The sequence below is a fragment of the Mobula hypostoma genome, chromosome 27 (genome assembly GCF_963921235.1).
Source record: "Mobula hypostoma chromosome 27, sMobHyp1.1, whole genome shotgun sequence".
In the NCBI taxonomy this organism is placed as follows: Eukaryota; Metazoa; Chordata; class Chondrichthyes; order Myliobatiformes; family Myliobatidae; genus Mobula; species Mobula hypostoma.
Window position 1 is genome coordinate 3282536 of NC_086123.1, and position 251046 is coordinate 3533581.

The 251046-nt window shown below is 40.6% G+C and overlaps 1 protein-coding gene across 7 annotated transcripts; it reads left to right on the forward strand.

The window, feature by feature from the left end:
• The first annotated feature begins 12516 nt into the window (after positions 1-12516).
• On the forward strand, positions 12517-240607 carry cita (citron rho-interacting serine/threonine kinase a). 7 transcript variants are annotated; one of them, XM_063034065.1, is made up of 50 exons: positions 12517-12667; positions 32206-32315; positions 39142-39292; positions 40730-40905; positions 51624-51725; positions 58848-58990; positions 64014-64107; positions 74087-74290; positions 78794-78947; positions 88490-88673; positions 111292-111397; positions 117762-117905; positions 128496-128615; positions 139646-139816; positions 141111-141164; positions 143336-143389; positions 146930-147070; positions 149886-150011; positions 151564-151659; positions 152040-152156; positions 152664-152773; positions 158896-159070; positions 159947-160144; positions 161399-161452; positions 163400-163597; positions 164259-164452; positions 166925-167060; positions 177727-177831; positions 178482-178622; positions 183079-183186; positions 184826-184988; positions 192706-192870; positions 193088-193225; positions 193966-194146; positions 199065-199156; positions 200613-200714; positions 204003-204172; positions 204354-204395; positions 206126-206206; positions 213888-214023; positions 214262-214401; positions 221229-221321; positions 221551-221659; positions 222404-222532; positions 223078-223158; positions 225135-225213; positions 227480-227656; positions 235605-235652; positions 239414-239702; positions 239822-240607. In XM_063034065.1, the coding sequence occupies exons 2-50, from the start codon at positions 32220-32222 to the stop codon at positions 239843-239845; spliced, it is 6291 nt and encodes a 2096-aa protein (XP_062890135.1). In that variant the 5' UTR covers positions 12517-12667; positions 32206-32219; the 3' UTR covers positions 239846-240607. The 7 variants fall into 7 exon arrangements, with proteins under 7 accessions (XP_062890135.1, XP_062890136.1, XP_062890137.1 ...); XM_063034066.1 differs by lacking the exon at positions 235605-235652 and having other exon boundaries at positions 161399-161464; positions 239411-239702; XM_063034067.1 differs by lacking the exon at positions 235605-235652 and having other exon boundaries at positions 161399-161464.
• The last annotated feature ends 10439 nt before the right edge of the window (positions 240608-251046 follow it).

The following is a 251046-nucleotide window of genomic DNA, read 5'->3' on the forward strand; positions in this document are numbered from 1 at the left end:
GCTCATTGGTACAAAGCCAATGTCCCCATCCCTAGCAGACAGACAGGCGAGGAGACTGGGAGAGGTAAATAGAAGAGAACCGGATACCGAGGAAGAGATAGAGAAATAAGTAGAGCATCTGAAAGTATGTAGAAGGAATACTCGGGCTGACAAATGGATGGTATGGCATAGGGAGAAACTTTGAAATTAATGTAAAAAGTCACGCAAGACCAACTAGAGTTTGAGCTAAATACAGAAAATTCGCAAATAGAGCGATAAAAATGAAAGGGGAAACAGGAATGATTTTACTAAATGGAGGTTAGAATTTAAAGGAAGAAATTGGGTGCGCCAATGAGATAAAGGGAGACAAATATAGATGAAGTGACAGCGAATGACACACATAAGGATAGAATATAGATACATTCGGTATGGAATGGAGTGGGAAGCCATCCAGGGATGGAAATTAGAGAAATACTTACACGGAAGAGATAAAGAAAGGCAAGATGTAAAAATATGTAAAGACAAAAAATTAAATCAAATAAAGAAATAAGAACTGTATTGAATGTACACAGTGGGAGAAAGCACAACGTGAGATATAAACAGAAACAATAAAAAAACTCCAGAAGTAATGAGAGTAACCTGCACAGAGAAAGTGAAAGAAGTACATGGAGCAGAGAATGTGAGATGAATAAAAGGTGAAATATTGATACAAAAGAAGGAGAATAATACATTCGTGAAAAGGGAGATAGATTCAGGGAGTGAATGATAAAACATACACAGAAATAGCAAGAAATATTTATAAAGAAAAAAAGACAATGCTGTAATCATTCTGAATGATATAACATCTGAGAATGTAATAAAGAGTGGCGAGAAGTAGAACCAGCCATCATAAAGAAGTATAAAGGGAAAGAGAATAGTAACAGTTTACTGTCAGGTAAATCTAAACTTTTACATGAGATGCATATCTTTAATATGCCTTTCAGATGATCCAAAGTGACAAATTTAAAACTTAATAACACCCATATGTTTGACATCCAAGGTATTACCTCTGAACTGTAATTGTTTTTGTAATATTGAAAACACAATAGCCAGTTTCAAGGTGTCAAAAACTAATAATGACCATATGGTTTGTTCTACTTATCATGAAAAGGGGATAATTATCACTTAGGCTATTGAAAACTGGACTGCTGTTTAGTGTATCATGGGATGTATAAAAGTGTCAAAGTAATAAAATATTCCCACATAATTATCAAACAAAATTACTCAGTGACTAAAAGAGATGTGAGGTGATCAACTGCCTATTTCAAAGAGGCTTTAAGGAGTGTCTTAATAGAGAAAAGAGAGATAGAAAGGTTGTTGAAATTCCATATCAAAGCAAACTGATGTTAATTTTGTGGATCATGAAACCGAAACTGAAAGAGTGCAAAGATTTCAAAAAGCTGCAGAATCTTTTAAATGGAGATGTTAACGGATTGTGGAGTCAGCAGCATTATGAATGAAACTGTTTCAGCTACGGTACAAGCAGAAAAGTTTTGAATGAGCTCAGATGTATGGCGAATGAAAAATGAAAGGCTAATATGATAATGTTAGAATAATGACACAGACAATGGGTTTCAGTGAGAGCAGGCTAAGATGGGGATGCAACTGGATGATGCCAAACTGGTGGAAATAGGCAGTCTTGACAACAGGATTTGAATGGGCTCAGGAGCTCAAATCCTGGTTAAATGTGATGCCAAGTTTGTTAGCACTTTGGCTCACCCTCAGTCACAGGGCAAGTAATGGAGTCAGTGTCTGAGGAAAAGGATTTGTGACGGATACCATGGCTCAGTTTTCCCAATATTTAAATCAAGGAAATTCTTGCTAATCAGATAATTACTGAACAAGCAACAATCCAAGTCTCTGCAAGAATTTAAAATCCGACATAAGTCTGGGCAAAGCTCAAATCTCTCCGTATATTATATGTAACACATGCAAAATGCTGGAGGAACTCAGCGGGCCAGGCAGCGTCTATGGAAAAAAGTACAGTCAACATTTCAGGCCAAGACCCTTTGGCAGGATTGGAGAAAAAAGGATGAGGAGTAGATTTAAAAGGTGACGGGGTGGGGGAGGGGAGAGAAACACAAGGTGTTAGGTGAAACCAAGAGGGGGAGGGATGAAGTAAAGAGCAGGGAATTTGATAGGTGAAAGAGGTGGAGAAGGGGGAATCTAATAGGAGAGGACAGAAGGCCATGGAAGAAAGAAGAGCGGGGAATAGCACCAGAAGGAGGCCATGGGAAGGCAAGGAGATAAGGTGAGAGAGGGAAAAGAGGATGGGGAATGGTGAAGAAGAAGGGGGACACTACAGTAAGTTCAAGAATTCAATGTTCTACAGCCAAATATTATATGATTTGGGAGACTTGTTTAAGAGTGGCAGAATACAAGATAATAATGAAGCATCATTATTTTTATGCAACACTAACACTGATTGTGTTTGTTTTGTCTCATTTAGGCAAAGTTCACATTTTTATAGATCATTGGCAGACTAAAACAGATTTTTTTTCTTTTAGTGAATTCTCATTAAGTAGAACGCACTGCTTACAAAGTTAGAAAAAAGAAATTCATAATAACTTTCAAAACAGAATTAGATAAATATTTGCAAGGGAAATATTTACAAGGATACAGAGGAAAAGGACATTAATCGGATGCTTTTTCAGAGGTAGAATGTGCCTAATGGATAGAATAGCTGCATCTTGTTTTGTAACATTTCTAATTTTAAATATGCTTTTTTCTCTCATTTCACCAAGATTTGTTAAGAAATTTTGTATTTTTGATTGTCCAGGTTCGTCTGTCTTTAAAAATACATTTCCCTCTAATTAAAGGGAAATTGAAGTTAAAGATGTCAATTTTATATCTTAACTTTGGAACACCTAATCATATATGTCCCACTTCTGGAATCACAAGCAGCCAAATCATTTGAATCATTTCTGCTTTAATATTCCTAAATAGCACTGATAGTGGTTGAGGGAGCCAAGTTTGCACTCTTGGCAATAGTACCATAAAATTTGATTTGATTGGTACCAAACTTAGATTTGGACAGGAGCCCATTGCTGGACGTACTCATAGTTGGAACCCGTGAATGCTAACTCATTTGTTTTACTTCTGTTTTTGCGCTACTATTTTAAATTTAACAACTTAATATACGTATATTTACTTACTGCAATTCATTTATTTATTTTTTCTATATTTATTATTGTACTGCTACTGCTAAGTTAACAAATTTCACGACATATGCCAGTGATAATGAAACTGGTTCTGATTCCGAGTGCAAATTTCATCGAAACATAGACAAAACCTACAGCACAATACAGGCCCTTCATCCCACAATGCTGTGCCGAACATGTACCTAGAAATTACCTAGGATTGCCCTCTATTTTCCTAAGTTTCAGCAATATTTGGCTGATCAGGTGCTTTGGAGATTCCAATTCGTTGAGATAATTTATTTTAATAAAATATTGTATTTGAAAAGAATTGACAATGGAATCAATAATCCTTTCAGATATACTGTATAATCCTGCACATTTAAATCACAGAAATGGCTATAGCATGAGAGGTGGCCATTCAGCCTGTTGAATTTTTACATCTCTCTAAGAGCAATTCAGCTAGTCCCCTCCCTTGCCCTCTCCCACATTCCTTTCAGATACTTGCCTAGATCACTCCTGAATGCAGCAATTGAATCTGACTTCACCACTTCCCCCTGTGGTACATTCCAGACACTAACCACTCACTGTGTAACACATTTTCCCTCGTTTCACGTTTGGTTCTTTCATTCTACTTTTTCTAATTCTTGACCCCTCCATCATGAGAGCAAATTATGTCTATCTACTTGGTCTGTACTACTCAGGTTACTAAATACCTCTATCAGATCTCCTCACAGTTATCTCTGTTTCAAGAACAACCCCAGCTTCTCTAGTCTGTCCACATATCAATGTACCTTGTTCCTAAAACCATTTTAGTAAATTCCTTTTGCATCCTGAAAGTATGTTGAATCCTGTCAGTCATTCCTTAGGTCTGCCATCCAGAATGTAACAGTATACTATTTGTGGCCAAACAAGTGTCTTATAAAGATTCATTATGATTTCCTTGATCTTAGCTTCTATTTAGAAAGCCAAGATTCAGCATGCTTTTTCAATTACTCTTTCAATCTGTCCTGCCATTTTCAATGAACTATATTCTTGTATCCCTTTTAGAATTATGTAATACATATTTCCTCTCATTATTCTTACAATCAACCTGTAAAAATTAACACTACTTAATGTTAACTTTTATCTGTATATTCCAACAGCTAGTCCATATTTCCTTGAGGTCTATCGCTATCATCCTCACAATTCATAAGGCCTCCAGGTTTTGTGTCTTTTGCAAAATGGAAACTGCCATGTTCACCCAAAACTAAATCATTAACATAGATGAATAAAAACAGCAGTCCTATCACTAATTCTTCTTCCGAGACAATCTTGGCAGGAACAAAGATGACTTGCCCTTAATTCAGTTCTCTGGGTTCTCTGGTTAATGGTAAGCCCAATGTGTGGCCACAGAATCTGCCACAGCGGGGAAAGGAGATACTTGATGGATTCAGGTTGCTAGGTAATTAGGGATCCTTCAGCTGTTTAAGCTGGGTTCTTGTCTGCTCCCAATGTTCTTGGTATCCATCCAAATGCTCCTTCTACCCATCCAGTGGTCACAGGTTTGCAATTCCCAGTGGTCTGTGGTAATGTTGCACTTCTTAAAGAAAACTTTGAAAACATCCTGGAATTGAATCTCTTGCTATGACAAAGCACAGAATAAAGCCCTATTTTTTGGAGTGTGGTCTGGGGCATAAAACTGACATAGTCTGCTTAATTTGAGTGTTATTAGGGCCTCATTGCTAGGGAATAGTCATAGTCATACTTTATTGTTCCTGGGGGAAATTGGTTTTCATTACAGTTGCACCATAAATAATTAAATAGTAATGAAACCATAAATAATTAAATAGTAATATGTAAATTATGCCAGGACCAGCCTATTGGCTCAGGGTGTCTGACCCTCCAAGGGAGGAGTTGTAAAGTTTGATGGCCACAGGCAGGAATGACTTCCTATGATGCTCTGTGTTGCATCTCGGTGGAATGAGTCTCTGGCTGAATGTACTCCTGTGCCCAACCAGTACATTATGTAGTGGATGGGAGACATTGTCCAAGATGGCATGCAACTTGGACAGCATCCTCTTTTCAGACACCACTGTCAGAGAGTCCAGTTCCATCCCCACAACATCACTGGCCTTACGAATGAGTTTGTTGATTCTGTTGGTGTCTGCTACCCTCAGCCTGTTGCCCCAGCACACAACAGCAAACATGATAGCACTGGCCACCACAGACTCGTAGAACATCCTCAGCATCGTCCGGCAGATGTTAAAGGACCTCAGTCTCCTCAGGAAATAGAGTCAGCTCTGCCCCTTCTTGTAGACAGCCTCAGTGTTCTTTGACCAGTCCAGTTTATTGTCAATTCATATCCCCAGGTATTTGTAATCCTCCACCATGTCCACACTGACCCCCTGGATGGAAACAGGGGTCACCGGTTTGTTGTATGTTGACATTAGTTTTGTTTCTCCTGCCTGTGAATTTCGGTTGGGCAGTATTTTTCAAAGGATCTGTGGTGCTTATCCCAATCTCAGAAGAGCATAGGAGGCAAGAATCAGGAATCAAAAGGTTGAGTATAGTGCAACTAATGTTCTGAGTTGTGTATATTTCAGTGCAAGAAGTATTGTAGGAAAGGCAGGTGAGCCCAGGGCATGAATCAACACATGGAATTAGGATATTGTAGCCATTAGTGAGACTTGGTTGCAGAAGGGGCAGGAATGGCAGCTCAATATTTTGGGTTCTGTTGCTTAAGATGCGATAGAGTGGGAGGGATTAAAGGGGGAGGAGTGACATTACAAGTCAGGGAAAATGTCACAGCAGTGCTCAGTCAGGACAGACTGGGGAACTTGTCTTGTGAGGCTTTATGGTTGAAACTGAGGAATAAGAAAGGTATGACCACATTAAAGGGGCTATATTATAGAGTTTATAATATAGACCACCAAACAGTCCACGGGATTTAGAGGAACAAATTTGTAGAGGATCGCAGACTGTTGCAGGTAACATAAGATTGTGATAGTAGATGATTTTAACTGTTCACGTATTGACTGGGACTCCCATATTGTAAAAGGACTAGATATGATAAAGTCTGCTTAATTGGTATATAGAAGTCCTAACGAGACTGTGCTATACTTGATCGCCTATTAGGGAATGAGACCGGGTAGGTGACAGAAGTTTGAGTAGGGGAACACTCTGCATTTAGTGATCATAATGCCATTAGTTTCAAGTTAATAATGGAAAAAGACAAGTCTGGTCCTCGGGATGAGATTCTAAATTGTAGAAAGGCCAATTTTGATGGCATTAGAAAGAAGCCGGCAAATGTGGATTGGGGCGGGCTGTTTTCTGGTAAAGATGTGCTTGGGAAGTGAAATTTTTGGAGTACAAAACTTGTATGTGTCTGTCAGAATAGAAAGCAAAGATAACAGGTTTAAGGAACCTTGGTTTCTGAGAGATATTGAGACCTTGGTTAAGGAAAAAGAGGTGCTGCATAGCAGGTACAGGCAGGTAGGAACAAATGAGGTATGAGGAGAATAAGAAGTGCAAGAAACCATTTAAGAAAGAAATTAGGAAGGCTAAAAGAAGGCATGCAATTGCCCTAGCAGACAAGGTGAAGGAGAATCCTAAAGGCTTCTGCAGATTGTTAAGAGCAAAAAGGTTGCAAGGGATGAAATTGGTCCTCTGGAAAATCAGAATGCTAATCTATGCGTAGAGCCAGAAGAGTTGGGGGAGATCTCAAATGGATTTTTTGCATCTGTATTTACTCAGAAGATGGACGCAGAGTCGATAGGGGTGAGGCGGAGGAGCAGAGCAGTCATGAACTCTATACAGAATACAGAGGAGGAGTTTGCTGCTCTGTGGCAAATTAGGGTGAACAAATCCCCAGGGCCTGACAAGGTGTTCCCTTGGACCCCGTGGGAGGTAAGTGCAGAAATTGCAGGAGCCCAAGCAGAGATTTTTAAATCATCCTTAGCGACAGGGGAGGTACCAGAGGATTGGAGGACAGCTAATGTTGTTCTGCTGTTTAAAAATAAACCAGTAAATTAAAGGTTGGTGAGCCTGACATCAGTAGCGAGAAGGTTATTGGAAGGTATTCTAAGGGACCGGATATATGAGTATTTGGATAGACATGGACTGATTAGGGATAGTCAGCATGGCTTTGTGCGTGGGGTAGGTTGTATCAAACCAATCTTATAGAGTTTTTTGACAAAGTTATCAAGAAAGTTGATGAAGGCAAGGCATGGACTTCAGCAAGGCATTTGATGAGGTCCTGATGGGAGATTAGTCAAGAAGGTTCAGTTGCTTGGCATGAGGTAGTAAATTGGATTAGACATAGTCTTTGCGGGAGAAGCCAGTGAGTGATAGAAAACGGTTGCCTCTCTGACTGGAGGTCTCTGACTAGTGGAGAGCCACAGTCAGTTGTTGTTTATTATCTATATCAATGATCTGGATGATAATGTGGTTAACTGGATCAGCAAATTTGCAGATGACATCATGTTAGGGGGTGTAGTGAACAGTGGGGAAGACTATGAAAGCTTGCAGTGGGATCTGGACCAGCTGGAAAAACGGGCTGAAAATGGCAGATGGAATTTAATGCAGACAAGTGTGAGGTGTTGCACTTTGGGAGGACCAACCAGGTTAAGTCTTATCCAGTGGGTGCCAAGGCACTGAGGAGTGTGGTAGAACAAGGGGATCTGGGAATACAGGTCCTAATTCATTGAAAGTGGCTTCACAGGCAGATAGGGTCGTAAAGAAAGCTTTTTGCGCATTGCCCTTCGTTGTTCAAAGTATTGAGTACAGGAGTTGGGATGTTATGTTGAAGTTGTATGAGATGGTGAGACCTAATTTGGAGTATTGTGTGCAGTTTTGGTCACCCACTTACAGGAAAGATGTGAATAAGATTGAAAGTGTACAGAGAAATTTATAAGGATATTGTTAGACTGTTGGACCTGAGTTATAATGAAAGATTGAATAGGTTAGAACTTTATTCCCTAGAGTGTAGAAGATTGAAGGCAGATTTGATAGAGATATACAAAATTAATAGGAGTATAGATAGGGTAAATGCAAGCAGGCTTTTTCCACTGAGGTTGGGTGAGACTACAACCAGAGGTCATGGGTTAAGGGTGAAAGGTGGAATGTTTAAGGGGAACATGAGGGGAAATTTCTTCATGCAGAGGGTAGTAAGAGTGTGGAACAAGCTGCCACTGAAGGCGGTGGATGTGATTTTGATTTCAACATTTAAGAGAAGTTTGAATAGGTGCTGTACGTGGATGGGAGGTGGACTGGAGAGCGATAGTCCAGGTGCAGCCGATGGGACTGGGTAGTTTAAATAGTTCAGCATGGACGAAATAGGCAGAAGGGCCTGTTTCTGTGCTGTAGTTTTCTATGACTCTAAGAATCATTGCTGTCTAGTAGAAATAAGCTTTTTGTAAGGTTTGAGGTCTTGAACTTACCATACTTATTTCTTCAGACGGCCAGTGGATATGCTAACCCACTGAAAGCAATGCGCATTTCACTGATAGCTGCTATCAATGTGGTGGCTCCTGACATAAGAGATAAAATCAGGATGAGGCTAGTCACCCCCTGAGTTTATTCTGCCACTCAGTTAGATCGTAGCTGATTCAATCTCAGCCTCACTACTACTCTCCTGGTGTCTCCCAATAACCCTTGATTCTCCTGTGGTCTTTGCATTGAACATATTCGAAGATTCTACTTCTCAAGCTTTCTAAGTTAGAGAATTTGAAAGATTAGTAAGCCTCTGAGTGAAGAAATCACTGCCTGAAAAATGAGACCCGTTATCCTGAAACAATGCTCCCTGGTTTCATAACACCCCCATTAGGCGAACATCTTCCCAAAATCCACCTTGTCAATTCTTTCCCAGTACTTTGTAATATTACAAAAAGATTATGTCGTACTTAGCTTCAGAATTAAGGTAATTAACCTTCTCTACAATGTATCCAATGCAACAACATCCTCCCTTAAATATGGAGGCTACACACGGAAAGAAGTCTGTGTTTTCTATGGTCATGTCATCAGGGATCGTGCAGAAGGAAAGGCTGGCAGTGGACCTTTGTTTTGTGCATGCTGAGTATAAGGCCAACCATCTAAAATGATCTGGTATGCAAGTGGATGAAAACCTGGTGTTGTCTCTCAACAACTAAATTTATTTCAGTAACAATTATTTAATTCTCCTTTACACTTGTGCACTGCAGAATAACAATAAACAATCAAATGCTGAATTATTGCAGCTTGATTGATTAGATTGGAGTGATGTGGGTTAATAGTTGTGAGATAGCTCTACTTCAGCAAGAAATGTGTCAGATGTGAGTTGCTGCAATATGGCAAGATTGAAAATATCAGGAGATGAGGAGTAAACACTCAGATTTAATGTGCTATGGATTTGTTGGTTAGGATCACAGTTTGCATGCCATCATGTGACAACCATAAGATGAATTTCTTCGAGAAGGCAAATTTCATAACGATGCTCCGCAGCACCTCCCAACTGGTAGAGTCAAAGGCATTATAGTAAGATGGAAAAAGGCCAATTTTAGTGGTAGATACTGCTCCTTACAATTATCTTACAGTTGTCACATAGTGAAGACGAAGTATACTGTGTCGCTGGACGGATGGAATCCATATTGTTATTTGGAGATCAACTCTATCATTATGAGTAGGCAGTTGAGGAGGACTCTGGCAATATCATAAAAACATTAAGGAAGCAGCAGTCTTAGCACTGAATCCTGTGCAGCTGCACTTTCCACCGGTCAACTAACAGTCTTTCATCCCTAATCTATTTCCTGTTACTTTGCCAATTTTCTATATATTTGTCTTTATGTACTTCAATCTTGATGACAACTATTAAGTTGCACTTAATCAAATGCCTCTTGGAAATCCATGTACAAAATAGAAACTGTATATTCCTCATCACCCCTCCCCAATACTTGTTCAAGAATTCTAATTAGTTAGATACAATTTACCTTTAATTGTTCATGTGACTGTTAATTCTATCCCTGATTATTGTTTCCAGAACTTTCTTCATCTCCCCTTCATAACATATTATAAAAATTTAAAAAGTGGAAAAATTAGATTTGGATCATATGTGTTGGATCACATTTCATCACTTAAATCGTGTTTTATTCTGTCACATTCTATCCCTCTCCTATTCAGTGTCCAGGGTTTCAACAGTCTTTAGATTTTATTGGAAAGGAAGAATAATGTCTCAATGTCAAAATAAAGTTCCATTTCTGCACATTGTGACGTTACTTACTGAAAGTGAGTGATGCTTGGAGAACTTTCTTCATGGGGTGAAAGTTTGAAACTCCAACTGGGAGACCTACCCAGTCTTGGACTCATGATAATGATGCCATATTTCTGTTTCCTCCCCTTTTCTGAGGGAACCTCTATTGCCGTGGAGGCCCGTAATTGTAAACTGAAACTGGTCCTGACAGTCTCATTTTCACCATGATGTCCAGTCCTGTCCCTATGCACTTATATCCCCTATCAAGAAGGCATTAAATCTCTCCACCACTTTGAACTAAAGAGCTGACCCTCTAACAGCACCCTCCTCTGTCTGACAGAACTGGTCCTCACCCTCAGTAATTTCTCCTTTGTGTCCTCCCACTTTCTCAAACTCAAGGGGAAGCCATAGACACTCACGCAGTCCCAGCTATGCCTGCCTTTTCATTGACTTCATGGAACAGTCCATACTCCAAGCATTCCCTGGTAATGCTCTCCAACTCTGTGCTACTTTGAAGACTACATTGGTGCTGCTTCATGTACCTATGCTGAGCTTGTTAAATTCACTTGTTCCATTTCTGATGCCTCTCTTCCCTTTCTCGATCTCCCTGTTTCAATTTCTGGAGCCAAACTTACTACCGATATCTTTTCTGAACCTACCAATTCCCAAGGCTATCTTGACTATACCTCTTTCCACCCTGTCTCCACTTCCCTTCCCTTTTCTCCACCACATCAGCTCCCAGGATGAGGCTTTCCTTTCCAAGACCTCAGTGATGTCTTCCTACTTCAAAGAATAGGGTTTCCCTTCTTCTACCATTGATGTTGCTCTTACCAACATCTCCTCCGTTTCCCAGACATCCATGCTCACCACATCTTCCTGCCACCTTAACAGGGATAGAGTCCCCTTTGTCCTCACCTACCTCTCCACAAGCCTCCACATCCAGCACTTCATTCTCCGCAACATCTGCCATCTTCAACAGGATCCTACCACCAAACACATCATTACGCGCCCCCCACACTCTGCTTTCCACAGGGATAGCTCTCTCTGTGATGCCCCTGTTCATTCATCCTTCCCTTTCCACTAAACTCCGTCTTACTTATCACTTGCAGGTGACAGAAATGCTCCACCTGCCCATTTCCCTTACCTCCATTCAGGGCCCAAACAGTCCTTCCAGGTGAGGCAACACTTCACCTATGAATCAGTCAGGTCCTGATGTGGCCTCCTCTACGTTGGTGAGCGCAACGTAAGTCTGTGGATTGCTTTATTGAGCACCTCTACTTCGTACATAAAAAGAGGAATTTCCTGGCGGCTAGCCATTTTAATTCCTGTCCCATTCCCGTTCCACATCTTGGCCCTTGGCTTCCTCTTCCACTACAATGAGCCACTCTCAGGGTGGAGGAGACACACCTTATATTCTGTCTAGTTAGCATGCAACCTGATGGCATGAACATCGTTTTCTCCTTCCGATATTTGTTTCCCTTCCCCTTCCCTTTCTATTCCTCACTCTGACACCTTACCTCTTCTCCCACCTAGCATCATCTCCCCCTGGTACACCTTATCCTTCCCTTTCTGCCATGGTCCACTCTCCTCTCCTATCTGATTCCTTCCTCTCCAGCCCAATGCCCTTTCCACCTATCACCTCCCAGCTTCTTACTTCATCCCTCCTCTCCTATCCACCTGCCCTCCAGCTTGTTCTCCTTCCCTCCCCTCACCTCACCTCACACCTTCCAGCCTGTTCCCCTTCCCCTTCCCTCACCTCACCTCACCTCACACCTTGTTCTCCCTCCCCTCCCCTTATTCGATCATCTACCCCCTGCTTTTCCAGTCCTGATGAAGGGTCTCGGCCCGAAACGCCATTTCCATGGATGCTGCCTGACCTGCTGAGTTCCTCCAGCGTGTTGCGTGTGTTGTCCCAGATTTCCAGCTCCCGCAGAACCTCCGGTGTTTGTTTCTCCTCCGCCGCCCTTTCCGAGCGCGTCACCGTCACCATGGAGACCAGACTCGCCTACCGACGCAGGCGCTTGCGAGCCTTCCGATTCAGCCAATCAGCAGAGGATCCGGCCGTCCCACCAATCCGCCGGCCGGACGCAGGGAGGCCGCCGGCGCCGCTGCCCAATGGGAGGCGCGCTACCATCTTTTTGAGCGAAATTTGAAGGGCAGGCAAGCGGTGAAGAAGACGTTAGCAGCGGGCGGGAAGGGGGATCGGGGCGGCGAGGAAACGGAGCGCGGCCGCGGGCTGAGCTGTCGGATGGTGGGGTTGCCAGTCGTGATTACCGAGAGCCGGGGAGAGTGGCCCGAGGGTCATCAGGTAAGAAGGTGCGGTGGGAGGAATGCTGCCTGTGCAGGGTGCGGGGTGCAGTCCGTCACCCGAGGCAGGAACAATGTCCCCGCCATGCAGCCCTTCTTACTGAGCCTGACAGTGGGAGTTGGAACAGTTACCTCCTCATTCGGATGTTATCTGTTCTGTTCAGCAAGACGCTGGTGCCTTAAAGCGACAGCATCTCACGAATGGGACATTATGAAAGTTAAGGCAGGAGGAAGCTCGAAGTTCAGTTGATAGATAACGTCGTTCTTGATGAATGATGCTATTGGGAAATGTAGCGAAAGGCGCGGAGGATAATAACAGACTTCAGAAGGACGTTGTTAATATTATTAAATATGGAAAATGGATTTTAATGTCGGGGAGTGAGCTGTTATAGGAAAGATGACAGGTAGCACAATTTAAGGTAGCGTAGAAAAAGGGTCTGAAAGATGGAATTGCACAAATGTTTAAAGGTTGAGAGGGGTATTTTAAGTAGGATGCGTGGATTTATAAAGGCACTTAGGATAAGGTCATATATTGGATTAGATACTGGCTTTGCGGGAGAAGCCAGAGAGTGGTAGTAGCTGGTTGCCTCTTTGATTGGAGGTCTGTGACTAGCGGTGTGCCTTGGAGATCAGTGATTGCTGTTCGTCATCTATATCAATGATCTGGATGATAATGTAGTAAATTGGATTGACATAATTGTGAGTGACACCAAGATTGGGGGTGTAGTGGACAGCAAGGAAGGCGATCAAAGACTGCAGCCGGATCTAAACTAATTGGCAGAATGGTTGAAATGTCAGATAGAACTTAATGCAGAGGCATGTGAGCTGTTGCTCTGGGAGGACAAGCCAGGGAGTAGTTGCATGGTTAGTGGAAGGGCATTGCAGAATCTGGTAGAACAGATTAATCTGGGAATGCAGATCATGATTCCTTGAAAAGTGGTGTCAGAGGTAGATAGGGTCGTAAAGAGAACTTTCCCCAAAGTGTACAGGAGTTGGGATGCTATGTTGAAGTTGTGTAAGATGTTGATGAGGCCTAATTTGGAATATTCTGTGCAGTTCTGGCCACCTACCTACAGGAAAGATTGAAAGAGTACAGAAAACGTGTACAAAGATGTTGCCAGGATCTTGAGGACCTGAGTTGTAGGGACCAGTTAAATATGAGTGTAGGAGAGCGAGTTTTGATAGAGTTATACAAAATTATGAGGGAATAGATGGTGTAAACACAAGTGGGCTTTTCCAACTAAAGTTGGGTGCGACTAGATCTAGAGATCATGGGTTAAGAAGAGTGAATGGTGAAAAGTTTAAGGAAATATGAGGGCAGACTTCTTCATTCAGAGGGTGGTGAGAATGCCAGCAGAAGAGGGGGATGCAGGTTTTCTTTAAACATTTAAGAGAAATTTGGATAGGTACTGTACATGGATGGACAGGGTATAGAGGGCTTGGTCTGAGTGGAGGTCAAGGGACTAGGCAGAATAATAGTTTGGCATAGACTAGATGGGCCAAAGGGCCTGTTTCTGCTCTATGACTCTAATAGATCATAGGGCTGGATTTTAGTTTTCATGTCTGTAACCTGGAGATGCCTGTTGCCTGTTGCCATGCAGGGGCATTTTTAATCCAGCCACTGCATTGTTACATTACTTCTGGGCTTCTGAATCATTTGTTATGAATGCACACGATGATGCCTCATTAAAGATGTGCCTTAGGTATGCAACTTGAAGCAGTCGCAGTTGCCATGGAGAGACTAAATATTGGTACAAATGAATTGAGACTATCTAAGGCTGTTTCAATGACGCCTCTGAGGATGTGATAGTTGTATAACAATGGTCTGCAAGAAGTTACTTTCCTTTTTGTGAGGGGGGAAGGATTCCATTAATGCAGGTGTGGCTGGGCACTATCAAGGAGGTCATTTGCAGGACTCACTTATGGATTCAATATCAAAAGTAGTTTTAGTAATCTAATAAAGATTGGCGCCACCAGCATCCACGTATCATTTCAACATCATGTATTCTGTTTGAACCAACTAACCCTGCAAGTACAACCGTTTGGTCTCAGTCCAGCACTCCTTGTACCTCCATGCCTGTCACGAGACTGGTGTAGTGAATTGCAAGCTGCATGACCAGGAGCAGATGCTGAAAAGAGCAGCACTGGAATTTCCATAATTGATGTCCTAGAGCACTCCAAACTCTTCAATTGGATGTAGATGGTGAGGGGATGTTAGAGGAGGAACATAAGAGGTGGAGGAGTAGGCCAGTAGATCCTTGGAGCCTGTTACTACATTCATTAAGACCATGTTTAATCCAATGTTCAACACTACTTCCAGGTGAGGTGACACTTCACCTGTGAGTCGGCTGGGGTGATATACTGCGTCCGGTGCTCCCGATGTGGCCTTCTATATATTGGCGAGACCCGACACAGACTGGGAGATCGTTTTGCTGAACACCTACGCTCTGTCCGCCAGAGAAAGCAGGATCTCCCAGTGGCCACACATTTTAATTCCACATCCCATTCCCATTCTGATATGTCTATCTACGGCCTCCTCTACTGTAAAGATGAAGCCACACTCAGGTTGGAGGAACAACACCTTATATTCTGTCTGGGTAGCCTCCAACCTGGTGGCATGAACATTGACTTCTCTAACTTCCGCTAATGCCCCACCTCCCCCCGTACCCCGTCCATTATTTATTTATATACACACATTCTTTCTCTCTCCTTTTTCTCCCTCTGTCCCTCTGACTATACCCCTTGCCCATCCTCTGGGTTTTTTTCCCCCCCTCCTCCCTTTCCTTCTCCCTGGGCCTCCTGTCCCATGATCCTCTCATATCCCTTTTGCCAATCACCTGTCCAGCTCATGGCTCCATCCCTCCCCTCCTGTCTTCTCCTATCATTTTGGATCTCCCCCTCCCCCTCCAACTTTCAAATCTCTTACTAGCTCTTCCTTCAGTTAGTCCTGACGAAGGGTCTCGGGCCTAAATGTCGACTGTACCTCTTCCTAGAGATACTGCCTGACCTGCTGCATTCACCAGTAACTTTGATGTGTGTTGCTCAACACTACTTTCCTGCTTTATTTTTATACCCCTTGAACCCTCTATCTTGAGTACATACAATGACTCTACTTTCACCATTGTCTGGGGTAGGAAATTCTAATGATCTGCAACTTCTGAAAGGAAAAACTCCTTCTCATATCTGTTTGAAATAAGTGATCGCTTATTCTCAAATTAAGTCCTCTTTGATCTAGGGGAAACATCGTCCCAACATCTATCCTCCTCAAAATCTTTTGTTTCAATAATGAAACCCCTAATATTTCTATACTTCATTGAATCTGCAAATCCAGTATCCTATTGTTGCAAAATCCTGATGCTTTAACATCTGGAACATTTGTTAGTCTGGGCTGCGAGCATGTGTAGTTGGAATACAGATCTGGATTGTTGGTCACGTGTATGCCTAAAACTGGGTTCTGGTGCTTATATGTTTTGGCTTGTTTTAACAAACTTGAACTTATAAATTGAAATTCACTTGGTTCTGCTTTCAAAGCTTGTGTTGTACTCAAGATTTAAGTTGAAAAGCAGGATCTTCAGGGTTATATTTTAGGATTACTCCCTGACCTATGTGCTAGTCAGGCTAGACACAAGTTGAATGCTTGGCTAAATAACTCATGTAGGAGTGAGGGCTTCAGTTAATTAGGTCATTGGGGTCTGTCCAGGGCAGGTGGGATCTGTAGAAGAAAGGTAGGTTGCATATATACTAGAAGGGCACCTTTGTCCTTGCAGGGAAGATTGCTAGTGCAACATAAGAGGATTTAAGTGACTGTAGTGGTGAAGTTGGAACTGGAGCAGTAGGTATGCAGGTGGCATAGATTAAGTCTAAAAGCAAAAGCAGCCATGAGTATAATCATGAAGGTGGCAGGAATATGGTCTAAGGTGTATTTTAATGCAAGGAATATACTGGGTGAAGAAGATGAGCTAAAAGCCTGGATTTCAATATTGTAGCCATTATAGAAAGATGGTTAAGAAGAAGGCAGGTGTTCTGTAGATGGATGTAAAAGAGGTTGGGGAGTTAGATTTACTGATGAAGGAGAATATTCGTGCTACATCAACAGAGGACATCGTGAGGGGCTCATCCAGTAAGGCCACGTGAAAGAATTCTGGAATGAGAAAGATGCGTTCACTATGATGGACTTGTACTGTTGGCTTCCCAATAGCCAGTGAGAGCTAGGGAAACCCCTTAACAAGTGGTAAAAGTGCAAAAACAACAGGTATCATAGTCAGTGAGTTTAATGTCTTCAATATTGACTGAGACTCTCTAAGTGTCAGGGTCTTGAATCAGTCAGAATTTGTTAGGTGCATTCAGGAGGGTTTTTGAAACAATTTGTAGATAGTTCAGCTAGGGATTGGGCTGTACATGGCTTTGTATTGGGAATTAACCTGACCAAGTTTTAATGCTGAGCATTTGGAAAATGACCATAATTCCATAAATTTTAAAATAGTTACGGATAAGGAAAATCTGGTCTTTGAGAGAGTGCTAAAATGAAGAAAGGCAAATTAAAACAGTGTTAGACAGGAACGGAAGAAGGCAGATAGGGATGGCTGTTTTAGGGGTGAATCCACATCTGACATGTTGGACTCTTAAAGGCTGGTTGATTAGAGTTCAGGAGCTGCATGTTTCTGTGAGGGTGAAAGATGATGTTGATTTTGTTCAGGAACCTTGGATGACAAGGAATATTGTAAATTTAGTCAAAAAGCAAAAGGAAGCATATGTAAAAGGTGGGTTTTCCCTGTGGCCTCATCACAAACAAGAGAAAATCTGCAGATGCAACACACACAAAATGCTGGAGGAGCTCAGAAAGGCAGGCAGTATCTATGGAGAAGAGTACAGTCGATATTTCAGGCTAAGACCTTCAGCAGGTCTGGAGAATAAAGGATGAGGAGTCAGAGTTAGAAGATGGGGGGAGGGGAGGAAGAAACACAAGATGATAGGTGAAACGGTGGGGGGGAAGGTGAAGTAAAGAGCTGGGATGTTGACTGGTGAAAGAGATACAGACTGGAAAAGGGGATATCGGATAGGAGAGGACAGAAGACCATGGCAGAAAGAAAGAGGGAGGAGCACCAGAGGGTGGTGATGGGCGGACAAGAAGATAAGGTGAGAGAGGGAAATGGGATGGGGAATAGAGAAGGGGGGGTGGCATTACTGGAAGTTCGAGAAATTGATGTTCATGCCGCCAGGTTGGAGGCTATCCAGACGGAATATAAATTGTTGCTCCTCCAACCTGAGTGTGGCCTTATCACAACAATAGAGGGGGACATAGATGGACATATGGGAAGTGGAATTAAAATGTGTGGTCACTGGAAGATCCTGTTTTTTCTGGCAGACAGTGCTCCCAATCTACGTCGGGCCTCACCGATGTACAGGAGTCCACACTGGGAGCACCGGATATAGTAAATGACTCCAACAGACTCACAGGTGAAGTGTCGGCGCCTCACCTGGAAGGACTGTTTGTGGCCCTGAATGGTACTGAGGAAGGAGGAGTAGAACTTGTTCCACTTGCAAGGATAAATGCCAGGAAGGAGATCAGTGGGGAGGGATGAATAGGCGAGGGAGTCACGTAGGGAGCGATCCCTGTGGAAAGCAGAAAGTGGGGGGGAGGGAAATGTGTGCTTGGTGGTGGGATCCCATTGGAGATGGGAGAATTCCCAGTGGCCATCCATTTTAATTCTACTTTCCATTCTCATTCTGATATGTCAGTCTATGGTTTCCTCTACTACCATGATGAAGCCACAATCAGTTTGGAAGAACAACACCTCATTCTGTCTAGGTAACCTCCAACCTGATGGCATGAACATTGATTTTAGCAACTTCAGTAATTTCACCCTGCACCCCGACTTTTTCCTTTCCCCATCCTGGCTCCCGTCTTAACCCTTCTCTTTTCCTCACCTGCCCATCATCTTCCTCTATTGCCCCTCCTCCTTCCCTTTCTCTCATGGTTCACTCTCTTCTTATCAGATTCATTCTTCAGGCTTTTATCTCTTCCACCTTTCACCTCCCACTTTTCACTTCATACCCTCCCCCCCCACCCCACCTTCCCATCTGGTTTCACCTATCACTTGCCAGTTTTTAACTCATTCCTCTCTTCTCACCTGCTTATTCTGGCTTCTTCCCCTTGCTTTCCAGTCCTGATGATGGGTTTGAATGCCATACTTCCTACAAAGCTAAATCTTGTGACATAGGGGAAAACAGAGATTCACTTCCATATTAGCTCAATGCCTTTCAATGCTCACTTGGACCACCAGAACAGGGAGGACCCATTGCTCACCCCCATGTCTCCCGATGATCTTTTGGTCTAAAGATGACATGCAGGCTGTCTTCAAGGGAGTGAATCCAAAGAAAGCACCTGGTCCAGACAGAGTACCTGGCCAGGTACTGAAGACCTGTGCTGACCAACTGCCTGGTGTATTCACAGATATCTTCAACCTCTCACTATGGTAGTATGTGGTACCCATTTGTTTCAAGCAGACTTCAATCATACCAGTGTCTAAGAAGAGTATGGTAACCTGTCTAAATGACTATTACCCAGTAGCACTTACATCACAGTGATGAAGTGTTTTGAGAGGCCAGTGTTAAAGCCTATCAGCTCCTGTCTGAATGGCAACTTAGATCTGCTCCAATTCGCCTACCGAATCAACAGGTCTACAACAGATGCTATCTCATTGGCTCTTCACAAAACCCTGGAACATCTGGATAGCAAAAGTGCATACATCAGGATGCTTCTTATCAATTACAGCTTGGCATTTAACATCATCATCCCCTCAAAACTAATCAGTAAACTCCAAGACCTGAGCCTTGATACCCCTTTGTGCAATTGGATCCTGGATTTCCTCACTTGTAGACCCCAGTCAGTTCGGATTGGCAAAAACATCTCCTCTGCAATCTCCATCAGCACAGGAGCACCACAGGGATGTGTGCTAAGCCCCCTGCTCTACTCACTTTACATTTATGACTGTGTGGCTAAGTACAGCTTCAACACCTTATACAAGTTTGCTGATGGCACCACTGTGTGGGCTGTATCAAAGGGGGTTACGAAGCAGCATACAGGAGGGAGATTGAAAACTTGGCTGAGTGGTTTAATAACAACTTCTCACTCAATGTCAGTAAGAGACCAAGGAACTGAGGGAACCAAAGATCCATGAGCCAGTAATCATCTGAGGACCAGAGGTGGAGAGGGTCAGTAACTTTAAATTCCAGGGTATCACTATCTCAGAGGACCTGTCCTGGATCCATCATATAAATGTAATTGCGAAGAAAGCAAGACAGCGCCTCTACTTCCTCAGGAGTCTGCAGAGGTTTGGCATGTCATTGAAAACCTTTGCAAGCATCTATAGATCTGTGGTTGAAAGTCTAAGTGTGCTGACTGGCTGCATTACAGCCTGGTATGGAAACATCAATGCCTTTGAGCAGAAAACCCTACCAAAGGTAGTGGATTCGACCCAGTACATCATTGGTAAAACCCCTCCCAACCATTGAGCACTTCTACATGAAACATCGCTGTAGAAAAGCAGCATCCATTATCAAAGATCCTCACCAACCAGGCCATGCTGACGTTTGCTGATGACACAACAATTGTAGGCCGTATCTTGGGTAATGATGAGTTTGAGTACAGAGAGGAAATTAGGAACCTGGTGGCATGGTGCGAAGACAATAACCTATCCCTCAGCGTCAGCAAGATGAAGGAATTGGTTGTTGACTTTAGAAGGAGTAGCGGACCGCAAGACCCAATTTACATTGATGCTGCACAAGTGGAACAGGTCAAAAGCTTTAAGTTCCTCGGGGTCAATATCACAAATGACCTGACATGGTCCAACCAAGCAGAGTCCACTGCCAAGAAGGCCCATCAGTGCCTTTACTTCCTGAGAAAACTAAAGAAATTTGGCTTGTCCCCTAAAAACCTCACTAATTTTTATAGATGCACCGTATAAAGCATTCTTCCAGGGTGCACACAACCTGGTATGGAAGTTGTCCTGTCCAAGACAGGAAGAAGCTGCAGAAGATTGTGAACACGGCGCAGCACATCACACAAACCAATCTTCCGTCCTTGGACTCATTCTACACCGCACGCTGTCGGAGCAGTGCTGCCAGGATAATCAAGGACATGACCCACCCAGCCAACAGACTTTTCGTCCCTCTTCCCTACGGGAGAAGGCTCAGGAGCTTGAAGACTCGTATGGCCAGATTTGGGAACAGCTTCTTTCCAACTGTGATAAGACTGCTGAATGGATCCTGACCCGGATCTGGGCCGTACCTTCCAAATATCCGGACCTGCATCTCGGTTTTTTTTTGCACTACCTTACTTTCCATTTTTCTATTTTCTATTTGTGATTGATAATTTAAATTTTTAATATTTACTGTCGATTTGTAATCCAGGGAGCGGGAAGCGCAGAATCAAATATCGCTATGATGATTGTACGTTCTAGTATCAATTGTTTGGTGACAATAAGTATAAAGTATGTTCTTTTCTTGCTGCTGCCATCAGGTAGAAGGTACAGGTGCCTCAGGACTCACACCTCCAGGTTAAAGGACAGTTACTGCCCCTCAGCTATCTGTCTCTTGAACAAAAGGGGATAGCTACACTCATTTAAAGATTCTGTTGTATTGTTATTTCATGCTCATTATTTATTTATATCTGCAATTACACAGTTTGTTTACAGTTATAGTTCTATAGGTTTGCTAAATATGCCCACAGAAAAAGAATCTCAGAGTTGTATGAAGTGACATGTATGTACTCTGGTAATAAATTTTACTTTGAAGGAGCTTGGTCTGACGCATTAAATGATTATTCCTTACAACAGATGCTGCCTGATCTAATGAGTTTTTCCAGCATTTTTGTGCATGTTGTTCAGGTTTCCAGAATCCCATGTGTATATGTAAAGTTCAGAAAGACAAAATCAGACAAGCCCCTTGAGGAATATAAAGGAAGCAGTAGGAAGGGTGAAAGAGGCCAGGAAATGTCCTTAGCATTTGTTTTCATTATTGAGAAGTATATAAATGATGCTGAGATTAAGGAAGGGTATGTTGAAATTCCAAGGCATCTGGATAGTAAGAATGAGGAGAACATGTTGGGTAGTTGAAATGCATTAAGATAGATAAGTCCCCAGAGCTTAAGGTGGCTGGATACTGAGGGAAGCAAGGGAAAAGACTGGGGGCACTGATCAAAATTTCTGATCTTTTTTAGCCACCAGTGGGGTCCCAAGAACTGGAGAATAGCTAATGTTGTTTCTTTGTTTAAGAAGAGCAATAGGGACAACTGGGAAATTATAACCTGGTAAGCCATTTGTCATCAGCAGGGAAATTATTGGAAAATATTCCTGGGACAGGACATACTTGTATTTGGAAAAGCGTGGATTTATCAGGCATAGTCAACATAGTTTTGTGCAGGGGAGATTCTGTCTTGTTAAAGTGACTGGGCTTTTGATGAGGTGATGAAGGTGATTAGGCTTTGTAGAAGCGACAACAGAGGTTCACCAGGATTTTGCCTGGAGTGGAGAGTATTAACAATATACAGAGATTGAACAAACTTGAATTGTCTTATCTGGAGTGCTGGAGGACGAGGGGTGACCTGACAGAAGTATATAAAACTATGAGGAGTATAGTAATGGTTGATAGTCTTTTTCCCAGGGTGGAAATTGAAATCTGGTGAGAAGGGAAAGATTTGTGGGGCAGGTTTTTTTTACACAGAGAATGGTAGGTGTCTGGAAAACACAGCCTGTGCTGGTGATAAAAGCAGGTAGAACAGCAACGTTAAAGAGGCATTTAAAGAGTCACATGAAAAAGCAGGGAATAGAGGGATACAGATAGGTGGGATTCTTTAGATTGGCATCACGGTCAGCGTGGACATGGTGAAAGCAGGCTTCTCCTGTGTTATACAATTATATGTTCACATAGGCTTAGTGTCCCATTCACTTTAATTTCACCAGTTCACCAAGAAAACAATTTTGTAATATGATTTTTGATAAAAGTGAAATGTGTTTTGGGATATTAATGACAAAATCTGCTAGTCTGTCTACACCTGAGTCTGGAGGGTGTTGGATTATTGGGGTTTGATTACATTGTCACACCTTGCTTAGCCTTTCTTCATGTGTCAATCCCAGGAAACAAGCCAGGGAACCTTTCCTACACTGCCTCCAATGCAAGCAGATAGATCCATTCTTAAAGAGAAAAAAATTGGAGAGCAAAATTGTATGCAGTTCTTCAAGTGTGGACTGACCAGTATCCTGTAAAGTTTTATCTAAATTTGATCTCCTTTTATACTTGGCTTCCTTGAAAATAAATACCAAGATTCCATTTAATCATTAAGCACCTTTTTTGCACTAGGACCCTGGATCCTTTGTATTTCAACATTTTGGAAAGTAACTTCTTGTGGGCCTTTTTAATCTGGGTGTCAGATTTTTGTGGGCATCATTATGATAGTACTGGATTGTCTTCTTTGCACTGGTACTCTGTTTCTCCATAACATTTTGGGAAAACATCAAAAAACAATACTTTTAATATATTTGCATAGAATGTTAAACACGAGATTCTGCAGATGCTGGAAATCTTGAGCACCAGACACAAAATTCTAGAGGAATTGAAATCAGGAGGGAAGTAAATAGTCAATGTTTCCTCTGAAATCTCTCATTGGGACTAGAAGCCAGAATAAGGTGGAGGAGTGGGAGAGGCATGAGTATAAGCTGGTAGGTGAGGGGGAAGGTGTGTGGGTGGGGAGGGAGGATCAAGTAAGAGGCTGGGAAGGGATAGGTAGAAGATGTAATGGGCTGAAAAAGAAGGAATCTAATAGGAGAGGATTGTGGATAATGGAAGAGGGGCACCAGAGGACGGTGATGGGCAGGTGAAGAGAAGAGAGGGGAACCAGAATGGGTTGAAGCATGGAATTGTCGGTGAGCATAGACTGCCAGAGACAAAATAATCACAGCGGTTTGCCCTAGACTCTTGTGCGTGCTTGCATAAAGATCTTTTTAATGGCTGCAAATTGATGAAGCAGAAGTCTGTACGGTTAACGAATACTTGTGATGGTCTGGAGTGCTTAACTGTATTTATGCCTGAGTGATGCCGGATAGCTATAAACCCAAGATCGTATTTTTGAATTTATTGGAACCTGACTATGAGTTGTGAACTTTATTGCCACTGTTAAAACATAGTTACTGGTGTACTTACTAATGGTTCTAGTTCCAGCAAGTTGCGAAAGTGCCATCATCTGTGCCTTCTCAAAACTTGTGTTTTTACAGGTTCAGTAAGCTTATGCTCTGCCTCTACACATTGTGTAGGCTTTTATAAATAGCTACTGTTGAGGATCTTTTCTGTTTTGGCGTGGAAGTTGAATAAGATATAGCCTGTGGTAGTTTTTTTTTTGCCTTGTACTCCTGGTACTGATGGGCAGCTTATTTTCTAAACTAATATATCTGCATATCAAAGCACTGACCAAGCAAACAGTTCTACCTCGAACCACAAGTGGTCAAAAAGATGTTAAAAGATGTGGTTTTGCAGCTAACTTACTCTTCCCTACTGAATATTCCCCTCCTCAATTGCCATCGTGTTGTACCTTTGATCTCAAGCAATGAGGAAACCAGTGAATCCATTGTTGAACTTGAAAAGCCACGTTAATATAATGTTAATTGCCTTACCAAGTAGGTATACAGTGCATAGCCTAAAGCGAGGCCATTAAATTTAGAAGTTAAGTTGGAGGCAACTTTCTGATGCATTATCAAGCAAGGAAGTTTTGTAAAATCTTTACAAGTTCCATGTTATACTTGATCTAGGGTATTTTGACCAGATGTGGATAAGCGGATTTGGTTTGTCACCGCCTAAGACAGGGTATAGATGTCATCAGGGAAGTGTACAGAACTTACTTGGAATTTATAAAGTTATCTAGATTTAATGGAGATATTCAAAATCATGAAGATTAAATAAGAAGCTTTTCTATGGTCCATGATCAATTAGTTCTGATTTAAGGTTTGATTTATGGAAAAGCTGGACAGCACTCCATGTGAAGATGGTGGAAGCAGGTATAATACTAGACTTCCTCAGGAAGTTGAAAGAAATTGCAGATCAATTGGGAAAGAATAGGCAATGGGATCACCTAGGGAGCCTTTCAAAGGACAGGCAAAAGTGTGATAGACTGAGTGGCTTCCTTCTGTGCTTTCTTCATAGATTTATAAATCTATTAGGAAGTGTTTTCATTAACAAAGATGTGTATCATGCTGTAGTAAGAATTCCCTGAATTTTTTTTTTGCATATCCTCTTGCATCCTGACTTCCTCTTCTGATTTTTACATTACCTCATTCTCTGAGCACATTTGCCCTCTCTGTGCGGACTGGAGTAACATCATAAGCAAACGAATACCAACATGCTTTCCCAGGCCACCGTCCTCAGCAGTGATGACTCAATTACCTCCGGTGAGGCCACATCACTTTCAGTCTGAACACCAGACTCCCTATTCTGAATTGTCTTACAGGAGGAGATTGCCAAATGGACAGGGGAAATGATTCAAGGATGCTGTCTAAGCCTCTGGAAGAGGTATAAAATCCTAATTAATTCCTGTGATTCCCTGGCCTGTGACTATTGAAAACTGAGGAGCAATTAGATGTGCACGAAGAACCTGAAGTCCGGGAGCATATAAGTCTAGCAAAATTATTGGAGGGATAAGCCAGCTCCGAAATTACCTGTGTACTGGGCATGCAAAGTATCACCTACTTATTTATAGCTGTGTCTGCAGATTCCACCATTGGCCCATCAGTCACCTCAGAACTAAAGAAAAAACATTACTGGAAGTATATCATCCTCACTCCTGAAGGACTATCTCAGGAGAAATGAAGAATGAGGATTAGTGCTTTTAATGATGTTTTGTTCTACACAATAACAGCAATCCAGTGGCTATGTTCAAATAATAAATTGAGTAGACATAACTAAGTTATGAAATACTGGCTAGTACTAAAATGGGATCTCAAAAGCTGTTGATTATTGTAAAAAATTAACGGGTTTGAGAATTGGCGTACTACCCCCTGGTGTTAGCTTTGGTTCATTGATATCAGTCTCGCATCTGAGTTACAAAGTGAGTTTGATGTTCCATGTTGGAAGCTTGAGTAAATAGTCCAGGCTGACGCTTCATTGCACTACTGAGAAATGACATCATTTCCAAAAATACTATATTTCGAATACAATTAATCTGTCAGTCTTCTCTGTGGGCATAAAATATTCCAGGGTTTTTTTTGATATTGTGGAAGGAACTTTTAAAACTCACCTGGTCTGTTTTTTCAAGATGATTAAGAGGGATCTTTCCATTGTTACTCACAGCTCAGAGGATGTATATTGGAGAATGAATTAAATTAGATTGTTGAAATAAAATAATAGAAGTTTTGAAAATGCACAGCAGATCAGACAGCACCTGTGAAAAGAGAAGAGAAGGTAACAGACCTGATTGTGCCTGTGGTCCCTGGTATAGAATATAAACAATACTAGATGTAATTTGGCTGATCTGACTTCCCAATCTGCCTGTGGACTTAATCCTGTTTCAAAGATTCATTTAGCATTGTATTAGGCCCTTTGGCCCAACTATTCCACACTGACCACAGCATCCTCCTAGATAGTCCCAGTTGCCTGTATTCAGCCTATTACCCCCCATCATGTACTTATCCAAATACCTCTTAAATATTAAGGTAAAATAATTTGCACACATTGAGTAGTAAACTTTTTTACTACTGTTTATACTTATTTCTGATCATCTGTACTTTCAGAGATGTTGCTGCAAAAGGTAAGTGTGAGCACAAGCATTCTACACGAAGCAGAACAAGCATAGTCTAGGTGCAGTGTGTGACAATCTTGTGTCAGAACTTCGAACAGTGAGAGATCGAGTGTAGTGGTTAGCGTAATTCTGTTACAGCGCCAGTGACCCGGGTTCCATTCTTGCTGCCGTCTGCAAGGAGTTTGTACGTTCTTCCCATGACTGTGTGGGCTTCCTCCTGGAGCTCAGGTTTCCTCCCACAGTCCAAAGACGTGTGGGTTAGTAGGTTAATTTGTTAAATTGGTTAAAGACCATTGGTTAAATGGGTGCAATTTGGCAATGCAGGTTGCTATTACTGTGCTATATCTCCAACTAACGAACATTTTAAGATGACGAAAGACGAAGAGAATGGAAGGTCGGTGATAGAATGGAAGACAGTTGAAATTAAATTGCAAGAGTTGATGGCGAAATGTGAAAGAAGATCATAATTGGGAAGATTAACTATGATTACCAGAGGAATTTTAAACAATCATTTTGGAGTTATACCTCCAAATTGTATAAAGAGCTCAAAATAGCTGACACAGATTTAAGGTCACTGTCAACTGAACATTTGAGGGTCACTTTTGGGGTTCAGTTAGAGGTGTTATGTGGAGCTGTTGACCTATCAGTGTTTGGTCTCTGAGTAGAAGGGACCAAATTTTGAGCAGTGATTGCAGCATACTAGAATGAAGCAATTAAAAATGAATCATTGAATCATATGGAAAAAGTGTGTGCATCCCTGGACAGTGGGAATGAAAGTGATAAAACTATAGCGGTTGCATAGTCTGTATAGTCTGAAGAAAATGCTGTGGGATGGGAAATGGGCGCTGATGGAGATTGTAGAATGATTCAGGATGCTTGGAGAGGATATTCCCTATTGAATGCTGAAAGACAAGCCGAGGGAAAGATGTGTCTGTCAGATCAGGTTGGAGATAAGCGAGGTTTCACAGAATCATTTGTTAAATGTGAATGCTGATGAGGACAAGGACAATCCCAGTTTAACTGTAAGAGTGCAGTGGAATGAGAGCATAATTGCAGGACATGGAAGATTCACTGTGAGGGCCATGTGATCAATGGTGGAAGGCAATTCGTGTTTGAAGAGCAAGGAAATCCACTACATGCCGCCACATAGAAGGTGACATTGTCAGAACAGATGTGAAGGAAAAAAAATTGGAGAATGGAATGATGTTCTTGTAATATGGAAGTTGGGAGGAAGAGCAGAGGAAATAACTGAAAATCAGTGCAATTATAGTGGATACTGGTCAATAGTTTATTCTCCAATGTCGAGAGAGCAAAGTTGAGGAAAGGAATAGTTGGATATGGAAAATGAAAGTGAAAGCAGTGAAATTTTGTGGGAAATGTGCCAAAAATTTTCTAGCAGGATGAAAGCATAAAGCAGAATTGGTGTAACAGTAATGTGCAAGGAAAAACAGGTGAGGGAGGGGAATAGAGCAGGCCTGAAATAGAGAATGCTTCACACATCCCACAGATAGATGTGTGTAGCTGAGACTCATTCTAGTTCCCATAGCAACACCTTCCAGCTGGAAAAAGTAAATGTAGCTTACAGACTCTGGTTCAATGTGAGAACAAGTGAAATCAGGTGACCATAGTGGAGGAGAATGCGTTCAAGGAAGAAGCGAAGGGCGAGTCTTTGTGAGGAATAGAAGTGTAGTGGGATTGGATGGCCGTAGAAAAATGGGATGACTAGAACTAGGGAAAAAAAAGTGGCAGGCATTTGAAGTGTTGCCTTGTTACATAAAATATAAGCTACATGTGATTGAGGAGGCTAGGAAATGAGATCATTACCTGGAAAAGCAATGACCTGATGTTTCAGATGAGAATTATGGTCCAGAAGGGAGGTTTGAGGAGCCATTTAGAGCTGGCATTCAGCCTTTGCAAATTTGTGGTTGATTTACCAAACAACAACATGGGTTGGTGTTCTTGGGCCATTATTTTTCAGTCACTGGTCTTATTTTGCCCAGTCATCTTTTCCTTACAAGTTCATAGCTGTTGACGACAAGTGGCCTACTTCTACCTTGTCCCTATCACTTTAGCCTTTACTTGACCCAAAGTAATTACTTTTCCCCATCTTTTATTATTTCTTGGTCAGTCCCTTACTATCTATATGTCTGATAATTTTGATGCCTTTCCTCACTATCCTAGCCTTAACATTGGATGAATTGGTCTATACTTCTATTCACCTAAACAGGATGGTTTAAGAACCCTTCGCTTGCTCCATATATAGAAGCCCAATTTGTCACCCTCCAGCATCACATTTGCTGAACTTGACTCCATTCACTTCCTCCACTTAGAGATATTCTTTTGGGAAATCTAATGGTTGAAGTTATGCCTGGGTTATTGCATTAAACATTCTCTAATTTATTCCTCTCTGTAAATTGTTTATATTCCTGTAACTTTCTGCTCTCAATATTTAGATCATTGCTGCACCCTCCTTCACTTTGTCTATCCCTTGTTACCGTTACTCCTCCATCCTTAACTTCTCTGTTTCCATTTGGCGGGTTAGCCTAGTAATCAGTAGCTACTGTGACTACTCTTCTCCACCCAGCTTCCTGTAAGAAGTCCATTCCATTCTTCCAATCTCAATTGCTTTCAATCTATTTAAACTACTTTCTAGAAAACTACTTGCATACAATTATGGTGTCCTCAAACATGAATATTTGTTTGCATGCATTTCTGCCTTCATTATCTTGTCTGCACTCCAAGGGCTGGGATAGAATTTTGTCATCTTAAGGTTTATTTTACAAGCCTTTACTTTTGAGATTTTCCTCAGTAATTTATGGCATCACCAACATGATTCAATTACCAGATGTAGCTGCTGTTCCCTTTCAGAATTCCAAATGGACCATTTCCTTTAGGATGCAATGCTTCACTCTCCCATCTCCACTACTGTCAATTACAGTTTCTGTTCAATCACAAGGGATACAAAACTTGTTCTTTTACCTCATTCCTTCTTATTGTCCATGGCTTCCGTCACTTATTCTACTTGAAGCAACCATCTGTTTATATTTCTTTTAGTTTAGTATACTTTATTCACTGGCCATAATGTGTTCTCTTATACATTGAGAAGACCAGATGCAGACTGGGTGACCAATTTGCAGAATATTTATGTTCAATCTGCAAGTGTGACTCTGAACTTCTAACAAACCTTATTCAAGTTATTGGTCTTATTTTTGCTTTGATGTCTCTTTCCTAGACTTCTTATATTGTTCTATAGAGCTTTCAAGTAAATTTGATGAGCAGCATTCATCTTCTGCCTTGCATTAATGTCTTCTGCACTTCGAATTAAGTTCAATAGTTTAATAACTCCCCATTCTTGTAATCTCTACATCTATTTTCAAAGCTTGTATGAGCCTGTCAAAATAAAAGGCAAAGATAACATGTTTAAGAACCTTGGTTTTCAAGAGATATTGGGGCCCTGGTTAAGGGGAAAAAAAGGAGTAGACAGGTATAGGCAGGTGGGAACAAATGAGGTACTTCTGGAGTATAAGAAATGCAAGAGAACATTTAAGAAAGAAATCAGGAGGGCTAAAAGACAGACTGAGGTGGCCCTAGCACACGAGCCGTAGCGGTTCTACAGATATGTGAAGAGCTAAAGGATTGCAAGGGGCAAAACTGGTGCCCTGGCAGATCAGAATGGCAATCTATGCGTGGAGCAAAACCAGTTGGGGGAGACATAAATGGATTTTTTACATCTGCATTTACTTTGGAGATGGACACAGAGTCTATAGAAGTGAGGCAACAGCAGTGAGGCCATGGAACCCATAAAGATTAGAGGAGGAAGTGTTTGCTGTCTTGAGGCAAATTAGGGTGGATAATTCCCAGGGCCTGACGAGGTGCTCCCTCACCTTGAGGCAAGTGTAGAAATTGCAGGGGCCCTAGCAGGGATATCTGAATGATCCTTAGCAACAGGTGAGGTTTTGGAGGATAGCTAATGTTCCACTGTTTAAGAAAGGCTCTAAAAATAAACCAGGAAATTATAGTCAGGTGACCTGACATCAGTAGTGGGGGCGATGTTATTGGATGATATTCTAGGAGACCAGATATATGAGTATTTGGATAGACATTGACTAATTAGGGATGGTCAGCATAGCTTTGTGTCTGGGGTAGGTCGTGTCAAACCAACCTTACAGAGTTTCTTGAGGAAGTTATCAAGAAAGTTGATGAAGGCAAGATAGTGATGTCTACATGGACTTCAGCAAGGCATTTAACAACATCCTGCATGGGATATTGGTCAAAAAGTTTCATTTGCTTGACGTTCAAGAAGAGGAAGTAAATTGACATTGGCTTTGTGGGAGAAGCCAAAGAGTGGCAGTAAATGGTTGCCTCTCTGACTGGAAGCCTGTTAACTGGTAGAGTGCCACAAGAATCAGTATTGTGTCTGCTGGTGTTTGTCACCTATCAATGATCTGGATGATAATGTGGTTAACTGGATCATCAAATTTGTGGATGCCACCAAGATTGGGGTGTAGTGGACAGCGAGGAAGACCATCAGATCTTGCAGCAGCATCTGGTCCAGCTGGAAAAATAAGCTGAAAAATGGCAGATGGAATTTAATGCAGACAAGCACTTTGGTAGGACCAACCAGGGTAGGTCTTACAGAATGAGTGATAGGGCACTGAAGAGTGCTGTAGAACAAAGGAATCTGGGAATACAGGTCCATAATTCATTGAAAGTGGTGTCACAGGTTGATGGGGTTATAAAGAAAGCTTTTGGCACATTGGCCTTGATAGATCAATGTATTGAGTACAAGAGATGTGTTGTTATGTTGAAGTTGTACAAGATGTTGGTAAGGCCTAATTTGCCCTTTTTGAGGGTTTGATTACCTTCCTGCTGGAAAGATGTAAATAAATTTGAAAGAGTACAGAGGAAATTTACAAGGATGTTGCTGGAATTAGAGGACCTGAGTTATAAGGAAAAATTGGATAGTTTAGAACTTTATTCCTTGGAACGTAGAGGATTGAGGGGAGATTTGATAGAGGTATACAATATTATGAGGGGTATAGATAGGGTAAATGCAAGCAGATTTTTTTCACTGAGGTTGGGTGGGACTACAACTAGAGGTTTAAGGGTGAAAGTTGAAAAGTTTAAGGGAACATGAGGGAAAACTTTCTCTCAAGGTCATGAGAGCATGGAACAAGCTGCTAGCACAAGTGGTGCATGCAAGCTAGATTTCAACGGTTTAAGAGAAATTTAGATAGGTACATGGATGGAAGGGGTATGTAGTTCAATGGCACAAGGCAGGTGAAATGGTTCGGCATGGACTGGAGGGCCTGTTTTTGTGCTGTACTTTTCTATGATTCCATTGACTGCAGTGATTCAGTAAGCTGAGTGATAGCTGCCCTCTCAAGGACAATTGGAAATGGATGTGATGTGCTAACCCTGCCAATAATGTTCCTATTCTATGGTAAGGAGTAATAAGACTGGTTAACATTGGGAAAAGGTGAGTTTTTTTTTAATGTTATGACAAAGGATGAAAGTGCAATATTTATTCTCTGCCAAGATGTTAATAAAATCTTTTGACAGTCATTTGTGGAGCAGTATGGTTTTATTTTTTACTCGATGTTTAACACACAGCACAATGGACTCCAAAATGCTTGATTTTAAGTTTACAGAGAAATGGAACATTCCTCGTGGTAATAGCAGACAGACATAAAAAAGATCAGAAGGAAAATCAATTACATTCACTGTTAAAAATAATCTTTTAACTTTTTCTTTAGATAAACCTAGAGCAATGTTGAAGTTTAAATATGGTGGCCGTGGTCTTATGGACAATGGGGCTGGTGAGCCAATTACCAATCGTTGTTCCAGACTGAACCTGTTTTTCCAGGTTAGTGAGTTTGTGGTTTAACACTTGAAAGTTGGAGCTACCAAATGACTTAAATATACTGGAATCAGATATGAGAAAAAGGTAAGTGAATGTGAAAGTATCAGCACTTGTGGAAAATGAAGATGACACTACAAATATTCAGCTTGTTGGAGCTTCCTTGGGCATGAGTGTATTGAATTTTATTTGTGCCTCAGTAGTTGTGCATTAGACTAGTAATCCAGGGGACTGGATTTTAATTATAATCCTAGCTCTGAAATTTAAATTCAGTTAATAATAGTAATGAAAAAAACTAGTGGTTAGTAGTGATGACTACAAAGATATTGGATTATTGTAAAAATGCAACTGGTGCACTAATCACAAACAAGAGAAAAACTGCAGATGCTAGACATCTGAGCAACACACACGAAATGCTGGAGGAACTCAGCAGGCCAGGCAGCATCTATGGAAAAGAGTACAATCGACATTTCGTGCTGAGACCCTTCAGCAGGACGAGAGAAAAAATCGATGAGGTGTAGAGTTAAAAGGTGGGGGCAGGGGAAGAAGAAACACAAGGTGTTAGGTGAAACCACAAAGGGGAGAGATGAAGTAAGGAGCTGGGAAGTTGATTAGTGAAACAGATACAGGGCAGGAGAAGGGGGAATCAAATAGGAGAGGACAGAGCACGATGGAAGAAAGAAAAGGGGGGAGGTGATGGGCAGGCAAGGAGATAAGCCGAGAGAGGGAAAAGGGGATTGGAAATGGTGAAGGGGGGTGGTGAGGGGCAATACTGGAAGTCTGAGAAATCGATGTTCATGCCATCAGGTTGGAGGCTACCCAAACTGAATACAAAGAGTTTTTCCTCTGACCTAAGTGTGGCCTCATTGCAACAGTGGAGAAGGCCATATACTTCAGGGCAGAAAGTCGAATATTCTTATCTAATCTGGCCTATGCGTGATTTCCAATGTGGTTGACTGTCTGAATTCCTTTGAAATGGGCAAGCAAGGAAAAGGAAATTGGTGATTGGCAATAAATGTTGTCCAGATTCCCTAAAGGAATGCCTGAGTTGTGGGCACCCATACAAAAGAACCATAGAACCTTAGAAACTACAGCACAGAAACAGGCCCTTTGGCCCTTCTTGGCTGTGCCGAACCATTTTCTGCCTAGTCCCACTGACCTGCACACGGACCATATCCCTCCATACACCTCCCATCCGTGTATCTGTCCAATTTATTCTTAAATGTTAAAAAAGAACCCGCATTTACCACCTCGTCTGGCAGCTCATTCCATACTCCCACCACTCTCTGTGTGAAGAAGCCCCCTCTAATGTTCACTTTAAACTTTTCCCCCCTCACCCTTAACCCATGTCCTCTGGTTTTTTCTCCCCTTGCCTCAGTGGAAAAAGCCTGTTTGCATTCACTCTATCTATACCCATCATAATTTTATATACCTCTATCAAATCTCCCCTCATTCTTCTACGCTCCAGGGAATAAAGTCCTAACCTATTCAACCTTTCTCTGTAACTGAGTTTCTCAAGTCCCGGCAACATCCTTGTAAACCTTCTCTGCACTCTTTCAACCTTATTTATATCCTTCCTGTAATTTGGTGACCAAAACTGAACACAATACTCCAGATTCGGCCTCATCAATGCCTTATACAACCTCATCATAACATTCCAGCTCTTATACTCAATACTTGGATTAATAAAGGCCAATGTACCAAAAGCTCTCTTTACGACCCTATCTACCTATGACGACACTTTTAGGGAATTTTGTATCTGTATTCCCAGATCCCTCTGTTCCACTGCACTCCTCAGTGCCTTACCATTAACCCTGTATGTTCTACGTTGGTTTGTCCTTCCAACATGCAATACCTCACACTTGTCAGTATTAAACTCCATCTGCCATTTTTCAGCCCATTTTTCCAGCTCACTCTGAGTCACTCTGCAGGCTCTGAAAACCTTCCTCACTGTCTACTACACCTCCAATCTTTGTATCATCAGCAAACTTGCTGATCCAATTCCACATTATCATCCAGATCATTGATATAGATGACAAATAACAATGGACCCAGCACTGATCCCTGTGGCACACCACTAGTCACAGGCCTCCACTCAGAGAAGCAATTCTCTACCACCACTCTCTGGCTTCTTCCATCGAGCCAATGTCTAATCCAATTTACCACCTCTCCATGTATACCTAGCGACTGAATTTTCCTAACTAACCTCCCATGCGGGACCTTGTCAAAGGCCTTACTGAAGTCCATGTAGACAATATCCACTGCCTTCCCTTCATCCACTTTCCTGGTAACCTCCTCGAAAAACTCCAACAGATTGGTCAAACATGACCTACCACGCACAAAGCCATGTTGACTCTCCCTAATAAGCCCCTGTCTATCCAAATGCTTGTAGATTCTGTCTCTTAGTACTCCCTCCAATAACTTACCTACTACTGACGTTAAACTCACCGGCCTATAATTTCCCGGATTACTTTTCGATCTTTTTTTAAACAACGGAACAACATGAGCCACTCTCCAATCCTCCGGCACTTCACCCGTAGACAGCGACATTTTAAATATTTCTGCCAGGGCCCCCGCAATTTCAACACTAGTCTCCTTCAAGGTCCGAGGGAACACTCTGTCAGGTCCCGGGGATTTATCCACTTTAATTTTCCTCAAGACAGCAAGCACCTCCTCCTTTTCAATCTACAGTTTCCATGTTCTCACTACTTGATTCCCTCAATTCCATAGATTTCATGCCAGCTTCCTTAGTAAATACAGACGCAAAAAACCCATTTAAGATCTCCCCCATTTCCTTTGGTTCCGCACAAAGCCGACCACTCTGATCTTCAAGAGGACCAATTTTATCCCTTATAATCCTTTTGCTCTTAATATACTTGTAAAAGCTCTTTGGATTATCCTTCACTTTGACTGCCAAGGCAACCTCATGTCTTCTTTTAGCCCTCCTGATTTCTTTCTTAAGTATTTTCTTGCACTTCTTATACTCCTCAAGCACCTACTTTACCCCCTGTTTCCTATACATTTCATACAACTCCCTCTTCTTCTTTATCAGAGTTGCAATATCCCTTGAGAACCAAGGTTCCTTATTCCTATTCAATTTGCCTTTAATCCTGACAGGAACATACAAACTCTGCACTCTCAAAATTTCCCCTTTGGAGGCTTCCCACCTACCAATCACATCTTTGCCAGAGAACAACCTGTCCCAATCCACACTTTTTAGATCCTTTCTCATTTCTTCAAATTTGTCCTTCTTCCAGTTCAGAACCTCAACCCTAGGACCAGATCTATACTTGTCCATGATCAAATTGAAACTAATGGTGTTATGATCATTGGAACAAAGTGCTCCCCTACACATACTTCTGTCACTTGCCCTCATTCGTTTCCTAACAGGAGATCCAATATTGCATCCCCTCTAGTTGGTCCCTCTATATATTGATTTAGAAAACTTTCCTGAACACATTTTACAAACTCTAAACCATCTAGACCCCTAACAGTATGGGAGTCCCAATCAATGTATGGAAAATTAAAATCCCCTACCACCACAACTTTATGTTTCCTGCAATTGCCTGCTATCTCTCTGCAGATTTGCTCTTCCAAGTCAAAAGAATGAGCTCCCATGAATTCTGAAGTCCAATGTATATACTTCTAATCATTCCTATCAATAAAAAAAACAGATTCCCCCTCACTCTCTACTTTTGCTAATTGTTCTTTTATTTTATATAAGTCTTGTGTTTTTGATGCCATTCACTGCAATACTTTGGAGGTATAATTAGTATATTGAATAATTTTTGTGTAATTCCAGACTTGCAGATAAAATGGGCTTCTGGCCATATGGGACTTGTTTATTATGTGGGGATGGCCTGTAGTTCTGAAGAGAGCTACTGACTGACAGCAGTTTGTGGGTCAGTTCGTTCCTGACTGCCCGGCCTGTATATTTGAAGCTCAGAAGTCTGTATTGAGCAGGAAATCAGCTGCACTGGCATTAATGTTTTACAGTGCCAGTACATCTAACCTTCTGCTCCACAGCCCTACTTAGCACTGAGTCTGGGGCGGGGGGGGCTTGGATAGATGTTCTTCAGTGACAGACATGATGAAGTTTGCTTCCTGACTCCTCAGCTTTTGGCACATGCACCTTGAGTGGAAAGATTATTAAGTATTTTCTTTAAAATATCTTAAGCTGCAACGTTTAAATATTTTCTAGTACTTAAAGTTTTTATGTAATATTTTTGTTTTTATTATTAAAATCAATTTGGATTGATTTTATGTCTGATCGTCATTGATACTTAAAAACTTATTCAAAGCTTTTGATGTAAGTGAGCTATGAATGGTAGTATGAAAGCAGGGCCTTAGGATCTGCCACCTGAGGCCTAGTCACTGCTTACAGACTGTTTTACCTTGGGAGGCAGTTGAGCTAATTAGGCCTGGAAGACAATCAGAGCCATCATGTCACAAAAGTACATGAAGCTGTAGTTAAAGCAGCCAGGATTAGGCATGATCTTCCCCATTGTATTATCATGTTTTTTGTACATCATGAGATGCATAACCATTTAATTATATAAGGTACTTCTGTGACTATATACAAGCTGATGTTAAATAATTTCTTTCTACTTTGGTCTTTGGAGGTGCTATCCTGTCCCAACTTCATCCCTGTCTTTCTCAGAATTCCATGTTTGAATTTTCACAATTGGTTTCTTTACCTGCTGCAGTACTGAACTGACCTTCAATCAAAGTCACAAATGACATCTTGTATGTTTGTGATTATGGCAATCTATAAATCCTGGTCCTTTTTGCCCTGTCTGAAGCTTTTGCCACTAACTAAGTCATATTTCCTCAAACACTTCTGAGTTATCCAGAAAGACATGACTTTATTCAACAGTTTCATTCCTGATTCTTTGTTATCAAGAAGTTGCTTGCAATGGCTTTATCTTTTGTTCCTTCATAATTACTTCAAGAACCCAAAAGGGTCCAGCCTTACCCCTTCCAGTTATTCATTATTTGCAGTATTCCATTTACCTCACCACTATGACTCTTGACCCTTTTCCCAATTTTTTGTTTGTTGGACCATGAGCTGATGTGCAGCACTGTTTGAACAGAAATTTTCTCCGTTAAGGTAATGAAAAGGTAAAAACCATTGTCTTCAGAGTTCACTAAAAACTCTTGCTACAGGTCCATCCATCTCCCTCACAATTGTCTAAGTTTGAATTAGACTGTTGCAACTTTGGGCACCACGGTAGTGCAGCAGTTAGTGTGACACTATTACAGCTTGGACCGTTCCAGAGTTCGGAGTTCAAATCCAGCACCGTCTGTAAGGAGTTTGTACGTTCTCCCCGTGAACCGCATGTAGATCGTCTTGTGATTACGCTTGTGTTAAATAGGTGGGTTGCTAGCTGTGTGGTTTGTTGGGCCAGCAGGGTCTGTTCTGTGCTGTATCTCGAAATAAAATGAAAATAACTACATATTTGACCCGAGAACGAGGTTCCAACTGTGCATCTGCATTATCTCCTCTTAAAATGTCATCTATCTCCACCCCACCTCAGCTCATCTGCTACTGAAAGCTGTATCCAGTCACAAGTTATCACCTGGTTTTCGATCACTTGGTTGCTCTTATCTTTCTTGTGTTCTCATTATACTCAATCTCATTGAAAACTTTGCAGACCACTGCAAAAATTTTATGGTTGAAATTACCCACGACTTGCATTGACTCCAAGTCTAACAGCACCAGAAAATTTAAAAACTGTTTTTTTTTTGTTATTTCCCTCCAGAGCCTGCCTCTTCCCACCTCTTTTGTTTCATCTTCCAGTTCTACAATCTTCCAGTATCTACGTGCTACTTCTATAACGACCTACCTCTTTTTTATTAAGTACTCTCTACTGTTGGCCAAGCTTTTATCTACGCAAGGCCCAAGCTTTGGAGTTCCCTCCTTCATTTTGTTTAAATTTCTATTCCTTGCTCATGTCTTATGACACTCCATATCTAATTTGTGACTTGGTTTGGATAAATATATTCAGGCCTGGTGTAGATTTATGAACAGCAAGAGATTCAAGGGATTTAAGTGAAATTGAAGACAAAGAACAGACCAGTATAGACTTATTGAATGGCAGAGCAAGCTTGAATAGCTAAGTAGTCTGTACTTCTTACTTTAATGTGTTTTACAAAGTTATGAATGATAGTGTTCGTCCATCATCAATGTCGATGAGGACCTCGACACCATAATGATGGTGTCGAGACTAGCGTGTGATTTGGATTTAAGTGAGGGAGAGTTGCGCAGCGTCAGCCTCACTCTCTCTTCCCAATTCCCATATGGATCCAGTGGCAAGACAAGAATCGAGACGGCTGGAGATGGGACTAGGTGCAGTGGATGACCAGGACATCTTCTGTGTCTTGTCCTGCTCTACACGTTCCACGACGCTTGCAGAGACCACCTTCTTGACCGTTGGACCTTCCATTGGTCTCGTTCGCTCAGTCTGCCGGAGTCTGTCTTCACATGCTGGGATAGACAACTCCCTATCTCACCGAGGGTTTGAGATCCGCCGGCTACCCTCACCTGGTTTAGCCAGCTTGTCAAAGCCGTTGCCCGGGGTGTGGCCGCTGTCACATGCAAACAGCTACGGGGAGCCACAGGTGAGAGCTGAGTACCAGGTGGGGACCAAAGGTGGACTAACCACCTTGAAAAGGACGCAACATGTTCCCCCACCAGAGGTGCTACCCCTTCCTGACACCCCATACACCCCATATATGAATGATAGATTATATTTCTATTTCATTTTTATGACTTTATTAAAGTAGAGATTATGTGCACATTTCCCTGATGATAATGGTACTTCATTTACAGGGCAAGACTCCTTGTCTGGGTCGGATACAACAACAGTCTTCCTGCTTATTGACCAGAGAAGGACTTATTGATGCAATCCTTGCCCTCTTTAAAGAATGTAATAGTCCTGACCTGATGAAAATAAAGCACGTGGCCAATTTTGTAAAAAAGTGTGAGTACTGTACCATAAGCTTGCTGCTGGTTTGATAAATTTTTCATTTCCTTTTTCCACAATCACTTTTTTTTAATACGTTTGTATATGGATGTTAACCTATTTCCTAATTTTAGTTGGTTGAGTACTATAGGTGGTAGCAGGGTTACAATGATATTTAATCTAGGGAAAATTAAGTATTGAAATTTTGAAATAAATGTGGAAATGCCTTATAATTAGTTATGTTACAAAGCGAGAGATCCCATTCCTAAACAGTCTGCTGCTATCCTGGTAAGGTATTTTCATGCATTGGGTTCATGTTGATCAGAAATAGTAATTCAATAACCTGTAGGAATTTGTTATGCGATATAGTGTTCTGCATGTTAAGTTGTTTATCATTTGTGGTTAGGCTGTTTATACCCTCTTCTGAAAAGATGATTGGAAAGTTCAATTGAAGCTGCCAGTTATTGTGAAATTTAGATTATATTTTTCTTAACTGAAGGTAATGAAATAGCCACAAAATTATAATCAAGATCCTCTATCATCCAACGTCTACACTTCAGTTTCTGAAACTCTATCTTTGTCTGACTATTATCTGTGGTGTTTAAAATTATACAGAGGACCATGTATACCACAGGCCATATATATCCATTCGGTATACTACATAGGAGGCAAGGTTTTCATTAACCTAGTCTTTTAGATGAAAAAAACAATTTCTCTACTGGATTTGCTAGTGATTCTTTTATGTTATAACATCTGCTTTTGGGTATGCCTCAAGAGATTTACCCCATGTCCCTCCTCAATGTGACCTTCTCTTTATATTGAAGGCCTGTGTCAGGTTACCTCTCAGTCTACCTTTACAGGCGAAAAGAGCACTGATCTCTGCTTCCCCTGATAATTAAATCTGTCAGTCTTGGTTTTCTGTTCCTATTTCTAATGAATAATGTGTTTGTTGGAATAAGATGTGATGATCAGAAATATATTAAATTAGTACAAATTAATAAAAGCAATTTAAAATATTTAAAGGTTACTTATGTAGGTCAGAGCTGGGCAAAAAAGCTGTGAATAATCTGATAATATGAAGGCAAAAAAACAGGACATAACCCAACCAATGAGAGATCAAATAGAATGTGCTGGAAACTAAGTGAGTGGGTGTTCTCTCTCTCACTCATCCACACAGGCAAGTAATCCAACAGCAACAGACTGTCTATGTGCTCGAGGGAGAGAAAGGGAGATCTTCCTCTTTCATACCCTGCTGTTCTTGAGGGGAACAATTCTAACCAGTACTTTCCCAGGACCCTGCTTGCCTCACATGGAGTGCTCCAATTCAGAAAATTATGCAGACAGTATAATACCGACAGATTTTATGATGTTGAGCCCAGGTAACCTTTAGCATACCTATGTTGTTAAACTGAATATTTTGTTTCAGTAGATTCAAACTGTCTTTTCTGTCTGTAGACAAAGATGCTCTGAATGAGATTCGAGAGTTACAACCCTGTGCTGGTGATTTTGAGGTGAAAAGCGTGATTGGTCGTGGTGTTTTTGCGGAAGTGCAGGTCGTCCGTGAGAAAGCCACCAACGATGTTTATGCAATGAAAGTCATGAATAAGCAGGCGCTGATTGAAGAGGATAATGTAAGATGACACTATTATTAATTTGGATTTAATCTGAGATTCATTATGTCTACAGAGCTGTCACTGCAGGTTCCATGGGATGAATAGGCTGATATTTTTACATTTGTGGCTCTTTGAATTATCAGAAACATAATTCCATTTATCTTTAAAAATGTAAATTTTTAATAGTTTCAAGTTATTACAAGCTTTAGTTTAAAAATTGGCTACATATCCATGGATGAGAGTTTTGGTGATCAATCTATTGCTGCCATTGCATAATACATTTAGAGTTGGGATTATGTCGTGGATGAATTTATTTGTTGGGAAATTGAATGTTTTTCAACTAAGATGCTCAGTGTTGGAGGCCTCTTAAATCAGATTCTTGAGGTGGTATAGCACTGGTTGAGTGTGTTGGGTCCTCTGGTGCCACAGTGATGTGCTGATGGTAGTTGGATAGAGATTTCTTCAAAACGAGCCTGATTGAAGTCCCTGGCAAGTATCTGAAAGCTTTCAGGATAGGCCGTTTCTTGTTTGTTAATCATGGCACTTAATACATTGTCCACTAGCTTGACATCCGCTTTTGGTGGTATGTAAACTGTAGTCAGAATCATGGTGGAGAACTCTCTCGGTAAGTAGAATGGTGGATTGGATGTCTCAGGTTAGGACAACAAGAGTGCGACAAAACTGCTACACTCAAGCACTGCGATGAGTTTATCATCAAACAGAAGTTACCGGTCCATCTGATGATTGGGAACTCCTCAGGCTGGAATGTAGGTGGTGAGCAGACTAGTGTCCCCTTCCAATCATCTTTGGCCAGCTCCTCTTGCACGCCTCGGAAATTCCCTTTACTCCACTGTAATACCAATACATCCGACTTTAGCTTCTCCCGCTCTAACTACAGGGTGAATTCTAGCATATTATAGTCAAGTTTTCCCAAGGGTTCCTTTACCTCAAGTTCCTTAATGTGGGAATTCTGGGAGACTTAGAGCCTCCCAGATGACCACTTCTGCACCAGGTGCACTGAGCTGCAGCTCTTCAGAGAACATGTTAAGGAACTGGAGCTGTAGCTCGATAACCTTTGGCTCATACAGGAGACTGAAGAAATGATAGAAAGGAGCTACAGGGAGGTAGTCACCCCTAGGTTGCAGGAAGCAGGTAATGGGATGACTGTCGGGATAAGGAAGGGAAATGGGCTGCTAGTACAGAGTACCTCTGTGGCCATTCCACTCAATAATAAAAACACTGTTTTGGATACTGTTGAAGGGGACAGTCTACCAGGGGAAGCTGTAATGACTGGATCTCTGGCACAGAGTCTGGCTCGGAAGAGAAGAGAGGTGAAGAGGTCTGCAGTAGTGATAGGAGATTCCATAGTTAGAGGAACAGAAACGAGTTGTAATAGAGATACACAGATTGTATGTTGCCTCCCAGGTGCATGGTTAAAATATCTCAGATCGGGTCTGTAGCATTCTAAAGGGAGAGGGTAAGAGCCAGAAATCTTGGTACATCTTGGCACCAATGACATGGGTACGAAAGGCGAGGAATCCTGAAAAGAGATTTCAGGGAGTTGGGTAGAAAGCTGAAAAGCAGGACTGCCAGGGTAGTTATCTCTGGATTGCTGCCTGTGCCATCTGCGAATGAGGGTTAGAATAGGAGTATTTGGCAGATAAATGTGTGGCTGAGGAGCTGGTGCAAGGGGCAGGGATTCAGATTTCTGGATCTCTTCTGGGGAAGATACAAGCTGTCTGGGTGGGTTTAAGCTAATTTGGCAGGAGGATGGGAACTGGAGTGATAAGGCTGAGGATGGGGCAGTTAGTTTACAAACAGGAATTGTGTAGTGAGACTGCTAGCAATGAGAGGCTGATGAGGCAAAATTACAGTCAATGGGATGAGTTGCTCTGTAAAGAGGGACAAAATCGAAGAGGGTGGTAACTACTGGACTGAATGTGTTATATCTGAATGCATGCAGTTATGGAATAAGGTAGATGTAGTATAGTTAGAGATTGGCAGGTATGATGTTGTGGGCACCACTGAGTCATGGCTGAAAGAAGATTATAGCTGGGAGCTTAACATCCAAAGGTGCACATTGTACTGAAAGGACAGGCAAGTAAGCAGAGGGGGAAGAGTGGCTCTGTTGGTTAAAAAATTAAGTAAAATCCTTCGAAGGAGGTGACATAGGATCAGAAGGTGTAGAATCCTTGTGGGTAGAGCTAAGAAACTGCAAGGATAAAAAGACCCGGATGGGTCTTTATACAGACCTTGCAACAGCAGCAAATACATGTGCTACAAGTTAAGTTACAACAGGAGATAGAAAAGGTAAATCAAAAGAACAATCTTTAGATAGCTATGCAGTTAGATTGGGAAAATTAGGTTGCTCTTGGGAAGCTTTTAAAAACCAACAGAAGGCAACAAAATCATAAAGAGTGGAATATCAAGGTAAGCTAGACAATACTGTAATATTAAGAGGATACCCAAAGTTTCTTCAAATATATTAAGAGTAAAAGAAACGTGAGAGTTGATGTTGGACCGCATGCTTTTCTTGGATAAAGAGCTCAAAACTGTTCACAATTCTCAGAATACACAGTGTGGACTGACCAATGCTTTTTTCAAGCCTCAGCATTACCCCCTGCAAGTTACTCTTTATGGAATACTGCATAAATATATCCCACCACCTAGGTCATGCTCTCTTGTCACCACTGCCATCAGGAAGAAGGTATTGGAGCCTCAGGACTCATACTCGTGGTCATGGCTATCCCTCGAGGTCAAGGATGATGGTTTTCATGCTGAAGAAGTGGCCCACAGAGTGAAGACTTCTGTGGTGTATTTGTTTAACGTGTACTTGATGTTGCACTCCAAGAAGCACACGATACTTCACAAATCAACCAACTGATTCCAATGGCATGGAAACCACGATGATTGGAGCTGATGGATTTGTCACAGCCTTCATCGGCCTTCACAGCCATTGAGCTCGAAGTAACTTCGCCCACTTGTTCCACCGTTGAGGACTTGGTTGGATTGCTCTTTGTCAGGGACCTCACCCTCGACCTTACCGCCATGAGTGACCCTACCAGGAGCATAGCTCCAGACGACATTGCTCTCGGGATCACAGGACCACACAAGCCTCTCCACCACGACAAGGTGACAATCCACGGAGAAGCATGGACTCACTCTCAGGTTCTGGAACAGTTATTGTCCCTCAACCATCAGGTTCTTCAGCCAGTGGGGATAACTTCATTTGACTTTACTGTACTTGATCCATCACTGTATTGTTTCCACAAACATGGACTCATTTTCAAGGACTCTTCATCCCATGTTCTCAATATTTATTTATTTATTTTTTCTCTTTTCTATTTACACAGTTTGTTCTACTTTGCCCATTATTTTTTTTTTTCGCCTTGTTGGGAGCAGTCTTTCGCTGATTCTATTATGGTTCTTGGATTTACTGAGAACACCCATAAGAAAATGAATTTCACAGTTGTCAATGGTGATGTATGAGTACTTTGATAATAAATTTACTTTGAAGTTTGAATGAGGACTCTCAAGTCCCTTTGACTCTGATTTCTGAATTTTCTCCTCATTTACAAAGTATTCTATACCTTTATCCTTCTTCCAAAGTGCATGACCATACACTTTGTCACAAAGCCATCAATTCCATTATCCAAATCATTGGCCTATAATGCGAAAAGAAGTGGTCTCTACTCTGACCCCTGGGAAACACCACTTGTCACTGGCAGCCAACCAGAAAAGGCCCTCTTTATCCCGTCTCTTTGCCTCCTGCCAGTCAGCCAATCCATAGTATCTTTCGTAATACCATTGACTCTAATCTTGTTTAGCAGCCTAATGTGCGGCACGTTGTCAAACACCTTCTGTAAAGAACATCTCTCTATCCCATCTGTCATTTCCTCAAAGAATTCCAACAGACTTGCAGGCAAGATTTCCCTTTAAGGATGCCATGCTGACTTTGGCCTATTTTTATCATGTGCTGCGAAGTACCCCAAAACCTCATCCTTAATAATGAACTCCAACATCTTCCCAAATACTGAAGTCAGGTTAACTGGCCTATAGTTTCCTTTCTTTGCCTCCCTCCCTTAAAAAGTGGAGTGGCATTTGCATCTTCTAGTACTCCAGAACCATTCCAGAATCTAGTGATTCTTGAAAGATTACTGCTAATGCCACCACAATGTCTTTAGCTATCTCTTTTTACCCTTGGATTTTCTTAACTCGTCTCTTTCTAAAGATTTGATTTCATGATTCAGGAGGATCCCATCCTGTCGGAAAAGCTCACTACTTCGTGTCCTATAAATTCAAACTCACTTCACACACACCAATCTTTAAGCCATGCATTTAGTTCGGATCTTATTAACCCTGTGGTAATTTGCACATAGCTCAGGTAACAATGCAGTGATTATTACTTTCTTGGTTCTGTGTTTTGATTTTGTCCCTAGCTGCTCAAATTCCTTCAGCAGGGCCTGTTTCATTGTCCTTCCTATGTCATTGGTACCCACATGGACCACAACAACTGGATGTTCCCTTCCATGCCAATTTCCTCTGCACGCACCAGGGCAGATAACACAGCCTTCGGAACTTTCAATCCATGCAACAGAATTTTGTCTATCTCACTGGCTATACTATCACCAATTACAAAAACATTTCTCTTCTCTTTGCCCTGCCCCCACCCCCCTTGAATGTCTTCCTGAACTACTGCACTACGGTTTGGTTGCTCATCCTTCCTACAACTCCCAATCTCATCCTCGCAGGATGCAACAATCTCAGAGCTGTTGAGCAAGCTCAATGGCTGAACGTTCTCTACATTTCCTCTTCCTGTCTCACTCACATCCTGTCCCTGACCACAAACTGAATTTGAAATAGTTAATCTAATGAGTGTGACGGTTTTCTGAAACAGTGTCCAGGTGACTTGCCCCCCTCCCTGCTGCATTGCAGTGTTTGAAGCTCAGAATGCACATCATCAACCTTGAGCTTGAGTTCCTCGAACATCGAATACTTGCTGTAGATGTGGTCAATGGGGTTCGACAGCTTCCTTATCATGTAGCTGCAACACATCACCTGATCTGGCATCCCTACTATATTAATTAGTTGTAATTTGGTTTATTTTTAGTTAATACTTTTTTTTTCAATGAGTTACCTGTTCTTACCTGCTACTTACCTGTGCCATGGTCCACTCACAGAATGCTGTCCAAAATAGCATCCAGGACCTTGGTGTCCATTTCTTGTCACTGAAGCCTCACGCCAAAGCCTCAGTTTCCCACTCTAACCCAGTCCATTGCAACAATGGCTGCTCTGCTTAAACCTAATTTCTTTTTATTATCCCAAGTGAAACTCACACAATGAGACTTGCTCTTTTCAAAGGTTCCTGCTCTCTCACAGATCTCGCTCTTGCTACTCCAAGATGATTTTATTGGCCATATTCTGCATGTACGTAGAGCTGGATAGGGTTACCTGACAATATATAGTGGGGACCAGTATGTCTAGTTAAAGGTAAACAATGGTGTAAGTTATGAATAGATATGAGGAAAAGGGTGTTTTGGCAGCTGCAATCTCCTTGAATGCTGGATCAAGCTTAAGGGGTTATATAAACTCTCCATATTCCTGTGTTGGTGATGGTAACTTCTGGTAAAAGCATCTGTTGAATCTTCAGAAAAATGTTATCTATATTGGTTAAGCATAATTAATTAAGAATCTTTTTCTAAATGTAAATTGGATCTAAAAAACTTGACAGGACATCAGACTCATCATATGTGTGAGGACTGTCATCAGTGTTACAGTCTATTCAAAATGGTTCTTCCTAATTAGTATTGATGTCTTTTAGTCCAATTTGTAAATTAAGTCTCTGAGGCTGGCATCTGGGCATCCTTCAAGAGGATAAATTCACAAAAGGCATATGATCCAGTCTGTGTACCTGGCCGAGTACTAAAAGCCATGCAGACTAACTGATTGGAAATATATATGGACTTATTCAACCTTGCTTCCATGGTCTGAGGTTCTCACCTGCTTCAAAAAGGCATCTATTGTACCAGTGCCCAAGAAGAGTATGGTGATCTGTCTCGATGACTGCTGTCCCGTGTCACTTGCATCAAAGATAATGAAGTACTTTACAGAAGTTGGTTATGGCATGGATCAATTTCTTCCTCGGAGATGCTCCTTTTAGCCTACTACAATAGCAGGTCAACACCTGGTGCAATTTCTCTGGCTCTTCACTCTGCTCTCAATCATCTGGACAACAGGAGTTTGTAGGTCAGGCTGCTGTTCATTGATTACAGCTCATTATTCAATACAATTATCCCATCCAATCTCATTATCAGCTTCAAGACCTCGGCCACTGTATTTTCCTCTGGAACCGGGTACTCAACTTCTCATCCACAGACCTCAGTCAAGTGAGGATTGGTAACAAGTCTTCATTGCTGACCATCAACACAGGTGTATCTAAACTCTGCGTGCTTATTACCACACTCCTTCACCGGCCCCCCTCGCCCCCGCTCTGTTCTCTGTACATATAGGACTTCACGGCTAAGCATAGCTCCAGTGTCATCTTTAAATTTGTCGACGACACTATTGTTGGATGAATCACAGGTAGCGATGAGTCAGTTTACTGGAGTGAAATAGGTCATCTGTGAAGTGTTACTTTTTAAAAACCTACCTCTCGCAGCAAAACTGTAGAGCTGATTATTGTTTTCAGGAAGGGAAAGTGGGGCGAACATGTGCCAGCGTACATTGGGGAATCGGCACTGGATGAAAGCAGCAGTATAATTCCTGGGTGCTAATTGGGAGCAGATTGGGAGGCAGATTTTGGAAAGGTGCAAAAATAACAGGGTTGTTATCATGGGTGACTTTAACTTCTCTAATATTGATTGGCACCTGATTAGTTCCAAGGGTTTAGATGGGGCAGAATTTGTTAAGCGTGTCCAGGATGGATTCCTGTCACAGTATGTTGACAGGCCGACCAGGGGGAATGCCATACTAGATCTAGTATTAGGTAATGAACCGGGCCAGGTCACAGATCTCTCAGTGGGTGAGCAATTGGGGGACAGTGACCACCGCTCCCTGGCCTTTAGCATTATCATGGAAAAGGATAGAATCAGAGAGGACAGGAAAATTTTTAATTGGGGAAGGGCAAAGTATGAGGCTGTAAGGCCAGAACTTGTGGGTGTGAATTGGGATGACGATTTTGCAGGGAAATGTACTATGGACATGTGGTTGATATTTAGTGATCTCTTGCAGGATATTAGGGATAAATTTGTCCTGGTGAAGAAGATAAAGAATGGTAGGGTGAAGGAACCATGGGTGACATGTGAGGTGGAAAATCTAGTCAGGTGGAAGAAGGCAGCATATATGAGGTTTAGGAAGCAAGGATCAGATGGGTCTATTGAGGAATATAGGGTAGCAAGAAGGGAGCTTAAGAAGGGGCTGAGAAGAGCAAGAAGGGGGTGTGAGAAGGCCTTGGCGAGTAGGGTAAAGAAAAACCCCAACGCATTCTTCAGTTATGTGAAGAACAAAAGCATGACAGGAGTGAAGATAGGACCAATTAGAGATAAAGGTGGGAAGATGTTCCTGGAGGCTGTGGAAGTGAGCGAGGTCCCCAATGAATACTTCTCTTCGGTATTCACCAATGAGAGGGAACTTGATGACGATGAGGACGATATGAGTGAGGTTGATGTTCTGGAGTATGTTGATATTAAGGGAGAGGAGGTGTTGGAGTTGTTAAAATACATTAGGACGGATAAGTCCCCGGGGCCTGACGGAATATTCCCCAGGCTGTTCCACGAGGCGAGGGAAGAGATTGCCGAGCTTCTGGCTAGGATCTTTATGTCCTCGTTGTCCACGGGAATGGTACCAGAGGACTGGAAGGAGGTGAATGTTGTCCCCTTGTTCAAAAAAGGTAATAGGGATAGTCCGGGTAATTATAGACCAGTGAGCCTTACGTCTGTGGTGGGAAAGCTGTTGGAAAAGATTCTTGGAGATAGGATCTATAGGCATTTAGAGAATCATGGTCTGATCAGGGACAGTCAGCATGGCTTTGCGAAGGGCAGATCGTGTCTAACAAGCCTGATAGAGTTCTTTGAGGAGGTGACCAGGCATATAGATGAGGGTAGTGCAGTGGATGTGATCTACATGGTAAGGCATTTGACAAGGTTCCACACGGTAGGCTTCTTCAGAAAGTCAGAAGGCATGGGATTCAGGGAAGTTTGGCCAGGTGGATTCAGAATTGGCTTGCCTGCAGAAGGCAGAGGGTCGTGGTGGAGGGAGTACATTCAGATTGGAGGGTTGTGACTAGTGATGTCCCATAAGGATCTGTTCTGGGACCCCTACTTTTTGTGATTTATATTAACGACCTGGATGTGGGGGAAGAAGGGTGGGTTGGCAAGTTCGCAGACGATACAAAGGTTGGTGGTGTTGTAGATAGTGTAGAGGATTGTCGAAGATTGCAGAGAGACATTGATAGGATGCAGAAGTGGGCTGAGAAGTGGCAGATGGAGTTCAACCCAGAGAAGTGCGTGGTGGTACACTTTGGAAGGACAAACTCCAAGGCAGAGTACAAAGTAAATGGCAGGATACTTGGTAGTGTGGAGGAGTAGAGGGATCTGGGAATGCATGTCCACAGATCCCTGAAAGTTGCCTCACAGGTGGATAGGGTAGTTAAGAAAGCTTATGGGGTGTTAGCTTTCGTAAGTCGAGGAATAGAGTTTAAGAGTTGCGAGGTAACAATGCAGCTCTATAAAACTCTGGTTAGGCCACACTTGGAGTACTGTGTCCATTTCTGGTCGCCTCACTATAGGAAGGATGTGGAAGCATTGGAAAGGGTACAGAGGAGATTTACCAGGATGCTGCCTGGTTTAGAGAGTATGGATTATGATCAGAGATTAAGGGAGCTAGGGCTTTACCCTTTGGAGAGAAGGAGGATGAGAGGAGACATGATAAAGGTGTACAAGATATTAAGAGGAATAGTTAGAGTGGATAGCCAGCGCCTCTTCCCCAGGGCACCACTGCTCAATACAAGAGGATATGGCTTTAAGGTAAGGGGTGGGAAGTTCAAGGGGGATTTTAGAGGAAGGCTTTTTACTCTGATAGTGGTTGGTCCGTGGAATGCACTGCCTGAGTCAGTGGTGGAGGCAGATACACTAGTGAAGTTTAAGAGACTACTAGATGGGTATATGGAGGAACTTAAGGTGGGGGGTTATATAGGAGGCAGGGTTTGAGGGTCGGCACAACATTGTGGGCCGAAGGGCCTGTACTGTGCTGCACTATTCTATGTTCTTATGTTCTAACATATCCGATAACCTGTGCTGGGTCCAGCACTTAGATGCAATGATAAGAAAAGTGCACCAGCATCTTTGCTTGGAAGGTTAAGGAGGTTCAACTCATCATTGAACATTCTAACAAACTTCTACAGGTGTACTGTTGTAGGTATCCTGATTGGTTGCATCGAGGTCTGGTCTCGCATTTTGAATGTGCAGGACCGTAAGAAGCTGCTGAATAGTGGATTCTGCCCATATATGTATCACAGACGTACCTATAGGAGGTACAGCCTCAAGAAGATGCTATCTATCATCAGTGATCCTCACCATCCCAGCCATGCCAACTTTTCACAGCTACCAATGGCAGGAGGTACAGAAGTATGAAGTTTCACATCACCAGGTTCAAAGCAGATGCTCCCTTTCCACTGTTCGATTCTTGAATCAACCGGCACAACCCTAATCACTACAGTTTAACAACACGATGGACACTTTGACCATTGTGCACTGAATTGGACTTCCTGTTTTAATTGTGATTCTTGCAAAACAAACAAAAAAAATTGTGTTTAATTAATTTTTTTCTTGCAAATGCTGCTTGTATGTGATGTTGCTGCAAGTAAGTTTTTCATTGCACCTGTGTATACCGTACCTGTAATTATGAATATGAAAATAAACTCGACTTTGATACTTTGGTATTTATTCTCGCAAATATAGTACAGAAAAAAATGTCTTCTCTTCTCCTCTGCAACATGCAAAGTAAATAATGCCAGCTTTTTGGGTAGAATTATGGGATGACATCTACGGTGGTAGCATCATTGACAATCACTTGGTTGTTCATTGGCCAAGCAGAGTGGATATTCTTGTCAAGGTTTCACAGGACCTTTAGCATCCACTTATGTTAGTGTGAGAGAAGTATTTTTCAGTGATATCTCACTTTCAAAATTATCAATGTTTGGACGGTCAGTCCAGTTCTTTGTTAGGATCAGTTTTAAAAGAAAGTTCTTTCTTGGTATTGTTACAGTAAACTCTGGTTGTTGTGGGAAGAAGGAATTGTAGGTGGGAAATACAACCAATAAGAACCTAGCCATGAGCAGTACATAACAACCCACTGCTGTCATTAAATTGATAATTTGGTCAGTCAGGGAATTAGCTATCACATTGTTCTTACTTCTCTGTGGTTAGAACATTAGATTCTGAGATTTTTATTGCCTCCAAGAGGTTTGTTGGTTGCTTTAAAGAGAAAACCATGGAAAGGGGATACATTAAAGATTAAACAAAGGTTTTTTTGAAATTAAAGAAAATAAATTATTCACAATGTACAAGTTACTTAGTGGAATAAACAATCAGCATGTGAAGTGCTGATTGATTTATTATGTTTGAATTTAACAAATATCAGTACATTGTGATACACTGTTAAAGTTTACAGCTTTACATGTCTTCATTACCATTTTAAGCTTCACCCACTTTGGATATTTTTGTTTTTTTGCTGCTTAGGTCGTATTTTTTGAGGAGGAGTGTAGTATCCTATCACGCAACACCAGCCCCTGGTTGCCTTCCTTACAGTATGTATTTCAGGATAAGACGTATATTTATCTGGTGAGTAAACAGAGCAGAGTAGAGCAAAACAGTAACTGGGGATCGGTTTAAATGTCCTACTCTAGTTTCGTTTAGTTTGTCATTAAACACAAAGTTGTCTTTTTCTTTCCTGAACTCAGTTCTCATTTTGTCCTGCCTAATGGGGATAAAGACAATTTTAATGCCCCATACAAGGTTATCTTACTGCAGGCAAGGAATCAAATTTTTGATATTCCCACATATGCCTTAATTTGTCACTTGTCGGATGAACACAAGATGGAGCCAATTTCAGTTAGCACATGGAATCTCCAAAATCTGTTGCCTTTCTCCCAGAAAACAATGATTCCTCTTTTGCCCATTCCCAAAAAACACATTGCACTGAACATTTGAAATATTGCAAACGTCTCAGAAATCCTGATAAGATTTTCTTCTTCACAACATACACAAAATGCTGGAGGAACTCAGCAGAAAGAGCACAGTCAATGTTTCGGGCCAAAACCCTTCGTCAGGACTGGAGGGAAAAGACGAGGAGTAGAGTTAAAAGGTGGGGGCAAGGGAGGAAAAAAACACAAGGTGAAACTGGGAGGGGGAGTGGTGAAGTAAAGAGCTGGGAAATTGATTGGTGAAAGAGATACAGGGCTAGAGAAGGGGGTAATCTAATAGGGGAGGACAGAAGGCCATGGAAGAAAGAAAAAGGTGGGGAGGAGCACCAGAGGGAGGCCATGGACAGGCAAGGAGATAAGGTGAGAAGGGGGAAAGGAAGATGGGGAATGGTGAAGGGGGGGCATTACTGGAAGTTTGAGAAATCGATGTTCATGCCTTCAGGTTGGAGGCTCTCCAGACAGGATATGAAGTGTTCTTCCTTCAACCTGAGTGTGGCCTCATCGCGACAGTAGAGGAGGCCATGGACAGACATATTGTAATGGGAATGGGAAGAGGAATTAAAATGGGTGGCCACAGGGAGATCCCACTTTTTCTGGCTGACGGAGAGTAGGTGCTCAACAAAGCAGTCTCCCAATTTGCATCGGGTCTTGCCAATTTATGGATTGGGAGACCGTTTCATCAAGTACCTTCTCTCCGTTGGCCAGAAATCTTCCCTGGTATTACATTCACAAAATTACTTTATATTTGTCAAACACTATGTTTCCTTCATGAAATGGCGTTAACAACTTGCGTCAGGATAAATGATTTAAAGTTACCTATTTTTTTCCTACCGCCTTTCTTTAATTGCGGCATTACATTTGATTGCTAATGATCTACCAGGACTATTTCAGAATTTAGAGAAAATTGGAAGATCAACATTCATGCATCTTATACCCACCTTGTTCAGAATCCTAGGTGTTAGGTTATGAAGTGCAAGATATTTGTTAAGGTCACCGTAATTTATTCTGTATTTTTTAAAAATGCTAATTGTCACCTTGCTGTCATCTTTTGCGAGTGTAGCTTCCTTTTTGTACCATGGGGTGTCACTGTGATCTTTGAATTGATGTATATTATTTTTATACAGCATTGCTTAAATTGTTTTGGGGTGTTGATGTGAGAAAGAAGAGACTTTCAGTAAAGCTTTACTTGATAACTTCAAAATTAAGACAAGTTGGTCAGGTTAAACAATGCATATAGACTTTACTTGGCTTTGACTTGATTGGCACTCTGTGACATGCTTACTGTTCAGAAAATGATGCTGTGGTTCCTTAGCGACAGGAGAGGTACCAGAGGGTTGAAGAATAGTCACTGTTGTTCTGCTGTTTTTTTTAAATAAAGGCTCTAAACATAAACCAGGAAATTATAGGCTGATGAGTCTATCATCAGTTGTGGGATAAGGTAGTAAATTGGATTAGACATTGGCTTTTTGGGAGAAGCCAGAGAGAGAGGTAATACAGGGTTGCCTCTCTCTGTCTAGAGGCCTGTGACCAATAGTGTGCCACAGGGATTGGTGCTGGGTCCTTTGTTTGTCATCTATATCAATGATATAGATGATAATGTGGTTAATTGGATAAGCAAATTTGCAGATGACACCAAGATTGTGGGTGTAGCGGACAGTGAGGAGGGCTATTGTGGCTTGCAGAGAGATTTGTATCTGCTGAAAAAATGGTCTGAAAAATGGTAGATGGAATTTAATGCAGACAAATTCGAGGTTTTTGCACTTTGGTAGGACCAACCATGGTAGGTCTTACGCAGTGAACAGTAGGGCACTGATTGTGGTAGAGCAAAGGGGTCTGGAAATGCAGATACGTAATTCTTTGATGGCATCACAGGTAGATGGGGTCGTAAAGAAAGCATTTGGCACATTGGCCTTCATAAATCAACGTACTGAGTACAGAAGATGGGATGATATAAGAGGTTACTGAAGCCAATTTGGAGTATTGTGTGCAATTTTAGTCACCTACTGTACCTACAGGAAAGATGTAAACAAGGTTGAAAGAATACAGAGAAAATTTATAAGGATATTGCTGGGTCTGGAGGACCTGAGTTATGAGGAAAGAGTGAACAGGTTAGGACTGTATTCTTTAGAACGTAGAAGACTGAGAGGAGATTGGATAGAGGTGTACAAAATTATGAGGGGTATAGATAGAATAAATGCAAGCATGCTTTTTTTTCCCACTGAAGTTGGGTGTGACTACAACTAGAGGTCATGGCTTAAGGGAGAAAGGTGAGAAGTTTAAGAGGAACAGAGGGGGAAACAACTTCACTCAGGGGGTCGAGAGAGTGTGGAATGAGCTGTCAGCATAAGTGGTCTATGCAAGCTAAATTTCAATGTTTAAGAGAAGTTTGGATACGTACGTGGATAGTAGGGATAAGGAGGGTTATGGTCCCGGTGCAGGTCGATGGGAGTAGGGAATTTAAATGGTTTCAGCGTGGGCCAAAAGGCCTGTTTCTGTACTGTACTTCTCTATGACTATGGTGCAAATTCTTGACCCCGTGGGGAAATCTACCTTAATGAAAGTAATCAATATTTCACTACTTTGCATTTCTTTCTTTTCCCATTAACAGAATGCCAAAGGAAAAGAAAATAGAATCAGAATCAGGTTTATTAACACTAACATATGTCGTGAAATTTCTTGTTTTGTGGCAGTACAGTACATAAAATACGATAAAGTACAATTAGAAATAAAAATAATTAAATGAAATAAGTAGTGCAAAAAGCAAGCAAAATGATGAGGTAGTGTTCTTGGTCAGTCCATTGGCTGCTCAGAAATCTGATGGTGGAAGGGAAGAAGCTGTTTTAAAAAAGATGAGTATGCGTCTTCAGGCACCTGTACCACCTCGCTGATGATAGTATTAAGAAGAGAGCAGTCCTGTGTGATGGGAGTCCTTGATGACAGAAGCTGCCTTTTTGAGGCATCACCTTTTGAAAGTGTCCTCTATGCTAACAAACCTGGTGCCTATGATGGAGCAGGCTGAGTTTGCAACTCCCTGCAGACGGCGATTCAACCTGCAGAATGCTCTCCATCTGTAGAAATCTGTCACTCTTTGGTGACCTACCAAATGTCGTCAAACTTCTAAAAAATTAGGACATTAACAATCTTGTCATGTGAGGCCCCTTGGGTAAGAGTGACCATAATATGGTGGAATTCTTCATTAAGATGGAGAGTGACATAGTTAATTCAGAAACAAAGGTTCTGAACTTAAAGAAGGGTAACTTTGAAGATATGAGACGTGAATTAGCTAAGATAGACTGGCAAATGATACTTAAAGGGCTGACGGTGGATATGCAATGGCAAGCATTTAAAGATCGCATGGATGAACTACAACAATTGTTCATCCCAGTTTGGCAAAAGAATAAACCAGAGAAGGTAGTGCACCCATGGCTGACAAGGGAAATTAGGGATACTATCAATTCCAAAGAAGAAACATACAAATTAGCCAGAGAAAGTGGCTCACCTGAGGACTGGGAGAAATTCAGAGTCCAGCAGAAGAGGACAAAGGGCTTATTTAGGAAAGGGAAAAAAAGATTATGAGAGAAAGCTGGCAGGGAACATAAAAACTGACTGTAAAAGCTTTTATAGATATGTGAAAAGAAGAAGATTGGTTAAGACAAATGTAGGTCCCTTACAGTCAGAAACAGGTGAATTGATCATGGGGAACAAGGACATGGCAGACCAACTGAATAACTACTTTGGTTCTGTCTTCACTAAGGAGGACATAAATAATCTTCCGGAAATCGTAGGGGACCGAGGGTCTATTGAGATGGAGGAACTGAGGGAAATACATGTTAGTAGGGAAGTGGTGTTAGGAAAATTGAAGGGATTAAAGGTAGATAAATCCCCAGGGCCAGATGGTCTGCATCCCAGTGTGCTTAAGGAAGTGGTCCAAGAAATAATGGATGCATTAGTGATAATTTTTCAAAACTCTTTAGATTCTGGATTAGTTCCTGAGGATTGGAGGGTGGCTAATGTAACCCCACTTTTTGAAAAAGGAGGGAGAGAGAAACCGGGGAATTATAGACCAGTAAGCCTGACATCGGTGGTGGGGAAAATGCTAGAGTCAATTATCAAAGATGTGATAACAGCACATTTGGAAAGCAGTGAAATCATCGGACAAAGTCAGCATGGATTTGTGAAAGGAAAATCATGTCTGATGAATCTCATAGAATTTTTTGAGGATGTAACTAGCAGAGTGGCTAGGGGTGAACTAGTGGATGTGGTATATTTGGATTTTCAAAAGGCTTTTGACAAGGTCCCACACAGGAGATTAGTGTGCAAACTTAAAGTATGCGATATTGGGGGTATGGTATTGATGTGGATAGAGAATTGGTTGGCTGACAGGAAGCAAAGAGTGGGAATAAACGGGACCTTTTCAGAATGGCAGGCGGTGACTAGTGGGGTACCGCAAGGCTCAGTGCTGGGATCCCAGTTGTTTACAATATATATAAATGTCTTAGATGAGGGAATTAAATGCAGCATCTCCAAGTTTGCCGATGACCCAAAGTTGGGCAGCAGTGTTAGCTGTGAGGAGGATGCTCAGAGGATGCAGGGTGACTTGGATAGATTAGGTGAGTGGGCAAATTCATGGCAGATGCAATTTAATGTGGATAAAAGTGAGGAGATCCACTTTGGTGGCAAGAACGGGAGAACAGATTATTATCTGAATGGTGGCCGATTAGGAAAAGGGGAGGTGAAACGAGACCTGGGTGTCATTGTACACCAGTCATTGAAAGTGGGCATGCAGGTACAGCAGGCGGTGAAAAGGGTGAATGGTATGCTGGCATTCATAGCAAGAGGATTCGGGTACAGGAGCAGGGAGGTACTACTGTACAGTTGTACAAGGCCTTGGTGAGACCACACCTGGAGTATTGTGTGTAGTTTTGGTCCCCTAATCTGAGGAAAGACATTCTTGCCATAGAGGGAGTACAAAGAAGGTTCACCAGATTGATTCCTGGGATGGCAGAACTTTCATTTGATGAAAGACTGGATCGACTAGGCTTATACTCTCTGGAATTTAGAAGGTTGAGGGGGGATCTTATTGAAACGTATAAAATTCTAAAGGGATTTGGACAGGCTAGATGCAGGAAGATTGTTCCCGATGTTGGGGAAGTCCAGAACGAGGGGTCACAGTTTAAGGATAAAGGGGAAGCCTTTTAGGACCAAGATGAGGAAAAACTTCTTCACACAGAGAGTGGTGAATCTGTGGAATTCTCTGCCGCAGGAAACAGTTGAGGCCAGTTCATTGGCTATACTTAAGAGGGAGTTAGATATGGCCCTTGTGGCTAAAGGGATCAGTGGGTATGGAGAGAAGGCAGGTACAGGGTTCTGAGTTGGATGATCAGCCATGATCATACTGAATGGCGGTGCAGGCTCGAAGGGCCGAATGGCGGTGCAGGCTCGAAGGGCCGAATGGCCTTCTCCTGCACCTATTTTCTATGTTTCTATGAAGTTTAGCTGCTGGTGAGCCTTCTTCATAATTTCATGAATATGTTGGGCCCAGGATAGATCTTTAGAGATGTTGACACTTAGGAATTTGAAACCTCTCTCCCTTCCCACTGCTGACCTCTTTAATGAGGACTGATGTGTGTTCCCCTGATAACCCCTTCCAGATGTCCACAATCAATTCCTTGGTTTTACTGACGTTGAGTGCCAGGTTGTTGTTGCAATACCACTCAACCAGCCGATCTATATCACATCTGTATGGTTTCTCATCACCATCTGAGATTCTGCCAACAGCAGTTGTGTCATCGGCAAATTTATAGATGGTGTTTGAGCTGTGCCTAGCCACACGGTCATCGATGTATAGAGGGTAGTGCCGTGGGCTAAGTACGCATCCCTGAGGTGCTGGTGTTGATTGTCAGTGAGGAGGAGATGTTATTTCCGATCCGCACTGACTGTGGTTTCCTGATGAGGAAGTCAAAGATACAGTTGCAGAAGGATGTACCAAGGAAGTTTGGTATTGAAGGTGCTGAATGCTGAGTTGTAATGAATAAACATCAGCCGGACATTGTCAAAGTGACCCAATGCAGAGTGGAAAGCTAGTGAAAATGTCTTGTGATTCCATTCCCATCCTCCCCTACACTCACCTTTTTATTCTGGCATCTTCCCCCTTCCTTTTCAGTCTTGGCCCAGAATGTCGACTGTTTATTCATTTCCATAGATGCTGCTTGACCTGCTGAGTGTGTATGTGTTGCCATGGTATTTTATGCACCTTTTGGAGAAGCTGCATCGGGGATGGCAGCATGGTCGCATTGTGCTTGTCGAGGCCTCCCTTTGGCCCTATTCTGGTGGTTCTATGCTTAAAGTGTCCCTGTACAATTAAGACTTTGTTACCATGGTGATGGAATTAGGAATGGGACAACCATCTCCAATTACCAGATTACACACTGGGACCTTCTGGTATCTTATCTCTTCCTCTGTCGAATAGACCAGGTCTGTCTGACTTGGTGGAGCAGAAATATACTTATTATACATGATGCTTTATAATATGTTATGCAAGTTAACCCTTCAGGCTCTGTCCCCGTGTCTGACATCTTCAGAACAAAGCCACAAAGTTGCATTCCGTGCTCTCTAACAATTGCCTCTGGATGGGTATGCAACATTAAGTTATTCTAGGAGATGGAGGTGTATAGCGTGACTCCTAAAGCAACATGCTTACAGAACTGAATTATGATTAGAACTGTGGAATATTTATTAATATGGATTTTGTTTCATCTAGGTAATGGAATACCAGCCAGGGGGCGATCTGCTGACACTCCTTAATCGTTATGATGATCAGTTTGATGAGAGTATGGCTCAGTTTTACCTGGCTGAGTTAGTTCTGGCCATTCATAGTGTTCATCAGATGGGTTACGTTCACAGGTGAGCAACTTTATGAGATCTGGAATTTGGGCGATTAGGAATGTTAAGATAAATAGAGGGTACAGATACAGAAATGAATGCAATCATTCAATCTCCATTCATTGTGTGTGCCTTGTCTTTATAAGGTGTCAGCTACCACCTTATCCAGGCTACAGTTGGAATCATAAAGAATTCTTAAATGGTGAAAAAGCAATATTGCACAATTGGATATAGATTGATGTACTGCTTTCTGTATTCCATTGTGTAACAGTAGGCTATATTTCTGGGTTTTCCTGTATCATTTTCATTCTTAGAATTTGAGGCATTCTCTGTCTCAGGCTGCTCTCAAAGGTGAATACTGACTGTATGTTGCTGAGTTTGTACTTGTTGCACTCCTAGGTACAGTAGATAACATAGCATGACAAAAATAACAGCGAGGGAACCTTTTCATTTGAATACTTTAGCATCTTGTCCACATCAACTTAGGATCATATTTTGCTCCTTTCTTTTAAAGTGAGGGATAAATTAAACTTAATTGCTATAACATACACTCAGTGACCACTTGATTAGGTACAGGAGTGTACCTAATAAAGTAGACACTGGAGTGGAACACAGAGTGGTCTTCTGTTGTAGCCCATCCACTTTTAGCGTCAATGTGTTGTGTGTTCAGAGATGCTCCTCTGTACACCACTGTTGTAACACGTGGTTACTTGAGTTATTGTCTCATTCCTGTCAGCTTGAACCATCTGGCCATTGTCTGACCTCTCCCATTAACAAGGCAATTTCGCCTGAGGAACTGTCACCCACTGGCTGCTTTTATGTTTATCACACCATTCTCTATAAACCCTAGAGACTAGTGCATGAAAAGTCCAGGACATCAGCAGGTCCTGAGATACTCAAACCACCCCATCAGGCACCAACAATCATTCCATGGTCACAGTCACTTGGATTATATCTATTCCCTATTCTGATGTTTGCTCTGAACAACTGAACCTCTTGACCATGTCTGCACGCTTTTATGCATTAGATATTTGCATTAACGAGGCAGTGTACCTAATAAAGTGGCCACAGGTGTAGAACAGTACAACACAGTACGGGCCCTTTGGTCCATAAGGTGCCAAACTATAAAAACCTACTGCAACATTAAACTAGACTGTCCATAGCCCTCCTGTTTTCTTACATCCATATGCGACATACACTCAGTGAAGTTTTTAAAATTCCTTGTGGTTATTCTGTGGCAATAAGTTGGTGTGTGAATAGACCATGTAACATGCAATATATTATTTGAGCAGTTCAATGTATTCTTATAATTCTCTTTAAGGTGTTAAGGTCTAATGTTTGAGCTGGCCAGGCTTGAATAACCTGGTGGCTGACTCTTTTTCCTATTTTTGTGTTTTTTCCCCAAGATATGTTAAAAGATAATTGTGCTTGGGTAGATTTTGGTGTTAATTTGGGCACTGAAAAGAACCATCGTATTTTCTTTCCTTAAAATTGCTAAAACAAAAGTTTGAGACACTTAAAGTATGAGGAAATTGTCTCAAATGATAGCTAAAAACAATATTCCCCATTCTTTGCCCAGGGCTGGTAGTTTCTCATTTACACATCATTGCCTCAAAATTGGACCATTTGTGTTTCTGGTTGAAGTCCTAGCCAACAGATAAATGGACTGGGCTCTTCATGTTTTGTTTCCTCATTATCTTTCCTGTGTTTCAATGTTATCTAGCTCTTTTAAAGTATATAACAACAGAAGTCAAATGAAAGATCAATACTTGAGGTCTTTATAAATGTCAAGGAGTACATCATGCTGAAAATAGAGAAGTATGATGTAGTCTCTCTCCCAGAATGTTGACTTTTATTTGTAAAGCAAAAGCATCCCATGTAGTTTTTAAATGGGGCAGTGAGGTGAAGTGGGATGGGGCAAGGCTTCTATGGAAATAGAAACAGACGATGTTTATAAGTTAAAGAGACTTCATTGATACCGGGAGAATTAGAAAATAGATCAAGCTGCAGAGTGGGTGAGCAATAGATAAGAAGCAGCCAGGGTTGCCCAGGTGATGCAGCTATTTGCAGAATTATCTAGTTAACAGATTGATTTAGGATGTGTTTTCCATGCTTTATTTAGTTAGCCCTACATATCTTTTGTTGCCCTTGCACCACTTTCTGTGATATTCTCATGACTCAGCTTCAATCCTTTCTACTCCAATTTGCCCTATTCCCCATAGTTGTCTTCTCTTGAGAAAGCTATTATTCTTGAATACTTGCCTAACTGTAACCTTGCAATGTGGTTTGCATTCCTTGGTGCTTTTACTAGGATAACTGGTACAAACTGCTTTAATGTTTTGAGGGGCAATTTCTCAAATGCATTCACTGTTCATAACAATGGTGCCTTATTGAATATTCAGGACGATTTCCCAGCAATGAGTGCATTAATGAAATCAGCACTAAAAGGGGTCATGATAGCACTTTATACTAATCCATTATTGATGACATGGTTGCCCCTAAAACCTGGTGCAAAGCCTGTTCTTCCCACTGCTGTAGCAGAAATATTGGGAACCTGTTTGAGAGCTTTCCTGCTGGCGCTTCTGCAACAATGAATAATCATATAGCTGCGCAGCTTCTTGTGGATTGGGCCACTGATTCAATGTGCAATGGCTGCCTTTAGAGAATGGAATTGGATGGACAGCGGACAGCAGTGTACTGGATGACCATCAAGATGCAGGGCTTAGGCCTGCAATATGGACAGCATGTTGAATATGGGCTGTTACTAGCGAATGGCAACATCAGAGAAGTGAGCCTGCTGGATCCATATGTTTTGGTTTCTAACCTCATCTTGGCTGTGATGGAAATCGGGGATCTCTTCCCAGCAAGGTTGCACAGCTCTCTGTAGGCTGGAGATTTTTCCATTTGTTGGGTTTGTACCACAAGTCTTTGAGCTGGGAAGAGTTGTAGAATCAAACAAAATTATGGCAACACATCAGTTTCCATTATGAATGTGGGTGGCTTATCAATACATGGAGGAAGTGCTGTCGGTTCACATTAGTGTCTCTTGCTCCACATGCTCACCACCTCTGAGTCTGTACTACTCGTTCCAGCCGATCCAACTTAGCCCTCAAGCAGCCACTGCACATTGCCTTAGTAGCTCACTGTATATAGGCCATGCAGTGATTTGAGATGATCAATTCATTGCTATGCACAGTAGCTCACAGTCCAGGTTGATTCCATTTTTTAAATGGGATATGTCCCTGTGAGACTTTGGACTCCTAAGTTCAAGGGCATTGTGGCAAATTGGTTCCCTGTTGGGTCCTGTCAAATGAGGTAACAGTATGTTTCCAAAGGTACTTGCATTTCTTTTCCCAATATGTATCAGTCTATCTTTTCTGTAGCATTACGCCTATAGAACTATCATCCCCAGCCCCTATCTTTTCTGTAGCATTACATCTATAGAGCTATCATCCCCAGCCCCTATCTTTTCTGTAGCATTACACCTATAGAACTATCATCCCCAGCCCCTATCTTTTCTGTAGCATTACATCTATAGAGCTATCATCCCCAGCCCCTATCTTTTCTGTAGCATTACATCTACAGAGCTATCATCCCCAGCCCCTATCTTTTCTGTAGCATTACATCTATAGAGCTATCATCCCCAGCCCCTATCTTTTCTGTAGCATTACATCTATAGAGCTATCATCCCCAGCCCCTATCTTTTCTGTAGCATTACATCTATAGAGCTATCATCCCCAGCCCCTATCTTTTCTGTAGCATTACATCTATAGAACTATCATCCCCAGCCCCTATCTTTTCTGTAGCATTACATCTATAGAGCTATCATCCCCAGCCCCTATCTTTTCTGTAGCATTACATCTATAGAGCTATCATCCCCAGCCCCTATCTTTTCTGTAGCATTACATCTATAGAGCTATCATCCCCAGCCCCTATCTTTTCTGTAGCATTACATCTATAGAGCTATCATCCCCAGCCCCTATCTTTTCTGTAGCATTACATCTATAGAGCTATCATCCCCAGCCCCTATCTTTTCTGTAGCATTACATCTATAGAGCTATCATCCCCAGCCCCTATCTTTTCTGTAGCATTACATCTATAGAGCTATCATCCCCAGCCCTATCTTTTCTGTAGCATTACATCTATAGAGCTATCATCCCCAGCCCCTATCTTTTCTGTAGCATTACATCTATAGAGCTATCATCCCCAGCCCCTATCTTTTCTGTAGCATTACATCTATAGAGCTATCATCCCCAGCCCCTATCTTTTCTGATACCACTCCATTTCACCCCCACTGCTCTCTGTCTCACAGATACTAGTGAGATCTTATTCCTACTGCTACCAGACAACAAACTTTAATCATTCATCACTCCCCAGGCCCTTCCATCTCTCAGCTGCCTCCATGGTACATTTATGAAAATCTGTTTCAACATGCATGAATGTTCTGTTTTCTTAATCAGCCAGAGGTTAAGATTAATTCTGGTTAATGTAGAATTCAGTTCTCTCACAGGATTGTGTTCAGTTGAGTTTAATTGGATACCATAGGAGGTCAGATAATAGAAGAATAGCAGAATTGTGTCCAAAGACAAAGTCAACTGAAGTTTCAAATAGTGGATGTCTTTTTATGTCCCTTTTTATAAGACCACTTGGCATTTCCACACTTCAAAATAATCATAGATTAGTTTTGTGCTACGTTTCATTTCACTGTCTGTTGAGTAAGCTTGTTTGTTTAAGTATAATTACCATTATTAAATATTTGAGCCTTGTGCTATAGAAGGACAATGCCGCTAAAGTTGGGACATTACTGCCTGTTAATCTGTTATATGCTTGCTCCTGTTTCTGTCTCTTGTTTTCATATGTTTATGTGCTCAAGTGTTGTAACGTGACTTGAATCTACAACATGCTGACTCAGATGAGAATATAATCAATAACTTATAATGACACTTTTATTAATTGCCCATTAATAATAGTAATCTTTAAATTGCACCATGGTGTACTAGTACTGTCATTTGATAGAGTGATTTATTTGCTTCTGTCTTGTCAGAGATATCAAGCCAGAGAATATTCTTATTGACCGAACAGGACACATCAAATTGGCCGATTTTGGATCAGCAGCCAAACTGACAGCAAACAAAACGGTATGACAAAGAGCCCAGAATGCTAAAGATAGCCTGCATGTTGATAATGAAGTACACCAGGGTGATAGCCTGTATATCCAAGTACAGCATGAGGATTTGTGCATTTTTATGCTTTTATGGAATCTTGTAAGAGATAGATGGGGATTAGTTTGAACTGAACACCTTTTTTAACCTAAAGATCAACTCTCCAGTAAAATTAAAGACTGCTTCCATTTAGCAATTATTACCAATACTGGAAATACTCAGCAAGTCAATCAGAATTTGTGAGAGAAACAGAGTTAATGGTTTGGGCTGCTGGGCTTTCATCAGAATGAAAACATTTTAAAATTACCCCTGTTTTCAAGTTGCAGAAAATTGGAGGGGGGGGGGACACAAAACATAGTAAAGATTGGAAAGACTGAATGTGGAGATGAGAGACTGAATCACTCAAAACTGGTGATGCCGACTGAGTGAGGGTGAAGGTAATTCAAGCTATCTATCTGGAGGAGAAACCTGAGATCAGAGGAAACTTAACCTGGGTGATGGGGAAATTTGAATAGATTAGGACTTTATTCCGTGGAGTGTGGGAGATTGGGGGGAGATTTGACAGAGATATATGAAATTATGAGGGGTATAGATAGGGTAAAAAAAAAAAGCTGGCATTTTCTACTGGGGTTGGTTGAGACTAGAATTAAAGGTGACGGGTTAAGGCTGAAAGGTGAAATATTTATGAGGAACATGAGGGAGAGCTCCTTCACTCAGAGTGTTTAGTTAGTGTGGAACAAGATGCCATTGGAAGTTGTTGATACGGATGCAATTTCAACATTTTAGAGAAGTTTGGATAGGTACGTGATTAGGAGGGGTACGGAGGGCTATGGTGCAGGTGCAGGATGATGGGACAAACCAGATATGCCGAAGGACCTTTTTCTGTGCTGTTGTGGTCTGTGACGTGAAAAAAACAATGAAAGAATTGAATTGAATTGACTTTATTACTTACATTCTTCATATGCATGAGGAGTAAAAATCTTTGTTACGTCTCCATCTAAATGTGCAATTTATAGTAAATTATAATAAATAGTGTGTACAATAGGATAGTCAATATAACATAGAAATACAATTGTATCAGCATGAATTAATCAGTCTGATGGCCTGGTGGAAGAAGCTGTCCCGGAGCCTGTTGCTCCTGGCTTTTATGGCTGTGGTACTGTTTCCTGGATGGTAGCAACTGGAACAGTTTGTTGTTGGGGTGACTCAGGTCTCCAGTGATCCTTCAGGCCGTTTTTACACACCTGTCTTTGTAAATGTCCTGAATAGTGGGAAGTTCACATCTACAGATGCGCTGGGCTGTCCGCACCACTCTCTGCAGGGTCCTGCGATTGAGGGAAGTACAGTCGCATACCAGGCAGTGATACAGCCAGTCAGGATGCTCTCAGCTGTGCCCCTGTGGAAAGATCTTAGGATTTGGGGACCCTATACCAAACTTCCTCAACCGATTGAAGTGAAAGAGGCGCTGTGCCTTTTTCACCACACAGCTGGTGTGTACAGAACACATGAGGTCCTCGGTGATGTTTATGCCGAGGAACTTGAAGCTGTTTACCCTCTCAACCCCAGATCCATTGATGTCAATAGGGGTTAGCCCATCTCCATTCCTCCTGTAATCCACAACCAGCTCCTTTGTTTTTGCGACATTGAGGAAGAGGTTGTTTTCTTGACACTACTGTGTCAGGGTGATGACTTCTTTTCTGTAGGCTGCCTCATTATTATTTGAAATTAGGCCAATCAGTGTAGTGTCGTCAGCAAATTTAATTAGCAGATTGGAGCTGTGGGTGGTGACACAGTCATGAGAATGCAGACAGTAAAGGAGGGGGCTTAGTACACAGCCCTGAGGGGCACCTGTGCTGAGGGTCAGAGGGGCAGAAGTGAGGGTGTGCGACAAAAATCAGCAATTGCAGAGAATCCAGAAAATACCTAACAACTTAAGCAGCAAGAAGCTCAAAAGTTAATGTTATGGTTTGATGATCTTTCATCAGAACGAACTCATTCTGACATAAACAGAATGGCTGATAATCTGAAAATTTTAAATTCAGTGTCAAAATGGAACAGTTACAACTTGCCTAATTGAAAATGAGACACCATTCCTCAAGCTTACACTTGATTTTGTTCTAACAATGAAGACAATGGAAGAAGTGTCAGAGTGGGAAGAAGAATTAAAGTAATAGGTAACTAACGTATTAAAGTAAAATATTGGTAAAAGGTAACTTGGGTTTATCTTTGCAATCTGCTACTGGTTTTTCAGTTGGGTTGAGTTTCTCCATTGTAGAGGAGACTACACTGTGAGTATTGAAAGCAGTACAAACACATTTTCCCTCCCCTTTTAGCATTCCAATGGGACCATTTGCATCATGCTTGTCTTATTTACTCATCCATTTCACCACATCCTCTCCACTGTTCCAGGAAAACACAGGAGCTGCTATGTCTGCCCTTTAATCTCTTCTGTGCCCATCACAACACCTCTTCCAGCTGAAACAGTGATTTCCATCTACTTTTTCCTATTTAATGTACTGCTTCTTATAAATAATTTCTCCCATCTCTATATGGCATTCAGTTTTGCACTTCAGCACTTGTAAAAATATCGTGTTGTTCATAAGGAGTAAAACTGTTCTCACCATATAAATGGAATAATAATATTTTTCTCAAAGAAGAAAGTGGACCTTTAGGAGATTCTGCGATTTCTGTAATGATTTTTTCTCAGTTTATGGCAATACATCAGATTGCTTCTTTGAATATGAAACTTGATTAAGCCTTAATAGCTTTTTTTAAAATCTAGAACCAGCTGCAGTATCCAATGTTGCTTGGGTTATTATGCCTGCTATCATGACCTTTGCATTTATTTCCATACAGCCAGGTTTTATAACACTTCTTATAAATGACATTAAATCTAACTTGTGTACATAACTTTCCATTAATTATATCTGAGGATTAAAATTACGTAACTTATTTTAAACACACATGGAAAATAAAACTGCATTTAATATAGCTCTATCTATTCAAATATACCTATTCAAATTTACTTCTGCATTGAAGTGCTTCAGCATTCTTCCCCTCTCCTGAGCAACCAACATATAGCTGACCATTCCAAAAGTATTGAGTTTCAACTCTTAATGATTGTCCTTGTCAACCTTGTCAATGCTCACAGCAAAGCTAAATTGAAGTAATTTCAGTTGAAAAGATTGAACAATTGGGATAATTGGTATAATGATAAAAGACATTTTCCCCACTACCAGTGATTACTGGAGCTTTAGTTACATGTGGCAGTAATTTTTTAGCTGATTAATCTTGTGCAGTGGCATAGGATTGGTGGATCTGATTTCCTGAGTAGCACGATTAGAGTTCCTTCTTTTAGTTCAGGATTTTGCATGTCAGATGGTGACAGAGTTTAAAAATTAAACAGAAAAATGTACAGCCTCATCAATGTCTGTCACACTACCAATAGATTTATATTGTATAGGTTGTCCAGGAAGCTTAGAAAGAAGGTCTTTATTCATGGCCTATGCTGCATCATGTTTTTGGTGCTAAAATTGCTTTTTCATGAAAACTATTGGTAACTCGAACAGCATTGAGTTACATTTGGGAAAATGAAGTGATGTAACAATCTCCCCAAGTTTTCCATCACATAAATTTTTAGATTTGAAGAACCAGCATACTGACTCACTGAAAACCCCAAGATTCTTGGCAGTGATATAGTAACTATAAAGACAAAAGTGATTTTTTGTTTTTGTTTTCACCCCTACTTTATGAGAAAAGGCAGCCACAAATGTCACTTTATGAATATTGATTTTGTTTACTGTTGGAATATACCAGCGATTCATTAAGTTATATAGCATGGCCCTCTGGCTCAACTCACCCATGCTGACCAAGATGCCTATCTAACTGAATCTGACTTGTTTGCATTTGGTCCATGTTCCTCTTAACTTTTCCCCTCCATGCACATATCCAAATGCCTTTTTATATATGTCATAGTTGTACTTGCATCTACCCCCATGTTCTGGCTGCTTGTTCCATACATCCTCTTTCAGTCTTTCCATTACTATACAAATTGGTTTCTTGAAGCACAGACCTGCTAGATTTGATAACAGTGGGATCAGATTCTAAAGTAAATTGCACTCAGTGGCCAAACTTTATCAAGAACAGGAGTGGACCCCTGTGTGGTCTTCAAGGTTTGATGTATTGCACATTAAGAAATGCTCCTCTGCATACCACTGTTGTACAGTATGGTTATTTGAGTTACTCGCACCTTCCTTTCAGGTAGAACTAGTCTGGCCATTCTCCTCTGACTGCTCTCATTACCAAGGCATGTAGAAGCAGCTCGATCAAAAAAAAAAATGCCACTGCTGGAAACCACTTTTCATCACTTCTCAGCTCAGCTTTAGCTTCACTTTTCACCGTAGCCACAGTAGTGGCAAAGCTGCATCTTTTAGCTTTAGAACAAATTTGTGACTTGGTTTTGTTCACACCTTTGCTTACTGTCAGTGATGTAGCATCTTGTTAATTCCCAAACACTGAGTGTAGCAATCTTTTCTTGCATTTCAATAAAATCAACAATGTCAGTGAAAGTAATCTTATGGTTGTGCTTTTTTCTGCAGTTCACACTTCTCCATTTATCCCTAAGTATATAGGACAATTTATTTACTATAATTGTTATATTAGCAGGTATACCTTGCTCATGCATGTACTGCACTTCTCCCATGGCATTGCAACAACCTCTAAGAAAAAGACAGTAGTCTTCAAGAGCTTTCATGTCTTCTGATTTGAGATACAGTATGGCCAAGAAGCCTTTTCCATTCAGCCCACAGCAATTTTCTGTTTGTCACCAAAATGTTCTATAGTAAAGCTTTGGCCTTAGATAACCTTGCTCCATGCTGGCTCACTAGCAACTTTTGAGTAGCACCCTAGGTAACCTCCAGTGAGCTATTTGAGAAAATAGAGATAGTTGCCATAATCATCAGTCTTGCTTTTGATGCTATTCTTGAAAGACCTCACGTGAGTGATACTGTAATGAATCGCCATTGAAGATTTGGATCTCTCTTTTATGCAGAAATGGAATGTATTGTTGCACCAATAAGCTTGTTACTTCCTTTCATGCCCTTGTGGGCTCCAGCACACTACTTAGATTTCTATCATCTGAAACACGAGTGTCACCGTACTGTCCTCAGAAGCACCTTGTGCTATTGGGTATAGCATTGGTTTAGAGTGCCTCATTGGTGCAGGCTGAGAGTGAACACCCTGAACTACCCCTTGGGGTCCAAACCCTTAGCTTAGACATTTGAGGAACAAATATATCCACATTGACAGAGTATGTTGTATTTTCTGTTCCTTGTCAGCATAGTAATTCACACCATAGAACTGTCCTGTTGGAGCACGTTTAGCACCCACATAACTTGATGCCTTCAGCGCTTTCACTTTGACCATCTTGGTTACAATTTCTTCTTGAAAATTAAACTGTTCCATCTTTCTTTATAGGTGCTCCTGGCTTCTCTGAAGGTATTCTGCCTGTTTTTCCAATGAATGTTCCCTTAATATTTGTTGCCTTGCACATAACTCAGCTAAAGCAGCCTCCGTTCTACTGCATGCCGAAGTATCAGATGCATGGGACACTCTGCTAGCAATAGAACCTGCTGCACACACATTAGACAAATTGTCTTCAGGGTGTGTGTCATCCTGAAAATCATCAGCTTTTATATATAGTCAGAGCATGCCCTGTAGCTTGATAAATATTTTTTCTTTTAGTTCTGACTTCAAGGTCTCTGCTTCCAGCTTCATTCGTGGTGTTTTCCAAGTGCACGAACCAGACAAAACAACGGCATTCAATATTTCGCACTTCAACAGAACGTAGCGCTGAACTCTTAGGCAACCACCACACTACTGAGCTTACTGTCTGCAATGACCATTCAAAACTGTGTTCCAATCCCAGACACACAGTATGAATCAACTAAAGGTCGTTACTTGCCACAAGCTACTCCTGGCTGTGGTGCTTCTAATTTCGCAGACACCTCCCAATGTCAATGTTTGTTCAGTATAACTGCTGAATTCTTTTGTTGACAGAATGTAGTGGCAACTCGAATAATTTGAGTTTGATGTATTGTACGTTCAGAAATGCTCTTCTGCACGCCACTGTTGTAGAGCATGGTTATTTGAGTTATTGGTCCCTTCTTGTCAGGTAGAACCAGTCTGGCCATTCTCCTCTGATCTCTCACTTAACAAGTTATGTAGTGGCATCTCGAATAAAGAATGCTGCTGCTGGCAACCACATGGGTAGTTAGCTTGTATAACGTGCCCTCCAATCAACCCAATAGTAATGTTTCAAAAAGTTAAAGAAATGTATTCAATTCTATACTAGCAACTAACAAAACATACAATCTCGTAGCGATGAAATTAAGCGAAGTTAATTCAAATCAAATTCAAGTTTAATTATTATTCAGCCATATGTGAATACAGCCAAATGAAATGGCATTCCTCTGGGGTCAAGTTGCAAAACATACACAGCACAAGGCACAGGCACATTCAAGATGGTGAGCACACATATAGTTATGCAAAAAAAAATGCATACTATGTAATTAAATGGTCCACAAAAGATATGGCACCCAGAATCAAACTACCCAGAACAAAACATGAATATGTAACTTATTCCCTTCATTTTTACCACACCCTCACCCACGTGACTAGTTACCCTAATAAACACACAATACAGAATACAATGCCGATAGAACACAGATGCCTGGCTCCTACAAGGTGTTTTCACCCACAAAGCTGCTACTCACTGGATGTTTTTTTTGCTTTTTTGCACCATCCTCTAAACTCTGGAGACGTGTGTGTTGAAACGTGGATGAAATCACTGGAGAGACAGAGTCACTGGTAGATACAAAGCAGCTTCCTTATTCGACACAACAAAGTACAGCAGGCATCATACGGATGGAGACGCTTTCGGTAGAAAGGTCTGCTAGCCCAATGTGGGCTCGATATTTATATGCTAAACACAAAGGCAATCACTACTTAAAAAGTTACAAACAATGCTTCCTTTTGGAGCTACCTACAAAACATCACACCTTCGGACTTCATCCTTTCCTTCCGACGCCAACATGTCTGGGTTGGTATCCACAGCCTTTAGGAATGCAAGTTAAATCCACAATACATTTATTGGCATTTTACGTGCTAGCATAGAAGACAATTAATATTTATAAAATATAGATAATACTGTCTTCGAAACTACAGTATCTGGTCAAACTACAGCGCCAGAAGCATCTGGTATTCACACCTTTTTCGGAAGCGCATTGGTGTGGACTCAGTCCACAGTACTTTGTCAAATAGAAGTCTGGTGGCCAAAGTCATTTAAGTGTAAATGAATCATTTGCCCAAAAAAACTCACTCTAACAGTGTGCATAAGAGATCTCTAGTCAGCAGTTTCTGACCTACTCAAATCACTCTGTCTAGCACAAAAATTATTCCATAGTCAAAGTCACTTAGATCACATTTATTCCCCATTCTGAACAATGGTGGAACTTCTTGACCTCGTCTGCATGGCATCATGCATTGATTTGCTGCCCCATGATTGGCTGATTAGTTATATAATGAGCAGGTGTATCTAATCAGATAGCCACTGAGTATACAGTATCTTCAACCATGGAAAGACAGAGGTCCTAAATCTAGGGCCCTCTTTGGATTTTGAGGACCATAGAGGGTAAAAAAATGAAAGACAATCAGGTTTGTGAAAGGAATTGTGGCCTCAGTACCATAGGGTATATTCGGACAGTGGTAAAATTATAATAAAGAAAATCAGTAAGATAAACAAACTGCATCAAAAAAAATTATCAAATAACATCAGTGAAAACCTGAAGAACCGGTGGGTAGTGAAGTGTAAGGTCTATGAGAAATCAAAAGGTTAACCAGTGTGTGAAGGTGGAGGATAACTTCTAAATTAATGCCAGACATCTGTGTTCATAAGAAGGGGGAATGATGCAAACATTGAGGCGAAGGAGGAAGACATTGAATTGTTAATGTGTTTATGAGTAAAGTGAAAGAATATTACTGCACTTCACATATGCCATGCATGGATGAAATAGATCCTGGACAGTTAAAATAAACAAGGGAGAGAATAGGAAATACCTTCCACTATTTTTCTGATCCTTTCTGGCTAATCTCGTCATAGAGTCACATAGCACAGAAACAGGCCCCCAACTCACCACCCCAACTGTCAAGTACCCTGACTGTACTAATCCCGTTTTACTAGCACTAGGTCTTTAACCATCTACTCGTGGTGATTCAACTGCTCATCCAGATATCACTTAAATGTCTGAATAGATCCTAGCACCAGCCACCCAGGCAGTACATTACAGATTCCAACCACCCTCAGAAAAGGTTCTTTATCAGATCCTCTCTAAGCTTCCTTACTCTCACCAAAAATCTGTCTTTTAGTTTTAGGCTCCTCAGTTATGGGGTATTTGAGGATTAAAATGTTAATACCATTGCACCACTGTTTGAGGAAGAAAATGATAGAAAGAGTAATTACATGCAACTGATGCTAACACTGGTGGTAGCAAAATTATTGGAAGAAACTGAAGAGCAAGAAGAAATCATTTAGAAAGGCACAGGTTGATAAATGCCAACTAGCATTTATTAAGAATGTGTTGTGTCCAACTTGCTGGACTAGATTTGCTGTGAATACAGTGTAGAGTGTAGTTCAGATAACAAAATAATGCCAAGGCATAGTGTAAATATGATAGGAAGCTAAGAAATGTAAGTGAACAGAAAACCTTAGAATTAATGCCTTTTGGATCACCTTATTTTTGTCCTGAAGATGGCATGTGGGAACTATTTAAAATATCAGTTAGGGCCAGATAAAGCATTGTATTTCAATAGGTGTGCAGGAAATGGGTGAAAACATTAGGAGAGGGTTCAGGGGAATTTACAAAGATATTGCCAGGGTTACAGAAGTTTTGTTATGAGGCAGGGTTGGCTACTCTGTTGTTTCTTTTTGTGCAGTGAAGGCGATGCACGGATTTAATAGTGTGTACTAAATTATAAGTAGCCTAGATAGGTAGGAGAAGAGTATGAATATCAAGCATCAGATGGGATTGTTAGAGCGTTGTGAGTTGATGGTTTGGGAATGGAAGTGGAGTGGGAGCCCAAATGATGATTGGGCCTGAAATTAAAAATGAACTTCTGGCACTACTAAGATACAGGCTGAGGGATAGGAGCTCAGATTAGTCTCAATTGCTGTTTTTTTGGCCAGCATTGAGATGTCCTGAAATAAATTCACTTGATTCAATGAAATCTCTTGATAACATTAACCTCCAAATTGCTTCAGCATTACTGACTTCAGATCAGCCTATTTTGATGGTTTTTATGTTGTAGCTGTTGACAAATGGTACTAAAATGTCTTCAAGTACAGTGTCTTTAGTCACATTTGAAAGAATCCCTGTTTCATCTAGTTTTCTTTCAGATTAACTCAAAATCTTGGATCAAAATGCTGTTTTTTTAAAATTACTGTATGATGAGCAATTTACTGTGTAAATTTTAATCTTTTGGAGTTAGAGATGTGTTAATAAACTGTCACTGGGGAAGATGTAAGAATGGTGGATTGATAGTAACTCTTGAGGTATAGTTTTAAGTATTCAAAATAAATTGCATTTATTATCCAAGTTATGTTTGTCATCTATTACTGTGTATAAAAACCATTACTGACGCTTGACTGCAATTCCAAATTTTTTAATTAGAGTACTTTCAATGTTGTTGTTTTTTAAAGACAGATACTATTCTGGTGTCACCCAGCAAACTTATTGTGTAATGTAAACATGATCTCTTTATTTCATTACCCAGTGTTAATTAACTATCTGCAGTATTAAACCAACCACCACTTAATAGTTTTTACAATAATGAAGAGTAAAAAGAATATGCCTACCTAATTATTTGAATCCATGTATATTTTCCTTTGTATCTCTAATAGGTGAGCTCAAAGTTGCCATTTGGCACACCAGATTTCATGGCTCCCGAAGTATTAACTGTGATGAATGGAGATGGATGTTCTTCATATGGTGTAGAATGTGACTGGTGGTCATTGGGAGTGATTGCTTATGAAATGATTTATGGGAGATCGCCATTTGTTGAGGGAACATCAGTCAAAACTATCAGCAACATCAAAAATTTCCAGGTTTGTGCTGTCTTTCAGTATCTTATGTGTTTATTGTTTGCTTCATTTTTTATTAAAACATACTGGTTTAAAAGCTTTATATTTAGATGGATTGCACTGTATTTGTGCTTTAAAAAGTGTCTTTCTGTTGGTCCTAATGACACAATGAGTTGAATTCTGTGTACTTCGCCAACCAGTGAATTCCTGCCCTTTTCCTTAAATATGTGAGAGTTGTCAAATAAAGGCTCGTTGGTTCATCATGAGCAAAATGTTTCCATCAGCTGTAACTTGGATGTTGGATCAAAATATTTCCAGTTATAATGTCATTCTGGCTATCTTCTCTACACTTCTTCCCCCAGGCAGTTAATCTGATCAACTATTCTAATTAGCCCCCCTCCAACCCCTCTATCGCCTCAGCCACTGCACTGCAACCACTTAAAATCACTTTTTATAATGCTGTTTACACTGTAAATATGTGATTGTGTTAATGCACATTTTATTCGCTATCCGTATCTCTAAGTTTATTTACATATAATTATTTATACTTGTTGAATGTTGTTCCTTTTTTGTTACCTGTTGTACCAACACACCACAGCAAATTCCCAATGCATGCTAATGTATATGATAAATAAAGTTAATCCTTGTCCTTTGACCAGAGGTTCTCCCCTGTGTTTGCATTTTGCACTTAAACTTTTTTTCCATTGAATGTACACACAAATAATTTATAGCAACCAACCTGCATGTTTTTGGGATGTAGGAGGAAACAGAGCTTCTGGGGAAAACACTTGTGGTCGTATGGAAAATGTGCAAACTACACAGACAGTGCCCTTGGTCAAGATTGAAACTGTGTTGCTGTGATGCACCAGCTTGCTGCATAACAGTTAGGCATGGTTGGACAATGAGATGAATAATAAAACAAGACATTTTAAAGAGAAAGTATAGTAATTTTAAATGTGAATCAGATGCCAGTAGGATGAAATTGCTGCTCCAGATGAACTGCATCCATGCATTTTAAAAGTATCTGGGAAAAGGTAGATGTGGTATTAATATAGAAATTTAATAATTTATTAGCACAAGCTGTAGTGTTAATGGATATTAGATAACTATGACAATAACTATATTGAAGGAAAGGGTAGAATTCTTGTAGACAATTCAGCTTAATATTGGTGGGGGGGGAATGGAATCTTTTCCAATAAATTCTGTAACGTTGAAGAACATTTAGAAATGTTAAGTTGAATAATGAATAGTCAGTCTGGATTTCAAAAGGAAAAATCTTGTTTGATTAACTTTTTGAATTTCTTCAGGAGATAACCAAGTAGATAATATAGTTGATATGATTTACTTATATTTTCAAATCCTTTGATAAAGTACCCATGACTGACTAACGAATAATATTGGAGATTGCAGGATTAGGGAACAAATAGCAGATTACTGTATATTGGTAGCAGCTTTCAAGATAGAAAGCAAACAGTGGATGGCTATTTGTTGTGGAAGATGGTGGACAGTGGAGTTCCACAAGTTTATTTGTTAGGACTATTGCTGTTCACAATTAATGTCAATGATTTACATCCGAGGAATCACATTTCCCTGCAGAAATAAATGGTTTATTTGTGCAAGGAGAAAATTGAGCAGTACAGTGAACACTTGGTTCTCAGTCCTAGAGAACTGGGTTCAGTACAGATCTTGAGCGCTGTCTGTGGAGTTAGCGCATGCTGCCTGTGAACATGTCGGCTTCCCCAGGATGTTCCAATTTCCACCCATATGCCAAAGACATTTTGGTTGATAGATTAAATAGCTACTGTTAATGATCTGTATTGTAGGTGGGCGGCAGGAGGATGAGTATAAATGGTCAGCGTGGGTCAGAGCTGTTTTTTGTGCTATGCATCTCTACTATGAAAAGCAGAGAATTTGTATCAGACCTCTTCCGAACCTTAGATCACAGTTGGTGAACTACATATAATCTTGATTGCTAGATTATAGGAAAGGAAATGAGGAACTGGAGAGGGTAGACATGAACAGGACAGGTATCTATTCTCTTGAAAAAAGAAGGCTGAATGAATTGGGATTCCTTATTTTAGAATCCAACAGAGGATCACTACAAAAAATATAGAGAATACTTGATTATGAGCATAAACTTACAACTAAGATAAAAGTAAATAGTAAGATTTTCTGCAGATATATAAGAAATAAAAGAGTAGTTAAAGTAAAATTTGATTCCTTAGAGGATGAGTATGAAGAATTGATAATGGACAGAGAAAAATGACAGAGATACTATATGATTACTTTGGATTTGTTTTCATGATAGAAGACACTAAAAATACCCCATTAGTAGTAGATAATCACGAGGCAATAGAGAGGGATGAAATGAATGCTTAATAGACTGCCTCCTGGGGTCTTAAAGGAAATGGCTTCAGGAAATGTGGATGCATTGGTTGTAATATTTCAAGATTCCTTGGATTCTGGTGCATCCCAGAGGAATAGAAAACTACATCTGTAACATCTGTATTCAAGAAAGGAGAGAAATAGAAAGCAGGAAATTATAGGCCAGATAACCTTCCATTTGTCATTGGGAAATGCTTGAATCCTTTATTAAGTAGGTAATACCAGGTCAGTTAGAAAATCATAAGACAATCATGCAGAATCAATGGATGAGGGTGCCAGATTTCCTGATGATACAAAGACAGGTGAGCTTATAAATTCTGAGGACACTAAGCATGTAGTTGGAAGATGGGATATAATGTGGGAGAATATAAGATTATTCACCATGAAGGAAAAATGAAAAAACAAATTATTATTCAAATAGTATGAAGGGATCTGCGGACCTGGACATGCAACATAATCTCTTGGCATATGGGGAAAACTAAAGGAATGTTGGAATTTATTGCAAGGGTTTAATGCAGCTTTACAGGTAACTGGTGAGGCAGCACCTTGAATATTGTTGAGGGCTTTGACCTCTGTTTAAGGAAGGGCCTGCTTGTATTACAGGCAATACAGAGAAAATTCAAGAGTCAAGAGGTTGATTCCTTGGGTGAGGGAGATGATATATGAAGAAAGGTTGATAAGGTTGGGACTCAAGTCATTGGGATATAGAGAAATGAGAGAGGATTTTATTGAAATAATAGAATTCTACCTTCTGCAGATTTTTGATTTGAGGGGCTGAGAGTCCATTTATCCTAATAGGGATAACTAAGGAGCATAGTCTCAGAATTTGGGAGGGTCTCCTGTTTAAGAGGAATTTCTCTTTGGATCTTTGGAATTTCCTATCCAAGAAAGCTATGGAGGCAAAGTCATTAAAATATTCAAAATGAAAATTGGCAGGCATTGGAAATAGAAAGGAGAGAGCAAGAAATTAGTGGTGGAGGCCCAGGTTAGATCAGGTATGATATTATTGAGCAGTAAATAAGATCAAGACACCAGTTGGCTTGCCCTTCTGTTAAGTGGGTGATCTAAAAGTCTTTAAAATTATGAATAATTTTGTTAATGAATGCAGAGAAATTACTTCCACTCACAGGAAGAGGTCATCAATGTGAGATATTCACTGAAAAATCCAATATGTTCCATACAGGAGACTTTTAACTAACCTCTGGGTTTAAAAAAAATGGAACGTAAAAGATTAAACTGGAAGGGTTATAAGCACCAGTCACTCGCATTGTGTTCTTCAGGGTGGATTGCTCTGTAACATGAAGATGGAAAAATAGTTCTTCGAATTTACATTTATGTTTAGAAATCCAAAGCAAATGAAGCCGTGCCATTCTTTAAATGAGACATTTGATTGACTGGTTTACGTGGTACACCCACCATTCCCTGGAGGAAAATGAGAAGAACAGATGAAGATAAAAGAAACAGAAGCAAGAGTAGACCATTTGGCCCACACTGCATGCTCCTTCATTCAATAAAATCACGGCTATCTCAGAGATGAGCTTTATTTGTGACATGTACATCGAAACATAGAGTGAAATGTGTTGTTTTGTGTCAACGAACAACACACTCCAAAGATTGTGCTGGGGTCAGCCCCGCAAGTGTCACTATGCTTCTGGCAATAACATAGCATGCCCACAACTTACTGACCCTAACCTGTATGTTTTTGTAATGTGGGAGGAAACCCACATAGTCATGGGGAGAACGTACAAACTGTTTACAGACAGTGGTGGTCGCTGGGACTGTAAAGCGATGTGCAAACTGCTATGTTACCATGCCACCCCCAACTTTGACTTCAGCTCTAACCTCATACCTCCTGATAAAAGGGATATTTACATATCAAATATCCACAAAATAAAATTGAATATTCATGGGCATTGTTCTTGACCTGCCTTGAGTAAACTTGGTGATGGATGGGACATTTAAAGTTGTGAAAGTGTTACCATAAATAACCTGACTAGAGATATTACAGTAGATCTGTGACCTCTTTCTCCTGATCAATATGATTTAAAGAGGAGCTTATTATGCATGTTTCCTGGCTAGTAATCTCCCTTAGTCAAGTGATAGAGTTTTTAATGATATGTTCATGATGTTCTCTTATCATAGAGATCTCTGAAATTTCCAGACGAGCGTAAAACAAGTAAGGAGTTTCTAGATTTGGTGCAAAGTCTGCTGTGTAAAGCTAAGGAGCGTTTGAATTATGAAGGACTCATCTGCCACTCATTTTTTACAAACATCAACTGGAACAATATCAGGCACAGTAAGTTATCTTTATTGAATTGTATAATTATCCTGACTTTATTTGATACAGTTCTGTATATTGACTAAATTCCCTCTCACTGTGCAGTGTGCATATGCAAAGATATAATAAAAACTGGACGATCTACATAATGGTTTGATGATGTGTTGGCCAAAGAACAACAGTAAAGGGCAATGGTACAGGACAGAGCAACAGAGTGGCACAATGGCACGGTGGTTAGTGCAATACTTTACAGTGCTAGCTGTGAACTTGGGGGTGCAACTCCTGCCACAGTCTGTGAGGAGTTTATACATCCCCCACATAACCGCACGGGTTTCCTTCGGGTGCCCTGATTTCCTCCCAGAATCCAAAAACCTATGGTTAGGAATAGTGAATTGTGGGTTGTGGGCATGCTATGTTGGTGCTGGAAGCAAAACAAAACTTACGGGCTGCCCAGCACAATCGTCATTGATTTGATTTGATACAAAATGATGCATTTCTCTGTACGTTTCAATGTTTTAATGGATATGTGCGAACAGACCACAAGAGTTAAGGATTGCGAGCAATACCTCTGCCATGATTATTCCCCACTTTGGTACTCCACATGGCTGCATTATGTTGCTCACTAACAATCACATGGCTGGGTTCTGCTCCATCTACAAGTTTGCCAGTCAGATTTATTATCACTGATGTGACATGAAATTTGTTGTTTTGGGGCAGTAGTACAGTTCAAAGACAAAAATCTATCAATTACAAATAAAAGGAAGAAACTGAATATTGAGATATTATTCATGGATTGTTCAGAAATTTGATGGTGGAGGTTAAGATGCCATTTCTGAATTGTTGAGTTTGGGTCTTCAGGTTCCTGTACCTCTTGATGGTAGGAGCAAGATAAGAGCATATTCTGGATGATGACAGTCCTGAATGATGGATGCTGCTGTCTTGAGACACTGCCTCTTGAAGATATCTTCTGGTGGGAGGGTTGTACCCATGATGGAACTGGCTGAGTCTATAACCCTCTGCAGTCTCTCGTAATCCCGTGCATTGAGTCTCCATGCCAGGCTGTGATGCAATCAGACAGAATGCTCTCCACTGTACATTTGTAGAAATTTGTAAGAGCTTTTGGTAACGTAGCAAATCTCCTCAAAGCAGTAGAGCTGCTGCCATGGTTTCTTTGTGATTGCATTGACGTGTTGGACCCAGGATAGATCCTCTGATATATTAAAGCTGTTTGCCGTACCCACCATTGACCCCTTAATGACAACAGGTGTGTGTTTTTCCAACTTCTCCTACCTGTAATCCACAATCAGTTAACACACACAACATGCTGGTGGAACGCAGCAGGCCAGGCAGTATCCATAGGAAGAAGCACAGTCGACGTTTCAGGCCGAGACCCTTCATCAGGACTAGTCCTGACTTGTCACTGTTGTCACTGGCAATTTTATAGATGATGTTTAAGTTGTGCACCACTATGCTGGGCCAAATCTAAAATGGTGATGCTTTGGAATATAGGAAGGAGTTGGAGAGCCTAGTGGTAGGTGTCATGACTACAATCTTTACCTCAATGTCAGCAAAGCAAAAGGTCTGGTCATTGACTTCAGGAAGAGGGGTGATGCATACACCCCTGTTTATAGCAATGGTGCTGAAGTTGAGAGGGTTGAGAGCTTCCGTTTTCCAGGAGGGTACATCACCAACAGCCTGTCCTGGTCCAATCACATAGATATCACAGCCAAGAAAACTCACCAGTGCCTCTACTTCCTAAAGAAATCTTGTATGTTGTCTTTGACTCTCACCACTTTATAATCGATGCTCCATAGAAAGCATTCTATCGGGATGCATCGTGGTTTGGTATGGCAACTGCTCTACTTGAGAGCGCAAGAAACCGGAGGGAGTTGTGGTACAGCTCAGCTCATCATGGAAACTAGCCTTCCTTAATGGAATCTGCCTATGCTCCTCGGTAGAGCAGCCAGCATAGTCAGACCTCACCCACCCTGGACGTTCCCTCTTATCCCCCCTCCCATAGGGCAGGAGATACAAAAACCTGAAAGCACGTACCACCCAGCTGAAGGACTGCTTCTGTCATGCTGTTATAAGACTATAGAATGGTTCCGTAGAACAATAAAATGGATTCTACCTCATTATGTCCTTGCACCTTTTTGTCTACTTGCACTGCCTTTTCTTGTACTGTCTTAATGCACTGTTGTAATAAAATTATCTGTATGCATGCAAAACAAAATACAAGCAGTACCTTGGTACAGGTGAAGACAATAATAAACCAATTTTCCCTTCTGGGCCTTATACAGCAGTAGTAATATACACTACTACAATCTGTAACCTCATGGCTTAGCATACTGCTCACTTTGCCTTTGCTATGAGGGTAGGGAATTTACCCTCATCCAGTGAATAGTACTGAAGGGCTTGCCAGGTGCAATATCAAGTGCACCTAAAAATGATGAGGTGGCAGCCTGGTAAATACAGAACTACCTTAAGCATAGACCATTACAGCACAGTACAGGCCCTTCAGCCCACAATGTTGTGCTGACCTTTTAACCTACTCTAAGATCAATCTAACCCTTTCCTCCCACACAGCCCTCCATTTTTTAGAATTTATCCATATGCCTATTTAAGAGTTTCTTAAATGCCCCTAATGTATCTGCTGTTACCACCACCCTTGGCAGGGCATTCCAAGCACTCACCACTCTGTGTAAAGAACTTGCCCCTGTCATCCCTCCTATGCTTTCCACCTTGAAGCAAATCAGAATCAATTTTCAAAACACAGAACGAAGCAAACTCCCAATTGACAGATCAGATCAAATCTCTTGTCCTACTACTCTAGTCACAGACAGTTACAGACAATTAAATAGCTAACGTGAGGAGGATCTTCCAAAAGCATCCAAATTCTCAACTATGGTGAGGCCCAGCATGAGTGCTAAAGAAAACATTGTAGCGTTTACTGTCATATGCAGCCAGAGCTACTGAATAGATGATCCCTCTCGTCTTCCTCCTGACTATTCCACTATCACAGAAGCCAGTCTCCACTCAATTCAATTAATTTCATATAATAACAAGAAACAGCTGTGAGTACTGGATATAGCAAGAGCTCCAGGACCTGACACCATCTAAGCTGTAGGTCTAAAGACATTGCTTCAGCTGCTGCTCATGCCAGTCTGTTAGTGTATAGTTACTATTCTGACATTGCCCAGGTATGATCCTTTCATAAAAGTAATCTAGCTAATTATTACGCATTAAGTTTACTCTCAACAAAGTGAAGAAAACTAACATTGACATGCCATCAAACAGAGCTTACTCACCGCTTAGCTTTCATTAGACTATTTGTGTCCTGGAGGTGAGTTGAGACAGCAGCCTTTGACATTTGACCATGTGTGCTATCAAGGAGTCTTAATAAAACTGAAATCAATGGGTATCAAAGGGAAAACATTTCAATTATATCTTGCACGAAAAAAGCTGATGTTGTTATCATCCCAGCCTCCAGACACCTCAGCCCTAAGATATTATTGCGTTCTAAGCACAGCTGCCTTCAGGTGCTTCATCGAAGACTTTTTCCCATTGTAAGCCTATAAATGTAATGTGCATTGATTGTGTAATGTTCAGTTCTGTTTGCAACTCCTCAGCAAATAAAGCAGCCTATATGCCTGATGCTGATACAACAAGAGCAAGGTGACATTTTGACACTGGCTGATAAGATGTACGTTTTAAAAACACCGGGCAATAACTATTGTTACCAAAATGGAATCCAGCCACCTATTGAAATTCTGTGTCAAATCCCCCACATGATATTAGACTATAGGATAGGAGCAGAATTAGGCCATTCAGCCCATTGAGTCTGCTCTGCCAACAATCATGGCTAATTTATTATCCTTCTCAACCCCATTCTCCTGTAACCTTTGATGCCCTTACGAATCAGGAACCTATCAACCTCTACTTTAAATAAACCCAATGACTTGGTCTCCACCACCGTTTGTGACAATGAATTCCACAGATTAACTACCATTTCATTAAAGAAATTCCTTGTCATCTGTGTTCTAGAATTCTGGTGATTATTATTGACTAGTACTGACCTGATGGGTTGAATGGCTTGTTTCTGTGTTGTATCTTTCACTATTGTTGCAGGTAAAGTATCTTGGGAAGGTACAGGTGTTATCTAGTAAACTACAGTTTAACTGATACAAAAACAGTTTAGAATGTGGCAGCTTTTCAAGTCTTCCAGGATCTAGTTCAGAATCAGTTTAAAAATCTATGTGGAAACAGCACTGAAGGATGCTTTGGTGTAAGCGAAAATGCTCTTTCGGGTTTTGTTTGGTAATGTTGCAGAAATGTTACACATCATTAGATATCATTCTTTTGTAATGCTCTTAAAATATGGAGTGCCAAGGGAAAAATGTAGATTAGACTCCACTTTTTAGTTGTATTCCAGTATTTCTCTCTTCCCCCGTGTATTAGTTATGAGTATCAATCCTTAGGCCTAGTTTACCTCGGGTATAACATGACATTATTTTGACTGAAAAGCTTCTCCAGATTGAAATAGATTGCATAATTTATAGTGCTCAATAGCTCACTGCTCCATGAATCTATTGATTATGTTGATCTTTTCCTTTTGTTTCTATATTCACTTTCACAATGACAATCAAAGAAACAGTGTCATAGGCCTACTCAAAAAAACTGTTTATAATTTTTTTTACAGCTCTGTCCTAACAATTTATTTTTTTTGACTGTCAATCTGCTCTGGCTATTAAAATATGTATATCGTGCACAGATCTCTACCCAATCATATGTGTTTGTGGGTGCTTAATAGAATTCATTGGTCAGTGACTGGGCAACTCAGGATTCGGTAAGTGGTGCTGGTTGTTGGAAGGAAAACCCAGGTTAATAAAAACACGGATGGCAATGAACACCTTTGAATGTACAGGTATTATTATTATCATTATTATTATTATTTGATAATAAATTAGTAAAAATAGGAAGTCAATGTAATTATGTAATGTTTATATTACTAAGCGGAAGTACTTGATTTTGCCAAGCACTGATAGTCAAAAAAAATCCCAGAAATTAAAAATAACAACTGAAAAACTCAAGCCTTAACAGCCTTGAATTAAATGGCCAGTTTAAAACACAGCATAAGACTAATCTTGGTGCTTGTGTGTAAATATCAATAATGTGCAGGATTTTTTGGGCATTTGGTGAGAGCTCTGCTTGCACATCACTACAGTCACCTATTCTATTGACTTGTAACTAGGACTTTATAATGAGCCATACATAGATGATTATGTAATGAAGAAAAAAACGACAGTGCACAGTGGAACCAGTGAGGTTTTCCCTTTAAAAACAGGTAATGTACTGTTGCTCCAGTAATCTAATATTCTTTACATAATACTGCATTACTCAAATAGGAAAATTTGTGCTGATGTATTAACCTGCTATGGACTTTGATGAGAAAAGAATACTCATCACTTTATTTAGATTTATTCAGTAACTGGATTGTGGATGTGAGTTATTTCTTTTCCATCGTGGCTTGATTTGTATCTGATGTTGATCTTGTTTATGACAGATGCTATGGTATTACAGGTATGTGAACATGATTTGGCATATTTCATGAATCCACTTATGTACTATATCATGCAGCATTAATGTTAGAATGAAATAGGATGCCATGGAAACGGGATTGCCAGTGTAAGCAGTGTTACAGTACATGAACAGTGTGTAGGTGTTCCATCCCTCTGAAGGATGGGCTCACATTGATCTACAGCATAATTACAGTCTCCATGCTGCATGCTAACCCTTTCTATGCTGTCGGTGAACTGAGCTCTAGCTAATAATTTATTTTGTTGCCTAATGTGTTTTCTTTCTTTGCTGCTTAATATTTTAGAATAAGTTGAATTTCTACAAATCAAATATTTTTGTCATAATGCTTTAATACCTATTCCACTTTGTAAATACTAAGTGAACAGTCATCCACTTGTGATCTATTTGCTTCCCCGCCCACCCCACTCCCTTCATTCTGTCCAAAACTAGTGATTTGCATCTTGTGTTGTTTTACAGCCCTCTGTTACCTAGAAGATCACTTTCACCCAAATCTTGGCAGAAAACATTAGAAAGCTATTTAACTAATTTGTGGTTTCTGAAAAAGTGCCTGGCAATGTTCTTTGACTTTACCACATTCATCAGCAGGTGGTTATCAAGGAAAGGACTCCAGTTGATTGCTATTCCTTCCTTCCAGAGTAATAGCCCTGAGATCAATTTTCATGGCCCTTTGGTTGTAATTTTGTCTACAATAACAAGGAGTGAAAGATGCTACAGTGGGGAGTGTACCAAGGTTTACCAGGATGATCCCTGGGATGGCAGGTTTGTCACGTAAGAAAAGATTATGCAGAAAAGGTTTATACATTATTGAGTTTAGATAAACGAGAGATGACCTCATTGACAACAGGAATTCTGCAGATGCTGGAAATTCAAGCAACACACATCAAAGTTGCTGGTGAACGCAGCAGGCCAGGCGGCATCTCTAGGAAGAGGTACAGTCGACGTTTCAGGCCGAGACCCTTCGTCAGGTCTAACTGAAGGAAGAATTAGTAAGAGATTACTAACTCTTCCTTCAGTTAGTCCTGACGAAGGGTCTTGGCCTGAAACGTCGACTGTACCTCTTCCTAGAGATGCTGCCTGGCCTGCTGCGATGACCTCATTGAAATTTGCAATGTTTTTAAGTGCTTGTCAAGTAGATGCAAGGTAGATGTTTCCTCTGCCTAGTCTTATATAGAACTAGGAGTTGTGTTCCTGAAAGAAGGGTTAGCCATTAAGGATAGAGCAAAGAAGTTTCTCTATCCTTATAAGAAGGTGCGAATCATTGGAATTTTGCGGCCAAGAAGGTTGTGAGATTCAGTTGCTGAAAGTACCTAAGGCAGAGATAGGTAATTTTTTGGACCACTTAAGGAATATTGGATGAGTGCGGGAAAGTGGTTTGAGGGAAAAAAGGTCAATCATGATCTTATTGAAAGATGGAGCAAATGCTAAAGGTTGAAATGCCTCTGGTGTTTCTTAATGTTCTTTCTTTTCTGACTGTTTCAGCATTGTGCCTTGTGTATTTTCCTTTAATGTATTTTGAAAATCCTTTACAGTCATGGTGCAATTCGTAACTTCTATATTGAAACAATTTGAATGTTTAATAATGAACACACAAATGTGGAAATAGATCCAAAATAACATATGAAATTAAATGTTTAGATGCTGTACTTTGAAACATACAGTTGCTGTTATTTTAAATCCTTAAGGGATTATTTTTTTGGGAATGAGTGAGTTTGTGAAGCCAAATCGTGTTTTACTGGTAGGAGTATAGGCAATGCCAGTGGTTCTCAAACTTAATCGGCTGAAATGTCTGCAAGAAGGCTGCAACTTCTCCAAATAAGCATGGTGAGCTGTACTTGTATACCATCTGGTGGTTAGTTACTGTGCAGCGTTTACGGAAACCTCTCTCCCAGTAGGGAAATGATTTATGCTGCAGGAACCAAAAAGGCAGGAAAAATAGATAATGAAGGAGAATAAACTGAAATTGCAACCACAGTAACAGTTGGCAGTAAGTTTGTTGCAGTTTACTGTTGATACAGTTGCAAGCCCCAATAAAATAAACTCAGAATGCAGAAAAAGAATGGAGTTGAAAACAAAGTCACAATTAAGGAGGAGGAACATTTTGTTTTGAGATGTACTTATCTACTTGTAGTAATCTTTTCTGAGACATAAATTGTTGTTCAGTGGCCTTTGATCATTCTGCTATTTGACTTTTTTGGAACCAGACATTAGAACAGAGAAACAGAATTTGCTGGGAATCTTGAGAAATACACACAAAATGCTGACGGAACTCAGCAAGTCAGACCTCAGCATGCTAGTAAAGGAGGTCATGGAATAACATGTTGGAATGGGAATAGGTTGGAGGCGCACCTTTGCTTTGTCCGCCAAAAAAAGGCTGGATTTCCCTGTTATCATCCATTTCAATCTGACTTTCCATTCCCACTCCAACATGTCAGTCCATGGCTTTCTCTACAGCCACACTCTGGTTGGAGGAGCAACACCTCATTTTCCACCTGATAGCATGAACCTTGAGTTCTCTAACTTCTGGTATTTTCTTCTCCCTCCCCCTTATTTTTCCATTTCCCATTCTGGTTCCCCTCTCACTCCTTTCCTTTTCTTCTGCTCTCCTTGCCTGCTCATCACCTACCTCTTGTGCCCTCCTCCTTTGCTTTAGCCCAGGGTCTGCTATCCTTTCCTATCAGATTCCATCTTCTCAGCATTTTACCTCTTTCTCATCTCATAGTTTCCCAGATCACCACCTCTCCCCCACCCACTCACCTTAGAGCCTTTCAATATTCCAGTAATTTCTAAACTTCATTAAACTTTTAATCTTGATCTGTAAACTGCCTAAAGTCTAAAACATGCCATAGTTCTGGCAATGTTAAGAGACTATGCAGGTTGTTCTTGAATGACTAGTATCTCTCCATAGATCACAAAGCTGCTTAGTTAGTCTAAAACTTGACCAGCCCATTCTCTTGTCATGAGTCTTCCTACTCTGCCAAATGGTGCAGTCCAAGCAAAATAAGGTTCATATCACATTATAGAGTGGTTCCATTCGATAATGTCCCTGAATTCTGTAGTAGTCATTGATTCTTTTGTCTACAACAAAGCAGATTACCTTCGTATGTACTGAAAGGTTCCCATCAACTATTCATCAGTAGTGAGGTCGGAAGATATTAGCAATGTAACCCTGTGTGGAAGCTTTGTTACAAATCTATTCAGCTCAGAACCGCTATGGTTAAACCTGCAGTCTTTCAGAAGTAGATTGGCACAGTATGCTGCATTGCTGACTGAATCTAGCTATTGGCACATTCCATTTTGGAAAGATTGTATGTGTGGTGCAGGAAGAAAGTTTCTGAAGGCGCTCATCTGTTTCCATCAATTAGTTTTGCAGCGGTAGTAAATTAATCACTGTCAGGGAGGAGTCTTGATTCTGAAGAACGAAGATCATTAGAATATATTGATATTTGTAGTGTTTCAGGATGCTATGTAAGTAAGAAACCAGTGTCATCATTGCTGGTTAGGAAGAATAATAAATCCATAGTGTGACTATTTTGGCTTTTAGTATAACACAAAATACTATATAAGTGGAGCAATCAACTTCTGTATAGCCAGGAGTCATTTGATATAGAATAAGGAATGAAATGCTTTTTAAAAACATGGCAATGGGTAGAGCCGGGACTACCTTGTATGATTTTCCTGTTGTATATGTATCTTCATACAGATGCAGTAAAAAATATGTTGCAATGGAGCTATGGAGCAATTATAGAACTGTATTAGAGATCAGCCTTTATGGCTGTCAGGTTATCTGTGAGTAAGATCCACTTTTACCTCAAACTGATGTAATGAGCTGTGACAGCCTATTGAACAGACTGCTCCAGTAGTGACTCACTTCCCATTTTTATTGAAGATTACATTCCGACTGTTACCTCTTTAGTCTCCCCATTATTCCTGAATTCCAACAAATCTTGTTTTTTACCTCGCAGTTCCACCCCCTTTTGTACCCACCCTGGAAACTGATGATGATGTGTCCAATTTCGATGAGCCAGAGAAAATATCGCACCCGATGATCAAGGCAGAGCAGCTGAACAAATTGGGTTTTACAGGAGAGGACTTGCCTTTCGTAGGATTGTCCTTTACCAAGACACTGGCTGCACTCTCTCGCTCAGAGTAAGTGTAATTACTCAGTTAACTCTTTCACTGTCAGTGTAAGCGTAACAGGAGAGTAGCAGTGTGTTTCAATTTTCAGAGAAGTCTGACAATTCTGTTTTGAAATTTCCGTGGAATGTAAAGCTGTACATTGATGTTTTAATACTGAGTAATTTATAAATATTCCTTTGCAAATGATCATTAAACTTACAAAATATTCCAGCGTAGGTTAACTTGTAGAGAATTATTGCTTTTATAATATTTATCGTCTAATTATAGATAAAATTGATCAGGATCACTACTGTTAGCATTTGAATACTGTGATGGTGCAACCTATTCCTTGTTTTCTTTCTGTGAGCCCTGTTGTTTGGCTCCCTGTTGATTGTTCTCATTTTTAGATAAATAGCTTTACTACTAAATATGCACCTTTTACTTTAGATTATTGTGCCCTTGAGTATTATTTACCTACAGACTTTAAAATCTTAGAAAAGGTATTTTCCTTTTATTAATAAATTGTACTGAGCCAGACTAGAACAGAGATGGACTGTATCTGGATTCTGCACAAGTAACAACCTACAACTTAAGCTGGCAAGTCCATTTCTAAGAATATCAACCTATTCTTGATAATTGTGATGATATGTTGATGTTCCTCTCAGAACCTTAGTTGATGGCAAAATTATACATAGCAATTTATTTTGTTGATGCATTTGATCATAATCATAATAATGGATGTATATAAAAGCTTCTGTGCTGTAATAGTTTCATACAGCTAATAGTTGAATTTATTGTGGGGAAAATTATAATCTAAGAATGTAATTTATTTTAGCTCATTTCTTCTGCACGAGAAGTCATCTCATTTGTAAAAACAAGTGATCTGTATTTTTTGTAGTACCTTATCAAATCTTGGATGTCTCAAAGTATTTTAAAAAGTTATACTTTTTTACTTTGCATCAATTATTATGTAAGAAACAATAGGAATGATTTTGCAAGCAGCAAAATCCCACAACCGGCAAAGTCAAAGTTGACGTTATTGTTAAATGTTAAATAATTGAAGTTATTGTTAGTGTTAAATATATGTTAAATGGGTACAAAGAAATATTTATTGTTAAATGTTAAATAATTGAAGTTATTGTTATTGTTAAATATATGTTAAATGGGTGCAAAGAAATATTTACTGCATCAGCATCACAGGCATATAGCATCATATAATCAGAATTCACAGGAAAAAGGAAACATAATTTATGCATGATTTTTACAAGAAAGGTCACAATTTGGACAAAAGAAAAGCAATGTCCATTTTAATGGAAAGTTGTCATGATGTTGCTAAGGTTGTAGTAATTACGGTTTCACCAGCTGGTTTCAGAACTGAATGGTTGAAAGGAAGCATTGAGGCACATGGTTTTATTTTTATTTTTTATTATGTGGACTGAGAAAGAATATTGTTAAGGGTAGCAGGAAAACTGTTATTGCCTTTTGAAATACTCTCCACGGTGTTTGATCTTCTTTTGAATAAATGGAACAGATGTATGTAGTTTTGGTTTAATATGGAACTGAATTTTGGGAAATTTGCAATAACAACAAAGTATTGCAAATACAGTACAGTATTCAGCAAGGTTGAGAAGAATCTACGGAGGCAAAGAGGCAGGTTTTAAGGTATTTCATTAGAACTGGAAAATGTTACATGTAATCATGTTTTTTAAGGGGGAAGCAAAGGGTGATGAAATAATAAAGTTTTAGCTTGTTAAGCAGGGGTGAGTAAATAAATAAAGGATGACTGTACAAGAAAAGAAGGAGACAAGTCAAGAAATCTGGAAAGTGGAGGTTTCCTTATCTCTCCATTTTATTCACTCAATGAAGTATTGGCGGGTAGCTGGTTATTTAAAATGACAAACAAAGATACTTATAAAATAGCTTACATTTATGAAGCAGTACCTCTAATGTGTGTTAGTTACCACACAAGGAACAGTTCCTTCCCAAAGGCAGAGGGTGTGTTTAGAATGAATTAAACATTGTTACAATATATACATAGAACAGTTGATCATATGGCATAATTTTTAGAGTTTTATCAACCCAAAGTTAAACATATCATATATGTTACTGTCCAATGAGGAGAGATTTGGTGTGATTGCACAGTGCTCTGAGGGGATTGGAAGAATGAAGCATGATCTGGAATGATGAGATTTTATTGCCCATTGCTAATTGTCCTTGAAATGGTGGTGGTGTTGTTCTGCTATGAACCATTGTGGTCCTTTTGGGGAAGGAATGTCCACAGTGTAGTTGGGTAGGGTGCTTCAGAATTTGTACCAGTAATGCAGAAACACCAAATTATTTCCAAATCAGGAAGGTGCATCTCTTGAGAATTTTGCTGTTGTTTGTGGCTGCTCTATTGTCTTTCAGGGTAGTGGAGGTGCTATTTGAATTATAGAGTCATACAGCATTAAAAACAGTCCTTTTGATCCAACTTGTTCATGCTGACCAAGCTGGTCCCATTTGCATATGCTTGACTCAGATACCTCTATATCTTCGCTATCCATATACCTGTCCGAGTGTCTTTTAAATGCCATGATTGTACCCACCTCTACCACTGCCTCTGGCAGCATCTGGCATTTATGCACAACGTGTATAATGTGTGAAGGAAAAAGTTGCCCCTCATGTCAGTTTTACGTCTTTCCTCTTGGAAACAGAAGAGAGGAAATTGTGTGGACTAGGTTAAGCTGGGACGCTGTGCGTTAAACAAAACATTGAAAATGATAGGGAAACACCAGACAGGATTGTGTGAGGAATGTCAGGAAGAGGAGTCAGTAGAACATGTAGTTCTGAGTTGCAGGAAGTATGGGATACAGAGAGAGATGATGATAAATAAATTAAGGGAGTTGGGGATGCAGGAATTCACATTAAAAGGGTTGCTGGGCATGGGTGAGAGAGCACAAGTCCGGGTATTTTTAGCGTTTTTAAGGGGTACAGGGGTTTTTTATAGAATATGACGAATAAACAGGAATAGGTTACTAGGATGGTCAAAGATGGGAGGGTGAAGTGTAGGTTTGTACATATGTGTGTGTGTGTGATTGGGTGAAGGGATTTAGAATGTATGTCTAGTGCACGTTCTGGAGCAGAGGGTGGCGGTAATGCACCATTAAGCTGGATGCCAACCGCCGTAAAACAAGATACAGACAGACAGACGTCTTTCCTCCCACACTTTTAACTTGAGCACTTTAGTTTTGGACTTTCCTAAACTGGGGGAAATGACTGTGGCCATTTACCTCATCTATGCCCTCATGATTTATAAACCTTATAAGGTCACCCTTCAACCTCCTAAGCTCCAGAGGGAAAAAGTCTTACTTATTCAGCCTCTCCAAATAACTCAAACCTTCCAGTTCCAGCAACATCCTTGTTAATGGTTTTAGTATCTTTTCTATTTTATTGACATCCTTCCGATAGCAGGGCAGCCGGAACTATACATAGTACTTCAAATGTGGCCTTACCATTGTTTTGTGCAGTTGTAACATGACATCACAACTCTGGTACTCAATATCCTGACCAATGAAATCAAGTGTGCAAAACATGTTCTTTGTCACTATTACTGAAATTGTAATTGGAATGATCTTGGCAATTAATTGCAGTGCATTTTGTAGATTTGCTACAAGTTGCAGCCAGAATGCACTGACTGCTTTGTCCAGGATGGTACTGGACTTTTAGTATATTTAGAGCTACACTCATCTATACAAGTAGAAACTGTTCCATTTGTCTCATTGATTAATACCATCATTGTAATAATTTTATTTGTATAGCTGGTCTATTTGGGTTTCTGATAAATGATGATATTTAATGATAATTATGCTGTTAGTGATGGTAGACTCATTTCAAGATACACTCAGGTAATTCAAACCTTGTCTGGGTCTTGCTGCACACATCTTGGCTGCAACTTTACTGAGAACAAATAATTGGATATAAAGTGGATTTTGGTTAAATCAGTTAATTGGTGCAGCTGTTTATTTGGGCCAACTCCAACAAAAACTAATCACAAAAATAGCCAGGATTTCCTTCATTTATTTGGGACACTATGCTGCTTAATTGGGACAGGAGACTGGTGGAAACAGTTTCTAACTAATGTCAGTTGTGTGCACCTGTGTGACCGTTAGACCACGACACAGTGCTTAGAGCGGACAGTTTTTAAATAGTGTCAGTTGTGTGTGTTTGTGTTCAAAAAGCAGTGATTTTAGTCTCTGATAGTTGATGAGGAATAAGCAGTAAGACAATTCAGAACCGTTTTGCTCACTGTGGTTTCAAGTATTCAAGCTTGTAAATGCCAGAAATGGCTGGGAATGAAAATGAAATGATTTCACTCCTTCAACAAGTTAGAAACTATGAATAATTTGAAAATATCAACAATAGTCTTGAATATTACAGTGAAAATGAAGAATTGGAGGATGCAGTTGTTGAAAGGATTGTATGAAGGCAGTTCATTATCTACACTAGTTGTCTGCGCAGATTTTGTTCATTTACAGTCTATCAAAAGAACATGGCAGTGAACACTGGATTAATTCCTCTGTCGATAACTAACTATTAGGAACTAATACACAGTTTTATAGTACAGTGGTAGTATTTATAGTGTTCTCATTTATTCTGTTTTCATTTAAATACATAATTTGTTACTCGGTTAAAAATAGTTGGTCTTTTTAAGTATTTCCATGAAACTTTGGCTAATTGGGACAATATTGTCAGAAGAAGAGATAATCCTTCTGAGGAGGATTAGATGAAATAATTTTCACATGTCCCACAGAAGAACTGGGATCATTAGGACACATAACCATTTCAATTGTGATACTTGTAGTCAGGACAGCAGATCACAGGCCAAGTCATTGATTGTTAAAACAAGCAAAATGGCAGAGTCTGATGGTGCTTGGAGCTAGTTGGGCTTTTAACAATGAACATAGAACACTAGAGCACAATACAGGCCCTTTGGCCCAAAATGTTGTGCTGACCTGTATAACCCTATGACAAAATCAATTTAACCTTCACTTCACATAGCCTATAACTGTCCATTTTTCTTGCATTCATGTGCCTATTTAAGAGTCTCTTAAATGTCCCCATTGTATCAACTTCAGCAACTACAATGGCCAGTGCTTTCGAGGCACCCACCACTCTCTGTGTGGAAAAACAACCTACCTCTGACATCTCCCCTAAAATATCTTCCACTCACCTTAAATGGATGGCCTCTGGTGCTGGCTATTGCTGCCCTAGGGAGAAAGCTGCTGGCTGTCCTCTCTGTCTATTCATTTCATCATTTTAAACATCTCTATTGCCACTCATCCTCCACCACTCCAAAGAGGAAAAGCCCCAGCTTGCTCAACCATTTTTCATAAGACATGTTCTCTAATCCAGGCATCATGGCAGAGCTGCTCTGCACTCCCTCTAAGGCTTCCACATCCTTCCTAGACCAGAACTGAGCATAATACTTCAAGTGTGGTCCAACCAGAGCTTTTTAGAGCTGCAACATTGCCTTATGGCTCTTGAATTCAATCCTCCAACTAATGAAGGCCAACATACCATAAACCACCTTAACAGTCCTATCAACTTGCACGGCAACTTTGTAGAATCTATGGATTTGGAGCCCAAGATCTCTCAGTTCCTTCACATGTTCCCTTCTAGCTCTCCTATGTCCCTTCTTGAGCTCTTTCCTGGTTACCTTATAACTCTCCAGAGTCCTGTATGATTTTTGCTTCCTTCTTTAAGTATGATTCCTTCTTCCCCTTCACTACATGTTCCACCTCTCTTCTCAACCACGATTCCTTCATCCTACTATCTTTTCCATGTCTCTGTAGGACAAACTCATCCAGAACCCATGCAAGTACTCTCTGCGAAACCTCCACACTTCTGTTGTGCGTTTCCATGAAGATATCAATTCACAGTGTACACTTCCAAGTTTCTGCCTAATATCATCATAATTACCCCCCCACCCCCAAATTTATTACTTACCCATTTTGTCTGCTCCTGTCCTTGTCCATGGCTCTGCTAAAGGTCAGGGAGTTGTGGTCTTGAAATGCTTGCCCACTGAGAGATTATAAACCTGATAGGTTCATTGCTTAATACTAGATTCAGTATGTCCTCTCTAGTTGGCTTATCCGAATACTGTGATGTGAGCCTTTCCTGGACACACTTAACAAATTCTGTCCCATCTAAACTTTGGTTTTTTTGTATATTTTTGTGTGTAACTTTTCATTAATTCTAATGTATTTATTTGTTCTTCTGTGAATCTCTACAGAAAATGAATCTCATGGTAGTATATGGTGACGTGCATGTACTTTGATAGTAAATTTCCCTTAAACTTTAAAAGTTTGCACTGAGTATGTGCCAAACAATATTAGGGAAATTGAAGTTACTTTGGTGTCAACCCTGTTATTATTGTACCTTTCCAAAATCTGCCTACTGATCTGCTTCTCGGTGCTCCTGTTGCTCTTGGGGGACATATAGAATATTCCCAGTAGAATGATTCTACTCTTCCTGTCTCTGACTTCCACCCAAACTAACTTAGTAGGTGATCCCTCCATGTCATCTTCCTTTCTGCAGCTGTGATACTATCCTTGATTAATTTAATAAAACAATGTTCCCACCCCACACCACTCCTTTTTATCTATCCCTTTTGAAACCTCTAAACCCCAGAACATCAAGCAGCCAATCCTGTGCTTGCTACAGCCATTTCTCTGGAATTGCCACATCTGAATTCCGTGTACTAACCTATGCTCTAAGTTCACCACCCTTGTTTTTAATACCTCTCTCATTAAAGTAAACAGTAAACCGACAGTGTTTCTACCCAATCAGCTGCCTATCCTTCCTCAGTCTTTCTACACGTTGCATTTAGCTTTACACTACCTGCGCCATCTTCTGAACTATCAGTTTGGTTCCCATCCCCTGCCAACCTACTTTAAACTCTCCCCCTACAGCTCTAGCAAACTTGCCCTTAGGGGCATATGTTTGTGGAAATGGTGAAGAGGTGACAAAGTGTCCTGTTGGGGTTGAATTTCACAGAGTAAGTGTAAAGGTGTGAAATGGGATGGAAGCGGAAAACAGCAAAAAAAAATGTGAGACCATCACAAGGGTTGCAAATACAGTTTGGAATGCTGTGGCAAGGAGTTGTGGGGTTGGGGAAGTAAGTTGGAGCTGAGATAAGAGGAAAGTAAGTTCTCTGCAGAGAGATACCTGGCTGAAGTTGTTGGTCTGCTTACACAGTGCTGTTCGTGAATTTTGGTAGAGCGAGGTGGGGCCAATTGGGTTTGAGGGCATGGGAAGGATGAACTGCTAAAGGGAAGACAATGACTTGAGATTCACTATTGTCTTTCTGGTCCAGAGGACGTAGGAGAATGTGTTAGAGAATTAGTATTAAGGGTCTGCAAGGTAAAGGTAGTTTCATTAATTACGAGAATTACACTAGAAAAATACAGATGCTGGAAATGTGAAATAAAACTATATAAATGCTCAGCATGTTTGTGGACAAAGAAACAGTAAATATTTCAGGTCAATAACCCCTCGTTAGAAGGAAGAATATTGAATCTGAAATATCAACTCCGATTCTCCCTCCATGGATGATGACTAACAAATAGTATACTTCCCAGTCTCATTGTGGATATTTGGGATATAAGCAAGTTAATCATGACTGCAAAGCGTTTTGCATGTACAGTATGTCCCTTTGTAATGATCTCAATCACCATTAAGATTAGACTTTATACAATTTAGAAGGCTACTCAACATATTTTAAAAATAACTAACAAGAGATTTTGGAAGAATTATGCCCAGTTTTGAGAAGAATCATACAGAAATCTTTGAGTTATGTCCTTTATAATTTCACCACCTAAAGTAGGGGAAAGTTTTGAGGTCCATTGTTTCCATAAGAACTGGATAAAATTAGCAGGGTTAAAAATGTATTCCTACATTATCTTTAATATAGGGCAGTACAGGGGAGTTAGATGAAATTTTGGGGGTGAAAAGTTTGCTTGAAAATGCAACTCCACTTCCAAGAGTGCATAAAATGAGTGGGGCATTGCAGCATGATTGGCAGCACTGGCAGAGTTCAAAACTCAAGCACTGCAAAAGCTGAGTGGATCCAGGGTGAACTGCAAGTTGGGATTCAGAATTGGCCTTCTCATAGAAGACAGAGAGTATGAGTGGAAGGTTGTTATCCTGGCTGAAGGTCCATGATTAGTGGTGTTCTCCAATGATCAGTCCTGGGACTTTTGTTTGTTGCATATGTTAATGATCTGGATGAAAATGTAGATAAGTGGATTAACAAGTTTGCATATGACTGATTGGTCCTGTTGCGAATGTTGTAATCAAAGAATACTGTGGAATACAGATCAGTTATAGATGTAGGCAGGCAGAGAACGGACAGATGGAATTCAGTCTGGGCAAGTATGACATGTTGCACTCTGGGAGACCAACTTAAAGGAGAAAGTATGCAGTTAATGATAGTCCCTATATTCGAATTTGGTAGTAAAGAATGTGTATGTCATGTTTGCCTTTGTTGGTAGGGGTATTGAATATAAGAATAAGCAATCATGCTGCAGCTTTATAAAACTAGGGAGACTGCACTGGCAATCATCTCTGGTTGTCTATTATAGGAAGGATATAGAGACTGCAGTGGATGCAGAAGCGGTTTACCAGCACACTACGTTGATTAAAGAGTATGAGCTATAAGGAAAGGTTAGACTCACTTATGTTATTCTCCCTAGAGATCCAGAGCCTGAGGGAACTTGTGATAGAAGTTTTTAAAATTATGGAAGGTGCAGATAGGGTAGACAGTCAGAATCTTTTCCAAAGAGCAAAGATGTTGAACGCCAGAGAAGATACTTCTAAGATTAGAGGAGAAAGTTTAAATGTGACTTGAAGGGCATATTTCTTACACTGAGTGATAGATGTCTGGAATAAGTTAATGGGGGAGGTAGTGAAAGCTGGCAGTTTGGTGGAGTTTGAGTGGATTATAGATAGGCACACGACAATGAAGAGGATGGAAGGATATTGATGATACACAGTAAGAAGGCATATAGTGTAAATTGGCATTAACATCAACCCAACATAGTGGGCTGAACTGCTCTACTGTTCTGTGTTCATGAAGTAAAGGCGTCACGGTACTTGTCAGCAAGTTCAGTGGCAATGTCAGGGAACTGAATACTATAAATTCAGAGGGAGATACATTAGGGTGAGTGATGAGAAAAGAATTTGAGAAAATCCAGAGGGAATAATAATTAACAGATCAAGCTCCAAGTATTCTCATGTGGAAGTTGAACCTACAGCTGTCTAACTCTGAGGTCAGAGTCCTACCAATTAAGATGATAGGATGTGGTGTATGAGCATGACAAAGTAATGTAATATAGATACAGAACTCCAACTGTTGCATAAAATACAGAGGTTGAGCTTGTCTCAAAATATGTTAAAGTGCAAGCATTTTTGAAGGAGTTTTTTTTAGTTGAATGTAGTGTAGTATTGCTTGTAGTTGAACTCAGTAACTTCAGTGTTCTGGAGAAAACGTGACAGACCCTGATAAATGTTTTGCTATTAAATGACAATGAGCAATGTAACCTAAGAACTTTCATTAGGAACCTGATATGTACTGTATATGCAGAATTAGGAAATGTACATGAGTGAAATAGCTTGGAAGGTTTTGTTTCATGACTGAGAATGTGAAGGTTTATTGTTTTGGAAGGAGAAGGCTGGATTAAAGAGTGTGCAGAGGTCTCAAAGGTTGGTGGTGTTGTGGATAGTGTACAAGGTTGTCATAGATTGCAATGGGACATCAATGGGATTGCTGAGCTGGGCTGAGAAGTGGCAATGGAGTTCAGTCTGGAGAAGTGTGAAGTGATGCGCTTTGGAAAGTCAAACTTGACGACACAGAGCAAGGTTAATAGCTGGATCCTTAGTAGTGAGGAGGAACAGCTGAGTATTGGCGTCCATATCTATAGACCCCTCAAAGTTCGAGAGCCACGAAGTAATGTTACAGCTCTATCAAGGGTTAGACCATACTTGGAAAATTGTGTTCAGTTCTGGTCACCTCATATGAAGGATGTGGAGGCTTTGGAGAGGTTGAAAAGGGGGTTTGCCATGATGCTGCCTCAATTAGAGGGTACGTCTTAAGAGGAAAGGTTGTGTGAGCCAGGGCTTTTCCTTTTGGAGCGAAGAAGAATGAGAGGTGACTTGATAGAGGTGTAGAAGATAATAAGAGGTGTAGAAAGAGTGGACAGCCAACCTTTTTCTCCCAGGGTAGAATTAGCAGGAGAACATAGTTTTCTAGTGATTGGAAGAAAGTACGGAAAAGAGGTCAGAGGTAGGATTTTTTACACAGAGAGTTGTAAGTGCATTGAACCCACTGGCAGGGGTGGTGGTAGAGGCAGATGCATTAGGGAGATTTAGGAGACTCTTAAATAGGCATCTGGATAAAAGGAACGTGGAGGGGTATATGAGAGGGAAGTGCCAGATTGATCTTGGAGTAGGTTAAAAATCAGTACAACATCGTGGGTCAAAGAGCCTGTACAGTGCTGTACTGTTCAACGTTCTCATATAAAAAGGTTCTCAATTTATATATCTGGCATGAAAAGAAAGGATAGAAAACAGAATAGAAATAAGTGGATCTTTGACAGATTGGCATACTGCTACTAGTAGGATACCACAGTGATTATTAGTAGACTCTCAGCTATTTACAGTGTGGCCAAATGACAGATGTAACATATGTTTGTTCAGTGATCTTTGATGAAGATTTAAAGAGTCTGCAAAAAATAGAAAGTTTGTGAATAGCAATGAAGGTAGTAGATGGAATAGGATCACGATTCCCACCAGGCTACTTGTCTACCAGATCATCAATTAAAATATTCACTGTACTTGATCTAAACTAGTCTGTTCTCTCTTTGGTGCCTCAGCATACTGATCAAAGCAACCGTCTCTTACAAGTGCTCTGAGTGCCTTCTCCACATAATAACTGATAACTTAGTTTGCCCAGTCTGTGTGTAAATTGAAATTCCCCATTACTATTGTATTATGTGAAGGGTATGCATTTCTAATTTTCTGATTTGTACCATTATCTACCTTACTATTACTGTTTGGGTTCCTGTGTGCAACTCACATTAATGTTATTGCTATTACTTAAATGGTTATTATTTCTTGATTACCTGAGCTAAAATTCTTGCTGTCTGCTGCACTTCTTTAATATCAATGCTACACTTCTTCAGTTTTCTTTTTGCTTGTAATTGTTAGGGATCTTAGAATACTGAATTCCTGTCCTGGCTACTTTGCACCCACATCTCTGTAATGGCTAATATTATAGCCATTTTTTTCTATTTGTGTTATTAAATTATCTACCTTGTTACATATATTATGCATTGAGATAAAGAATTCATTTTTGTATTTCTATCATTATTCCCTGCTATAACTTTAATCAGAGGTATATTTTTGTTTGTATGCACAGCCCCTCAACTGGATCTGATTATCATTACCGATTTTACCAAAATGTATGCACACATTCACACATGCACGCTAGTTTAAACCCTTCAATTTATCTGAATCCTTCAGGCATTCGTAATAGGTTAGGCAAGCTAATAGGTTTGAGGCATGGTACCAGGGGTTAATTTCATGTTTATTGTCATTCAACCATGTACATGTATACTGCCAAAAGGAGCAACCTTCCTCCAGACCAATGTGCACAACACTCACACAACACACAAAGTAATATTACACAAATAAATCAACAAGTGATAAAGATATACATATTCCAGAAGATTTTCTGGAAGAGGGCAATGGTGGAGTTGCTATTGTGATTGAAAGCCTGTAGCTAGCAGTGTACTACAAGGATTGGTGCTGCAATGTCGTAGTTATGAGCAGCAAATGTACAGATGGTGCAGCAACTGGACGGAGTGTGGATAGTGAAATGACATGGAGAATAGGATGGACATTTTTACTGAGGGTCATGAATATTTTGAGTTCTCTATTCCCAAGGTCTTTAGATGCCCATTTGTTGAATATGTACAGTAATGGATTCAGTGATTTTTGGCACAGAGAAAACTGAAGAATGTGGGAATATGCTGGGAAAATTAGCCAGATGGGAGGTAGCAGCAAAGTAATAATCATTTTGAATGGAAGAACAAGTTCAGGCCTATTTCATTTTTACTCTGGTATTATTTTTAAATCTGAATAAGGAAAATGATCTGAAGTGGTTTAATGTTACATAAATATATCTATAAATTTCACTTTTTTTCCAAAAAATGGACAGGTACCCGCTTTAAAAGAGTAGTTGTTCTCACGGTATTGAGTTTCATTTAAATTGTAATCTTTATAACTTAATGCAGTTATTTATATTTGTGACTGCAGTATATTGGGACATATGTTGAAGTGTTTGTGGTGGGTGAGAATGTTATTGAATTTTACTTTTGGTTCTCACAATTTGCAGGCAGTCATTGTTTTTACTCAAGTTTTCAGTTCCTTTGAAGTTCTGCGTTTTTGTGATCCTGGAAATATGCAGCATAGAAAGAGTCCATCATTCTGAGTTGACCAAGCAAAGCTCTCCATTTCTTGGTCCACACCTACAAGCTTAGTCGAGTATTTATTTCAATGTGATAAGCATCCTGCCTCTACCATTCTTGCAGGTAGTAAGTTCTAAACACCCTTTACCTTTTCATAGAAATATAATTTTCTCATCACCCTTCTGATGCCTTATTACAATAAGCCTTTGCCCACAACTATTAATCTCTTGGTTTAAAGTAATTAGTTGTTCTTATTTATTTCTTTTAGTCTTCTCATTACACACCTCACTTAAACTATCCTTCAACCACCTTTTTCTTAAAGAATTCAATTCTAGTTCAACCAATTTCCCATCATAACTAAAAATCTCCAGTCAGGGTAATGACTTGTTTGTTATCACATCTGTTCTAAAAGAGATGACTTGAACTGTATGTCGCACTCTAGTTGGGCATTCCAAGCTTCGGGGAGTAACTGTTTGCCTTCTGAACCTCCTCACAGAGATTAATTGGCATACGATCCAATGTCTCTCTTCCCCTCCATTTCTTAGTGTACTATTTGTTCTGTATTCTCATACCAATTTTGTCTTCCTCAAGTGCATCACCTATATTTCTCTGGACCTAATTTCTCCTTTCACTTTATTGTCTGTATTTTTGTCACTCAGCAAAATGCTTACTGATAGAGCTGCTCTACGACAGATGCCATAGCATCTGTTGTGTACTTCACCCTGACACACCTAGAAACCAAGGACAAGGGTCAGAATGCTGCTTCTGGATTTCAGTTCTGCATTCAACGCTATTGTCCCAGAGACACTGGTGAACAAATTCCCGCTCCTTGCTCTAAAAACATCACTCTGCAATTGCATTATGGACTTCCCACACAACCACTGCTCGCTCCTTATCATTTTCAACATGGGTGCCCCCCCCCCAAGTCTGTGTGCTGAGCCCATTGCTATACACTCTCCTCACTCGACTACATGGCCAAACACCCAAGCAATCACATTCTCAAGTTAGCCGAGGACATGACAGTGGTGGGGCTCATCATCAACAACAGGGAGGTGGTGGAAGAACTTGAGGCCTGGTGCCAGGAAAATAACTTCTCCCTCAGTGTCAGCAAGGCAAAGGCGAGGGTTATCAATTTCAGAAAAACTCTCAACACTGACATCCCGCTTTACATTGGTGGCACAGCAGTGGTAAGTGTGAGTAGTTTTAAATCCCTGGGAGTACACTTCTCACACAACCTCTCACGGTCCCTGAACACATTCTACATGATTAGCAAAGCCTACCAATACCTCTACTTTATGAGGAGCTGAAGAGAGCTGGACTATGCATGACCATACTCACAACATTCTACAAGTGTAAAGAATAGAGAACGTCCTAACAAGCTGCATCTTTGCATGGGACAGAAACTGCACTGTGGTGGACAGAAAGGCTCTAAAACAGGCAGTTAAAACTGCCCAATGCACCATCGGCACCCACCTACCCGCCACCAAGGACATGTATTCAGAAGGGTGCCGGAAAAGTGCCAGTAACGTCATGAAGAATCCCACCCACTGCTCACGGACTGCTTGTCCCACTCCAATTAGGGAAGAGGCTACGCAGCATCCACACCAAGACCATCAGACCTGAGCAGTAAAGCTGATCAACACCCCTACCCACTAACTTCCCCTCCACACCCCCAACTGCCACTACTTTATTATTTTCTGTTCATCACCTTATGTACAAACACTGCTGTGCCTAGCATCAGTTTATGGACATCAATCTATGTATATAAGCTATCTCGTGTGTTTATATTTATTGTGTTCTTTATCTTTTGTATTTTTTGTGCTGCATTGGAGCTGGGGTAACAATGATTTCATTTTCTTTTACACTTGTGTACTGGAAATGAGATTAATCAATCTATTGCTACAGACCTGTTAAGGTCCAAATCTTCTTTCCCCATTGTCAGCTATACAGTCAATTTTGTACTGTTTGTTTAGTGGAACCTAAATAAACGTTCATAGCAAAGTTGTTTTTTTCATTAATCCTTTTGCAGACAAATCAGGAAAATAATTTGTGCTATAAAAATTTAATTCTGTAAAGCTCTGTATTTTTATATTCCCTTTGTCATATTACACACTCCAGAACGAAAGGAGTCATTAGATAACTATCTTGCTCATCCAACCTGAGTTGTTCTTGTGGTCACGCAGCAGTCACCCACGATGCACGCATCATGTACAGGCTACTTTTAGCACATTGATGCACACACTTGGATCTTACTGCTAGAACGATTGATGCCATTTGGGTGAGTTGTTTCACAATACATGACATGATTATATATTTTACTGTTGTCAGGCTGTTTGCATCTGTAGAGTTTCAGTCTGTAGATGAGGGGCTGCATGCTCCTTTCAGGCTGTACTGAATACACGATCCCCCATCAAGAAGGCCTCAAAGCTCTCATTTCCTTGACAAAGGAACCAACTAATTCCCCCTTCCACCTCCACCTTCCTCCATCTATCTGAACTGGTCCTCACCCTGAACAATTTTTCCTTTAACTCCTCCTACTTTCTTCAAACTCCAGGGGTAACCATGGGCACTTGTATGGGCTGTAGCTATGACTGCCTCTTTGCTGGCTATGTAGAACAGTCCATGTTTGAAGCCCTCCCTGGTGATGCTCCTCAACTCTTCCTCCACTACACTGACGACTGCATCGAAGCTGGTTCGTGCACCCATACTGTTCTTGTTAATTTTATCAACTATGCCTCTAACTTCCACCCTGCTCTTAAATTCACTAGGTCCATCTCTGCCATCTCCCTTCTCATTCTTAATTTCTGTCTATCTCTGGAGAGAAACTGTCAAATGATATCTTTTTTTAAACCTACTGATTCCCACGGTTATCGCGACTATATGTCTTCCCACTCTATATCCTGTAAAAATTATATTCCTTTTTCTCAGTTTATTTGCCTCTGCCACATCTGTTCCCAGGATCAGAGATGAGCTCCTTCTTTAAAGTATGAGGTTAGCCTCCCTCCACTATTGATGCTTCCTTCACCTGGATCTCCTCCATTTCCTGAACATCTGCGTTCACCCCATCTTCCTGCCACCTTAACAGTGATAGAGTTTTTATTGTCCTTACCTACCACCCCATCAGCCTCCGTATCCAACATATCATACTCTGCAACTTCCAGCATCTCCAAAGGGATCCCACCACTAAACATATCTTCATCCCCCATCCCATTTCTGAGGGATCACTCCCTCTGCAATTCCTTTGTCAATTTGTCCCTCCGCATTAATCTCCTTCCTGGCATTTATCCTTGCAAGTGGCCTAAGTCCTACACCGGCCTATACACCTCCTCCCTCAGTTCCATTCAGAGCCCAGGCTGTCCTTCCAGTTGAGGCAATGCTTCACCTGTGAGTCTGCTGGGCTTGTCTATTGTATCCGGTGCTCCCGGTGTGGCATTCTCTTCATTGCTGAGACCCGTCATATGTATATAAAGGGTAAGTATATAACCTTGAGTAAAAGAGAGTCGCGGGTAGATATAGGACCAATACAAAACGATGCTGGAGATATTGTAATGAGAAATGCAGAGATGGCAGAGGAACTGAATGCATATTTTGCATCGGTCTTCACAGTGGAAGACATCTGCAGTGTACCAGACATTCAAGAGTGTCAGGGAAGTGAAGTTTATGCAGTGAAAATTATGACTGAGAAGGTGCTCAGGAAACTTAATGGTCTGAGGGTGGATAAACCTGGACCTGATGGAATGCACCCTCGGGTTCTGAAGGAAGTAGCTGGAGAGATTGCGGAGGCATTAACAATGATCTTTCAAGAATCGATAGGTTCTGGCATTGTACCGGATGACTGGAAAATTGCAAATGTTACTCCACTATTTAAGAAGGGTGGGAGGCAGCAGAAAAGGAACTATAGACCTATTAGCCTGACATCAGTGGTTGGGAAGTTGTTGGAATCGATTGTTAGGGATGAGATTACGGAGTACCAGAAGGCACATGACAAGATTGGCCAAAGCCAGCATGGTTTCCTGAAAGGAAAATCCTGCCTGACAAACCTACTGCAATTCTTTGAGGAAATTACAAGCAGGGTAGACTAAGGAGATGCAGTAGACGAGGTGTACTTGGATTTTCGGAAGGCCTTTGACAAGGTGCCACACATGAGGCTGCTAAGCAAGATCAAAGCCCATGGAATTACAGGGAAATTACTAGCATGGGTCGGCGGAAAACAGACAGTGGGAATAAAGGAATCTCATTCTGGCTGGCTGCTGGTTACCAGTGGAATTCCACAGGGGCTGGTGTTGGGATCGCTGCTTTTTACGATTCATGTCAATGATTTGGACTATGGGATTAACGGATTTGTGGCTAAATTTGCCGGTGATATAAAGATAGGTGGATGAGCAGGTAGTGTTGAGGAAACAGAAAACCTGCAGAGATTTAGATAGTTCAGGGGAATGCACAAAGAAGAGGCAAATGAAATACGATGTTGGAAGGTGTATGGTTATGCACTTTGGTGGAAGAAATAAATGGGCAGACTATTATTTAGGTGGGGAGAGAATTCAAAATGCAGAGATGCAAGGGGATTTGGGAGTCCTTGTACATGATACCCTAAAGGTTAACCTCCAGGTTGAGTTGGTTATGAAGAAGGCAAATGCAATGTTGGCATTCATTTCTAGAGGTATAGAATATAGAGTAGGGATGTGATCTTGAGGCTCTATAAGGCACTCGTGAGACCACACGGAGTATTGTGTGCAGTTTTGGGCTCCTTATTTTCGAAAGGATATACTGACATTAGAGAGGGTTCAGAGAAGATTCACAAGAATGATTCCAGGAGTGAAAGGGTTACTGTATGAGGAACATCTGGCAGCTCTTGGTCTGTATTCTCTGGAGTTCAGGAGAATGAGGGGGGATCTCATTGAAACATTCCAAATGTTAAAAGGCCTGAACAGATTAGATATGGCAGAGTTATTTCCCATGGTAGGGGATTCTAGGACAAGAGGATTGAAGGACGTCCTTTCAGAACAGAGATGTGGAGAAATTACTTTAGTCAGAGAGTGGTAAACCTGTGGAATTTGTTGCCACGAGCGGCTGCGGAGGCCAAGTCATTGGATGTATTTAAGGCAGAGATAGATAGGTTCTTGATTAGTCAGGGTATTAAAGGATATGGGGTGAAGGCAGGGTAGTGGGGATAACTGGAAGAATTGGATCAGCCCATGATTGAATGGCGGAGCAGACTCAATGGGCCGAATGGCCTACTTCTGCTCTTATATCTTATGGTCTTATAAATTGGGGTTTCATTTCATCGAACACCGCTGCTCCATCTGCCACAAGCAGGACTTCCTGGTGGCCAAACATTTTAATTCCTATTTCCATTTCCGTTCTGACATGTCGGTCTGTGGCCTCTTCTTGAGCCAACATGAGGCCACGCTCATGGTGGAGGATCAACACCTTATTTTCCATCTGGGTAGCCTCCAACCTCAGGGCATGAATATTGATTTTTCCTTCCGGTAAACAAATTCCTCCCCCCTCCCCTCCCCCCACTTTCTCTATTTCCCACTCTGACCTTTTACCTCTTCTCATCTGACTATTACTTCTCCTGGGTTCCCTCTTCCTTCCCTTTCTTCTATGGTTCACTGTCCTCTCCTATCAGATTCCTTCTTCTCCAGCCCTTGACTTTTCCCATCCACCTGACTTCACCTAAAACTTTCCAGCTAGCCTCCTCCTCCCCCCCACCCCCCACCTTTTTATTCTGGCATTTTCCTCTTTTCTTCTCAGTCCTGAAGATGGGTCTTGGCCTGAAATGTCGACTATCTATTCATTTCTGCAAGTGCTGCCCGACCAGCTGAGTTACTCCAGCATTTTGTGTGTGTTACTGAATAACTGTTTATCTATTTTATCCTATTTTCTCTTCCCTCTCATTGGTTCTTTATGATAACTCTTCTATCTAATGATGTTGCCCTGAATGATTTAATGCATAGCAGATATCCATGCGGTTAATAGAAACATTAAATGATTAAACAAACAGCACAGGCTCCTGGTCCACCATATGGGAACTATCCCATCAACCACACCTGCCCCCTTCCTCTTCCTCCATAATTCTGCAAAAAATTTTTTAAGTGATTTTTTGTTCACTTTGCTCAAGCAGGGTGACCATATAGAGACAATAGTCCATATTGGCCCCAGAGACCTACAGTCTGTTCCTGGGGTATAAACATCCAGTGTTTGGACATTCTTACATATGAAAATGCTTCCAAGATATCATTAAAGTCAAAAAATCTAATGTATGGGCATACTTCTGTTCCTATAAATGTCATAACTAGCTGTTTCTCTCTCTCCACTTTTAGTCATTGTTCTTTGCTGTAAGTTCATTGAGCTTTTGATGCCATTCATTACAATACTCTGGAGGTACGAGACTGAAGAAAGCATATTGTATGCTTGCCTTCATCTGCTGATGCACTGAGTGTAGAAGTAGGGACATCGTGTTACAATTTACAAATCAATCGTTAAGCTGCATTTGGAGTATTGTGTCTGTGGTTAGTCACCATGCTATAGGAAGGATGTGAGTAAGCTAGAAAGAGTGCAAAAAGGATTCAGCGGAATATTGCATGGACTAGAGAGCTTGAGTTACAAAGTGTGATTGAATAAGCTGACACAGTTTTCCCTGGAGTGAAGGAAGCTGAGGGGTGACCTTATAGAGGTGTGTAAAACTATGAAAGGTATGCTGTAGATAGGCTAGATAGTGACATTCTTCTACTGAAGTAGGGATGTCTAAAACTGGAGGGCACAGATTTAAGGTGAGAGAGAAAGGATTTATTGACGGTCCTCGGAGCAAGTTTTTCTGGACGGAGGAGGTTGGGTATATAGAAAGAGCTGCCAGAGGAGGTGGTAGAGGCAAGTACAATTGTATTGTTTAAAAGGCATTAGTATCAGCCAAAACAGGAAGGGCGTAGAGGGATGTTGCCCAAATGCAGGCAAACAGATTTAGCAGGAATGGGCAGTTTGGTTGGCATGGTTGAGTTGGGCCATGGTGCCTGTTTCTGTGTAGTAAAATTCTATCTATCAATTAATTTTAAAGAATGAGCCCATTTCTAAGGAATTAATCTAAGAATACCCTGTTTCAAGCAATGTATTAATGGCCGCTCAGCAGTGGAAAGATTAATTGGCTGATATAAATATTTCTTGTGCCTTTTAGAAAGAAGGAAAACAGAGGTATAAACTTTTGCCTTATGACTAGGGTTATACTGGGCACCATTCTGAATTGTTCAATGTATTTGATCATAACCATAGACTGAGAAGTAAAATTCGGCCGCAGTCGGCCACAGTATGTGAGATTGCAGAGCTGTGTATCAGATACTGTGGTTAGCAACACAGGGGCTCTGCATCGGACTGTCCTGTTTCCCTTCCTGTTCACTGTCTACACCTTGGACTTCAGATACAATTGGAGTCTTGCCAACTGCAGAAGCTTTTGAACAATTCGGCATTTGTGGGCTATACCAGCCAGATTTGTTAGGCTGAGTACAGAAGTGTGGCGGACAACTTTATTGAGTGGTGTTGGCTGAATCACCTGGTGCTCAACATCACTAAGACAAAAGAGTTGGTAGTGGACTTCAGGAGGGTGAAAACATGCATCAAGGAAACAGATGTGGAAGCTGTCCAGGACTACAAATACCTGGGAACTCACCTGGACAATAAACTGGACTGGACTAAAAAGAAAGGGGCTCTGTATAAGAAGGGACAGAGCTGACTGTACTTCCTGACAAGGCTCTGGTCATTCAGCATCTGCAGTACCTTGCTGCAGATATCCTTCGACTCAGTGGTGGGCAGTGTTCTATTCTACGCTGTGGTCTGCTGGGGCAGCAGGGTGAGAGCAGCTGACGCCAAGAAGATCGATAAGCTCGTCAGGAAGGCTGGTTCTGTTCTGGGGGTGGAATTGGATTCCCTGGTGGTTGTGACTGAGCGTAGGATGCTGCAGAAGCTACAGAGCATTATGGACAATCCCTCTCAATCACTCCATGACATACTGGACAAACAGAGGAGCACCTTTAGTAACAGACTGATTCCACTGAGGTGTACAACTGAACACAACAGGAGATCCTCTCTCCCTGAGGCTATAAGACTACAACTCTTCCTCCTTAAGTATTGAAGTATGTGGTTTTATTGCACATCTGTATTTTTCACTATTACTTTTTAATGCACACTTCGATTTCTTTTTCATACTTCAATCCTTAGATTTTGTATTTTGAAGTATATATTTCTGACTGAGCAACCTTACAACAATAATTTCCTTTGGGATAAGTAAAGTTTTATCTTATCTTATCTAAAATTTCACATTACAAATTCTGAAATAGAGTTCAATAAACCAGATAATATTTGGTCTGTTGCCAGACTGAGGCAAAAACTCAGTCAGCTAACTAATTACGCACTTTTTTCTGCTGAAAATTTCTAATAAATTATAAGTTCAGCCATAAGGATACGTAACAAAACTTTTGGAGAATGGCTGAGGTGACAATACGTGTAACTTGTGAATAGCACCTACAGCATCAGAGCTAATACTGAAGATTATTTCAGGGTCTGTTGAAATACATCATTCAATCCCACTGTCTCTCGGCTTTGTATCAAGGTCTATCAAATAGCAAAGGACAATTATTAGGCAATTTCATAATATGGGGTTTGCACTTGTACAAATGTTGATGCAAGACTGGTTCTTAACAGGGATCCATTTGTGCCAGAGCTGAATCCGGAAGTTTTATTTCATGGATGCTTACAACACTAAAGTCCATTCAACTCAACAGAGCAAATTCCATTGGAATCAGTGTCTCTTTCTTTATTTTACTCTAGCACTACAACTTATTCTCTCTCGTGCACTCATCAACAATCATTTAATAGTTTTGGCACTTAGCTACATTAAGGGATAATTTACAGTAATCAGACCACTTATGGGATGTAGAAGGGTATCAGAGCAGCCAGTGGAAACTCAAGTGGTCAGAGGGATAATATTTAAGCTGCACAAACACAGCAACCAATATCATCATTGAACCTGGGTCCCTAGAACTGTGAAACAGCATCATAATTGCTGGTCCATCACACTGTCTGGTTCCCTTTTGTATTACTTCAGGTTTTATACTTGAATTGGAGTTTGAGTATACTTTAGGAGTTGTACTTTAGTGGTGTTGAGAGAGGTCCATATTCTAACAGGACTAAGTAAGCCTTTTCCCAGTTTTTTACCATGGCTCAGAAATTCAGCTGAACGAGCCTCATAAATACTTGTGACTATAGGAGCATATTGATTGCTAGGTATCGTGCAGTAAATGATTCACCTGTGGATGCGTTGCTCCCATTCTATGTACAGGATTGTGATGGAATTTCTTTTTGCTTGCTCAGTTGCAACAACACTCAAAAAGCTATAATATTCAGCAAAAAATTGGCTGTTCTATATGGTCTATCACATTAAATATTCATTCTCTCCACTCCCTGCATATAAAGGATACTGTGTATCATCTAGAAAATGTTTAAGCCACTTAAACAGCACCTGATTAGTGGTGAACCCACAGAAAGTCCATGGTGGGGACTCAGCATTAGTAATGCCATTCAATAATAAAGAAAGGTAGTTGGGCCTTGGCTTGTTAGAGATTGTGATTATTGTCGAAGCCCAGTGAGCCATTAAAATAATGTTGCTAAGTCTGAAGGCAGAATACTCAATGGCAACAACTGATACAAATTTTAAGATTAGCCTTCTTTTAACTAAATTGATAATCTGGTTGAATTTAAATTTGGATTTGTTTTTTTAAATCTTCCTAATTTCATATATGACAAGGAATCCTAAATGTTAGTGTTCAGGTTTTTGGAAGAATGAACCCCTCTGCTGAATTCTTGTAGGCATAAGAGAGACTGTCGATGCTGGAAATCTGGAGCAAAACAAATAAAATGCTGGAGGAGCTCTGCAAGTCATGCAGCATTTATGGATGGAAATGATCAATAAAAGTTTGGCCTGATACATCAACTGTTCATTTCCCTCCAAACATGCTGCCTGATAGTTTGTGTGTAAACTGACTGTGTAACTTATTTAAAAAGGACATCACAAAATAAATTAACCTGGCATTGATACTGTGGTTTCCTTGAAATACATGTAAAAATAATAAAATAGTCTTGATATTTTGCAGATCAGTAACTTCATTGATGGACTCACCAGCCAAGACTAACTCTCTGGAAAAAAAGCTGCTGTTAAAGAATAAAGAATTACTGGAGTCACAGGACACATGTCATAAGGTATTTGGGGACAAAATATATAGGGATTTTTATAACTTATTTTCTCATAAATAATATGGTAAGTTTCATGTACTATCTTTATTAACAGCATTACCATTGTTTGTTTCTTTTGTTCCTCACAGATCTTGTCTAATATTGGTAGATTGTAAATTTCTGAAGCGATCTTTGTGTGATTTGTTTGATGTACATATTTGTAAATATTATGTTGCATTTTATTGTAAAAACAGAGTGATCTATTATTTCACAATTGGATCTAATTACCACAGCAATTCCTGCACTGTTTTGTTAACATCTGCGCAGATTTTGCCAATGGTTTCTATGCCCGATACTGCTGTTGAACTTATTTTGTCTTACAAAATGCAAAACCAAAGTTAAAAAGATGTAAAAATTCAACAATTAACTAATTATTGTATGTTTTGATTCTTTGAGGTTGGACAAATTCATTGATATTTTAGCATTGTCCTAAATATAGTATAAAACCATAGAGCTATAAACTGATATTTTACTTCACTGTGTATTACTTCAAAAATTCAAACTCGTTAGCACCTACTATCTATTTGAAGAGAACTACTAAAGAAGAAAACTAAATGTTAGTTTTTAGAAACTAAGCTCAAATTGTAGTTGCAGCTGGACTATTCCTCAGCGCAATCAGACGATTATAATTTGGAATGCGACCAGCATTTATTTATTTGGAAAATAATGGCAAAATCTCAACTCCCTAATCTATTGACCTCTAGCCAGTCAAATAAAATAAGAAAAGCTAAATGATTCTAAGAGCTCTGCAGGGAAAGAACAGGAAATCTGGAAATAATTATCAGGTCTGGCAAGAGCAGTGAACAGAAGTAATTCCTGATATATCCTACAGAAATGTTTTGATGACAGAAGTGATCAAAATTAAAAGGGTTAATATCAAAATTAATAAGGTTTATTTGTATAATAAATGAAGAAGTAGTATTTCTGGTGACAGATATCAGAACAGGTTGAGTTAAGATGATAATGAAAAGAAACTGAGCTGACACAAGGGCATGAAGAGAATTTCAATTGTATATTGTTATGACTGCCTGAGAGTGACAAATGGGAATTGAATAATTACCTGAAGAATACAATTAGTAGCGTTATCGTGATAGATCACAGCACTTTCCAAAGATTAGGACATTTATAATAGGTTGAATAAGTCTTTTCTAGTATCTTAAGCTACAATATAAATAAGTTTTGGTGCTTTGGAGGGAAGCACGGAAGAACATTTGACTATCTAGGACAGAAAAAAAAACATTCTATATGGCAGAAGAAAATTGAAAGAATATTTCTGAATCTAGAGACATCTGTAATCATAAAAGAATTTGTTTCTTGGAAATAAAACTTGAGGCTTCACATCAGGTATTCATTCATTTACACTTATTCAGGAAAATCTTGTACACTGCAGGAAACTTGCTTGATCTGGTCTTTGTGTGCATGTAAAATCATACAAAGGAATGGTGTAGGTTTTCTGTGAAAATATCAAACATTTACTGATCATAAGACATAAGAGCAGAATTAGGCCCTTCGACCCATTGAGTCTGATCCGCCATTTCATCATTGTTGATCTATTAACCCTCTCAACCCACTTCTCCTGTCTTCCCTCCATTACCTCTGATGCCTTAACTAATCAAGAATCAATCAACCTCTGCTTTAAATGTACTAAATGATTTGGCCTTCAAAACCATTAATGGCAATGAATTCCACAGATTTACCACTGTCTGGCTGAAGACATTCCTCCTAATCTATGTTCTAAATGGACATCCCTCTATTCTGAGGCTTTGCCCTCTGGTCCTAGACTCACCCACTATAGGACACATCCTCTCCAAATCTACTCTATTGAGGCCGTTCAACATTTGATAGCTTTCAATGAAATTCCCCCTTATTCTTCTAAACTCCTGTGAGTACAGTTCCAGAGCCATCAAGCCCTCCTTATGTTAACATTTCATTCCTGAAATCATTCTCGTGAACCTCCTCTGGACCATCTCCATGCCAGCACACCTTTTCGTAAAGGGCTCAAAACTACTCATAATAATCTGTGTGATTTGACCAGAGAACATAGAAATCTACAACACATTACAGGCCCTTCGGCCCACAATGTTGTGCCAACCATGTAACCTACTCTAGAAACTGCCTAGAATTTCCCTACTGCATAGCCCACTATCTTTCTAAGCTAAGAGTCTCTTAAAAGGCCCTATTGTATCCACCTCTACCACTGTCTCTGCAGTGCATTCCATGCACCCACCACTCACTGTGTGACCAATGCCTTATAAAGGCCTGAGCATCATATCCTCGCTTTTATATTCTAGTCCTCTTGAAATGGATACTAACATTGCATTTGCCTTCCTTACCACTGACTCAACCTGCAAGTTAACTTTTAGGGAATCCTGCACAAGGACTCCCAGGTCCCTTTGTACTTGATTTTTGAATATTTCTCCCCATTCAGAAAATAGTCTATGCCCTGATTCCTTCTATCAAAGTGCTTGACCATTACTTCCCTACACTATATTCCTTCTGCCACTTCTTCGCCTATTCTCTCAGTCTGTCTACGTCCTTCTGAAGACTCTCTGCTTCCTCAACACTACCTATCCCTCCACCTATCTTTGTATCATCCACAAACCTGGCCACAAAGTCATCAATTCCATCATAAATCATTGACATGTATGTGAAAAGAAGAGGTCCCAATACTGTTTACCGACAGCCAACCAGAAAAAGGCCCTCATTATTCTCACTCATTTCCACCTTTCAGTCAACCAATCTTCTATCCATGTTAGCATTTTAATTGTAATACCATGGGCTCTTATCTTGTTCAGCAGCCTCATGTGTGGCACCTTATCAAAGGCCTTCTGAACATCTCCTTTGTCTATCCTGCTTGTTATTTCCTCAAAGAATTCCAACAAAGTTGCCAGGCAAGATTTCCCCTTAAGGAAACCATGCTGACTTTGGCCTATTTTATCATGCACCTCCAAGTCCCCTGTAACCTCGTCAGGTCAAGTGGCCGATAATCTCCTTTCTTCTGTCTCCTTCCCTTATTAAAGAGTGGAGTGGCATTTGAAATTTTCCAGCCTTCTAGAACCACTTCAGAATTTCATGATTCTTGAAAGATCTTTACTAATGCTTCCACAATCTCTTCAGCTACCTCCTTCAGAACCCTGGGGTGTAGTCCATCTGGTCCAGGTGACTTATCTACCTTCAGACCTTTCAGCTTTCCAAGCACCTTCTCCTTAGTAATAACAACTGTGCTCACTTATGCCCCCTGACACTTTTGAATTTCTGGCATACTACTAGTGTCTTCCACGGTGAAGATTGACATAAAATACTTAATAAGTTTGTCTGCCATTTTTGGGCCCCTATTACTACCTGTCTTCATTTTCCAGTGCTCCAATATCCACTCTTGCCTCTCTTTTGCTCTTCATGTACCTGAAAAACAGTTTTGGTAGCTTCTTGATATTTTTGGATAGCTTACCTTCATATTTAATATTTTCTCTCCTTATGGCTTTTTAGTTGCCTTCTGTTGGTTTTTAAATGCTTCCCAGTCCTTTAAACTCCCTACTATTTTTTGCTATATTATATGTCTTGTCTTTAGCTTTTCTGCTCTGTTTGACTTTCCTTGTCAGCCACGACTGAGTCATCCTCCCTTTGAATACTTCTTCATCTTTGGGATGTATCTGTGCTTTCTAAACTGCCCCAGAAACTCCACTCATCTCTGTTCTGTTTGTCCTCTCCTCGCTCATGCCTCCGTAATTCCCTTTACCTTCAGTTTCTCCCTCTCAAACTGCAAGGTGAATTCTATCATATTATGATCACAGCTTCTCAAAGTTCCTTTACCTTAAGCTCCCTAATCAAACCTGGTTCATTACACAACACCCAGTCCAGAATTGACTTTCTCCTTTTTTTCTTTTAGCGTGTCGCACCAGACAGTCAGCCATTCTTGTCTGGCACGTGGTGTCAAGATTGGTCTCCTTTCGGATTAACCGGGTCACGATATGAACGTTCCTGACTCGACCCTTTTTTTTTTACGAGGCCGAGTGGCTAGCTCGATGCCCAACCCAGCACAGATGGGAAGCGTGCTCGGGGGGGTGGCCCGACTTGGATTCGAACTCGGGAGCCTTCGTTCTGCAGTCCGGCGCTGATGCCACTGCGCCACCAGCCGGCCGACTTTCTCCTAATACTTTAAAAAGCCATCTCATGGACATTCTACAAATTCCCTCTCTTGGGATCCAGCACCAACCTGATTTTCCCAATTTACCTGCATATTGAAACCCACATAACTATCCTAACATTGTTCTTTTTATATAGTATGCCTTTTCTATCTCCCAGTGTAATTTATATTCCACATCCTGACTACCATTTGGAGGCCTGTGCATTTTCTTAACTCTACCCACAAGGATTTTACATCTTCTAATCCTATGTCACCTCTTTCTAAGATTTTGATTTTATTATTTACCTACAGAGCCAGTCCACACCCTCTGTCTACCTGCTTTCCTTTTGATACTATGTGTATCCTTGGATGTTAAGCTCCCAATTATAATCTTCTTTCAGCCACGACTCAGTGATGCCCAGACGTCATAACTGCCAATCTCTAAACTGTGCCATAAAAGCAACTACCTTATTCCATACACTGTGTGTATTCAAACAGAACACCTTCAGTCCGAGATTCATCACCGTTTTCAGTATTGCCCTCATGTTACCAAAGACCATAAGATATAGGAGCAGAATTAGGCCATTTGGCCCGAAGAGTCTGCTCTGCCATTCAATCATGGCCTGATCCAATTCTTCTAGTCATCCCCACTCCTCTGCCATCTCCCCGTTCCCTTTGATGCCCTGGCTAATCAAGAACCTATCTATCTCTGCCTTAAATGCATCCGATGACTTGGCCGCCACAACCGCTCGTGGCAACAAATTCTACAGGTTTACCACCCTCTGACTAAAGTAATTTCTCTGCATTTCTGTTCCAAATGGATGTCCTTCAATCCTGAAGTCGTGCCCTCTTGTCCTAGACTCCCTACCATGGGAAATAATCTCTTCAGGCCTTTTGACATTCGGAATGTTTCAATGAGATCCCCTCATTCTCCTGAACTCCAGGGAATACAGCCCAAGAGCTGCCAGACATTCCTCATACAGTCACCCTTTCATTCCTGAAATCATTCTCGTGAACCTTCTCTGAACCCTCTTTAATGTCAGTATATCCTTTCGAAAATAAGGAGCCCAAAACTGCACACAATACTCCAGGTGTGGTCTCCCGAGTGCCTTATAGAGCCTCAACATCACATCCCTGCTCTTATATTCTATACCTCTGGAAATGAATGCCAACATTGCATTCGCCTTCATCATCACCGACTCAACCTGGAGGTTAACCTTTAGGGTATCCTGCACAAGGACTCCCAAGTCCCCTTGCATCTCTGCATTTTGAATTCTCTCCCCATCTAAATAATAGTCTGCCCATTTATTTCTTCCACCAAAGTGCATGACCATACACTTTCCAACATTGCATTTCATTTGCCACTTCTTTGCCTATTCCCCTAAAGTCTCTCCACAGGCCACAACATAATACCTGCCAATCTATAGCTGAATTTCAAGTTCACCCATTTTATTTCTTATGCAGTGTGCATTCAAATATAACTTTCAGTCCAGTACTGCACCACGCCTCTATTGCCCTGTAACTCATACCACTGGCTGTGATTATGCCTCATCTCCTGCCTGTCCTTTCTATCATCTCTGTTGCACGCTATCTTTGATTTATTTCTGTTTTCCCCTTCCTCAGCCCTATCACTCCGGATCCCATCTCCCTGCCAAATTAGTTTAAACCGTCCCGAATGCTCTATTAAACCTGCCTGTTACACTTCAACTCAACCCACCGACTCTAATTTTGTTCTGTCTTCTGCCTGTTTTTCGTCACAGTCTCAATACACCTGCATCTACTTATCTACTAATTGCCCCATCCTCAGCCCTGTCACTCCAATTCCCTTGCCAAATTAGTTTAAACTCTCCCCAACAGCCCTAGCGTACCTGCCCATAAGGATATTAGTCCCCCTCGGGTTCAGGTGCAACTCGTCCCCTTTGTACAGGTCATACCATCTCCAGAAGAGATCCCAAATCAAAGTACATGATCAAAGTATCATTATTGTATAGCAATATTTTGGTGAAAATTAGCAACACAGGTAAAATAATGATAACTTTTCTCTTCAATTTTCCTCTGCAGTACCTATTAACTTTAATATGAAATAGCTAGTTACTATTAAACCTGAAATGTTGTTATATCTGGATTGAACCAGAAGTTTAAGATTCATCTATGTAAGTGATACCAAATGATGACTTTATTTGATGTTTTAAAATGTTTCTCTTTCAGATGGATCAAGAAGTCACACATTTGCATCGAAAAGTCTGTGAGCTAGAAACAGCTCTTGAGCAAAAGGATGTGGAGCTTCAGGCATCTGAATCCCAGAAGTCAATCCTGGAGCAGGACTTGGCAACGTATATTACAGAATGTAGTGTAAGTACCAGCATCCATTATAGGATCACGTCTGTCAATGTTGTTTAGATTGTTTTCAGGTTTCAGAACACATGGCCCTGGTAGTTTGTTTACCCCTCATTTGCTCTACCTTGAGTGAAATGATAACTGAACTATGATCACATTCCAGCTTACTGTCCTTTTCCCTGTATTGGTTAAAACTCTTTGCAGAAGTGTTTTCTAGCTTTGCTGTTGAAAGGTCTGACTCTAATTTTTTGGTGATACCCTTCATTTCATGACTAGCAGGAATCTAGTCCGTTACTTGTAAAAACACCACCTCCTTCTCCACCACATCCGCTCTCAGGATGAGGCTTTTCATTCCAGAACGAAGAAGTCCTCCTCCTTCAAAGAAAGGGGGCTTCCCTTCCTCCACCATCAACGATGCCCTCAACCATTTCTCTTCCATTTCATGCATGTCTGCTCTCACCCCATCCTCCCGCCACCCTACCAGGGATAGGGTTCCTCTTGTCCTCATCCACCAGCCTCTGCATCCAACACATAATTCTCTACAACTTCTGCCATCTCCAAAGGGACCCACCACCGTGCACATCTTTCCCTCCTCCCACCCCCACTTTCTGCTTTCCGCAGGGATCGCTCCCTATACGACTCATCCCTCCCCACTGATCTCCCTCCTGACACTTATCCTTGCAAGTGGAACAAGTGCTACTTCTCCTCCCTCAGTACCATTCATGGCCACAAACAGTTCTTCTAGGTGAGGCGACACTACTATCTGAGTGGGATTTCCTAGTGGCCACCCATTTTAATTCCACTTCCCATTCTCATTCAGATATGTCTATTCATGGTCTCCTCCTCTGTCATGATGAGGCCACACTTAAGGCTGATTTATTCTTGTGCGTCAACTCGATGCCGTAACCTACGCAAGTGGCCTACGCACGTTGTGAGCATTTATACTTGTGTGTTGGTGTGTCTGCATCGCTCTGCAATTCGGACACGTTGCGCCTATGCTAGGCTTCATGGTCATGGTAGTCTTTCTCGGGGTAAACAAGAAACGAGCGCCTTTTTTCGTAAAAGCGAAATATGTCCTCCATAATTTCGGAGGTCTGTAAAGCTTTATGGAAAGCATTGCAGCCAGAGTTCCTTCCCTGCCCTTCAGTCGGCCAATGGGAAGCTATTGCAGTGTAGGAGGAAATGCGATGCTACCAAGCGGACCAATCACAGTTGTTGCGTTCTGTGTTGCTGCGACGCGCAGTTACATTTTGGGAGAGGTGTGCGTCAGGCTACGGCATAGGGATCTGCATAGGCACTGCGTAGGGTTCGCGGCGACACCGTACCTATGGTGTCGAATTGATGCAGAAGTATAGATCACCCTTTAGGTGGGACCTTATAGTCTGTATGGGTTGCTTCCAAGCTGATGGCATGAACATCGATTTCTCGAACTTCTGGTAAATTCCACCAATCAACTTCCCAGCTCTTTACTTAATCCCTCCCCCTTCAGGTTTCACCTATCACTTTGTATTCCTCTCTCCCTTCCCCCCAACCTTTTAAATCTACTCCTCAGCTTTTTTCTCTAGTCCTGCCGAAGGGTCTTGGCCTGAAACGTCAACTGTACTTTTTTCCATAGGTGCTGCCTGGCCTGCTGAGTTCCTCCAGCATTTTGTGTGTGCTGCTTGGATTTCCAGCATCTGTAGATTTTCTTTTGTTTGTAGTAGGAATCTCTAACGTTTATCCAGCCTTTTAATATCATGAAAACTTTGATCTTTGTTTTGTGTTAATTCATTCTTCTAATATCTCCATTTCATTTAATGTAGTGCTCAATGCAGTGTTTATATGCCTGGCTTTCAAATCTATCTTCTAAAATATTTATGAGAACTGTGATGCATGTAGTCCACCCCTCCCACATGATTTCCATCATTGGTGTGTGCAGTTCTGTTGCGATGGGGCTGTACACAGTCTGACTTCACTCTTCCTGGAAGCTGTCAGGGCGCAACTTGGTGTTCATTGATATGTACTCTGACTGCCGCTTAATGAGACTGCGCCCATGTCTTTAATGTTTCTGCAGTGTGGAATTTGGTAAGATCATACCTAACATTGTGTCACCCTCTCCTCTTTTGCCTCTTATAAAATTATAATTTCACCTCTTCGTTTTCTTTTTCTTTGCCTAAAGTAAGTGATCATATTTGAAAGTGCATGAAGAAATGTCTATGGTAAACAGAATGTGTTGCAATGTGAATAAATTCCCAGATACATAATATGCAGAACTTCAAAACACATGTTTTTGACCTGTGCCATCTCATTTTATTCTTTGCTGAAATAAAACTGAAAATGCTTCATTACTGTTATTTTGCTTGTTGAAAATTTAGCCAATTAATTGTCTGTTTATGACTATTCTGTGGACAACTGAATAAGAATGTACCAAGCTTTGTTCAACTCGTTTCTCTTTTGTTTGCCTTTATTTCTAAAGGACCTAAAGGATTGAAATTCTGTCTTTCAAATCATTTTGTTTGACCAAGCCTTTACAAGCCTGTACTGATCCTGTATGTCTCTACAACAAACTGTCCCTCTGCTCTGATTTGTAGGAATGTCTCCAATTAATGGTTTTTCTCTCGACTTGGAGCCAAATGGGGTCATTTATAGCTGAGATGTTCATTTGGCACAGTCCTACTCTGCATGAACTTCCAAAATCTGCGTTTAGATAATTTATACTTCTATTTATGACATTATATTATTTATATTTTATTTTTCAGCCTTTTATAAACATCTTTTAAGATTACACAGAGAAACTTGCATTGAGAAAAACAATGAATAAAATGTTTAATATTATTAAATGCTTACTAACTGAAGTTTATATAAACTTCCGCAAGTGGGAGCACCCATCCTCTTCCACTGACCTCCCACTCAGTTCAAACTCACAACTTCATACCCAGATTGCTGCCACTCCAGCCAGATAGGTTACATGCTAGTTTGAGCAAGAGTTGTGGCTCTTACAGTTTTAAAAGTTCTAAATTGAATGCCATGTGCAAGTTAAGTTTCATGTCTATTCATGATCTCATCCAATACTTAGCAGTAAATTCCCATTTTTACTGTTGACAGCTGAGGTTTCAGTGCCTAAACCGTGGAATTTTCTTCTTAATCTTGCTTTCTCTGCATTTTTTCCTCCTAGGAAGATCATTAAAACCCATGTTTTGTTCACCTTTCCAAATATCTTCTTGTGTGAATAAATGCTAGATTTTGTCTGGTAATCCCTTTTCAAATTGTCTTGGAATACTACACTGGAATAAAGTGGAGATTGATAAGTATTGATTAGTAAGGGTGTCAGAGGTTATGGGGAGAAGGCAGGAGCATGGAGTTGAAAGGGAAAATAAATTAGCCATGATCGAACGTTAGAGCAGACTTGGTGGGTCGAGTAGTCTAATTCTGCTCCTATGTCTAATGGTCTATAAAGCTGCTCTATAAATAAAAGTTATAGAGGAGTGAAGTTGAAAATCTTGCTGAGAAGTGCCACACCAACCTCTTACTCATTGTCAACAAGACCAAGGAGCTGATTTTATTGACTTCAGGAGGAGGAAACCAGAGGTTCATGAACCAGTTCACAGGAAATCAGAGGTGAAGAGGGTCAGCAATGTTAAATTCTTCGGTGTTATCATTTCAGAGGACCTGTCCTGGGCCCAGCTCATAAGTGTAAATATGAAGAAAACATGGCAGTACCTCTACTTGCTTAGAAATTTGTGAAGATTTGGCACAACATCCTTAACTTTGACTAACTTCTGTAGATGTGTGTTAGAGGGTGTATTAACTGGCTGCGTCACAGCCTGGTGTGGAATGTAGTGGATATGGCCCAAACCATCAAGGGAAAAGCCCTCCTCACCATTGAGTGCATCTACAAGGAGCATTGTCCTAGGAAAGCAGCATCTATCATTAAGGACTCCACCACCCACGTCACGCTTTCTTCTCGCTGCTGCCATCAGGAGGCAGGTACAGCAGCCTCAGGACTCACACCACCAGGTTCAGGAACAGTTATTACCACTCAACTATCAGGCTCTTGAACCAGAGGGGATAAGTGCACCTCATTGCCCCATCTCTGAACTGTTCCCACAACCTGTGAACTCACTTCAAGGACTCTTCATCTCATGTTGTCGATAGTTATTGCTTATTAATTTATTATTTTTATTTCCTTGTTTTCTCTTTCTTTTTGTATTTGTATAGTTTGTTGTCTTTTGCACATTGGATGTCTACCCTGTTTATGCCATCTTTCATTGATTCTGTTGTGGTTATTGGATATATTGAGTATGCCCACAAGGAAATGAATCTCAAGGTTAGATATGGTGACGTATTTACTTTGAACTTTGAACTTTTACTCTTAAGGTAAAATCCCTTCTACATTCTATTTTAAGTTAAAATGTGTTGTACTATTGCATATTTATAAATGACTCATCTAGCTGTGTGTTTTAGCATGAATTGTATTTGTATCATTGCTGACTGGCACATTTTGACTTAAAATAGACTGAATTATTTTATTTTTAGTGTAGCTTCCCATTTGCTTTCCTTTGGAGCGATTTGGCCGAACATTATAAAGACACAGTAAGATTACTATAATAATGAAACGTTAGCTTTGATTTCTCTCTCTGAATTCTCATTGCAGATGTTCATATCAGGTCTCTTTTTTTTTGGTACAGCCCTGGCTGTATAAATCAACTCACTGATCGTTTTCATATATGAACTGAAAGATTAATTATAGTCTATTTAAAAGTGGGAGTGGGAAGAAACTATCACAGCAGCTATCCTCAGTTTACAACAGAATTTTCCCAAAATCTATTGACATTCCATTGAGAGCAGAAACAGGAATCTATCTATTTGCTTTTTTATAATACAAAACTGTTAAGGCCAGAGGACATTCTCTTGAATAACTGAGAACACACCTAGGAAGTGATCCAGGAAACTTCTTGCCTACGTTATGTCATTACATGCCATGTCATAACCTTAAGCTAAATTTGATAATATTTGGTTTTCATATTTGAAAGAAATATCATAGATGATCCACAAAAATTAATGACCCATTTTGTACCAACCTGGCATTCAGAATTGAAATGGTAGTTCAAATTTCCTAATAGTTGCCATCACCGGTGATCCATTTTTTCCAAATTCACTCCTAAGAAATGGAAAGAAATAAACTTTAAACTCCAGCTCAAAGGAAGATCTCTCAATTGTTTCATGAATATATGTTGGGTTAGTATTCTTTGTGAGTACGTTGAGTTCCTGGTTAGAACTTGACTATGTGACCCAGTCTCAAGAGGCAACCAATGCATGTAAAGTTTAAGTCAGATCAGGCATCAAAATAATTGTGCTTCTCCACATTTGAATTAGCTGTGTAGCTTGGGTGTTCTTTTGTACCCAAGCAGACTGTTTTTCCAGATTTTGTATGCTAATGTTCTATTAGCTTGAATCAGAAGCTAAGCAACACCAAGTATTGCAAGGTCATTCTGATGACAACCTGACGAATGCATATGCAGTTAAAATCCTCAAACATCTCCATATCACTGTAAGTCACATACATCATCGATGTACTCTTCATGCTGACAATATTTACTGTGATTGAGGTCGGATTCATAATCTTTGACAAGTCGTGAGATAGGATTCTTTCTTTGGCAATAATTTAGTCTATTAGTCACATCGAAGTATTGAGTACAGGAGATGGGTTATTACGTTGAAGTTGTATAAGTCGTTGGTGAGGCTTAATTTGGAGTATTATGTGCAATTTTGGTCACTTATTTACAGGAAAGATGTAAATAAGTTTGAAAGAGTACAGAGAAAATTTACAAGGATATTGCCAAGACTGAAGGACCTGAGTCATATGGAAACGTTGAACAGGTTCGGACCTTACTCCTTGGAATGTAGAAGATTAAGAAGAGATTTGACAGAGGTATACAAAATTATGAGGGGTATAGAAAGGATAAATGCAAGCAGGCTTTTTCCACTAGGTTGGGAGGGACTACAACTAGAGGTCATGGGTTAAGGCTGAAAGGTGAAAAGTTTAATGGGAACGTGAGGGGAAGCAAGTTCACTCAGAGGATTGTGAGCGTGTGGAACAAGATGCCAGTGCAAGTGGTGCATGTGAGCTTGATTTCAACATTTAAGAGAAGTTTGGACAGGTACATGGATGGCAGGGGTATGGAGGGCTATGGTCTGGGTTCAGGTTAATGGGACTAGGCAGTTTAAATGGTTCAGCACAGATTAGATGGTGAGAGAGACTCCAATGATCCTCGTGGTGGTTTTTACTGTCCTCTGTAGGGTCTTGTGTTCCAATGCCTTGCACCACATGATGATGTAGCCAGACAGGATGGTCTTGGTGCTACACCTGTAGAAAGTTGTTAGAATGGGGCGGGGGGGCCTTGCATGCTTCAATTGCCTCAAGAAGTGTAGATACTGGTGTGCCTTCTTGACTAATGAAGAGGTATTGTGGGTCTAAGCTAGATCATCCATTATGTACACACCAAGGAACTTTGTGCTCTTCACTCTCTCCACAGCAGAGCTTTTGATGTGCAATGGGGAGTGGTTGGCCTGAGCCTCCCTGAAGTCCACAGTCATCTCTTTCGTCTTGTCCCGTTGAAGCTCACACTATTTGATAAGCCTATCTACATCCACTCTGTATGCCAACACATCCTTGCTGTTGATGAGGCCAACCACTGTAGTATTATCAGCAAACTTGATGTGATTTGAGCTGGATCTCGCTGTGCATTTGTGATTCAATAGTGTGCTGAGCATACAGCCCTATGGAGTACCAGTGCTCAGTGTGATGGAACTTAAGGTTTTGCTGCCCTTTCAGACTGGCTGGGGTCTTTCCATCAAGAAGTTGAAGATCCAGTTACAGAGAGGGGTGTTGAATCCCAACAAGCACAGTTTACCCACCAGCCTCTGAGGGACGATCATGGTAAATGTTGAGCTGAAGTCGATGAACAACAACCTGACGTATGAGGCATCATGAACTCGGTGGGACAGGATGGAGTGGAGGGCTGAGCTATGGCATCATCAGTGGACCAGTTTGGACAGTAGGCAAAGTGGAAAGGGTCCGGTGTCGCTGGAAGTTGGAACTTTATATGATCCGTTACCAGCTGCTCAAAACACTTCATGATTGTTGAGGTCAGTGCTGCTGGGCAGTAATCGTTCAGGCCATTTGCCGTCATTCTCTTGCCAGAATGACGGTGGCTGCCTTGAAGATAGTAGTGGACTGTTGCAAGGAGATGTCCGTTAAGACCTCGGTTAGTTGGGCCACATAATCCCTCAGCACCTAAGCTGGTATGTTGTCTGGTCCTGCAGCTTCGCATGGTTTATCCCTGATAATTTCTTCTCACCTTGGCTGTGGCCAGACAGGGAGCCTGTCCCTCAGGGGGAGAGGGGGCATTCCTCCATGTCACATCATTCATTACATTAAATCGTGCTTAGAAGGCATCCAGCCTATCAGGAAGGGAGGTGTTGCTGTCACTGACACGTAGGGTTGAGTTGTAATCTGTTATGATTTGTATACTTTGCCTCATGAGCTGCGTGTCCCGGGTGTCATAAAAGTGCCTGTGAATTTCCTGTGTGTACTCTCACTTTGCCTTCATTTGATTTCATGTCACCCTGGGAGGAAACCAGCATACAGTATATTTCAGGGAAATCAACAAGGGAACAGGAAGAGTCTAGAAAGGTGCCTGAGCCCTTGCATCCATCTTTTACATCTGGTCTGATCTAGATCAGTGAACAACCTACTTATAAAATGGTATGGTCTTTTTCTTTTGTGTAGTTGGAAATATGGCTGGTGACACTATTCTTTAGGTTTATTTGTTTTCATGCACCATCAGACGTTGAAGTATGAATGTTGAGCTCAAAAATGGATAGACTTTACTGATTGTGATTTGTGCTGAAATCCATCATAAATTGGTTCAGTATTCTGAAGTGTGTGTGCTAAATGATTCTTATGAAACAGTAATTTCTATTGGCATTTCTCCTTCTATTTATGAGCAATTGGAATTCATTTCTGTCTGCAGGTCTCTGCCTAATAAGCACCTCCCTTCAGCATAAGACAACCTTATAGGCACATACCTTATAAAGGTCTGGTTATGACATGCAACGGAAATGCTTCCTTTCGGCCTTGAGGCAGCTCCAAGATGAACTTTGTGAGATAGAGCAAGAACAAAAGTTTTTCACTCAGTAGAGGTGCACAGTTCTTATTTAAGCAAGTTTTTGGCAAAGCCCTTGCATGAGAATTTGGACTAAAGATGGGTAATAATCACCAAGCCTTTTCTACAACAATTAGTCTTGAACATCAAACTGCTGGCGCATCTTGCTGTTTAACTGAGACCTTCCATGTTGAGAGCAGATGTCTGTTTTATAGCTGGTGTAGAAATTTTGTTGTTTAGGATAAGTTAAGTTTATAAAAAGAGGTTTTCTATCATATGTTTACTGCCCATATTGCATGATTTGTTTTCACACATTAAGTGTATGTTGGTTTTGTTGTGTGGGATTTTTGTTTAAATAGATTCCATCGTGTTCTTTGTTTAGTAGCTGCCTACAAGAAGAATATCAAGGTTACAGTGACAATGAAAAGTATTCACCCTTTGGAAATTTTCATGTTTTATTGTTTTACAACATTGAATCACAGTGGATTTAATGTGGCCTTTTTTTGATGCTAATTGAAAAAGATTCTTTCATGTAAAAGTGAAAGCAGATCTCTGCAAAGTGATCTAAATTAATTACAGATATAAAACACAAAATAATTATAGAATAAAGTATTCACCCCCTCCAACTCATTATTTAGTAGATACACCTTTGTCAGCAATGGGACCTTTGAGTCTGTGTGGATAGGTCTCTATTAGCTTTTCACACCTGGACACTACAATTTTTCCCCATTCTTCTTTACAAATTGCTCAAGCTCTGTCAGACTGCATGGGGATTTTGAGTGAACAGCCCTTTTCAAGTCCAGCCACAAATTCTTAATCGGATTGAGGTCTGGACTCAGACTTGGCCACTTCAGGACATTAACTTTGTTGTTTTTAAGCCATTCCTGTGTAGCTTTGGCTTTATGCCTGTGGTCATTGTCTTGCTGGAAAACAGATCTTTTCCCAAATTGCAGTTCTCTTGCAGACTGCATCAGGTTTTCCTCCAGGATTTCCCTGTATCTTGCTGCATTTATTTTACTCTCTATCTTCACAAGTCTTCCAGGGCCTGCTGTAGTGAAGTATCCCCACAGCATGATGCTGACACCACCATTCTTCACAGGAGGGATGGTGTGTTTTTCATGATGTGCAGTGTTTGGCTAACGCGAAACATAGCCTTTAGTCTGATGGCCAAAAAGCTCAGTTTTAGTTTCATCAGACTGTAGAACCTTCTTCCACTTGACTTCTGAGTCTCCCATATGCTTTCTGGCAAATTCTAGCCAAGATTTCATGTGAGTTTTTTCAACAGTGGCTTTCTCTTTGCCACTCTCCCATGAAGCTGTGACTGGTGAAGCACCTGGGTAACAGTTGTTGTATGCACAGTCTCTCCCATCTCAGCCACTGAAGCTTGTAATTCCTCCAGAGTTGTCATAGGTCTCTTGGTGGCCTCCCTCACTAGTCCTCTTCTTGCACAGTCACTCAGTTTTTGAAGATGGCCTGCTCTAGGCAGATTTACAGCTGTGCCATATTCTTTCCATTTCTTGATGATTGACTTAACTGTATCCCAAGAGATATTCAGTGTCCTGGAAATATTCTTGTATCCATCTCCCGCCTTGTGCTTTTCAATAACCTTTTTGCAGAGTTTCTCATTCTTTTGTCTTCATGGTGTAGTTTTTGCCAGGGTACTGGCTCACCAGCAGTTGGACCTTCCAGATACAGGTGTATTTTTACTACAATCAATTCAAACACCTTGACTGCACACGGATACTTTATACTTTAGATGATCTCCATTTAACTAATTATGTGACTTCTTAAACCAATGGCTGCACCTGTGATGATTTGATGCTATTAAAGGAGGTGAGTAGTTCTGCAATCAATTATTTTGTGTTTTATATTTGTAATTAATTTGGATCACTTCATAGAGATCAAATTTCACTTTGACACAGAAGAGTCTTTTTGTGTTGATCAGTGTCAAATAAGCCAAAATAAATCCACTGTTATTCAATGTTGTAAAACACTAAAACATGAAAATTTCCAAGAGGGTGGGGGTGAATACTTTTTTTTATAGGCACTGTATGTACATACTTTGTGAATAAATGTAATTTGAACTTTGAGGAGAGCTTTTTGCAGGAAACAAATTTCTGTCTAATCTAATCAACCACCTCCTCTCTCCCCACTCCTGGACTTGTCTTTGCTGCAGCAAAGTTCTTAAGCTGATCGTGATATATGGTTTCCTTCACTTGGAGCACTGTCAGCAGTCAGTGGTGACATGAAAATGAGGAGACAGGGTTGGTAGATTGAAATAATTCAGTTTTGTGTGGGCTGGTCTGTTTATAGATCATTGCTGATAATGTGAATCGGAGTTTAATTTTGAAGTAACATTCCCAAAATATTCAAAATGTTTTTATATTCCTGCCAATAAAGTAGCAGTAATGTGGATGGGCTTCCTCATTATCTAATGTTATGATTTGACTCTTCTCAGAGCCTGAAGCGTAGCCTTGAGCAGGCACGTGTAGAGGTATCTCAGGAGGATGACAAAGCACTCCAGCTGCTACAGGAAATCCAGGAGCAGAGTCACAGAATGCAGGAAATTAAAGAACAGGTAACTGCCGCATATAAGTGGAACTGAATGAAATTGTCCTTCCCCCAGGTGGGGTGACACTTTACTTGCAAGTCTGAAACGCGGTGCACGTTGGGGAACGAGTTACTCAAGCACCTTCACTCAGACCTCTGCAAAAAGGCAGGATTTCCTACTGACTACCTATTTCAATTCGACCTCCCATTCCCATTCTGATATTCCTGCCCATAGCCTCTTCTGCTGCCATGATAATGCCAAACTCAGGTTGGAGGAGCAACTTCCCATATTCTGTCTGGATAGCCTCCAGTCTTAAGGCATGAATGTCGATTTCTCCAACTATCAGTAATTTCTCCCCTCCCATCTTCTCTTTTTCTATCCCTAATTCTGGTTACCTCTTCACCCCTTCTTTTCTCCTCACCTGCCCATTACCTCCTTCTGGTTTCCATCCTTCCCTTTCCTATTAGATTACTTCTTTTTTCAGCCCTTTACCATTTACACCCAGCTTCTTATTTCAACTCCCTTCCCCCATCCACCATCTTTCTTTTTACCTGGTCTCACCTATCACCTGCTAGTTTGCACTGCTGCTGCTCCTCAACCCGCCGCCCCCCCCACCTTTCCAGCCCTGATTAAGGGTCTGGGCCTGAAACATTGACTGTTTATACCCCTTCTCTGATGCTGCCTGACTTGCTGAGTTCCTCCAGCACTTTGTGTGTTGCTCATGATTACCAGCATCTGCAACGTCTCTTGTGTTTATGACTTTGATACGGTAAACTGTTCTTTCAGCCCTACTAAATATTACTGAATATAAGCATCGATACCTTGTAATCTTCAGCAAGTTTAGAGCTTTTAATGTGAACAATTCTGTTTTGGTGTTCACTTTCACTTTGTCAGCTGATTTCACTGCAGTCTTATTTTTAGGCTTGCTTGACAGTATCAATATATAACTGTTTGTTCTTGTGTTTGCTATCTCTGATCTTTCTGCAATTGAAGTGAGAATGTGTCTAAAAGCTTTCTTATTTCCTTAAAAGCTTTACATCTAGGTATATATTTGAAAAGGAAATAAACAGCCTAAATCACAAAATGGATTTTGAAAGCCACGACATTTGCCTCAGTAACTGACACTCTGTTCACCAGTTTGGCATTTTGGATGGTTGCTTTTTGGTTTGTAGAGTAATATACGTGCAAATTTCAACATTCTTCTGCAAAATCCATCCTTGTTGAGATGGCTTTAGCACTGTTACATTATTCTTACCAGGATCCCGTTTAATTGAGTGTTCTCTTTAATCTTTTCCTTCTTTTGATTCCTGCCGTCTTATAACTCTCCTAAGTATCTGTGTAATACTATCCATGATTTTCCATTTCTTTCATTTCTGGCATTTGTGTCCTCAGCTGCCAAGGCCAAAGATCTGAAACTACTTTTCTAAATCTATCCATCTCTTTACATCTCTTTCTTTCTTTAAAATACTCTTAAATAGTATTTCTTTGTCCTGGCATTTTTTGTTATCAACTTTAATAACTTCTTATGTGATTCATTGTCAGATTTTGTTTGCCAATATTCCTGTTTTGAGCTTCAGGAATTTTATTGCATTACAGGTGTAACACAAGTACACATCATTACCATTGTTTTATAGCAGCATTATAAAGTAAATCTGTTGACTGACACAACTACACAATACAAACGTTTCTGTTAAAGTCATTAGTCCCTTTGTACATTGACGTTGAGGCCTTTTGTTGATCGGTGTCGACTATGGATGTTGCATCCCAGCTGTCTCTGTGAGTCTATGTGATAAGCAGGCCAGGGCAGTGTGATATGGAGAGCAAACTGGTGCCCGTGCAGCTGATGAATCCAAAGGAACAGCAGAGACCCATACAATTTGGCACCAGCGGTGTCGCAGGAGTTGCCAGTCAGTGTTAAATTCAATGTAGGACTGCCTTATCCACTCCAGCTCCAGAATTTTCCGGCAGGGTTTACTCCCAAAGCCTTTCCCAAGATGGGTCAAGCTGCAAGGCAGTGGAGGTTTGAGATCGGAGTTTTCCTTCTCCTAGTTGAACTGCTCGCCATGGCTGACAAGCCCCATCTACCTGAAGCACCTGGGTTTAAGACACCAGTAACCCCCTTTTGCCCCTTCTCCTATTCATAGAAGTGGTTCTGCCAAGCTTATTAGTGAAGGCCAGGAGCTGGATTTGTTGTCAGAGGCTATCTGAGACACATGTTATTGGGAGCATTTAATCGTTAGTGGGAGTTTATCTGCACTACCATCCCCGGCTATAACAACCTTGAGGAACCTATGTATTGCTATAGCAATGCAAAATGCATGCAAGGAAATTCAGCACTGAGGAGAAAAGTTAGCCTGGGCATACATTTAAGTATGAAGATGTTACTGGTCAATATGCAGAATAATTACAGGGGAAAAATGTTATAGATCTGGAAAAGTGCTTTAATATTAAATTTTGCGATTGGTCACCTTCCAATTGATTGTTAAAAACATTGCATAAATATGTGAAACAATTAATTCATGGGTAAATATGTCCATATTTTGGATAAAAAATCATAGATGATAAATAGAAGTTTAGATTCCATGTTCATTCAAGCTTCACCATTACTTCTTGATCCCTTCATGATTTTACATGCAACTTTTTGGACATCAAATTTCAGGATAAAAAACATAATGTTTGGAAGACTAAGATCATCATCTTGCTCCCTGCGTCCCTGCATCTTACTGCTGATTCCATTCTCATCTTGCCACCTTGTCACTGTATTTCATCCTGAACTGAAGTTCAAGTTCACATCCTAGTCATAGTGTCAAAGAACACTACAACACAGAAACAGGCCTTTTGGCCCATCTAGCTCATGCCAAACTATTATTCTGCCTAGTCCCATTGACCTGCACCTGGGACAGTCTTCCATACCCATCCCATCCATGTATTTATCCAAACTTCTCTTGTGTTGAAATTGAACCCACATCTACCACTTCCACTTCCGCTGGCAACATGTTCCACATTCTCACTACTCTTTGAGTGATGAAGATCTTCCTCATATTCCCCTTAAACGTTTCACGTTTTACCCATAATTTCTAACTCTAGTCTCACACAACCTGAGTGGAAGAGCCCTGCTTGTGTTTAACCTATCTATACCCCTCATAATTTTGTATTCTTCTATCAAATCTCCCCTCATTCTTCTCCGCTGCAGGGAATAAAGTACTAACTTATTCAACCTTTCCATATAACTCAGGTCCTCAAGTCCCTGCAACATCCTTGTAAACTTTCTCTGCACTCTTTCAATTGTATGGATATATTTCCCGTAGGCAGGTGACCAGAACTGCACACAATACCTCAAGTTAGTCCCACCAATATCTTATATAACTTCAATGTAACATTTCAACTCTTGTACTCAATACTTTGAGTTATAAATGCCATTGTGGCAAAAGCTCTCTTTACAATCCTATCTACCTGTTTCGTCACTTTCATGGAATTATAAACCTGTATTTCCAGATCCCTCTGTTCTACTGCACTCCGCAGTGCCCTACCACTTACCGTGTAATTCCTACCCTGATTTGTCCACCGTGCAACAGCTCACACTTGTCTGCATTAAATTCCACCTGTTAGTTTTCGGCCCATTTTTCCAATAGATCCGGCTGCAAGTCTTGATGGCCTTCCTTGCTGTCCACTACACCCCCAGCCTTGGTGTTATCTGCCAATCTGCTGATCCGGTTTACGACATTTTCTTCCAGATTGTTAATATAGATGACAAACAACAATGGACTCAGCATAAATGATCCCTGAGGCACACCACTATCACAGACCTCTAGTCAGAGAGGCAACCATCTACTATCACTCTCTGGCTTCTCCTACAAAGCCAATGTCTAATCCAATTCACTTACTCATCTTGGGTGCAAAGCAATTGAACCTTCTTGATCAACCCTCCATGCGGAACCTTGTCAAAGGCCTTGCTAAAGTCAAGGTAGACAACATCCACTGCCTTTCCTTCATCAACTTTCCTGGTAACTCTCTTGAAAGGCTGTCGAGAGTGGTTAGATATGAACTGCTGTGCACAAAACCATGTTGACCATCCCTAATCAGTCCTTGCCTCTCCAAATACTTACATATCTGGTCCCTCAGAATATCTAATAACTTACCTACTACTGATGTAAGGCTAGAGGCAGGTTCGATTTTGTCATTTAAAAAAAAAATTGAATAGGTATATGGAAAGGAAAGGAATGGAGGGTTATGGGCTGAGTGCAGGTATATGGGACTAGGTGAGAGTAAGCGTTCGGCACAGACTAGAAGGGCCAAGATGGCCTGTTTCCGTGTTGTAAGTGTTATATGATTATAATCTATGATTTCCTGGCTTATTCTTAGTCTTTCTTATCTTGAAACTAATGGCATTATGATCATTAAATCCAAAGTGTTCCCCTACACACACTTCTGTCAGAAATTGCCTCTTTCCTTAATAGGAGATCCAGTATTGCACACTCTCTAGTTGGGACCTCTATATATTGATTAAACTTTTCTGAACACATTTGACAAAACTATCCCATCCAACCCTTTTACAGTGTGGGAGTCAATATGTGGAAAGTTGAAATCGCAATCTTATGTTTCTTGGAACAGTCTGATCTCTCTATAAATTTGCTTCTCTCAATCGTGCTGACTATTGAGTGGTCTGTAATATAATCCCATTGACATGGTTGTCCCTTTGTTATTCTTCTGTTGCACCTATATAGCCTCAGTAGGCAAGTTCTTGAGTCTATCCTGTCTGAGCACTGTTATGATATTTTCCCTGACTAGCAATGGCACCCCTACCCCTTTAATCCCTCCAACTCTGTTGGTTGAGGTTGACCGTGGATGTAGTATTCCAGCTATCTACGTTGTTTGTGTGGTGCCGGATGTGGCTGACTAGACCAATGCAAGTATGGCAGTCTCTGTTGCAAAGGTCACATCTATAAGTGATATCAGCTCTGCTGGAGCTGCAACATGCCTTCCTATGGGCCCATTTCTCGTCTGCTGCTTTCAGAAATTTTTCTTCTCCTGAATTAACTTGTTACTTCAGGATGCTTCTCCACCAGGTGCATTTGGCTCCAAGTTCCTCCCAGGACTCAATGTTGATGTCCAGTGCTAACATGTCCCGCTTGCAGACATCCTTGTAGCACAGTTGCAGGCAGCCAATGGTTCTCCTGCCTGAAGCCATCTCACCATAGTGGATATCTCTTGAGATGTGGCTATCCTATGAGGCAGACATGGCCCAGCGAGCATAGCCTATACTGCCTGAGCAGAATGTATATGCTACAGAGACTAGCCTGAAAGAGAACCTCAGCATTGGGTACTCTGTCTCTCCAGAAGATGCCCAAGGTGCGATGAAGGCACCTTAAATAGAGGGTATTGAGGCTTCTCTTCTGCTTAGTGCATATCGTCCAGGTTTCACAAACGTACAACAGTCTGCTGGTGACACAAGCATCATACACTGCCATCTTTCTTTTGACTGAAGGATTGGAGTAATTCCAGATTTGTTTGGTGAGGCAGGCAACAGTTATTGCAGCCTTCCCAAGGTGCTTATCGATTCCTGCATCTGAGAGGTTGTCACGGACTGTATGTGAACTGATAAACATCATCCATTTTGTAGTTATCAGTAGTAATGACTGGTACTGCCTCCACATCTTGTCCCAAGATTTTTTTTTGTCTTTTTCAGGCTGATAGTCTGATCAAGTTCCTTGCAGGCCTGGGAGAAGTGATCCCTCAAGCTCTGTTGGTGCTGTGGAGTGTGAATGGCAACTGTTGCATCATCAGCAAACAGCGTGTCTCTGAGCATAGCCTTGTGCACTTTGGTTTTGGCTCTCCGGCAGGTGAGGTTTAAAGAGCCTGTCATCTGATCATGTGGAGGGAGATCTCCTCTATTGCACACAGCTCGAACCACATCAAGTTCGCGATGACACGACCGTGGTGGGTCTCATCAGCAAGAACGATGAGTCAGCATACAGAGAGGAGGTGCAGCAGCTAACGGACTGGTGCAGAGCCAACAACCTGTCTCTGAATGTGAACAGAAGAAAAGAGATGGTTGTCGACTTCAGGAGGACACGGAACGACACTCTCCGCTGAACATCGACGACTCCTCCATAGAGATCGTTAAGATCACCAAATTTCTTGGTGTTCACCTGGCAGAGAATCTCATCTGGTCCCTCAACACCAGCTCCATAGCAAAGAAAGCCCAGTAGCGTCTCTACTTTCTGCGAAGGCTGAGAAAAGTCCATCTCCCACCTCCCATCCTCACCACATTCTACAGAGGTTGTATTGAGAGCATCCTGAGCAGCTGCATCACTGCCTGGTTCGGAAATTGCACCATCTCGGATCGCAAGACCCTGCAGCGAATAGTGAGGTCAGCTGAGAAGATCATCGGGGTCTCTCTTCCCGCCATTACAGACATTTACACCACACGCTGCACCCGTAAAGGCAACAGCATTATGAAGGACCCCACACACCCCTCATACAAACTCTCCTCCCTCCTGCCATCTGGCAAAAGGCACCGAAGTATTCGGGCTCTCACGACCAGACTATGTAACAGTTTCTACCCCCAAGCCATCAGACTCCTCAATACCCAGAGCCTGGACTGACACCAACCTATTGCCCTCTACTGTGCCTATTGTCTTGTTTATTATTTATTGTAATGCCTGCACTGTTTTGTGCACTTTATGCCGTCCTGGGTAGGTCTGTAGTCTAATGTAGTTTTTGTGTTGTTTTACGTAGTTCAGTGTGGTTTTTGTATTGTTTCATGTAGCACCATGGTCCTGAAAAATGTTGTCTCGTTTTTACTGTGTACTGTACCAGCAGTTATGGTCGAAATGACAATAAAAAGTTACTTGACTTGACTTGAAATGCATGCCTCAGGGGAAGGGCAGAGATGATCCCAAAGAGTGTAGGGGGCGAGAGAACAGCCTTACTTGTCAAAAGGCTCCAAAGAGCTGCCGTTGTATTGCACAGTTCCCTTCATGTTGTTATGGAAGGATTTGATCACGCTTTTAGGCTTGGCGGTTAGCCTATCTGAGGATCTGAAAACACCTGTCTCTGCTGACTATGTCAAATGCCTTGTTGAGATCATTAAGCACAGCATAGAGCAGCTTGTTTCGTTCTCTGCATTTGTCCTGCAAGGTGGCGGAGAGAGAAAATTATGCCCACCTTCTAGCACAGAAGCCACTCTGTGACTCTAGGTAAACACATTCAGCTAACTTCTGTAGATGGACCAAGAAGACTTGGTTAAAACTTTGCCAGCAATACTCAAGGGTAAATGCCCCTGTAGTTGTTACAGTTGTTTACCTCTCTATTTTTGTAGAGGGTAATGATCTTGGCGTCAACATATCCTGTGGTACAGCTCCTTTCTGCCAGCACTGACAGAGGACTTCATGCAACAGATGCCATAGGGTGGTCATGCAATACTTGATCAGGTCTAGGGAAAGTCCTATCATTGCCTATCGAGGCCTTGCTGATCTCTAAGGTCAGCTCTGCATCCAGCTCTTCCACTGTTGGCAGGCACTCTATGGCATCCAGGGCTGAAGTGATGACAGTGTTCACTCTGGAGTAAAAGCTAGAGTAATGTTCTACTCAGCTCTCCATCTGTTTGCCTCTGTTACTTCCCCAATGCTGGATTTGAGGGGAGCCATCTTGCTCTGAGAGGAGCCAAAGGCTTTCTTGATGCCATATCCTTGATACTGCAGTTGATGAAGGAGAAACTAGAATCAGATGTTACAGTGGAGTAAAGGGAATTACAGGGACATGAGAGAGGAGCTGGCCAAAGTTAATCAGAAGGGGAACACTAGCAGGGATAGTGACAGAACATCAATGGTTGGTGTTTTGAGGGAAAATTTGCAAGGTACAGGAAAGATGCATCCCAAAGATGTAGAAGTATTCTAAAGGGACAATGAGGCAACCATGGCTGACAAGGGAAGTCAAAGGTGGCATAAAAACTAAAGACAGGGCATATAATATAGCAAGAATTAGTGGGAAGGTAGAGGATTGGGGTGTTTTTAAAAACCACCAGAAAACAACTAAAAAAGCCATAAAGTGAGAAAAGATGAAATATGAAAGTAAAGTAGACAATAATATAAAAGAGGTTACCAACAGTTTTTTTCAGATATATGTAAAGTAAAAGACGCAAGTAGATATCGGAAGGTTACGCTGGAGAGGTAGTAATGGGGGACAAAGAAGTGGAGCTGAACTGAATAAATATTTTGTCTCAGTCTTCACTGTGAAAGACACTAGCAGAATGCTAGAAATACAAGAGTGTCAAGGGGCAGAAGAGAGTGTCATTGCTATTGCTAAGGAGAAGGCGCTTGAGAAGCTGAAAAGTCTGAAAGTAGATAAGTCATCTGGACCAGATGGACTACACCCCAGGGTTCTGAAGAGGCAGCTGAAGAGATTGTGGAGGCATTAGTAATGATCTTTCAAGAATCATTAAATTCTGGAATGGTTCCGGAGGAGTGGGAAATTGCAAATGTCACTTTACTCTGTAAGAAGGGAGGGAGGCAGAAGAAAGGAAATTATAGGCTACTTAGCTTGACTTCAGTGGTTGGAAAGATGTTGGAGTCTATTATTGAAGATGAGGATTCGGAGTAGTTGGAGGCACATGATTTTAAAAAAGAGGCCAAAGTCAGCATAGTTTTCTTAAGCAGAAATCTTAACTGTCTTAATTTTGGAATGATGATCACCTAGCTTTTCAGTATGGTTTGGGATTGGGGTTCCCAGTTGCAGGGACAAGTAATTATGGAGGCAAATGGAATGGGGTGTAAAAGTAGAGAAGGTTTGTAATTGCACAGGTGTTGGTGAGAACACAGCGAAGAACTAAATGCATATTTGGCTGTATTTTTAAACAATCTTGGAGGCAGTACAGGTAGGTCAAACTATATTGATTCCTGAGGTGAGGTGATTCTTTAACAAGGCAAGTTTGTGTAAATTAGAACTATATTGCCTGAAGCTTAGAGGAATGAGTAGTCATCTTATTGAAATACACGAGATTCCGAAGAACTTGACATGATTAATATTGTAAGAATGTGTCCTCTGCTGGATGAGTCTAGAGTTAGGGAACAGACAAAAAATGAGGAAGATATTCTTTTTTCAAAGGATCTGAATCATTGAAATTCTGTATTAATGCTGTGTCATTCAGTATTCTGAAGGTTCAGATAGATTTTTAGATGACCAGGAATCTAAGGTTATAAGGACTGTATGGAAGAATGGTTAATGATTAGATCAATCGTGAATGTGCTGAATGAAGGAGCAAGCCCGAGGGTCTGTATGATGTACGACTACTCTTGTTTCTTAAAGAAGCGGTTCTACAGATGCTAGAAATCTTGAGTAATACACACAGCACCAGAGGGACTCAGCAAGTCAGGCAGCATCTATGGAGGGGAACAAACGTTCGATGTTTTGGGCCAAAACTTTCATAAAGACTTGTGTCCTGATCAATTTCTGATGAAGGGTATTGCCCCTAACTGTCAATAGTTTGTTGTCTTCCATTGATGTTACCTGACCTGCTGAGATCCCCCAGCATTTTGTGTGAGTTGATATTATTTCTTAAGCTTGATTCGCACTCCGAATCCATTCAGCACTTCCCAAACATCTGGTTAGAAAAGGAGTGTTGTGTTTGTGTTTTCTGGGCTGCACTGTTGCCTGTAAGTTGAACTAAAAAGAAGATGTATCAGTTTATTAGTCATGGCTGAAAAATTGTGCAGTTCTACAGTGTTTTAATTATATTTTTAAGTACCAGTTACTATAGTAATTTGTGAACCAGTAGCCATAGCAACATCAAAGTTGGCACTTGAACATTCTAAATAAATGATTTTGTAAAAATTGTGTTATAAAACAATGTCTTAAAATATTCAGTGTTCCATTGACTATAACTATTTTTAACATTTTGAAATTAGCTTCTGGATGTGTTTCTTTGCAGCTTATATAACAAAACACTTAACATAATGATGGGAAACATGGATTCTGATTGTCCAGATAAAGTGCAGGTAGAACTTCCAGTGAAGAATTAAAAACATTCTCGGGAGCTAACATCAGCTTTAAAGCGCAGTTGTATTTATTTTACTTTAACACAGCACATTTACAGTTGGCATAAGCTCTTCTTTCAACTTTCTCTTCATTAAATCCTGAGGTTGCTTTTTTACCAGGAATATCTGGTACATTGATATTTCTTTTCAGTTTTGTTTGAGTGTTCCAGACTCTTGTTCAATGTGCTTAACTTACTTTCTATTCCTGCACACATTAATTTGCTTCACTTGCATCTTACATCTACAATATTTCTGGTGACTGTCCACCTTTTATTTTTTCTTGTCAAATAGGTTTATCATTTGAAAATATTGTGCTATTTATCCAGTTAGTTCAGTTAAAGCAGGTTTATGCTACATTTCAGTTTAAACTTTGATTTGCGAGTAATTGTTATAGTTGGTAGATATGCTATATTCTCTGGGAGGGGAATCTGTCCTTCCTGAATGTGTAAACATACTATTGGCCTCAGGGACTTAGTAAGTTTCTATCAAGATGTTTGGTTGCAGAAATGAGCTATCCTTGAATCAAGTTTAATGTAGAAAACTTACCAGTTTAAAAGTAATTCATTCTGTCTTTTGCTGCCTTTCTTCAATAAAGGATTAATTGTCATTGTGATTTGTTTGTTTAATTCTACACACTGTAAGTTGTTATCAAAATTTCTTTAAGAGGCAAAACAAAAGGTGGAAGTATGATCTCCAAAATAATGAAATCTGCGCGGGCAGATGGGATTACTGTCCACTTGTTTATTCATTTATCGATCTATCTATCTATTTATTTATTTTCTATTTCCTGCTAAACCCAGCTCCTCACTTTTCTCGCAAACAACAGGAATTCTGCAGATGCTGGAAACTTAAGCAACACACATCAAAGTTGCTGGTGAACGCAGCAGACCAGGCAGCATCTCTACTGTACCTCTTCCTAGAGATGGTGCCTGACCTGCTGCGTTCACCAGCAACTTTGATGTGTGTTCCTCACTTTCCTCTCTCAATGGTTGTCCATTGTGCTTTTCCCTCATTTTTCAATAGGAGTTTCATGCTCAAATGGAGGAGATGCAAGTGACTGTGCGACAACTGGAAGAGGATCTTGCTGCGGCACGCCGGCGGGCTGATCTTTACGAGACTGAACTGAAGGACACTCGAATTACAGCAGACGAATATAGACGGAAAGCAGCTGAGTCACAGCATAAACTACAAAAGGTTGGTTTTAGTGTCTGTGTGGAAGGAAGAGAGGGTGGAGAACAGGCAGTGAGGTAATGAAGTAAAATCTTGTGCGCCAAAGTGGTTTGGATGCAGTGATATTATGGGCCATCAAATGATGTAAGGGAGCAGTTTTACTAGTTATATCTATTATTGGCCTATCAAGTGAGTAGAGCTTAGCCAAATTTTGTAGAGTGCCTACAAGGTGGTTTTTTAAAGCAGTGTGTGGTTGAGCCCAGGAAGATAAAGGCAGTTCTCAATTGGGTGTTGTGTAATGAACCTGATTTGAATAGGGAGCTTGAAGCAAAGGAACCTTTAGAAAGCATTGATCATAAAATTATAGCATTTTCCCTGCAGTTGGAGAGGGAGAAGCTAAAGTTGGATATATCAGTATTATAGTTGAGTGAAGGTAACTAGGGAGGGGACATTAGCAAACAGAACAGCAACAATAGATGGAGACTTTTCAGTAATTGGAAGTCACAGAGATGAAGAAGCTTTCTAAAGGGAGGATGATGCAACCATGGCTGCCAAGGGAAAACAAAGACAACAAAAACGCAAAATACAGAGCACATAATACAGCAAAAATTAGTGAGAAGCTAGAGGATTGGAAAGTTTTTAAAATCCAAGCAAAGGCAGCTAAAAAAAAGAATACAGGAGAGAAAAGATGAAACGTGAAAGTAAGCTAGCCTATACTATAAAAGAGGGTACCAAAAGGTCTTTTTTTCCAGATATATAGAGTGAAAGAGTGGACATTGGACTGCTGCATAAAACGAAAAGGAAGTCCTGTAAGTGGCAGTTCTGTGGGTGAAAGTGCCTTGTTAATGAGATTGGTCAGAGGATAATGGCTAGACTGGTTCAAGCTGACAGGACGGTGGCGGTAATTCAAAGAACCACACATTACAACAGTGGTCGCAGAAAAACGTCACTGAACGCACAACACTTTGAACCTTGAAGTGGATGGTATACAGCAGCAGAAGGCTACACCGGGTTCCACTTCTGTACCTAATAAAGTGGCCAATGAGTGTATATCCTTCAGGATACTGAAGAATGTCAGTCTTGCGCTGTACTTTATTTTGAATTTTTGCTACTTGCCTTTGACTTTTTCTAAACCTTTTGCTTAATGGTCACATAATCTTTATTTCCTGAAATAAAGTTGCTATCATTAATATTTCTAGGTTAGATTTCACATATGTTAAGAAAAGATATAGCAGAATGTGCTTCTGTGTAAGCTTCAGTGAGCCAAGCCTTGATGTAATAAAAATTACTGACATCAGATCTGATTTTCTATTCACAGGCTCGAGATCAAGGAAAAGCTGAGGTTGGAGAGATATATGCCAAATTGGAAAAGGTTTCTTAATCTTTTATTAACTTTCCTTCTCAAATTGAATTGTAATTTAAATATTCAGTTTGGAATACAGAACTAAATTGTAAAGTTCTTTAAATATTTCTGCACTTATAAAGATTATTTATTTAGAAGCTATTGGATCTAAATTTGGCAAGATTGAGTCAGAAAGGAGAAAGATATAAATAAATGAGAAGTAAGTAATGGGTAGATATAAAAGTTACCAAACTAGGGTAAAGGTGAAAGTAATAAATTACCTTAGGAAATCCAAAGATTGGAGACCATTCTGCTCATTGATTTGTATTATGCAATAGAATATTACTGAGAATTTCATATAAATTTATTAATGGAAAGTGAACATTGCTGGGAATCCCAATCTATTTCCCCATTCCTTATTCAGTGTCAGGAAAGGAGTACTGAATTACAATCTTGTGTATAGTAGAAGTTGCTTTGCAATGCTAATGATTTGCAAGTGACACGATTTTGACCCAGCAGTCATGAATGAATGTTGAAAGATTTCTAAATGAGTTGATCTGGGCCTAGAGGGGAATCTGTTAAGTGTATTGACTTATGCTTACTACTCAGTCCTCCTGAGTAGTAGAGGTTTGACAAGAACAGGCGATGATGCCTTGGATTGTGATATGCTGCAGCAGTGTTGGATGGCGTGAATGTTTTTGGTGGAATAGAAACATAGAAACATAGAAAATAGGTGCAGGAGTAGGCCATTCGGCCCTTCGAGCCTGCACCGCCATTTATTATGATCATGGCTGATCATCCAACTCAGAACCCAGCCTTCCCTCCATACCCCCTGACCCCTGTAGCCACAAGGGCCATATCTAACTTCCTTTTAAACATAGCTAATGAACTGGCCTCAACAGTTTGCTGTGGCAGAGAATTCCACAGATTCACCACTCTCTGTGTGAAGAAGTTTTTCCTAACCTCGGTCCTAAAAGGCTTCCCCTCTATCCTCAAACTGTGACCCCTCGTTCTGAACCTCCCCAACATCGGGAACAATCTTCCCGCATCTAGCCTGTCCAATCCCTTTAGGATCTTATACGTTTCAATCAGATCCCCCCTCAATCTTCTAAATTCCAACGAGTACAAGCCCAGTTCATCCAGTCTTTCTTCATATGAAAGACCTGCCATCCCAGGAATCAATCTGGTGAACCTTCTTTGTACTCCCTCTATGGCAAAGATGTCTTTCCTCAGATTAGGGGACCAAAACTGCACACAATACTCCAGGTGTGGTCTCACCAAGGCCTTGTACAACTGCAGTAGTACCTCCCTGCTCCTGTACTCGAATCCTCTCGCTATAAATGCCAGCATACCGTTCGCCTTTTTCACCGCCTGCTGTACCTGCATGCCCACTTTCAATGACTGGTGTATAATGACACCCAGGTCTCGTTGCACCTCCCCTTTTCCTAATCGGCCACCATTCAGATAATAATCTGTTTTCCTATTTTTGCCACCAAAGTGGATAACTTCACATTTATCCACATTAAATTGCATCTGCCATGAGTTTGCCCACTCACCCAACCTATCCAAGTCACCCTGCATCCTCTTAGCATCCTCCTCACTGCTAACACTGCCACCCAGCTTCGTGTCATCCGCAAACTTGGAGATGCTGCATTTAATTCCCTCATCCAAGTCATTAATATATATTGTAAACAACTGGGGTCCCAGCACTGAGCCTTGCGGTACCCCACTAGTCACCGCCTGCCATTCTGAAAAGGTCCCGTATGGTATACTAGTTCAGTTTTTGAATGTTTTTAGAGCTGCATTCATCAGGGCAAGTGGAGAGTATTCCTCCACTCCTGACTTTTGTGCTGAACTGGTCTATGTTCTCTGTACTTTCTTTATTTTAAGTTGTTGTGCAGTGGTGAGATCTAAAAATATTGTTGTGGATAGGTGCATCTACAACAGGTAGACTGATGAGCATTAAATTGAATATGTTTATCCCTCATCTTGGTTCAGATGCTACAAGCCTATTTTGGTGGCGACAGTCCTTAAGATTAGTCCTTCAGCTATGGTGCTTCAGAGTAGTTCTTGGCTAATGGACCATATGTGAAAGTTGAGCTTTGAGATGTTGAAATAAACCTTTCTGGTATTCTATACTTTTTACTAATGTATTCAGCACGTTAGCCTGTTAGATTCATGAACTGATGTGTGTGTTTCAGATGAACACAGAGCAACAGAAGAAAATCCAGGAATTGCAGGAAAAGCTTGCTAAAGTAAGTATTATGCTGTCGAATGTTAGAAATTTCTGGGCGAGGGGAATGGAGTTGATTTAGTTGCTAAAGTTCTTGGAATGGGTGAAAATCAATATTTTCACTCTCTGAGACATTCTTTGGAATGGAACCTATCGAAGGGGTCAGGCAGGGCCTGGCAGGTGATAGCTGGTAACAGGTGAGGAGGGGGTTGATGGGCAGATGGAGGAGCCATGTGAGGGAGTGGCAGAGCTGGGAAACAGCAGCTGGTGGGTGCTAGTCGAAACATGAAGGAAGAGAGAATAAAAAGGAGGATTGATGTAGTCAGGTGGGGGAAGGGGTGGAGGTAAATGCAGAGGCTAGAAAGTGATAAGCGGAGATGGTTACATATACCTTGATAAATAACGAAGGTAGTAAGTAGAACCATATCGGAACGGGATGAGAGGCAGTGGAGCTAATAGGAGGATGGTGTAGGTGACTCAGGAGCTTAAAGGTGTGGGTGAGAAGCAGATGTAACCAGATGGGGGAAGAAAATTAACCTGGGTGATGGGGATCTGATGAGGCGGATTGAGGAAAAACGGGTGTGAGAGAACCAGGATGAATAAAAAGTAGGAAAGAACATGAGAGCACATTATCTAAAATTGGAAAATTCAGCATTCATTCTATGGGGTTGTAGACCACCCAGGCATAATCCAAATTGTTGCTCTTCTAGTTTCATTTGGCCTCATTTTTATCGCAGAGGCCAGTGCTACTGTCACAGTGAGACCAAAGACAAACTTAAAAGAACACTACTTTGTATTATGCCTGGGTAATCTACAACCCTGTAGTTTCAATGTAGAATTTTCTTATTCAAGTAAACTATATTCCCTGTGTTCTTTTCCCCTAATTCATCCAGGTTCTCTCACCCCTTCTTTTCCCTAGACCCCCATCACCCAGGTACAATGCCTTCCCCCATCTGGTTCCATCTGCTTACCAGGTCCTTTAACACCTCCTCCTACTGGTTCTACCTGCCCATCATCTCTCCCCTTTCTAACTCTACTTTTCATCTTCCTTACTTGACTGCAGCCCCTTTAGTCCCCATTTATCACCTTCTAGCCTCTTGCTCTACCACTATTCCACCTGCCCCACCTCTCCAACCAGTAGCTGCTGCCTCCCAATTTTACCCCTCTCCCAGCTGACTCCATCTGCCCATTACCCTGCTCCTCATCTGCCAGCTCCTGCCTCACCTCTCCCTTCTATCTACTGTTCATCTCCCCCATCCATACAAGGCCTTAACCCAAAATCTCACCGATGTCTCTGTGTCCACAGATGCCTCCTGACCTGCTGAGCTACTCTAGTGTTTTTTGTTGCTCCATGTGATAGCATCTGCTGTCTCTTGTGTCTCCAAGGAACCATGAGCATTTTGTTTATGATATTGCTAAACTTGTTACCATTGCATTGAAGCAGTTGGATAAGAGTAATAAACGGGACATACTTAGACACATTTAATAGAAACATTGGGATAATCAACAGATGAAATTGATTGTTCAAAGTAAATTTATTATCAAAATACATACATGTCACCATATGCAACCCTGAGAATTGTTTTGTGGGCAAACACAGTAAATCCAAGACACAATAGAATTACTGAAAAACTGTACCCAACAGGACAGATGGACAACCAACGTGCAAAAGACATCTAACTGTGCAAATACAAAAGAGAAAATAATAATACTAAATAAATAAGAAATAAATATCGAGAACATGAGATGAAGAGTGTTTCCATTAAATGAGATGATAATGTTTCTATTAGAATACTGAATTCATTAAGAATCATTGTATAGTTGGAAAATAACTTTCTATTCAGCAAAGGTGAGGTCATTTGGTTGAAGGGCCATTGTAGGAGTTTGCATTTACTGATGTAATGATCTTGTGTGGGATTTCCTATTTTCTACATTCTGGACTTGTTGGAAAATGTAATTCCGCAAATTGCTTAAATGAGGATTGCTACCGAAGCGATATAAACATTATCTGATGAGCTTTCTGCATGATAAAAGTACTGCAATTCAAAAACATTGTATTTTGGCAATAAAGTACTTTGAATCATCTGAAGATCATAAAAAATTGATGTTTGAATCTGTTTGTTTTTATTAGCTGAAATACTCATTGGTTGATTGGACCTATTTACAGTTTTTCCAGATTTCTGATTGATTTCATTTGGTCCATCCCATCAGTAATAAAAACAAAAAATGCTAGAAACAGTCATTTGGTCAGGTCATATCTGCAGAGAAAGAAGCAGAGTTAACAAATAACTTAAACAATGACTTATCGGAATTAGAAATCAATTATGCTTTAAATTGGAGAGCGGGGGAGTAGTCTGAGAGAACTAAGGTGCTGTTAATGACAGGTGTAAATCAAGAGAAACTGAATAATATAATAGGTGCTAATGCAGCATGAGAGAAGATGATGATGTATTGTCAGCTATAATTGATCTGCCTGGAGCTGATACAAAAAGTTATAGATCGCTACAGTTATTTAGCATAGAAACAGGCCCTTCAGCCCTGCTTGGTTATGCTGACCAAGAAGGTCTATGTAAGCTAATCCCTTTGTCTGTGCTTGGTCCACATCTCCAACCCTTTCCTATCTCTCATAATTGCAGCTGTCTCTACCTGTTGGGCAGATCATTCCAAACACTTCTGTGTGGAAGGGAAAAAACTTGCCTTTAAATCTTTCCCCTTTTATCTTAAACCTATGCCCTCCAATTTTAGACTCCCCTACACTGGGAAAATGATTGTGACCATCTATCTGATCATTGTCCCACGTAATTATATAAACCTCGATAATGTTATGCCTCAGACTCATTTTTGGAGATCCAGCTTACTCAATCTATCTTTATAATTCACACTTCTCAGTAATTGAGAATAGAGAGAGTTAAATATAAGATGTACAGTGGAAACCTGGAGTTGCTGGAAATGTGAAATTAAAGAGGATGCTGGAAATAACTAAAAGTTCAGGCAGCGTTTGTGGAGAGATGAACACTGAGTTTGCATTACGGATTGATAACCTTTCATCAGAATTGGTCACTGCTAACGGGAAGTGGAATGGAGCTTGGTTATTGGACACTCTTAGGCCCTGAGAGCCTGTGACAGGCCAAATCAGAAGATGACATTCTTTCCCCTCAAACTTACGTTGGCGTCTTTTGGAACAGTGTAAGAAGTGAAGCATCAGAGTGGGAGAGAAATGGAGAATTAAAGGATGTGCAAACCAAAACTTATGCTTGTAGACTGAGTTGTTAATTATGTGCCATCACTTCATTGGAGGTGGTCAATCAAATCTGGGAATTTAATTCTGTAAAAAGTGGAGAAAGTCTTTTTATGTACATGTCAGAAACACCATATTCAAACCAGAATGTTTAAATAAGCAGTTTGAAATTCCCATAAAGTTTCATTTATGACAAATTCCAGTAACCAAGCCCCAGAGCTTTTTTTTCCCCCAGTAAATCCCAGGAAATGGTCCAGTTTAAAGACTGAAAAATAATTCTTAATTGGCTTGCAGTTGGGTTATTTTTTTCAATGGTTGTTACAGGCAGTGAAAGCCAGTTCTGAAGCCACAGACCTCTTGCAGAATGTACGGCAAGCTAAAGAACGCGCAGAGCGAGATCTTGAGAAGTTACAGGGCCGCGAAAACTCCAGTGAAAGCTTCAGGAAGAAACTGGTGGAATCAGAGGTATGATGGAAATTCAGTTTCTGAACATGATTAGCCATTTCCATTATTTCTTTCTCAGAACATAATACTGGCTCTATAAATGGTCTGCTGCTCAATTGGTTCCTCAGGGACGAATGCAGTAAATAGTAGTTCACCAGAGCATGTTGATGGACAGAACAACCTTGGGGGATTGTCCATAACTCTCTGAAAGTAGCATCCAGTGGGTAGGATGGTGAAGGCATATGGAACATGGCATGCTTGCTCCTTGAGATCAGAGCATAGAGTGTAAAAGTTACATTGCAACAACAAAACAGTGCTTAAAGAGCACCATTGGACTATTGTGGGCAGTTGTAGTTTGACATACTATAGAAAGAATGTGGTTGTATTGGAGAGAGTGCAGAGAAGATTCCTCAGAACTTTACCTTGACTGGAGGACTTTGCTATGGGAAGAGTTTGGAGATTGAGGGGTGACCTTATGGAGATATATAATATTATAAGAGGCATGGATAGGGTCGGTGGTCGGAATCTTTATCCTGTGGATAGCATATCAAAAATAAAAGGGCAAAGACTTTAGGAGAGAGAAAGGTTCAAAGGTCAAATTTAATGTCAGAGAAATGTATACAATATACATCCTGAAATGCTTTTTCTTTGCAAACATCCACAAAAACAGAGAAGTGCTCCAAAGAATGAATGACAGTTATACGTGAGGACCCCAAAGTACCCCCCCAGCTCCCCCCTCCCGCACGTAAGTGGCAGCGAGCAACAATCCCTCCTCCTCCCCCACCAGCAAAAAAAAAAGTGCATCAGTACCATTACCGAGCCCAAGCGTGTGCTAAGCAATAGCAAATACACAGACCAAAGTTACCCCAAAGGCTATGCATTTCAGCCGACATTTGACAAATCAAAGGTTTTCTCTTTCCCTGGCAAGGGAGAGGGAGGTGTCCCCCATTTTCATAGCAAGTGGGAGACACAACAACAACCTGCTGGTTTACGATGTTAAAGGTCTGTTTGGTCGCCTTTTTCGAGCTCTGTGTCTGAAGATTGCAAAGACCTCGGGTCCTCGGGCCCACAGTGAAAGATTTTCCAGCCTCCCCGATGACACACAAGTCTTCTGCCATGACATCAACCCTCGATCCACCTGTCTCCAGAGCCCCGAGATCTTAGGCTTCCGAACACGATCGAGACTCTCAGGCCAAACCCTTGGCATGTCAAATAACGGCCAGTTGTGGAACCCTGAGACGGGTCCCATTCCCACAGAGAATCAAACCCTGCGTGTAACTCCAGGTCAGAGTTTTCAAAAGAACCCTGAAAGGGAAAAATAAAGATATTAAAAATTGAAATAGAGCTGTTTCCAAAGATGCAAGCAAAGGAGTGGCCGTTAGGCGCCATCATCCCTCCTAAGCCCTTTTAAGTTATTTTTACCCAGTGGATCTCATTGCTAGAGAAGGTGGTAGAATCAGATACTATCACTTTGATGGAGAGTCATTTAGAAAGGAACACATACTCAAACATAGAAGGATGTGGACTTCGTGCAGGTCAAAATGATTAGATGGACAAAATAGTTAGCATGGACATGATAGACGGAAAGACCCATTTCTATGCTGTAAGACCCGAATGTATGGGTCCTAAATGCTGTCCCATATACAATTCAGGGGTTTCTCCTCCACAATATTGTTACTGTTTGGTTAGTCCAATATGTATGTAGATCAGGAACAGATAACTGTGGAAGTGGTGAATCTTGCATGATTTCAAGAGTTATTCTTTAGCTAATGTTTGTACACCATTAAAAATGTCTGCAACCCTCATTTTCTGTCTCATTCTGAGCTCCATTATAGCAATCGTTTCCACAAACGCAATGCAACATTTGTATAAGTTGTTCCATACCTCAGATGCACCATTAAAACCCTTCCCATCCCTTATCGATTAACACCTCTGCCTTTGCAAACTTCTTCCCTTCTCTACTCCTCCTTTTCTTTCAAAAGGCCTTGAAGGTGTTATCTCCTGCATTATTTCACAATTCTTACAACTGCTTATTGAATCTCAGCAAACAGGTTTTTGCCATGGCAGAGAAAAAGCTCAAGCCAAAGTCATAAATGATCAAGCAATACATCACCAATTCAGTTTCGATGCTGTTCTCCATCTCCAAGACTTGTGCATCCTCTCATTTATTCCCTTTTTTGGGCTTGTGCTCTGAAATTGCCGGCCTAGCACTCCCTACCTCCCTGATGCCACACCCTACCTCACCCCCACCCCAAAAACTCTAAACAGGTGAAGAATACATGTTGGGTGTTTCTGATAGAGTAGAACTTGTTACAAAATGTCTAAATTTCAGAAGTACTTTGTTAAATTGTGAGATTTTGATAAGTGCCATGTAAATGCTATTTTTCTCTCAGTCTTCTATTCGGCTGTTGCCCTGAAAGGAAAATCAACTGATTAAGCATCTCAGTATTAACAGTAATACACTCCATTATAATTTTACTGTACAGAGTTTAGTGTTCTTTGGAAACACAGATATGAGAAGACTTTGTTACAAAATGACAGTAGCTATAATGTATTTAATCGTAGAGGACTTGTTAAGCCATACAAATATAATCAAACCACCTTACATATGGTGTGATGTGTGGACACTTCCTTAATGGTTTAGAGATATTAATAACACTTCGAAATTTCAATGTTATTGTTGTCATCAATTATACGCATTTAAAACAGTTTTAATTTGGGTTAAAAAGTTTGGCAAGTGGCCACTTATCTCAGTATGTAATGTACTAGCGTGCTAATATTCCTTATAACATTGCTGTAGAGTCAATAGAAATTTCTGGTGTGTTGATAATTGAAGGAACGCCGTAAATCTCTGGAGAACCAAGTGAAACGACTTGAGATGGTGGAGCGCAGAGAAAACAAACTGAAGGAAGATTTGCAGACAAAATCTCAGCAGATACAACAGATGGCTCAGAAAATCCTGGTATGTGTAATTAGTTTATATTATTAGAATCAGAACAACAGGGGAAGAGTAACTGATATAAGTAAAGAGGAAAGAGGGGTTGTTGAAATTATTCCTTCTACCTTCAGTCACATTAAATTTTCAGAGAACTCTGACTTGATCTCTTCCTCACCTACTCAGAAGTGTCCCTTAGATGTTTAACTGATCACTGTCAAGACATAGGACAGTGGTCTGATCATGATTCAATCCTATTCCCACAGTTGTAATACTGCAGGGGTGCAGGGGTTGTACACTGGCAGAAGATATGTTGTCGAGGATGAGTGAAAGTATGAGAGCAAGAGATTGAATTGAGTTCAGATTTCATCATTGGTGGTTCATGCAATGCTGCATAAGATTGGGGGTGCTGCTTAATGCTGAGGTGGATATGTGCCTAGTGTAAAGTGTTTGATTTCTATTTTTTTTGTATTGTGAAAACATAATCCATCTAAAATTAGCAGAAGTAAGCTTAGAAGATAAAGTAAGGATGTTTTGTTATAAATAAGATAATTAATGTTCTAAAAATGCTGGGGGAACGCAGCAGGCCAGGCAGCTTCTATGGAAAAGAGTACAGTCAACGTTTTGGGCCGAGACCCTTCAGCAGGAGACCCGTCCTGGGTCTCGACTCGAAACATCGACTGTACTCTTTTTCCATTGTTGCAGCCTGGCCTGTGAGTTCTTGCAGTACTTTGTGTGTGTGTTACTTGGATTTCCAGCATCCGCAGATTTTCTCTTGTTTGTAATTAACATTCTCAATTACTTGGGCATTTAGGTTCCTAGAGTTAATTTGAGGCATATTCTGCCTAATGGTGTTAAGTGGAACTGTAAATATGAGACACATTCCTAAATGAAGAGGCATTAAGAAGAATATGTGAGGCAAAAATGGCAAGTGACCACCATGCAATATGTAAAAAAAATCTAGTGGATAAAGCTGGTCACACCGAAGATGGCAACCTGAAACTGTTCTACATGAAGATTTTGAGAACATTTTATATGAGATTAAAGTTCTCACTGGTTAGTTCTGATGCTATATGCAGAATACAAAAGGAATTTCTTCTGTGTAAGGTGTGATGGCTGATGCTTGTTAGCACAGAGAAATGGGTAATAAAGTTCAAAGTAAATTTATAATCACAGTACATATATGTTACCTACAACAGACAAAGACTGACAAACAACCAATACTCAAAAGAAGACAAACTGCAAACAAAATATTTTGATGTTGAGAATATGAGCTGTAAAGAGTCTTTGAAAGTGAGTCGTTAGATCGTAGAATCGGTTTGGAGTCATGGTGATTAAAGTTATTCACGCTAATTTCAGGAGCCTAATGTTTGTAGGGTAATTACTGTTCCTGAATTTGGTGGTGTGGTACCTAAGGACCCTGTACCTCATGTCCAATGGCAGTAGTGATGGTAATAGCTGATCTCAGTTCCATAAGCATTCTGAAATGTTACCTGACAATAGATGGGATCTTATGAAAAAATGTACAAATGCCTATTTATTATGTATTTACATTATTCTACTTTCTTTCCTCATCCAGGAATTGGAGGAGAATTGGTGTGAAGCCCAAGCAACAGCACAACGCATGGAAACCAACCTTAGACAGAAAGAGCAACTCTACGAAGATAAAATGAAGGTAAAAGTCAAAAACAAAATAAGAACATTTGATTTTCTTGCCATAGCTGTAAATTGTAATGAACTATTCTCTTTTACAGGAATTAGGCAGAAGTAATCATCAGACCTGGTTAGAACAATGTTGTGCATGAGCAGTATTTGTTCTATAATTTCTCCTAATTATTTTTAACATCTTTCCCTGGCATTCACACAATAAGCAAGTGCATGAAGTGAAACTGCTACTAATGTGCTTAAATAGTTTAAGTGGGTGCAATGAAAGTGGTGGGCAAAGGAATTTGTTGAATAGTAGACAATATGTAAACTTTTCTCCCCAACTCCTGAACAGTATTGTTTTCAGAAAACAACCTTCCTTCTAGTCATATTTGACTCATTCTTTCTCAGGTTATGGAAGCACAAGTGAAGATGGGCATTGCAACCAAGGAATCATTGGAAGATTGTCGTCTTAGGCATGAGGAAGATTTGCGTAAAAAGTGCAAATTGATTGATGATCAGAAAGCGGTATGTGATAAATTAACTTTTATGTAGGGCACAAGAGGAGTGAAACACCTAGCTCTGATTGAAAATAGTGATCATGAATTTAGTGTGAAAATTAGTTTTACAGACAACCCGTGCATTATGGCCATTTTGGTAACGGAAAATCACCTTTAGAGAATTCACAAGCACTACCTAATATTTGAAAGATGGAATAAAATTTGCTTTCACATAATTTATGTTGGGGGAGAAAAGTAAATATAGTTTTTTAAAAACTTGCATTTATTGATGCAAGATGCACTTTACATTATGGAAAACAGGCTGTTTTCTAGGAGTACAACACTCACTCCCAGCCTAACATGGGGGAGTGGTGACCTGTACTTTATGAAGAATTTGTTTTGGTGTAAAGTTTACATCAGAAGTCTGCAACTCCAATGATAAGCTACACTTTGCTCATTGAGTTTTTGCCTGATCCCTGGTGTTTTGATTATTTCAACTGTATTTTAATCTCATGTGGTGAACATTATATTACAGACAATAAATGCCATGGATTCCCAAATTAAGTCTCTGGAACAGAGGGTAGCAGAGCTCTCTGAAGCAAACAAACTTGCAGCAAACAGCAGCATCTTTACTCAGAGAAGCATGTGAGTGTTGGACTTTGTAGTATTGTGACAAAATCTATCCAGTAAATACATCAATATAGAGATGATTGGATTGGCAATTGGCAAGCACTTTGTTTATATAACTTCCTGACACATTGTCCTTTATAAATACTGTCTTCTAACACCATACACAGGATAATGTGAAATCCATATATATGGTTAAACCTACCAGGAAAGTTGGGGAATAAGCATAAGATGAAATAGATTTATAGGGTCACAGAGCAGCACAGCACAGAAGTAGGCCCCTCAGCCCATTTTGAATGCAGCAGCCTGTTTTCCTGCCTAGATCCATCTATCCACACTGGATCATAACCATCCATCCCCTCTCGTCCATGTACCTATTCAAACTAAATGATACAATTGAATCTGCATCTATCATGTCTACTGGCAGTTATTCCACATTTGCACCACGCTTTGACTGAAGAAGTTCCCCTTCAGGTTTGCCTTAAATATTTCACCTTTCTCCCTAAACCTAGGATCTCTAGTTCTAGTCACATGCAACCTCAGGGGAAAACACCTGCAAGTATTTACCCTATCTATACCCCTCATAACTTTATAACTATCTAAAAGATCTCCCCTCATTCTCCTATGCTCCAGGAAAGAAAGTCCTAAGCTATTCAACCTTTCCCTACAACTCAGGTCCTCAAGACCCAGCAATGTCCTTATAAATTTTCTCTGCAGACTTTCAAGCTTATTGATATCTTTCCTGTTGGTAGGTGACGAGAACTGCACATAATACTACAAATTTGGCCCTTTCAATGTCTTGCACAACTTCAACGTAACATCCCGACTCCTGTACTCAGTGCTCTAACTTATGAAGGCCAATATTCCAAAGGTCTCTTTATGACCTATTATCGTCTTGGATGTATCTATCTATCCATCCATCATATCCTTCCCTTCCAGCCCTATGAGCCAAGCTGCCCAGCAATCCTCTGATTTAATCCTAGCATAATTATGAGACAATTTACAATAAACAGTTAACTTACCAACTGGTATGTCTTTGTACTCTGGGAGGAAGCCAACTTGGTCACAGGGAGAATGTACAAACTCCTTGCAGGTAGTGGTGGGAATTGAACCCAGGCCGCCTGTATTGGGACAAAAGAATAACATTAGCGATACTTCAGTCCTCCAGCACCTCGCTTGTGGTTAAGGACATAAATATCGGCCAAGGCCCCTGAAATTTCTGCACTAGCTTCCCGCAAGGTTTGAGGGAACACCTCATCAGGTTTGGGGATTTTTTCACCATAATTGATCTCAAGGTAGCAAGCACCTCCTCTTCTGTAACCTGGATATGGTCCTTGACTTCAAAACTCTTTTGCCTCAGTTCCATAGACCCTGTGTCTGTCTCCCAAGTAAATTCAGATGCAAAAAATTAATTTAAGAGCTCCTCCATCTGTATCAGCTCCATAGATAATCAAACTGATGTTCAAGAAAACTAATTTTGTCTTTCGCATTCAATGGATTTATAGAAGGTTTTGGGATTATTTTTCACCTTGTATGCCAGCGTAACTTCATGTCCTCTTTTAGGCCTCCTGATTTCTCTCTTAAGTGTTTCTTCCATTTCTTGCACTCTAATACCTCACTTGATCCTAACTGCCTATCTACTTCTTAACTGTGGCCTCAATATCCCTCAAAAACGAAGATTCCCTAAACCTTTTAACCTTGCCTTTTGTGCTAACAGGAACTGTCAAACTCTGTAGTCTCAATATTGCTCTTTTGAAGGCCTCTCACTTACTAAGCATCCATTTGCCAGAAAACAATCTATCCCAAACTACTCCTGCTAGATCCCTTCTGATACCTTCAAAATTGACTTTTTTCCAACTTAGTCCAACCCGAGGACCATTCCTATCCTTCAGCAGAATTATGATCACTAGATCCAAAGTGTTTCCCTGCACATACTTCTATTACCTGCCCTTTCTCGTTTCATAAGAGGAGATCCAGTATTGGGACCTCTACATATTGATTAAGGAAACATTCCTGAAAGCATTTGACAAACTAATCCATCCATTCTTTTTACAGTATAGAAGTCAGTCAATATGTGGGAAGTTAAATTTGCCTACTATCACAACCTCATTTTTCTTGCAACTGTCTGCTTTATAGTGATGTAAACAAAGGGTCAAAGGAAGATAAAGAAAGAAGAAAAGCATATTTGTTAGGTGAGAGGAACTAGAACCCTTTAGTGTTTAACCACCTGAATTCAAATCTAGACTAATTAAAGGTGATGACCTTTACTTTAGTAAGAATCTTGCATGGAATGAGCTTGGGTTCCTCTCAGCACAGTTTTAACTAATGGAAGCAACAAATGCTCATAGCTGTACTGGTAAAACAAAACTCATTGTGTTTGATTGTTAAAGAAACTGGTGAAATCACAGTAAATCATATAATGATGTGGTGAATTCTTTAATTAACCTCTGAAATAGAACTAATTAAAAAAGGGCAAAATTGCAAAAAGTACTTTTTTAAAAAAAATACTGGAATCCCACATTGCAATAAACACATTTGACATTTAGTTGCTTTCAAACAGTAAATGAGGCATTGACTGACAACAACAACAATTAATGTGACTAATAGTGAAACTGAGAATAGTGTTAGATTCATGCATTAGATGAACTTTTCTGGACTTGTAACGACGTGGAACACTGGGTTATTCTGCTAAAGAGTTTGTTTTACCTGATATATTTGCTGTTTGGTATGAACAATTTGCTTCAACTCCAATAATTTACATCATTGTCTACATCATGATAAGATGATAATGAGGATTTAACAGGAAGGGGTAATGAAAATAGAAATTTAAGAAAGAAAATAACAAATACTCAGCAGCTGAGGCAACAACAGTGTAGAGAAAACAGATTTAAAACCAATGATTTAAAATCAGTGAGTTTTCAACAGAAGTAAAAAATATTTGCAATAAATTATGATTCTGGGATGCTGTGGAAGTCAATGAATTTGCAATGGACATCAGTACAATGGTCAGTCTATGACTTCCTTATACTTCCCTCTTCACTGACCTTATCTCTTCTTAAAATCTTTTCATGGCATCTAGTCTCATTGTTTACCACTCATGGAACTGCATTGAAGTTACAGTCACTGAAATTGAGTGATTCAGTTTGCTTTACCCAGAGCACGTAACCTATGCTTCTTATACAGTATAAACATAAAAAAAGGAATTATTAACATGAATAACTGTCTTTCTCTTTGTTTGAATGATATCTCTCTCTTTGTTTCCCTCCTTTTTTCAATGATTCCATTTTTTAAGAGCAGATTCATTCTGTGAAATGTTTTCAATATGAGAACTCTTAAAAGAAAAACACTAAATCTAATGGAGGTCAGAGTATACTACCTGAATACTCCAGCAAAATGAGAGGATTATTCTGCCTCTTTACTCACTTGCCCTCAGCTATTAAGCTATGAAGTATATCTCTGTGGTGAGACAGATAAATGACTATATCTAGTATAGTTTCCTGGAAGTGTTGGAGTGGATAGAGACTCTTGAACTGGTGCTTCCATCTCAGGTAAGTGGTCCTCGTCAAAAGGATCAGACCACTCTGTTTCTTTCTTTATCTTTTGTGGACTTTGAAGGCCCACTAGCGCACACCTGTTCTGCCTGATTTCACCTTGTGGTGTTTTGATCACAAACGATCGCACTATATGCTGCCAGATTATTGTTCCTTTGGTGAATTGATCTGAAACCCAACAGCTTCACTACTCCTGAGTGGCAACAAAGATTGGTCTGTGTCTGAGATCATACATGCTCTACGTTATCACACGCTGTGTTTTTTCCAGACTTCTCACTTTGTCTAAGTCAGTGAGGTTGGGAAAGGGAAGGAGGAATGGGTAGACTTGTTCTCAGCCCATTGACAGCTCTGATGGACTGTAGCCACTCGCAAGAGGTGTAGAGCAATAGGCTAGCAGTGTTTTGTTAGGGGTCTTTTGCCTTCAGTGGGAGAGTCTTAACAGTTTGCACTGCTCGTCCTGCTTCTCCATTTGCCTGTGGGTACCGTGGACTGCTTATCTGGTGTTTGAACTCATATTCCCTAGCAGAGGCTTTGAATTATGAGCAGCAGACTGTTGTCTGACACAAGTGACTGTGGTATTCCATGGTGAGCACAGCATAGCTAGGACACTTCAACATTCTGTCGGTAGAAAATATTTGCCTCTTTTCAGCTTGAAAATGTCTGTTCCAACAATTTTCCATGGAAAGTCTGGGAATTCTGTGGGAGAGAGGAGTTCAGCATAATTTTTGTGCAGTTTCCTGCACACTTCACATTGCTTTACAATATCGTGCTTATGTTTCCCTGGCCCTACGAATACATTCTTTGTTGTGTTTAGCGTAATGCTTGTTTTCTTCGCCAGTTTTGTGAACAGGCATTCAGGGTTGGTTTGAACGTCACTGCCTCATTTTGCAACAGAACCTTAGTACAGCAGCTTCATTTATTTGAATCTAGAATGCCAAAGAAAGCTGAATCATGGTGTTCTTTGACCTCCTGAAGAACTGTTTTTGAGTGACACTGGCTTTTATAATGGCCACCTCTGTATCATTAGTGGTATTTCACTTCTTTTGCTGGACAGAGTTCTTTGACATGTGATGGAGACATGCCACATCTCCTGCAGTTGGACATTTTACCTGCTATTTGTTTCGCTTGTCTATTTTGTTTGAGCCGAGCACTACTGTCACCTCTTTCTGTAGTCTTTCTGACAGCACCTTGTTACTTCTTACAGATCACATTTCGCTTTCCTTTGAAATATTCTTTGAATTTGTTCTGCACTGTTTTCTACTCCTTTTCTTGAGCATCTGTCAGTCCTAATCCACCCATGATGTCATCTGCTTTGTCGCCAATGCAGTATATCAGTGTACTTACTTGCCACTCTTCTGAAGACTGAGTGAGATTGTGTGCAATCCTAAATCTCTCAAAATGTCTGAGCCATCTCTCAAAGTACCCTGGTTTAGAGAAATCAGATGCCTCCGAAGGTTTTTTTTAGGTTAGCAGATGTATGTACTGCAGGTATTTGCCCCATTTTCCTGTTTATTTTTTTTTAGTATTTTATTTATTTGGACTACAAAAGTTGTCTTTTCTCTCCCTGAGAGTTTGACTGACTTCTCTTACTTCTGTGCTGTATCTGTGTCTCTGTGCACTTCCCCAGGCTAGTGGCCACAGATTATCACAATGTATCTACTTTTGGGTTCAGCTCGAAGGCATTACCTAGCAACCCTGGAAAGGTCTCAGCTCATACACATATAGTTAACAACTAGCATATTCAGAGTAAGATTAGATTTTGGATACCTTTCATAGGTATATACAAAAAAGAACAGTTTTTCTATAAATTCTTTCTTGCCAATGATCTCCATTGCTCTGTAGCCCATATTCATCGATGATCAACTACTTCTGACACCATGTTGTGTTTGATATTGAGGGCGAGTGCAAAGCACACACCAGCATTGCAGCATGCAGCCTATTCAATTGAACTTTATTTATAACCTTGTTTGTACAATATGTGAACTTCTTCCATGTGAGAGTGGCTAACCGAGTGGCATAGAATTAACCCAGTAACACTAACTGTGACAGGATGAGGAGTTATTATGGGAGGACTGCACCAATTGATAGGAAATATGCTATGTGATGCTACTGCAAGAGCAAAGATTTATGGAGAACTATTTGAATTTTCAATATGTTGAGTCAATTGCCAGCCACTGTGGTCTAGTCAGATTGGTGTGATGCCTGAACTGAGTTCGTATGCTACAGTATACATGAAGCAGTATTTTGGCGAGGTTACAATTAGTGAAAAGTGAAGCATGGTAAGTCATTGTTACGAGTGCGACAGTTGGAGATGATAGAGGTGGGTTTTGGTCCCATTTGTGATTCCCCAAAATAACATACTAAAGGTTTTCATTTACCTTTTAAGGTGACCAATTTTTACAGTCAGAGAACACAGAGCAAATGGCTGTCATATATTTAAACAAAACATTTGAACAAAAGGAAGGTTGGGTAATTCTTCAGCAAGTCTTTTGAAGGGTGCTGTCTTGGACAAGCACTGTCACTGGCCTAACTGCTGCTTTGTGCAGTGTTGAGTACAGCCGTAAATGTAACGCTTAAATTTCATGGCAGGAAAGCACAGGAAGAAATGATTGCGGAACTCAGGCAGCAGAAGTTTTACTTGGAGACACAGGCGGGGAAGCTGGATGCTCATAACCAAAAACTGGAGGAACAAATGGATAAAATCAACCAGGATGAACAAAGCTGCAAAAACAAGCTACTAGAGCTCGAGAGTAAACTCCGGGAGGTGAGAATATTAAAACAGTGAGAAGTAGAAAATTAAATGTAACATTTATTTATTCTACCCGAATGTTCATTTTGCTTCTGTTATTGTCCCCACCTGCATGGTCTTTGACTTGCCCCTATTTTTCATGTCAATGTTATAGTTCACTTGGCTGCTTCATTGAAAACATAGTATCAGTTTCTCATGTGTGCCCCTTTGCCTCACCAATGTATTTCCACCCTCTCTTCTGTTTTTAATTTGTGACAGCAAAAAATCCTGCAAATAAATCCTGTATTGTGCTGTAAGTTTTCTATGTTTTCTATGTTTTAAATTTTGAGAAGACTGAAGCTACTGTTAAATTAAAATTTTCATCAAAGTTTTCAATTGTTTTGAACCTAGCATTGTAATCTCACACAATCCATGCACTTTTCCAATTCTGACTTATTAAGCATTGCTGATTTTAATTACTTCATCATTGACAGAGGTTGCTTTGGATTTCACCCCCCAAATCTCTCTCCCTTTCTCTTGAATATTCCTTAGAACACAATTTGTCCATGAACACCTTGTTGTAAAAATAAATTGTTTGATAACGCTCCTGTGACATTCTTTGAGGCATTATACAACGCTGATACTGCATGAATGCAATTTGTTGTAATAATAGTGTGGGATAACAAGCCTGAATTGTTTAGTAGCAGCGATAGTGATTTTGGAAACTGACTCTATCTTCACGCAAAATTATCAATTTGTTTAAGCTTTAACTGTGCAAAGAAAAGGTATATGAAACTGAAAATTTAAAACATAACATTCCATCTGGTAGTGGTACAAATTCAGCTTGTTTGACCACGCAGTACAATGCAGTAATAAGTGCAGCAAATTTGCTTTATTTAATACATTCTATAGGCCAGCCTGGAGCATGAGCAGCAGAAACTGGAGCTAAAGAAGCAGGGGAATGAGTTGCAGCTGGCTCTGCAGGAGAAGGAGGCTCAGATCAGAAGTCTGCAAAGTACAAAAACTGCACTGGAAAACCAACTGCAAATGGCCAAGGCAGAATTGGAGGAGACCACAACTGAAGCAGAGGAAGAGATTCAATCCCTGAGGGTTAGTTGTGGGTTTGATGTTTCTTTCTGAATGACTTTTGTGTTGGTCCTTTGTTTTGTGGCTATCTGAAGAAATACAAATTTCAGAGCTGTATATGGATAAATGCCTTGATAATAAATGAACCTTTGAACATAGACACTATGTCGTCTTATCTAAATGAGCATTTAGTTTCAGAAAGAACGCACACAAAATGCTGGAGGAACTCAGTAGGCCAGGCAGCATCTATGGAAAAAAGTACAGTCGATGTTTTGTGACTTGGCACGAAGCATCGTATGTACTTTTTTCCCATAGATGTTGCTTGGCCTGTTAAGTTCCTACAACATGTTATGTGTGTTGCTTGGATTTCCAGCATCTGCAGATTCTCTCATTTGTGATTTAGTTTCAGAATACAGTTTTGGACTATGCTATGCTTTTTTAGGCTCTCAGAGAGCTGTGTAGTGGAAGGAAAAAAAAAATAATTTGCCTTCATTTGTGAAGTAACCAAGGAAACAATCAATTTCTGAGCAAATTATTTGCAGACTGCTGTGGGCACGACATGTTATGAAGTGCATATTATCAAGAGTTGCCTTCAGAAGTACACAATGTCTGAAATTATCACCTGCATTTGAGGAGGATTTTGATTAAATTGCTGCTTTGTCCTAGAAATAGATTGAGTCATCCTTTTTACCTCTGATTTATGCTTTATCATAACGTGAATGCTACCTACAGGCTAGTACCTCGATTATATAGTCACTGGAATGCAGCAACATATTAGCACTTTAAAGGAACATCTAAAATGTCTGCTTCCATCCAATGTATTTAATGCATTTACATAAACAACAGTAGAAAAACAGACTTTTAAATGCATAAATGTTTTGCTTAAACATGTGTTCATTATGTTCTCATTATTGATGGAATTGCTTTTCAATAATCTACTAACTCATGAGGCCTGCCATGCACTGATGGGAGACTGGTCTCAGGACACTGGTGGCCAGGAATATGGATGAAGGTGCCACCAAAGTACTCGTCTAATTTCAACTGTTTTAACTACTTGAAAGGTGTTGAAGATGTTATACAGTTTTCAACTCCTCCATAGATATGTCATGCCCAACAGTCTTATCCACATTTTCTTGTTATCTATGGGAAGTCCATGATTTCAGCCTTTGCAAATAATGAGTACTGAGTACAATTATTTTGGTATATCTATTTGAAAACTTTGGCCAAAGAATCTGCTCACTTGTACATTGTGATTTTTTGCTCTCTCTCTTTCCTCAGGCACACCGTGATGAAATTCACAACAAGTTTGAAGCCCTCCGAGAAAGTTGCACAGTATGTACTGAGGTCATAAAGCAATTAACTTTGATGAAAGCATTTAAGTTATAAGCAATTAATATTATATTAATTTAATAAATATTAATATTATGAATCTTTAAGGCTAGCTATCCCAGAGAGAGGAATAGATGGAGAAATAGTTAATCTAATTGTGCATTCTTAATGTATCTCTTTTTATAGTGTAAACTCCTCTGTTTTTCTTCACAATCATCCTCAAGAGAAGAAAATTCTATTTTAAATTTGCTGTTATTGTTTTAGAAATATTTTTTTCAATCTGCTGGTTAGATTTGCTCCAGGCTAGATTCAGAACTGGCTATTGGATATCCAGAGGCAAGAAAAGTTCCAAAGCAGATTTATAAAAAAGGGCAAGAACATTGTAATATTCATGTAAAGTGACGAAGTGTAGAATTATTCATTAAAGCAGAAAGAATGGAGTTTTTTTTTAAGAAGGTAAGCCAGTAAATGTTAGCATTCAGAAGAGTTAGACATTTCAACCCAGTCTCTGGGTACATCCTGCCCCACTGGCAGAGTTGATCTACCAAAGATAGCAGTGACATACAGGGGAGAAGGGGTATCTCTGGGAGTCCTCAACATTGAATTCAGACGTTGTAAGGTCATTTCATGGTATCAGATCAAACATGTGTAAGGAAACCTCCAAGCAACACACAGAAAATACTGGTGGAACTCAGCAGGCCAGGCAGTGTTAATGGAAAAGAGTAAACAGTCAATGTTTTGGGCCAAGACCCTTCGTCAGGAGTCCTGATTTTACTCTTTTCTGTAGATGCTGTTTGACCTGCTGAATTCCTCCAGCATTTTGTGTGTGTTGCTTGGATTTCCAGCACCTGCAGATTTTCTCTTGTTTGTAAAAGGAAACCTCATCCTGATTACCACTTCAGATGACGAATCATTATTCATGCATTTGGGAGAAACACTGAAATCATATTCTAGGGTTGTAACTTCACCATGAGTGGCCAGGTAACACCACCTCCTGAAGAGCATTGTTGAGCAACACGAGGGATAAAATGATGTTGACATCTCGTTATCAAACTGTCTATTGTTTGCCTATGAAAGCACAACTGAAAGTCGCCACATGATGTAACTTTTGTTTAGGCTGAATTTTTCTTTCAAAATGTGGCCTAATTTAGAATGAGCAAAGTAAATAGAGGTGGCAAAACAAGGATAACTGTTATCAAAAAGTTTTCAGATTTCTGGAACCGATACCCAGATTTAAAGTGAGACGTGTTTATCTTGAGATCTTTGGTAAACACTGTCTCTTCCCACAAAAGTTGAATAATATCTGTAGCAGTTGATGATCCGAAGGTCTTTAATTCATCAGTCTGGAAGTCATTGAAACCTGTGACTTTGCTGGCTTTTGCATTTTTCACATCATTTTATGTATATACTCAGTAGTCACTTTATTAGGTACAACTGTATACCTACTCGTTAATGCAAACATCTAATCAGACAATCATGTGGCAGCATCGCAATGCATAAAAGCATGCGGACATGCTCAAGCTGATTTGGCCTGTTGAATACCAAGTGGATGTTGGCAAATAGAGTATCGATCTTGATGATTGAGAGCAGTCTGATGGGACAGTAATTATTAGTGGATTAATCCAGCATTTTGTAGATAAGTACCTGCACAATTAGAACAGTACTCCATCTCGAATGTTCCAAATGTAGCCAGGCCCTATTTCCTTTTCCTATTATGTGTGCTCAGGCTTTTTTGAAACCATGTCGGGAGAATTGAATTGTATGGCTACATAGGTGGCATGGGCCTTAAAATGAAGCTGAGAGGGATTATCTGCTCAGTACTTCCGGTTGAAATTTCTAGCAAAGTCTTTAGTCTTGGCTTTGGCCATCACTGGTTGTCACTGAGAGCGTATATTCAGGTACTGCATGCAACCAAGATTTGGACTTTGTGTTCCTGTTGCCTTTGGATAGGTTATTTCTGACCTGGAGGAACAGTTAAACCAGCTGAGTCAGGAAAATGCAGAGCTCAACAGCCAAAACTACTTCCTGACCAAGCAGGTAGAGGAATTAACGTGCATCGGAGACGAACGAGCCCAACTTCGTCAGGAAATGGGGAGAATGCGTCAGGAACTATCTGACCAAGAGCTTCAGCTCAGTAACCAAAAACAGGTTAGTACTATTCTGCAAGTGAAGAGTTGACCTCAAAGTGGCCTTACAATCATTTAATTGTTCACACTGTCCACTGAAAGATTTTTTAAAAGTTTATAAAATATTTTTCAATAACAACCCCAGAGCTCTTCTGCATTTATGAAATGGTAACAGAGCAAATGGAGACATTTATGAATTTGGACACAGTAGCGCAACACTTACAACTTGGAACATTCTGGAGTTGGGAATTTTGTTCTGACAAAGCCTGTGAGGAGTCTGTATGTTCTCCCCGTGATACGCATGGATTTCCTCCAGCTACTCGGTTTCCTCCCACATTCCAATATGACGTACCAGTTAGTAGGTTAATTGGTCATTATAAATTGTCCTGTGACTAGACTAATGTTTAATAGGTGGGCGATGTGGCTTGTGCCAGAAGAGCCTGTTCCTCTGAATAAAATAAAATAAATAATCTTTTCCATGCCAATCTAGTTTTATTTTGTGATGTATTAACAGGACTGACAACTATCATTGAAGAGTAAGAATTACTAGTATTGAAATACTTCAATGGAGATATATCTTGAAATTTTAGGTGTGGAATAATTCTGGACCCTGCATTTCCTTTTACCTACCTGATTTGAACAGAGATCTTAATTGTGTGTTTTGAAAATTGTTCCAATTTCAGACAATAGAGACTTTAAAGACAACTTGCTCAATGCTAGAAGAGCAAGTGATGGACCTGGAGACACTGAATGATGAACTCCTAGAAAAAGAACGCCAGTGGGAAAATTGGAGATCAGAGTTTGAAGAAGAGAAAGCACAACTTGAGCGGCGGATCCAAGAAATGAAGAGGCTGCTGGACATAGAAAAGCAGGCCAGGTACTGTACTACAGGAACAACATGCTGACTGTTAGTGCAGCTTATTGTGTGACTGAGCACTAAAATGGCAAGTGAACATATTGGCATAGTACTAAGGAACCAGTACTAGATTAATATTAACCAATACATTAGATGCTGCAGTAATTTTCATTTGTAATAACCATGTTAACTTACAGTACATAAATGGGCTTCATGTCACAGCATACTATTCATGGGTGTCAACGTGGATCAGATTGCCTTCTACCCTGACAAGACGGATCAGACAAAGCAGAACAATTCAGCAAAGTGTTGAGATGTCAGTTACATTACTACCAAGCAGCACTTACCTGTTCACCAACATTCACTTGAGTTCCACTCAGTTCTTTGAGGCTCCTTGTAGTCTTAGGCCAAACATGGAAAAGAAGAAGTGGACAGATGAGGAGAGAGAGAAAGACTGAGACATTGATGTAGAATTTGGTAAGGGGAAGTCTCCACTGACTTGTGACATACTTGGTACAAATGTAAGTGCTTATGGCGGATGGAAACAAAACGTCTCTGATCCATGACTTTGTGCAGGAGTTTCTCAGGACAATGCCCTGGGTGCAGTCACCTTCATTAGTGACCCTCCCTCCATCGTAAGACTAGAAGACTATGTTCACTGATAATTGCAAGAATTCCACGTGCATCTGTTCATGTAGTCGAACAGTTTCTGATGACATTTGGGTTTGAACTGAAAATTGACAATAACTAATAATCATGTTACACAAATACCAGCTGCTAACCATCTCCACTGAGAGAGAGCCTAACCTGCTCCCCTTGCCTTTCAATATCACTCCTATCACTAAATCCACCATCACTATTGACCTCAAGCGTAACTGGATGAGCCATTATAACTTTGACTACAAGAGTAGTTCAGAGTTAAATAATTTGTTTGTGTGACTTGCATCCTGATTCCCCAAAAGCCTTTCCATTTTCTGCAAAGCAAGGAGTGAGTGTGATGGTATGTTTTCCACTCACCTGCAAGAGGTACAGCTCAGACAAGATGTCAGAGTTTTACTGGTGCATAAATGGCACAGCAACACATCCATTTACCTGTGGCACACTCAGCTGTGGTTTGTACCTTCTACAATATACATTGCAGAAACTTGTTAAGTCTTTAGTTGCAACTTCAACTTCTGCAAGCTGTAAAAATAGGCACAGGATACACATGAGGACATTACCACCTGTTCTTTTTTTTAACTTTCATATCATCCTGACTTGGAAATAGATCACTGTTCCTTCGTTGCAATCAGGTAAAAAGCTTTGCACTTCCTACATAGCTTTACCCCACGGATTGCTTTCTTTAGGGAAAATGCAATGGGCATCTGCAAAACAGCAGCCTTTAACCTGGTGTTGGGAGTACTGTTAAAATAATGATCATGAAAAATATGTATTAGAGATGTGCAGTAAAATCACAATTGCTTAGACTCCTTCTAAACCCACAAACTTCTCTGCCAATAACTGCAAAGCTTCAGGCCATAGGAATACCATCCACACAGATGTTCCTCCAAATTGCTCACTGCTTCATATGAAAATATATTGCAGGGACCAAATTTTGGCACTCCCTCCCCAACAACATTATGCAAACTTCTTCATCAGAGGAGCTGCAGTAGTGTAGAAGGTGGTTCATCATCTCTTTCTAGAGAGCAATTATTGGTAGGCAACGAATATTGGCTTTATCAGCACGCCCAGAAACTGAAAACTTGATTTAAAATCTGCTGGCCTTGACAATGACATCTGAATCTCATGAATGAATCAACTGATGTTTTTCAATTCAATAAATGCAAAGACAATCATTTACTATCATTATTTCCAAGCCAAATTTGTTAGACTGTTAGAAATAGACTACATCGTGTTTAGTCGTGATTCATAAATCTCTGCTCATGTGTGAAGTTACATAAAGGTCACTGTTACTATGACAGTTGCTATTGAATGCTGAATTACAACTTTTGGAACTGAAAGCTTAAAATAATAAATACGTTTATCCTCTAGGATGCCACCTATCTGTAAAACAATCCACTTATTCCCTTGCCGCTGATCTCTTCCCGTTGTCTGATACTCAAAACCAGAATCCAGTAGGTTCCAGACACAGGCAGACAGCAAGGAGTAGATAGGATAAAAGGTTTGAGCCTTGCCTGGTGAACATGTATTTCTGCCAGATAACCAGAATGACTGGATAGAACAGAAGTAAAGTAACAGTTTGTGCATACACAGACCCATTCTGTGGGCTGGGTCTGACTAATGAGCTGTATGGTGCACAACAAGTCTCTTGTCCATTTGGTCAGTCTTAAGTGTATTAATCACCACGCTTCTCTGTATTAAATTTCAGCCACCATATTGCGTCTAATCTTCTGGCCTATTGACATCCTTTGCATTCTATTACAGTTCCTCTCATAAGTATATAGTATATGACCACACCTCTTTTTAATGGGTTATTTTCCTTTAATTTCATAGAATGCGTGCAGAGCAGCGTGGCAATGAATCCCGCCAGGCTGTGGAACAAGCTGTGAAGGAGCACAAGTCAGAGATCCTATCATTACAAAATTGTTTAAAAGAGCAGAAACTGAAGGCGGAAAGCCTTTCTGATACGGTAGGTGTGTGGCAAAAAAATTCATTTGTGTTTATTGCGGAATTTTTAAAGCTTTGACATATATATACTCACTCTCTCACTCTCTCACACTCTCACACACACACACACACCTGGTTGCTTCATGTCTAATGATCTACCCTGTGGTATATCTGTGTCAGTTGTTCTGGACTTTTCAAGGATCAACTTTATTTGCCTTATACATTTACATGTATTAAATATATGAATAATATATATTGAAGTTTGAACAACCAAAAGACCCAACCACTAACCACAATCAACACCTACTCATGTCCACACTGCACCAGAATATGTGGATCCCAGATCAGCCTCTATAGCCACCTGAGGACCCAACACTGGACAATCCCTTCGGACAGGGTTCCCAAACTGGGGCCCATGGACCCCATGCTTCATGGTATTGGTCCATGACATGTAAGAGATTGGGAATGCCTACCTGAGGAGAAGGCCTTTCGTTATACTTGACTCGAATAATTTTGCTACTACATGTATTAGGAAATTGCTTAGGTGTGTTGGTACTACATGCAGCAAAAAAAACGACACCATTCAACAATTTTACAGAATGAAGAATTATATAACAATAAACTGAGAAGTACAGGTATATAAATATCAGCATGTATTTACAGTGAAAACAGCATGTTAAAAAATGATTTAAAATGTTCCAATGCAGTGACTGAGGTAATAGATAGAGGGGATAGCACATCCCTTCTAGCTTTTCAGGTGATTATGGTTCGTATAATCCTTCCCACATGTCATAGCAACACCAGACCATAGAAGAAACCTTACTTTGATTAGTGATAGTCAGCATGGCATTGTGAGGGGCACATCATGCCTCACAATTGAATCCTAATTGAATTATTTGAGGATGTAACAAGGCGCATTGAAGGAGGTAGAGCCGTGGATGTGATATACGATTTTAGTAAGTCGTTTTATCAGGTTTCCAATGGTAGACTCATTCAGAAAGACAGGCAGGGAATCTGGGGAAACTTGGCTGTGTGGATATAGAATTGGCTCGGGAACAGAAGGCAGAGGTGATGGTAGATGGAAAGATGGAGATTGGTGACTAGTGGTTTACTGCAGGGCTATGTTCTGGGACCCCCTGCTCTTTGTGATTTTTATAAATGACTTGGGTGAGGAAGTGGAAGGGTGAGTTAGTAAGTCTGCAGATGACACAAAGATTGGTGGAGTTGTGGATAGTGTGGAGGGTTGTTGTGGGACATTGACAGGATGCAGAGCTGGGCTGAGAAATGGCGGTGTGGAGGAACAGAAGGATCTTGGAGTATACATCCATAGATTCCTCAAAGTTATTGCACAAGTTTCAAGAAGGTGTATGTTGTGTTGGCCTTCATTAGTTGGGGGATTGAGTTCAAGAGCCGTTGCAGCTCCATAAAACCTGTGTTAGATAATAGTTATAATAGTGTGTTCAATTCTGGTTACCTCGTTATTGGAAGGATGCGGAAGCTTTAGAGAGTATGCAGAGGAGATTTACCAGGATGCTATCTAGATTAGAGGGCATGTCTTATGAATATAAGTTGCTCAAGCTAAGGTTTTCTCTTTGGAGTGAAGGAGGATGAGAGGTGACTTGATAGAGATGTACAAGATACCAAGTGGCATAGAGTGAATAACCAGAATCATTTTTCCAGGGCAGAAATGACTAATACAAGAGGACATAATTTTAATATGGTTGAAAGAAACTATAGGGGGATGTCAGAGGTAAGTTTTTTTTCACACAGAGAGAGGTGAATGCATAGAATGCCCTGCCAGGGCTAGTGGTAGAGGCAGATTCATTAGGGGCATTTAAGATATTCTTAGATAGGCACATGATGATAGAGAAATGGAAGGTTATGCAGAAGAGAAGGGTTACATTTATCTTAGAGTAGTTAAAAGATCAGCTCAACATTGTGCACTGTTTTGTACTGTTCTCTGGTGTTCTACTGTATGTTCTGTCATAGCAAATGCAATCATTACCACCACAGCCATTTGTTTTAGAACCCTAGGATGTGAGCTGTTATGTTCAGTGGATTTTTTAGCCTTTAATTCCTTTATCTCTCATGAAAATTAATTTTAATCCTTCTCTTTCTTTTGCCTTCATTTCTTTCTATCTTTAAAAAGCTTGAAGAAAAAAGTTCAAAGTAAAATTTATTATCAGAGTACATACGTGTCACCACATACAACCCTGAGATGCTTTTCCTGTGGTCATACTTAGCAAATCTATAGAACAGTAACTGTAAACTGTAAATATTAGGAACTGTAAACTGTAGACAAACTGTACCAATGCAGATATAAATAAATAGCAATACATAACAAGTATGAAATAACAATATGACAGAGTCCTTAAATGGGTGTTGCTCTCCACTTTTGTTCAAGAGCCTGATGGTTGAGGGGTAGTAACTGGCCTTGAACCTGGTCGTGCGAGTCCTGAAGAATATTGATTTACTGTGTCTGCTCTACCATTTTTATTCCTTTTGATTATTTTTTGCTTGTGCTTCTAAAGGACAACATTTAATTTTAGTAATCTTTTTCTCCTTGTATGCAGTCTTTGAATCATAGCATCAACCAGATATAGCACAGGTGGAGGCCCTTTGGTTTTATCAGTCCGTGCCATCTGTCAACCACCCATCTTACATTAATCCCATTTTTTGTTCCATCCACACTCTCATCAGCTCCTATCACTCACCTATACACCCGGGGCAATTTGCAATGGCCAATTACCCTTCTAATCTGCACATCTTTGAGATTGGAAGGAATCTGAAGAACCCAGAGATCCCAGACAAAATGTGCCAACCCCACACAGGCAGTACAGGAGCTCAATTCCAAATCCAAATCCAAATCTCTGGCCTGGGGAGACAACTCTACCAACTGTGCCCTTGTGCCTCCAGGCTCATTTTCTTTAACATGTTGATAGTCATGCAATCCCATTAAGGCAAGGTTCTGAATGAGTACTTTATATCTGAATTTACCAAGGAGAAAGACGTGGACAATAGGAAGATCAGTGCCAAGAGTATTAATATGGTAGGGCATTTCAAAGTAAAGGAGGAGGTAGTGTTGGGTCTCTTAAAGAGGATTGAGGTGAATAAGTCCCAGGGCCTGATGGGATATACCCAAGGTTATTGAGAGAGGCAAGTGAAAAGATTGCTGAGGCCTTGACCAATATCTCTGTGGCCTCCTTACCCAGAACCGAGGACCAGAAGGACTGGGGAGTAGCTAATGCTGCTCCATTACTCAAGAAGGAAACCAGGGATAATCCTGGAAACTATATATAGACCAATGAGAAAGGATCTCGCGCTTTCCCGCCATATATGATGAACAAACTCTTCTTGGGCTTCCAGCCGGGTACAGGTCTCAATTTTAACTGACGTTTTGATGACAAACACTGCCATCTTCATCAGGGATGAGGCAAGTACAGTCCGGTGGTATATATATCCTATTGTCTGTCCCCCCTGATTGATTAGTCCTCATCCAATCAGGTTTCTGCTGTCCCACCTTGTTTACAATCGAATTCCAGTTCTTACTTAGAGTGAGACCTTCGTATTTGTTAAAATTCTTTTCCTCATTTTATTTCAATGGTTTCCTTTACCAAGTGGTCCCAAAAGCCATTGGTGCAGCGCAGTAGTTTTGTGCTGTCACAGACAATCCTATGGCCATTGTAAATGCAATGTTTCGCTTCCACCGGGTAACCCAAATGGATACGTCTCCTCTGCTCCTCCATGCAGGTTTCCTCCGTATGCCCCATCTGGCCAATTTACGCTACTCCACATTAACAGGGAACTCTGTAAACACCAGCCATCCTGAGTCCCAGGTCATCTTTGACCCGCAGAAGCTGTGATTTGACCTTCCTTATGGATTTGTAGATGGTATTAATCCAGTATGTCTTCAGGATCCTGGCGATCCTTCCAGAAACTCTGGAAATACAGGGAAGACCGGCAGTAGTGATGGCTTCCTCCTCATTGTTAGGTTTCCTGGTTTTTCCATCAGCCCTTTTAAGGGCTTGATTGATTTCCTTCATTTTGCAGCCATTCTGTAGGACTGTTGTGCACAATCATCTTATTTCCTTGGGGAAATTCTCTGGGTCTGAAATAGTTTTTGCACAGTTAATCAAAGTAGAAAGAACCGCTCTAAGTTGGGAGGCATGATGGTGACTGTTACTGTTGAGGTGCACGTCCGTGTGAGTGGGTTTCCGACAGACGGCATATCCGATGCTACTGTCCAGTTTCCATCGTATTAGAATGTCCAGGAAAGGAGACAATCATTCTTCTCCTTCTCCATCTCCATCATTGATTGAATGTTTGGATGTATGCTGTTCAGATGGTGGTGGAACTGGCCTGGAGTCCATGAGGCCACACTACGTAAGTGTCATCGATGTATCTGAACAAGCATTTGGGGCATAACGGTGATGAACTTGGCGCCATCTCCTCAAACTTCTCCATGTAGAAATTAGCAATACCCAGCGACAAGTATAATCCCATGGCCACTCCATCTGTCTGTTTATAGTAGTTCCCCTTATAGAGGAAGTACATCGATGTAAGGGTGTGTTCAAAAAGGTCACTGGTACCTGCCCGCAGGAGGACCAAGCTGTCCTTAATAGGAACTCCTTTTAACCATGTCAAAACTGACCATTATGTCCTCCGGGGTCAGCTGGATGTTGGTTATCGGTTTTACGAAGTCGGTCAATTCATGATGTGATGCTCACAGCCCTCAACAAAGGGAGACAGCATGTTTCTTCAGATACATCAGTGACGCCTTCGTAGTGTGGCCTCATAGACTGACTGGATGAGGACTAACCAATCAGGAGGGATGGACGACGGGGATATATATATCACTGGACTAGACATGCCTCGGCATCATCCCTGATGAAGATGGAAGAGTTTATCATTGAAATGTCAGTTAAAATCAATACCTGTACCTGGCTGGAAGCCCGAGAAGACTTTTTTTGGACAGACCAATGAGTCTCACATCAGTGGTAGAGAAGTTACTGGAGAGAATTTTTAGGGATAGGATTTATGAGTATTTGGAAAACTATGACCTAATTAGGGAGAGCCAGCTTAGCTCTGTGTGGGGCAAGTTGTGTCTTACCGACTTGTAAGACTCTGTGTTGATTCCTAATGATGGAACATGAACCTGTGGTGGACTCCTTTATTCCACGCAGATTAAAACATCAAACAAGATTAAAATCATCAAAGATGAGAGCAGAAAATGAACAGTGTTCAGCACTGTGTGCCTACACTTGATCAGTCTCTCTTGCTGCTGCTGGTTGGCAGAAGGTGCAGGAATCTTGGTTCCCATGTCATCGGGTTCAGGAGAGATGTGAGGGCAAATATTTTTACAGAGAGATTGGTGGGTGCCTGAAATGCATTGCCTGGGTGGTGGTAGAGGCAGATATATGAGAGACTTTTAAGATACATTTAGATAGGCCCATAGGGGAAATGTAAGAATATGAACATTGTATAGAAAGGGGATTAATTTAGTTGGTCATTGGATTACTAACTTATTTGGTTTGGCACAACATTGTGGACCAAAGTGGCTGATCCTCTGCTTTACTGTTCTACATTCTATGATACATTCCTTGCTTGTTTCTGTCTTACATTGATTCTTTATTGATTTTTCATTTGCTCTGTTTTAAAAATTCTCACATTCTCAGGTTTACCATTGTGTTTTGTATATGATGTAAGAGAAAATTCTGAGTTCTTGGGAGCTCGCTTCGAATGGGAAAAGAGTAATGGCATGTTTTAGATAAATGCAAAGATAGAATTGGTGGAAGATAAAACAGCGTTAATGAAAATCACCAAGTACTTTGTCAGAATTTTAGCTTGTGGATTGGTGAAAGCAATGACTACTGATCCATGGTGGAGCCATAGCATAGATATTGGTGTACGAATATTTAAAAATTCTTTTGATGTCTGAAGCTGCAATCTGCAGGTCATGACAGAAACAGTTTTTAATATTCTTTGTGCCTTTATCAAAACAGAAACTGATTCACTGACTACTCAAGTACCACCTCTTTAGATATCAATTGTCAGAGTATAATATTTAATCATGCAATACTTTGAACAATATCAAGATAGTGGTGATTTAGGAAAATTGCAAGTTAAAATAAGCAAGAATTATAGTGGTGTTCTTTATTCCATCCTTTCACCACGATTTCCTTTATTCCAGAGAATTGCCAATGTATGCAGATGCTAATAGTTGGGAGGCAAACTTCTGCTAATATTGCAAGTGGTTATCCTTGTACGCACTCCTTTGGTTAAAAATATTGGGCTATTATTTCCAGCAGTAGCTAAAAACTGTAAGCATAAAAACCTCATGTCATCACAGTAGAGAATGATACCTTGAACTGGAGTAGGGGAAGAAATAATCAACTGCATTAGGATGTTTGGGTTTATGGTACAAATTAAAAGATTCTGGAAGTTATCACATAACTCATGCAGAGGTATCATCTAATCATGTAGTGCAAGGTGTCACTCTGTTAAAGAAAAATAAGATTTCACAGTTGAAATAATTTGAGCAAATCTGTCCAAATCCAGAACAGAGGCATTACCCAGTTACTGACTGAAAAATGTTGTGTTCTATTTTGGTCTAAGCACCCTCTGCAATTCTTTTCTACATCTGTAAGTAGAATTATAGATGCATCGTAGAAAGCATTCTTCTAGGGTGCATCACAACCTGGTATGGAAGTTGTCCTGTCCAAGACCGAAAGAAGCTGCAGAAGATCGTGAACACGATGCAGCACATCACACAAACCAATCTTCCGTCCGTGGACTCACTTTACACCGCACGCTGTCGGAGCAGTGCTGCCAGGATAATCAAGAACATGACACACCCAGCCAACACAGTTTTCATCCCTCTTCCCTCCGGGAGAAGGCTCAGGAGCTTGAAGACTCGTACGGCCAGATTTGGGAACAGCTTCTTTCCAACTGTGATAAGACTGCTGAACGGATCCTGACCCGGATCTGGGCCATACCCTCCAAATATCCGGACCTGCCTCTCGGTTTTTTTGCACTATCTTACTTTCTATTTTTCTATTTTCTATTTATGATTTATAATTTAAATTTTTAATATTTACTAATTTTTACTATTTTTAATATTTAATATTTGTAATCAAGGGAGTGGGAAGTGCAGAATCAAATAGTGTTGTGATGATTGTATGTTCTAGTACCAATTGTTTGGCGACAATAAGGTATAAAGAATTACATTCGCACTTTTTATATGTAAGATTTAACTTTTAAAGTGAAGGCTACACTTGTAATGTTGCAAGTTGTTTTCATTTTTCTGTATTTGTAGTGTAGAATTTGGGATCATTATAAATGTTCTGCCATATTTATTATATTTGGATGTTTTTTCTTTGTTACATCCAGTATTTGAAATAAATGCAGTCGGTAAGGAAATTGAACATTGCATCATGCTGCCCTTTGTAACTATTGTAAGTTAGAACAAAGGTTTATGAAATATATAATTGGATAGTAAATAATGTGGACTGGAATTAAATAAGATTGTTTAAGTAATCATTCAACCTACAGATATCCTATTTTTACAGAATTTATATTAATTAATATTGAAATGAAAACTCCAATAACTCCAGGATCTTTGGCACGATACTACTCTGGCATATTCTCTGGACTATTGGATTTTGTTTCTATTAATATCCAAACACATTATAATGCAATTTTTTTGATTTTACACAATGCTATGATAAACTTCTCTGTGGGCCCCTGTGAGTTCAAAGTGAATGCAGCAAACCTCACCTGATGAGCTAGATGCCTAACAATCAGGATTCTGAATAGTCAAAAAGTGGCTTATCAGAGCTTTATTGTATGTGAAATGTATAGTGCCGAATCAGGACATTCATCCTGACTGGTCCATGTCAGTGTAGATGTTTCAGTTGAGGAGATAAGCTGGAAAAATTAGTATATAGTTTAGTTTGTGTAATAATTATGTGATCATATTTCAGTCTGCCCTTCTCATCTGCTATCCATGCCATTGGGTAGGCAGTTGCAAGATGTGATCCCATACAATTGAATGATTTTTATTTTTTTTAAGCAGTGAGTTTTATTTCAAGATATTTTACATAGTGAGTTACCTGATATTTACTGTGAAAATCGTACCTTGACGAACAGCAACAAGAAGTTTCATATTTTGGTTAAGTGCGAATTGGATTGACTTAAGAAACTAATTACACCAGACTAAAAATATTGTGCTTCCTGAATACTTTTGGGTGTATCTTATGGATTTTAGGCTGCTGATCATGAAAATCATCATGAAATTTCCCTATCACGCACCATTATTTTTGAACTTCACTATATTTGTTATTTCAATTCATAATTCAAGTAATTCAAAATGTTGCCCACGCTAGCTAAAAAAAATTCTATCTTGTCTAGGAATGCCTGGGCATGCTTAGGCAGGGCAGATGCTGCATATCTGGACAGGTTTTAGAAAGTGTTATGTACCCCTAGGGTTCCTTTTTGCTGTGGACTGTCACTTTAAGGCACAAGAGAGAACTGAGACTAACTTTTGGGATTTCTGCTGAGAGAGAGAGAGGTGGAGTTATTTGATGGACAATCGATGTTATGAGTTCTCTGCAGTGTGTTTACTTTTTACAAGAACACTGACTACTGCTGTCAGCTTCTGGGTTGCCATGGAAAGAGAGAGAGAGAGAGCATCGAACAGCTCGTGAGTTGTCATGGTAACCGAGGGTGGCATTATGTGATGGACAACTGGTGTTCAGCATGCAGAGATAAATACAAGGTCAGCTGGTTGTTAGACACACCAGAGACATGGAAGACACTGACACTGGTTGAGCTTTGTGTGCCCATGACAAAAGTGGGGTTTTTGCTCACAGTGTGGACAAAGGGGTGACCGGTGGAAAGCTATCGGTGTGCTTAACCCTCGCCTGGGTTGATAGCTTTACCACGTGAAAACGGCATTCTCTTTTGTTGTGGTCACATTCGGTGACTTTTAAAAGGATTTTAGGAGGACAACGAAGATTCGACGGCATCAACTTACCTGAAGAACTAAACTCCAACACTACTCAACTAAATACCACGAACTGTACTGATTCCCTTTACCCATCATCTTAAGACTGTATTCATTTACCTCCTAAGCTTGAAGAAGCTTGGCTTTTATATATTTCCAGACTTATATATAATCTTTGCTAACCTGTTTGATATAACTGAATTTATATTACTGTATTGCGTAGTTACTAATAAACGAGCTTTAGAAAGTAGCAATACCAGATTCCAGGTGTTCTTCCACTTCTGCTGGTTCTTTAACCCAGTACAGGTTACGTAACAAAAGGCTATAAATTTCTGTGAAGGATTTTGATGTTTGACACAGATGTTTCCCAGAATAACTGCTGCCAAGATTAAGGAAGGCATTTTTGTTGATCCGCAAATCAAATAGGTCTTCAACGACAGGCAATTTGAAGAACTTCTCGCGGGGCTGGAGAAAATCACATGGAAGACACGTTCTTGAAAATTTTCTTGGCAACTACAGAGCACCAAGTTACATGCAGCTAGTGGACAATATGCACTAAAGATTCTTTGGCAAAATGTCACTAAAGATACATTTTCTGCAATCCTATTTAGACTTCTTCCCCTCAAATCTTTGTGCTGTCAGTGATGAGCATGGTGAAAGGTTTCACCAGGACATTGTGGTCATGGAGAAATTGTATCAGGGCAACTGGAACCCATCAATGCTGGCTGATTATTGTACATTTAAGAGAGAAGCTTCAGACACCTGAGTACAAACAAAAATCATCAACAAAACATCTTTACTTTAGTTGAACTACTGCAAAGTGTCAGCACTATTATGCAATTAAATGCATTATATTCAATACAAGTTAATTTCTTGTTTCTCCAAATTCCTACATGATACAAGCAGTCTGAAATTATACTTGAGTTCAGCTTCAAGCAGTGTATCATAAACAAAAAATTCTGAGAAAGGAACATTTTCCTAGTCTGGCCTCTACCCTTTGACCTGTTTGGTGGAAAAAAACGTTATAAACCAGTGTCATATAACTGTTGTAAACCAGTGTTCATAATGCACAAAACACGAAACAATTTAGTAAAAGAACTTTAAAAATGTTTGCTTCATTAAAATTCTTTCAAACTGTAGTATATGAAAAGAAATAATTTTGCAAAGTAAAAGGAAAACAAAGATGTAAATACTTACCCAGAATCCTTTCAAGAATTTAAATGCATGCTTTCTGTTACTTAATGATAAACAATTGCATATTAATTGCTATCTCACAGGGCAGCAAGTGTCTAGTGGATCAGCAAATAAAATTATAAATCCTATATGCTTTTGTAAAAATAGTTGCTCAAAAGCCAATGATTGTAAATGCTGCATATCTGAAATGTAAATGGAAAATGAAAGTCATCAACCCAAGACTTTAACTCTTTCTCTCTTTATGGGTCTCTCTAATACTGTTGTGTTTCTCTATATAATAACAATAGCTTAATTTGAAAATACTTCATTAGCACTGTGGAATTTTAGAATGCCATAAAGTCATGAAAAGAGCTTAATTGGGAGCCATTTCCCATATTTTCAAAATGTTATTTTGCTTGCGATACAAGATTATTCATTTAATTTGTTACATCATAAAAGTGCACTACTGTACAAATTACTTGTATCAGCTGCTTGTTTATTTTCACTGCAGCTGAGTGACCTGGAAAAGAAGCATGCCATGCTGGAAATGAATGCACGTGGCCTTCAGCAGAAACTGGAGACAGAGCGAGAACTAAAACACAGACTAATTGAAGAGGTAAACAAAAGTTAGAGATTATTCCTTGAAAAACTAAACATTAAGGTAAATACTTGGATTAAAATTGGTTAGAATTTGGTTTTGTTCTTTTGTGTAAATTACCAGGTTCTATGTTGAAGTTAATGTTATTGACAATTGTCATGAAACTATCATGAGATTGTAACAATTGATTGGTTAATTAATACTTTTCAGGAAGGAAATCTTACTAGTCTGGACTAGTTGTGACTAATAAATCTTGTTGAATACAATGCGCTTGATTCCTGTCTCTGAAATGGGATAAGAAGCCTCTCTATTTAAAGGACAATGAATCCTAGCCTTGTTAGTGATGTAAACAGCTGTTTTACAAAATAGAATTAGGTCTGATGAACCCAGAATATATATCATCATTAACAATTCCATGTTAAAAAGTGATTTATAAGTCAAATAATGAACAAAATGAGGAACTCTCTTCCTGATAAAGAATGGTGATAATTTGTTGTGCACTACTTAGTTAAACAGAAATTTAGCACTTTGACAATTTTGCTTGTTTTTAATCCCTGGTGTTGTGAATACTAAATTAGACTATAACTAACTAAAGTTTTTTTTTGTCCGTTCTTTCTGTCCCTAAATTTGCACGTTATCTGCTCCTTGTGATTTTTCGCTTGACTCAGCAAACTAAGCTACAGCAGCAGTTGGACATGCACAAGACACACATCTTCCGTTTGACTCAAGGACTGCAGGAAGCCTTGGATCAGGCTGATCTATTAAAAACAGAGCAGAGTGATCTGGAGTATCAGATTGCAAACATGCAGGTGAGCAATAAATGCAAAGAAAATCAAATTCAGCTATCATATTACTTGTAAATTCTGATCATCTGCAATCTTTGATCTGGTAACCTGCTTCAATGACTATCATCCAGTAGCATTTACATCCATGATAATGAATTGTTGGTGATGAAACTTAACTTCTACCTGAGGAAAGACTTGGATCCATTCAAATTTGCCTACCGTCACAACAAGTCAACAGCAGATGCCATTTCATTGGCTCCTCACTCAGCCCTGAACCTGGACAATAAAGATACCTACATAAGGTTGCATTCAACACTAACAATCCCTCAAAACTAATCAATAAGCTCCAAAACCTAGTCCTCAATACCTCCTTGTGCAAGTGGATCATCGATTTCCTCACTTGCAGACCCCAGTCAGTTCAGATTGGCAACAACATCTCCACAATCAATATCAGCACAGGTGCATGAGAAGGCACTACTCTGTTCACTTTATACTTATGACTGTGAGGCTAAGAACTGTTCCATTGTCATATTTAAATTTACCAACGACACCACTGTTGTTGACCAAATCAAAGGTGGTGACGTATAAGCAAATAGGAGGGAGATTCAAAATATGGCTGAATGTTGCCACAATAACAACCTCTCACTCAATTTCAGCAAATTAAGGAGCTGATTATTAACTACAGGAGGAATAAAGGCACAGACTATTTTCTAAACAGGGAAAAAATTCAGAAATCAGAAGGTCTTGGGAGTCCTCGTGCAGGATTCCCTAAAGGTAAATTTGCAGGATGAATCAGTGGTGAGGAAGGCAAATGCAATGTTAACATTCACTTTGAGAGGTCTAGAATACAAACCACATTCGGAGTATTGCGAGGAATTCTGGGCTCCTTATCTAAGAAAAGATGTACTGGCATTGGAGAGGGTCCAGAGGAGTTTCACGAGAATTATTCTGGAAATGAAAGAGTTAACATATGAGGAGAGCTTGATAGTTCTAGGCCTATACTTGCTGGAGTTCAATAGTTCCATTTAATATCAGATAATATATAGTATACAACCTGAAATTCTCACTCTCCACAGACATCCTTGAAACAGAAGAGAAATCCCCAAAGAATGAATGACAGAAAAAAAACTTAAGAACCCCAAAGCCTCCTCCCCACCTTCCATGCACAAGCAGCATCAAACCCTTCTCCTCTCCTCCCCCACTTATTCTAGTATAAAGCATCAGCATTCCCACTACTTACTCTGCAAGCAACAGTAAAGCCCCAAAGAGAGACCATGATCTAGAGTACATGAAAAACTAATTGTTCACTCCGACATTTTTGACATCCCACAGACACTGTCACTAACAAGGGAGGAACAGGTATCACTCCTTCAACAGCAACAGAGGAGACAACAGTCACTGTTTCAATGTTGCAGTCAGACTGAAGCATTGCTTTTTATTTCGAGTTCCCTGACTCAAGAATTGGCAGCAAACTCTCCCTCACCATTGAGAGAGAGAGATATTGATTGATTACCAAGTGCAGAGTCCCCCGACAGTCACTCCCGCTGTCTTCGATGTTCTGGCTCCTGCTATGCTTCAGTTTGTGACAACGGTGAGAACTTGTGTCCACAGGGCCATGCAAGACCCCAAAGTTGCCCGACTTCAAGCCAAACCTGGATATACCGAAACATAGCCAATTGATGAGCTCCAAGAACGGGAACGTGCCATTGTGCAGAACCGCAGTTTTGAATGCCGCTGTAGACCAAAGATCCCAATAGGGCCGCAGCCACCCTATAAAGGAAAATAGAGACATTAGAATAGGAAGAATTTGACCGTTTGCTGATGAGCTCGGAGAAGTTGTCCTCTGGTACCATCATTAACTCCGCCAAATGAAATTGAAAGGTCAACTGTAGATAGAGCGGATGTGGAAGTTATGTGAACTTCGGTGGAGGAGTCTTGGACTGGAGGGTACAGCCTCAAAATAGAAGGACATCCCTTTAGAACAGAGATGAGAAGGAATTTCTTTAGCCAGAGGACGGAGAATTCATTGCCTCAGATGACTATGGAGGCTTAGTCATTGGGTATATTTAAGGTGGAAGTTGATAGGTTCTTGATTAGTAAGGGCTTCAAAGGTTACAGGAAGAAGGTAGAAGAATGGGGTGGAGAGGGATAATAAACCAATCATGATGGAATGGCGGAGCAGACTTGATGGACCAAATGATCTAATTCTGCTCCTATGTCTTATGGGCCTATGGTCTTTCTCAACGTATTGGTCAAGAAAGCAATTTGAAAAGTTCAGACAAATATTATAACTTATGTGTACTTTGATAAATTTATTATTACAGTACATATATGTTACCACATACTACCTTGAGATATATTTTCTTCCAAACACTTACAGGAAAAATATTCAGTAGAACTTATGAAAAACTACGTAAACAGACAAAGACTGACAAACAACCAGTGTGCAAGAGAAGACAAGCTGTGCAAGTAAAAGATAAAACTGAGAATATGAATTGTAAAGTGTCCTTGAAAGTGAGTTTGTAGCTCATAGAATCAGTTCAGAGTTTGTTCAGGCTAGAGAATATGTATCCACACCATTAATTCTTCCTTGCTGCTATTGCAAATTTGCTTTTACTATTCAACATGCCTTTGTCTAAAGTGTCAAACATGAGGAAATCTGCAGATGCTGGAATTTCAAGCAACACTCAGGGTGAGGCTTTTCATTCCAGGATGAAGGAGATGTCCTCCTTTTTTAAAGAAAGGGGCTTCCCTTCCTCCACCATCAACTCTGCTCTCAAACGCACCTCCCCCATTTCATGCACATCTGCTCTCACTCTATCCTCCCACCACCGCGAGACCCGACGCAGACTGGGAGATCGTTTCGCTGAACACCTACGCTCTGTCCGCCAGAGAAAGCAGGATCTCCCAGTGGCCACACATTTTAATTTCACGTCCCATTCCCATTCTGATATGTCTATTCATGGCCTCCTCTACTGTAAAGATGAAGCCGCACTCAGGTTGGAGGAACAACACCTTATATTCCGTCTGGGTAGCCTCCAACCTGATGGCATGAACATTGACTTCTCTAACTTCCGCTAATTCGCCACCTCCCCACTGTACCCCATCTGTTATTTATTTATATACACACATTCTTTTTCTCTCTCTCCTTTTTTTCCCTCTGTCTCTCTCACTATATCCCTTGCCCATCCTCTGGCCTTCCCCCCTCCTCTTTTCTTTCTCCCTAGACCTCCTGTCCCATGATCCTCTCATATCCCTTTTGCCAATCATCTGTCCAGCTCTTGGCTCCATCCCTCCCCCTCCTGTCTTCTCCGATCATTTCAGATCTCCCCCTCCCACTTTCAAATCTCCTACTTGCTCTTCTTTCAGTTAGTCCTGACGAAGGGTCTCTTCCTAGAGATGCTGCCTGGCCTTCTGCGTTCACCAGCAACTTTTATGTGTGTTGCTTTGTCTAAAGTCTGCCATGATTACCATATTATTTTTGTTACATGTGCTTTATAAGTACCTTATTAGTATTGTGACCTATTTTAGCCTTACTATGTAGACCCAGTTTCACCTCCCGTCCTAGACTCAATCATCTTACAACATCTCCAATCCCTGTCACACTACATGCTACCAAAAGGCTCAGGTGGACCGATAACCACCACCCCTCACATCCCTAACGACCATTCCAGACCCAGCCTCCCTTCTCCAAGTCTTACTGTCATTTGCCAACATGTTTTATTGCACTGAAAACCTTAGGTTTCTGACGATTAAGTTTCCAGCAACAGAACTAAAACCAAGATGTTCTTGGCATGATTTACAATCACTAGCTTTTTTAAAAATAATTTTTAGGCCAGTGCTTTTTCTCTAGCTGAATTTTTTTCAGGATAGAGTGATTACTCTGTTAGTCTGGTATTATGGAGGGTTATTTCTGTAGTGATACCTTGTTAAGTATGATTGCACAATGATAAAAGATCAAACAATGACTTATACAAATAAATGTGTGTGTTCATCTGAAGAAAAATTAATGGTTTTGAACCAAAACCTGAAGATATTTCCATAGATGATGAAAGGAAAGATGTACTTTTAAAACAGGTGAAGCCAGAGAAGCTTGTTTTCTCAATGAAATGACCTTTGATTGGGCTGTTTCTACTGAGGTGGTTGAAGCAGAACCCTATATTGTATATAAGCAAATGTACAGTAGGCTCTGGGTGGCAGGATAGTGTAATGCTATTTAATGTCAATGACTCTGGTTCAATTCCCACAGCTGTATGTAAGGTGTTTATGCATCCTCACTGTGACCACATAGAGTTTCTCCTGTTTCCAGGATGTATGGGCTAGCACACAGGGGGCCTGCTTTGCTGGCCCCAATTGCCGGCCTTTCCCAGCACATCTTCAGACTGTGCTGGTTGTTGCACAAATGACACATTTCGCTGTGTGTTTCGATGCACAAATAAAGATAATTCTAAAAAATCTTTGTTGTTCTTTCTATTTACAGATGGTGTTCTCCCATGATAGAGTGAAGCTGGAAGGTACTATCTCTCAACAGTCCAAACTGATTGATTTCCTACAATCAAAGATGGACCAGTCAATTAAAAAGAAAAAGGTAATTAAATGGGAATGCAAACTGAAGTTGGATCTATGGAATTATGCTAATATGATATTTTTCAGAAGTTCAATGTATATTCATCATCAAAGTAGGTATCTCAGCATCTGCATTCTCTTCTATCTCCAGTTATTTATTTCCTTGACTCTTACTTTTGTGTAAATGCCAGAATCTTCAAAATTAGCTGGGGAAAACTCAGCTGAACAAAGCAAAAAGTAAAGATAGATTTAATTCAGGGTCAAATTGGAGGAGCAGGCTTCTTTTCAAATATAAGATCAGTGTACACATTTTTTCATTGAACTGTACCATATTCAGGATGTTCTGAGAGAATCTAAATATTTTCTGATAAAATGTTCATATAATGAGCCTTATAATTGGTTAAATAACACTAAAACGTAAATAATTTGATTGAAGATTAAAAGTTCTGTTTCTTTAAAGGTACTTCATTTATAATGTTTTAATTATCCTCTAAAGGAAAGGGCCTGTGTCCAAGCGTGACTTTTAAACAAACTTGATCTTCACTAACGATTGAAATCTAGTATGATTACAATTGATTGAACTATAAAGCAGTTGACTTCTGATCAGAAGTTCATTCATTAATATTCCAGTGTTTTCTGAAAGACCTTGTTGTGCATACTCTTGCTTCCATATAATTGTGTTGAGAGATATATTTTGCTATTGTATTTCTGTTTTATGTTTGTGTCTTTGAATGTCTCAAGACTGTCGTACTATCCCTCTCTCTTATCCTGTCATTTCTTATAACTCGGTGCCTTAGGAAGGCGACGTCCATTATTAAGGAGCTCCATCACCCAGGGGTCATGCCCTCTTCTCATTGTTACCCTCAGGAAGGAGGTACAGAAGCCTGAAGGCATACACTCAGCGATTCAAAAGCAGCTTCTTCTCCTCTGCCATCTGGTTCCGAAATGGACATTAGCCCACGAGCACGACCTCACTTTTTGAAAAATATATATTATTTCTGTTTTGCACAATATTTAATCTATTTAATATACATATATAAACCTATTGTAATTGATTTTCTTTTTTTTTCTTTATATATTATCATGTATTGCATTGTACTGCTGCTGCTAATCACATGACACATGCCGGTGATAATAAACCCAATTCTAATTCTGATTCTGATAACTCCTTCATCCAAACCATCTACCTTTGCCCTGATGCTAACTATACTGTAACCTGATCAATCTTTCCCCTTCTACATGAATAACATTATTTTCCAATGTCTTGCCCATCTTCTGATGTGGGTTAATAGAAAATTAACTCCGCTAATAAAATCAGCAACTAGAGACCAACATTTATTATTTGCTAATTATTGTTCTTGAACAGTAGGACCATTGTTTGTATTCCTTATCTAATTATTTACTCCTTCAAAATATATTGTATATCCTTTTGAAAATAGTTCAATGCTACTGCAGTGTTCAGTTTCAGTAATTTTGATGAGGATTATATCTTTATTACAGACTCTCCCAGGTTTCCATTTTATCATTTATACACTTCCATAGATCTAGACACATTACGTGGTGTTCAGATCTGGACACATTACCTGGTGTTCTAGATACATTACGTGGTATTCAGCTGCTGAGCAAATTGTTCTCATCATGTTGCCGCTCCCTGCTTGCAGAGTTTGTTTGGGCGCCGGCGTGAGGACCCTACTCTTCCCGTCCAAGTCCCTATGCAGTATAATGACTTGAAAGTAGCCTTGGATAAGGAGAAATGTCGAAACATGGAGCTAGAGGATGCACTACAGAAAATACGTGTAGAGCTGAAATGTGTTCGGGAAGAAGGTAAGAGCATTGAAATGCTCAAGAGCTGGTTGATTTACCTTTGAAAAATATGTGTATAGGGTTTCTCCTTTTATGTTACTGTGAAGGCTAACAAAATGGCTTCTTTGTTATGTTATAATATAATGGCTTCTCTGTAATAATAACTGTGATGTAAGGAGTTCTCTCTCTCTCTCTCTGCTTGTTTGGGTTATATTATTGCTAAGAGAGGGAACAAACCAATTGGGATAGATGTTATTCTTTCTTGTGTGTCTGTAAGCTTTTGTGTTTCACGGGCTTTGGCGCAGAAGGCACGATGGGGACAGAGAGGAGACGCGTTGCTGTGACCCTGGGCGGCGGGACCGACTCTGAGCGGGAGTCTGAGGCCCAGGGTCTTCAGTGAGAAGAGGAGACGAAGACAGACACGTATGGAGTGTCTGGTCGACCACCGTGGTTGGTCCCAGGCGGCGGGTCAAGGGGGTCGGAGGGGATCGAATGGTGGAAAGAAGACTCCGTTAATTGAGCCCCAACTGTTGTGCATGAAATGGTTGAACTTTGATAAGTTTGGCACCTTTTATTTTCCTTTTATATTTTATCTCTATTAATTACATAGTTCCAGTAAGATCTATAAAGTGTAATCATTTAATCGCATATGGTGTATTGTCTGTTATTTTGGCGGGGTGGGGTACATCACACAGCATCCACACAAACTTGATTACCCAGCTTGGCGGGGCTGAAGGCTGCTCCCCCTAGACGAAAGCAAGCAGAGTGAGCCTGAGGCTTACCGGGGGCTACGTATGCAATAAAATCTAGCTGTGAAGAGAAACCCTGAAAGGTCATTATGCTAGAGCAGAATTGAAAAAGTAGACAGGTTAATAAATCTAAAGTTTTTTTTGAGTGTGCTTAGCGATTTCTACTAAGACCATAAGACATAGCAGTATTAGCCCACTCAGCCCATTGAGTATGCTCTGCCAGTCCAGCATGGCTGATTTATTAACCATCTTGACCCCTTCTCCATTAACCTTTTACACCTGACTAATAATGAACCTGTCAACTTCCACTTTAAATGACTTGCCCTCTACAGCCATCTATTGTAATGAATTCCATAGATTCACCACTCTCTAGCTAAAGATATTCCTTCTCATCTTCTAAATGGAAGTCCCTCTATTCGAAGGCTGTTCCCTCTAGTCCCAGACTTACTTACTATAGGAAACACCCTCTCTACATTCACTCTGTCTAGGCCTTTCAATATTCAGTGGGTTTCAATGAGATCCAATCCCCCATTCTTCTAAACTCCAGCTGGTACAGGCCCCAGAGCTGTCAAACACTCCACATACATTAACCCTTTCAATCCTGGAATCATTCTCTGGGCCTTCTCCAATGCTAGCTCAACTTTTGTTAGATAAGAGGCCCAAAACTGCTCTCAGTACTCTAAGTACACCTGTTGCGGTCTGACCATTGCTTGCTCTTATATTCTAGTCCTCTCGAGATGAATGCTAACATTGCATTTGCCTTCCTTACCACCAACTCAACTTGCAAGTTAACCTTCAGGAAATTTTACACAAGTACTCACAAGTTCCCTTGCACCTCTTATTTTTGAATTTTCTCCCTGCTTAGAAAATAGTTTATGTCTTTATTTCTTTTACCAAAGTGTATGACCATACACTCCCCTACACACTATATTCCATCTGCTGCTTCTTTTCCCATTCTCTAGTGAGGAGTAAATTTTGAGAGTACAAAGCTTGCATGTCAAAATAAAAAGTGCAGGGAACCTTGGTTTTCAAGAGATATTGAGGCCCTGGTTAAGGGGGAAAAAAGAGGTGCCTAGAAGTATAGGGAAGGAACAAATAAGGCGCTTATGGAGAACAAGAAATGCAAGAGAACACTTAAGAAAGAAATCTGGAAGGCTAAAAGAAGGCATGAAATTGCTCTAGTAGACAAGGTGAAGGAGATTCTACAGATATGTTAAGAGCAAAGGGATAGCAAGGACAGAAATGGCCCTCTGGAAGACCAGAAAGGTAATCCATGTGTGGAGCTGAAACAGATGGGGGTGCTCTTAACTGTATTCTTTGCATCTGTATTGACTTGGGTGAGCCCATAGAAGTGAGGCAAAGCAGCATCAACTTCATGGACCCAGTACGGATTACAGAGGAGGAGGAGCTGCTCGCTACCCTGAGGCAAATCAGGGTGGATAAATCCCCAGGGCCTGACAAGGTCTTCTCTTGGACCCTCTGGAAACAAGTGCAGAAATTGCCAGGGCCCTAGCAGAGATATTCAAAACATTCTTAGCAACAGGAATTTGTACCAGAGGATTGGAAAATAACAATGGAGCAACATTGGCTTAAAAAAGGCTCTAAACAGAAACCAGGAAATTATAAACCAGTGACTGTGACATCAGTTGTGGGAAAGTCATTGAAGGTATTCTAAGGAGATGGATATATGAGTAGTTGGATAGCCATGGACTGATTAAGGATAGCAGCATGACTTCATGCGTGGACTTCATGCAAATCTCACCAATCTTATAAGATTTCTTCAATGAAATTACTAGGAAAGTGGATGAAGGCAAGGCAATGAATGTTGTCTACAAGGACATTAGTAAGGCAATTGATAAGGTCCTGCATGGAAGGTTCAGTTGCTCAGCATTCAGGATGAGGTAGTAAATTGGCTTAGACATTGCTTTGTGGGAGCAGCCAGAAAGTGTTAGTAGAGGATTGCCCCTCTAACTGGAGGTCTGTGACTAGTGGTGTGCCGCAGGGATCGGTGTTGGTTCCTTTGTTTTTTTTTCTCATCTATATCAATGATCTGGATAATAATGTGGTTAACTGGATCAGCAAATTTGCGGTTGACACCAAGATTGGGGGGTGTATTGGAAGGTTATGGCTTGCAGCTGGGATCTGCATCAGCTGGAAAAATGGCTTAAAAAAGGCAAATGGAATTTAATGCAGATAAGAGTGAGGTTTTGCATTTCGGTATGACCGTCTTACCCAGTGAACGGTAGGGTACTGAGGAATGTAACAGAACAAAGGGATCTGGGTATACAGGTACATAATTTGTTGAAAGTGGCTTCACAGGTTGTAAAGAAGCTATTGGCACATTGGACTTCATTAATCAATGTATTGAGTACAGGAGATGGGATATTATGTTGAAGTTGTATATGAAATTGGTGAGGCCTAATTTGGAGTATTGTGTGCGGTTTTGGTTACCTACCTACAGGAAAGATGTCAACAAGGTTGATAGAGTGCAGAGAAAATTCACAAGGATGTTGCTGCATCTGGAGAACCTGAGTTATCAGGAAATATTGAATAGGTTAGGACTGTTTTCTTTGGAGTGTAGAAGATTGAGAGGAGATTTGATAGAGATATACAAAATTATAAGGAGTGCAGATAAGGTAAATGCAAGCAGGCTTTTTCCACTGAGGTTGAGTGGGACTACAACCAGAGATTTCAACACTTAAAGGAAGTTTGGATAGGTACATGGATAGTAAGGATATGGAGGGCTATGGTCCTGGTGCAGGTGGATGGGAGTAGGCAGTTTAAATGGTTTTGGCATGGACTAAATGGGCTGAAGGACCTGTTTCTGTGCTGTCCTTCCCTATGACTCTGACTCTCAACTTGTCGAACTCCTTCTGCAGACTCTCCACTTCAACACTGCCTGCCCTTCCATCTAGTTTTTAAGCCATCAGTCCCATCATCCAAATTGTTGACATATAACGTGAACAGAAGTAGCCTCAATACCAACTCCTGTGGAACACCACTAGTCACTTGCAGCCAACCAGAACAGGCCTCCTTTATTCCCACTTATTTGAGGAAACAACCTCCGCTCACTCTCCTTTGTCTCCTTTGTTTGTTCCTCAAAGAATTCCAACAGATTTGTGGAGGCACTTTTTGGGAGATGCATTTATTCCTCGATAACTTTGGTATAACCGTGCTTATTGACGCACCAGTTAGAATTAACTAAAAAAAAACTTTCTGGCGTGTATAAAATAAAACAAGTAAAGACAATAAAATTTAGGAGAAATGACTTTACTCAGAGTGTTGAACTTGCTACCTCATAGAATAGATATGGCCAATATCACAGATGTATTTAAGCAGAAGATAGAGAACTGAAAGAAGGGTATGGAAATCTGGATTTGATTAGATATGTTGAAACCATGACTATGGCTCTAAATTTGGTCTGTGGGAAATTTTAGTTTGCCCCCTCTGAAGAGGTAGCTCCTCTAAAGTATTATGTTTCATGTCTGAAATACCATGCATGGCAGAATGGGCCTTCTCTTCATCTACTGGTGTTTCAGAGAGTCAAATTGCAAATAAATATGTTGGGGAGTGGATCATAGAGGTTGGGGAGAAATCATTGCTATGGTGTTTGATCACTCTACAACTGCAGAGAGAGAATGATGAGGGATTTGGGGACAGGAGAGTGGATAGGTGATCTCCTTAGATTCTCTTGAAGTGAACAGTTAAGGCCGGGTTCTTTAACTAATGATAAAGCAGTCTATCTGTTTTGATCACCTTTGATGCATTTTGTGGGACTTAATGCACAGTCGGAGGTTGCATTAGTTACATGCTTCCTGATGAAATTGTGAATGCCCAGTGGCCTCTGCATTATTACACCATAGTGCCAAAATTGCTGGAAGCACTTTCAACCCACTGGGTTTTGATGCAATTTATAACTTGACTGTCAAGCCTCAAAAGCTCTGTTACACTTGGATTAGACAATGTGCCTCTTGCAAACCTAATTCAGGCATCAGCAGAACAGAAGCAAAGTGCTTCAATGTTGTTATTGTTGTACTACAAGAGCCTTGCCATGGCTTTAGATCTGAATCTTCATCCAGTGATCTCTTACTGGCAAGAAAATTAACATTTCCAAGATAAAGGTGTGCCAGACTTATAAATGAAACAGATTAGGTTATTTTAGAAATGTCCATTTTTTTTTACTAACTTAGAGATCTCACTCTTTCTATTTGCAATGACATACCACCAATTGCATTTTCCCCTTGAAACTGCAGACCATTCCTTCATTGTCGGAAGTTTTACGTCCTACCAATCAGCAGCGGCGTAAAACAGGGTTGTGTTCTGGCTTCCACTCTGTTTGGACTATTCTTCGCTGCTGTTCTTCAGGATGTCACATCAGACCTGAAGTCAGGGGTCTTCCTACAAACAAGGGTTGATGGCGGGCTCCTCAACCTCGCAAGATTGAGAGCAAAAACAAAAGTCAGGGACATTGTGGTGCAAGAGCTACAGTTTGCTGATGACTGTGCACTAGTTGCCCACTCTCTCAAAGACTTACAGGAGATTACCAGTCGCTTTGCCAGTGCAGCCAAAAGCTTCGGACTGACAATCAGCCTGAAAAAGACGGAAGTTTTGTACCAACCGGCTCCTGGCTCAAGCTTCAAACAACCAACTGTCCTCATTGATGACACTTGTCTCAATGTTGTCAACAAGTTTTGCTACCTGGGCAGCATAATAACATTCTCAGCTTCTCTGGATGTAGAGATTGAGTCAAGAACCAGAAAAGCCTGCTTTGCCTTTGGTCAGCTGAAAGATCGAGTTTGGTCACAGAACATCAGGTTGGTCACCAAGTGCAAGGTACACAGGGCCGTTGCCATATCAACCTTGTTATACGGATGTGAGACATGGTGCCCATGTCAGAGACACTTACGCCAGCTTGACCAACTGCAGCAGTGTCACCTACGTTCTCTGATGAAGATCACCTGGCGAAACAAGGTCTCCAATACCGAGGTCCTCCCTCGAGGCGGAATGCCAGCAGTGTCACCTGCGTTCTCTGATGAAGATCACCTGGCGAAACAAGGTCTCCAATACCGAGGTCCTCCCTCGAGGCGGAATGCCAGCAGTGTCAACCTTGGTGACGTCAGCCCAACTGCGCTGGGCAGGACACGTTGTCAGAATGCCTGACGGAAGACTGCCCAAGGACATCTTGTACGGCCAACTGTCCAGTGGTACCCGAAAACGAGGAGGCCAGCGACTATGGTACAAGGATGTTCAGCACAGGAGCCTCAAGAAAGCTGACATTGTCCTATCAACATGGGAGGATCTGGCTCAAGATCGCTCACAGTGGAGGAACACCATCAGAAAAGGTGTGGACGCTGCTGAGAACAAGCTCAACGAGGCAACAGAGGAAAGGCGCAGAGCTTCTGCCCCTGCTGCCCCTCCAGGCCTCACCTGCCAAGTATGTGACAAATAGTGCCTCTCAAGGATCGGCCTGTACAGCCACTCCAGGACGCTCATATCGAACCCCACTAACTGTCTGAAAGGAATCATCATCATCCTATGGGATGGATAGCCAGAGACGGAGTACATTCGCCAGAAAGCTTGGAGTAGTTTCATGAAGGAAGATCTCTACTATTTTCTCAAGAACATTTAAGGATGGTCAATAAATGATGACCCTACTAGTGAAACCCAGATCCTGACAGATATATAAAAGAATAAAGAATGGGAGATGGCATGGGTTGGGACACGATTTTGAGATAACTTCTATTTTATGCAGAGTAAAAGCCAACCAGAAATGTAATGCAGTGCTAGCAAGGGGCATATACGAGGGTTTCTGTGGCAAATGAGGTGAGGCAGGAATGAAATCAGATGAGTCTTGATGAAATGTGTTAACTAGAAACATTAACCATCCCTTTGCCATCACAGCTGCAGTTTGCCCCACTGAGTTCCAGCAGTTTGTTTTGCTCCAGATTCCATCTGAAATCTCCTGTGTCTCATGAAATCGGTGACATTGCAGTGTTGAAAATAGGTTAGTGATATGATCTCAAATTCAATTGGGATCATGTGTGGCACCAGATTTCAGAATGTTCCTAGTGACCACATGGTTAATGTGACTTATGATTAATGGATTTATTTTGGGCAAGATTGTAAGTTAATGGTGATAAAAGGAATAAAATCAAGCGTTTCAAATAATGTTTGCTTTACTGTATTTACAATGTCTCTGGTGCTCGTGGTCCATTTTTTTGCCAATTATTTTTAGTACAGGGGGAGTATCCTTTATCCAAATTCCAAAATCTAAAAACTTTTGAAATCCGAAATTTTTCTGAGCACTGACATAACGTCACAAATGGAAAATTCCACAAAGCACTGGGAAGGTTCCCAGGTGATCTGCAGGTCTCTGCGCACCACAGACAGTTCTGAGAAATGACCTCACATATGTAATGAACAGAAGTTAATGGAAAATAGTAAAACACTGCATAAAGTGAGAAATGAAGATCTCGATCGTGTATTGAAAGCGTGGAATCTTCAGTATCAGAGTGAACATATGCCGCTTAACGGTACACTGATCATGAAACAAGCAATGATCTATCACAGCAAACTGAAAATTGAAGGTAACTGAATATTCAGGCTGGTTGAAGAAATTTAAGAAAAGGCAACGCATTACATTTTTAAAGATTTGTGGGTGATAAAGCACCTGCTGATCACAAAGCAGCAGAGAAATTCATTGATGAGTTTGTCAAGATCATCACTGATGAAAATCTAACACTTTGAATGGCTGCATCAGTACATATGTGTGATGAACAAGTGTAAGACAAAGACGGCTTACCAGTAGCAAATAAATTCAGAGTTGGAAATGATAGCGATCCAACCTATCTCATTATATTCTCAAATCAGAAAAAAATCCAAAATCTGAAACACTTCTGGCCCCAAGCATTTCAGACAAGGGGTAATCAAACTGCATTCCCTTCTGAAACAGTCAATGACTAAGCCTTTACTGTCTTTTCTTCTTATAGCCGCTCATTTAAAAACAGTGGATCACCAGTCGCAATCAACACCCGCTTCAGCCAGACACCAGATCCTCATGTCTGCAATTGTCCGTTCCCCAGAGCACCAGCCAAATCCTGTCAGCCTGCTGGCTCCTCCTTCCAGCCACAGGAAGGAATCTTCTACTCCTGAAGGTGAAGCAGTATTGACTAATAATGCAATTGGACTGTTGTAACCATGTTTCAAATACACGTTTTAAGAAAGATTGCAATGCTACCAGAAAGTGGGTTGGAATTTTAGTATCTTGGAGAATTTGTCTGTGTGTCTGCTAATAATGGACATACCAATAGATAGTTGCTTCCCAATAGCCAAGGTCATGTTTCTTTTTTTTTGTTAAATTTTTCTTCCCAGAATTTGGTCGGCAATTGAAGGAACGCATGCATCATAATATTCCGCACCGTTTCACCGTTGGCCTGAACATGAGAGCTACAAAATGCGTCGTTTGCCTGGATACAGTACATTTTGGCCGCCAAGCAGCAAAGTGTGCAGGTAAGCCCTGAAGGTTAATGCGATTCTAAGCTGATAGCTTTATTTTTTATTGTCTATTTTATGTGGAATAGTCTTTTTTTGAGCAAGTATCTTAGTGTGTACAGTATTGTTTTAAATTAATCTGTAAAAGTAAATTTCAGAACTCCCTAGCCCATATTGCAAAGTCATTATGAATTCACCATTTTGAGCTTCCAGTACAGTCAGAGTCATGATAGGCTTTTATCAACAAGATTTTCCTTCTAATGCAATTCTGTTTCAGAAATACAGACTCATTTAATTTACTCTCATTGTTTTTGCTTAAGCTCGGGAAAAAAAAATTGTAGTATAAGTATCTTATTTTTGTCCCAGGACATGAACATTATGTTTCACCAGCAGTAATTCTGTTTTTGACCCGCTGAAACGCGTCAATGGTCTTACAGAAAGTGCTGCAATCACTGTAAATCTCTGTCAGCCCACTCTAGTAACACCTCTTGATGGCCACCCTAGTACAATGTCTCGCTATTCCTTGTGCAGATTTTCCATTCTCAGTGGCAATTACTTTGTGAGGAGCACAATACTGGCTGGGGTGGGAGTTGGGGAGGATCGTGCAGAAGACCATTCCACTGGCAAGGGACAGACGTAACAATCTGAGAGGACTCCCATCAGATTTAGTTCTTTTATCAATCTTATCGTTACTGGTGTTGCACTTGCAGTTCTTCTTGTAAGTCTAACATTGTTAAATGTTTTTTTTCTATCTCTAGAATGCCAATTGATGTGCCATCCTAAATGCTCCTCTTGTCTACCAGCAACATGTGGGCTCCCTGCAGAATATGCTACACACTTCACGAAAGCCTTTTGCCGAGACAAAATGAACTCACCTGGCTTACAACTAAAGGATCCAGCATCAAATATGCGGCTGGAGGGCTGGATGAAAATTCCCAGGTGAATGTTTCTCAAAACAGTGGTGTCCCGGATATGAACTAAATTTCTCATTGTCTTGTTTTAGTACAGCACTTCTCCATAACAACAGGAATTCTGCAGATGCTGGAAATTCAAGCAACATACATCAAAGTTGCTGGTGAACGCAGCAGGCCAAGCAGCATCTATAGGAAGAGGTGCAGTCCTGACGAAGGGTCTCGGCCTGAAACGTCGACTGCACCTCTTCCTATAGATGCTGCTTGGCCTGCTGCGTTCACCAGCAACTTCTCCATAACCCTGTTTTCCTTCTCATGTGCGCTTTTTCTTCCTCTTAAGTAATTAACTCATATGTTTTCTCTCATTTCAATCTCCTCATTATTTACTTATCGTTTTTCCTTTCTCCACCTCTCTTTATTTTTGTCTTCCTCTATTTTCTCTCTCTTCGTCCTGCATTCCTTGTGAATCTTAACGTCCTTCATGGTTAATTGGAATATCCATGGGTTTTATACATTTCCTACATAAAAGTGGGGACTAATAGAAATTCTTTTGTTCACAAAAATTTATTTGGAATCTGAAGATGGTAGCAATGTGTCTCAGGAAGAATTATAGAGATACTTTAAAATTTGATGGTTTATGAGCTATTGCCATCAAACTGAAATGCATGAGTCAATGGCAATGTATCAAAACTTTGCAGTTCAGTACAGTTTGGCAGGCACGGTCGGAAACATACATATGATAAGAATATAAAATAAACTTTCTAAAAGAACAGGCAAGGAGACTCTCCAGCATGACATTTTCAGGCTCAGCAGTATAAGAAGCAGTCCTAATGTTTGGAAGATAAGTGTAAACTTTCTGTAAGTTACTGTGCACGTAAATGTGAAAATAGAGCAGTTAATCGAACCGAATGACTCTAAACATGACTTGTAGTGGACAAGTCATTTTGAAACTACTTATAAATGATGGATACCATGAGACTTCAGATCTTGCTGAGCTTAATCTCTCAACTGGGTTTGAATCTACTGAATCACATGTTAATGCTTTTTATGCTTTAATGTTAAAAATGTTGTTCTTTTGAAAATGAACCAAATTCAAAAATTTGCAGCCTTCTCTTGTATTTCTTTGCAATGTTTGTTTTTGGTGGGAGCAATGACACTTTTGAAGTTATTAGGGAGTCTCAGCATGAGCTGATTATGTTTGCATTCATACCCCTCCACAAGGACAGATGTGTATTTATCTCACTTTCCCCTCTGAACGAGGGGCACTAAGGGAAATTGTACAACTTTCTCCAGCTCCACTTATTTCTCCACTAACCATACAGACTAGGGACTTCTTTAGTACAAGCGATTGTCTCCCATATACTGATCAACCCTATTTCCTCATGTGATGTTCCCTCCACAGCATCCATCCTTATAACCTGTCGGCTTTTCCACTTCCAAAATCCGCAAGTAGGGCTGCCCCAGCAGGCCCATTATTTCAGCCTGCTATTTCCCCAATAATATTACTTCCTCCTTTCTAGACGCCAACTTTTCTCCTCTGATCCATTTCCTTTCCACTCACTCCCTCTCTGCTCTTTTGACTTCCACATGTGTGTGATGAGCTGTTCGGGCCTGTGCGGGGAGTCAGAGCATTGGGCTCCCAGGTTTCTGGAGCACCTGAATTTGTTAATTGTTGTATTAATGAAAGTTTCTGCTTTCTGTTTAATCTTATTAAGATTATTGTTTATTTTGACTGACACAAGTTTTTCGATATTCTGGGATTATTTAAATGGACTCCCAAATGACACTTATCGCGGGTCCTGGCTTTCAGAATGTTACGTGTCACCATGTCACTTAGCCAGGCCACTAATGTTTTGTTGGAACTGCTATGAATAAACCCTGTTTGCCATCTCCACATGGGAGTCTGATTTTCCTCTGCACTTGGGTTCAGACATTTCCAATGGTGATCATGACGATGTGATAGCAGGTGTAATGTGTCCTTTCTCCTCTTCCCTTCCTATCATCCTTACAAGTGAAATAGTAATTCCCTTGACCTCTTCCAACCTAGTGTATTCACCGTATCAACAATATACTGTAATGTGGGTTCCTCTACACTGGAGAGACCAACTGCAGATTGGGGAGCACCCCCACCTTTGTGGTATTCTTGTATTAAATCCTCATGGGTGACCTGGAGCTTCCTGAGACCTTTCTATGACCTCCTGTGTTGTTGTAACAAGACTCAACTTAACTTGAAAAGTAGCACCTTATAGTTCATTTGGCTATGTTGCAGCCTTGTTATAACAATGCAGGAGGTCACAGACAGCTTGGGATAGAAATAAGATGGAGAGATAAAGCAGCCAGTATGGTACGGTGTCCATTGTGTGAGTGGGCTACTGTAGGAATCTGAGGTCTGAGGCTTTGGCTTGAGAGGCTTCGACAAGAGGGCCAGGTGAGTAGTAGGTGGGAACAGGTCATTTTTGTTTTAATAGCAGTTAAGTTCAAGTTTAATTATCATTCAACCATACATGAATACCAGTATTCCTCCGGGACCAAGTGCAAAACACAGTTCTGGATGTAGTATTTTGCACTGAAAAGATACAAAATTACAACTAAATACATAAAATTAGGGATGCAGGATCAGGTGATTTGTTAAAGCTGCAGAATGTAGTTGCCGGGGGACTCCATTGTGGTTCCTGGTGACCACATCTGCAGCAAGTGTTGATTGCTCAAGAGGCTCAGGCTCGATGTTGATGACTTTGGATCTGAGCTTCATCAAGAATGGGGAGAGATACCTGGACACTGTGTTTCAGGGGGCGGTCACACCTACTAGACTAACGACTTGAAATTCAGTCTCGATCCAGGGACAAGATGTGGAAAAGGCAGGAAGGGGGACTCGAGAGGAGGCTCAGTACTTGAGCTTGCTCAACGGGTCTGAGATTGTTGCTGCCTGTGAGGATGACAATGGGGCGTAGAAAGGATGAACAATTGAATTGTGGCACTGTTGTTCAGGGAGTCATTCAAGAGGAGGGAGAGAACAGAAATGTAGCTGTAAATGGAGAGAGTATAAACACAATTCCTTACACTGAGTATTTTACAGTACTAATAGACACTATATTTTTTATATATTTTTTACTCTAACAGTCATTTTTTTATGTATTGCACTGCACTGCTGCTGCAAAACAACAAATTTCATAACATATGTTGGTGATAATAAACCTGATTCTGATTTATGATCTAGAACTCACTGCCTAACGTGGGGATGGCTTTCAGAAAGGACTATTGATTGGATATGAGGAGAAATAATTAGCATAGCTGCAGAGCAAGTAGAGGGTAAGATGACTGCGCGTTCGATTGCAGCAGCTTCTACGGCCTCAACCAGAGGTGTTATTGTCCTTTTTAAACATGTTTTTTAACAATTGCAAGGCCCTGCTGGACATTAAGAACTTAATGTTCAGCAGGTCTACCCCATCAGAGCATTGCTTGTTGGCAGAGAAATTGAAGGAGAACTTGGTATGGATCGTGTGGCTGCCTGTGTCAGGAGAGGCGTTGGTGCGCAATGGAGGTGTGCAGTCTAGCAGTGAGTGATTGTGTTGATCGTCTTTCTTGCGATCACAAGATCTTCTTAGACATTGTTAATGTGGAATGATTGGCGGACGGCGGGGGGAACTGCATGGCTTTGGTCGTAGTGAGGACCAGGCCTCAAGCCGCGTTGTTGCCTGTTAACAATTCACAGGTTTATTGGCGGACGGCGGGGTAGCTGCGTGGCCTTGGTCGTAGTGAGGACCAGGCCTCAAGCTGCGTCGTTGCCTGTTTACAGCCACCCAGGAGAGAGGTGTCAGAGTCAGTGTGCTCGACTGGAGGCGGTGTGGTGCAGCGTCCAAGCTGGAATCGGAGCTGCCCCTAGTGTTACCCCGGCAGAAGACTTATGCAGCATTTGTGGACTCATGGTCTTGGACTATATTCCTTTTGTGTGACTGTATTTTACTGAAACCTTATATGAGCTTGCTATCTTATTTGTGCTTTGTATTTTGTACGACTGTTGGTACTGTATGTTGCACCTTGGGCCTTGAGTAACACTGTTTTGTTTGGCTGTATTCATGGGTAGTTGTATATGGTTGACTGACAATTAATCTTGAACTATGAGGAACTAGAACTAAGTAAACTATTCAACCTGAATTTGTTACCTCAATGGACTGCGTGGCCTCCTCCTTGGCTATTATGATTCTAATTGCAAAGGTCACTACTGTTCTTGCCTATACCACAGATCAATTGCTTTTTAGGATCCCTCCTGGTGGAGATCTGTAATGGTTCCTTAACAATAATCTTTTCCTCCTTAGAACTGTTTTATCTCCTGGAAAGGTTCAGAGGTTTATTTTAATATCCAGGTTTGTATGTAGAATACAACTCTGAGATTCGTCTTCTCCCGATAGCCATGAAATACAGAAAAACCATGAAGTCATTGAAAGAAAAAACATCAACACCCCCCATCGCATGAAAAAGAAAAAGAAACAAAAATTTTAAACCCCCCCCACCCCTCCTTTGCACAAAAGCTAACAGATCGTCCACCCGGAAAACGGCAGCTAGAGCATCAAAACCCAAACCCCCAACCCCCTCCCTCGCACAAAAACTAACATATCACCCACAAGGACATCAACCCTCCCCCCCACCCACCAATTGTCAACTAGAAAGAAAACACAGAAAAATAAAGGGGACCGATCTAAACTACTGTCCACACCAATAATCACATATATTTCATAATTTCAAAAACATCCTCCATCAGCATCAGGAGAGCGACTGCTCAAACTCAGTCCTTCCATGGAGAGTGACCACTGACCTGCGGAGATGGTTAACTTGAACAACATACATCCTTGGCTCTTAAAAAATGTATTAATTTGCTAGCTCTAAATGTCGTCTATGTCTGCAGCGGTTATCCATGTTCTGCCATCTTATGGTTTTTCATTTGGTAGAAATGGGAAACGAGGGCAACAGGGCTGGGAACGGAAGTATATCGTCCTGGAAGGATCTAAAGTTCTCCTTTACGACAATGATTCAATAGATGGTAAGTAATAAATGCTATTATAAATGTTATTATACAGCATGTACTTGCTTCATCCTGTAATTATCACTCCTTCCTAATAGCACTTTTGGAGAACATCTGTCCAATGTGGACATTCATTAGGTGCTGTTAAGTTACTGCTCTGGATCCAAATGGTACAGAAAAAGTAAAAGATATATTTACCCAATCAGGGCAGTGGACAAAAGCTGACATCACAAATTGAGAGGACACCAGAACTTTTTATTATGTTACAGTTTATGTTAATTACATATATCTAGAATTTCACTCCTGATCAATTGTATTAAATGTACTTGTAGCAGCTACAATCCTTAACAGAATCCCTTTAAATGAATAATATATATTTCAGTACTATGCATTCTAGAGACAGCATATAACATGTCAACTCATTTCTATGGTGTTTAATATAACTGGGGTGTATCTTTGTAAAGACTGGATGATGAAAGCTGAAATGCAAACATCCAAAGAAAGGAAAAGGGCACAACTTTTAGGAGTGGTGAAAGGGGTACTCTCTGGATCAAAAGGCAGAACTAGTTGAGCAGAAATAACTTTGGTGACATGTTCTTCATCAGTCAAGTGTCAAGTGAAGTTTAATGTCATTTAACTGCATACATACATGTATACAACATATACAGTGTATATAGAAATGAGGTAATGTTTCTTTGAACCAGCATGTAAAACACATAACACACATAATACATGATAACTTATGAAGGTAAGGATAAAATCTACAAATGAATTGCACATAAATAACAAACTAAAGTGCATTAATATTAAATATCATAAGGTACAGAACAAATTAATCAGCGACACATTAATTACAATGTGGCAGGGAGTTCGTAAGCCTAATGGCCTGGGGAAAGAAACTGTTTCTCATCCTGACCGTTCTTGTTTTTATGCATTATGTTCTCCTGCCTGATGGTAGAAAGTCAAAGAGGATGCTGGATGGATGGCTGGGATCCTTTATCATACTAAGGGCCCTGCATACACAGCACTCCTGATAAATGTCCCCAATTTAGCTTAACAGGATAACTTTGTCAAGAGGCAGAGATTTTTGCAGTGACATAAAAAAGGTAGGATTTAGGAGCTGACAGGTACAGAACGCCAATGAGATAACTGAAGGTACAGAACATAATAAAAATCTTTTTTTCCTTACATTCTTTTTGTAATAGATATGATGAATGATTTTACCTGGTAAGCAATAAATATTGATTAACTTGTATCACCAAGCTAAGTGGCACCTTGATTTACTGTGGAGGATATTGCAAAAAAGTGGACAGAGTTCAGTTGATAGTAGCAGCTGTCTTCCATTCACACTTTGAAAGGTTTGGCAGGAGAATGAAATAGAGTAATGAATTTGTCTATGTTGTATAAAATGGTCTCCTCAATTTTGCTACATTTTGTCACTATGGTATAATGTGTTGTTCTTACCCTCTAACAGGACAAAGACCAATTGATGAATTTGAACTATGCCTGCCTGATGGGGACGTGACAGTGCATGGAGCAGTTGGAGCCACTGAACTTGTAAACACTGCAAAGACAGGTGAAACTCAATTGTGAAATTTCAGAACAAAAAAAATAACCTCAGTGGACTATCAAAGTTCAAAGTAAATTATGTTTTATGTTTCTATATACTACCTTGAGACAGGTATTTACATGAAAAACTGAAATACAATAGAATTTTACAAAAACTATACATAAATTGGCAAACATCAAAGTGCAGAAGAACTGAGCAAATAAAAATAAAACTACAAAAGTAAGTTCTTGGATCATAGAATCAATTCAGTGTACTAATGAATAAAATTACCCATCCAGATTCGGAAGCCTAGTCTGAAGGATAATAACTATTCCTGAACCTGGTGGTGTGGAACTTAAGGCTTCTGTACCTTCTGCCCAATGGTAGTAGCAAGAATCAACTATATGATTATATCAGATTATTAAAATATCCTGAAAGTATGGTGGGAGAGGAAGCTTAAGAAAACATACGTAAGTGAGTACGTTACTGGATGGTACAATCTAAGATAGCAAATATATTTGCATTCTCTTTGAATTAAGTTCCTGGTTTCGGTAAGAATTTCAGTTTCTCACCTGACTGCTAGAAGATAGTAAATCATGCTACTATGCACCTATATTTTGTTGACCAATTAGAGAGGCCTGGAAAGAGGTTGCCTTTTTACCTGTTTAAGAAATAGTGTATGGTCTTATTTTTGTTTGAGTCAGTCCTATGTGGCAGAATGCTAAGACAGGACGAGCTGTGGATTAAGAAGCCAAGTGACAAGCATGTTCCAAATAGAATACAAAGTGTAAAGGTGAGCAAGTGTTTTATTCAATGGAAGGCTGTTTACATTAGACATATGCAGTGCTCACTGCCAGGACACGCGTGTTTTTATTTTACAAATATTACATATTATTTCAACTTAAATGTAAGTAGTTAATACTATATGAAGTTGCTTCTTCATTATTAACTACCTACATAAATACATTTTAAAATGCAAGGTTAGCTGATTAGACAAATAAAACTACAGGTGCAATTCAAAGAAGACAAATGTGAAAGATGTATTTGGAGAGAGGAAACAAAGGAATGGATTTCTCAAACTGAATTTGTTTATGGAAAATGAAAATTAATAATCTAGCTAACATTTCTTGAAATATTTTAAAGCAGTAACTGGATTCATGGTTTTAGTTTTCAAAAATCAGCTTGTATAAACTATGTCGCAACAAAGAGCAAAAACTTCTTTCATGTACAGGCAATGAATTGTTGCAGAATGTCTAGGTTAGTATTGAAATGTCACGGTAAAAGTCAAAAGAGAGTATAAAAGCAAAAAGAATTTGCAATGTGAAGGCTAATTCTGGTAAGATGGTGGTGTGCTTGGATGCAGTGGCCTCTCTGGATCCAATCAAAGGTGTAATTGTACGTCCTTTGGATCTTTTTTTATGATCGCAAGAACCTGAGGGATATTAAGAACATCAAGTACAGCAAATGCACCCCACTGGCGAGTTGCTGGATAGCAGTGGAGCTGGACTTTGTTTTGCACCATGTTGCAGCCTGCTTCAGCCACTCAGGGAAGAAGGGGTCAGAGGCAGTGTGTGGAGGCGGTGCGTGATCCAACAAATGATGGATATGATGGACTTGGACATTTTTATTGTGACCACAAGATCCCTGTTGGACATTGGTAATGTAGAATACAGTGAGTCCGGTTTACCGGTTCATTGGCCAGACTGGCAGTGGGGAAGCTGAGTTGCCTCGGTTGTTGCACAGCTGTGTATCACTGGATTGGGATTCGTACTGGGTTGGGAGCTGGCTCCTCCCTTGGTGCTGCCCTCCAGTGTTTGCTTCCGTGAAGACAAGCTGGATTGCGTTCACCCTCAGCTGCAGTTGCACGACATGAAGATCTGCTGCGGAAACGTGGCTTCAGGACAACATCCATACACCATGAATCTACAGGCTGACACCTAGGGACCTGGGCTGTATTATTATATTTTTTTCTCTGTTTTTCTGCTGCCGTAATTATATGTGCTGTATGTGATTGTCAGTACCATGGCAGAGGAACAGTGTTACGTTTGGCTGGATTCCTGTGTATAGTTGAATGACAATTAAACTTGAACTTGATTTGAAGAATTGATCCACTGGCTTTTTCTATTGCCTTTGTGGATATATAATCAGTATTTTAGATTTATTTGTGCTCCTTATATTTAATACTTTTGCAGATGTAGTGATGTTTGACCAGGCAGTTGATAATGATGAAGAAAGCTGTAAGCTACAGAAAAATATCATTGGACGAATGAGCAGAAACATAGCAAATCGACAATTATAAGATTTTAGGATAACAAATAAGGCAAGGGATGATATGACGAGGATTAAAGCAACTTTTGAACTGATGTCCATAAACCCCTGAAGATAGCAGGTCAGATAGATAACAAGGCATTAGTGTTACAGGAAAGGCCATGATATAGAATACAAGAGTAAAGGGATTGTGCTTGAACTGCACAAAGCAGTTTACACCACAGCTGATGTAATGCAACATAGGGTGTGGTAGTTCTGGTGAGAGTCATGGAGATATTGTCAGAATCTGAGAATCTGGGGTTGATTTCCTTGGGACAGAGGTGGCCAAGTGGAGATTTGACGTAAGTATATAAAACTGTAACAAGCCTGAGCAGAATAAATAGCTCTATTTCCCTTGGAGAAGTAAATAGATTTACAGTAAAATTTGGAAAGTACTGTGCAATGTTGGGAATTTGGGCGTCTACCTGACAATTGTTATAGCAGAAATCCTCCTCGTATTTAAAATTTAAGCAGAAAGGCCCTTGAGGTGCTATAAGCTAACTGGTCACTGAATTTGAACAGGGAAGTGGGACTAGACCAAGCTGCTTTTCTTTAGGGCTGCACAGCAACAGTGGTTTGGATAGCCTCCTTCTGTGATACAAGTTTTTAAGATTCTATTCAAAGATTTTTAAATGTTACATCTTCTGGTAAACAAACCAATGATCAGTAGAAAAAAAGAATAAATTCTTTGCAATGTTGAGGTATAAAATAACTGGACATTGCAAAGAGCTCTGACCTTTCTCATTGTTGTGTGGAGGATATCTCTATTTGAAAGAGGTGGGTAACTATGAGATGGAGAATACAAATCTCCTTCCTACTTTGGGTGAATGGTTTTAAAGAGGGAGTCCATAAATATAATCCTTATGTGTATATATAAATGACATAAAGCCGCAAGAAATTTTATTATTTTTCCATTGATGGTTTGGTTGTATTCAAAAATATAAGACAATGCTTTTGATATTACAGTAGTCAGTAGTTGTCCTTTCCTTCAAATTCCTCTCCTCATAGATGTGCCTTATGTGCTGAAGTTAGAATCTCAGCCACACACAACCTGCTGGCCTGGTCAGACACTCTACATGCTTGCTCCGAGCTTCCCGGACAAGCAGCGCTGGGTCGCCGTGTTGGAGTCTGTTGCAGCTTCTGGACGGAAATCATGTGAAAAAGCAGAGAGAGCTGCTGTAAGTGCCAGTATTTAGATTATGCTTATCCAGTTTTCTTTCATCTAAAATTCCTTGAAACATAACCCTTGTTTATATTTATTGTAATCTGACAATTTGACTTGTTTGCCATTGATAGTTCATGTTTCTAACTAAGCATGTGCTATAGCCTGGAATGATCCCTATTGTCAATATATGATAGGCTGAAGTGGCCCAGAGCGATGACCTTATCCTGTTGGTGAAGGTAAAACAATTACACAATTGTGCTTGTCCTATGCTTGCCCTGCATGCCACTGCAAAATATATTTTGCAGCATTGCTTTTCATCTTTATGGGGCTTATTAATACAACAAGCTTTCAACATTACAAAAACTAAAATTTCTGCCTTGCAAAATGTTTTGAAATTAATTGCTTGTTTAAATGGTTTCACATGTGATGCATTTGACATTAATTATTGTAGTTTCAAAGACATGTACAGGCTCTATAACCATCAAAAAATTAATAGAATAAAACTACCCATCTTTAGGCCTTACTCAAGCATATGTATGCTTTCTGATACGAAGAGAAAAGCTTCACCTTTCTAGGGAAACATAAGTGAATATTCTACATTGGCACGGACAACCAGCAACCATGGCTCTTCTTGAAGTAAACAGTTCTTCAAGATGGTTTCTTCCTGCTAAGTCATGCTGTTGACACATTACCAAACATTGATCACTTTTGCTGGCATGCGTTTACCATGTTTTCATTGGTTCATGAACTGCATCTTGATTAGCAATCATCTACACTAAGCCTAAAATTGTCTGGCAGAACCACAAATAAAAACTGCAGTCCTGGCAGTTCATGGCAAATTATCTCCATTTCTACTGATAGAAGTTCAAATAAACTTCTGTGCGAGTTATCCTTAATAGTTTGCTCTGGCTGATATTGGGCTTTTTTTTTTGTGCAATTGGTTTCAACACACACTCAGGTAAGTGGAGAGAATTCCATTACACTCCTGATATGTGCCTCACAGATAGCGAAAAGGTTTTAGGGTGTTAAGAGTTCAGTCAACCACACAGGATCTTCAACTACCGATCTGTTCTTAAGACTCAGTACATATATGACTGCTGGAGTTGACTTGCTCATTAATGGTGATCCCCAGGATATTCATGGAGGGTTGACTCAGATGTAGTGATGCTATTAAATGTCAAAGGTAGACGCTTTGCCTTGCACTTCCTGGAAATTTTCATTGAGCAAACCATGGTTCAATTCTCTGGAATTTAGAAGTTTAGGATTTGACAAAATATTAAGGAGAATTGATGGAGGTTAATCATTGCCATTACTTGGGAAGTCTCAAACTAGATAGACATAAATAACAAATTAGAGCCAGATCATTTGGAAATTAAAATAAAAAACACTTTTACAATTAGTGAATGATAATAAATTGAAACTCTACCATCTAAAAATGGGAGAATTGTTGATTATATTTATTAATTAGAGCATATGAATCTAAAATTGCAGACCAAAATAAAGTGGAACAGAACTAAGGAACTAAATGTCCATGCTTGTTTCTATATATTTATCATAAATCTCTATGGTCTGGTTAATTATAAAATAAAATGTTAATTCCTGTTCTTTCATCAAAACTCTTGAATTTTGACACTTTGTAGACTTCATTAATCAAAATAGAATGACCCTAAGTACTCTAGTCCAAAAGACTTCAATGTTTCAAATTTCATGTTTTTATGTTTTAGTGACACATACATCATAGGCTTTGCTAACAATCACTTGATGCCATTTAACTCAAACTAATCCTTTTTTATATTATCTCAGTTCCATAATGTATCAGTGCAGTCTAATTGTCAATGCTGGAGTGAGTGATTAATTAAAAAGTACATTTCTGTCCAAAACTGTAAACTGAGTTTGCACAAATTATGGAGAAACATACATGTCCATGGAAGCACATACTAATGTGATAGTTTGTTTAATTCTGCAGAAATTACTGGGAAATTCTTTGCTGAAGCTGGAGGGAGATGACCGTTTGGATATAAATTGCACTCTACCACTCAGTGAGCAGGTATGTTGGAAACAGAATAAATAGATTTTCGCTGTAGCTAATTTATGGTCATTTGCCAGCCACAGGGTCAAAATACAGACATGTTACTTTTTCAGACTGCAGAGTTAAAATGAAGCCTGACCTTTGAGGTCACAGGCATATTAATGTACCTGCCTTGGAGGTGGTAGAGCCTAGAACCAATAGGTTAACTTCTAGGAATAGAAGTTTTCTTGTGAGGAGCTGTTATATAAGATTAGTGGTTGCTCACTCTAGTTTAAAAGAATGGGTGATGATTTTATTGAAATGAGTTCACTCATAAAGAGCGATTAAAACAAGATGAGTGAATGAGCTCATTGCTACTTTGCTCATTGGTTCAAGGTGACAGAGTGGATATTGCCCTTTCGTTTTAACAATCACATGCCATCTGATTCACCTCTCTTGAGAACAGGCATAGAAAGCTGGTCCAACTGCTTGTATCGGAGTGGAATTAGAATGTATCCGAGAATCAGAGACTGGTTGTCGTTGCACATATGGCTGATTGAGAGTTGGAAATCTAGCAAATGTCCACAATGGACTGGGAGCCGGAGAAGAAGGAATGAGAAACGAGAGGCAGTGAGATTGTCAGATATTGCCATGATAATGCCTTCCTGGAGTTGTGGGATGATGGGGCATTTTGGTGGTGAGGGATGAGCACTGGGAGACTTATAGACTTGAGAAAGTCTTAACTTTGGAAGGGAAAATTGAAGGTAAGTATCTTACAGGCTTCATGGTTGAGTGCATTAATAAGCGATCACAGTACTTACAATGGCCTTCTCTGGAACAGTATGCTCCAAGTGTCTCTGCAATTCAATAAAAATAACTAAATGTTTAATTACAGAATATTATCTTACATACTTCTGAGATGGATGTTTTGCCAGGGTTCCAAAGGGAAATCCGGACAGGACATGCCCAATCAAAATCTTCATGTAACACAAAATGACAGAGAGTTGGTTTTACCATGATATGTTCATGAAAAAGAATCAAATTTCATTTGGTCAGTGCTCACATTATCAACACTGGAATTGAATTTAGAGGCATGGGTTATGTAGTGTGAAGTTTTTAACTGCTTTCCATTATTTGTAGTATGGGCATCAGAGGCAAGGTCAGCTCTTCTATCAGCCGTCCCCAGTTGCCTTTGAGAAACTGGTGAGCTCACCAGTGCAGTCTTTTGGTGAAGATACACCCACAGCATTGTGCTGCTGGGGAGTGTTCCAGGGTTTCCAAAGCAGATGAAGCAATAACAATGTTTCAAAATCAAGATGGTAGGTGTCTTGGAGGTGGTTACGCAGGTGGTGGTGATGCCCTACACCGCTGCCCTCATCTTTGGTTATAGCAGTCATGAGTTTTGGAGATGCTGTCAGAATCACAGGGGTGAGTAACTTGGTGTATTTGTGGTACACAGTGCTGCCATCGTGGGGCGAATGAGGTATCAATCAGGCAGGTGACTTTGTCCTGAATAATCCTGAACTACTTGAGAATTAGTACCACTCCACTTATACAATGAGGCAGGAAGTATTCAATTACGTTCCTGACGTATGCTTATGCTTTGTAGTTGAAAGAAGGTTTACGAATGTCAGGTCAGCCATCCGCTGCAGGACACACATCCTCAGGCCTGCTCTTGTAGGCACAATGTTTATGTTACTAGTCCATTGTGTTTCTAATTATGACCTCCAGAATTTTGGCACTGTCTGCTAAGTTAACAAATTTCACGTCACATGCCGGTGATAATAAACCTGATTCTGATTCTGATTCTGATGATAACACCACGTCAATGATAAATTATTGGGCTGTCTCTTGTTGGAAATGGGCATAACCCAGCATATTTCTGGCACAAATGTTACATGCCACTTACCAGCCCATGCCTAAAATTGGCATTAGTACTGCTACATAAAAATATGGTCAGCTTCATTAGTGAGAAATCGTAAGTATAGAGTGTATAAATTTAGAAAGAGGTGTATATCATTTTGCTCTTTGAGTCTGCTCTGCCATTCAGTGTGATCATGGCAGATCATCAAAACTCAGTGCCCTGCTCCCAACTTTTCCCCATTTCACTTGGTTTCTTTAGCCATTGATATTGTATAATAATGTAAATGTATTTAGTAATTTGGCCCAAATACCTTCTGTAGTTGAGAATTTAATTGATTTGCCATCCTTTGGATATAGGAACTTCTCTACATCTTGCTCCTAAATGGCTTGCTGTATTTCCTTCGGCTTTGGCCCTACCACAGGGACATCTTTTCTGCAGTGAGCTCCTCTTTCAGTCTTTTAAACTCTCGTGACTATTAGCCCAATCATGCACCCCTGCTGCAACTCCAGAAATCAATCTCGTAAGTAATTACTGCACTTCATTTATAGCACAGATATTATTCTTCAGAAAAGGAGCCAAAACTGCATTCAAAGATTATGCTGCAATTTCATCAAAGCCCTGTACAAATGGAATGAGACATCCACACCCCCTCTCACCAGGAGGGCCAGAATATTTGATTTATTGACTAGCTGTTGGACTTTTTTGCTTGCTTCATGGACTGACACACAAAGATACCCAGACCTTGCTGTAACCTCTCCATTTCCTAATCTCACTGTTCAGACAATACACTGTCTTCCAAATATTTGAATGCTCTTCAATGCAGTTCACTCACTTAACATATCTAAATCACTCTCTGCATCCTCCTCAGTACTCATCTTTGCACCTAGCTTTATGTGATCTGCAGACTTGGAAAAATTACATATATTTCCTTCACCTAAACCAATTTCATATATTGTGAGTATCTGCGGTCCAAGCAGTGAACTCGCGGATACTCCTCTTGGAGCTCAATCCCATCTGCCAGTCCAGCTAGAGCTGGTGCCTACAGATATTTCCTGCTATTTACATCCAGTCTGCCATCCTTTTCATTACAACCATTAATGCCAGTCTGCTCCCAGCACTACAGTGTCATCAATTTTAATGGTGATGACGAGTGGACTAAGTTCCAGACCAGGGATTCCCAACCTGGGGTCCATGAGCCTTTTCTTAATGGTATTGGTCCATGGCATAAAAAAGACTGGGAACCCCTGTTCTATACCCTACGGACATAAGCAACAAAGTACAAGTAGCTTAATCAGGCACTCAAAACCACTCTGCCATTCAGTAGGTTTGTGACTGACCCAATCTTGACTCAGTATCACTTTTCAAACTTTATTGTAACCTCTTTACGCCCTTGTAATTTAAATGCTTGATGATCTCTGCCTTAAATATATTTGTAGAAGATAACAAAAAAATCCTGAATTCCATCTGAAAAGAGTGATCCTCTGGGACTTCCAGAATCCAGGGAACTTTGGTGGATTTATTACTTATGTATTTACTGTCTCTACAACCACTTTAAGACCCAGGGCAGGCCACGGGATCCAGGGACTATCTTCAATCTTTTTCTTGTCATTGTGAACGAAATTATTTTAAGTTCCTTCTTCCCTGTAGTCTTTTGCTTTTCTATTATTATCAAAGGATAGTTTTAGTATTTTCAATCATGAAAATTAATCCAAAATGACCATTTAGAAATTATTACTTTCCCCAGTATCAATTTTTAAGAGATCAACATTCACTTCAGCTATCCTCTTCCTCTTTATATTCCCTTAGAAGTCCTAGATACTCTCAATCGGCTGTGTAAAGAAAAATTGACACCATATTCCCAAAATAAGCATTCTATTTCAAGCTTAGTCATGGGAGATATTAACCAGATGGGCAGAAGAATAGACCTATGGAAAACTTCCTGGAAGTACAACATTCCCGTGGCTGGAAGCCTCTGAATCGTGACCATTTTAAATGGAGAAAGCATTAGGGTGGTATTAACAACCAACAAGCTATGCAGAAGAACCAACCACCTCACGTGCTGCCTGCCCCACCAGCCTACTCCCTCCCATGTTCCAAAGACATATCGGTCCTCACGTGCTGCCTGCCCCATGTTCCAAATACATATCGGTTAGGAAGTTAATTGGTCATAGTAAATTGTCCTGTGTGTTAGGCCAGGGTTAAATAGGTGGGTTGTTGGACTGTGTGGCCCGTTGGGCCGGCACTGTATCTCTAAATGCATAGATTATAAAAACCTCTCCAGAATGACTGTCAAACAACAGGAGTTCTGCAGATGCTGGAAATTCAAGCAACATACATAAAAGTTGCTGGTGAACGCAGCAGGCCAGGCAGCATCTCTAGGAAGAGGTGCAGTCGACGTTTCAGGCCGAGACCCTTCGTCAAGACTAACTGAAGGAAGAGTGAGTAAGGGATTTGAAAGCTGGAGGGGGAGGGGGAGATCCAACATGATAGGAGAAGACAGGAGGGGGAGGGATAGAGCCAAGAACTGGACAGGTGATAGGCAAAAGAGATACGAGAGGATCATGGGACAGGAGGTCCGGGAAGAAAGACAAGCGGGGGGGGGACCCAGAGGATGGGCAAGGAGTATATTCAGAGGGACAGAGGGAGAAAAAGGAAAGTGAGAGAAAGAATGTGTGTATAAAAATAAGTAACAGATGGGGTACGAGTGGGAGGTGGGGCATTAGCGGAAGTTAGAGAAGTCGATGTTCATGCCATCAGATTGGAGGCTACCCAGACGGAATATAAGGTATTGTTCCTCCAACCTGAGTGTGGCTTCATCTTTACAGTAGAGGAGGCCGTGGATAGACATGTCAGAATGGGAATGGGATGTGGAATTAAAATGTGTGGCCACTGGGAGATCCTGCTTTCTCTGGTGGACAGAGCGTAGATGTTTAGTAAAGCGGTCTCCCAGTCTGCGTCGGGTCTCACCAATATATAAAAGGCCACATCGGGAGCACCGGACACAGTATATCACCCCAGTCGACTCACAGGTGAAGTGTTGCCTCACCTGGAAGGACTGTTTGGGGCCCTGAATGGTGGTAAGGGAGGAAGTGTAAGGGCATGTGTAGCACTTGTTCCGCTTACACGGATAAGTGCCAGGAGGGAGATCAGTGGAGAGGGATGGGGGGGATGAATGGACAAGGGAGTTGCGTAGGGAGCGATCCCTGCGGAATGCAGAGAGAGCAGAGGAGGGAAAGATGTGTTTAGTGGTGGGATCCCGTTGGAGGTGGCGGAAGTTACGGAGAATAATACGTTGGACCCGGAGGCTGGTTGGGTGGTAGGTGAGGACCAGGGGAACCCTATTCCTAGTGGGGTGGCGGGAGGATGGAGTGAGAGCAGATGTACGTGAAATGGGGGAGATGCGTTTAAGAGCAGAGTTGATAGTGGAGGAAGGGAAGCCCCTTTCTTTAAAAAAGGAAGACATCTCCCTCGTCCTAGAATGAAAAGCCTCATCCTGAGAGCAGATGTGGTGGAGACGGAGGAATTGCGAGAAGGGGATGGCGTTTTTGCAAGAGACAGGGTGAGAAGAGGAATAGTCCAGATAACTGTGAGAGTCAGTAGGCTTATAGTAGACATCAGTGGATAAGCTGTCTCCAGAGATAGAGACAGAAAGATCTAGAAAGGGGAGGGAGGTTTCTGAAATGGACCAGGTAAACTTGAGGGCAGGGTGAAAGTTGGAGGCAAAGTTAATAAAGTCAACGAGTTCTGCATGCGTGCAGGAAGCAGCGCCAATGCAGTCGTCGATGTAGCGAAGGAAAAGTGGGGGACAGATACCAAAATAGGCACGGAACATAGATTGTTCCACAAAACCAACAAAAAGGCAGGCATAGCTAGGACCCATACGGGTGCCCATAGCTACACCTTTAGTTTGGAGGAAGTGGGAGGAGCCAAAGGAGAAATTATTAAGAGTAAGGACTAATTCCGCTAGACGGAGCAGAGTGGTGGTAGAGGGGAACTGATTAGGTCTGGAATCCAAAAAGAAGCATAGAGCTTTGAGACCTTCCTGATGGGGGTTCAAAGTATATAGGGACTGGACATCCATGGTGAAAATAAAGCGGTGGGGGCCAGGGAACTTAAAATCATCGAAAAGTTTAAAAGCGTGAGAAGTGTCATGAACATAGGTCGGAAGGGATTGAACAAGGGGGGATAAAACCGTGTCGAGGTATGCAGAAACGAGTTTGGTGGGGCAGGAGCAAGCTGAGACAATAGGTCGGCCAGGACTGGCTGCAGAAACGAGTTCGGTGGGGCAGGAGCAAGCTGAGACAATAGGTCGGCCAGGACAGGCACTAAGCACATCTTTCCCTCCCCCCCCCTCTGCATTCCGCAGGGATCACTCCCTACGCAACTCCCTTGTCCATTCGTCCCCCCCATTCCTCCCCACTGATCTCCCTCCTGGCACTTATCCGTGTAAGCGGAACAAGTGCTACACATGCCCTTACACTTCCTCCCTTACCACCATTCAGGGCCCCAAACAGTCCTTCCAGGTGAGGCAACACTTCACCTGTGAGTCGGCTGGGGTGATATACTGCGTCCGGTGCTCCCGATGTGGCCTTTTATATATTGGCGAGACCCGATGCAGACTGGGAGACTGCTTTGCTGAACATCTACGCTCTGTCCGCCAGAGAAAGCCAGGATCTCCCAATGGCCACACATTTTAATTCCACATCCCATTCCCATTCTGACATGTCTATCCACGGCCTCCTCTACTGTAAAGATGAAGCCACACTCAGGTTGGAGGAACAACATCTTATATTCCATCTGGGTAGCCTCCAACTTGATGGCATGAACATCGACTTCTCTAACTTCTGCTAATGCCCCACCTCCCCCTTGTACCCCATCTGTTACTTATTTTTATACACACATTCTTTCTATCACTCTCCTTTTTCTCCCTCTGTCCCTCTGAATATACCCCTTGCCCATCCTCTGGGTTCCCCCCTCACCTCCTTGTCTTTCTTCCCGGACCTCCTGTCCCATGATCCTCTCGTATCCCTTTTGCCTATCACCTGTCCAGCTCTTGGCTCTATCCCTCCCCCTCCTGTCTTCTCCTATCATTTTGGATCTCCCCCTCCCCCTCCAACTTTCAAATCCCTTACTCACCCTTCCTTCAGTTAGTCCTGACGAAGGGTCTCGGCCTGAAACGTCGACTGCACCTCTTCCTAGAGATGCTGCCTGGCCTGCTGCGTTCACCAGAATGACTGTCAATTGGCTTAGGCATCTCAAACTTAGTTTATAAATGTTTCCATCCATCTTTCCAAGAAGAATGCAGAAGGGTTATTTCAATGCACTGCAATTTATATTGTAGTCCCATTTGGATTAGTGTGTGTTTACGTTTGAAAGGTAAGTGCATCCATATAAAAGAACATAAGAAATAGGAACAGGTGTAAGCCATCTGGCCTGTCGAGCCTGCTCTGCCATTCAATGGCTGATCTGTCCATGGACTCATCTCCACCTACCTGCCTTTTCCCCATTACCCTGAATTCCCCTCAATAATTTTGATCCTCACATTGGTAATTTTTGTTAACCAATTAAATTAAGAGAAGTAGGACAAAAGCAGATACAGTATCTTCTGTATTAGATCACCAATCAGCCACTACCTCACACAGTACTGAAACTGGTTTGAAGGGTTAATGTCTTTCCCATTATGGATATGTGTATGTAATTTGTTTTGGGGTAGTGATGGAGCAGAAAAAAACAAAGTTTTGGTGTACATTCTTATTAAGGATGTGATTATAACTAGAGCCCATGCATTAAGTCATCAGAAAGTATCTACTTACGATGCTTTTTTTCTGAGGAGAGCTGATTTTTGTGTATCTACAGATTGTGCTGGTTGGGACAGAAGAAGGTCTATATGCATTAAATGTTGTGAAGAACTCCCTTGTGCACATTCCGGGTGTGGGGTCAGTGTTCCAGCTTCATATCCTAAAGGAACTTGATCGACTCATCATGATTGCAGGTTATTATGGACTTGTTTGAATGTGTTAGCCAGCAAGTAAACAGGTCAGGTACAACTTTAGAAAACTGCTATCACACCATAAATGTTTAATTCAAAGGGTATAAATTTATAGTTTTATTTAGTACTGATTGTAATACAGATTTTTTTTTACAGACTTTCACATTTTTATGCATTCTCAAAACACTTCACCCACATCAAGAGTGGTTGTGAATGATTAATTACATTATCTGTTTGACAGGGGAGGAGCGAACCCTCTGTTTTGTGGATATTAAGAAGGTGAAGCTATCGATAGCTCAGTCCCATCTGCCAGCCCAGCCAGAGCTCATACCTACAGTTTTTGATAACTTGAAAGGATGCCACCTGTTTGCAGTAGGAAAAGTGAGCACTTTTAATCAGATTTATTTATCATATGCAAAACAGTCAGTTCAACTTCAAAAGCAATTTGTCAGTTTAAATTTCTATAATCCTATTCTGAATGTCCAGTCATGTTCATTTATGAGTCAATGTGTGAGTAAGTAGATTTAAGTAACAGCCAGAACAAACATATATAGGTGTCTGTTATCTACTATAAGACATTTATCTGAATATTTAAAATGACTGTATTAAATATTCACTTTGTTAGAGTATTCTAGCTCTAAGATATGAATTTATTTCAATATTAGGAATTTTACCACTGTCAGTTGCAAGGGACTTAATTAAGGGAAACAAGTAGTGAGATCATGGAAACTGTACAGATTGAAAAGGAGGAGGTCCTTGTTGTCTTGAGGAAAATTAAAGTGGATAAATCCCCGGGACCTGACTTGAAGGAGATTAGTGTTGAAATTGCAGGGGCCCTGGCAGAAATATTAAAAATATCGCTGTCTACAGGTGAGGTGCCGGAGGATTGGAGAGTGGCTCATGTTGTTCCGTTGTTTAAAAAAGGATCGAAAAGTAATCCGGGAAATTATAGGCCAGTAAGTTTAACGTTGGTAGTAGGTAAATTATTGGAGGGAGTATTAAGAGACAGAATCTACAAGCATTTGGATAGATAGGGACTTATTAGGGAGAGTCAACATGGCTTTGTGCGTGATAGGTCATGTTTGACCAATCTATTGGAGTTTTTCGAGGAGGTTACCAGGAAAGTGGATGAAGGGAAGGCAGTGGATATTGTCTACATGGACTTCAGTAAGGCCTTTGACAAGGTCCCGCATGGGAGGTTAGTTAGGAAAATTCAGTTGCTAGGTATACATGGAGAGGTGGTAAATTGGATTAGACATTGGCTCGATGGAAGAAGCCAAAGAGTGGTAGTAGAGAATTGCTTCTCCGAGTGGAGGCCTGTGACTAGTGGTGTGCCACAGGGATCAGTGCTGGGTCCATTGTTATTTGTCATCTATATTTCTGATCTGGATGATAATATGGTAAATTGGATCAGAAAATTTGCTGATGATATAAAGATTGGAGGTGTAGTAGACAGTGAGGAAGGTTTTCAGAGCCTGCAGAGGGACTTGGACCAGCTGGAAAAATGGGCTGAAAAATGGCAGATGGAGTTTAATACAGACAAGTGTGAGGTATTGCATGTTGGAAGGACAAACCAAGGTAGAACATACAGGGTTAATGGTAAGGCACTGAGGAGTGCAGTGGAACAGAGGGATCTGGGAATACAGTTACAAAATTCCCTAAAAGTAGCGTCACAGGTAGATAGGGTCGTAAAGAGAGCTTTTGGTACATTGGCCTTTATTAATCAAAGTATTGAGTATAAGAGCTGGAATGTTATGATGAGGTTGTATAAGGCATTGGTGAGGCCGAATCTGGAGTATTATGTTCAGTTTTGGTCACCAAATTACAGGAGGGATATAAATAAGGTTGTAAGAGTGCAGAGAAGGTTTACAAGGATGTTGCCGGGACTTGAGAAACTCAGTTACAGAGAAAGGTTGAATAGGTTGGGACTTTATTCCCTGGAGCGTAGAAGAATGAGGGGAGATTTGATAGAGGTATATAAAATTATGATGGGTATAGATAGAGTGAATGCAAGCAGGCTTTTTCCACTGAGGCAAGGGGAGAAAAAAACCAGAGGACATGGGTTAAGGGTGAGGGGGGGGAAAGTTTAAAGGGAACATTAGGGGGGGCTTCTTCACACAGAGAGTGGTGGGAGTGTGGAATGAGCTGCCAGACGAGGTGGTAAATGCAGGTGCTTTATTAACATTTAAGAATAAATTGGACAGATACATGGATGGGAGGTGTATGGAGGGATATGGCCCGTGTCAGGTCAGTGGGACTAGGCAGAAAATGGTTCGGCACAGCCAAGAAGGGCCAAAAGGCCCGTTTCTGTGCTGTAGTTTCTATGGTTTCTATGACTTCCTCGTATACAGGGCCATCTAGCTTGGTTCAGAAACCCAGACCACAGTATGCTATGGCAAGAGATGTTGTTATGCAAATTATTCTCTACCTGATGAAAAATGCTCAATGTTTACTTTTCCCTTCACTTAGAGATGAGAAAGAAGAGTGAAAAAAGTTGAATGGAAACTATAGTCTCACATTTACTTGACATTTATGCCTTCTGCAATTTTTAAGGCAAGGGTACAGCTAAAGCAATAACACGAGGAATTCTGCAGATGCTGGAAATTCAAGCAACACACATCAAAGTTGCTGGTGAACGCAGCAGGCCAGGCAGCATCTCTAGGAAGAGGTACAGTTGACGTTTCAGGCCGAGACCCTTCGTCAGGACTAACTGAAGGAAGAGCTAGTAAGAGATTTGAAAGTGGGAGGGGGAGGTAGAGATCCAAAATGATAAGAGAAGACAGGAGGGGGAGGGATAGAGCCAAGAGCTGGACAGGTGATTGGCAAAAGGGATATGAGAGGATCATGGGACAGGAGGCCCAGGGAGAAGGAAAGGGGGGAGGAAACCCGGAGGATGGGCAAGGGGTATAGTGAAAGGGGCAGAGGGAGAAAAAGGACAGAGAGAAAAAGAATGTGTGTATATAAATAAATAACGGATGGGGTATGAGGGGGAGGTGGGGCATTCGCGGAAGTTAGAGAAGTCAATGTTCATGCCATCAGGTTGGAGGCTACCCAGACGGAATATAAGGTGTTGTTCCTCCAACCTGAGTGTGGCTTCATCTTTACAGTAGAGGAGGCCGTGAATAGACAGATCAGAATGGGAATGGGATGTGAAATTAAAATGTGTGGCCACTGGGAGATCCTGCTTTCTCTGGCGGACAGAGCGTAGGTGTTCAGCAAAACAATCTCCCAGTCTGCATCGGGTCTCGCCGATATATAGAGGGCCACATCAGGAGCATCAGACGCAGTATGTCACCCCAGCCGACTCACAGGTGAAGTGTCTCAAATGCATCTCCCCCATTTCACACACATCTGCTCTCACTCCATCCTCCCACCACCCCACTAGGAATAGGGTTTCCCTGGTCCTCACCTACCACCCCACCAGCCTCTGGGTCCAACATATTATTCTCCGTAACTTCTGCCACCTCCAATGGGATCCCACCACTAAGCACATCTTTCCCTCCCCCCCCCTGCTTTCCGCAGGGATCGCTCCTTACACGACTTCCTTGTCCATTCGTCCCCCCCATCCCTCCCCATTGATCTCCCTCCTGGCACTTATCCTTGTAAGGGGAACAAGTGCTACACATGCTCTTACACTTCCTCCCTTACCACCATTCAGGGCCCCAGACAGTCCTTCCAGGTGAGGCGACACTTCACCTGTGAGTCAGCTGGGATGATATACTGCGTCCGGTGCTCCCGATGTGGCCGTCTATATATTGGCGAGACCCGACGCAGACTGGGAGATCATTTTCCTGAACACCTACGCTCTGTCCACCAGAGAAAGCAGGATCTCGCAGTGGCCACACATTTTAATTCCACATCCCATTCCCATTCTGATATGTCTATCCACGGCCTCCTCTACTGTAAAGATGAAGCCACACTCAGGTTGGAGGAACAACACCTTATATTCCGTCTGGGTAGCCTCCAACCTGATGGCATGAACATTGACTTCTCTAACTTCCACTAATGCCCCACCTCCCCTTCGTACTCCATCCGTTATTTATTTATATACACGCATTCTTTTTCTCTCTTTCTCCTTTTTCTCCCTCTGTCCCTCTGACTATACCCCTTACCCATCCTCTGGGTTTTCCCCCCCTCCCCCCTTTCCTTCTCCCTGGCCCTCCTGTCCCATGATCCTCTCATATCCCTTTTGCCAATCAACTGTCCAGCTCTTGGCTCCATCCCTCCCCCTCCTGTCTTCTCCTATCACCTTGGATATCCCCCTCCCCCTCCCATTTTCCAATCTCTTACTAGATCTTCCTTCAGTTAGTCCTGACGAAGGGTCTCGGGCCTAAATGTCGACTGTACCTCTTCCTAGAGATGCTGCCTGGCCTGCTGCATTCACCAGCAACTTTGATGTGTGTTGCTATATCTAAAGCAAATTAGATTTGGTGCTAGAGCAGCATCTCCACCCATTCATATGGCAAGGTAAGGTTTAGTAATCTACAGTTTTTTAACTCTAAGTCTAGTTCATTGCCTTATCACAAGTACATGTATGCACGGGTGCAATGAAAAACTTACAGCATTGTCATGGACACATAACATTCACAAGAAAAACATAAATTTTAAAATAGAATATACACTTTTTTTTACAAGAAAGAACACAATTAGAACATAACAAAATAAAGTCCATTTTACTGGAAAGTAGTTACATGCTTTAAATTATTTAAATTTTGTAAATTGTTTTCAGGGACATTTAAATATTTATGATTTAAAACAGTAATAGTCTTAGAGATTCCAATACTGTTCAGGGTATTAAGAGAGGGGACAAAGTACACAAGGTTCTGTTGTATGCAGATGACCTGTTAGTTTATATTTCAGATCCTAGGAAATCTATTCCTTCTATGTTATCTATATTTTCTGAATTTAGTAGTTTATCTGGATATAAATTAAATTTACATAAAAGTGAGTTATTTCCCATTAATAATTACTCGGATCAATATCATCCAGGACCTTTTAGTATTGCTAAAAATTACTTATCTTGGTATTAAAATTACTAAAAATTTTAAGGACCTGTATAAATATAATTTTCTCTCATTAATTGATTACACCCAACAAATGCTTTCTAAATGGTCACCTATGACATTATCATCAATAGGTCGAACTAATGCTATTAAAATGATAGTTCTACCGAAATTCTTACATATATTTCAGGCAGTTCCTTCCTTTGTTCCTAAAATGTTTTTTGACAGAATAGATCTCATTTTATATTTGGAATAATAAAAATCCTAGATTGAGTAAACCCTTATTGCAGAAATTAAAAAAGGATGGTGGTATGGCTTTGCCAAATTTTAGAATGTATTATTGGGCATGTAATATTCGATATATTACTTTTTTGTTTCATTATTCAGACATACATGAATGGCTTTCATGGTTGGATTTGGAGGAAAGCTCGGTGAAGGGGTTCTCTTTGGCCTCTTTACTGGGAGCTCCTCTTCCCTTTTTGTTTTCTAAGATTAGTAGACAAGCCTTTAATCCCATCATTAAACATACATTTAGAATTTGGTTTCAGTTTCATAGATTTTTTGAGTTAAATAATTTTGTTCTTTCTAGTAATATCCATTTCAATTATTTTTTTAAACCATCAATTTTGGATGAGGCATTTTTAATTTGGAAAACCAAGGGAACAACAACCTTTTTCGATTTGTTTTTAGGGGACTGTTTAATGTCTTTTTCTCAGTTAGTGGATAAATATGATTTATCTAATGTACACTTTTTTAGATATTTACAAATTAGGATTTTTTACGTGGTTTGCTGCCAAATTACCCTTCTGCTTATCCATCTAATATGACAGATGCGCTCTTTCAGCTTAAACCACTTCAAAAAGGGTTGATAGCTATAATTTATAAACGGTTATTGAATTTATGAATTATATCTAACGATAAAATTAAATGTGCTTGGGAATTGGAATTTCAAGAGTCATTTTTGAGATAATCAATGGAGTAAAATTTTTCATTTGGTTAATAACTCATCTATTTGTGCCCTCCATTCCTTGATACAGTTCAAGGTAGTGCATTGGGCCCATATGTCAAAGGATAAACTAGTACGTATTTTTTCCAGCATCAATCCTATTTGTGACAGATGTAATATTGAGGTGGCCACTTTAACTCATATGTTTTGGTCTTGCATAAAGCTAGATAATTTTTGGAGAGATGTTTTTAAAACGCTAGCAAAAGTCTTGGATCTGGACCTACAACCTAATTTACTTACGGCAATCTTTGGAACTATCCTATCAGAAGAAGGTAATATTCCTGTTTCCGCTCAACATATGATAGCCTTTTCAATTTTATTGGCTAGGAGAGCCATTTTATTGAGGTGGAAGGATTCTAATCCACCCGCTGTTTCTTATTGGCCCTCCTCCATTATGTCCTGTTTAAGTTCAAAGAAAATAAGAAGTGGACATTTGATATATCCTTTAAATTTGAGCAAATCTGGCGACTTTTTATTCAATATTTTCATTTGATTTGATTTATTACTCTTCCAATTTTTTTTTTGAAGTTTTAGATTTGATCAGAAAGTCTTTCCTCTTTTTTTGGTCGTATCCTCAGAATGGACTGCCCAGTCCCTTTTTTTCATACGGTGTAGTGGGTTTCTTTTTTCTTCTCATTTTAAAAATTTGAAGTTTTTTTTCTCCCTTTATGAATTGATAAGAGGAGAATTAGCTGTCTTCTTTTTTATTATATACTACATAGTAGCTTAATACTATGCATGATTTTGATAATGTCTATTTCACTTTCTGTTTGTATTGTTATTGATATATATGTTTGAGATAATTCTCATATATATGCTCTTTTTAAATCAATAAAAAGATTAATAAAGAAAAAATACAGTAATAATAATTGTAATAAATGAGCTTTAGAGTTTCTAAATGTTTTGTAAGTCAGAAGTGCTGGCAAAACAATGGAACATGGCTTAGCTTGCTATCAAAGTACTTTCATCATGTATATTCTGCACATATCTCCTTTAGAATTTGCACACAGTAGGCCTTGCCATGATTAGAGAGCCTTACACTGATAATTAAACTACTTTTGTGTTGACCTCAGGAAATTGTCACTATTTAAACATGGACCTCCTTGTGGGATAGTAGTACACATGGTTGATGAGCCATGAACTGTAAAATCCTATCACTGAATCCATTGCGGTAATGATTATGTTTTTTCTCTCATCAGATTGAGGCTGGACCCTGTATCTGTGCAGCAATGCCAAATAAAGTATATGTCCTCCGTTATAATGAGGGTCTTGACAGCTTTGCAATACGCAAGGTGAGTGTGCTCATGCAGTTTATAGAAAAGCTTGTTCAGAGTAGAATTGTAATACTCTAACTTATGGCAGTCTACCATTCTTCTGTAACACAATTACTGATTTAGGCTATTCTATCTGATATACAGTAGAATTGTCAAAAATAGCCCATATGCTACCCACTGACAAATTAGTTTTATTTTGATTTTATATAATCTGCACGTTGGGCTATTACTATCAATGTCTCCATAGGAGATTGAAACATCTGAGCCCTGCAGTTGTATACAGTTTACTGCATACAGTATCATCATTGGAACCAACAAGTTCTATGAGATGGAAATGAAGAACTACACACTGGAGGGTAAGAAGAATTACTGTGAAACTGTAGCATTGAAAGCTTCAAAGCAGTTTTGGTTGCTTCTTACTTGTATGATGCCAGACCTGGGAGTAATTGATACTGATGTGAATAATGAAGCATTATTCTTATCTTATTATTAAATTGCCATCCTTTGTACGTTGTTGATGGAAAAAGTAATGTTTAAGCTGTGCATTTGCCTGGCTTCTCAGCTGCAACTTCAAACTACCACAGCAGTTGAACAGGAGAAGTTCATTAATAACATGTGGCCAGTATCAAGTTTAGACAGTGACAACTGGTGGACTATTTTTCATTATGGAGCATATTAGTCAAAGCTTACATCCACTTTCCACAGGAAATAAAAAGATGCAAAGAAATGGAGCCCTGTCTATGTTTCTTCCCTTCATTTTCATAACTCAAGGGTACAAAGATCACTGGGAAGCTTCCATAGCTGAGAAAAAGAAATAATGTAGGATGACAAGAGTGGATTAAGACAGGTGGATAAAAGTTCCAGTTTGAAAGGCTTTGTATATTCATTCTTCTATGTGTTTGGATAAAGTAGACACTTGAAACATTGGGCAACATTTCAAAGTAAACTAGTTGTTGTTTAAATTAGCAACCAGCCAAATGTTGTCTTAATAACATTGATAGGCATATTGTAAATGTTGAACTTACTGTTGACCTCATTAATTTGGTAATATGTTCTTATTGAGAACCCTATATCTCATGTGACTATCTCTTGCACTACAGAATTTCTGGATAAGAATGATATGACCCTGGCCTCTGCCATATTTGCTGCTTCATCCTACAGTTTCCCAATTGCCATAGCCCAGGTGAACAGCAGTGGACAAAAGGATGAGTATTTGCTCTGTTTCCATGGTACGTAATGAGCCTGAAGCATGGCCATTGCCTACTTATAATGACGCCTGCCTTCTGTACTTTATGACCTGGTTAGGTATTAAGTCAGGTTTATATTGATACGCATGCAGTTGTTTTTACTTTAATGTGAATAACCCAACCATCTTACAAACAAATAGATAGTAAAGATTTTCTGGGGAATGTTAAAGCAAAACCAATGATATTGATCATTGGAGTTGGGGGGGGGGGGCGCGTGGAATGCTCCATTTGTGCCTTAGTAGTTTTGCACACCAGCCGTACATTCTGCACACCACTCACCACTGAATGTGTGACTTATTGAGTACACAGGGTAATACTGACATAACCTTCAAGATGTCTATTTATTGGGAAATACATCACAATAATTAGAGTTTGTTGGTTCCATAGAAAGATGTGAATGTAACTTTACATCCTGCTGCCTTATGTAGTCTGACACTTCTTATACTTTACATTCCGCTTCCTGCCATTATTAAAGTCATGAAACAATTTCACAGTTATGACTTGCTATTTTTTTAATCTACAATTAGAATTTGGAGTCATTGTTGATTCGTACGGAAGACGCAGTCGCACTGATGACCTGAAGTGGAAACGTTTGCCCTTGGCATTTGGTAAGTATGTCTTGCGGCATCTTTCTAGGTTTGTATATTCAAATTTGTTAGCACAGAGTTCTATAAATTGGTATCATTTAAAAATTTAGCTTAACTTTATGAGAAATGATTTAGACTTGGAAATTGGAAGCATGCTTCAAAAATTTTGAATTGGGAGATTTGTGGATTACAAGGAAGATTGTGATATAATTCAAGTTAATGAACTTGATGAATGGGTATATACTGAACCTGAGGCTAAACCACACTTGGATATTTCAGTTCCATGTGTTATGAAAAGGATTCAGAACCACTAGAATGAGTTCACAAGTGATTTGTAAGATAACCAAATACTGGAGCTAAAGGATCTCAGGAAAGACTGGACAAGATGAAACTGTAGTTTGTTTTAGAAAAGGATTTTTTAAATGGCATCAAGTCTTACTATACTGCATTCTCTAGTATTGCATTATTTATGGAATCAAATTTAGCCTGCAAGATTCCGACACAGGCAGGAAAGAGCGAACTGGACCGCAGCTTATAAAGGCAAGCTTGCAATTCCACAAAGAAGCTAGAAGCAGTAGGCTTGGCACACAGCAGCAGAGAAACAATGTGAGGAATGGGAAGAGAGATCATAGATGGAAGAAGAGGCACCATCGTCTGGATGTGGATGACAAAGGAGATGATGTTTAGTTTGTTTGAGGAATAGAGAAGGTGAAGCCCTGTTCTTCCTAGTCCGTAGATGATGCTAAAAGAATATTTACTTGCTGATCCTGGCAGACCTACCTTCCTTTAGCTGCCCTATTACGAGAATCCAGGTCCACACCAATCAGAGTGATAAAGACAATGGAGACCTCTACCCCATTAACATATTAGAATATTATCCCATCTCTCCAGATCAGATCACTTGGTTGTCTTCACATATGCTACAATGACCTTGGCATTTTTTAGATCAAACCCTCTCCACCTATTATTTTCTTCTATGTAAATAGGTACTGAGTTTATAAAATAACATAATTGTCATATAATGATATCTAACTCTTAGTTTTCAAAGATCAAAGTAAATTTATTATCAAAGTACATGTATGTCACCTGAGATTTGGTTTCTTGCAGATATACACAGTTAGTACTAAGAAACACAATAGAATCAATGAACTGAATTGAATTGCCTTTATTACTTACATCCTTCATATACATGAGGAGTAAAAATCTTTACTTAAGGTCTCCATCTAAATGTGCAATGTGCAGTTTATAGTAATTTATAATAAATAGTATGTACAACAGGATAGTCAATATAACATAGAAATACAATTGTACCAGCATGAATTAGTCAGTCTGATGGCCTGGTGGAAGAAGCTGTCCTGGAGTCTGTTGGTCCTGGCTTTTAAGTTGTGGTACTGTTTCCGGATGGTAGCAGCTGGAACAGTTTGTGGTTAGGGTGACTCGGATCCCCAGTGATCCCTCAGGCCCTTTTTACACACCTGTCTTTATAAACGTCCTGAATAGCAGGAAGTTCACATCTACAGATGCGCTGGGCTATCTGCACCACTCTCTGCAGAATGAAAAACTGCACACGGCAAAGACAAACAACCAATGTGTAAAAGACAACAAATTGTGCAAACAAAAAAAAGGAGAGAGAATTAAATAAATAAATAAAATTAAGAACCTGAGTAATGGAGCCATAGAAAAGTACAGCTCAGAAACAGGCCCTTTGGCTCATCTAGTCCTTGGAAGTGATTGTGGAATTAGTTCATTATCTATCAAGATTACTGATGACTTGCATGCACTTTTGTGTTAATGCCCCACAGTTTGCATTGACTGTCTTGTGGCTGTGAATTTAGATGTAGATTGATAGCTGAGAGAAATTAGTTATATAATACTTTCAATCCAAAATTTCGCACCACAGTACATATGATCACTGTACGGTAACATCACCATAATTCTGCATGTCTTTTGCAATTTCCAACTTGTAATTCCTGATGATTTATTTGTGATCATTTCAGCTTATAGAGAACCTTACCTATTTGTAACTCATTTCAACTCTCTGGAGGTTATTGAAATCCAAAGCCGTAACACAGCCAGGTGAGTCTTAGATCCAGTAGTTTCTCTCGTGCGGAGTGATAATGACAGATAAAGTTGATTGAAAAATTGGGAAGATTGTGAAGGAGAAATGTGAAACAGAGAGACTTAAGGAAGTAATTTGAATGGAGGAATTAGACTGTCAGGAATGAGTAGTGGGCCAGATTTGGGTGAACTCAGAGATCTCAGTGATGTGGGCTGTAGGAAACAGAAAAACAGAAGATCTGAGGCTATGTGAGAATATTAAAACAAAGATGAGTATTTTAAAATCATCGCTTAACTGAGAACCAGTGCAGTAAAGCAAACCTAAGCATAATGGATGAACAGGGCATGATGTCAGCTAAGACTAAGTAAATTGGTAAATTTGTTTATTATTTTATTATTATTGTGTCATGTACAGGGGTATAATGGAAAAATTTTGTTTTAGTGTACCATCCATACATTCCATTAACACACACAAAATGCTGGAGGAACTCAGCAGGTCAGGCAGCATCTACGGAAATGAATAAATAACATCATTTTGGTTTGATGGTTTTGTATATCATCGTTTTATTACACTGTATTGAGGTAGTACAAGGGAAAACAATAACAGAAAGCAGAATAAAATGTTACGTTACAGAGAAAGTGCAATGCAGGCAGAGAGTAAGATGCAAGGCTAAAACAAGTAGATTGTGAGGTCAGGAATCCACCTTATTGTACTGGGGAAGCATTCAATAGTCTTATAACAGTGGGGTAGAATTTGTCCTTGAGCCTAGAGGTACCTGCTTTCAGGCTTTTGTATCTTCTGTCTGAGGGGAGAAGAGAGAATGTCCTTGGAGGGTGTGGTCTTTATAAAGCTAGTGAAAAGTACAGACCGAGTACACGGAGGGTAGGCTGATTTTCATGATGTGTTGAGCTGTGTCCACAGCCCTGTAGTTTCTAGTGGCCTCAGCCAAGCAGTTGATATACAAAGAGGTGATGCGTCCAGATCAGATGTTTTCTGTGGCACATCAATAAAAATATATCAGAGTTAAAGCAGGCATGTCAAATTTCCTTCCTCCTGAGGAAATAGAGGAGAAAGGTTTTTGACAATCTCAAATTTACAGAGGGTGAGATGAAGGAGACCAGTCAAGAGCATATTGGAATATTCGAGCTTGAGATAATTAAGAAAGTTAATGTCTAGTTTTTTTGTACACTCTGAAGAATGGTTAAAACACATAGGTGAGTTGACTTAACAGCCATATTGGTGCAGTTTCAGTTGCAACCAAGGGCCTGGACTGTATATGTGCCAATCAGTCTTCTTATCCAGGATATCAACCACAGGCTCAGTTGGAGTGGAGGTCACAGTAGGTTAGGAGAGCAGCATATGGTGAGGGAGGAGGGGAGGAGCAACAACACAGTTGCTTTTTATTGGTTCGGGTTGTAAGGGTAACATCAGCATTTCTGTGAGGCAAAGGCAGACTGCATTGCTGTTGTGGAGAGGAATTAAGGATTACACCAGTGTTATTGTGAGTGTGAGGAGGGGAAAACCCTGGCATTGTATTTGATTGGGGAATAGTGGGGGATTACAGCAGCAGCAGTCCTATGCCAGGGAGCATGAAGGATCATGTCTGCATTGTTGTGAGGATGAGAGAAGTATTGCCTTGTTCTTGCTGTGGTGGGAAATGAGGGATTGAACTAATCTTGTGGTGGGATAGATTTAATGGCAATGGCATCAATTAAGTTGTCCTGCCATTGTTCAGAGTGTAGGAAAGGGTTGGATGACTATTGTTATGGAGTAAATTAGGGTTCAGACTGCATTGTTTTGAGGTTGGGGATGGGCGCTCACACTGCACATCTTGTGGCAAGGACTTGAGGGATTCTACAGCACTTCAGTGATGAGGATTGTGAAAATTCAGGGTGAGGGAGAAATGGTGCTGGCACTGTTGTGAGGGACTGAATGATGACCAACAGAGGCCCAGGAGTTGATTGGACATGGTTCATAGAGACAAATCAAATGAACATGGTTTACTCTTGGTGCACTCAGAAATGAACTACTAAACAATTCATTTGTAAAAACAAGAACAATTCTTTGTCACTGTCTTCACAATCTTGAAGAAATAAGAAAAGTAACATGGGGTTGGGGAACAAAGTCTTAAATACAAATCCCTACGCTGAGCTTTGCATGACTAGGTTGATTATTTATTGCAACACCAAACCAAGCTGTGACTGGAACTTTTAGTTATTTAACAGTGTATTTACATGAAACAAAGTTCAACAAATTGACATTACCCTAATTCTGTATTTGTAGTGTATTGAGTCATGCTCACTTGGACATCCCAAATCCCAGATATCTCGGTCCTGCTATGTCATCTGGAGCCATTTACTTAGCCTCATCCTATCAGAATAAACAGCGAATCATCTGCTGCAAAGGCAACTTGGTGAAGGAGGCAAGCAATGATGTACAAAGTGCAATCACCAGCCGCAGGTAGATAAACTGTATGACTATATGCTTAGAAATTGGAGTCTGTTCTCTTTTGAGTTGTGAAACCTATGTTGCATTTCATATTGATGCCCTTTTGAATCTCTTGCAATAAATGCAAAAAGACCATTAGTCACAGCAAAAGCCTTTTACACAACAGTTCAAGCACTCAGGCTGGATATGTGTTATTCCCACTGGGAGCTATGTGTAGAGCTCAGAACTGATAACATTGCTGCGCTGACCACTGGCGTGGAGATCAGACTTTAAAGAACTTAAAGTTATATATAGAAGCCACAGTCTAGCTAGCGATGAGGCTGGTTGATGGGAAGGGGAAAAATGTATGTAATGTGAAAGTAGTCATCTGCACCCAGGGTGTGTGTGTGTGTGTGTGTGTGTGTGTGTGTGTGTGTGTGTGTGTGTGTGTGACTCCATCCAATAAAGTCCAACATATTGATCAGCTCAACTAGTCACCGAGAAATCCAAGCTGATCAAATTAAAAGTATTTTTTAAAAAGTATTTTAGAAAAACAGTGGCTTTCAACATAAATTTACCTTTGGTTTCTTTCTCCATACTGATTTTCATCTGATATCTCTGTTCTTGGCCCATTACCCATTCTGGCATAGTTCCATGTATGCTTGGGAAACAACCACCACTTATTTCAGCCAGGTACATTAGAGCTTCAGCATTCGGTATTGATGTCATCTTTTGCCAGACCCAGTTGCATATCCCTGACTATGTTTTCTTTCTACTTGTCTCATTTTTGCCTTTCACAATAATCTTTTTTATTATTTATTATCTTGGTTCTTGCACCCATCACAGAGCAACACTTTTGTTATTTCCTCACTAACAACTTAATTGATCCATGTATTGTAAAATGTAACATGTCTCATGTGTAAGAAACATTTTAAAGTGCATGTGTTGACCACTCATAAGAACATAAGAAATAGGAGCAGGAGTAGGCCATTTGGCCCATCGAGCCTACTCTGCCATTCAATAAGATCATGGCTGATCTGGCCATGGACTCATCTCCACCTACCTGCCTTTCCCCCATAACCCTTAATTCCCCTACTATGCAAAAATATATCCAACTTTGTCTTAAATATATTTATTGAGGTAGCCTGATACAGTTTTATAGTACTGCAGTATTGGTAGTGTACTAAGCAACACACACATAATGCTAGAGGAACTCAGCAGGCCAGGCAGCATCTATGCATTTTGTGTGTTACTTGGATCTCCAAAGATACTGATTGCTGTGTAACAAAATAAAAGTAAAATTAATCTCTAAAGACAAACTCCTACAATCTTTCTTCATAATGTATTAACAGAATATTTGAAAACTCATATTTTGCTCTTCACTATTCCCAAAGCATAAATGCCTTGTTATAATATCCAGTACACAATTAATATAATTTAGCCAAGGTGCATCACTTTTTAAAATTGAATACTTTCTTACCCAGTTTATTTGCCAAATTCTCTTTATGGTGAGAAATCTGTTATGACTCTCGACATCACTTCCCAAGGAATTTAACAAGTTGTTATAAAAAGTGCATTCCTGACATTGCATACAAATAATTTATAATATGTCTTCCAATGAACTAATGTACAAGAACCTAAAACATGCAATCTAACTTCAGTTTCATGCCCTGTCCTAATGCCAAATCATAAGAAAAAATTATGAAGTTTAGAGTTGGTTTGTTTTTATTGGTCATTTGCTGTGTATGGATAGCAAATACTCAGGCAACAACATGTCCAATACTCTATTCAGCATTTACCCAGTCTGATACTAATACCTTTGATACTCCTCAGAGAACCCATGACTGCCTTCCAACTTCGCTCCTACCTCTAACCCAAACTACTCTGCTGCAGTTGAATTCCAGTCTGCCCTGCCCTCAGTACTCCACACTAAACCTACTTTCCCACCCTAATGTGACTGATTCAAACTGGTACTGCCAGTTTCAGCACAACATTTCACAAAGGAACTATTAAAACTGTTCCATGACATTGCACTTGATAATTTAGATCTATTTCATGAATACCCCTTTAATATTTCATTCAGCACCTTCCACAGTCTGACCAGATGAGCTCAGTGCCTTTTATTCTCACTTTGAGAGGGAGAATAAAACTACAGCTATAGGACCCCTGCAGCATCTGATGACTCTGTGATCTCTGTCTCGGAGGTTGACGTCAGGCTGTCATTCAAGAGGGTGAACCCTTGCAAGCCAGCAGGGCTCGATGGAGTACCTGGTAAGGCTCTGAAAAACAGTGCCAACCAACTGGTGGGAATATTCAAAGGCATTTTCAATCTGCCACTGCTACAGTTTAAAGTTGCCACCTGCTTCAAAAGGGCAATAATTATACCAGTGTCCAAGAAGAGCAGTGTGAGCTGCCTCAACAACTGGTCCAGTAGCACTCACATGTATGGTACGAGGCTGTTCATGGCTAGAATCAACACCTGTCTCAGGAAAGACGTGACCCACTGCAGATTGCCCATGGCCACAATAGGTCTACAGCAGACATGATCTCAATGACTCTTCACGCAGCCTTGGATCACCTGCACAGTGCAAAAACCTAGGTCAGGATGCTGTTTATTGACTCTAGCTCAACATTTAACACCATCATTCCTACAGTATTGATCGAAAGGCTACAGAACCTGGGCCTCTGTACATTCCTCTGCAACTGGATCCTGGACTTCCTAACTGGAAGACCAGAATCTGTGTGGATTGGAAATAACCTCTCTGCCTCGCTGACAATTAACACTGGGGCTCCACAGGGATGTGTGCTTAGCCCACTGCTCTACTCTCTCTACATCCATGACTGTGTGGCTAGGTGCACTTCAAATGCCATCTATAAATTTGCTGATGATAAAATCATTGTTGGCAGAATTTCAGATGGTGACAAAAGGGCATACAATAGCGGTATATAGCAGTTAATTGTGTGGTGTCACAGCAACAACCTGACACTCAATATCAGCAAAACCAAAGAGCTGATTGTGGACTTCAGGAAGAGTAAGACGGGGGAACACAAACCAATCCTCATAGAGGGATCAGAAGTGGAGAAAGTGAGCAATTTTAAGTTCCTGGTGTCAATATCTCTGAGGACCTAACATGGATGCAAAATATTGATGCAGCTATAAAGAAGGCAAGGCAATGGCTATATTTCATTAGAAGTTTGAGGAGATTTGGTTTGTCAACTAAAATACTTGAAAACTTCTAGAAATGAATTGTGGAGAGCATTCTGTCTGGCTGCATCACTGTCTCACTGTCTGGTATGGTGAGTGGAGGGGGGCTACTGCACAAGATCAAAATAAGTTGCAGAAACTTGTAAAATTAGTCAGCTCCATCATGGATACCAGCCACCATAGTATATAAGACATCTTCGAGGAGTAGGGCCTTAGGAAGTTGCCGTCCATCATTAAGGATCTCCAGCACCCAGTACATGCCCCTTTCACACTGTTACCATCAGGAAAGAGGTACAGAAGCCCGAAGACACACACTCAGTGATTCAGGAACAGCTTCTTCCCCTCTGCCATCCGATTCCTAAATAGACGTTGAACCCATGAACACTACCTCACTACTTTGTTTGTTATTTTGCACTACGTGTTTTAACTTAATGTAACAGATGTATACATACTTAATGTAACTCAGTTTTATTTATTAATCATGTGTTTTATTGTATTACTGCCATAAAGTTAACAAATTTCGCGACATGTGCTGATGATATTAAATCTGATTCTGATTTTGATCTATAGCTTTCAGCAGAACACTATCAGATTTTGAGCACAATGTTTCTTTACTGTTTTCTAAAGATATTAACACAGGTCAATGTAACAATGTTTATGCTTGTTACATACACCTGTTAGGGTGCATTCTCCAGTTACCTTATAAGGTAACCGTAGCCTTCAGCCAGGAGCAGATGTCAACAGTTGGTTCCTAACCTTCACCGAGTGTTTCGACCCTTAACCACGACACTCTCCAGTTGGTGGGCCGGTAGTGGTGGCCAAATCACTGCCCGTCTGCTCCTGGCTTCCAGCTCCCCTCCTTTCGCCTACTCCAAATCCAACAAGAAGCTCGTTCTGCCTCTTCCCCATCCTACGAGCTGTTTGTTTTTTGCTCCTTTCGTCCAGGCCCAGATCTGACAACAACCACCATGCTGATTTGGCTGGGAAACCTCTGCAGCCGATCTCCACAGGGAACAACCATGCCTGCCATCCCTTGTCTTTACACTCCTGCACTAAGGGCTGGTACTTCAAGGCCTTTTTCTCGTGGGCCTCTTCCCATCCCTCCTCCCACAGCACAGTCAACTCAACCTGAATTATTTTCTTGTCTTCCATTGACCACAGTACAATGTCCGGGTGTACGGTTGTGTGCACCACATCCGGGAACTGCAACCTCCTTCCCACATCGACCCTCATCTCCCAGGACCTGGCCGTTAGCAGCAGATTGGTCTTTGGTTGTTTGGTTACAAAAGGCCTGGCTCCCTCTTTGATGAAGGTGATGGCCTTCCTCAAATCTGCGCCAGCCGTCCTCTTCTTGCATCTCTCCCGCTCTAGTGTGTCAGCAAGAGCCAGAAGCACCTTATCATGGCGCCACCTATACCGTCCTTGAGTTAGAGCTGTTTTACACCCGGACAGTATATGAGCCAGTGTCCCCTTTTGACCACAGAGCTTACAGTACGGGTCCTCTCTCATCCCCCATGTGTTCAGGTGTAATGGTGAAGGAAGGGTGTCATACACAGATCGCATGAGGAAGGAAATACGGAAGGGCTCCAGTCTCCATAACTCTGCCCATGAGATCTTGCGCTTAGGCAGATCCCATTTTGTCCAGGCACCCTGGGACCCTTGTTCCACTGCCTTTGAAATCCGCTTCTCTTCCTCATGGATCCATACTTCTGCCTGTATCATGTCTTGCCTGTTCCTTATGTTTGCGTTTCCCCACTTCTGGAAGTGAACTGAGCTGAGGCCTTGCCGCCTGACGCAGGGGTTGCTGATGATATCTCGCAGCTTCAGAGAACACACTGCCTCCTCCACAGCTGCGTTGGCTGCCCACTTGCGCCCAGATCTGGTTGTAATGCCTGCTTGCTTTACCAAGACATCACCACTCTCTAGTTAATGAAATTCCTCCTCATCTCTGTTCTAAAGGGACATCCTATTCTGAGGCTGTGCCCTCTGGTTCTAACATCCTCTCCACATCAATTCAATATAGGCCTATCAATATTTGGTAGGTCTCAATGAGATTCCACACTCCCCCCCCCCCCCACCCCGCCAACCATTCTTATAAACTTCTGTAATTTACAAACCCAGAGTCATCAAACACTTCTTATTTGTTAACTCTTTCCTTTCCTGGATCATTGTCGTAAACCTGCTCTGGACCCTCTTTAATGATAGCACATGCTTTGCCCATTGTGCCCAGTTGTGTTCCTGTCGGGTAAATGAAAAGCTGGATGCCGGGAGTAGTTGACCTTCCCATACTTTGTTTTAGAGCCTGTATATTAAAGAATGGGGATGGCACTTTGAAAGCAGAGAAAATGCTTCCATAGAACCATAGAAACTACAGCACAGAAACAGGCCCTTTGGCCCTTCTTGGCTGTGCCGAACCATTTTCTGCCTAGTCCCACTGACCTGCACACGGACCATATCCCTCCATACACCTCCCATCCATGTATCTGTCCAATTTATTCTTAAATGTTAAAAAAGAACCCGCATTTACCACCTCGTCTGGCAGCTCATTCCACACTCCCACCACTCTCTGTGTGAAGAAGCCCCCCCTAATGTTCCCTTTAAACTTTTCCCCCCTCACCCTTAACCCATGTCCTCTGGTTTTTTTCTCCCCTTGCCTCAGTGGAAAAAGCCTGTTTGCATTCACTCTATCTATACCCCTCATAATTTTATATACCTGTATCAAATCTCCCCTCATTCTTCTACGCTCCAGGGAATAAAGTCCTAACCTATTCAACCTTTCTCTGCAACTGAGTTTCTCAAGTCCCGGCAACATCCTTGTAAACCTTCTCTGCACTCTTTCAACCTTATTTATATCCTTCCTGTAATTTGGTGACCAAAACTGAACTGAACTGAATACTCCAGATTCGGCCTCACCAATGCCTTATACAACCTCATCATAACATTCCAGCTCTTATACTCAATACTTCGATTAATAAAGGCCAATGTACCAAAAGCTCTCTTTACAACCCTATCTACCTGTGACGACACTTTTAGGGAATTTTGTATCTGTATTCCCAGATCCCTCTGTTCCACTGCACCCCTCAGTGCCTTACCATTAATACTGTATGTTCTACGTTGGTTTGTCCTTCCAACGTGCAATACCTCACACTTGTCAGTATTAAACTCCATCTGCCATTTTTCAGCCCATTTTTCCAGCTGGTCCAAGTCCCTCTGCAGGCTCTGAAAAATCTTCCTCACTGTCTACTACACCTCCAATCTTTGTATCATCAGCAAACTTGCTGATCCAATTTACCACATTATCATCCAGATCATTGATATAGCTGACAAATAACAATGGACCCAGCACTGATCCCTGTGGCACACCACTAGTCACAGGCCTCCACTCAGAGAAGCAATTCTCTACCACCACTCTCTGGCTTCTTCCATCGAGCCAATGTCTAATCCAATTTACCACCTCTCCCTGTATACCTAGCGACTGAATTTTCCTAACTAACCTCCCATGCGGGACCTTGTCAAAGGCCTTACTGAAGTCCATGTAGACAATATCCACTGCCTTCCCTTCATCCACTTTCCTGGTAACCTCCTCGAAAAACTCCAACAGATTGGTCAAACATGACCTACCACGCACAAAGCCATGTTGACTCTCCCTAATAAGCCCCTGTCTATCCAAATGCTTGTAGATTCTGTCTCTTAGTACTCCCTCCAATAACTTACCTACTACTGACGTTAAACTCACCGGCCTATAATTTCCCGGATTACTTTTCGATCCTTTTTTAAACAATGGAACAACATGAGCCACTCTCCAATCCTCCAGCACTTCACCCGTAGACAGCGACATTTTAAATATTTCTGCCAGGGCCCCCGCAATTTCAACACTAGTCTCCTTCAAGGTCCGAGGGAACACTCTGTCAGGTCCCGGGGATTTATCCACTTTAATTTTCCTCAAGACAGCAAGCACCTCCTCCTTTTCAATCTGTACAGTTTCCATGTTCTCACTACTTGATTCCCTCAATTCCATAGATTTCATGCCAGCTTCCTTAGTAAATATAGACGCAAAAAACCTATTTAAGATCTCCCCCATTTCCTTTGGTTCCGCACAAAACCGACCACTCTGATCTTCAAGAGGACCAATTTTATCCCTTACAATCCTTTTGCTCTTAATATACTTGTAAAAGCTCTTTGGATTATCCTTCACTTTGACTGCCAAGGCAACCTCATGTCTTCTTTTAGCCCTCCTGATTTCTTTCTTAAGTATTTTCTTGCACTTCTTATACTCCTCAAGCACCTGCTTTACCCCCTGTTTCCTATACATTTCATACAACTCCCTCTTCTTCTTTATCAGAGTTGCAATATCCCTTGAGAACCAAGGTTCCTTATTCCTATTCAATTTGCCTTTAATCCTGACAGGAACATACAAACTCTGCACTCTCAAAATTTCCCCTTTGAAGGCTCCCCACCTACCAATCACATCTTTGCCAGAGAACAACCTGTCCCAATCCACGCTTTTTAGATCCTTTCTCATTTCTTCAAATTTGGCCTTCTTCCAGTTCAGAACCTCAACCCTAGGACCAGAAATAATAAAATATGATTTATGATTCCTGGGATTATTAGCTTTATTGTTTTTTTCTCCTGCACACATTCTGACCATGAGAGGGTGATCAGTTTCTGAGGCAGACCTGACTTTGATAGGTGAAGTAACTCGGTACAGGTTCTCTGTCTCTGTCGATTAAGGCGGTAACTGTGGTATGTGCAGCACGTACTGTGTTTCTCTTTTAGGTCTCCTTCTCACAACATGGATCCGGTTCAGCAGGCAGCAAATGCAACGTGAGTGCGCAGGCAGTGATCGTTTCTTTGTGTAAAATCGTGTACTTGGCATGTGTGTGCCTGCACCATTTATCATCATATTGTGTATGTTAGTGTCTTTGGAACTGCTTGTGGTACTCAGTGTTTTCTTCATTGTACTCCAGCTGGCTTAATTGTCTGCAGAACAATTTGCTGTGAAGAATGCTTTTTTTTCTAAGTAAACCTTTTCTCTCCCCACTTTATTTATACTAGAGGACACAAGAGCTGTATTTGCATGACAAGGTGAGATCTCATGTCCAGCAACTGAATCAAAGGCTGTGGATTTTGGCCTTACTGTAGGGGATGACAGTGTAATTTCCACAGTTGAGGAAGTGCTATGCTTTGGTGGTGGTGTCTGTCTGAGGCAGTGTTCTGTGTTCTCAGTTGAATGGAAATGATTTTGTAATGAACCTTCCCCTCAAAATGTTACTTGTTTATAGTCTTTTGATGAACAGATTTGCCATACGTACTTATTTAAAATCAATAGTGACTACACTTTCCAGTAATTAGTTCACTGAGAATTTCTTTGTGACAGCCTGAGAATGTATAAGATATATGACCTGTACATATTGTATAATACAGATAATATCATCAGTGCAGGCAGGGCAGTCTGTGCAAGCTAAAGGTGTTGCTCAGTTTTTTATGCCACTGGGTTCTTCCTTTAAAGAATAGTGGAAGAGTTTGCAGACTGAATAATAAGCTGATAACCACAACATAAATTCTCCTAACATTGCTTATCTCATTCACGAATGGGTGAATGGGTTTTAGGTATTCCCACGATCCATTTGATATGGACGAGAGTCACCACACCCATCAGGTGCAAGTTACCCTACAGAACGTCAATACTGAATTAAAAATGCCTTGAATGAGGCTTAAACTTTGCAACATCTGACAGTGAGGCAAAAATGTTGCTGCCACAAGCCAGATGCTTGCTTATTTTTGAATGTTAAATGTGGTTATTGTATCCACAGTGAAGACTAGTTCATTTTAATATAAAGTCATTCTTATTCTGCGAGGAAAGCTTTAAGATGGAACCTTTCTGGAGCATAACAAGAGCTCCTCCAGAGAATAACCACTCTGCCATCAGATTTCTGAATGGTCTGGGAACCATTTTTCCTCTCTTGCACTATTTATTCATGTGATTTAGAATGATTTTTAATGTCTTCAATTGTACTGCTGCTACAAAACAACAAATTTCATGACATATATCAGTGGTAATAAATCTGATTCTGATTATGAGTCTATGCTCGAACTTCGTAAGCAATTTGGGAAAGATACAAATCAATCAAAACCTAATGTCTTGAAATGTAATTAAGCCAATTACTTCAGGTACTTTAGGGGAAATAATTTAAAGGATTTGACAATCAATAAATAATGGGTAACATTAAAGAAATCTTTCAAAATTACCAGTGCACATTTTGTTGAGGAATAGGAAACTAAGAGGTTCAAGCTAAAGTTTAGAATGTGAGAAGAGCAGTAAGCCTGAGAACTGGGAGAGTTTGGAGAAGCAAGGGTGACTAAGAGATGATAGACAATGAAACAATGAAGTTAGGAAGAAATATTTTTTAAAAAGTAAAAAAAAAATTACAACTAGGTTGAAATGAAGGAAACATAAATTTAGATCAGATGAGGCCTAGGCCATTTTTGTTTTATCCTTATTGGCCTTGCCTCGGGATTTAAAAAGCACACTTATTATCAAAGACTGTATAAATTATACACCCTGAAATTTGTCTGCTTATAGGCAGTCACAAAGCAAAGAAACTAAAATGCCTCAATTAAAAAAGACCAAAACACACTTCATAGAGAGAGAGGGAGGGAGAAAAAAAAAACACATCGCACCAACAATAGAAGCAAGCCAACAGCATCCCGAACCAGGTTGAGTATGAGATCTGCTCCCGGAGCAACGGGAGTAGGTTCAAGCCAAGCCTTGGTCCCCTGTTTTCACACCAATGGAGCAGAAACGCCCAGCAGTCAAATCAGTTCACTGCTGCGGAGAAAGGAATGAACATTCGTGGGAGAGCGAGCGAAATCAACCCAACCCTCACCTTGGTACCTGGCACTCAGGCTACAAGTCTATCTGTGCCGGTGTTTAAATTGTCCAAGCACTGAGTAATGTCATGTTCCAGGATGTGGATCTATACCACCCCATCCAAAGCTGTTCTCAATCTCGCTGCGGTGCTTGGAGTAATTCAACCTCGCATCTGGGTTAGGTGGACAGGTATCGAAACTCTTCCGCATTGATTCCTCTCCAAATCGATCACTCCATCTCGATAGCGATATGATCTTCATCTGCGAACCCAGCAGCTTGAACACATTGTGCTTCGCAATGCCCCAGCACAGCTCATCCCGGAAACAGCCTCGCCTCCGCCTGCCCCCTCACTGTCTGCGGCGATAATTCACCACAATTTGCTTTATGGAAGATGTTGTAAATCACGTTTTTAGTCTATTCACTTGCCTTATCATTTACCAGTAAGCTGTCGCACATCTTTGGTATGTAGCACCATCTTAAACCGGGACTTGACTAATTAATCAGATACTGGGAGTACGCAATAAGGTGACTATAATTAAAGGTTTAGGGACTTGATATTAGTTGGTATGTCAGAAAAGATACATAGTTTAGAATCTCTGACTGTCCAGTTGCTGGTATTGTAGAGAGCTACACTGTGTATCCAGCCTGTGCAGGGATTGGGTAGAGGGAGCTCATTCCTGTTAAAAGTCCATTCTGTACAGAACCAACGTGATACTCCACTGCATCCTGAAATTGAGGATCATATCTTTTCATTTCCATAGGAGAATCAATATAGTTCCAGAAAACTAAAAAACAGTTACAAGCTCAAGTACATTTATTATCAAAGAATATATAAATTATACAACCTCGAGATTTGATTACTCAGAGGTAGTCACAAAGCAAGAAACCTGAAAGAACCCAATTAAAGAAAAAAAAATAAAATAAAAGACCAACACTTGATGCACAAGATAAAAAATATATAAATCATGCAACCAATTGAAGTGATCAACAGCATTCTGAACCAGAATTGAATCCTCAGATCGGAACCCTGGAGTAGGCCCAAAGCAACTGGTAACCAACAGTCAACTGGGGACAGCACCCATATCTGTTGCTCCAGCCTCTTCATCGTGGCTGCTACGTAAGATTAAGATGCGGAGCAATTAAATAGATTCTGCTTTTTAAAGGGTGCAAGTTATTATTATTAAGAAATAATTAAATCATAACTGAACACTTTTTATGTGCCTCACTGGGTATGATACTATACACGTAGCAGACATGGAGGGAATCAATGGTCCAAAGGTAGTCAGGAAGATAATGTTGCTAATAGCGCCAAAGGGAGCAAACTGATTCCAGGATCCTAAAAGCTATGTGTCTAACCCCTCATTCCACATCAGATGAATTGTCAACTGGCCATTTCCCTCTGCAGTTACTGTGTGACCCAGTGAGTTCCTCCAACAGTTTGTTAGTGCAGAGAAATGTTGGAGAGATAGACCTAGGTATCTGCAGTGTATGCATTGAGCCTGATGTTGTACAATATGTCCCATTGACATCATTGAGCCAGACAGAGAATACAGTGAAAGTTTTATTGAGATTGGTGTAGGATTTAGTCTCTTCTCCCTCCAGCTGCTGTCAATGGCTAGAAAAGCTGAAGCTAATGAGACTCTGTCTTACTCTGTTAGAACTAGCAAATTTAAATGCCTGAGTGATGCTCTTTTTCTTTCCATGTCGCCAGCAGCAGTCCGAACAAGCGAGGACTTCCCTCATACAATGAGCACATGTCAAAGAAGTTGGCACCTTGCCCGAGAGAAAATTCACCTCAGGATTTGAACAGGTCAGTCAGGTACAGAGAAGGGAGGCAAGAGACGAGAAGGGACAAATCACCGCGGCGAGCCTTGGAGAGGGAGAAATCACCAGGCAGACCTTTGGACACCACCAGAGAGAGGTCACCAGGAAGGATATTGGATGAAAGCAGAGGAGGTGGTATGCGTTTACCTGCAGGATCTGCAAGAGCTCCGGTTACAAAGGTATCCTCCATATCACATCATTGGTTAAAATTTAGAATTAAGTAATCATATGCATACACTAACACTTTCCAACCTTGCTTATCTAAATTGCAAATGGAATTAATGTTTGTATTCAACAGCCCTGGGACCAATCTGCTGTATGAGTACACTGCTGTCTTACAGATGAAGAGGCATGTATTGATCAACAGAGGGAGGATGGCTCTCGGACTAAGGAATTGCACGGAACAAAATAAAGTCGCGCACATTTATCTGCTTCAGTCACTAAGGGAATGGGAGGGTGGGGCATTAACTTTAATCTACATGCTGCTCGCAATCTAAATTAAGATTGGCTCTTGGTAATGTGGGTGACTGATTCATCTGTGGGGAAAAGGATTTGCAGAGTTAAATGTACAAAACTGTAGAAGATTCACTGCCATTTGAAAGATTGTTCCTCTTGATAGCAAATCCTTTTAAATTTTCTCCAGTCAAGTTTGTATAGTCAAATGGTTTGCAAGTTTGAACCAGAGATGAAATTGGTTATTAACCGTACACAGTTCATTACTTGAATTTTATACAAAGGTTATGAAGAGAAACTGAACATGGAATTGCAGCAGGATTTAATATATATTTTGTGATAATCCATAGCCCTTGGCTATTTAATCTTTACTCTCTGCTGACTTGCACTGCTGCTTTGTCCTGGATGTATTGTACATTCAAACAAAATTGACTGCAGATTTTTGTATTTTGTTTCTCTGATCTGTGTCAAAAATTCCCAGTTCTGAAGTGTTCCTATTTTTGTGAGATTACTGTATTTTTCTCTTTGTACCGCTTTCTGTCGACATGCGACTCGTAAGAATAAAATGTGAGTCGCATTTCTGGTGACTCATTTTCCATGAAAATGCTTAAATAAATTTAACATAATTTGCATATCTTCACATTGAAACTGTTTTTATTTTATTCTCAGACATAAAAATGGCATAAGTGATAAAACTAGCACAAAATGTTTTAAAACTTGAGGGAGATTCTAGTTGAAGCAGCTGTTTCACAACTGTTCAAATTATCGAAAAATTTTTGGCTCAAAACTCTGGCCACACAGATTCAACTCAAACTAATCTGTCAGTAATCACAGGCCCTGTGCTAAAAGACTCACAAGAAAAGGATGGCCTGGAATCTTTCATCATTAGCATAACTCAGACCTGCATTCGTATGACAAGTTCACATTTTGCAAAATTACAATACAGAAAGCTACTGGTAGGTAACTTTAAGTAAGCAGAGATGAGCTATAATATTGATCAATAGCAACTAAAACAAAGATTAAATGAAGTAAAACAAGAAGTTGTCCCAAGTCCAGTGAAGTGTAGAGAGTCATTCTGAGGCCAGGAAAGCAAATATGAATGGAATTCCGTTGTCAGGACTGACAACAAATCGACATCACGTGCCAGGTGATGCCTCCCATACTTCTCATTCGTAGAGGAAGTTCAAACCATTTGCTCTCAGATGCAAGACCTGGTATGCAACGTGACAAGAGGAACAGAGGACATGCAGAGCATAACAAAATGCCGCTGCAAAACAATATATTTCACATCATATAAGATGGATAATAAACCTGATTCCGATTCTGGAGATGTACTAAGAATGAAGTGGAAGTGGAATGAACAATTGTTTTTCACAGGAGGCTTTGTTCATCCAGGGATTTGTGGGAACAGACTTCAGTGGGAAAAATGCATAAGGGATCTGTGCTTCAGTAATGACATCTTCACTGAAAGACCGTCAAGGACCAAACATAATTCCAAACTCAACATCAACAATGGAAGTACCATAGTACCATGCCCTTGTGCAAGACACAACAGAACAAAATTCAGCATGTTGCCTTGAACATCTCTGGAGGAGACAACAATCCTAGATAGAACTGATCTCAGGATCTGTGGTGACTCTGAGCTACAGAGCAGGAGCTAGAAGCAGGCGAGTCATGTCCAGAGGTGGGGTAGGTTCTTTTATTGATCGACCTTGTTACTCCGAGAAGGTTCAGGGATCCACTCTCCTACACCAGCAGTCGAAAGAGCAATGAAGCAGGAAGCTAACATCATGTCCTTCTGTGGTGACAGATGTGTCATTTTACCTGGGCACAGCTCCAGCCTGGATTGGTGAAGTCAGGTGGGTAGGAGAGAGGGTGATGAAGAAACAGGGAGGCGATAGGTGGAAAAGGTAAAGAGCTGGAGAAGGAGAGGAGAGGAGAGTGGACTATGGGGGAAAGGGAAGGATGAAGGGCAATGGAAGGAAGTGATAGGCAGGTGAAGAGAAGAGATACAAAGAGAAACCCGTGTGGGGAATTAAGGAAGAAGAAAGGGGAAGACAGAAACATTACTGGAAGTTAGAGAAATCGATGTTCATTCCATCAGGTTGGAGGCTACCCAAACGGAAGATAACTTTTCACTGTCTTCGCTGTAGCCACTCCATGCAATGTAAAGGGCCACCCACACTGCAGTTTGAAGGCCAGCCCACTGACAAGTGACTGAGTGAGGTGAATTGCCTCACAGTAGGCCCTAGCCTCCTGATCACTTTCACGCAGTCTTTGCCCTGTATCCGAATTAGCTGTGCTCCGTGTTGTTAAGGATGCTACTGTTGACCTTCGTCTCCTTCGAGCAGCATGGAAACGTACAGAATGCTGAGCTTCCCACTGGCTCAGAATCAGACTGAAAATCACCGGCATATGTCGTGAACGTTGTTAACTTCTTTACAGCAGCAGTACCAGTGAAATACATGATAAATAAATATAGAGGGAAAAAAACAAGTTACATTAAATATATATATAGTTAAAATAAGTAGTGGAAAAACAGAAATAAAGAAGTTCTTATCTGTAAATCCAAGGCCTCCTCTTGTGCCATGATGAGGCCACCCTCAGGGTGGAGGAGCAACATCTTGAATTCCATTTGGGTAGCCTCCAGCCTGATGGCATGAATATCGATTTCTCTTCTGGTGAACAAATTCCTCCCACCCCCACTCCTCTATTCCCCACTCTGACCTTTCACTTCTTCGCTCCTGTCTATTACTTCCCCCTGGGTCCCCTCCTCCTTCCCTTCCTCCTACTGTCCACTCTCCTCCACTATCAGATTCTTTTTTCTCCAGCCCTTGACCTTTCCCACCCACATATCTTCAGATATCACCTTCCAGCTTCTCCCCACCTTTTTATTCTGGCATCTTCCCTGCCCCCCCCCCCAGTCCTGAAGAAGAGTCTCAGGTTGAAGAATTGACTATCTATTCATTTCTATAGATGCTGCCTGACCTGCTGAACTCCTTCAGTGTCCTGTGTGCATTGCAATATACTAACAAGATTAGTTAAATATTAAATACACATCACAACATATTCATGCATTTACTAAGACACAACAGCGGCTATATTTCATTAGGGGTTTGAGGAGAATTGGTACGTCACCAAAGACACTGCTAAGTTTCTACAGATGTACCATGGACACCATTCCAACTGGTTGCATCACCATCTGGTATGGAGGGGCCACGGCACAGAGTTGGAAAAAGCTGTAAGTTAGGTCAGCTCCATCATCTTCCCAGCATCGAGAACACCTTCAAAAGCTGTTGCCTCAAATGAACCTATGAAAACGACCTCAGTATTTCTCCTCTCTTTTTGCACTGCTTATTTAATGTAGTTATCTGTTATAATATATACTTACTGTAATTCACGGTGTTTATTATTATGTCATGCAGTCTACTGCTGCCACAAACAAAAAATTTCATGCCGCTGATATTAAACCTGATTGAGATTCTGAGAAGGGCTCTCACTTTACTAGAGGACCTTAGACATTAAAATGAAAGGGGTTGAGGAAGAGGAAGAGGAACAAGGGGACCAAGTGGTGGAGGAGAAAGGTGGCAGCAGACTGTCAGGACACTGGAGCAGGGATCCAATCGCAGACCCAGTACTGTGCACACAGTGATATTAATTGAGTAACAAATCCCAAGGTGCAAACAAAGTCAGCATCAAAGTTCAGGCGGAGATCAAGACATCCAGAGAAATCCACAAACCAGAATCAGGAAACAGGCAGAGTTGATATCAGACAGAGTTCAGATACAAATGTTGGAAAGGCTCAGGAAAACTCACTGGCACAATCTGGCAGCAAACAGGTCAAAACACAGGACTAAAATACACTGAGCAATGAACAGAGAGGCAGATGATAGGTGGAGCACAATGAGAAATGAGCGGCAGCAAAACAGGTAATAATGAGAAACAGGTGAGAGGCAGAGTACTCAGTAATACAGGGGCCGGAGTAGAGCAGGAGCGGGGACAGGAGCACATGGGGCATGAAAACAAACAAGAGCACATGGCAATACAAAACCATAGACTGACGGCTAGGGGGGGAAACACAAAAAGACAAGTTCAACTGGAGGTGCTGACACAGACAGTGACAGAGGAGGGCCTCTGTGCGTTCTGCAAGTGCCAGTCTTATTGCCTGTAGGCCAAGTACACCTATGAGCTCCATTGTCATGTGGGTGGGCTATAACCTGCTGAAAATGTAGATGCTGCACCATCAGTGATCATCCATACATTCTCATTAACTTGCTCGTTGGCTACTTCCAAGTGAACATGTGCGGGAGTCTCCTAAAGTCTGGGACCTCTGTCACATTCTTCAACAGCGATCCAGAAAATGTCATCACTGCCTAAACTTTTCATCTCCTCTCGTATTTTTAAATCTTCCATATTGAATTAACAGTAGCAGAAGTGAGGGCACATTACAAAAGAAAGTTCAACAAAACCTCATCCTTCAGCTTTTTAACTGGTTTAATTCACTCCGAGAATTAACCCACTGGATACAATTTAAACAGTATTATGGGGCATTCTCTATTTTCTAAGGATGAGCTAACCTCCATTGGGATGAATTTCTTGTGTCTGTAAATCACTTCTAAGTCCTGAGAGGTCAAATGCTGAGTCCAAAAACATTCGAACTCCCAAGCTGGTAAATCCTGTAACCCCCTGCACTGGAGGCACTAGCTGTAATTTAGTTGGTTTAAAAATAATTTGTATAACGTGTAGTTAATTCAGCTGGGTTGACTGATAACATCCTACTGTTGAATTATTATTATTAAGCATGTTATCAGGGTCATTATAAATTCAGTTTGTTGGGAGATGGGTTTTGGGGGTGATCGTATTAGACACTCATTCTAAACAAGAATGTGTAGTAAGGGATAGTAAATTCCTGGAACAGTGAATTCTTGGTGCACAGTACAGCAGAGAGCTAAAAGATGAGCATGTGATAGAAAGATAAACGGTGCTTCTATCGGATTGGTACCAGCTGGTGAAAGTCTGTAACAGGTTCGACTACTCCAACCATAAAACTGTAGCCTAAAGTGATCTATAGTGACTCACGTCTGGTTACTGGCCCAGCAAGAGCTTGATAAAACTCCAGGACAAATGCTTGCCATTGTACATATAAAGAAAAAGCAGAACAGAATCCAGCTCACTTAGGTATGGAGCATAGGCACTGAAGCTTAACACTGCCTACAGGCTTACCTCACTCTATGTACACAGGGTAGAGAGTGTATGAACAAAGAAAACTTTGGATCGGGCTGTATTCATTCCAGGACGAGTGTCTCCCCTGTTGATGTCAGCTTGTTGTAAACAGAAAATTTGTTCTGAAAGTAAACCATGAACTCCATGCCAATTCTTTCCATCTACAAATGTAAATGGTAACATTTTTTTTCTAGGGTTCTGAATATGCTTCGACATCTGCTGGTCTTATGGTGGTAATGTCACCAATGAATTCCACATCACACTTTCATAGAGCTCTCCACAGCATCAATAATGCTTAGCACACTCTATCTGAATATTTCACATGTGATGGGTGATAAAGCACCAGCCTGCCCTACATAGAGTTCAGCATGGAGTGACTGTGATTGCCCATTGTTCACTGTAGTCTGACACACTGAAGATCCACCACAGGTTGTGCTATGGTATCATTATCTAGCCTGTCAACATCAGACACCTCACCTCTCCCGGAAGTTCCGCATATTAATAGTGGCTCCCTGATGCCCGCAAATTATATACAATGTCCCAGAAATCAATTTTTTTGAGAGTGAGCGAGCAAGAGAAAGCAAGAGAGAGAGCGCGAGAGCGACCACGAGAGAGAGAACGTGAGCGAGAGCACACCATGGCAGAGTGTTCCAAAAAAAGAAAATATAAAACGTACATCACCCCAGACTACCCTAAAGTGTACCCCTGCCTAAAAGGGGTCAAAATAATGACAGTGTTGCTCGCTGCACTGTCTGCAACAGTGACTTTTCTATTGCCCATGGTGGGTTAAGACTGTAAAAGACATGTTGAGGTGAGTTTAACAGGTGTCATTCATTCATTAGCGTAGCTAACGTTATTTATACTAGCTGGCTAGCTGCTAAGGAGCTACTCTATTGCAGACATCCCACCTCTCCCGGAAGTTCCTGCAAATTGATGGTGCTACCTCCCTGAAATGAGTTTTTGCCGGGTGGGATATTTGCAACATAATTTTGCTTTTTTAAGCCCTGGTTGGGGATAAAGGAGTCCAAGGGATATGGAGAATTTCTGTTTATCAATGATAAAATATCGTATCGACTATGGTTCAGTTGGCTTCCTGCTCACATCTGAATTAGAAGGTTACTGCAGAGTATGGAATCAAACCTCATGTGAACACTGACTACTGGGCATCCAGCAATATTTATCTCATCTGCCAGCATGTGGCCTATATGTAAGTAATTCAAGTGTTTGTCTAGACACTTCACAAATAATGTCACCACTCTCCCAGGCAATGTACTCACCCACTCTCTGGGCGAAAAGGGTGACCTCAGATCCCCTTTAAACCTTATACTTCTTACTCTGAATCTATGTCCTCTAGTTTTATTTTCCTTTGAAGAGGTGAAAGTTTCCCACTGTCTACCCCTCATAATTTTACATACCTCAGTCATGTCCCCTCTACCTCCTTTGCTCCAAGGAGAACAGACCTAGCTCCTCCAGTCTCACAATAAGCTCCATTCAAGTAACATCCTGGTGAATTTCCCCAGCACAAAAAGCTGTCTTTATATCAGGAGCTTAGTTCTTTCAGATGAATAGAAAAGTATCAATGGTACTACTTTGAAGAAGGTAATTTTGGAGAATTCTCCCCAGTGCAGGAATTCAAAAATTCCTCAGTCACTATTTCTTCGACACTCTAATATCAAATAAGCTCACCTCCAAACTCCTGGGCCTCAATGCTGATGCTTCCCAGAGCTTACTTCCCTGCTCTACCCACTGACCAGACGTAGCACCATCTCAGTCTTTAGGTTTGACGATGATACAACATGGATAGAAATTGTGAACCTTGTGCAACTGAGTTTTCAGAACAACAACCTAACCCTTAATTAACCTAGGCCAAGGTGAAAAAGTTGGTTGTTGATAGAAGGTAGCTGGATGATGAACACAGCCCAGTCCTCAGCAACAGAGTCATACAGCACTAAACAGGCCTTTCAGCCCATCTAGTCCACATCAAACTATCATTCTGCCTCGTCCCATTCACCTGCATCTCAACCATAGCACTCCATACCCCTCCCATCCATGTACTTATCCAAACTTCTCTTAAATGCTTAAATAAAACTCCTGTCCACCTCTTTGCTGGCAGCTCATTCCACACTCTCACATTCCTCTGAGTGAAGGAGTTTCCCTCATGTTCCCCTTAAACATTTCACCTTTCTCCCTTAACCCATGACCTCTGGTTGTAGTCTCACCCAACCTCACTGCAAAAAGCCTGTTTGTATTTACCTTATTCATATAATTTTATATACTTCTATCAGATCTCCCCTCATTTTCCAGGAAATTGAATCCTAATTATTCAACCTTTCCCTAAAGCAAAAATCCTCAAGTTCCAGCAACATCCTTTACATTTTCTCCACACTCTTTCAATCTTATCGATATCTTTCCTGTAGAGATGGTCAACAGCTTCGGGTTCCTAGGCAGCCATATCACAGCAACCTTACCTGGCCTTTCTCACTGATGCAGTGATCAAGAAAATGTATCAGTGTATTTACTTTCTTTAAGAACCTGAGAAGATTCAGCTTGTACATTATGATTTGCATGACCTTCCACAGATGTGCTATAGAAAGCATCCTGATGATTTACATCTCAGTCTGGTACAGCAACTGCTTTGCCGTGGACTGTCACAACACTGCCCACCCATTCACAAGCTTGTCACCCAGTCCATCTTCACTCCACGTGCCTTCAGAAAGGCTAACAGTATTGCCAAGAATCCCGACCACTCTGGCCATTTTCTTTTCTCTCTTTCACCTTCTGGAAGGAGATTCTGGCCCTTGAAAGCCCAGATGTCCAGCCTTAGTTGGATGCATCAGCAAGAGAGATGAGTACAGGGCTACAGTAGGAAACTTTGTCACATGGTGTGACCAGAATTATCTGCAGCTTAATGTGAAAAAGACTAAGGAGCTGGTGGTAGACCGGAGGAGAGCTAAGGTATCGGGTGACCCCTGTTTCCATCCAGGGGGTCAGTGTGGACATGGTGGAGGATTACAAATACCAGAGGATACGAATTGACAATAAACTGGACTGGTCAAAGAACACTGAGGCTGTCTACAAGAAGGGGCAGAGCCGTCTCTATTTCCTGAGGAGACTGAGGTCCTTTAACATCTGCCGGACGATGCTGAGGATGTTCTATGAGTCTGTGGTGGCCAGTGCTATCATGTTTGCTGTTGTGTGCTGGGGCAGCAGGCTGAGGGTGGCAGACACCAACAGAATCAACAAACTCATTCATAAGGCCAGTGATGTTGTGGGGATAGAACTGGACTCTCTCATGGTGGTGTCTGAAAAGAGGATGCTGTCCAAGTTGCATGCCATCTTGGACAATGTCTCCCATCCACTACATAATGTACTGGGTGGGCGCAGGAGTACATTCAGTCACAGACTCATTCCACCGAGATGCAACACTGAGCATCATAGGAAGTCATTCCTGCCTGTGGCCATCAAACTTTACAACTCCTCCCTTGGAGGGTCAGGCACCCTGAGCCAATAGGCTGGTCCTGGATTTATTTAATAATTTACTGGCATAATTTACATATTACTATTTAACTATTTATGATTCTATTACTACTTATTATTTATGGAGCAACTGTAACGAAACCAATTTCCCCCGGGATTAATAAAGTATGACTTTATTATTACTACTACTACAACTACTTAAGAACAGCTCCTTCTCCCCACTATAAAACTTCTGAACCAATCAGCTCATTCACATTCCCCTTCCCAGTACTATGGTCACTTTACTGAACATTTAAATCTACTTCTCTGTTATTGCCACTTTAGGATTCTTTGTGCACTACTCCAGATGCCTCATCTGTATTCGGACCATTCTGTTGCTTTGTCTTTTCTGCTGTATTTATTGCTGAATTTATTATTACCAAGTACCCAGACTTGATTAGGGAGCTTAAAGTAAAGGAATCCTTAGCAGGCAGTGATCATAATGTGATAGACTTCACTCTGCAGTTTGAGAGAGAGAGAGAAGATAAAATTCAAATTATCAGTATCACAGCTGAGTAAAGGTAATGACTGAAGCATGAGAGTGGTGCGTACCAAAGCTTATTGGAAGGGGACACTAGAAGGGATGGTGGTGGAATTCCTGTGTGCAATTCAGAAGATACAGGATTGTTTTTATCCCAAAGAAGATAAAGCATTCTAAAGGGAGAAAGAAGTGGCAGACAGAATCCAGCACAGAGAAGTGTATGGTCATGCACTTAGGTAGAAGGAATAAAGCTGTACACTATTTTCTAAACAGGGAACCAATTCATAAATGGGAGATGCAAAGGAACTTGAGTGTCACCGGGTTCGGATATGGCCCAAGTGCAGAGTGAGAGACACTGAAGTCAGTTGATATTTCACAGACAGTAATGCGAACAGTGCTAAAGGGAAGAGAATAAACACTAGGCCAAACAGGGCCATTAACTAAAACTCTCAAATGGAAAACAAAGCCTACACTGCAGCTGAAAAGAACAACTAAAGATTAAACGAATACCGCTAGTCTTCAGAGTTAGTTGACTCGGCAGTCCAATTTCTCAGGCAAGGTGGAATGCAAACAGGCATTGTTGTGTCTAAGTCTCGACAAATACTACAACAGAATGAATGAAGTTAAATACTATCATAATGAAATAATGATTAGCTGACATGTGCATATTCACGAGCGCAATTGCCGTATCTACTGCGCTGCCGAATCCGTGCTTGTGACATTGAGAGCCTTTGTGCAGGACTTAGACCATAAGACCATAAGGTATAGGAGCAGAATTAGGCCATTCAGCCCATCGAGTCTACTCCGCCATTCCATCATGGCTGATCCCAGATCCCACTCAACCCCATACACCTGCCTTCTTATCATATCCTTTGATGCCCTGACCAATCAGGAAACTATCAACTTCAGTCTTAAATATACCCACGGACTTGGCCTCCACCGCAAGCTGTGACAGGGCATTCCACTGATTCAATACTCACTGGCTTAAAGAATTCCTCCTTACCTCTTCACTAACAGGTCGCCCCTCACTTCTGAGGCTGTGCCCTCTGCTTCTGGATACCCCACCAGAGGAAACATTAGGAAGGTAAACCATAGGAAGATTACATCGCAGGTTGAGTCGATAGTAAAGAAGGAAAATGCAATGTTAGCATTCAGTTCAAGAGGACTAGAATATAAAAGCAACACATTGGTTAGACCACATTTACAGTATTTTGAGCAGTTTTGGGCCTCATAGCTAAGAAAAGATGTGCAGATATTGGAGATGGTCCAGAGCAGGTTACAAGAATGAGCCTGGGAGTGAAATGGGTTGACATATGAGGATCATTTGATGGCTCTGGCCTTGTACTGCCTAGAGTTTAGAAAGGGGGAGGGATATTGAAACCTACTGAAAGGCCCAGAGAGGGATGACGTGTTTCCAATAGTGGGTCTAAGTACCGCACAGAATAGAAGGATGTCCCTTTAGAGAAGAGATGGCAAGGAATTCCTTTAGCCGGAGGGTGGTGAATTTGTGAAACTCCTTGTCACAGATGTCTGTGGAGACCAAGTCATTGGATATACTTAAAGAGGAAGTTGAGGGGGAAGTTCCTGATTAGTAACGGTGTCAAAAGTTACCAGGAATGGGGTTGAGAGGGAAAATAAATCAGCTATGATCAAACGTTGGAACAGATTCAATGGGCCAAATTCTGTTAACTTTGTGAGCTTTACGAGGGTGACATGTCATTGCATCCTAACATATTTGGTAAACTAATCTAATTTAACCTAATGGACGAACCGTGGTGCTCACAATGGTAACTGAGAATTTGCTGCGCGCATATTGACTATTATTTCTGGAACAGTAGCGGAATGATACA

What these genes read in the sequence shown, in the direction of transcription:
- cita (XM_063034065.1), top strand. Translation starts at nt 32,220, where the DNA reads ATGTTGAAGTTTAAATATGGTGGCCGTGGTCTTATGGACAATGGGGCT. An exon ending in GCAACATCAAAAATTTCCAG is followed by an intron (nt 74,291 to 78,793) that starts GTTTGTGCTGTC and finishes CTCTTATCATAG; the next exon opens with AGATCTCTGAAATTTCCAGA. An exon ending in CACAGCATAAACTACAAAAG is followed by an intron (nt 139,817 to 141,110) that starts GTTGGTTTTAGT and finishes TTCTATTCACAG; the next exon opens with GCTCGAGATCAAGGAAAAGC.